The sequence below is a fragment of the Tachyglossus aculeatus genome, chromosome 3 (genome assembly GCF_015852505.1).
Source record: "Tachyglossus aculeatus isolate mTacAcu1 chromosome 3, mTacAcu1.pri, whole genome shotgun sequence".
In the NCBI taxonomy this organism is placed as follows: domain Eukaryota; kingdom Metazoa; phylum Chordata; class Mammalia; order Monotremata; family Tachyglossidae; genus Tachyglossus; species Tachyglossus aculeatus.
In genome coordinates this window covers 23,597,229-23,805,039 of record NC_052068.1, presented here as the reverse complement: position 1 = coordinate 23,805,039, position 207,811 = coordinate 23,597,229, and the positions used below count along the sequence as shown (strand labels likewise).

At 46.2% G+C, this 207,811-nt stretch overlaps 3 protein-coding genes across 7 annotated transcripts; 1 reads left to right on the top strand and 2 right to left on the bottom strand.

Annotated features, from left to right (window-relative positions):
- Positions 1-10,060: 10,060 nt before the first annotated feature.
- CUTC (cutC copper transporter) lies at positions 10,061-47,850 on the bottom strand. Of its 4 annotated transcripts, none has more exons than XM_038743976.1 (10): positions 47,769-47,837; positions 44,051-44,104; positions 42,719-42,790; positions 34,281-34,340; positions 31,952-32,161; positions 29,990-30,025; positions 29,680-29,813; positions 28,139-28,166; positions 23,106-23,211; positions 10,061-10,551 (listed from the first exon to the last, which is right to left on the bottom strand). In XM_038743976.1, exons 1-10 carry the CDS (start codon positions 47,827-47,829, stop codon positions 10,440-10,442), a joined length of 873 nt encoding a protein of 290 aa, XP_038599904.1. In that variant the 5' UTR covers positions 47,830-47,837; the 3' UTR covers positions 10,061-10,439. The 4 variants fall into 4 exon arrangements, with proteins under 4 accessions (XP_038599904.1, XP_038599905.1, XP_038599906.1 ...); XM_038743977.1 differs by having other exon boundaries at positions 29,990-30,022; XM_038743978.1 differs by lacking the exon at positions 44,051-44,104 and having other exon boundaries at positions 47,769-47,850.
- A 1,804-nt stretch (positions 47,851-49,654) lies between these two features.
- LOC119925547 (cytochrome c oxidase assembly protein COX15 homolog) lies at positions 49,655-85,634 on the top strand. Its single transcript, XM_038743827.1, has 10 exons — positions 49,655-49,771; positions 57,448-57,638; positions 59,038-59,160; positions 60,929-61,115; positions 70,016-70,183; positions 71,378-71,459; positions 79,939-80,093; positions 81,669-81,782; positions 84,980-85,118; positions 85,499-85,634. Exons 1-9 carry the CDS (start codon positions 49,682-49,684, stop codon positions 85,109-85,111), a joined length of 1,242 nt encoding a protein of 413 aa, XP_038599755.1. The 5' UTR covers positions 49,655-49,681; the 3' UTR covers positions 85,112-85,118; positions 85,499-85,634.
- A 10,725-nt stretch (positions 85,635-96,359) lies between these two features.
- On the bottom strand, positions 96,360-183,089 carry ENTPD7 (ectonucleoside triphosphate diphosphohydrolase 7). Of its 2 annotated transcripts, XM_038744143.1 has the most exons (13): positions 183,002-183,089; positions 172,877-172,976; positions 170,091-170,273; positions 140,257-140,462; positions 137,227-137,377; positions 125,731-125,834; positions 122,041-122,097; positions 121,415-121,548; positions 118,582-118,748; positions 113,852-114,179; positions 107,360-107,445; positions 105,127-105,288; positions 96,360-98,986 (listed from the first exon to the last, which is right to left on the bottom strand). In XM_038744143.1, exons 2-13 carry the CDS (start codon positions 172,882-172,884, stop codon positions 98,758-98,760), a joined length of 1,815 nt encoding a protein of 604 aa, XP_038600071.1. In that variant the 5' UTR covers positions 172,885-172,976; positions 183,002-183,089; the 3' UTR covers positions 96,360-98,757. The 2 variants fall into 2 exon arrangements, with proteins under 2 accessions (XP_038600071.1, XP_038600072.1); XM_038744144.1 differs by lacking the exons at positions 170,091-170,273; positions 172,877-172,976; positions 183,002-183,089 and adding an exon at positions 167,793-167,831.
- Between the last annotated feature and the right edge of the window lie 24,722 nt (positions 183,090-207,811).

The following is a 207,811-nucleotide window of genomic DNA, read 5'->3' as shown; positions in this document are numbered from 1 at the left end:
TTCCGCACAGCCAAAATGGACATCATCATTCTAATCCCAGTTCCATCATTTGTCCACTGTGTGACCTTGGGCAAGTCACTTAACTTCTCTGTGTCTCAGCTGGCTCAGCTGTAAAATGGGGATTAAGACTGTGAGCCCTATGTGGGGCAGGAACTGCGACCAACCTGATCAGCTTGTATAATAATAATAATAATGGCATTTACTAAGTACTTACTATGCGCAAAGCACTGTTCTAAGTGCTGGGGAGGTTACAAGGTGATCAGGTTGTCCCTTGGGGGCTCACAGTCTTAATCCCCATGTTACAGATGAGTTAACTGAGGCACAGAGAAGTTAAGTGACTTGCCCAAAGTCACACAGCTGACAATTGGCAGAGCTGGGATTTGAACCCATGACCTCTGACTCCAAAGCCCGGGCTCTTTCCACTGAGCCACGCTGCTTCTCTATCTCAGTGTATCTATCTCAGTGCTTAGTACAGTGCTCTGGCACTTAGTAAACACTTAACAAATACCATAATATGTAATACAAACACACAAATATATATGAGAGAGCAAGACAAAGACAGAGAGAGAGAGAGAGAGAGAGAGAGAGAGAGAGAGACAGTCCAAGTTGGAGGTTGACCTGTCCTTAAAGAACTAACATTTAACCCTCACTATGTTGAAAAATAAAAAGATAAGAAAAGAAAAGGTTGTGGGGAATGGGGAAAAATGGCAAAAAGGAAAAAAATGTAGGAGGAAAGAAAAACCATAAAAGTAGGCAAAAATAAAGCAGGAGTTTAAATGGTTTGTTTGTTGCTTTTTTAAGAGTTGTTCTATGTGGATGACTGCACCGTAAAGGCACCTCCCCAAAAATCAATCAATCAATCAATCAGTCGTATTTATTGAGCGCTTACTGTGTGCAGAGCACTGTACTAAGCACTTGGGAAGTCCAAGTTGGCAACATCTAGAGACGGTCCCTACCCAACAGTGGGTTCACAGTCTAGAAGGGGGAGACAGAGAACAAAACAAATTAACAAAATAAAATAAATAGAATAGATATGTACAAGTAAAATAGAGTAGTAAATACGTACAAACATATATACGTATATACAGGTGCTATGGGGAAGGGAAGGAGGTAAGGCGCGGGGGGATGGAGGGGGGAAGAGGGGGAGAGGACCTACAAAGACCTACAAAAAAGACCTACAAAGGATTGTAAATGACATTGTCAAATTAGCCAGACAAGTTGGACTGAGAAGCCTAAAGATAATTTAAGGGTTAGACTAATCTGTACCAGGAAAACCCTCTGCAAACCAGAAATCTTCATTGGCAATTTGAAGCGAAATGCCATCACAGGATTCTGTCACCTCAGCATCCCACTGGCCAATGATGCACGGTTAGATAAGGAAATAAATTTGAACTAAGGCCACCACGTGCTTTGGAAAGCGCTTAGTACAGTGCTCTGCACATAGTAAGCGCTCAATAAATACGATTGATTGATTGATTGATTGGGAAGTTCAGACTTTGGACCAAACTGATGGAGCTGCCCAAATTTCTCTATAGTTTGGAGACTGAGCTACTCTGCTTCCCCTTTTTCCTCTCCTCCTCCCCATCCCCCCTGCCCTGCCTCCCTCCCCACAGCACTTGTATATATGTTTGTACAGATTTATTACTCTGTTTTACTTGTACATATTTACTATTCTATTGATTTTGTTAATGGTGCGCATCTAGCGTTAATTCTATTTGTTCTGATGACTTTGACACCCATTTCCGTGTTTCGTTTTGTTGTCTGTCTCCCCCTTCTAGACTGTGAGCCTGTTGTTGGTAGGGACCGTCTCTATATGTTGCTGACTTGTACTTCCCAAGCGCTTAGTACAGTGCTCTGCACATAGTAAGCGCTCAATAAATACGATTGAATGAATGAATGACTGGGCACCCTCCCGCCTCCACAGTAGCCCAATCCAATTCTCTGACCCTCGGCATCAACATGATATATGGGTCATTCTCAACATGTAGTGGCAAGACAGGGTGTCATCTCCTAGCACAGCACCTCAATAATAACAATAATAATAATAATGTTGGTATTTGTTAAGCGCTTACTATGTGCCACGCACTGTTCTAAGCGCTGGGGTAGCTACAAGGTAATCAGGTTGTCCCACATGGGGCTCACAGTCTTCATCCCCATTTTACAGATGAGGTCACTGAGACCCAGAGAAGTGAAGTGACTTGCCCAAAGTCACACAGCTGACAAGCGGTGGAGCCGGGATTTGAACCCACGACCTCTGACTCCAAAGCCCACGCTCTTTCCACTGAGCCACGCTGCTTCCCCTGAAGCAGCTTTATCCAAACACTGCTTGTGGGGTAGGTCAATCAATAAATCAATGGCATTTATTGACCACCCTCTGTATGCAGAGCACTGTACTAAGCGCTTGGGAGAGTCCAATACAACAGAGTTGGTAAACATATTCCCCACCCACAAGGAAGAGAAGCAGTGTGGCTCCGTGGAAAGAGCATGGGCTTTGGAGTCAGAGGTCATGGGTTCAAATCCCCACTCCGCCAATTGTCTTTTTCAATCGTATTTATTGAGCACTTACTGTGTGCAGAGCACTGTACTAAGCGCTTGGGAAGTACAAGTTGGCAACATATAGAGATGGTCCCTACCCAACAACGGGCTCACAGTTTAAATGGGGGAGGCAGACAACAAAACAAAACATGGAGACAGGTGTCAAAATTATTAGAATAAATAGAATTATAGCTATATGCACATCATTAACAAAATAGAATAGTAAATATGTACAAGTAAATAAATAATAATAATAATAATAATGGCATTTGTTAAGCGCTGACTATGTGCAAAGCACTGTTCTAAGCGCTGGGGAGGATACAAGGTCTAAGCGCTGGGGAGGTTACAAGGTGACCAGGTTGTCCCACAAGGGGCTTACAGTCTTCATCCCCATTTTACAGATGAGGGAACTGAGGCCCAGAGAAGTGAAATGACTTGCCCAAAGTCACACAGCTGACTAGTGGCGGAGCCAGGATTTGAACCCATGACCTCTGACTCCAAAGCCCATGCTCTTTCCACTGAGTCATGCTGCTTCTTGTTAAAATACTCTAATTACTCTGAGTAATAAATCAGCTGGGTGACTTTGGGCAAGTCACTTAACTTCTGTGTGCCTCAGTTATCTCATCTGTAAAATGGGGATTAAGACTGTGAGCCCCCCCCGTGGGACAACCGGATCACCTTGTAACCTCCCCAGCACATGTAAGCACTTAATAAATATCATCAAAAAAAGAGGAGCTTACAGTCTAGAGGGGGAGACGGACAGCAAAATAAATTATTGATATCAGCATGGCTCAGTGGAAAGAGCCCAGGCTTTGGAGTCAGAGGTCATGGGTTCAAATCCTGGCTCCACCAACTGTCAGCTGTGTGACTTTGGGCAAGTCACTTCACTTCTCTGGGCCTCAGTTCGCTCATCTGTAAAATGGGGATTAAAACTGTGAGCCCCCCGTGGGACAACCTGATCACCTTGTAACCTCCCCAGCGCTTAGAACAGTGCTTTGCACATAGTAAGCGCTTAACAAATACCATTGTTATTATTATATTTATGTAAGTACTGTGCGGATGAAGGTGGGGTGACTGTGAGCCCACTGTTGGGTAGGGACTGTCTCTATATCATCATCATCATCAATCGTATTTATTGAGCGCTTACTGTGTGCAGAGCACTGTACTAAGCGCTTGGGAAGTACAAGTTGGCAACATATAGAGACAGTCCCTACCCAACAGGGGGCTCACAGTCTAAAAGGGGGAGACAGAGAACAAAAACAAACATACTAACAAAATAAAATAAATATATGTTGCCAACTTGTACTTCCCAAGCGCTTAGTAGAGTGCTCTACACACAGTAAGCGCTCAATAAATACGATTGATTGATTGATTGAATATCAAGTGCCGATTCAAGTGCGTAGGTGACACAGAAGGGAAAGGGAGCAGGGGGGAGGAGGGTTTAATCAGGGAAGGACTCCCGGAGGAGATGAAATTTGAATAAGCCTTTGAAGGTGAGTAGAGTGGTGGTTTGTCTTACATAATAATAATAATGATAGCATTTATTAAGCTCTTACTATGTGCAAAGCACTGTTCTAAGCGCTGGGGAGGTAACAAGGTGATTGGGTTGTCCCACGGGGAGCTCACAGTCTTAATCCCATTTTACAGATGAGGGAACTGGGGCACAGAGAAGTGAAGTGACTTGCCCAAAGTCACACAGCTGACAATTGGCGGAGCCGGGATTTGAACCCATGACCTCTGACTCCAAAGCCCGGGCTCTTTTCCACTGAGCCACGCTGCTTCTTACATGGAGGGGGAGGGAGTTTCAGGCGAGAGGGAGGAGATTAGCGAGGAAGTTAATGGTGAGATGGACGAGACCTTAGGGACAGTGAGGAAGTTGGTGTTGGAGGAGCAGAGTGCAGGTTGAGTTGTAGCAAAAAATCAGGGAGATAAGGTAGGAGGAGGTGAGCTGATTAAGGCTTCAAAGCTGATGGCGACGAGTTGCACGCAGCAGTGAATGAGCAACCGCTGGAGGTTCTTAAGTAGTGGGAAGATGTGAACTGAACACTTTTTCAGAAAAATCATCTGGGCACCAGAGAGAAGAAGGACCTAGAATATGGGAAGGCAGGAGGCAGGGAGGTAAGCAAGGAGGCCGATGCAATCGTCAAGACAAGATACTTTTCATTCATTCCTTCAATCGTATTTATTGAGCGCTTACTGGGTGCAGAGCACTGTACTAAGCGCTTGGGCCACATATAGAGATGGTCCCTACCTAACAACGGGCTCACAGTCTAGAAGGGAAACAGGTTGCCCCACAGGGGGCTCACAGTCTTCGTCCCCATTTTACAGATAAGGTAACTGAGGCACAGAGAAGTTAAGTGACTTGCCCAAAGTCACCCAGCTGACAATTGGCAGAGGCGGGATTTGAACCCACGACCTCTGACTCCAAAGCCCATGCTCTTTCCAGTGAGCCACCTTTAGCTCTGACAATGTGCAGAGCACTGCACTAAGCGCTTGGGAGAGTACAATATCACAGAGTTTGTAGATATGTTCCCTGCCCACAATGAGCTTTCAGTCTAGAGGAGGAGAAGTGCTTGTTTCAGTGTAGTCAATCAATCAATCAATCGTATTTATTGAGCGCTTACTGTGTGCAGAGCACTGTACTAAGCGCTTGGGAAGTACAAGCTGGCAACACATAGAGACAGTCCCTACCCAACAGCGGGCTCACAGTCTAAAAGGGGGGAGACAGACAACAAAACCAAACACTAACAAAACAAAATGAATAGATATGTACAAGTAAAATAGAGTAATAAATATGTACAAACATACATACATATATACAGGTGCTGTGGGGAAGGGAAGGAGGTATGATGTGGGGGATGGAGAGGGGGATGAGGGGGAGAGGAAGGAAGGGGCTCAGGAAGGAAGGAAGGAAGGAAGTGTAGTAGTAGTTTGGTTGGAAAGAATGGATTTTACTGACCTTGTGAAGACATAATTGAAGATACCACCAAGGTTATGGGCTTGTGAGATCGGGAGGATGGTGGTGCTGTCTACAGTTATAGGAAGACAAAAGGAGGATAGGGGTTGGGCGGGAAGACGAGGAGGGCTGTTGTGAACGTCCTAAGTTTGGGTGTCGGTGGAACATCCAAGTAGAGATGGCCCGGGGGCAGGAGGAAATGGGAAACTGCAGAGAAGGAGAGAGGTCAGGGCTGAAGAGGTGGACTTGGGAATCATCCGCACAGAGAAGGTAATTGAAGCTGTGGGAGCAAATGAGTTCTCCAAGGGAGTGGATTTAGATGGAGACTAAATTTAGATGGAGACAGATGCAGAACTGTGCCTTGAGGAATTCTCAGTCAGAGGATGGGAGGAAGAGGAGGTGTCTGTGAAAGAGACTGAGAAGGAGTGTCAGAGATTGAAGGAGAACCAGGAGAGGTCAGTGTCAGCGAAGCCAAGGTTACATATTACAGTGCTCTGCACACATTAAGCGCTCAATAAATACGATTGAATGAATGAATAATGTTTCCAGGAGAACTAACTGGTGCATAATCACCTTATAAACTGGAAGGGGTCAAAAGGGTGAGCTACAGGGGTGTTGACAAAAAACTAACAGGGCCAGAGAAAACATTTTAAAGCAGTCTCCAACAACGTGGCAGTGCAGTTGAAAACTGGGAGACAACTACAGAGTTCAGCTTTACACACTACACCAAGATTCAAACGGATTCTTTGGTGGAAGCTTTGAGGTTTGCAAAAGAGAGGCAAAAGTGAAATTGCACCAAGTGTTGTAAACAACAGCACGGAAGATGCGGAAAGGCGGTCAGGACTGCAGAAACCACATTAGCCTTTTTAATTTGACTTGCCCTGATACTTACCTTTTCCTGTCGGTGGCAGCCCACTGTTGGGTAGGGACTGTCTCTATATGTTGCCAACTTGTACTTCCCAAGCGCTTAGTACAGTGCTCTGCACACAGTAAGTGCTCAATAAATATGATTGATTGATAAATTCTGAGGGAGCCAGAGTGACTACAGCTTGCCAGGACTGAAAGAAATGGTTTGTGAACCAACGTGTGGCAACAAGCTCAGAGAACAAGTTTTCCTTAATGGAGGGGTTTAGAGGGATGTTATCTCCATGTTAAAGAACTGGGTGCTCTATATTGAGGCACTTATATCTCTATCTCCATATATATGTATATTTACCTGCACACACATCCAAAACACTTTCTTTAAAACAGCGTCTGGTTAATAGGGAGTGAATGTACGGAGTCACTGAAGAAAGTGGTAGATGGGAGATTCGAGTTAACTAATGAAAGTGTAGGTTTTTCCTGAATTTTAGTCATTCATTAATCCTCAAGATATTTGTATTTTAGTTTTATCCCTTTTTGGAAGCCCAGTTCTATTCCCTAGAAGTCTGAACCCTTGGAGAACTCATTCACTCCCATGGCTTCAATTACCTCCTCTATGTGGATGATACCCAAATCTATATCTCCAGCCTTGATCTCTCTCCGTACAGTGTCACATTTCCTTCTTCTTTCAAGACATCTCTACTTGGGTGTCCTCCTGTCACCTCAAGCTTAACATCTCCAAAACAGAATTCCTTATTTTCCCCACCCAAACCTCGTCCTCCCCATAACTTTCCCATCACTGTAGATTGGCACCACCATCCTTCCCGTCTCACTAGCCCACAACCTTGGCGTCACCCTTGACTCCTCTCATTCAACTCTAATTCTCCTCTCCTCTCCTCTATTTTATTTGTACATATTTATTCTATTTATTTTATTTTGTTAATATGTTTTGTTTTGTTGTCTGTCTCCCCCTTCTAGACTGTGAGCCCGCTGTTGGGTAGGGACCGGCTCTGTATGTTGCCAATTTGTACTTCCCAAGCGTTTAGTGCAGTGCTCTGCACACAGTAAGTGCTCAATAAATATGATTGAATGAATGAATTTGAGAGGCAGCATGGCACAGCGGAAAGAGTGGCTTAGGAGTCAGAGGTCATGGGTTCTAACCCTGGCCCCACCACTCAGCTGTGTGACCCTGGGCAAGCCACTTGCCTTCTCTGGGCCCAGTTCCCTCATTTGTAAAATGGGGATTAAGACTGTGAGCCCCATGTGGGACAACCTGTTTACCTTGGATCTACCCCAGAGCTTAGAACAGTGCTTGGCACATAATAAACGCTTAACAAATACCATAATATTATAAAATATTACATATTCAATCCATCTCTAAATCCTCAAATCGATCTTCACAACGTTGCTAAAATCCGCCCTTTCCTCTCCATCCAAACGGCTACCACATTAATCTATCACCTTATCACTACCTGATTACTCTATCAGACTCCTTGCTGACCTCCCAGACTCCTGTCTCTCTCCACTCCAGTCCATGCTTCACTCTGCTGTCCGGATCATTTTTCCACAACAGTGTTCAGGACATGTTTCCCCACTCTTCAAGAAACTCCAGCGGTTCCCATCCACCTCCCCAACAAACAGGAACTCCAAACCATCGGCTTTAAAGCACTCAACGTCCTTGGTCCCTCCTACCTCACCTTGCCATTTTCCTACAACCCAGCCCGCACGCACACTTTGCTCACTGCACTTCGATCTCGTCTATTTTTCCGCCAATCTTTCGTCCACGTCCTGCCTCTGACCTGGAATGACCTCCCTTCTCATATCCGACAATTACTCTCCCCCATTTCCCAGTCTTTTTGAAGGCACATCTCCTCCAAGAGACCTTCCTTGATGATTCCCTCCTTTCCTCTTCTCCCACTCCCTTCTGCATCACCTTGACCTGTTTCCTTTATTCATCCCATCAATCAATAAATTGCATTTGAGCGCTTACTGTGTGCAGAGCACTGTACTAAGCGCTTGGGAAGTACAAGTTGGCAACATATAGAGACAGTCCCTACCCAACAATGGGCTCACAGTTTATTCATCCCCCCCGGCCCGAGATCCACAGCACTTATATACATATCCACCGCTCAGAACAGTGCTTTGCACACAGTTGCGTTTAATAAATGCCATCATCATCATATCTGTAATTTATTTAGAGAAGCAGCGTGGCTAGAGAAGCAGCGTGGCTCAGTGGAAAGAGCTCGGGCTGGGGAGCCGGAGGTCATGGGTTCTAATCCCGGCTCCGCCACTTGTCAGCCGTGTGACCTTGGGCAAATCACTTCACTTCTCTGGGCCTCAGTTCCCTCATCTGTAAAATGGGGATGAAGACTGTGAGCCCCACGTGGGACAACCTGACTACCTCGTATCTACCCCAGCGCTTAGAACTGTGCTTGGCACATAGTAAGCGCTTTACAAATACCAACATTACTATTATTTATTTAATGTCCATTTCCCCCTCTAGGCTGTAAGTTTGTTGTGGGCAGGGAATGTGCCAGATAATTGTTATATTGTACTCTCCCAAGCACTTAGTAGAGTGCTCTGCACACAGTAAGTGCTCAATAAATACGACTGACTGACTGACTCGGTGGCCGGGTCTGATCAAAGATCCTGAGTTCCCCTACTCTCCCCCTCTCCCAACAAAAAACAAAACCCACCAGATATATACAGTTCTTCTCTTGAAGAACAATGGAGTTTTCTACGTTTAGTATAGCGTAAGTTTACTGTAAATATTTAACTATAAAGAGTATAAGTAGAGAATGACTCATGAAAAATGCGCTGGTTCATCCAAATCAAAATAATGAGGTTAGCTCAATTTAATAAATGATGACACAACCACTAAAACCATGTCAAAGTTCAATATTTCCAGATAACTGGGGAGCCATATCTTTTACCTGTTAATTATTAGAGACTGTTTTCCAGTCCAAGTTCCTTTCGTTCTGCTCTGCGTTCTGAAACGGGTATTGGAATCGGCCACCATCTTTATCTGCCACTAGATCTCGTAATGGGACCCTCCAAATAAGCCCTAAAAATAAAAAGCCGTTAAACACGTCACAGCTCTCAAAAATACCCACGTCACGAAGAAGAGAAACGATTCCCCTCAATTCCTGTCAGATAAGGCGCTTTGCCCAGAGTAGGACAGTCAATACAGCACTTAGAACAGTGCTTTGCACATAGTAAGCGCTTAATAAATGCCATCATTATCGGGGAAGAGAAGCAGCGTGGCTTGGTGGAAAGAGCCCGGGCTTTGGAGTCAGCGGTCGTGGGTTCGAGTCCCGGCTCCACCACAAGTCTGCTGTGTGACCTTGGGCAAGTCGCTTCACTTCTCTGAGCCTCAGTTACCTCATCTGTAAAAATGGGGATTAAGACTGTGAGCCCCACGTGGGACAACTTGATCACACTGTATCCCCCCCAGCGCTTAGAACAGCGCTTTGCACATAGTAAGCGCTTAACAGATGCCATGATTATTATTATTATTACACTGGCTATGAAGAAGGGCGATGACTTTAATAAGTGGAAAGCCCACCGAGGTTGGTATCTCCTAAAAACATTCCTAATGGACAAAGGATTTAATCAAGAATGGCACGCTCTACATTCTGGGCTCAAGTCAACTTTTTAGTAACTGAACGGAACCACGGCACTCGTCTTTTTGATAACCGGACAAAAATCGACACGGCAAGGAAACGATTTATTTTACAAGTGGAAATTAAAATGGGCCGTTACAGTTGCGTTTCGCGATCGGGCCGAGCCTCTTGCTTCGCCCTTGCTTATCCCGACACCGCAGGCACCGAGCAGAGGACGGAAAGGCCGCTGGCTGGATTTAGCCACGACGGTGGGGACGGCTTTCCAAAGCCCGGTGGGATTACCCCGGAGACTCTCTCGCACTTCAGACGGCTGCTTTCCCGATCGCGGTGAGATTTACACCGCAACCCACTGTCCGCCCAAAGAGGAAGGTTTCGGCTGGATCTGCCACAGGGAAGCCGAGTCATCCTGATCCTTCCCCATCTCCCTCCGCGTTGACTCCTTCTCCCAGGGAAGTTTCGTCCGCTTACAGGATGTTCTTTGCAATAGCGTTCAGGGCCCGCACTTTGGCCACATCGGTTACCTTTAACGAATATTCTGAGTGGGAGAGTGCGGCTCCCATGGCGACACAGGTGTTTCTGGAAAAATAAATCATAAACGGATCGATTAGGCTCTAAATCTGACAGGACTGTGGGCGGTTGTGAGCAGCTCCCCTATCCATTCATTCATTCAATCGTATTTATTGAGCGCTTACTGTGTGCAGTGCACTGTACTGAGCACAGGGAAGTACAAGTTGGCAACGTATAGGGACGGTCCCTACCCAACAACGGGCTCACAGTCTAGAAGGGGGAGACGGACAACAAAACAAAACATGTGGACAGGTGGCAAGTCATCAGAATAGATATAAAGCTAGATCAATCAATCAATCAATCGTATTTATTGAGCGCTTACTGTGTGCAGAGCACTGGACTAAGCACTTGGGAAGTACAAGTTGGCGACATATAGAGACGGTCCCTACCCAACAACGGGCTCACAGTCTAGAAGGGGGAGACAGGCAACAAAACAAAACATGTGGACGGGTGTCAAGTCATCAGAACAAATAGAATTACAGCTAAATTCATTCAATCGTACTTATTGAGCGCTTACTGTGTGCAGAGCACTGTACTAAGTGCTTGGGAAGTACAAGTTGGCAACATATAGAGACAGTCCCTACCCAACAGTGGGCTCACAGTCTAGATGAACAGCATCAACAAAATAAATAGAATAGTAAATACGTACAAGTAAAATAAATAGAGTAATAAATCTGTACAAATAGCACCCTTTTACAGGCAGACAGGTTAGTTAGTTGTGGTGTTTATTAAGCACTTACTAAGTGCCAAGCACTGTGCTGAGTACTGAGGTAGATACAAAATGATCTGATCAGCCAGTCTCAGTCCCATGTGGAGCTCCCGATCTAAAAAGTCGGGAGAATTCATCTATCATCATCAATCATCATCAATCGTATTTATTGAGCGCTTACTATGTGCAGAGCACTGTACTAAGCGCTTGGGAAGTACAAATTGGCAACATATAGAGACAGTCCCTACCCAACAGTGGGCTCACAGTCTGAAAGGGGGAGACAGAGAACAAAACCAAACATACTAACAAAATAAAATAAATAGAATAGATATGTACAAATAAAATAAATAGAGTAATAAATATGTACAAACATATATACATATATACAGGTGCTGTGGGGAAGGGAAGGAGGTAAGATGGGGGGGATGGAGAGGGGAACGAGGGGGAGAGGAAGGAAGGGGCTCAGTCTGGGAAGGCCTCCTGGAGGAGGTGAGCTCTCAGCAGGGCCTAAAGGATCAGCTAGGATTCATCTAGAGGATGAATGTCTGCTAATTCGGTTGTATTGTACTCGCCCTACCGCCTAATACGTGCTCTGCAATCAATCAATCAATCAATCGTATTTATTAAGCGCTTACTGTGTGCAGAGCACTGTACTAAGCGCTTGGGAAGTACAAGTCGGCAACATATAGAGACAGTCCCTACCCAACCGTGGGCTCACAGTCTAAAAGGGGGAGACAGAGAACAAAACCAAACATACTAACAAAATAAAATGAATAGAATAGATATGTACAAGTAAAATAAATAAATAAATAAATAGAGTAATAAATATGTACAAACATATATACATATATCCAGGTGCAGTGGGGAAGGGAAGGAGGTAAGATGGGGGGATGGAGAGGGGGACGAGGGGGAGAGGAAGGAAGGGGCTCAGTCTGGGAAGGCCTCCTGCAGGAGGTGAGCTCTCTGCATGTAGTAAGCATTCAATAAACACATTTAGCATTGAGCTAAATGCATTTAGCTTTAATCGCATGTGCATTTAGCTTTAATTCTATTTGTTCTGATGATTTGACACCTGTCCACAAGTTTTGTTTTGTCGTCTGTCTCTCCCTTCTAGACCGTGAACCCGTCGTTGGGTAGGGACCGTCTCTACATGCTGCCGACTTGTACTTCCCAAGCGCTTAGTACAGTGCTCCGCACACAGTAAGCGCTCAATAAATACGATTGAATGAATGAATAAATGCCACCGATCGATCGATAGAGGACTGAAATGAGCCCTTCGTTTGGAGGTCCTGAGAATGGGGAGCTGGCTGGATGACTGTGAGCCCACTGTTGGGTCTCTATATGTGGCCAACTTGTACTTCCCAAGCGCTTAGTCCAGTGCTCTGCACATAGTAAGCGCTCAATAAATACGATTGATTGATTGATTGATTGATGAGATGACTGGGGTAATCGGAAGGGAAGCTCTGAAAAAGCTTTTCATCAATCAAAAGCATTTAGTGGGCGACTACCGTGTGCGGAGCACACAAAAATAATAATTGTGATTTTGAAGTGTAACTGTGTGCCAGGTGCTGTACTAAGTGCTGGGGCAGATACGAGATAATCAGGTGAGCACAGTCCCTGTCCCATGGAGGGCTCGCAGTGGAAAGAGCCTGGGCTTGGGAGTCAGAGGTCATGGGTTCAAATCCCGGCTCTGCCCCTTGTCAGCTGTGTGACTCTGGGCAAGTCACTTCACTTCCCTGTGCCTCAGTTACCTCATCTGTAAAATGGGGTTTAAGATTGTGAGTCCCACATGGGACAACCTGATCGCCTTGAATCCTCCCCAGCGCTTAGGACAGTGCTTTGCACATAGTAAGCGCTTAACAAATACCAAAATTATTATTATTTTATTATTAAGTAGGAGGGAGAACAGATCTTGAAACCCCCATTTTATTTAGATAAGGAAACTGAACTATTGGGAAGTTAAGTGATGGGGGTAAGATCACACAACAGGCAAGAAGTGGCGGAGTGAGTCACTCAGGCCTGTGTTCTTTCCGCTAGCCCATGCTAATTCTCTCACCATATTATCTTCATCCAAGAGATTGGCCCCAAATCATCATCATCATCATCAATCGTATTTATTGAGCGCTTACTATATGCAGAGCACTGTACTAAGCACTTGGGAAGTACAAATTGGCAACATATAGAGACAGTCCCTACCCAACGGTGGGCTCACAGTCTAAAAGGGGGAGACAGGGAACAAAACCACACATACTAACAAAATAAAATAAATAGAATAGATATGTACAAATAAAATATAAATAAATAAATAGAGTAAAAAATATGTACAAACATATATCCATATATACAGGTGCTGTGGGGAAGGGAAGGAGGTAAGATGGGGGGATGGAGAGGCGGACGAGGGGGAGAGGAAGGTGATCACTGACCCTCTCTCACACGAGATACCTGGATAGCTAATAATAATAATAACAAATACTATAATAAAACAGTGCTCTGCACCCAGTAAGCACTCAATACAATTGAGTAATAATAATTATTCTTATTGCGGTACTTGTTAAGGGCTTACTATATGCCAAGCTCTGTTCTCAGTTCCCTCATCTGTAAAATGGGGATTAAGACTGTGAGCCCCACGTGGGACAACCTGTTTACCTTGGATCTCCCCCAGGGCTTAGAACAGTGCTTGGCACATAGTAAATGCTTAACAAATACCATAATATTATACATTATTACATACTCAATCCATCGCTAAATCCTCAGTTCGATCTTCACATTGTTGCTAAAATGTGCCCTTTCCTCTCCACCCAAACTGCTACCGCATTAATCTATCACCTTATCACTACCTGATTCCTCTACAGTGCTCTGCACACAGTAAGCGCTCAATAAATACGATTGATTGATTGATTGATTGACTCTTTGCTGACCTCCCAAACTCCTGCCTCTCTCCACTCCAGTCCATGCTTCACTCTGCTGCCGGGATAATTTTTCTACAAAAATGTTCAGGACACGTTTCCCTACTCTTCAAGGAACACTCTACTACAGCAGACATGTAGTAGAGCCAGGATTAGAACCCAGGTCCTTCTACCTCCCAGGTGTGAGGCTCAATGGAAAGAGCCCGGGCTTGGGAGTCACAGGTCGTGGGTTCTAATCCCGCCTTCACCACACGTCTGCTGTGTGACCCTGGGCAAGTCACTTCACTTCTCTGAGCCTCAGTTACCTCATCTGGAAAATGGGGATGAAGACTGTGAGCCCTACGTGGGAAAACCTGATCACCTTGTAACCTCCCCAGCGCTTAGAACAGTGCCTCGCACATAGTAGGCGCTTAACAAATGCCATCATTATTATTATTATTATTATCCACTAGTCCATGCTGCTTCTCCCAGCATTAGTACAGTGCTCTGCACACAGTGAGCGCTCAATAAAGGTGATTGAATGAATGAATGAATGAATTATTCCCTCATCTCATCACCCTTAAGCTCAGTATCAAGTCCAGGAGCACCATGGCCTAATAATAATAATAATGATAATGATGATGACATTTATTAAGCGCTTACTATGTGCAAAGCACTGTTCTAAGCGCTGGGGAGGTTACAAGGAGATCAGGTTGTCCCACGGGGGGCTCACAGTCTTCATCCCCATTTTATAGATGAGGGAACTGAGGCCCAGAGAAGTTCAGTGACTTGCCCAAAGTCACACAGCTGACAATTGGCAGTCGGAATTCGAACCCATGACCCCTGACTCCAAAGCCCGTGCTCTTTCCACTGAGCCATGCTGCTTCTCTAATGGAAAGAGCCCAGGCCTGGGAGCCAGAGGACCTGGGTTCTAATCCCCACTTCTGCACTTTCCTGCTGTATAACCTTGGGCAAGTCACTTCACTTCTCCATACCTCAGCTTCCCCACCTGTAAAATAGGGATTAAGACTGTGAGCTCCTGATTTGCTTGCATCCACCCGATGCTTAGTATAGTGCCTGACACATAGTAAGTGCTTAACAAATACCATAATTATTATTATCACTGAACTTTTCTGTGCCTCAGTTTCCTCAACTGCAAAATGGTGATTCAATACCCATTCTCCCTCCTAACAGACTGTGAGCCCCATGTGGGACAGGGACTGTACCTGGCCTAATTAGCTTGTATCTACCACATTCATTCATTCATTCATTCAATTGTATTTATTGAGCACTTACTGTGTGCAGAGCACTGTACTAAGCGCTTGGGAAGTACAAGTTGGCAACATATAGAGACGGACAGTGGGCTCACAGTCTAGAAGGGGGAGACAGATAACAAAACAAAACATGTGGACAGGTGTCAAGTCATCAGAACAAACAGAATTAAAGCAAAATTCATTCATTCAATCGTATTTATTGAGCGCTTACTGTGTGCAAAGCACTGTACTAAGCACTTGGGAAGTGCAAGTTGGTGACATATAGAGACGGTCCCTACCCAACAACGGGTTCACAGTCTAGAAGGGGGAGACAGACAACAAAACAAAACATGTGGACGGGTGTCCAGTCGTCAGAACAAATAGAATTAAAGCTAAATTCATTCATTCATTCAGTTGTATTTATTGAGCGCTTACTGTGTGCAGAGCACTGGACTAAGCACTTGGGAAGTACAAGTTGGCAACATATAGAGACGGTCCCTACCCAACAAAGGGCTCACAGTCTAGAAGGGGGAGACAGACAACAAAACAAAACACGTGGTCAGGTGTCAATTCATCAGAATAAATAGAAGTAAAGCTAGATGTACATTATTAGCAAAATAAATAGAATAGTAAATATGTACAAATAAAATAAAATAAAATAGTGGTTAGAATAGTGCTTTGACACATAGTAAGCACTATGGCTTAGTGCATTCCCGGCCCACGTCATCCCCCGGGCCTGGAATGCCCTCCCTCTGCCCATCCGCCAAGCTAGCTCTCTTCTTCCCTTCAAGGCCCTCCTGAGAGCTCACCTCCTCCAGGAGGCCTTCCCACACTGAGCCCCTTCCTTCCTCTCCCCCTCGTCCCCCTCTCCATCCCCCCATCTTACCTCCTTCCCTTCCCCACAGCACCTGCATATCTGTATATATGTTTGTACATATTTATTACTCTATTTATTTTACTTGTACATATCTATTCTATTTATTTTATTTTGTTAGTATGTTTGGTTTTGTTCTCTATCTCCCCCTTTTAGACTGTGAGCCCACTGTTGGGTAGGGACTGTCTCTATGTGTTGCCAATTTGTACATCCCAAGCGCTTAGTACGGTGCTCTGCACACAGTAAGTGCTCAATAAATACGATTGATGATGATAGTAAGCGCTTAACAAATGCCATTTTAAAAAAAGGGCAATTCTCTCCGTATCATTTTATTTTCTTCAATCGCCACAAGTTCCACTGCCTTGGCCCAGGAAAGGAGGGCTCTGGGGCAACATAATTACCTTGAACTTCTCTTTTGGCTGATGTGAAGGAGAGGGAGAAGCTGACTATGTGTTTGCACTGGGCTTGTCCCCACATATTTGCTTCCTTGCACAATCTTAAACTGGCACTTCCAAATCAAAACCCTTTCAATCACCCACCATCAGTACAGAATAAGGGTAAATGCACTTTAATTAACAAATGTGTTCAGACCACATAAGAATACAACAGAGTTGACTATCAAGAGAGTGCAGGGATATTCTTCTCCACAGCCTCACACCCCAGTCTTAAACTGGCACTTCCAAATCAAAACCCTTTCAATCACCCACAGTCAGTACAGAATAAGGGTAAATGCACTTTAATTAATAAATGTGTTCAGACCACATAAGAACACAACAGGGTTGACTAGCAAGAGAGTGCAGGGATAGTCTTCTCCACAGCCTCACACCACAATCTTAAACTGGCACTTCCCAATCAAAACCCTTCTAATCACCCACAGTCAGTACAGAATAAGGGTAAATGCACTTTAATTAACAAATGCGTTCAGACCACATAAGAATACAACAGGGTTGACTAGCAAGAGTGTGCAGGGATGATATTCTCCACAGCCTCACACCACAATCTTAAACTGGCACTTCCAAATCAAAACCCTTTTAATCACCCACAGTCAGTACAGAATAAGGGTAAATGCACTTTTATTAACAAATGTGCTCAGACCACATAAGAATACAACAGGGTTGACTATCAAGAGAGTGTAGGGATATTCTTCTCTACAGCCTCACACCACTTTTAGTTCCCCAGAGAAGAATCACCACTGGTTCATTAATCAATCAATCAATCAAATCAATCGTATTTATTGAGTGCTTACTGTGTGCAGAGCAATGTACTAAGCGCTTGGGAAGTCCAAGTTGGCAACATATAGAGACAGTCCCTACCCAATAGTGGGCTCACAGGTTCATGAGGGTGTCTTACTCAATGGCAACTTCCTCTATACATCCTACTATCAAAGATAAGACTCTGCCCACCATAAAGAGCCACGCACGCATTTCACCAAATGGACACTCAATAAATACTACTGATACTGCTAATAATATTTTTTTTGCTTACCCGCAGGGTTTGCTGTCAGGTCACACTGGCTCTGGAACAGAGCCCACCAAATTGTCCATTGGAAAAGCTACCCCATGATATGATCGTTCACGATACAACAAATTTTTGAGGACTATATTATAGATGTACGGTGTCATACACCTGTACTTACTTCATAGGGATCTTGCGGGGATTAATGGATTAATGATTAGAGAATATATGTGGGTTCAAAGCCAGGACACAAGAAAAGCGGCACGGAACAGTATCAAGGTCGGGGCGATATGGAAATGATCCTTCAGGAAAAGGAGGCGGCAAAAAACTACAGCACTACCGCCAGAACGGCCTCCATTCCCTGGACATTCTCCCGACTCTAGGATCCCAGTGCTTAGAACACTGCTTTGCACATAGTAAGTGCTTAAATATTATTATTATTATTATTATTATTATATATAACAGAATGGATAGCTACTGAGGTGGAGGAGGCACGTGTGCACACATACAAACACACAAATACACCCTCTCCCACTCCGCAAGAGACTCTAAAGTGCTCTGCACACAGTAAGCGCTCAATAAATACGACTGATGATGATGATGAAGAGATTCACGCTCCATCAGCTACCCAACAGTGGGCTCACAGGTTCATGAGGGTGTCTTCCTCAATGGCAACTTCCTCTATACGTTCTACTATCAAAGATAAGACTCTGCCCACCATAAAGAGCCACGCATGCATTTCACCAAATGGACACTCAATAAATACTACTGATACTGCTAATAATATATTTTTTTGCTTACCCGCAGGGCTTGCTGTCAGGTCACACTGGCTCTGGAACAGAGCCCACCAAATTGTCCACTGGAAAAGCTACCCCATGATATGATCATTCACGATACAACAAATTTTTGAGGACTATATTATAGAAGTACGGTGGCATACACCTGTACTTACTTCATAGGGATCTTGCGGGGATTAATGGATTAATGATTAGTGAATATATGTGGGTTCAAAGCCAGGACACAAGAAAAGCGGCACGGAACAGTATCAATGTCGGAGCGATAAGGAAATGATCCTTCAGGAAAAGGAGGCGGCAAAAAACTACAGCACTACTGCCAGAACGGCCTCCATTCCCTGGACAGTCTCCCGACTCTAGGATCCCAGTGCTTAGAACACTGCTTTGCACATAGTAAGTGCTTAAATACCATTATTATTATTATTATTATATACAACAGAATGGATAGCTACTGAGGTGGAGGAGGCATGTGTGCACACATACAAACACAAAAATACACCCTCTCCCACTAAGCAAGAGATTCTAAAGTGCTCTGCACACAGTAAGCGCTCAATAAATACGACTGATGATGATGATGAAGAGATTCACGCTCCATCTGAAGATTTAGAGACAACATCCCAAACATCCCCAAGTACCAATCTTCCCCACACAAGAAACCCTGCCACAGATTTCCATGGTGCTTTCCGCCCACCTTCCACAATAATAATAATAATAATAATAATTGGCATTTGTTAAGCGCTTACTATGTGCAAAGCACTGTTCTAAGCGCTGGGGAGGATACAGGGTGATCAGGTTGTCCCACGTGGGGCTCACAGTCTTAATCCCCATTTTACAGATGAGGTCACTGAGGCCCAGAGAAGTTAAGTGACTTGCCCAAGATCACACAGCAGACATGTGGTGGAGTCGGAATTCGAACCCATGACCTCTGACTCCAAAGCCTGGGCTCTTTCCACTGAGCCACAAAAACACCACCTGCTAAAACTTCTCTCGGCTACAGCTTCCTCCTCTCCCTTTCCACCCAGCCCTCAGGTGGATTTCAACTGCTGCACCCCTAACCGGCGACATGCACAGCAGTTTGGGGAAAATAAAAGGAATCTAAGCAAATATCTTTTACTTCCTGAGGGGCTGTAGCGTTCATTCATTCATTCAATCGTATTTATTTTATTTTATTATTTATCTTACTTGTACATATCTATTCTATTTATTTTTTGTTAGTATGTTTGGTTTTGTCTCTCCCTTTTGGACTGTGAGCCCACTGTTGGGTAGGGACTGTCTCTATATGTTGCCAATTTGTACTTCCCAAGTGCTTAGTACAGTGCTCTGCACACAGTAAGCGCTCAATAAATACGATTGACGATGATGATGATTTATTGAGCGCTTACTGTGTGCAGAGCACTGGACTAAGCGCTAGCGTTCTCTGATGTCTCTGTAATCCAACAGAGGGGGGGACTTTGTGGACTACATTCCATATCTCAGTTTGTCTTAAAAAGTCTAGCCTGAGTCTAAGGACCTTAAATCCATGGTTTAGCTTCCTCATGCATAATAATGATAATAATGATGGCATTTATTAAGCGCTTACTATGTGCAAAGCACTGTTCTAAGCGCTGGAGAGGATACAAGGTGATCAGGTTGTCCCACGGGGGGCTCACAGTCTTCATCCCCAATTTTACAGATGAGGTAACTGAGGCCCAGAGAAGTTAATAATAATAATAATAATAATAATAACAACAACAACAATAATAATAATAATAATAATAATGGCATTTATTAAGTGCTTACTATGTGCAAAGCACTGTTCTAAGCGCTGGGGAGGATACAAGGTGACCAGGTTGTCCCACGGGGGGCTCACAGTCTTGATCCCCATTTTCCAGATGAGGTAACTGAGGCACAGAGAAGTTAAGTGACTTGCTGAAAGTCACACAGCTGACAGTTGGCGGAGCTGGGATTTGAACCCGTGACCTCTGACTCCAAATCAATCAATCAATCAATCGTATTTATTGAGCGCCTACTGTGTGCAGAGCACTGTACTAAGCGCTTGGGAAGTACAAGTTGGCAACATATAGAGACAGTCCCTACCCAACAGTGGGCTCACAGTCTAGAAGAATAACAATAATGGCATTTGTTAAGCGCTTACTATGTGCGAAGCACTGTTCTAAGCGCTGGGGAGGATACAAGCTGATCAGGTTGTCCCACGAGGGGCTCACAGTCTTAATCCCCAATTTTACAGATGAGGTAACTGAGGCCCAGAGAAGTTAATAAGAATAATAATAATAATAATGGCATTTATTAAGCGCTTACTATGTGCGAAGCACTGTTCTAAGCGCTGGGGAGGATACAAGGTGATCAGGTTGTCCCACGGTGGGCTCACAGTTTTCATCCCCATTTTCCAGATGAGGTAACTGAGGCCCAGAGAAGTGAAGTGACTTGCCCAAAGTCACACAGCTGACAGTTGGCGGAGCCTGGATTTGAACCCATGACCTCTGACTCCAAAGCCCGGGCTCTTTCCACTGAGCCACGCTGCTTCTCCCTCCTGACTACCCTAGGAGTTCACCCAACTAAGCGGATTCCTCGGGGGATGGAGGCCCTGTGGCCTTCCTCTCATCATCAGCCTGAACAGATTTTGGGGCCCGGCCGGAGTCACCCAGGCCAGGGTTAATGGGCAGGGAATCATCATCAATCGTATTTATTGAGCGCTTACTGTGTGCAGAGCACTGTACTAAGCGCTTGGGAAGTACAAATTGGCAACACATAGAGACAGTCCCTACCCAACAGTGGGCTCACAGTCTAAAAGGGGGAGACAAAACCAAACATACTACAAAATAAAACAGAATAGATATGTACAAGTAAAATAAATAAATGAATAGAGTAATAAATATGTACAAACGTATATACATATATACAGGAATAATACCAAATAATACCAAACATACTACAAAATAAAATAGAATAGACATGTACAAGTAAAATAAATAAATAAATAGAGTAATAAATATGTACAAACATATATATATATACAGGGAATAAGCAACGGGGTGACAGAAGAGCCCCATAAACTAGGTCTATTGACTGAAGTCGGGGTCCCTGGGGTGAGCTCGGAGGCAGAACTCCTGGTGCAGGCCTCTACTGATGTTCACTACATCATCATCATCATCATCATCAATCGTATTTATTGAGCCCTTACTGTGTGCAGAGCACTGTACTAAGTGCTTGGGAAGTACAAATTGGCAACGTATAGAGACAGTCCCTACCCAACAGTGGGCTCACAGTCTAAAAGGGGGAGACAAAACCAAACATACTACAAAATAAAATAGAATAGATATGTACAAGTAAAATAAATAAATAAATAAATAGAGCAACAAATCTGTACAAACATATATACATATATACAGGAATAATACCAAATAATACCAAACATACTACAAAATAAAATAGAATAGATATGTACAAGTAAATTAAATAAATAAATAGAGTAATAAATATGTACAAACATATATACATACATACAGGGAATAAGCAACGGGGTGACAGAAGAGCCCCATAAACTAGGTCTATTGACTGAAGTCGGGGTCCCTGGGGTGAGCTCGGAGGCAGAACTCCTGGTGCAGGCCTCTACTGATGTTCACTACATCATCATCATCATCATCAATCGTATTTATTGAGCGCTTACTGTGTGCAGAGCACTGTACTAAGTGCTTGGGAAGTACAAATTGGCAACATATAGAGACAGTCCCTACCCAACAGTGGGCTCACAGTCTAAAAGCGGGAGACAAAACCAACAATACTACAAAATAAAATAGAATAGATATGTACAAGTAAAATAAATAGAGTAATAAATATGTACAAACAAATATATATATATATATATACAGGAATAATACCAAATAATACCAAACATACTACAAAATAAAATAGAATAGATATGTACAAGTAAAATAAATAAATAAATAAATAGAGTAATAAATATGTACAAACATATATACATATATACAGGGAATAAGCAATGGGGTGACAGAAGAGCCCCATAAACTAGGTCTATTGACTGAAGTCGGGGTCCCTGGGGTGAGCTTGGAGGCAGAACTCCTGGTGCAGGCCTCTACTGATGTTCACTACATCTACACGACCCACCGACAGCTGGCTTGCCTTCCAGCACCTGTATATATGTATATATGTTTGTACATATTTATTACTCTATTTATTTATTTTACTTGTACATATCTATTCTATTTATTTCATTTTGTTAGTATCTTTGGTTTTGTTCTCTGTCTCCCCCTTTTAGACTGTGAGCCCACTGTTGGGTAGGGACTGTCTCTAGATGTTGCCAATTTGTACTTCCCAAGCACTTAGTACAGTGCTCTGCACATAGTAAGCGCTCAACAAATACGATTGATGATGATGATGAAGTTTAAGCAAAAAACTACGGGGTTTAAAAACTACCCCTTTCTTTTGAGAAAATCTGTTATTTACCAGGTAGGTTGGTTTACAACCGTCTTATGCCTTGGAAGAGGGGCACAGTGCTGAAATCAACTCTTCCGGTGTGGGAATGTGCCCAAGTTCTCACTCCTCCCCGCAAAATGTTAGAAAGCGGCTTATTACCTGAACTTCATCCCTGAATCTCTGGCAGAGCGGGCAGAGCAGTGGAACTCGGCAGCACCAGAGCCTTCAAGGATTCTCTGCAGATTTCTCTCTGTTATGCCACCTCCTGATAGACAGAATTCATTCCCACCTCAGTGAAGTACAATTCACAAAAGAGTCGCTTGCTCAAAACGGAATCCGATCGTGACTACCGCTGGCTTTGCCATCTTTTCCGCCTGTTTTACATTTAGCTTCTCGCTCCAGTCCCAGGTTCCCAATTTGGAATTTTCCCTGGATTCAAAACAAATTTTCCCAATTGCAGAGGCTAGAACTTTGTTCATCATCCTTGCCCCTCCCATACTTTTCGGAGGCCTGTTATTGCTATTTTACTTGTACATATCTATTCTATTTATTTTCTTTTGTTAGTATGTTTGGTTTTGTCTCCCCCTTTTAGACTGTGAGCCCACTGTTGGGTAGGGACTGACTCTATATGTTGCCAATTTGTACTTCCCAAGCCCTTAGTGCAGTGCTCTGCACACAGTGAGCGCTCAATAAATACGATTGATGATGATGATGATGCTATCACAGCACTACTAATACTTCTTGAGAACTTATAATGTGCATACACAACTGCATGGCACGTGGGGATATATTAAGGATGCTATAAATGGAAAATTTCCCCTCTCCATGAGGATCTCATAGTCTAAGGGAGGGACTGGAGAACAAATTAAGAATCGACTCACAATTAAATATCAAATCAATCCATTAATGGTCTCTATGGAGTGCTTACTGTATGCACAGTACTGTACTAAGTGCTTGGGAGAGTACAATGCAAAGGAGTAGGTGTAGATGTTCCCTGCCCACAAGGAGCTTAAAGATAACATATTAACATTTGAATAAATACCACTCTCCCTTCCAATCCTCAGTCTGAAAACTTTCCCGTCACTATAGATGACACCACCATACTTCCCATCTCACAAGCCCGTAACCTTGGCGTTTATCCTTGCCTCCTCTCTCTCATTCAACGCGCATGTTCTATCCGTCATCAGAATCCTGTCGGTCTCACTGTAGATGACACCACCACACTTCCCATCTCACAAGCCCGTAACCTTGGCGTTTATCTTTGCCTCCTCTCTCTCATTTAACACGCATGTTCTATCCGTCATCAAAATCCTGTCGGTCTCGCTTTCACAACATCGCTAAAATCCACCCTTTCCGCTCCATCCAAACTCCTACCACGTAAATACCACCACTCAACCTTTCCTGCCTAGATTACCGCAACAGCCTGCTTTCTGACCTCCCAAACTCCTGCCTCTCTCCCTGCTCCAGTCCATACGTCTCTCCGCTGCCCGGATCATCTTTCTACAGACACGTTCAGGACATGTCACCCCACCCTCCTCAAAAATCTCCAGGAGTTGCCTATCCACCTCCGTATCAAACAAAAAATCCTTACCATTGGCTTTAAAGCCCTCCATCACCTTGCCCCCTCTACCTCACCTCACTGCTCTCCTCCTACAACCCAGCCCGCACCCTTCGCTCCTCTGCTGTGAGCTCGTTGTGGGCAGGGACTGTCACTCTTTATTGCTGCATTGTAATAGTAATAATAATTGTGGCATTTAAGTGCTTACTATGTGCCAGGAACTGTACTAAGCGCTGGGGTGGATACAAGCAAATCAGGTTGGACATAGTCCCCGGTCCCACGTGGGGCTCACAGTCTCAATCCCCATTTTACAGTTGTGGTAACTGAGGCACAGAGAAGTAAAGTGACTTGCCCAAGGCCACACACAACAGACAAGTGGTGGAGCACAGATTCAAACCCATTACTTTCTGATTCCCAGGCCCGTACTCTATCTGCTATGCCACTACCACCACTTTTCCAGGTGCTTAGTACAGTGCTCTGCACCCAGTAAGCACTTATACTTATAGGCTCAGAGAAGCAGCGTGGCTCAGTGGAAAGAGCCCGGGCTTTGGAGTCAGAGGTCATGGGTTTGAATCCCGGCTCCCCCACGTGTCTGCTGTGTGACCTTCGGCAAGTCACTTCACTTCTCTGAGCCTCAGTTCCCTCATCTGGAAAATGGGGATTAAGACTGTGAGCCCCACGTGGGACAACTTGATCACCTTGTATTCCCCCCCAGCTCTTAGAACAGTGCTCTGCACATAGTAAGCGCTTAACAAATGCCATTATTATTATTATTATTATTATTATTATTATAAGTAAGCACCTTTACAACATCACCAAGATCTGCCCTTTCCTCTCCATCCAAACCGCTACCTTGATGGTTCAATCTCTCATCCTATCTCAACTGGATTACTGCAACTGCCTCCTTTCTGATCTCCCATCCTCCTGTCTCTCCCCGCTTCACTCTGCTGCCCGGATTATCTTTGTAAAGAAACGGTCTGGGCATGTCACTCCCCTCCTCAAAAATCTCCAGTGGTTGCCTATCAACCTTCTCATGAAGCAAAAACTCCTCACTATTGGCTTCAAAGCTCTCCATCCCCTCGCCCCCTCCTACCTCACCTTCCTTCTCTCCTTCTCCAGCCCAGCCCGCACCCTCCACTCCTCTGCCGCTAATCTCCTCACCGTGCCTCGTTCTCACCAGTCATTCATTCAATTGTATTTATTGAGCGTTTACTGTGTGCAGAGCACTGTACTAAGCGCTTGGGAAGTCGGCAACATATAGAGAAGGCCCCTACTCAACAGTGGGCTCACAGTCTAGAAGGGGGAGACAGACAACAAAACAGAACATGTAGACAGGTGTCAAAATCGTCAGAACAAATACAATTAAAGCTATATGCACATCATTAACAAAATAAATAGAATAGTAAATATGTACAAGTAAAATAGAGTAATAAATCTGTATAAATATATACAAGTGCTGTGGGGAGGGGAAGAAGGTAGGGCTGGGGGGATGGGGAAGAGGAGAGGAAAAAGGGGGCTCAGTCTGGGAAGGCCTCCTGGAGGAGGTGAGCGCTCAGTAGGGCTTTGCAGGGAGGAAGAGAGCCAGCTTGGTGGATATGTGGAGGGAAGGCATTCCAGGCCAGGGGAAGGACGTGGGCTGGGGGTCGACGGCAAGACAGGCGAGAACGAGGCCCGGTGAGGAGGTTAGCGGTGGCAGAGGAGCGGAGGGTGTGGGCTGGGCTGGAGAAGGACAGAAGGGAGGTGAGGTAGGAGGGGGCGAGGGGATGGACAGCCTTGAAGCCCAGGGTGAGGAGTTTTTGCTTGATGTGTAGGTTGACAGGTAGCCACTGGAGATTTTTGAGGAGGGGAGTAACATGCCCAGGGCGTTTCTGTAGCAGTCCCTCCGTCGACCCCTGGCCCATATCCTTCCCCTGACCTGGAATGCCCTCCCTCCACATGTCTGCCAAACTAGCTCTTTTCCTCTCTTCAAAGCCCTACTGAGAGCTCACCTCCTCCAGAAGGCCTTCCCAGACTGAGCCCGCCCTTTTCCTCTCCTCCTCCTCCCCTCCCCATCGCCCCCACTCCCTCCCTCTGCCCTCCCCCCTTCCCCTCGCCACAGCACTTGCGTATCTTTGTACAGATTTATGACTATTCATTTTATCAATGATGTGAATATAGGCATAATTCTATTTATACCTATGAGAAGCAGTGTAGCTCAATGGGAAAGAGCCCGGGCTTTGGAGTCAGAGGTCATGGGTTCAAATCCCGGCTCTGCCAATTGTCAGCTGTGTGACTTTGGGCAAGTCACTTCACTTCTCTGGGCCTCAGTTACCTCATCTGTAAAATGGGGATGAAGACTGTGAGCCCCACATGGGACAACCTGATTACCTTGTAACCTCCCCAGCGCTTAGAACAGTGCTTTGCACATAGTAAGCACTTAATAAATGCCATTATTATTATTATTTATTCTGATGGTATTGACACCTGTCTACTTGTTTTGTTGTCCGTCTCCCCCTTCTAGACTGTGAGCCCGTTGTTGGGTAGGGACCGTCTCTAAATGTTGCCGACTTGTACTTCCCAAGCGCTTAGTACAGTGCTCTGCACACAGTAAGCGCTCAATAAATACGACTGAATGAGTGAATTATAAATGAGACTGACTGACTGAATGAATGAAAAACCGAAAAATCCCTTTGTTTTTTAGGCATCCTCCACTCCAGTAGGGAGTGATTGGTGGCTCTTGGGGATGCAGGGGTGGCCAACGTTTCTAGCCCATAAACAAACCAGCTTCGGTGACGGAGGCCAGCACTATATTTTCCTGCTTCATGTAGTAGTACTAGCCGTAGTGATGGTTATTATTAAGCTCTTACTAGGTGCAGAGCACTGTACTAAGCACTGGGGGAAAAGATACACAGATGAAAATAAGACATGGCCTCTGGCCCCCAAGAGGCTCACAACCAATATAAGGATGGGGTGGGGGAGCAGCTGGCTACCCCTCCGATCCCTTTTTTCCCTTCCCTTCTCCCTCTAATTATTCTAACCCTATGCCACTCTCCTGCCGCCTTTCTCCCTAACTTTTGTGCCTGGTTTTTCACTTCCTAAATGCAGACTACTTTCAAACAGCATGAGAGTTAAAAAACACCGTAAGAGGGTAAGAAACACAATCAGTCTTTCCGGCCTACACGGCTCAGTGGAAAAGAGCCCAGGCATTGGAGTCAGAGGTCGGGGGTTCAAATCCCGGCTCTGCCAATTGTCAGCTGTGTGACTTTGGGCAAGTCACTTCACTTCTCTGGGCCTCAGTTCCCTCATCTGTAAAATGGGGATGAAGACTGTGAGCCCCCAGTGGGACAACCTGATCACCTTGTAACCTCCCCAGTGCTTAGAACAGTGCTTTGCACATAGTAAGCGCTTAATAAATGCCATTATTATTATTATTATTATTATACATGGCAAACATTAACAAAATCAATCACCGCCCTTTTCTTGACCTTGAATGACTCCTTTGGCCATTTCACTTCAGGCTCAGCATACCCTTCCCTCAGAAACGATTCACTCCCTTCCTTGGCACTCCGCTAGCCAGGCCTCCTTCTCCCCAACTTTTCCATCCCGCTCCTGCTAGGTTCCAGCTAGCAAAACAAATAACTACAAACATACATACCTGGCATTACCACGATCCTGTTCTTCGCCTGAAAAAAAAAAAATACAGTATAAATATCCCGTCAACCCTTGTCCAAGATGGTAAGAACCCATGGTATAACTTCCCAAATTTTTTTTTCCAACCAAACCCCTACTCTAGAAATGGGCTCTGCACTGGCTCTCTCCTTTGCTACTTTCTAGAGACTTTCTAGAAGTCTCCCCCTTCTAGACTGTGAGCCCGCTGTTGGGTAGGGACCGTCTTTATATGTTGCAAACTTGTATTTCCCAAGGGCTTAGGACAGTGCTCTGCACACAGTAAGTGCTCAATAAATACGATTGAATGAATGAATTTATTGCCCCCGCTGCCTCTCAGCTTGCTATTTTTGTTTCTCCCCAGCTAACCTTCTAACTCTATTTCATTCTTGACTCCACCATCTCCAATTCATCCCTTGGTAGGGAACACCTCTCCCCACTGAATCTGCCGGATCAGGAGTCTACTTCACAAGGTAGCATCTTAGATCAACAAAAAATCTGGTTCAGTATTTCACATCATCAACATCATAAGTGACCTCCCTCAAAACCTTTTAGTTAATTGCTGTATTTCTTTGGAATTCAGGGGCATACAAAAATGGCACTGAAATAACTCTAAAAATAACCTGGCCCTGAAGATACAAACAGGACCATGGACTTGAATCCTCCCTCCTCCTTTAAATCCTCTCATTATATTCCCCAGGCTGATTTGCAGTAATTCATTCATTTTCAGCAATAAGAGCTGCCTGACAAATTCAATAACATCGTTCTGAAAGACGGAATCGATCGATCAATGGTATTTATGGAGCGATGAGGAGAGTACAAAATAACAGAGTTGGCAGTCGCATTCCCCGCCTATGAGGAACTTGCAGTCTGGAGGGGGGGACAGAATATAAATAAATACATTACGGCTATGTACATAAGCACTGTGGGGCTGAGGTTGGGGTGAATATCAAGTGCTTAAAGGGTACAGATCCACGCGCATAGGTGAGGCAGAAGGGAGAGAGAAGAGGGGAAAAGAGGGTTTAATTGGGGAAGACCTCCTGGGGCAGATATGATTTTAATCAGGTGGGGAGAGCGGAGATCTGCACACTGTATCCACAATAACCAAAAGAGAAATGAAGGGATGAAAAGCCATTAATAATCAAAATAATAATTATAATGACAGCAGTATTCGATAAACACTTACCGCATGCTAAGTACTGTTTAGAACAGTGCTTGGCACATAGTAACCGTTTCACAAATACCATCATTACTATTATTATTATTATAGTAAGCGTTTCACAATTACCATCATTATTATTATTAGGGGCTAGGGTAGACAAAATCATCAATTCCAGGCCCGGGGGGACTCAGAGCCTAAAGGGGAGGGAGAATGAGTATTTAACCCCCATTTTACAGTTGAGAGAGCTGAGGCACAGAAAAGTTAGGTGACTTGCTAAAGGTCACACACAGCAGAGACGGGATTCGAAGGCAGGTCAGCCAACTCCCAGGCCCGTGCCCCTTCCGCTGGGCCGCACTGCTTCCCCTTACCTGTTCCGTGAGTCGCTTTATGAGGGGAAGCCCCTCCAGTGCAGAGCTGTCACAGCCACTGGTCAGCACTCGCTCGAACCCCAGGGTGATGAGGGTCTCCAGAGCCACCACAGGATCATGGACCATGTCAAAGGCTGCCAACACAGTTAGACCACTATCGCAACTTCCCGATCGGGAGGGCATTGGAATAATAATGTTTTATCGAAAGCTGGAGCAAAACGGTCAGAGAATGCCGGGCAGAAATCGACCACAATGGTTGCAATGAGGGAATTGCGTGCCCTCAGCGGTTTCGGAAATGCAAATAACTCACCTCGGTGGAAGGTGACGGGCAGAGGCCGGCAAACTGCTGTGAAGAGAAAGGAAGGTGGCATGGTAAACAGACAAGACGGCTGGCAGGAGTGATTTTCTGGAGAGCATTCTGAACGGTGGGAAGCGACTTTCTACCCACCACAGGCACTTCCTAGCCCTTATACTACACAGTCGAGATAATGTTCCGAATTAGCCGGGCCTTTCCTTGATTATCAAGGGGCCCAACTTTCTTTCATTTATTCCTTCAAGTAAAGGATGCATTCTTGCACAACTCTTGCCTTTCCTCTTCAAGACGAAAGCGATGGTGGACAGATTAGAAACGGAGGCACCTTTCTCAGGGCTTCATATTTTGAGATAACTCTCTTAGGGACAACCTAACTTGGGATACCATCAGACCCAGAGGCTTCAAGCTTCTAATTTCATCAAACACTGGAGACAGAAATTCGTATTTCCCCTTGACAAGCTCTCTATCTCCGGTACAGCCCATTCCATGGGAAACCTTACCTAAGGCACATAAAGAATTTGCTGACAGATTGCTGCCAACTCCCAAAAACTTTCATAGAAGCATTTACAACTTGAGATGGCGTTTAAATACGGTATGGATTTGGGGGTCTAAAAAATATTATTTGGAGTTCTAATCAGGTTTCATTATTCTTTTTTAAAAAATATGGGTCAAAACAGATTTTAATTTTCACTCGACATCTGTCTGGCAACTGCATTTCAGAAATTTTCTATACCAAGCTTGGAAAAACGAAACAACGACAGGGAGGACGACCTGAGGCCAAGTGTAATTCAAGGGTGTTCGGAAAACTCAGAAAGTAATTCAGAATATTCAGAAAATTAGTCCTTTCTAGTGTTTGAAGACAGGCAAACGGCAAAACCAGCCCTCAGTTACCTGTTGGCATACGTGGCAACTCAAAGCAAACTTGCTTCGTTTGGGAAAGCAGACTCTAAAACTTCACAAAAGCCTAACCCTGGTTTTGAGGGGAGACTCCATTGCAGACCATGAAGAATGCTGACATTCCACAAGAGGGAAGCTAACACTGATCACAGGTACCAGGCTACCCAAGGAATCCCCAGACTCCTAGGGAAATATTTATTTCCTGTAACCCAGGGGAAAAAGAATGCACAATGCATTTAAAAGTGAGTTAGACCTTCTGAACATCACATTCAAAAATACAAATCAATTCTATTGCTGTAAGTGGAGATGTTGACTTAAATCAAGTGAAAATCAACATAAATTCAGTTGGATAGTGAAAGTGTTACCAAAAAAGTGAACTTTTTAAAAAAATTATACTGGAGAGGGGAGTTTTAGGGTCCCAATTTTTAATCAGGGGAGGTTAAAATTAAGTGAAATTTGGTAAAACCTAAAAATCCATTCCCTAGGCAGATGCAGCCCAAGGACATTTTAGGAGCCGTGGTTAATCCCTGCAACTTTTACTCAGTTCCTCAAAGGCTGATTTCTTTTTAGATCCTCCATAATTTCTTCCACACTTCATTTCTTTGGAAGACTAGTTATTTCATTCATTCAATCGTATTTCAATCATATTTATTGAACACTTACTGTGTGCAGAGCACTGTATCAAATGCTTGGGAAGTACAAGTTGGCAACACGTAGAGACGGTCCCTACCCACCAGCGGGCTCACAGTCTAGAAGGGGGAGACAGACAACAAAACAAAACATGTGGACAGGTGTCAAGTCATCAGAATAAATAGAAGTAAAGCTAGATGCACATCATTAACAAAATCAATAGAATAGTAAATATGTACAAGTAAAATAGAGCAATAAATCTGTACAATCTGTATTTCCGTTGCAGCTAAAGGCTACTAGGGTGAATGGAAGAGTCCTGCTGAGTTAGTGGTCCTTACAACACAGCTTCAGGCCCAAACGAACAAATTGAATTGGAATCTATCATGAATTCACCTTTTCAATTATCCAGAGGAAGTCAGTCAAAATTCTTACCCAGGAGCGCCATGCACAGCTCGGTTTCAATGTGTCCATCTTCAGTCAGGGCCCCCAACACCAACCCATCGGCACCATGAAGTTTGGCGAGTCGGATGTCGGCCTTCATCACCTCCACCTCACGGTCCGAATACAAAAAATCTCCGGCCCTGGGCCGGATCATCACAAACACGGGGATCTGGACACACTGCTTCACCACTTGAAGGACACCTGCAGAGGTATGCGGACCAAGAATGGGGCCAATAACCAAGAATTTCAAAGGAAAACGTGAGGATTACAAAAAACACACTAATGCTTCCAAATGGAGTCGGATTGAGGCTACTCTTATTCTTCTCCATACTTTGGATGGAAGCCTACATTTCACCTCTGGTAAAGAAAAAACCAACAACAAAAAAAAGGAAAGTACGGGGAAAAGAGGAAGAAAGATCGAGCAGAAGAGTAAGGAAAGGAATACTTGTTCATCTTCCAGATTTCTCTAATGGTAAATAGCATCTGTCCATGCCTCCAGGAGATTGTAAGCTCCTGGAGGGCAGAGAATGTGTATCTTGCTCCTGTTGTACTCTTCCAAGTGCTTAAGACAGTGTCTAGCGCTCAGTAGGGGCTCAGTACGTGCCACTGATAGGCTGAAGGAAATGAGTAAAGGGAGGCCGCCCAATATTTTTAAAGCACATATCAATTAATAAGACTCCTCGCAGAACTTCTTATGATACCTCGAGCTCTTTCACTGGAATAATTATTCGAAGGGAGAAGAGTACGGGTCTAGGCGCAGAGAGATCTGGCTCCTAATTTCCGCTCTACCGCTGACTTGCTGTGTTACTTTGGGCGAATCAGTTGGGTAAAGAAAAAAAACCAACAAAAAAAAGGGAAGTAGGGGGAAAAGAGAAAGAAAGATCGAGCAGAAGAATAAGGAAAGGAATACTTGTTCATCTTCCAGCTTTCTCTAATGGTAAATAGCATCTGTCCATGCCTCCAGGAGATTGTAAGCTCCTGGAGGGCAGAGAATGTGTATCTTGCTCCTGTTGTACTCTTCCAAGTGCTTAGTACAGTGTCTAGCGCTCAGTAGGGGCTCAGTACGTGCCACTGATAGACTGAAGGAAACGAGCAGAGGAAGGCCTGATATTTTTAGAGCACATATCAATTAACAATAAGACTCCTTGCAGACCTTCTTATGATACTGCGAGCTCTTTCACTGGAATAATTATTTGAAGGGAGAAGAGTACGGGTCTAGGCGTAGAAAGATCTGGGTCCTAATTTCCGCTCCACCGCTGACTTGCTGTGTTACTTTGGGCAAATCAGTTAACCTCTCTGGGCCTCACTTCCCTTATCTGTAAAATGGGGATGAGATACCCGCTCTCCCTACCTCTTAGGCTGAGCCCAGTGAGGGACAGGAATTCTGTCCATCTGATTAACCTGCATTTACCCCGAGTTTAGTATAACTTCTTGGCACATAGTAAGTGCTTAATAAATACTACAATTACTCATTGGTATTAGGAGATTCCCTGGAACTCCTTTTTCTTCTTCTTAGTCTTTTGCAGCAGTTTTTGAAACCAACTGATGTGAGGGGGAGTACGATACAGTTGGTGGACAAGAACGCTGCCCTCGGGAAGCTTCCAACCTAGTGTGGAAGACAGACATTAAAATAAATTAAAAGGCAGGGGAAGCAATGAAGTAGGATATGCACGTACGTGCTGTGGGGGTGGGACACAGTTCTAACTGGTTCCAAGTTCATTCATTCATTCATTCAACCGTATTTACTGAGTGCTTACTGTGTGTAGAGCACTGTACTAAGCGCTTGGGAAGTACAAGTTGGCAACATATAGAGACGGTCCCTACCCAAAAGCGGGCTCACAGTCTAGAAGGGGGAGACAGACAACAAAACAAAACATATTAACAAAATAAAATAATTAGAATAAGTATGTACAAGTAAAATAGAGTAATAAATATGTACAAACACACACACACACACATATATATATATATATATATCCAGGTGCTGTGGGGAGGGGAAGGAGGTAAGGCGGGGGGGGATAGGGAACATTCCAAGTTCTATGCCTTACGTTTGAAATACAAGCACAAAGGAGAATTGCCCCGTATTTCCCCAAAGTCAGGGAAGAGAAAACAACTGGACTTAATCTGGGAAATTTGGTGAGGAAAAGTATATAGCAGAAGTATCTGCAGCTGGCTCCTAGGCCTCAATATCCCCTTGACGGCTCAATACTACAGTGAATATAATTCACCAATAAATGGCCTCCTACCACCGATTATGCCAAGAATTCAAGCAACCGGGAAGGAGGGCAGGTGATACCATACTCTGCAAAATGGCCCTCACCCATGCTGGGTGTCGTTCCTCCTTCCAGCAAACTAGAACACAACTCGAGCCGGCCAGCACCTGCAATGAAAAAAACGGGTTAAAGTTCACGCACTGCTCCCTGAAACTAACTTAATCGGTTCTATAATGCTCCAAATGTAGGTGAAAATGTCCAGGATACTCAACGAGTACAACATCTCCTGGAGTCCAGGGAATAGGGCTTTGGGGGTCTGCGGGTGAGATTATCTGCTGGATTTACCAAATGAGGGGAACAGCGTGGCTCAGTGGAAAGAGCCCGGGCTTTGAAGTCAGAGGTCATGGGTTCAAATCCCGGCTCCGCCACATGTCTGCTGTGTGACCTTGGGCAAGTCACTTAACTTCTCTGAGCCTCAGTTACCTCATCTGGAAAATGGGGATTAAGACTGTGAGCCCCATGTGGGACAACTTGATCACCTTGTATCCCCCCCCCAGCGCTTAGAACAGTGCTCTGCACATAGTAAGCGCTTAATAAATGCCATTAAAAAACAAAAAACAGCGTGGCTCAGTGGAAAGGGCCTGGGCTTTGGAGTCAGAGGTCATGGGTTCAAACCCCGGCTCCGACAATTGTCAGCTGTGTGACTTTGGGCAAGTCACTTAACATCTCTTTGCCTCAGTGACCTCATCTGTAAAATGGAGATTAAGACGATGAATCTCCCCCCATCCCCGAGGGACAATCTGATCACCTTGTAACCTCACCAGCGCTTAGAACAGTGCTTTGCCCCTAGTAAGTGCTTAATAAATGCCATTATTATTATTATTATTATTGTTCTAAGAGAAGAGGGGAGGAGAGAAACATCCAGTCCCTGAGGGTTGTGACGGCTCTGGAGGGAAATAGGTCAGGCTGAAAGGGAGAAACAAAGCCAAAAGGACTAGTGTGGATTTTAATATTTATCTCGTGTAAAAGAAAACTACTTTTGCAGCCTAGTGAAATGTGGATGAAACTCTAATAGAAACATACCGTATGGACTCTTCATAAGCCCGCAAACTCAGAGAAGCAATGTGGCTCAGTGGAAAGAGCCTGGGCTTTGGAGTCAGAGGTCAAGGGTTCAGATCCCGGCTCTGCCAATTGTCAGCTGTGTGACTTTGGGCAAGTCACTTAGCTTCTCTGTACCTCAGTTACCTCATCTGCAAAATGGGGATGAAGACTGTGAGTCCCCCGTGGGACAACCTGATCACCTTGTAACCTCCCCAGTGCTCAGAACCGTGCTTTGCACATAGTAAGCGCTTAATAAATGCCATCATTATCATTCATTTGACTGGGGACATAATAGTACTAATTATGGTCTCACTAGGTGCCAAGCACTGTGATTGCTTCAGGGTAATCACTCGATCGGCCAACTGTGTTTACTGAGCACTTTCTGTGTGCAGGGCACTGTACTAAGTGCTTGGGAGAGTACAATATCAAAATAAACAGACACATTCCCCGCACCGAAAGAGCTTACGGTCTAGAGGGGGAGACAGACATCAATAAAAATAAATTACAGACATGTTCATAAGTGCTGTGGGGCTGGGAGGGGGACGAATAAAGGGAACGACGCAAAGGGAGGGGGAGAAGAGGAAAGGGGACTTACATGCCCGTCCCACATGGGCCTCAAAATGTAAGAGGCAGTGAGAGAAGATCATCATCATCATCAATTGTATTTATTGAGCGCTTACTATGTGCAGAGCACTGTACTAAGCGCTTGGGAAGTACAAATTGGCAACATATAGAGACAGTCCCTACCCAACAGTGGACTCACAGTCTAAAAGGGGGAGACAGAGAACAAAACCAAACATACTAACAAAATAAAATAGAATAGATATGTACAAATAAAATAAATAAATAGAGTAATAAATATGTACAAACACATATACATATATACAGGTGCTGTGGGGAAGGGAAGGAGGTAAGATGGGGGGGATGGAGAGGGGGACGAGGGGGAGAAGATGACATCTCCCTGTTTTATAGATGATGTTAACTGAGGTCCAGAAAGTTAAATGACTTGCCCGAGGGCATAAATCAGCCAGTGACAGAGCTGGTATCAGGACCCAGGCCTTTGCTCTTTCCATCTCTCAAGTCCACCTAAAATTAGACCAGAGCCGCCTCTCAGAATGAAGAAATACCCTGAGCTCAAGTTGCTTGATGTCACTTCTGGCTCACATGTTAAATACCGCAAAACACAGCAGTCTGAGGAGTACAGATTGGAAGCTGATGTCCCCTCTTTCCTCTCCTGTCATGTGCCAAGGGGTAGTTCATTTTTTACTTCCGGAGTTTGTCTTTAAGAAAGCCAGCAAATAAGGATGAAATTGAGGTTGTTCTTGAGCAGCCAGGGCCCGGGAATGGGCCTTAAGAAAAGCAGCAGAGAAACTTGGAAAAACAACAACAACAACAGGGAGAATGACCTGAGACCAAGCGGGTCATGACAAGCAACTGGAAGAATACGCAATGCGGTCATTTGAAGAAACCCTAACACTTGAGCCAAGAGAAATGGAAGTTTTCTGGAATTCCTTTAGCTAATCACAATAGGACACCCTATTATTAAGTGCTGAGGGTCCACACAAAATCTGAGGGAGAAATCCTTAGAACACTTTGCTTGAATTGGCTTTAGTGGGGCACAAATCAATCGTTCAATCAGTCGTCTTTATTGAGCGTTTTCTGTGTGCACAGCACCGTACTAAGCACTTGGGAGAGTATACTATACTAGAGTTGGTAAACGTTCCTTGCCCCAAAGAAGTTTAAAGACTAGAGGGAAGTCCTTCCTATGGACAAGTAGAGTCTGGTTTTAAGAATTTCTTTCTCATTTCGAGGAAGGCCAAAGCGGTAAAATATTACGACAGAACAAGGTCAGAGTACTGACCTAATGGGATCTTTGAATGTTACAAATCTTTGTACCTCATGGTACTTCATGGTACCTCATGGTACAGATAATACACTTAACAGCAGAGACTAGCAGAAATAATCAACTTTTCACCTAGATTTTGAAATAGGTATATTTGTGTGACTCTGCGTCTGCCTGTTCTTCTGCCTTCGCGGCATTAACTGAGCACTTACCATGTGCAGAGCACTGTACTAAGCGTTTGGGAAAGTATAATACAATAAAGTCGACATGTTCCCTGCCTTCAAGAAATTTACAGTTCAGAAGGGGAGACAAACATTAATATTCATTACAGGTAAGGGAAGCACAGAGAATAGGCGTCAGAAGCAGCATGGCCCAGTGCTAAGAGTGTGGCCTTGGGAGTCAACTAAATGTGGGTTCTAATCCTGCCTCCGCCACTTGCCTGCTGTGTGATCTTGGGCAAGTCACTAAACTTCTCTGTGCCTCAGTTACCTCACCTGTAAAACGGGGATTAAGACTGGGAGTCCCATGTGGGACCCGGACTGGGTCCAGTCTGATTATCTTGTACCTACCCCAATGCAGGGCACACTGCTCAGCACATAGTAGGTGCTTAACAAATACCATAAGAAGTGCTGTATGGGCAGGAGATGGGGAGGGTACCAAAGAGGGAATCCAGTGGGTGACACAGAAGAGAGGGAAAAATGGGGGAGGAGATGAGAAATTGGTCAGGGAGGGCTTCCTGACGGAGATATGATTTTAATAGGACTCTAAAGAGGGGGGAATAATAATAATAATAATAATAATAATGCCCCTGCTCTCTCTTCCCTCCCTCCAGGCTCGTATCTACACCTGCTTTCAGGTCATCTCCATCTGGATGTCTGCCCACCATCTAAAACTCAACATGTCCAAGGCTGAACTCCCTATCTTCCCTCCCAAACCCTGCTCTCTCTCTGACTTTCCCATCACTGTTGACGGCACTACCATCCTTCCCGTCTCACAAGCCCACAACCTTGGTGTCATCCTCGACTCGGCTCTCTCGTTCACCCCTCACATCCAATCCGTCACCAAAACCTGCCAGTCTCATCTCCGCAACATTGCCAAGATCCGCCCTTTCCTCTCCATCCAAACCGCTACCCTGCTCGTTCAATCTCCCATCCTATCCTGACTGGATTACTGCATCAGCCTCCTCTCCGATCTCCCATCCTCCTGTCTCTCCCCACTTCAATGCATACTTCACACCGCTGCCCGGATCGTCTTTGTGCAGAAACGCTCTGGGCATGTTACTCCCCTCCTCAAAAATCTCCAGTGGCTACCAATCAACCTACGCATCAGGCAAAAACTCCTCACCCTGGGCTTCAAGGCTGTCCATCACCTCGCCCCCTCCTACCTTGCCTCCCTTATCTCCTTCTCCAGCCCAGCCCAAACCCTCCTCTCCTCCGCCGCTAATCTCCTCACCGTTAGGCCTCGTCCTCGCCTGTCCCCCCGTCGACCCCCAGCCCACGTCCTCCCCCTGGCCTGGAATGCCTTCCCTCCGCACATCCACCAAGCTAGCTCTCTTCCTCCCTTCAAAGCCCTACTGAGAGCTCACCTCCTCCAGGAGGCCTTCCCACACTCAGCCCCCTCCTTCCTCTCCCCTTCCCCATCCCCCCACCTTACCTCTTTCCCCTCCCCACAGCACGTGTATATATGTATATATGTTTGTACATATTTATTACTCTATTTTACTTGTACATATTTATTCTATTTATTTTATTTTGTGAATATGTTTTGTTTTGTTGTCGGTCTCCCCCTTCTAGACTGTGAGCCTGTTGTTGGGTAGGGACCGTCTCTATATGTTGCCAACTTGTACTTCCCAAGCGCTTAGTCCAGTGCTCTGCACACAGTAAGCGCTCAATAAATACGATTGAATGAATTTATTAAGTGCTTACTATGTGCAAAGCCCTGTTCTAAGTGCTGGGGAGGTTACAAGGTGATCAGGTTGCCCCACCAGGGGCTCGCAGTCTTCATCTCCATTTTACAGATGAGGTAACTGAGGCCCAGAGAAGTGAAGTGACTGGCCCAAAGTCACACAGCTGACAATTGGAGGAGCCGGGATTTGAACCCATGACCTCTGACTCCAAAGCCCAGGCTCTTTCCACTGAGACACGCCGCTTCTCTAGTGTAGAGTAGCGGTCTGTCAGATAAGAAGGGGGAGGGAGCTGCAGGAGGAAAGGTGAGAACAAGGGGTTGATGGTGTGACTGTATTTTGGAGTCCATGCCTCTGCTTAGTTACATTCTTAGCTGTTGATTTCTGTTTTTTTTTGTCCTGCCTGCAGCTAATCTAACCCTCTACACTGAGGGGTCATTGTGGGCAGGAAATATGTCTACCAACCATGTTGTATTGTACTCTCCCACAGTAAGTGCTCAGTAAATATCATTAATTGATTGATTGATTGTGGATAATGATCTCCCTCTCTCCCCACCTTACCTCCTTCCCCTCCCCACAGCACCTGTATATATGTTTGTACGTATTTATTACTTTATTAATTTATTTATTTTATTTTGTTTATTTTGTTAATAAGTTTTGTTTTGTTTGTCTCCCTCTTCTAGACTGTGAGCCCACTGTTGGGTAGGGACCGTCTCTAGATGTTGCCAAGTTGGACTTCCCAAGCGCTTAGTACAGTGCTCCGCACACAGTAAGTGCTCAATAAATACGATTGAATGAATAATGAGCCTCACACTGGGTAAACTCCCCAAGACGGATCCTTTTTAGGGGCAGCTCTACACAGGTTTCTCAAGGCTACTAATGCTTGATTTCGTCATTGCTAACAAGCGAACAGGAGAAATGCTTTCGGAACAAACTATAAAATTCTCCTTTTTCCTTTCCGGGGTGAGCCTCTCCCGTCCTTCTCTCTCCTCCCCAGAGACCACCCACTTACCCCACCCCTGTCCCATTTTCCTGGAGTCAGAAGCCTGCATCCTATTTGCTTTCTCCTGGCCCTTCTCCCAGGAAGGAGGAGAGCTGCAGAGACTGGCAAGGGAACAGGATAAACCCTTCCAGCACAAAGCACGAAGCTTTCCTAGGCCTCTCTGGATGAGATTCTCCCCTTTCCACACCTCCCCGAAGACAACCTATTTACACCCAATTTTCCTGACTTGGTTCAGACCCCCTTCCAGTCACCCGTCCAAATCTCCTCTCCCACCCCCTGAAGTTCTGTGATGTCCTTCCCACTGAATTTTTGCTATTACCATAGAAATAATAATGACAGTAATTTTGGTATTTGATAAGTGCTTACTAGGTGCCACGAATTGTACTAAGTGCTGGGGTAGCTACAAGATCATCAGGTCCCACACAAGACTCACAGTCTAAGTAGGAGTGAGAACAGGTATTGATTCCCCATTTTGCAGATGAGAAAACTGAGGCACAGAAAGTTTATTAATAATAATAATAATAATTGTGATATTTGTTAAGGGCTTACTATGTGTCAGGCACTGTCAGGCACTATTACTCTATTTATTTATTCTTAATCTATTTATTTATTTATTTTACTTGTACATATCTATTCTATTTTATTTTGTAGTATGTTTGGTATTATTTGGTATTATTCCTGTATATATGTATATATGTTTGTACATATTTATTACTCTATTTATTTATTTTACTTGTACATATCTATTCTATTTTATTTTGTAGTATGTTTGGTTTTGTCTCCCCCTTTTAGACTGTGAGCCCACTGTTGGGTGGGACTGTCTCTATATGTTGCCAACTTGTACTTCCCAAGCGCTTAGTACAGTGCTCTGCACACAGTAAGCGCTCAATAAATACGATTGATTGATTGATTGATTACTACGCGCTGGGGTGAATACAAGCAAATCGGGTTAGACCCAATTCCTATCCCACGCGGGGCTCGTTGTTTCAATCCCCATTTTACAGAGGAGGGAACTGAGGCACAGGGCAGTGAAGTGACCTTCCCAAGTTCACACAGCAGACAAGCGGTGGAGCCGGGACTAGAACCCAGGTCCTGTGACTCCGAGGCTGGTGCTCTTTCCACTAGGACATGCTCTTTATCAAGAAAGATATCAAAAATATTTATTTTATTTTGTTAGTATGTTTGGTTTTGTCCTCTGTCTCCCCCTTTTAGACTGTGAGCCCAATGTTGGGTAGGGACTGTCTCTATATGTTGCCAATTTGTACTTCCCAAGCGCTTAGTACAGTGCTCTGCACATAGTAAGCGCTCAATAAATATGATTGATTGATTGATTGATTGAAAGAGCTTGGATTGGAAGTTGAGAGGCCTGTGAAAGACTACTTCTTGCCCAGCATTACTCACTCTTCCGGGTTCAAACCAGAAGACCAGACCAGATCGGATTGGGCTCCAACACGGGAACCTCAACAGGCCGATTTTCTCACCCAGTAGATTCATTCATTCAGTCGTATTTATTGAGCGCTTACTGTGTGCAGAGCACTGTACTAGATCCAGTCAAGGCATGGCCAGCACTCAACAAGAAAATCTGCCCGCCAATCAGATCCTACCTAGGAGAACCCATCAAAGGAGGGAAATGAAGGGGGCGGATCATACACCAAAGTCTTAACTGGAATAATCCAAACAAAGATTTCCTGGAAATCTTTCATTTGTCACGGGAGTCATAGATTAAAAGCTGAAAACCTAATGTCTACTATGTGTTCACGTTTGCTAATTCTTCCAATCTACCTCCACCATGGAAAGGTACCAATGTCAAGAAGCAAAATAAAAATCCGAACCACGGAAGACTCCCACTTGACATAAAGCAAAAACGGCCTGATAATTTTCATTCTCAAAAACGTTGTCTGGAAACACTGTGAGCCACCGAGCACATCCTCTACTCAAGCAGGGATCCAGGGGTTCTTGAACAAAGAACCAGCTTTCTTTGTGTTCACCTACTCGGTCAATCTGTGCTTGATTCTCCATCTCTATAGATAAAAAATACTTGCCAATAGCAAATGTATCTAAAGTGGTACTCTGTCAAGAGTGGGATGGAGGTGAGTGTGAAAAAAGTGTGACATACTCATGCTGGAAGTATTAGGGCACTTCTGGGCTGACCCACGCCACAAAGCCGAAGAGCACAGAGAGTTTCCAGAAGCGAGTTCCCACAATCTGAACTCGAGTTCCCGCCTCTCCTTCTTGCTTTTCCCATCTACTACATCCTTCCCCTCATGCCCTGAGCAGAATAGGGAAGACTGAGTTGGGGAAGGGAGCGTTGTAGGAAAACTCCCTAGCGTGTCAATCGGGTTGGACTAGATGATCTCATCATGCCACTTCCCAGATTCTTTGTTAGGAATTATTCATTTACCATTCATTCAGTAGTAAGAGTATTTACTGAGCACCCAATAGAGGCAATGCACTTTATTAAGTGTGGGGATCAATCAATCAGTGGTATTTATTGAGTGCTTACTATGTGCAGAGCATTTGGAAGAGTACAGTATTACAGAAGCTCAAGACCTGTTCCCTGCCCATAAAGAGCCTACACTCTAATGGGGAGCAGACAGGATAATACTTATAATTTGGATTCTCATTAAAAAAAAAAAAAATAGAACAGGGTTCCCATCTGCCACTCGACACAACTCCTTTCCCCCATCCCTCTCACCTCCTCTTTCTGCGTTCACAGCCGATTCCACTGAATCAACACACACTTCCATGAGAAATCCACTCGCCATTCCTACAGTCACAGGAAATAAAATACACCTATTATTAAGAAAATCACATCCTCAGGCCCAGGGCTAGCCATATGAAGAAAACGAGGGCAGGGTGTTTGGCTTTGCATGGAAGAAGGAGCTGAATGTCCTGAACGGCCAGGCAGGAGGATGCAACTCAATCAATCAATTGCATTTATTGAACATTTACTGTTTCTAGACCGTGAGCCCGTTGTTGGGTAGGGATTGTCTCTAACTGTTGCTGAATTGTACTTTCCAAGCGCTTAGTATAGTGCTCTGCACACGGTAAGTGCTCAATAAATATGACTGAATGAGAGGACAACACGTCAGAGTTGGTAGACACGTCCTCTGCCCGTAGTGAGAGTATAATCTAGAGGGGGAGACAGACACTAATATAAATAATTGCCGTGGGGCTGAGGGTGCGGTGAATATCAAATACCCAAAGGGTACTGACCTAAATGTGCGGATAGCACGGAAGGGAGGAGTGGGGGAAAAGAGGGCTTATCTGGGGAAGCCCTTATGGAGAGATGATCTTAATAATATCACAGTGCTCTGCACACAGTAAGCACTCAACAAATATCATTGAATAATAATAATAATGATGGCATTTATTAAGCGCTTACTATGTGCAAAGCACTGTTACAAGGCGATTAGGTTGTCCCACGGGGGGCTCACAGTCTTAATCCCCAGATGAGGGAACTGAGGCCCAGAGAAGTTCAGTGACTTGCCCAAAGTCACACAGCTGACAAGTGGCGGAGTCGGGATTTGAACCCAGGACCTCCGACTCCAAAGCCCAGGCTCTTTCCACTGAGCCACGCTGCTTCTCAATGCATTTTCCAGCATTGATGCATTTTCAGCCATCCTTAGCATATAGGTATTTATCAATTTATAAATACTCTACTATTTTACTCTTTCTCCCTACTCTTTCTGATGGTTATTCGTCTTTCTACCTCCTATTTTAAATTAGCGTCTGCTTACTCCCCACTTTCCGACTATAAGTCTATTAAGGAGAGGGATTGTGTTGCAGTACTTCGAATTTTCTCTTCCAAGTGCTTAGTACAATGCTTTGCACACCTTCTCTAGATGTTGCCGACTCGTACTTCCCAAGCGCTTAGTACAGTGCTCTGCACACAGTAAGCGCTCAATAAATACGACTAAATGAATGCATAGCTAATCAATAAATATCACTTACTGATTGATAACTGGTTATTCTACAAACTAGTGGACAGGAATGAATCAATCTGTGGCATTTACTGAGTACTTACTGTGTGCAGAACACTGTACTAAGCACTGGGAGAGTTTGAAATCGATCTCAATCACTAAAATAAAAAAACAATAGTTATTAAAATGCCTGATTCACATTTAATTTGAGAGCCCCGCCAATAGTGTGAAACAGTGTGGCCTACTGGAAAGAACACAGGCCTGGAAATTGGAACACCTGGAAATCTGACTCCATCACTTATCTCATCATCATCATCATCATCAATGGTATTTATTGAGTGCTTACTATGTGCAGAGCACTGTACTAAGCGCTTGGGAAGTACAAATTGGCAACTATATATAGAGACAGTCCCTACCCAACAGTGGGCTCACAGTCTAAAAATCTGCTGTGTGACCTTGGCCAAGTCACTTAACTTACCTCATCGGTAAAATGGGATTGCAACTATGAGTCCTACTGGGACTCAATTATCTTGTATCTACTCCCAGAGCTTAGTACAGTGCCTGGCACATAGCAAGTGCTTAAGAAATACCATAAAAAATTGTTAGCTTGAAAATTACTCTTATTAGTGATGACCGGAATTCATCCGGAGGTTTTTTTGGTTTGCTTTTTTAATTTGGGGAGATAGTCTGTGATATCACCAAGGCTCCCCATGAGCAATAATGATGTCGGTATTTGCTAAGCGCTTACTATGTGCCAGGCACCGTTCTAAGCGCTGGGCAGCGACCAGGAGTATCTACTGTACGATCTCTACATACTCCTTTAAAAAAAGGAAATTCTTCCCTGAGTTTCGTTAAAATGACGTTTCTGGGGGGGGTTTGATTTTTTCCCATCCCTTTTCCTTTGAAGCCAATTAAAATTTCACAAGTCTGCATCACTTCTCTTTCTGATTAGCTTTTGAGGGTTTGTCCGACCTTTAGGCCCATTGCCGCTTCCCTTGACTTGGCTTTTGGAACTTGCACCCCACTTGGTGGCTGTGCTCCCCTGGACCTTCCTTCGCCTCCTCCCTCTTCCTTCGGTCGGTCAGAACAGTGCTTGGCACATAGTAAGCGCTTAACAAATACTATCAGCAGTCTGCCTCCTGCTCCATCCCTCCAGCCTGGTCAGAAGGGGCCCGCCTTCGCCCCCGGGGCTGCCCCTTTCACTGTCACCTGGCTTTGCTGCCACTGCCCAGGCCCCCACAACCCCCCGTGTGGGCTGGTTAAATAATAATGGCATTTGCTAAGCGCTTACTACATGCCAAGCCCTGCTGTAAGCGCTGGGGCAGATACAAGGTAATCAGGTTGTCCCACGTGGGGCTCACAGTCTTAAACCCCACTCTAAAGATGAGGTAACTGGGGCCCAGAGAAGTGGAGTGGCTTGCCCAAGGTCACACAGCAGACAAGTGGCAGAGCAGGGATTCGAACCCACGTCTCCCAACTCCCCAGCCCACGCTCGTCACTAGGCCGTGCTGCTTCTCTAAATCGCGCCGTCAAGCCAACAACTGTTGAGGCACTCTGGCCGGTTCTCCTTTATTATTATTATAACGGCATTTATTAAGCGCTTACTATGTGCAAGGCACTGTTCTAAGCGCTGGGGGTATACAAAGTGATCAGGTTGTCCCACAGGGGGCTCACAGTCTTCATCCCCATTTTCCAGATGAGGTAACAGGCCCAGAGAAGTGAAGTGACTTGCCCAAAGTCACACAGCTGACAAGTGGCAGTCAGGATTCGAACCCACGACCTCTGACTCCAAAGTCCATGCTCTTTCCACTGAGCCACACTGCTTCCCCTTCTCCTTGACTCAAAGGAGGGACGCCAGGGCCCTTCCCAGGCTTGGCCACTCATGTTGTCCAACCTACTCCACCCCATATCTGGCCGCGAACACCACGCCTTGATAATAATAATTGTGGTCTTTGTTAAGTGCTTACTATGTGCCAGGCATCGTACTAAGCCCCGGGGGCGGATAACATATTTATTACTCTATTTATTTATTTATTTTACTTGTACATATCCATCCTATTTATTTCGTTAGTATGTTTGGTTTTGTTCTCTGTCTCCCCCTCTTAGATTGTGAGCCCACTGTTGGGTAGGGACTGTCTCTATATGTTGCCAATTTGTACTTCCCAAGCGCTTAGTACAGTGCTCTGCACAGAGTAAGCGCTCAATAAATACGATTGATGATGATGATAACAGCGGATCAGGTTGGACCCAGTCACTGTCTCACGTGGGGCTCGCTGTTTCAATCCCATTTTCCAGATGAAGTAACTGTGGCCCAGGGAAGTAAAGTGACTTGCCCGGGGTCACACGACAGACAAGTGGCACAGCTGGGATTATCAATCAATCAATCAATCGTATTTATTGAGCGCTTACTGTGTGCAGAGCACTGTACTAAGCGCTTGGGAAGTACAAGTTGGCAACACGTCCTTCTGACTCCCGGGCCTGTGACCCTGATGACCTAGAGAAGCAGCATGGTTTAGTGGAAAGAGCCTGGGCTTTGGAGTCCGAAGTCAAGGGTTCAAATCCTGACTCCGCCAATTGTCAGCTGGGCAAGTCACTTCACCTCTCTGTGCCTCAGTTCCCTCATCTGTTAAATGGGGATTAAGACTGTGAGCCCCAAGTGGGACAACCTGATCACCTTGTAGCCCGCCAGCACTTAGAACAGTGCTTTGCAATAGTAAGTGCTTAACAAATACCATCATTATTATTATTAGTGGAAAGAGCATGGGCTTGGGTTCTAATCTCTGCTCTGCCACTTGTCTGCTGTGTGACCTTAGGCGAGCCACTTCACTTCTCTGGGCCTCGGTTACCTCATCTGTAAAATGGGGACTAAGACTGTAAGCCCCTGTGGGGCAACCTGATTACCTTGTAATAATAATAATAACAATGATGGTGTTTGTTAAGTGCTGACCATGTGCAAAGCACTGTTCTAAGCGCTGGGGAGGTTACAAGGCGATCAGGTTGTCCCACGGGGGGCTCACAGTTTTAATCCCCATTTTACAGATGAATCTACCACAGTGCTTAGAAAAGTGCTCGGCATATAGTAAGCGCTTAATACCTTTATCATCATCTCAGCGCTCAGTAATAATGATCGCGGTATTTGTTCAGCGCTTACTATGTGCCAGGCACTGTACTAAGCACGGTGTGGGAATGAGGAAATCGGACTGGACACAGTCCCTGTGCCCTATGGGGTTTACAGTCTTAATGAGGTACCGGAGGCCCAGAAGGGTGAAGTGACTTGCCCAAGGCCACACAGCAGGCGAGTGGTATGACACGAGAAGCGGCGCGGCTCAGCGGGAAGAGCCCGGGCTTGGGAGTCAGAGGTCGTGGGTTCTAATCCCGGCTCCGCCACTTGTCAACTGTGCGGCTTTGGGCCAGTCACTTCACTGGGCCTCACCTCATCTGGAAAATGGGGATGAAGACTGTGGGCCCCACGGGGGGCCACCTGCTTACCTTGTATCTACCCCAGTGCTTAGAACAGTGCTTGGCACGTAGTAAGCGCTTAATAGGTACAGGAATTACTAAGTGGTGGGGCCGGGATTAGAACCCATGACCTTTCGATCTCCAGGCCGCGGCTCTAGCCACTAGGCCACGTTGCCTCTCTCGCTTCCCTGCTTCAGCCCAGTGGTGGGCAGCCAGCAGAGGCCCAACCCTCCTGCCCTCCTGCCCCCTTGCCTGCCCTCTCCCCGGCCGGAAGCCATCCCTGGGGGCACCGCCCGTTAGGCCTCCCGACCCCGGCCTCCATCCCATCGTCCGTCCGCCCGCCCGCCTCCAGCCCTCCCTCACCCGGGCTCGGGGGGAGGAACCGGACCCGTTTGGGGTCCACCCCGACCCTCTGCCTCTTCATTCTTCGAGCTGCCACTCCCTGGGGGGGGGGGGGGGGGGAGACTGAGGCAGGGAGGAGGAAGAGGAAGGGGGGAGGGGGAGGAGGAGGAGGAAGGAGGGGGAGGGAGAGGAGGAGGAAGAAGAGGGAGGGAGAGGAGGAGGAAGAAGGGGAAGAGGAGGAGGAGGAAGAAGGGGAAGAGGAGGAGGAGGAAGAAGAAGAGGGGAGGAAGACGAGGAGGAAGAGTAAGGGGGATGGAGAGGAGGAAGGGGAGAGGAGGAGGAGGAAGAAGAAGAGGGGAGAAAGAGGAGGAGGAAGAGTAAGGGGGGATGGAGAGGGGGAGGGAAAGGAGGAGGAAGAAGGGGGAAGGAGAAGCGGGGGCAGAAGAAGAAAGGGGAGGGAGAGGAGCAGGAGGCAGAAGAAGAAGGGGAGGGAGAAGAGGAGCAAGAAGAAGGGAGGGAGAGGAGGAGGAAGAAGGGGGAAGCAGAGGAGGAAGAGGGGAGGGAGAGGAAGAGGGAGAAGAAGGGGGAGAGAAGAATGGGGGAAGGAGAGGAGGAGGAGGCGGCAGAAGAAGGGGGAGGAAGAAGAAGAGAGGGAGAGGAGGAGGAAGAAGGGGGAGGGAGAGGAAGAGGGAGAAGAAGGGGGAGAGAAGAATGAGGGAAGGAGAGGAGGAGGAGGAGGAGGCAGAAGAAGAAGGGGGAGGGAGAAGAGGAGGAGCAAGAAGGAGAGAGGGAGAGGAGGAGGAAGAAGGGGGAAGCAGAGGAGGGAGAGGAAGAGGGAGAAGAAGGGGAGAGAGAAGAAGGGGGGAAGGAGAGGAGGAGGAGGCAGAAGAAGAAGGGGGAGGGAGAAGAGGAGGAGCAAGAAGAAGAGAGGGAGAGGAGGAGGAAGAAGGGGGAAGCAGAGGAGGGAGAGGAAGAGGGAGAAGAAGGGGAGAGAGAAGAAGGGGGAAGGAGAGGAGGAGGAGGAGAAAGAAGAAGGGGGAGGGAGAGGAAGAAGAAGAAGAGGGGAGGGAGAAGAGGAGGAGCAAGAAGAAGGGGGAAGCAGAGGAGGAAGAGGGGAGGGAGAGGAAGAGGGGGGAGAGAAGAATGGGGGAAGGAGAGAAGAATGGGGGAAGAGTAAGAGGGGCTGGAGAGGAGGAAGGGGAAGGGAGAGGTAGAAGAAGAAGAAGGGGGGAGGGAGAAGAGGAGGAACAAGAAGAAGGGGGAAGCAGAGGAGGAAGAGGGGGGAGAGAAGAATGGGGGAAGGAGAGGAGGGGGAAGAGTAAGACTGACTGGAGAGGAGGAGGAGGAAAGAGGAGGAGGAAGGGGGAGGAAGAGGGGGAGGAAGGGGGAGGGAGAGGAGGAGGAACAAGAAGAAGGGGGAAGCAGAGGAGGAAGAGGGGAGGGAGAGGAAGAGGGGGGAGAGGAGAATGGGGGAAGAGTAAGAGGGGAGGGAGGGGGAGGAAGAAGGGAGAGGGGGAGGGACAGGGGGAGGAAGAAGAAGAAGAAGGGGGAGGAGGAGGAAGAAGGGGGGAAGGAGACAAGGAGGAGGAGGAGGAAAAGGAAAAAAGGGAGCGAATGAGGAGGGCAGGAGCCAAGAGGCGTTCGGGACTGCTCGCCTCAACGGGCCCCTGCCGCCGGGCCGCAGCAGGAGGGGGAGGAGGAGGAGGAGGAGGAGGAGGAGGAGGAGGAGGAGGAGGAGGAGGAGGAGGGAGGGAGGGCGGCGCGCGACGGGCCCGCGGGACACCGCCCCCCCCCAGCCCCCCACCGCCCGACTCACCCCCCGGCACGTGACGAGGGCGAACATGGCGGCGGGGGCGGGGGACCGGAAGTGACGCCGGAAGCGCGTGGGCGGGGGGCCGGGCCGCCGCCGGCACCGCCGCCGCCGCGAGGGAAAGATGCTTCGGCTGTGGGGGGCGCCCTGCGGGGCGTTGCTAAGGAACCGGGGCTTCCGCCTGCCCACCCCGACGGGGGCCTCCGAGGCCCGGGTAGAGTAACCGTCACAGTCACGGGAACAGTGATTGGTAGGAGGGGGGCATTTGGGCCGCACTGGGGCAACGTGGAAAGAGCCAGGGCTTGGGGGGCATCCATTCCTTCATTCAGTCGCATTTATTGAGCGCTTCCTGTGGGCAGGGCACTGGACTCAGCGCTTGGGAAGGACAAGTTGGCAGCATCTAGAGACGGTCCCCACCCAACAGGGGTCAGAGGTCATGGGTTCTAAAAATAATAATGATGGCGTTTCTTCATTCCTTCATTCAATCGTATTTAGTGAGCGCTTCCTGCGTGCAGAACACTGGACTAAGCGCTTGGGAAGGACAAGTTGGCAACATCTAGAGAAGGTCCCTACCCAACAGGGGTCAGAGGTCATGGGTTCCAAAAACGATAATAGGAATAATGATGGCATTTATTCATTCGTTCATTTAATCGCATATTTATTGAGCGCTTCCTGTGTGCAGAACACTGGACTAAGCGCTTGGGAAGGACAAGTTGGCAACATCTAGAGACGGTCCCTACCCAACAGGGGTCAGAGGTCATGGGTTCCAAAAACGATAATAGTAATAATGTTGGCATTTATTCATTCGTTCATTTAATCGTATATTTATTGAGCGCTTCCTGTGTGCAGAACACTGGACTAAGCGCTTGGGAAGGACAGGTTGGCAACATCTAGAGACGGTCCCTACCCAACAGGGGTCAGAGGTCATGGGTTCCAAAAATAATAATAGTAATGATGATGGCATTTATTCATTCGTTCATTTAATCGTATATTGAGCGCTTCCTGTGTGCAGAACACTGGACTAAGCGCTTGGGAAGGACAAGTTGGCAACATTCATTCATTCACTCATTCAACTGTATTTTTTGAGCGCTTCCTGTGTGCAGGGCACTGGACTAAGCGCTTGGGAAGGACAAGTTGGCAACATCTAGAGACGGTCCCTATCATCATCATCATCAATCGTATTTATGGAGCGCTTACTATGTGCAGAGCACTGGACTAAGCGCTTGGGAAGTACAAATTGGGAACATATAGAGACGGTCCCTACCCAACAGTGGGCTCACAGTCAAGAAGGGGGAGACATTCTTTCCTTCAGGTTTCAAGCTCCGGCCGGATGAGCAATAAAGAATGATGTGTATATATCTATAATTCTGTTTATTTTGATGGTATTGACACCTGTCTACTTGTTTTGTTTTGTTGTCTGTCTCCCCGCAGTAGGCTGTGAGCCCGTTGTTGGGTAGGGACCGTCTCTATCTGTTGCCAAATTGTACTTCCCAAGCGCTTAGTCCAGTGCGCTGCACACAGTAAGCGCTCAATAAATACGATTGAATGAATGAATGGGTTCTAAAAATAATAATAATAATGATTATGGCATTTATTCATTCTTTCATTCAATCGTATTTCTTGAGCACTTACTGCATGCAGAGCACTGGACTAAGCGCTTGGGAAGGACAAGTTGGCAACATTCATTCATTCAGTCGTATTTGTTGAGCACTTCCTGTGTGCAGAGCACTGTCCTAAGCTCTTGGGAAGGACAAGTTGGCAACATCTAGAGACGGTCCCTGCCCAACAGGGGTCAGAGGTCATGGGATCTAAAGATGATAATAATAATAATAATAATGATAATGGCATTTATTCATTCGTTCATTTAATCGTATATTTATTGAGCGCTTCCTGTGTGCAGAACACTGCACTAAGCGCTTGGGAAGGACAAGTTGGCAACATCTAGAGACGGTCCCTACCCAACAGGGGTCAGAGGTCATGGGATCTAAAGATGATAATATAATAATAATGATAATGGCATTTATTCATTCGTTCATTTAATCATATATTTATTGAGCGCTTCCTGTGTGCAGAACACTGGACTAAGCGCTTGGGAAGGACAAGTTGGCAACATCTAGAGAAGGTCCCTATCCAACAGGGGTCAGAGGTCATGGGTTCTAAAAATAATAATAATAATAATAATAATAATGGCATTTATTCATTCCTTCATTCAATCGTATTTATTGAGCGCTTACTGTGTGCAGAGCGCTGGACTAAGCGCTTGGGAAGTACAAGTTGGCAACATTCATTCATTCATTCAATCGTATTTATTGAGCGCTTCCTGTGTGCAGAGCACTGGACTAAGTGCTTGGGAAGTACAAGTTGCAACATCTTGAGACGGTCCCTACCCAACAGGGGTCAGAGTTCATGGGTTCTAAAAATAATAATAATAATAATAATGATGGAATTTATTCATTCAATCAATTGTATTTAGTGAGCACTTACTGTGTGCAGAGCACTGGACTAAGCGCTTGGGAAGGACAAGTTGGCAACATAATTAAGTGCATAATTAACATTTATTAAGCGCTTACTATGTGCAAAGCACTGTTCTAAGCACTGGGGGACACACAAGGTGATCAGGTTGTCCCACGTGGGGCTCACAGTCTTCATCCCCATTTTACAGATGAGGTCACTGAGGCCCAGAGAAGTAAAATGACTTGCCCAAAGTCACACAGCTTACAATTGGCAGAGTTGGGATTAGAACCCACGACCTCTGACTCCCAAGCCCGGTCTCTTTCCACTGAGCCAACAGCGGTCAGAGGTCATGGGTTCTAATAATAATAATAATAATAATGGCATTTATTAAGCGCTTACTATGTGCAAAGCACTGTTCTAAGCGCTGGGGAGGTTATAAGGTGATCAGGTTGTCCCACGGGGGGCTCACAGTCTCCATCCCCATTTTACAGATGAGGTAACAGGCCCAGAGAAGTGAAGTGACTTGCCCAAAGTCACACAGCTAACAATTGGTAGAGCTGGGATTTGAACCCACGACCTCTGACTCCCAAGCCCGGTCTCTTTCCACTGAGCCAACAGCGGTGAGAGGTCATGGGTTCTAAAAATAATAATAATAATAATGATGATGGCATTTATTAAGCGCTTACTATGTGCAAAGCACTGTTCTAAGCGCTGGGGAGGTTATAAGGTGATCAGGTTGTCCCACGGGAGGCTCACAGTCTCCATCCCCATTTTACAGATGAGGCAACTGAGGCCCAGAGAAGTGAAGTGACTTGCCCAAAGTCACACAGCTGACAATTGGCAGAGCCGGGATTTGAACCCATGACCTCCGACTCCCAAGCCCGGGCTCTTTCCACTGAGCCATGCTGCTTCTGTTCTAGTCCTGACTCTGCCAATTGTCAGCTGGGTGACTTTGGCCAAGTCGCTTCACTTCTCTCATGGCTAGAGAAGGCAGCGTGGCCCAATGGAAAGAGCCCAGGCTTTGGAGTCAGAGGTCATGGGTTCTAATCCCGGCCCCACCACTTGTCGTCTGTGTGACTTTGGGCAAGTCACTTCACTTCTCTGGGCCTCAGTTCTCTCATCTGTAAAATGGGGATTAAGACTGTGAGCCCCATGTGGGGCAACCTGATCACCTTGTATCCGCCTCCAGTGCTTGGAGCAGTGCTTTGCACATAGTAAGCGCTTAACAAATGCCACTATTATTATTATTCTCTGGGCCTCAGTTACCTCATCTGGAAAATGGGGTCTAAGACGGTGAGCCCCACCTGGGACAACCGGATCACCTTGTAATCTCCCCAGTGCTTAGAACAGTGCTTTGCACATAGTGCTTAATAAATGTCATTATTATTATTATTATTATTATTATTATTATACGGCAGAACTGGGATTAGAACCCACAACATCTGACTCCCAAGCCCGGGCTCTTTCCACTAAGCCCCGAATCCATGACCTTTCAATTCCCAGGCTCTATCCACTATGCCATCCTGCTTCCTAGGAGGCAATCGTCGGAGGCTCCAGTCTGGGAAGACAGAAATGGAGGGTGGGATGAATGTGGGGGAAATGAGGGACGAGGGAAAGCATAAGATGAAGGTAGAAAAGCTAGATCCATAAATAATAATAATAATAAAGATAGTATTTGTTTAAGCGCTTACTAGGTGCAAAGCACTGTTCTAAGTGCTGGGGAGGTTACTGGGTGATCAGGTTGTCCCAGGTGGGGCTCACAGTCTTAGTCCCCATTTTCCAGATGAGGTAACTGAGGCCCAGGGAATAATAATAATAATAATAATAATAGTGGCATTTAAGTGCTTACTATGTGCAAAGCTCACAGTTTTAATCCCCATTTCACAGATGAGGTGACTGAGGCAAAGAGAAGTTAAGTGACTTGCCCAAAGTCACACAGCTGACAGCGGAGCTGGGATTTGAACCCATGACCTCCGACTCCAAAGCCCGTGCTCTTTCCACCGAACCACGCTGCTTCTCCAAAGAGGGAGAGTCCAGACCGTAATAATAATAATGATAATGACGATGGTATCTGTTCAGCGCTTACTCGGTGCCAATCACCGTTCTAAGCGCTGGGGAAGTTACAAGGTGATCAGGTTGTCCCACGGGGGGCTCACAGTCTCAACCCCCATTTTACAGATGAGGGAACCGAGGCCCCGAGAAGTTAAGTCACTTGCCCAAAGTACCGACTGTAGACTGTAAGCCCTTTGTGGTCAGGGATTGTCTCTCTTTATCGTTGAATTGTCCTTTCCGATCGCCAACTAAACACTCAATAAGTACGATCGAATGAATGCAGTCGGGGGGAGAAGCAGCGGGTTTAGTGGCTGGAGCGTGGGCCTAAGGGTCAGAAAGACCCGAGTTCTAATCCCTGCTCTGTCACTTGCCTGCTGAGAGACCTTGGGCCGGTCATTTTGCTTCCCTGGGCCTCGCTTACCCCATCTGTAAAATGGGGGTTGAGCGGGAGCCCGCTATAGGACATGGACTGTGTCCCACAGTGATTACCTCAAGCGCTTAGTACAGTGCTCTGCACATAGTAAGCGCTCAGTAAATTCGATTGATTGATTGATTGATTGATTACCTTGTATCTACCCCAGTGCTTAGTACGGCGCTTAACAAATACCACAAAAAGAGGCAGGTTCCAGTCCCAGTTCCACGCTGGAGAAGCAGCGTGGCTCAGTGGAAAGAGCCCGGGCTTTGGAGTCAGAGGTTGTGGGTTCAAATCCCGGCTCCGCCGCCTGTCCGCTGTGTGACTTTGGGCAGGTCACTTCACTTCTCTGGGCCTCAGTTCCCTCATCTGTAAAATGGGGATGAAGACTGTGAGCCCTGTTTGGGACAACCTGATCACCTTGTAACCTCCCCAGCGCTTAGAACAGTGCTTTGCACATAGTAAGCGCTTAATAAATGCCATTATTATTATTATTATGTGACCTCGGATTAGTCACTTAACTTCTCTGGGCTCCATTTCCCCATCTGTAAATGGGAATGAGAGATCTGCTGTTCCTACCTCTTTAGGTGCCGAGATTTGGTGGGGAAAGGACCGTGTCAGAGTTCGGTCCCGGAAGTCAAGACTTAGGGTCTAATCCCGGCGCCACCATTTGTCTGCTGTGTGATCGTGGGCAATTCACTTAGCTTCTCTGGGCCTCGGTTTCCTCATCTGTCAAATCGGGATTCAGTACCTGTTTCCCCTCTTAGACTACTCCAGGAGGCCTTCCCAGACTGAGCCCCTTCCTTCCTCTCCCCCTCGTCCCCCTCTCCATCCCCCCCCATCTTACCTCCTTCCCTTCCCCACAGCACATGTATATATGTTTGTACGGATTTATTACTCTATTATTTATTTATTTTACTTGTACGTATCTATTCTATTTATTTTATTTTGTTAGTATGTTTGGTTTTGTTCTCTGTCTCCCCCTTTTAGACCGTGAGCCCACTGTTGGGTAGGGACTGTCTCTAGATGTTGCCAACTTGTACTTCCCAAGCGCTTAGTACAGTGCTCTGCACACAGTAAGCGCTCAATAAATACGATTGATGATGATGATATGAGCGCCATGTGGGACAGGGACTACAACTAACCCGACCTGATCATCTTGTATCTGCCCCAACACTCAGCACAGTCCTTGACGCATAATGAGTGCTCAATAAATACCATAATAATAATGGTCATAAACCAAAGTAAGAGAAAGGAATCAATCAGTTGGATATATTGAACGCTTACTGTATGCAAGGCACTACTGAGCGCTTGGGAGAGTACAACGGAACAAGAGAATAGACACAGTCCCTGCCCACAGTGAGCTGACAGTCTAGAGAAGCAGGGTGGCTCGGTGAAAAGAGCCTGGGCTTTGGAGTCAGAGGCCATGGGTTCAAATCTCGGCTCCGCCAATTGTCAGCTGTGTGACTGTGGGCAAGTCACTTCACTTCTCTGGGCCTCAGTTCCCTCGTCTGTAAAATGGGGATGAAGACTGTGAGCCCCCCATGGGACAATCTGATCACCTCGTAACCTCCCCAGCGCTTAGAACAGTGCTTTGCACATAGTAAGCGCTTAATAAATGCCATCTTCATTATTATTATTTTTAGAGGGGGATAGCTACTGTGAGGGGCAGGTGCAGGTGGGAATGAAGCAGATTTGGGGAAGGAAAACCTGAACGGAGGCCTTTCTTCCTAATTAATGTCCCTTGACCCCCAATCAACAGTGTTTCCGTGCCTGCTGAGTGCAGAGCCCCGTAGGTTTGGGAACATACTACAGATTTCAAAGACATGATCCCTGTCTTCAAGAAGCTTATAGTCAGTCCCGTTGCCCCTATTTTCCCCCTTTCCAAGCTGCTGTGAAAAGTAACATGGCCAAGTGGATAGAGCCCGGGCTTGGGATTTAAAAGGTCATGGGTTCTAATCCCAGCTCTGCCACTTATCTGCTGTGACCTTTTTTTTTTTGTTAATCAATCAATCGTATTTATTGAGCACTTACTGTGTGCAGACCACTGTACTAAGCGCTTGGGAAGTACAAGTTGGCAACATATAGAGACGGTCCCTACCCTACCATAATAATTATTATTATTGTTGTTATTATTCCGAGTGCCAACGACTTTTCTCTTGATCCCCAGTTGAGTTCCTGCCCTTGGAGCCGGCTCTCCCTGAGGCGAGAGCAGTGTCATGTCGCCTCTGAGGCAGCTAAGCGCTCACTATGTGCCAAGCACTGTTCTAAGCGCTGGGGGGGGATACAAGGTAATCAGGTTGTCCCATGTGGGGCTCACAGTCTTAATCCCCATTTTACAGATGGGGTAACTGAGGCAGGGAGAAGTGAAGTGACTTGCCCAAAGTCACACAGCAGACAAGCGGCGGAGCCGGGATTAGCCTTCTACACTGTGAGCCCACCTTCTAGACTGTGAGCCCACTGTTGGGTAGGGACCGTCTCTATATGTTGCCAACTTGTCCTTCCCAAGCGCTTAGTACAGTGCTCTGCACACAGTAAGCGCTCTATAAATACGATTGAATGAACCCATGACCTCGGCTCCCAAGCCTGGGCTCTTTCCACTGAGCCACGCTGACCTCCAGCGAGTCACTTCACTTCTCTAGACTGTGAGCCCACTGTTGGGTAGGGACTGTCTCTATATGTTGCCAACTTGTACTTCCCAAGCATTTAGTATAGTGCTGTGCACACAGTAAGCGCTCAGTAAATACGATTGATTGATTGCTTGATTGATTCTCAGGGCCCACCTCATCTCTAGGATCGGGATTGAGGCTGTGAGCCCCACATGGGACAGGGACTCCTTCCAACCCAGTGTGTTTGCATTTGCCCCAGCGCTTAGTACCGTGTCTGGCACGTAGCACTTAATAAATGCCATAATAATAATTATTATTATTGTTATTATGCCGAGTGCCAATGACTTTTCTCTTCATCTCCAGTTGAGTTCCTGTCCTTGGAGCCGGCTCTCCCTGAGGCGAGAGCAGTGTCATGTTGCCTCTGAGGCAGCTTTGCGGTCTGGAGTGACTGCCACGTCTGCCCCCACGAAAGCCTCTGAGAGGGTTCTGGGCCGCTGGCTGTTGGTCTGCAGTGGAACCGTGGCTGGAGCCGTTATTCTTGGTGGGGTGACCAGGTGAGAAGGTACTAGAGACTGGGCGAGACGTAGGAGAACTAGAACCGCCTCATCTAGTCCATCACATAATGACTAGCACCAACTCCATCGGCTTCAGAGTCGACTCGGCGTTAAGTGTGCGGTGTGGGGGAAAGAGGCCTTGCCTTGTGTCTGGGAGGGAGTAAAGGAAGAGTCGAAGGATGCGATCGATCGTGGGGTGGAACCATGCTTCTCTTTAAGAAAAGGCAGTGCCATTCCGGACAGTCAGTAGGATGCGATCGATTGTGGGGTGGAACCATGCTTCTCTTTTAGAAAAGGCAGTGACCTTCTGGACAGTCAGTAGGTTGGGATCGATCGTGGGGTGGAACCATGCTTCTCTTGAAGAAAAGGCAGTGACATTCCGGACAGTCAGTAAGCAAACATTTATCGAGCGTTCATTGTACTGTGTATTAAGGTGGTGAGGGAGTAGAGAGAATGGGAAGGACGCATTTGTTGCAGGAAGGAGAGACGGATTTTTATTATTACTATTGCTGCATTTGTGGAGCGAGTGGTGCAGAATTCTGAATCCGCACAAAGGAAAGGTTCAGAGTTGCTAATTTAGGGCCAGTACCTGGAAGGAAGGAGGGAAGGGGGGAGAGAGAGAGAGAGAGAGAGAGAAAGAAAGAGAGAGAGAGAGAAAGAAAGAAAGAGAAAGAGAGAAAGAGAGAGAGAAAGAAAGGAAGAGAAAGAAAGAAAGAAAAAGGGAGAGAGAAAGAGAAAGAGACAGAAAGAGAGAGAGAAAAAGACAGAAAGAAAGAGAAAGAGAGAAAGAAAGGAAGAGAAAGAGAGAGAAAGAAAAATAGAAAAAGAAGAAGAAAGACAGGAAGAAAGAGAAAGAGACAAAGAAAGAAAGAAAAAGAAAGAGATAGAAAGAAAGAAAGAAAGAGAGAGAGAAATGAAAAGAAAGAGAGAGAGACAGAAAGAGAGAGAAAAAGAAAGAGAGAGAAAGAGAGAGAGAGAAAGAAAGAGGGAAAGAAAGAGAGAAGGAAGGGAAGAAGGAAGGGAGGGAGGAAGGAAGGAAGAGAAAGACCTCATGAAAAAGGAAAAATAATAAACCAGCCAACAACAGTAACAATGGGGGCTGTGGAGCCTAAGCAGGGCCCACCTCCATCCAGCGGTCACATCCGTCCGACGTAGGCCCAGGGGGTGGCAGGTCGTGGGGAGCACTGCTCCTTAGACCCTAAGCTTGGACGGAAGAGGAGGAGCAGCCCAGCCTCCACTTGAACTGCTGCCTTTCCCATTCCCGCGGAAGGGCTTCTCCCTGGTGATCGGAGGATAGCAGGCAGGGGATCCTGAGCTTAGATCCACTTGTCCCCCTGAGGAGAAATGCAGCAAACCTAGGCCTTGATCTAACAGTAACCCTGTCACTTTCCCTCCCAAGGTTAACAGAGTCTGGCCTCTCCATGGTGGATTGGCACTTGCTGAAGGAGATGAAGCCGCCTACAACGCACGAGGAATGGAAAGCGGAGTTCCAAAAGTACCAGCAGTTCCCCGAATTTAAAATGTAAGGCCGGAAATTCCCCCAGGAAAGGGCGCAGGGCCTGGGCCTTTCCTGATTTCCTCGATCCGGAAAGGCGCCGGAGGGCCACGTTGGCAGTGGGCTATCTACCCGGTACCGACTATGGGGATAGAAATTTCCCAGGAACAAGTAGGACAAATTCCAGCTTCGGGCGGAACTGGATCGTAAACCTCCATCTCCTGACTCCTGAGCAGGGCTCCCTCCGGGTGGGAAACTTCTTTTTTTTTTTTAAATGGCATTTATTAAGCGCTTACTATGTGCAAAGCACTGTTCTAAGCCCTGAGGAGGTTACAAGGTGATCAAGTTGTCCCACGGGGCGCTCACAGTCTTAATCCCCATTTTACTGTTGAGGTAACTGAGGCACAGAGAAGTGAAGGGACTTGCCCAAAGTCCCCCACCTGACAATTGGCAGAGCTGGGATTTGAACCCATGACCTCTGACTCCAAAGCCCGGGCTCTTCCCGCTGAGCCACGCTGCTTCTTAAAGGAAAACTTCAAGGCTGTTAGGAAGAGGCTGCCGAGGAAGTTTGAGGCTTCTCTGTCCTTGAAGATGAGTTAGAAAGAAATGACAACTACCTGGCCTAGCTGGTTTAACTGTCACGTTCATGGGGCAAGGACAAGATGGTCTAGATTCATTCAGGCGCTTAGTACAGTGCTCTGCACACAGTAGGTGCTCAGTAAATATGATTGAATGAATTCATTCATTCATTCTAACTGGAAATTGCACATTTCTGCCTCCCTAGTAGGTTTGCGATTTAACATCGAGTAAATTCATTCATTCAATCGTATTTATTGAGCACTTACTATGTGCAGAGCACTGCACTAAGCGCTTGGGAAGTACAGGTTGGCAACATAGAGAGACAGTACCTACCCAACAACGGGCTCACAGTCTAGAAGGGGGAGAAAATAAAGCTCAATAATAATAGTTGTGGTATTTAATAAGCTCTTACTGTGTGCCAGGCACTGTTCATTCATGAATTCATTCATTCAATCGTATTTATTGAGCGCCTACTGTGTGCAGAGCACTGTACTAAGCACTTGGGAAGTACAAATTGGCAACATATAGAGACGGTCCCTACCCAACAACGGGTTCACAATCTAGAATATGTTTGTACATATTTATTACTCTATTTATTTATTTATTTCTTTTACTTGTACATATCTATTCTATTTATTTTATTTTGTTAGTATTTTTGGTTTTGTTCTCTGTCTCCCCCTTTTAGACTGTGAGCCCACTGTTGGGTAGGGACTGTCTCTATATGTTGCCAACTTGTACTTCCCAAGCGCTTCGTACAGTGCGCTGCACAAAGTAAGCGCTCAATAAATACGATTGATGATGATTGATCATCATCATCATCAATCGTATTTATTGAGCGCTTACTGTGTGCAGCGCACTGTACGAAGCGCTTGGGAAGTACAAATTGGGAAGTACAAATTGATGATAGAAGGGGGAGACAGACAACGTAACAAAACATGTGGACGGGTGGCAAGTCGGCAGAACAGATAGAAATAAAGCTAGATGCACATCATTAACAAAATAAATAGAATAGTAAATATGTACAAATAAAATAAATGGAGTAATCTGTACAAACATATGTACAGGTGCTGTGAGGAGGGGAAGGAGGTAGGGCCAGGGGGAGATTCTATATGTAGTATCAGATGAGTGCTCTGCACACAGTAAGCGCTCAGTAAATACGATTGAATGAATGAATGATCCCAACTGTTTCCTCACCCTTCTTTGCCTTTTGTCCCAGCCTGAATCGTGACATGACCCTCAGAGAATTCAAGTTCATCTGGTACATGGAGTACTCGCATCGCATGTGGGGGCGGCTTGTGGGCTTAGCCTACATCCTCCCCGCTGCCTTCTTCTGGAGGAAGGGCTGGCTCACCCGCGGCCTGAAAGGACGTGTTCTCGCGCTCTGTGGCTTAGTTTGCTTCCAGGTGAGATGGGAAGCCTCGGAAACACTAACTGGAAATTGCACATCTCTGCCTCTCTAGTAGGTTTGCGATCTAATAATAATAATAATGGTATTTGTTAAGCGCTTCCTATGTGCCGAGCACTGTTCTAAGCACTGGGGTAGATGCAGGGTAAGCAGGTTGTCCCACATAGGGCTCTCCATTTTACAGATGAGGTAACTGAGGCACCAAGAAGGTAAGTGACTCGCCCAGAGTCTCACAGCTGACAAGTGGCGGAGACGGAATTAGAACCCACAACCTCTGACTCCTAAACCCAGGCTCTTTCCACTAAGCCACGCTGCTGCTCCTTAACATAGTGCAGTACTCTGCACACAGTAAGCGCTCAATAAATATGATTGAATTGAATCGAGTAAATTCATTCATTCATTCAATCGTATTTATTGAGCGCTTACAGTGTGCAGAGCACTGCACTAAGCACTTGGGAGGTACAAGTTGGCAACATCTAGAGACGGTCCCTACCCAACAGCGGGCTCACAGTCTAGAAGGGGGAGAAAATGAAGCTCAATAATAAGAGTAATAATAGTTGTGGTATTTTATAAGCTCTTACTATGTGCCAGGCACTGTTGTAAGTGCTGGGGTAGATACAAGTTAATCAGGTGGGACATAGTCCCTTCTCCATATTGGGTTCACACCCTTAATCCTCAAGGCCCTACTGAGAGCTCACCTCCTCCAGGAGGCCTTCCCAGACTGAGCCCCTTCCTTCCTCTCCCCCTCGTCCCCCTCTCCGTCCCCCCCATCTTACCTCCTTCCCTTCCCCACAGCACCTGTCTATATGTATATATGTTTGTACATATTTATTACTCTATTTATTTTACTTGTACATATCTATTCTATTTATTTTATTTTGTTAGTATGTTTGGTTTTGTTCTTTTTTTCCCCCTTTTAGACTGTGAGCCCACTGTTGGGTAGGGACTGTCTCTATATGTTGCCAATTTGTACTTCCCAAGCGCTTAGTACAGTGCTCTGCACATAGTAAGCGCTCAATAAATACGATTGATGATGATGATGATGGTTTTTAACTGGATTTTTTGACTGAGGCCTAGGGAAGTGAAGTGACTTGCCCAAGAAGACACAGCAGACAAGCGGTGGAGCTGAGATTAGAAAGCATGACTTTCTCCTCCGAGGCCCATGCTCTGTCCACTCTGCCATGCTGCTTCTCATGTCTACCAACTCTGTTAGGTTGGTCACAGTCCCTGTCCCTCCTAGGGCTCCTACTCAATCCCTATTTTACAGATGGGGGTAACCGGAGCACAGAGAATTTAAGTGCCTTGCCCAAGGCCACACAGCAGACAAGTGGCGGAGCAGGGATTAGAACCCAGGTCCCCTGACTCTAAAGCCTGTGCTGTTTCCACTAGGCCATGATGCTTCTCATGTCTACCAACTCTAGCATACTCTCCCAAGTGCTTGGTATAGTATTCTGCGTACAGTAAGTGCTCAGTAAATTCATTCATTCAATCGTATTGATTGAGCGCTTACTGTGTGCAGAGCACCATACTAAGCGCTTGGGAAGTCCAAGTTGGTAACATATAGAGACGGTCCGTACCCAACAGTGGGCTCGCAGTTTAAAAGGGGGAGGCAGAGAACAAAACAAAACATATTAACAAAATAAAATAAATAGAATAAATCTGTACAAATAAAATAAATAGAGTAATAAATCCGTACAAACATATATACATATATACAGGTGCTGTGGGGAGGGGAAGGAGGTATGGTGGGGGGGATGGGGAGGGGGAGGAGGGGGAGAGGAAGGTGGGGGCGTAAATACCATTGATTGCTTAAGTTAAATAATAATAATTTTGGTATTTGTTAAGCGCTTACTGTGTGCAAAGCACTGTTCTAAGTGCTGGGGAGGATACAAGGTGATCAACGCGTCCCACGTGGGGCTCACAATCTTAATCCCCATTTTACAGATGAGGTAACTGAGGCCCAGAGAAGTTAAATGACTTGCCCAAAGTCACGCAGCTGACAGTTGGCAGAGCCGGGATTTGAACCCATGACCTCTGGCTCCAAAGCCCGGGCTGTTTCCACTGAGCCACGCTGCTTCTCTGAAAGAATCTTAAAGATTCTTTTAAAGAGTCCTATTCCCTCAGCTCAAGTCTCGATGCTTCATTCATCCATTCATTCAATCGTATTTATTGAGCGCTTACTGTGTGCAGAGCACTGTATTAAGCACTTGCGAAGTACAAGTCTGCAACATATAGAGACGGTCCCTACCCAGCGGTGGACTCACAGTCTAGAAGGGGGAGACAGACAAGAAAACAAAAATAAAATGTCAACCTGTAATGGAAGTTCGCATTTAGGATAGCATATTTAAAACTCAATACTCCTTCCACACTCCTTGGCTTGTGGACAAAAGAAAAGTCAAAGCCATTAAGAGAAAAAACAGCTGCAAATTGAGACAATAACAAGTCATCTACAAGGCCCATCATAACAAGGATAAAACTACATAAACGTCCCAAAGAATGAGCCACACTACAGAGCCGCAGTGCGAATTAAAGTAGTGGGTTCATTCATTCAATTGCATTTATTGAGCGCTTTCTGTGTGCAGAGCACTGTACTAAGCGCTTGGGAAATACAAGTTGGCAATATATAGAGACGGTCCCTACCCAACAGCGGGCTCACAGTCTAGAAGGGGGAGACAGACAACAAAACAAAGCATATTAACACAATAAAATAAATGGAATAGTAAATATGTACAAGTAAAATAAATCGAGTAATAAATCTGTACAAACATATATACAGGTGCTGTGGGGAGGGGAAGGAGGTAAGGCCGGGGGGTGGGGAGGGGGAGTCTGTGTCTCAGTTATCTGTAAAATAGGGATCAAGACTGTGAGCCCCATGTGAGACATGGACTGTGTCCAACCAGACTAGCTTCTATCTACCCGAGCGCTTAGCACAGTGCTTGGCACATAGTAAGTGCTTAAATACCGTTAAAAAAGGTAGTTAGACGGGAAAGGCTTTCCTTTAAAAATGCAAAGTAAACCACTTACGGGTGAGACTTCAATCCTGTACTGGAAGCAACAGCTGGAGGCAAGGAGAATTGGGCTGGTCTGTCAGTCGGTGTTATTTTTTGAGCACTCACTGTGTGCAGAGCACTGTACTAAGCACTTAGGAGGGTACAATACAGTAGAAGAGTTGGTAGATGCGATCCCTGCCCGCAAGGAACTTACAGTCTAGAGAGGGAGACTGACATTAAAATAAATTAGAGATGGGGGAAATGGTGGATTATAAGGAGATATACACGGCCTTATGCTGTGGCGTGAGTATCTGGTAGTTTATTAGGAGATATACACGGCCTTATGCTGTGGCGTGAGTATCAGAGTCAAGTGCTTAGTCAAAAGTTGGGAGGGCAGGGAGGGGAAATGAAAACTTAGGGAAAACCTCTTGGAGATGTGATTTTTAGGAGGGTTTTGAAGGTGGGAAGAGTGGTGGACTGTGGGATAGGAAGGAAGGGCGAGTTCCAGACCAGAGGAAGGACGGGGGCAAGTAGTCGACAGCACCATAGATGAGATCAAGGTACGAAGAATAGGGCGGTGTTAAAGCAGCAGAATGTGTGGTGTGGGTTGTAGGAAGACATCGGTGAGATAAAGTCGGAAGGGGAGAGACTTGAGCGAGTGTCTTGGAGCCAACGGTAAGGAGTTTCTGTTGGATGCAGAGATAGGTGGGCACCCGGTGGAGGTTTTGGAGGAGTGGGAGATATGGGCTGAAAGGTTTTTCAGAAAAAGGACCAGGGCAGCAGGAAGCAGGGAGGTCATAGAATCTATCAATCAATCAATCGTATTTATTGAGCGCTTACTGCATGCAGGGCACTGTATTAAGCCCTTGGGAAATACAAGTTGGCAACATATAGAGGCAGTCCCTACCCAACAGTGGGCTCACAGTCTAGAAGGGGGAGACAGAGAACAAAACCAAACATATTAACAAAATAAAATAGAATAGAGTAGAATACGGTGCTTTGCACATAGTAAGCGCTTGATAAACGCCATTATAAAAATAAGGTCAGCGTGGAGCCTCCACGCTCACGCAGTAGAGGTGGGAAATAAGCGCTGGGATTAACGTGGTAGCAGTTCGGATGGAGCGGAAAGGGTGGATTTGGTGACAGATTCAATATGTGGGTTGAACGAGAGAAATGAGTGGAGGATAATACTGAGATTATGGGCTTGTAATAATTGATAATAACAATGATCAACTATTACAAGCCCATAATCTTGGTATTGGCCTTGACTCATAATAACAATTATCAATTATTACAAGCCCATAATCTTGGTATTATCCTCGACTCATAATAACAATTATCAATTATCTAGACTGAGCCCGTTGTTGGGTAGGGACCGTCTCTATATGTTGCCAACTTGTGCTTCCCAAGCGCTTAGTCCAGTGCTCTGCACACAGTAAGCGCTCAATAAATACGATTGAATAAATGAATGAGTGAATTATGGTATTTGTTAAGCACTTACTACATGCCAGGCACCGAGTAGGCGCCGGGGTGGATACAAGGAAATCGGGTTGGACACAGTCCCTGTGCCACATGGGGCCCAAGGTCTCAGTCCCATTTTACAGATGAGGTAACTGAGGCACGGAGAAGTGAAGTGACTTGACCAGGGTCACACGGCAGACAAGTGGCGGAGCCGGGATTAGAACTTCCAACTCCCAGGCCTGTGCTCTATCCCACCAGGCCACGCTGCTTCTCCTTGTAAGACAGAGGGGGGGTGGTGGTGTCTACAGTGATCGGAAAGCCGAGGGGGCGGAGGCATGGTTTGGGCGAGAAGATGAGTCATTCTGTTTAGAGTGCTTATTTTCTGCAGAACACTATATTCGGGGAGCGGATAGTTACGGCTCCTGCCCTCATGGAGCTTACAATGTAGTTGGTGAGACAGACACTAAAACAGTTTTCAGGTAGGGGGAAGCAACAAAGTTTAAAGCTGTGTACATATGTTGCCAACTTGTACTTCCCAAGCGCTTAGTCCAGTGCTCTGCACACAGTAAGCGCTCAATAAACACGATTGAATGAATGAATGAATAAGGGCTGTGGAGGTGATTGAGGGATGGAAGCCAGAGGTCCTCAGTTCATTCATTCACTGTCGTATTTATTGAGCGCTTACTGTGTGCAGAGCACTGTATTAAGCTCTGCTTGGGAAGTACAGGTCCGCGACATCTAGAGACGGTCCCTACCCAACAACGGGCTCCCAGTCTAGAAGGGGGAGACAGACGACAAACCACGTGGACCGGTGTCAAGTCATCAGAATAAATAGAATTAAAGCTAAATGCACATCACTTAACTTCACGTAAATAGCACATCACTTAACTTCTCTGAGCCTCAGTGCCCTCATCTGTAAAATGGGGATTAAGACTGTGAGCCCCACGTGGGACAACTTGATCACCCTGTATCCCCCCCAGCTCCTGGAACAGTGCTCTGCACATAGTAAGCGCTTAACAAATGCCATTGTTATTATTATTATTTAGCTTTAGTTCTGTTTTTTTCTGACGACTTGACACCCGTCCACATGCTTTGTTTTGTCGTCCGTCTCCCCCTTCTTGACGGTGAGCCCGTTGTCGGGTAGGGACCGTCTCTCTATGTCGCCGACTTGGACTTCCCAAGCGCTCAGTCCAGTGCTCTGCACACTGTAAGCACTCAATAAATATGATTGAATGAATGAATGAATGTCCATCTGCTGCTGCTACTGCTGCTGATGGTATTTGTTAAGCGCTTACTGAGCGCAGAGAAGCAGCGTGGCTCAGTGGAAAGAGCCCGGGCTTTGGAGTCAGAGGTCATGGGCTCATTCATTCATTCATTCACTCACTCACTCATTCATTCATTCATTCATTTTCTGGGCTTCAGTTCCCTCATCTGTAAAATGGGGATTAAGACTGTGAGCCCCACGTGGGACAACTTGATCACCCTGTATCCCCCCCAGCTCCTGGAACAGTGCTCTGCACATAGTAAGCGCTTAACAAATGCCATTGTTATTATTATTATTTAGCTTTAGTTCTGTTTTTTTCTGACGACTTGACACCCGTCCACATGCTTTGTTTTGTCGTCCGTCTCCCCCTTCTTGACGGTGAGCCCGTTGTCGGGTAGGGACCGTCTCTCTATGTCGCCGACTTGACTTCGCAAGCGCTCAGTCCAGTGCTCTGCACACTGTAAGCACTCAATAAATATGATTGAGTGAATGAATGAATGTCCATCTGCTGCTGCTACTGCTGCTGATGGTATTTGTTAAGCGCTTACTGAGCGCAGAGAAGCAGCGTGGCTCAGTGGAAAGAGCCCGGGCTTTGGAGTCAGAGGTCATGGGCTCATTCATTCATTCATTCACTCACTCACTCATTCATTCATTCATTCATTCATTTTCTGGGCTTCAGTTCCCTCATCTGTAAAATGGGCATTAAGATGTGAGCCCCCCGTGGGACAACCTGATCACCTTGTAACCTCCCCAGCGCTTAGAACAGTGCTTTGCACATAGTAAGCGCTTTACAAATACCATTATTATTATCGTTAACAAAATAAATAGAATAGTAAATATGTACAAGTAAGATAGAGTAATAAATCTGTACATGCATATATACAGGTGCTGGGGGGAGGGGAAGGAGGTAGGGCCAGGGGGATGGAGAGGAGGAGAGGAAAAAGGGGGCTCAGTCTGGGAAGGCCTCTTGGAGGAGGTGAGCACTCAGTGGGCTTTGAAGGGAAGAAGAGAGCTAGATTGGCAGATGTGTGACTGTGAACCCACTGTTGGGTAGGGACCGTCTCTATATGTTGCCGATTTGTACTTCCCAAGCGCTTAGTACAGTGCTCCGCACACAGTAAGCGCTCAATAAATACAATTGAATGTGTAGAGGGAGGGCATTCCGGGTCAGGGGGAGGACGTGGGCCGGGGGTTAACGGCGGGATGGGCGAGAACGAGGCCCAGTGAGGAGGTGAGCAGCGGCAGAGGAGCGGAGGGTGCGGGCTGGGCTGGAGAAGGAGAGTAGGGAGGTGAGGGAGGAGGGGGCGAGGTGAGTTTCTAATCCTAGCTCTGCCACTTGCCTGCTGTGTGACCATGAACAAGTCACTCCATTCTCTGTGCCTCAATTTCCTCATCTGTAAAATGGAGATTTAGAGCCTGTTGACCCTTCTGCTTAGACTGTGAGCCCCAGGTGGGACAGGAATGGTTCCTGATCTGATGATCTTGTACCTATCCCAGTGCTTAGGACAGTTCTTGGCACAGAGATGCTTAACAAGTAATAATAATAATAATGATGGCATTTATTAAGCGCTTACTATGTGCAAAGCACTGTTCTAAGAGCAGGGGAGGTTACAAGGGTATCAGGTTGTCCCACAGGGGGCTCACAGTCTTAATCCCCATTTTACAGATGAGGAAACTGAGGCTCAGAGAAGTTGTGACTTGCCCAAAGTCACACAGTTGACAATCGGCAGAGTCGGGATTTGAACCCATGACTTCTGACTCCAAAGCCCGTGCTCTTTCCACTGAGTGACACTGCTTCTCTACAGTCCGTTTACAACCAGCTTATTTTTTTAAGGTTGAAAACCACCCACTCTGTTTCCTACCTTCCTGCCGTTTCAACACTTCTACATCACATAAGCCCTTGAGTCCCAATTCCCCAAGAATTATTACTAGTACAAGCCACACTGCTTGTCTAACGGTAGTAGTAGTAGTAATACTGCGGGGCTCAGTGGAAAGATCACGGGCTTTGGAGTCGGAGGTCGTGGGTTCAAATCCCAGCTCTGCCACTTGTCAGCTGTGTGACCTTCGGCAAGTCACTTAAGTTCTCTGGGCCTCAGTTCCCTCATCTGTAAGATGGGGATGAAAACTGTGAGCCCCACGTGGGACAATCTGATTACCTTGTATCTACCCCAGCGCTTAGAACAGTGCTTGGCATGTAGTAAGCGCTTAACAAATACCAACATCATTATTATTATTACTACTACTACTAGTAGTAACTAGTATTCATTCATTCATTCATTCAATCGTATTTATTAATGATGGCATTTATTAAGCGCTTACTATGTGCAAAGCACTGTTCTAAGCACTGGGGGGATACAAGGTGATGAGGTTGTCCCACATGGGGCTCACAGTCTTCATCCCCATTTTACAGATGAGGGAACTGAGGCACAGAGAAGTGAAGTGACTTGCCCGAAGGCACACAGCTGACAAGTGGTGGAGCTGGGATTTGAACCCATGACCTCTGACTCCAAAGCCCGGGCTCTTTTCCACTGAGCCACGCTGCTGCTTTATTGAGCGCTTACTGTGTACAGAGCACTGTACTAAGCGCTTGGGAAGTCCAAGTTGGCAACATGTAGAGACGGTCCCTACCCAACAGTGGGCTCACAGTCTAGAAGGGGGAGACAGAGAACAAAACAAAACATAGTAACAAAATAAAATAAATAGAATAAATATGTACAAGTAAAATAGAGTAATAAATCCGTACAAACATATATACATATATACAGGTGCTGTGGGGAGGGGAAGGAGGTAAGGCGGGGGGGATGGAGAGGGGGAAGAGAGGGAGAGGAAGGAGGGGGCTCAGTCTGGGAAGGCCTCCTGGAGGAGGTGAGCTCTCAGTAGGGCCTTGAAGACTGTGACTTAAGACTTTGTGACTTAAGACTGTGAGCCCCCCTGTAGTAATAGTAGCAATAATTCTTGGGGAATTAGGACTCAAGGGCTTAGGTGATGTAGAAGTGTTGAAACGGCAGGAAGGTAGGAAATAGAGCGGGAGGTTTTCAACCTTAAAAAAATAAGTTGGTTGTAAACGGACTGTAGCATGAGGCTGACCACCCTGTGGGCAGTGAGGCTGGCAAAGACACCCTCCATCCCTCAATTTGAGGTGTCCCGATTCACTTCCAATTTTCTCTCTCCATGTGGGCCTAGGGCCTGCTCGGGTGGTACATGGTGAAAAGCGGGCTGGAAGAGAAGCCGGATTCGCACGACATACCTCGGGTCAGTCAGTATCGCCTGGCTGCCCACCTGGGCTCAGCACTCGTGTTGTACTGTGCCAGCCTGTGGACTGGGCTCTCCCTGCTGCTTCCTCGCCACAAGGTAGGATGCTGGGTCACGACCGGGTCACTGTGGCCCCTCTAAAGGCGTGCAGGGCCGTGTTTCTCTTAGCGGGCCCTTCCCGCTGGGAGCGGCCCGTCCCCTGGCTTCCCCGAGGAATTGAGGGAGCATCCGTGCCCCAACACGCTGCTTGCTGGGTAGGGATGAGGGTGGAGTTGGGATCTTGAGGCTCTTCTCCAAGCACAAATACCCATGAGGAAGTGGAGCGGCTCCTCGCGTAGGGTGATCGCTTTTTATAGCCTTCTAGAAGGCAGAAATGATCTGACCCGGTTAATTCCCAGGGCACATTTTAGTGGGTCAAAAATAACACACGTCGGGCTTCGAGGGAAGTCCTGCTCAGGCTGGGCGCTGCCTGCAGGTTCCCATCAGGCTGATACAAACCCAGTCAGGTTCGGTCCAAGGACTTACGGCACGGTGTACCCAAGTTCATTCATTCAGTCGTATTTATTGAGCACTTACTGTGTGCAGAGCACTGGACTAAGCGCTTGGGAAGTACAAGTTGGCAACATAAGTACAAGTCACTTTTGGGGGGGGGGGGGTTTGGATCACATGCCCGGAACTGCCAGACTGGAAATGACCAGGGCTTCACTTTCTAAACGCTCTGCCCTGCATGAATGGAGTTTTCCCCCATGTATATATGTATATATGTTTTTACATATTACTCTATTTTACTTGTACATATCTATTCTATTTATTTTATTTTGTTAGTATGTTTGGTTTTGTTCTCTGTCTCCCCCTTTTAGACTGTGAGCCCACTGTTGGGTAGGGACTGCCTCTGTATGTTGCCAACTTGTACTTCCCAAGCGCTTAGTACAGTGCTCTGCACACAGTAAGCGCTCAATAAATACGATTGATGATGACGATGAACCTTTGTTCTCTGGGCTATGGGACTACAATTTCCAGTAGTCCAAAAGGGCTACAGGGTAGTGCCCTTCTGAAGTGAGGCCAAGGCTCCCCGTGGCTAAGGTTAGAGCTGGGCAAGAAACTTCTGGCCCATTCCTGGGTCTCACTCTGTTTCTCAACAGTCAGGAGTTTCGAGTCAGTGACCCCCCGAGGGTTGGGTGTGGGGGGGAGTTGGGGAAGAATTGCCAAAGGCCGAGAGTCCCCCTAGAAGCGAAGGCCCTTTTGCAGCTCTCCTCGGGAAAATAAAGTGATTCTCTACATTGCTCCGTTCAGTTGCCGGAAACCCGCCAGATCCTCCAGCTGAGACGGTTTGCTCATGGGATAGCTGGCCTCGTCTTCCTTACAGCAATCTCAGGTAATGGCCCGTACCGAGCGGAAAGTTCCACGGTCCCCTCGTTTCACAAGCGCTTTGCGCACAGTAAGCGCTCAGTAAATACGATTGAATGAATTTGACACTCGCTCTGAGTGGGAAGTGTGTTGGCAGCTTTGTTCCAGGTTTTAGAGATCAAAAATCCATGATATTTTAAGCCTGAATGCATATTCCATCCCTTTCATTCCTCCAGATTCCTCTTTCCTCTCATCTACAGTTCTGTAATTACTGAAGTAATAATAATAGTAAGACCTATGGTATTTGACCATTCAATAAAAACTATGGCATTTGGTGAATGGTTACTAGGTGCCGAATCAGACACTGAGCTCGCAGTCTGTGAGGCCGGGAGTACAGGTATCTTATCCCCATGTTAAGTGACTTGCCCAAGGTCATCTAGCAGATTAGAGAAGCAATGTGGCCCAGTGGATAGAGCACGGGTTTGGGTGTCAGAAGGACTAAGGTTTCTAATCCCAGCCCTGCCACTTTGTCCGCTTTGTGACTCTGGACAAGTCACTTCTCTATGCCTCAGTTACCTCATCTGTAAAATGGCAATTAAGACAGTGAGCAACGGTTGGACTGTGTTCAGCCTGATTAGATTTTCTGTACCCCAGCGCTTTGTACAGTGCCTGGCGCATAGTAGGTACTTAACAAAATACCATTATTATTACCATAATAATAACTACGAGGATGATAATAGTGGCAAAGTTGGGATTAGAACCTGGGTCTCCTGGCTCCTAGACCCACACTCTTTAAACCAAGCCCCGTTACCTCCCTTAATGACAACTGTAAAATATTCCTCCTAAAGTTTAATTTTTGAAAAGGAATATGGAGCCTGATTAGTGCAACTCCTAACCAGCAACCTTAAGGAAAAGCTGATTTTTCTCCTAGATTCTTTAAAGAGTGAAGGCGAGGCCTGACCCACGTCTGGGTCAAACGGACTTGTAAGTAAAGGAAAACTGTCCATAGTGACCAGGGTTAGGACTGTGAGCCCACTGTTGGGTAGGGACTGTCTCTATATGTTGCCAACTTGTACTTCCCAAGTGCTTAGTACAGTGCTCTGCACACAGTAAGCGCTCAATAAATACGATTGATTGATTGATTGATCGACTCATTGCTTCAGAAGCCCCCTCCCCAGCAAGTTGGGGAACCCAAGATAGGGCTGGGGGTGGGAGGGCGCGTTTAGGGGGTCTTTTCGTTTCCTAGATGCCCCAGTGGAGTGGCTCCAAATGCCCAGTGGAGCCCAGAGACTTTCGTTGTTGGCAGTAACACCAAAGGCATCAGGTCTTCCCAGCATAGGAATTATCCGAGATCGGCTTCTCGGGATCCCATAAACCTCAGGGACCCTGGGGCAATGCCCGTGCATTCCCTTAACCTTTTGGGGCCCTGTCAGAAGTGGCAAGGAGGGCGGTTCCCCTCTCTCTGGTGGCCAACTTGTACTTCCCAAGCGCTTAGTACTGTGCTCTGCACACAGTAAGCGCTCAATAAATACGATTAAATGAATGAATGAATGAATGGTTTCCACAGCTGTTTTAAATAGAGACTTTCTGGCCCCGCACAGATGCTGCAGCCGTAGTGTGAGCAGTTCTTTTTTTATTAATTATTATTATTATTATTAGTTGACACCCTGGGCTTGGGGGTGAGCGGTCATTAGCGGTTTTTGATGGAAGTATTATCCAGCATAAACTGCCGGGCTTGGGGGTGAGCGGTCATTAGCGGTTTTTGATGGAAGTAGTGTCCAGCATAAACTGCCGGCCTTGGGGGTGAGCGGTCATTAGTGGTTTTTGATGAAAGTATTGTCCAGCATAAACTGCCGGGCTTGGGGGTGAGCGGTCATTTGCAGTTTTTGATGAAAGTATTGTCCAGCATAAACTGCCTGCCTTGGGGGTGAGCGGTCATTAGCGGTTTTTGATGAAAGTATTGTCCAGCATAAACTGCCAGGCAGCACTCCAACATGAAAGTTGAAAGCCTGTGGAGAAGAAAAATCACTCGGCTAATCCCCAATTGGGTGAAGATGTGCTGGGTTCCCGGTTGGGAAGTCTTTGGGAAAGAATGTCACACCTGGTCATTTTGAGCTAAGTGAAAGAGGGGTCACTTCAATTTACAAAATGAGGGACATCGCCCTGGGCCCTCTCTTGTACGGAAAATTCGTTCATTGTCGTATTTATTGAGCGCTTACTTTGTGCAGAGCAGTGTCCTATGCGCTTGGGAAGTACAAGTCGGCAACATAGAGAGACGGTCCCTACCCAACGACAGGCTCACAGTGTAGAAGGGGGAGACAGACAACAAAACAAGCTTGTAGACAGGTGTCAGAACCGTCAGAATAAATAGAATTACAGCTAAGTGCACACCATTAACCAAATAGAGTAGTAAATATGTACAAGTAAAATAGAGTAATAAATCTGTACAAATATATGTAAGTGCTTTGGGGAGGGGAAGAGGGATGGGGAGGAGGAGAGGAGAGAGGAAAAAGGAAAATGAGAGGCAAGTTGAATTTAATAGACGTAAAAAGCTTGGAATTCTTAGAGGAGGGCATTGTGTGAACCTGCGATAATATTAAGCCATACAAATGTTTTATTACATTCTTGAGTCACATGCCCAAGAATGAAGCAACAGAACACCTGAGCAGGAATTAGTACCTGCTGGTTTAGGAGGGGAGATTGCACAGAGTCTGTCTGAAAAGACTTTGCCTTCTGGTAAAGCCGACTTTTGTTGAACCGTGATTATGTTGCCATAGTTAATTCTACGTATCGGGTTTTCAGCAGGCAGACCGATGTCGTCAAGCCCTTCCCAAGGGTGCGGCATTCACGGAAAGGTGGTATTCGCCCCTTTTCTGGCAGAATGATGACCCCTCTCTAAGGGGATCTAGCCAAGTGATCCCTTTGACCCAGTTTGATTGTTATAAAAAGTAGAAATGTTCAAAGAGTTCTTTGGAGCACCCCTGCCGTCAAAGGCAGTGTCAGTTGCTTCATCTGTTTCTTTGACCTTCCAAAGGATCGAAGGATGGAGGGAAGGAAAACTCCCACCACAGTGAAGAGTTGGGAATTCTGTAGGGTGGGGCCAAAGTGGTTAAATTAAAGAGCACTTAGCAGCCGAGGTCAGGGGCTGGGAGATGTGTGGGCCTGGACCATACCAACCATCATGCTCTTTGATCCCCTTTGGCCTTCACTTCCCAAAGAATAATAACAACAATAATAATAATAATGTATTTTTTAATAATAATAATGTTGGTATTTGTTAAGCGCTTACTATGTGCCATGCACTGTTCTAAGCACTGGGGGAGATACAAGGTAATCAGGTTATCCCACGTGGGGCTGACAGTCTTCATCTCCATTTTACAGAAGAGGGAACTGAGGCCCAGAGAAGTTAGGTGACTTGCCCAAGGTCACACAGCTGACAAGTGGCGGAGCCGGGATTAGAACCCACGACCTGTGGCTCCCCAGGCCGCGCTCCTTCCACTGAGCCACGCTGCTTCTAAGCACCAGGCGCACTGTGCTAAGCGCTGGGGTAGATAGGAGCAAATCGCGTTGGACACGGTCCCTGGCCCACGAGGGGCTCACCATTTCAATCCCTATTTTACAGATGAGGTAACTGAGGCACAGAATAGTAAAGTGACCTGCCCGAGCTCACACAGCAGACAAGTGGCGGAGCCGGGATTAGAAGCCTCCAACTCCCAGGCCCATGCTCTGTTCACAGTGATTTGCTGAGCACTTACTATATAATAATAATAATAATAATAATAATAATAATAATGGTTTTGTTAAGCACTTACTATGTGCGAAGCACTGTTCTAAGCGCTTGGGGAGATACAAGGTGATCAGGTTGCCCCGTGTGGGGCCCACAGTCTTAATCCCCATTTTACACATGAGGGAACTGAGGCACAGGGACGCTAAGCGGCTTGCCCAAGGTCACACAGCTGACAAGTGGCAGAGTGGGGATTCGAACCTATGACCTCTGACTCCCAAGCCCGGGCTCTTTCCACTGAGCCAAAGTCACACAGCAGATAATAATAATAATAATAATAATGGCATTTATTAAGCGCTTACTATGTGCAAAGCACTGTTCTAAGCGCTGGGGAGGTTACAAAGTGATCAGGTTTTCCCACATGGGGCTCACAGTCTTCATCCCTATTTTACAGATGAGGTAGCTGAGGCACAGAGAAGTTAAGTGACTTTTCCAAAGTCACACAGCCGACAGTTGGTGGAGCTGGGATTCGAACCCATGACCTCTGACTCCAAAGCCCGGGCTCTTTCCACTGAGCCACGCTGCTTCTCTGAATGAATAAAGTGAGGATGAAGTAGAAGGGTGTGGGAGCCGCCAGCCTCCGGCCCACATCCTGCCTCTGGCCTGGAATGCCCTCCCTCTTCATACCTAACAGACTGAGCCCCTTCCTTCTTCTCCCCCTCATCCCCCTCTCCATCCCCCCCATCTTACCTCCTTCCCCTCCCCACAGCACCTGTATAAATGTTTGTACATATTTATTACTCTATTTTACTTGTACATATCTATTCTATTTATTTTATTTTGTTAGTATGTTTGGTCTTGTCTCCCCCTTTTAGACTGTGAGCCCACTGTTGGGTAGGGACTGTCTCTATATGTTGCCAATTTGTACTTCCCAAGCGCTTAGTACAGTGCTCTGCACACAGCGCTCACTAAATACGATTGATGATGATTACCCTCCCCCTCTTCAAAGCCTTATTGAAGGCACATCTCCTCCGAGAGGCCTTCCCTCCCATTTCTTCCCATTTCCATTTCTCCCACTGGACTGCCCTGATTTGCTCCCTTTATTCACTGCCCACCCCACCCCCTACAGAGATGGGGTTTCCCAGGAATGTCGGGGCAGAGAGGCAGCCGACGTGACCCCCGGCGAACGAAGTTTTTGCGAAGCGACTCTTAGGGTGGCTCAAAAACGACTCTCCAGGGTCCAGGGGTCTGAAAGAGGGCTCAGCAGCAACCCTGGGGACACTTATCTGCCCTGCCCACTGTTGGGTAGGGACTGTCTCTATATGTTGCCAACTTGTACTTCCCAAGCGCTTAGTACAGTGCTCTGCACACAGTAAGCGCTCAATAAATACGATTGATTGATTGATTGCCCTGGCGGGACAGGGCTGGCTGATGGAGGGGGCCTGGAGGGGAAAGCCTTAGTTACAGCCCAGAAGGAAACACCTAAAATAAGGGCTGGGGTAGATACAATATAATCAGGCTGGACAGAGTCATCATCATCATCAATCGTATTTATTGAGCGCTTACTATGTGCAGAGCACTGTACTAAGCGCTTGGGAAATACAAATTGGCAACATATAGAGACAGTCCCCACCCAACAGTGGGCTCACAGTCCTGTCCCCTATGGGACTCACGGTGTAAGGTGGAGGGAGAAAGGGGATTTAATCTCCATTTTGCAGATGAGGAAATAGAGATTACAGAGGAGTTAAAAGACTTGCCCAAGGACACCCTGGAGGCAAGTGGCAGAGCCAGGATTTGAACTCGGGAACTCGGACCCCCCCGGGCCTGCCTGCGTCCTTGGCTCTAGCCCCGCTGTTTCCGGGGAAGGGGAATTTGTACTTCCCAAGCGTTTACTACAGTGCTCAGCACACAGTAAGCGCTCAATAAATGTGATTGATGATGAAGGGGAGAAGGAGCAGGGAGGAGGTGATTAGGGGGCCGGCGGAGGAAGCGCCCCTTTTGAACCCTGCGGACTGTGCCCCGAATACCTGCCTGGACTGGCCCACTCTTGTTCCACCACTGGCAAGGGGCCCAGAAAACCTCCTCCACCAATTTACGACGTCCATCCGTTTGACAAGACCGCAGCTTCTGCTCAGCCACTGAGAAGCAGTGTGGCTCAGTGGGAAGAGCCCGGGCTTTGGAGTCAGAGGTTGTGGGTTCAAATGCCGGCTCCGCCAATCGTCAGCTGTGTGACTGTGGGCAAGTCACTTCACTTACTGCTTCACTTACTGCTCTGCACACAGTAAGCGCTCAATAAATACGATTGATTGATTCACTTCTCTGGGCCTCAGTGACCACATCTGTAAAATGGGGATGAAGACTGTGAGCCCCCCCGTGGGACAACCTGATCACTTTTAGGTTGGGGAAGCAGCGTGGCTCAGTGGAAAGAGCCCGGGCTTTGGAGTCAGAGGTCGTGGGTTCAAATCCCGGCTGTGCCAACTGTCAGCTGTGTGACTGTGGGCAAGTCACTTCACTTCTCTGGGCCTCAGTGACCACATCTGTAAAGTGGGGATGAAGACTGTGAGCCCCTCCATGAGACAACCTGATCACCTTTAGGTTGGGGAAGCAGCGTGGCTCAGTGGAAAGAGCCCGGGCTTTGGAGTCAGAGGTCATGGATTCAAATCCCGGCTGTGCCAACTGTCAGCTGTGTGACTGTGGGCAAGTCACTTCACTTCTCTGGGCCTCAGTGACCACATCTGTAAAATGGGGATGAAGACTGAGCCCCCCGTGGGACAACCTGATCACCTTGTAGCCTCCCCAGCGCTTAGAACAGTGCTTTGCACATAGTAAATGCTTAATAAATACCGTCATTATTATTATTAAATCCAGGATGGACTTCCCTTCTGGTCCCCGGAAACCCAAGGGCGCTGCCTGGGCCATTCTCTCTTGAGAATAATAATAATAATGATGATGGCATTTGTTAAGTGCTTACTATGTGCAAAGCACCGTTCTAAGCTCTGGGGAGGATAGAGGGTGATCAGGTTGTCCCACGGCGGGGGCGCACAGTCTTCATCCCCACTTTACAGATGAGGTAACTGAGGCGCAGAGAAGCGAAGTGACTTGCCTAAAGTCACACAGCTGACAAGTGGCAGAGCCGGGATTTGAACCCAAAACCTCTGACTCCCAAGCCTGGGCTCTTTCTACTGAGCCATCTCTGAGGTGCTGAAGGGGCAGTAACCTTTGTAAAGTTAGAATGGTTTTACCTACGTCCCAGATTTTTGATTTCTACCAGAGGAGGACGGGCTGGAATTTTTTTTTTTAAGTTATTTCTTAGGCGATTACTGTATGCCAGTCACTGTACTAAGCACTGGGGTAGATACAAGATAATCAAGTTGGACACAGTCCCTGTCCCACATGGGGTTCACAAGCAGCGTGGCTCAGTGGAAAGAGCCCGGGCTTTGGAGTAAGAGGTCATGGGTTCGAATCCCAGTTCTGCCAATTGTCAGCCGTGTGACTTTGGGCCAGCCACTTAACTTCTCTGTGCCTCAGTTACTTCTCCAGCGCTTAGAACAGTGCTTTGCACACGGTAAGCGCTTAATAAATGCCGTCATTATTATTAATCCTCATTTTACAGAGGAGGTAACAGAGGCCCTGAGAAGTGAAGTGATTGGCTTAAGGTGACACAGCAGATAAGTGGTGGAACTTGGATTAGAACCCAGGTCCCTCGGAATCCCAGGCCCTTGGCAGGGTTGTTGAAACGTAGCTGGGGAGGAGATCAATCAATCAATCGTATTGAGCGCTTGCTGTGTGCAGAGCACTGTACTAAGCGCTTGGGAAGTACAAGTTGGCAACATAGAGATCTCAGTGCAACAACCATATACTGATACTCTCATCCTATCCTGTCTGGACTACTGCACCAGCCTTCTCTCTGATCTCCCATCCTCGTGACTCTCTCCACTTCAATCCATACTTCATGCTGCTGCCCGGATTATCTTTGTCCAGAAACGCTCTGGGCATATTACTCCCCTCCTCAAAAACCTCCAATGGCTACCAATCAATCTGCGCATCAGGCAGAAACTCCTCACCCTGGGCTTCCAGGCCGTCCATCCCCTCGCCCCCTCCTACCTCACCTCCCTTCTGTCCTTCTCCAGCCCGGCCCGCACCCTCCGCTCCTCCGCCGCTAATCTCCTCACCGTTAGGCCTCGTTCTTGCCTGTCCCGCCATCGACCCCCGGCCCACGTCATCCCCCGGGCCTGGAATGCCCCCAATCCCTCTGCCCCTCCGCCAAGCTAGCTCTCTTCCTCCCTTCAAGGCCCTGCTGAGAGCTCACCTCCTCCAGGAGGCCTTCCCAGACTGAGCCCCTTCCTTCCTCTCCCCCTCGTCCCCCTCTCCATCCCCCCATCTTACCTCCTTCCCTTCCCCACAGCACCTGTATATATGTATATATGGTTGTACATATTTATTACTCTATTTATTTATTTTACTTGTACATTTCTATCCTATTTATTTTATTTTGTTGGTATGTTTGGTTTTGTTCTCTGTCTCCCCCTTTTAGACTGGGAGCCCACTGTTGAGTAGGGACTGTCTCTATGTGTTGCCAATTTGTACTTCCCAAGCGCTTAGTACAGTGCTCTGCACATAGTAAGCGCTCAATAAATACGATTGATTGATTGATTGATTGATTGGTTCCCCTGCACCTCTGTCGGGAAAACCGGCCGTGTCCCCCGCCCCCCGCGCTTCCTCATAAAGGAAGGATGCCCGCGTCCTCTCCCGTGGGGCATCGGACTGTCTTTTGTTGCTACAGGAGCCTTTGTGGCGGGCCTGGATGCGGGGCTCGTGTACAACTCCTTCCCCAAGATGGGGGAACGCTGGGTCCCGGAAGATCTCTTCACCTTCTCCCCGGCCCTGAGGAACGTCTTTGAGAATCCCACCACGGTCCAGTTCGACCACCGGGTCCTGGTAAGTTTCTCTCATTCGGGTACATTTTCATGAACAAAAACGAGCGGGAGTCGGAGACGTCGACTTTTAGATAAGACGAGGTCGGTTTGGAGCTAGTCCAGTGCTCTGCACACAGTAAGCGCTCAATAAATGCGATTGAATGAATGAATGAATGAGAAACCCTTACAGCCCAGCATGAGCCGGGAAACTCGAGCCCTTTTGTCTTTAACCCCAGAAAAGAGTTTATTCTGTTGAAAGGATCAAATGAATGAATAATAATAATAATAATGACATTTGTTAAGCGCTTACTATGTGCAAAGCACTGTTCTAAGCGCTGGGGGGATACAGTGTGATCAAGTTGTCCCACATAGGGCTCACAGTCTTAATCCCCATTTTTACAGATGAGGGAACTGAGGCTCAGAGAAGTTAAGTGACTTGCCCAAGGTCACACAGCAGACTTGTGGCGGAGCCGGGATTCGAACCCACGACCTCCGACTCCAAAGCCCGGGCTCTTCCCACTGAGCCACGCTGCTTCTCCTGTGAGAATGAATGAATGAATATGTATATATGTTGGTACATATTTATTTTACTTGTGCATATTCTATTTATTTTATTTGGTTTATATGTTTATTTTGTTGTCTGTCTCCCCCTTCTAGACTGTGAGCCCGCTGTTTTTTGTTTTTTTTTTAATGGCATTTATTAAGCGCTTACTATGGGCAAAGCACTGTTCTAAGTGCTGGGGAGTTTACTAGGTAATCAGGTTGTCCCATGGGGGGCTCACAGTCTTAATCCCCATTTTACGGAGAGGGAACTGAGGCCCAGAGAAGTGAAGTGACTTGCCCAAAGTCACACAGCTGACAATTGGCAGAGCCGGGATTTGAACCCATGAACTCTGACTCCAAAGCCCGGGCTCTTTCCAGTGAGCCACGCCGTTGGGTAGGGACCGTCTCTAGACGTTGCCAAAACCTGGGCTTCGCAAGCGCTTCGTACAGTGCTCTGCCCACAGTAAGCGCTCAATAAATACGATTGAATGAATGAATTGAATGATGGGTGAGTGCGACCCGTTCGGGGGCTGAACAGTCTGGGTTTGATGGCATCCACGTCGGCCCTCACGTTGCGTCGTCCTAAAAGCCCACCTCCTCCAGCAAGTCTTCCCCGATTCATTCCCAGTGCCCTGGTCCTAGAAATCCTAGAAATCCTAGAAATCGGCCATCTTGAAGCACTCAGAAACTCATTTATATCCATCCACGGCACCTTTTTACATACACATTTATTCAATTATTTTTTCACACTCTATATTTTTATGTCTGCCTCCCCCAGTTTTCGAGTGTAAGCCCTCTGTGAGCAGGAAATATGCACTCAAGTGAGAAGTCAAAAAATGCTCATGCTGCTGCAGCCGCTACTGCTCCCAGGTGAAATTTAGATAAGTGATTAGAACTCGCGTCAGTTCAGTGAGTGGTAACTACCCAGTAGTAGGGGTGAGCCTAATAGACCACAGTGGTTTTTTGACGTGTAAAAAATGTGTTTTTTTGACGTGTAAAAATGTGACAGAAGGTTCCTGCTGGCTTTGCTTACCTTGTTTCCCTCCCCCTGTAGGGAATCGCCTCGGTCACAGCCATCACAGCGCTCTTCTTCCTGTCTCGGAAAGTCCCCCTCCCTCGCAGGACCAAGATGGCCTTGGCCTCCTTATTGGCAGTGGCGTATACACAGGTAGTAATAATAATAATAATAATAATGGTATTTGTTAAGCGCTTACTATGTGCAAAGCACTGTTCTAAGCGCTGGGGAGGATACAGGGTTATCAGGTTGTCCCACATGGGGCTCACAATCCTAATCCCCATTTTACAGACGAGGGAACTGAGGCCCAGAAGCGAAGTGACTTGCCCAAAGTCACACCGCTGACAAGTGGCAGAGCTGGGATTCGAACCCATGCCCTCTGATTCCAAAGCCCACGATCTTTCCACTAAGCCACAGCCGCTTCTCTCCCATTCCCAGGAATCCGCTGGTCCACTGCCCTTCCGGTGAAGACCATCCTACCCTAAATAAGAATGGGGTTGGTCAGGTGCTTACTATGGGCCAGGCACTGTACTAAGCGCTCAGCTGGAGACGAGCGAATTGGGTTGGATGTAGTCCCTGTCCCACATGGGGCTCGCGCTCTCCATTTTGCGGTTGAGGCAGTTGAGGCCCAGAGAAGTTAAGTGACTTGCCCACGGTTGCACAGAAGACAGGTAGCAGAGCTAATATTCATTCATTCATTCAATCAATTGTATTTATTGAGTGCTTACTGTGTGCAGAGCACTGTACTAAGCGCTTGGGAAGTACAAGTTGGCAACATATAGAGACGGTCCCTACCCGACAGTGGGCTCACAGTCTAGATTAGAACCCAGGTCCTTGCGACCCCCGTGCCCAGGCCTGGGCTCCATCAACTGGGCTAGGTGTCTTCTCAGTCAGCCGATGGGACTGTGATGTGGGGAAGATACATTCATGCAGTCAGTCAATCAATCAATCGTATTTATTGAGCTCTTACTGTGTGCAGAGCACGGTACTAAGCGCTTGGGAAGTACAAGTTGGCAACATATAGAGACAGTCCCTACCCAACAGTGGGCTCACAGTCTAAAAGAGTGGGCTTACAGTCTAAACAGTCGTGCTTACTCTGGGCAGGGCACTGTATTAAGCGCTTAAGGACCACGTGCTGGGTACGCGTATTCTCCACTGTGCCTGGGAGGGAACCTGACTGTCCAAAGTATTTCCTCAGTTTGCACTTCACGGAACTTACAGCTCGGCTGTTGCTTTGGGCCTCTAATACAGTCCTTGGGTGCCTTTTTTGAGGGATGGGATTCAGTAGTCAGCATGCCACTGGCCCATTTCTCCTTCACACGTGGGGTGATGATGGAGATACGTTTGTAAGTTTGTACGTATTTATTTTTATTATATTTATTATATGTATTTATTATTATACGTATTTATTATACATTTGTACATATTACTCTATTTGTACATGTTTATTTTATTGTGTTAATATGTTTTGTTTTATTCCCTGTCTCCCCCTTCTAGACTGTGAGCCCACTGTTGGGTAGGGACCGTCTCTAGATGTTGCCAACTTGGACTTCCCAAGCGCTTAGTCCAGTGCTTTGCACGCAGTAAGCGCTCAATAAATACGATTGATTGATTGATTGACTAGTATCTGAAGTAGGTGGCAGAAGTGGATGCTATGGGTTTCAAAGGAAGGGAAAGAGAAGGATGACGGAGGTGGAATGATGCAAGACCAGTCAATCAATCAATCAATTGTATTTATTGAGTGCTTACTGTGTGCAGAGCACTGGACTAAGCGCTTGGGAAGTCCAAGTTGGCAACATCTAGAGACAGTCCCTACCCAACAATGGGCTCACAGTCTAAAAGGGGGAGACAGAGAACAAAATCAAACGTGCTAACAAAATAAAATAAATAGAATAGATATGTACAAGAAAAATAAATAAATAAATAAATAGAGTAATAAATATGTACAGACATATATACATATATACAGGTGCTGTGGGGAAGGGAAGGAGGTAAGATGAGGGGGATGGAGAGGGGGGTGAGGGGGAGAGGAAGGAAGGGGCTCAGACCGTAGTCCCTCTAGACTGTCAGTATGTTGTGGGCAGTCTGTTTACTGTTGTACTACATTCCCCCAAGGGCTTCGTACAGTACTCCACACACAATAACCCTCTCCATCCCCCGCATCTTACCTCCTTCCCTTCCCCACAGCACTTGTATATATGTATATATGTATGTACATATTTATTACTCTATTTATTTCTTTTACTTGTCCATCTTCTAGACTGTGAGCCTGCTGTTGGGTAGGGACCGTCTCTATATGTTGCCGACTTGTACTTCCCAAGCGCTTAGTACCGTGCTCTGCACACAGTAAGTGCTCAATAAATACGATTGATTGATTGATATCTATTCTATTTTGTTAGTATGTTTGGTTTTGTTCTCTGTCTCCCCCATTTAGACTGTGAGCCCACTGTTGGGTAGGGACTGTCTCTATATTTTGCCAACTTGTACTTCCCAAGCGCTTAGTACAGTGCTCTGCACACAGTAAGTGCTCAATAAGTACGATTGATTGATTGATATCTATTCTATTTATTTTGTTAATATGTTTGGTTTTGTTCTCTGTCTCCCCCTTCTAAACTGTGAGCCCACTGTCGGGTAGGGACTGTCTCTATATGTTGCCGACTTGTACTTCCCAAGCGCTTAGTACCGTGCTGTGCACACAGTAAGCGCTCAATAAATACGATTGATTGATTGATATCTATTCTATTTATTTTGTTAGTATGTTTGGTTTTGTTCTCTGTCTCCCCCTTCTAGACTGTGAGCCCGCTGTCGGGTAGGGACCGTCTCTAGATGGTGCCGACTTGTACTTCCCAAGCGCTTAGTACTGTGCTCTGCACACAGTACGCGCTCAGTAAATACGATTGATTGATTGATATCTATTCTATTTATTTTGTTAGTATGTTTGGTTTTGTTCTCTGTCTCCCCCTTCTAGACTGTGAGCCCGCTGTCGGGTAGGGACCGTCCCTAGATGTTGCCGACTTGGACTTCCCAAGACGCTTGGTCCAGTGCTCTGCATCATCCTCATCATCAATCGTATTTATTGAGCGCTTACTGTGCACACAGCAAGCGCTCAATAAATACGATTGATTGATATTACTGTGCACACATTGATAAGTGCTCAATAAATAAGTGATTGATTAGTGCTCAATAAATAAGTGATTGATAAGTGCTCAATAAATCCGATCAAATGAGGGAATGATGGGACCGTCAGCCGACACGTGGCTCCTGGCTTCCTGATTTGGGTCCCTGGCTTCCCTCGTAGGAAATCCTTCCCTGCGGATACCAGGTCTCCCGCTCTTTTTCCCTCCCCCCAGGTTGGCCTGGGCATCAGCACGCTCCTGCTGTACGTCCCCACCCCGCTGGCCGCCACCCACCAGTCCGGCTCCCTGGCTCTGCTCAGCGTGGCCCTGTGGCTCATGAACGAACTCCGCCGGGCCCCGAAGTGAGCCTCGGGTAAGCAACGCCGCCACCGGGGCCCCCGCCGGGCTTCCCAAGCTCCAGCGCTTAGTACAGCGCTCTGCACACTGTAAGCGCTCAATAAATACGATTGATTGGTTCCTACGGGGCTGCGGACGGAGCGGGAATCGGCCCACTCTCCCGTCCGCCGAGGAGAGGAGGCCTCGCTAGCCGGATCATCCCTTTTGTTTCTAAGTGGGCCCCTTCATCATCATCATCATCAATCGTATTTATTGAGCGCTTACTATGTGCAGAGCACTGTACTAAGCGCTTGGGAAGTACAAATTGGCAACGTATAGAGACAGTCCCTACCCAACAGTGGGCTCACTTCACCGAGCAAAGGACACTCTCACCAGCGGGCTTAATTGACTTTTCAGAATCTTTCGCACCTAAGACCAGCGGGAACTCAGACGAGGAAGCCGGCGGATACCAAAAATCGGATTTATTTTTAAAAAACTTTTAAAAAATCTTGTAAAATAGAGGAACCGACATTAAAGGTGTTTGTTGAAATGTGTGTCGCTGATGCCTTTGGAGCTCGGGGCCCAGTTTTCTGCCTCAGCAGGAAGCGGCCCACGCTCTTTATGCTCAACCTTGACTGATGGTCAATCAATCAATCAATCAATCAATCGTATTTATTGAGCGCTTACTGTGTGCAGAGCACTGTACTAAGCGCTTGGGAAGTACAAGTTGGCAACATCTAGAGACAGTCCCTACCCAACAGTGGGCTCACAGTCTAAAAGGGGGAGACAGAGAACAAAACCAAACATACCAACAAAATAAAATAAATAGAATAGATATGAACAAGTAAAATAAATAAAGTAATAAATATGTACAAATATATATACATATACAGGTCAATCAATCAATCGTATTTATTGAGCGCTTACTGTGCAGTGCACTGTACTAAGCGCTTGGGAAGTACAAGTTGGCAACATATAGAGACGGTCCCTACCCAACAGTGGGCTCACAGTCTAAAAGTCTGATGGTCGGATTCTTCTCTTAATAATAATAATAATGATGGCATCTGTTAAGCGCTTACTATGTGCAGAGCACTGTTCTAAGCGCTGGGGGAGATACAAGGTGATCACGTTGTCCCATGTGGGGCTCACAGTCTTAATCCCCATTTTACAGATGAGGTAACTGAGGCTCAGAGAAGTTAAGTCACCTGCCCAAGGTCACACAGCAGACATGTGGTGGAGCCGGGATTCGAACCCATGACCTCTGACTCCAAAGCCTGTGCTCTTTCCACTGAGCCACGCCGCTTCTCTGACTTCTAGACTGTGAGCCCACTGTTGGGTAGGGACCGTCTCTATATGTTGCCGACCTGTACTTCCCAAGCGCTTAGTACAGTGCTCTGCACACAGTAAGCGCTCAATAAATACGATTGAATTGAATGAATGAATTCCCCAGATTGGGGCAGCATTGGAGCTTCCTATAACAACCCGCGTCGGAGGTGCCTCTCAAAGCATTTTCCACCTTTTTTCTTGGAATCCAGCTCTCTAATAATAATAATAATAATAATGGCATTTGTTAAGCGCTTACTATGTGCAGAGCACTTTTCTAAGCACTGGGGAGATACAAGGTGATCAGGTTGTCCCGCGTGGGGCTCACAGTCATCATCCCCATTTTCCAGATGGGGTAACTGAGGCTCCGAGAAGTTAAGCGACTTGCCCAAGGTCACACAGCAGACGAGGCGGAGCTGGGATTCGAACCCACGACCTCTGACTCCAAAGCCCGGGCTCTAGGAGGGCAGTTGTGTGAACCAAGAGCTCCACTTTACCTCGGGGGAGTGGTGGCTTAAAAACTGACCTGGTCACCCGAGGAGGTCCTATGGTCGGAGGGAGGACCCTTTGCGGGCCACTAGTTCTCATCGCTCGGGGATTTTGTTCGTTCGCTCGTATTTATTGAGCGCTTACTGTGTGCAGAGCACTGGACTAAGCGCTTGGGAAGTCCAAGTCGGCAACATCTAGAGACGGTCCCTACCCAACAGCGGGCTCACAGGCTAGAAGGGGGAGACAGACAACAAGACATATTAACAAAATAAAATAAATAGAATAAATAGGTACAAATATTGTACACATTTGTACAAAATTGTCTGGCCTGCCAGCCGCTGTGGGACAGTCGGTTCTTTCTGCCAAGGCACCCCGGGGGCTTTCTAACATCCACAGCGAACTTTCACTCCCAGAAAGCTGGTAGCGAAGCCCAGGGCCTGCTCTCTGGGGCAGTAGTAGTAATAATAATAATAATAATAATAATAATAATAATGACATTTATTAAGCGCTTACTATGTGCAAAGCACTGTGCTAAGCGCTGGAGAGGTTACAAGGTGATCAGGGTGTCCCACACGGGGGCTCACAGTCTTAATCCCCATTTTCCTGATGAGGGAACGGAGGCCCAGAGAAATGAAGTGACTTGCCCAAGGTCACCCAGCTGACAATTGGCGGAGCCGGGGTTCGAACTCATGACCTCCGGCTCCAAAGCCCGGGCTCCTTCCACTGAGCCACGCTGCTTTTCAGTAATAATGATAATAATAATGATGGCATTTGTTAAGCGCTTACTATGTGCAGAGCACTGTTGTAAGCGCTGGGAGGGATACAAGGTGATCAAGTTGCCCCACGTGGGGCTCACAATCAATCCCCATTTTACAGATGAGGGAACTGAGGCTCAGAGACGTGAAGTGACCTGCCCGAGGTCACACAGCTGTCACAATCAATCCCCATTTTACAGATGAGGTAACTGAGGCTCAGAGAAGTTTAGTGACTTTGCCCAAGGTCACACAGCCGTCATGTGGTGGAGTCAGGATTCGAACCCATGACCCCTGACTCCAAAGCCCGGGCTCTTTTCACTGAGTCTGTCCACCTCCAGTCCCCTCTCCCTCCACCTTACAGTTTTAGATCGTAAACACCCCCAGGGCCAGGAACCCCCTACAGTTGCCCCCCGGGGTATTCTTTCCTGGCACTTAATACAGTGCTCTGAACACAACAAACCATTAGCCATACTATTACTACTACTACTACTACTACTACTACTAATAATAATAATGGCATTTGTTAAGCACTTACTATGTGCAAAGCACTGTTCTAAGAGAAGCAGCGTGGCTGAGTGGAAAGAGCACAGGCTTTGGAGTCAGAGGTCATGGGTTTGAATCCCGACTCCGCCACATGTCAGCTGTGTGATCTCAGGCAAGTCACTTCTCTTCTCTGGGCCTCAGTTCCCTCATCTGTAAAATGGGGGTGAAGACTGTGAACCCCACATGGGACAACCTGATCACCCTGTATCCTCCCCAGCGCTTAGAACAGTGCTTTGCACATAGTAAGCGCTTAACAAATGCCAATTATTATTATTATTATTCTAAGCGCTGGGGAGGGCTCACATGGGGCTCACAGTCTTCATCCCTGTTTTACAGATGAGGTCACTGAGGCCCAGAGAAGTCAAGTGACTTGCCCAAGGTCATGCAGCAGACATGTGGCAGAGTGGGGATTCGAACCCATGACCTCTGACTCCAAAGCCCGGGCTCTTTCCACTGAGCCACGCTGCTTCTCTAACTACTCATTCACCTGCCCGCCATGATGTCATTAGAGAAGAAGGTCCTCTCTGTCCCGTAACCAATGATCCCGGTTTCTGGGGCATTATGCAGCTACAATCAATCAATCAATCAATCAATCAATCAATCGTATTTATTGAGCGCCTACTGTGTGCAGAGCACTGTACTAAGCGCTTGGGAAGTACAAGTTCCAGAAACGTTTGCTGGGCACCACAGAGACCAGAGATGGCACAGTCTTAGCCTTCTCTCTGTCCCTGCCATTCTCCCCACCCCCAAAAATATAATAATAATGGCATTTATTAAGCGCTTACTATGTGCAAAGCACTGTTCTAAGCGCTGGGGAGGATACAAGGTGATCAGGTTGTCCCACGGGGGGCTCACAGTCTTCATCCCCATTTTCCAGATGAGGTCACTGAGGCCCAGAGAAGTGAAGTGACTCGCCCGAAGTCACACAGCTGACAAGTGGCGGAGCCGGGATTTGAACCCATGACTTCTGACTCCAAAGCCCGGGCTCTTTCCACTGAGCCACACTGCTTTTCCAAGACTCCACCGGGACCACGGCTCTCGACTCCCCTGTTGTACCCTCTAGACCGTAAGCTCGTTGTGGGCGGGGATGTTGCCAACTTGTACTTCCCAAGTGCTTAGTACAGTGCTCTGCACACAGTAAGCGCTCAATAAATACGATTGAATGAATGAATGAATGAATGTCTCTATTGTTACGGAGTACTCTCCCAAGTGCTTAGTGGAGTGCTCTGCACCCAGTAAGCGCCCAATCAATACCACTGACTGACTGTCTTGAGTATTTTCGTACTGTTGGTGACCTAGGAGCAGCATGTTGTCAACTTGTACTTCCCAAGCGCTTAGTACAGTGCTCTGCACACAGTAAGTGCTCAATAAATACGGTTGAATGGAATCGAATCCCTTCTAGACTGTGAGCCCACTGTTGGTAGGGACCGTCTCTATATGTTGCCAACTTGTACTTCCCAAGCGCCTAGTACGGTGCTCTGCACACAGTAAGTGCTCAATAAATACGATTGAATTGAATTGAATCCCTTCTAGACTGTGAGCCCACTGTTGGGTAGGGACCGTCTCTATATGTTGCCAACTTGTACTTCCCAAGCGCTTAGTACGGTGCTCTGCACACAGTAAGTGCTCAATAAATACGATTGAATTGAATTGAATCCCTTCTAGACTGTGAGCCCACTGTTGGTAGGGACCGTCTCTATATGTTGCCAACTTGTACTTCCCAAGCGCCTAGTACGGTGCTCTGCACACAGTAAGCGCTCAATAAATACGATTTGAATTGAATCCCTTCTAGACTGTGAGCCCCCTGTTGGGTAGGGACCGTCTCTATATGTTGCCAACTTGTACTTCCCAAGCGCTTAGTACGGTGCTGTGCACACAGTAAGCGCTCAATAAATACGATCGAATGAATGAATCCCCCAGACCACCCTAGGTTTTCTCCCCATCCACCAGCTTGGCAACTGCAGCTTCCCCTACAAGCCCGTGGTTCCAGCCCACGGTGCAGGAAGACCTGCTAATAATAATAATAATAATAATAATAATAATAATAATAATGTTGGTATTTGTTAAGCGCTTACTATGTGCCAAGCACTGTTCTAAGCGCTGGGGGGGATACACGGTAATCAAGGTTGTCCCACGTGGGGCTCACAGTCTTCATCCCCACTTTACAGATGAGGGAGCTGAGGCCCAGGGAAGTGAAGTGACTCGCCCGAAGTCACCCAGCTGAGAAGTGGCGGAGCCGGGATTCGAACCCATGACCTCTGACTCCCAAGCCCGGGTTCTTTCCACTGAGCCACGCTGCTACTTAGCAGTGCTGCCGTCTTAGCCTTTCCCTCCTCCGGAGCCGCCCCGCTCCTCCCTTCAAGGAAGAAGGCCGCAGGCCAGAGGAAAGGAGGTGGAGAAGCTGCTCTGGGGGGTAATGGAGGAAAGGGGGAAGGTGAAGCATAAATTCTTTCATCCAGTCATATTTATTGAGCTATTTATTATTACTGTTATTTACTGTTATTTACTATTTACTATTATTATTTACTATTACTATTTACTAGTACTATTTACTAGTACTATTTACTATTACTATTTACTATTACTATTTACTGTTATTATTTACTATTACTATTTACTATTATTACTGTTATTTACTGTTACTGTTATTTTATATATTAATATATATTTATTATATATAAAATATATAATACATAACATAATATATAATTATATAATATATAACATATATTATAAATATATATTAATAACATTAACAATATTCTTTATTTATTAATATTAATCAATTGATTAATATTAACGATATCAATATAATATTAATATAATGCATTGTATGAATTATATAATATATTAAATTATATAATATATGATATAATATATATTTATTACTGTGTGCAGAGCACTGTACTAAGCGCTTGGGAAGGACAAGTTATTTACTTAACTATAATATTTATTTATTACTGTGTGCAGAGTGCTGTACTAAGCGCTTGGGAAGGACAAGTTATTTACTTAATAACTATAATAGTTATTTACTATTATTTACTATTTACTATTACTATTTACTATTACTATTTACTATTATTACTGTTATTTACTGTTACTGTTATTTTATATAAATATATAGAAATATATTTATTACTGTGTGCAGAGCACTGTACTAAGCGCTTGGGAAGGACAAGTTATTTACTTAATAACTATAATATTTATTTATTACTGTGTGCAGAGCACTGTACTAAGCGCTTGGGAAGGACAAGTTATTTACTTAATAACTATAATAGTTATTTACTATTATTTACTATTTACTATTATTATTTACTATTACTATTTACTATTACTATTTACTATTATTACTGTTATTTACTGTTACTGTTATTTTATATAAATATATAGAAATATATATTTATTTATTACTGTGTGCAGAGCACTGGACTAAGCGCTTGGGAAGGACAAGTTATTTACTTAATAACTATAATAGTTATTTACTATTTACTATTATTATTTACTATTACTATTTACTATTACTATTTACTATTATTATTTACTATTACTATTTACTATTATTATTTACTATTATTACTGTTATTTGCTGTTACTGTTATTTTATATAAATATATAGAAATATATATTTATTTATTACTGTGTGCAGAGCACCGGACTAAGCGCTTGGGAAGGACAAGTTGGCAACATCCAGAGACGGTCCCTACCCAACGTGAAGACCACGCGTATAAAATCGGAAGGGTGAGGGGAGGTGGGGCTGCTGGCTCCGTCTGTTTCTGGAGCTTCTTCAGTCCCCAACCCCTAGAAAAGTGGCTTTGCTCAACAATCAATCAATCAATCGTATTTATTGAGCGCTTACTGTGTGCAGAGCACTGGACTAAGCGCCTGGGAAGAACAAGTCAACACCATCTTCTTCCAGCCTTGCATAAAAACGGGACCTACTCTAAAGCCCTTCCCTCTTTTCAGTCCCTCTTCTGAGCCCTGAATTCATTCATTCATTCATTCATTCATTCATTCAGTCCTATTTATTGAGCGCTTACTGTGTGCAGAGCACTGTACTAAGCGCTTGGGAAGTATAAATCGGCAGCATATAGAGACAGTCCCTACCCAACAGCGGGCTCACAGTCTAGAAGGGGGAGACAGACAACAAAACCAAACATGTAAACCAAATAAAATAAATAGAATAAATATGTACAAGTAAAATAGAGTAATAAATATGTACAAACATATATACAGGTATCTACAGCGCCTGGCATGTAGTAAATACCGCTCAAAATCATCATCATCATCATCTGATGGCATCATCTGATGATGATGATGATGGCATTTGTTAAACTGTACACTGTACTACTTACCTGAATGGGCAGGAGTGTGTCCAATACATTTAATTCTCCCCCCCTGAGTGCTCAGTACAGTGCCCTGCATCCATCAGGTAAGCAGCGTGGCTCAGTGGAAAGAGTCCGGGGTTGGGAGTCCGGGGGTTTGAATCCCGACTCCACCACTTGTCAGCTGTGTGACCTTGGGCAAGACACTTAACCTCTCTGTGCCTCAGTTACCCATCTGTAAAATGGGGGTGAAGACTGTGAGCCCCCCATGGGACAACCTGATCACCTTGTAACCTCCCCAGTGCTTAGAACAGTGCTTGGCACATAGTAAGTGCTTAATAAATGCCATTATTATTATCAGATGTAGCGTGGCTCGGTGGAAAGAGCACAGGCTTGGGAGTCAGAGATCATGGGTTCAAATCCCAACTCCACCACTTGTCAGCTGCGTGACCTTGGGCAAGCCACTTAACTTCTCTGTGCCTCCATTACCCCATCTGTAAAATGGGGATGAAGTCTGTAAGCCCCCCCGTGGGACAACCTGATCACCTTGTAACCTCCCCAGCACTTAGAACAGTGCTTGGCACATAGTAAGCGCTTAATAAATGCCATTATTATTATTATCAGGTGTAGCATGGCTCAGTGGAAAGAGCACGGGCTTGGGAGTTGGAGGTCATGGGTTTGAATCCCGACTCCACCACTCATCAGCTGTGTGACCTTGGGCAAGCCACTTAACTTCTCTGTGCCTCCGTTACCCCATTTGTAAAATGGGGATGATGACTGTGAGCCCCCCGTGGGACAACCTGATCCCCTTGTAACCTCCGCAGTGCTTAGAACAGTGCTTGGCACATAGTAAGCGCTTAGTAAATGCCATCATCATCATCATTATTATTATTATCAGGTGCAGCATGGCTTGGTGGAAAGAGCACGGGCTTGGGAGTCGGAGGTCATGGGTTCGAATCCCAACTCCACATAGTAAGCGCTTAACAAATGCCATCATCATTATTATTATTAAAATGGGGATTAAAGACTGTGAGCTCCATGTGGGTCAACCTGATCACTTTGCAACCTCCCCAGCGCTTAGAACAGTGCTCTGCACGTAGTAAGTGCTTAATGCCATTATTATTATTATTCTACAGAACTGATGATAGTTCTCTGTGTGTTCTCACTGCGTGTTTTGGCTAGCAAATTAAGGAACATTCTTCCCACCACACACCTCTATCTGTGAGCCCACTGTTGGGTAGGGACTGTCTCTATGTGTTGCCAACTTGTACTTCCCAAGCGCTTAGTACAGTGCTCTGCACACAGTAAGCGCTCAATAAATACGATTGATGATGATGATGATAGAAAACGATGTCAAGAGAAAGAGTTGCGCTGTTGCCAGCTCGTGACATCAAGGCCCAAGTACCGTAGCAGGACTGCCAAGGGGAGCTGACGCCTGCTGGTTTCGGGGGCTACGGTGAAGCAGCAGCGTGGCTCAGTGGAAAGAGCCCGAGCTTGGGAGTCTGAGGTCGTGGGTTCGAATCCCGGCTCCACCACTTGTCAGCTGTGTGACCTTGGGCAAGCCATTTAACTTCTCTGGGCCTCCGTTACCCCATCTGTAAAATGGGGATGAAGACTGAGAGCCCCCCCGTGGGACAACCGGATCACCTTGTAACCTCCCCAGCGCTTAGAACAGTGCTTTGCACATAGTAAGTGCTTAATAAATGCCATTATTATTATCATCAGGTGCAGCGTGGCTCAGTGGAAAGAGCATGGGCTTGGGAGTCGCAGGTCATGGGTTCGAATCCCAACTCCACCACTTGTCAGCTGCGTGACCTTGGGCAAGCTACTTAACTTCTCTGTGCCTCAGTTACGCCATCTGTAAAATGGGGATGATGACTGTGGGCCCCCCGTGGGACAACCTGATCATCTTGTAACCGCCCCAGCGCTTAGAACAGTGCTTTGCACATAGTAAGCGCTTAATAAATGCCATTATTATTACTATTATTATTATCATCAGGTGCAGCGTGGCTCGGTGGAAAGAGCACGGGCTTGGGAGTCTGAGGTCATGGGTTCGAATCCCGACTCCACCACTTGTCAGCTGCATGACCTTGGGCAAGCCACTTAACTTCTCTGGGCCTCCATTACCCCATCTGTCAAATGGGGATGACGACTGTGAGCCCCCGTGGGACAACCTGATCACCTTGTAACCTCCCCAGTGCTTAGAACAGTGCTTGGCACATAGTAAGCGCTTAACAAATCCCATTATTAGTATTATCCGGTGCCCCATAAATAGTACTGACACTGATTCTGGGCTCCTTCAGACCTTAGTTGTTTTCCATCAAACGGCCAGAAACAATGAATCGAGCCAGCAAAGGGCAGTTTGGTCTCACCAAAAACCAATTATGCTGAAGCAGTTTCTTTGGTGAATTTAGAGTTAAAAGTAATAATGGCATTTATTAAGCGCCTACTATGTGCAAAGCACTGTTCTAAGCGCTGCAGTAGATACAAGGTAATCCGTTTATCCCACATGGAGCTCACAGTTGTAATCCCCATTTTCCGGATGAGGCAACTGAGGCCCAGAGAAGTGAAGTGACCTGCCCAAAGTCACCCACCTGACAATTGGCGGAGCCGGGATTTGAACCCATGACCTCTGACTCCCAAGCCCGGGCTCTTTCCACTGAGCCACGCGTTTGAACATCACACAGTGACTGAAAGATGGAAAAAAACATTTGTTTTCACACTGCAAAAAATTTCCAACCTTATTCTACGGTTTGGAAAGCCAGATTCGGAGGACGGAGTGGTTAATAATAATAAGAATGATGGCATTTATTAAACGCTTACTATGTGCAAAGCACTGTTCTAAGCGCTGGGGAGGTTACAAGATGATCAGGTTGTCCCCTGGGGGGGCTCACAGTCTTAATCCCCATTTTACATTTGAGTTAACTGAGGCACAGAGAAGTTAAGTGACTTGCCCAAAGTCACACAGCTGAGAAGTGGAGGAGCGGGGATTTGAACCCATGACCTCTGACTCCCAATCCCGGGCTCTTTCCACTGAGCCACGCATTTGAACATCACACAGTGACTGAAAGATGGAAAAAAAACATTTGTTTTCACACTGCAAAAATTTCCAACTTTATTCCACGGTTTGGAAAGCCAGATTCGGAGGACGGAGTCATTAATAATAACAATAAGAATCATGGCATTTATTCAGTGCTTACTATGTGCAAAGCACTGTTCTAAGCACTGGGGAGTTTACAAGATGATCAGGTTGTCCCACATGGGGCTCACAGTCTTAATCCCCATTTTACAGATGAGTTAACTGAGGCACAGAGAAGTTAAGTGACTTGACCAAAGTCACCCAGCTGAGAAGCAGAGGAGCCAGGATTTGAACCCATGATCTCTGACTCCCAAACCCGGGCTCTTTCCACTGAGCCACGCGTTTGAACATTACACAGTAACTGAAAGATGGAAAAAAGACATTTATTTTCACACTGCAAAAATTTCCAACTTTATTCTACGGTTTGGAAAGCCAGATTCGGAGGACGGAGTCATTAATAATAACAATAAGAATCATGGCATTTATTCAGTGCTTACTAGGTGCAAAGCACTGTTCTAAGTGCTGGGGAGTTTACAAGATGATCAGGTTGTCCCACGGGGGGCTCGCAGTCTTAATCCCCACTTTACAGATGAGTTAACTGAGGCACAGAGAAGTTAAGTGACTTGCCCAAAGTCACCCAGCTGAGAAGCGGAGGAGCCAGGATTTGAACCCATGACCTCTGACTCCCAAGCCCGGGCTCTTTCCACTGAGCCACGCGTTTGAACATTACACAGTAACTGAAAGATGGAAAAAAGACATTTGTTTTCACACTGCAAAAATTTCCAACTTTATTCCACGGTTTGGAAAGCCAGATTCGGAGGACGGAGTGGTTAGGTGACCAAGTGGCAGGAACGGCTTCCTCGTTCCTTGGATTGTTCCGGAAAAACCCGGAGAGGCCGCTCTTCCTTCCCAAGTGTTTTTACATGCCACACTGGGACAAGAACCACAGGGATGGCAAATACTAGCAAGGGCAAACAGATCGGAGGGTTGGGAACTAAAAGGTTTGAAAACAATCTGAAAAACATTTCAAAACGTTAAACGGAATGAGTCCTGGACTAGAAACCCCCGCCAGCCACGCTACCAACTGGCTGTTTGGCACTGGGCAAGCGTCAGTCTCTGTGCCTCTGTTTCCCCATATAAAAGGGGACTCATAATACTTCCCTCGTCCTACTGATCCCTACCTCACAGGAAAAATAACGAGGTAGTAGGGCTGTGCTTTAAATTCTTTAGAAAGACACTATTAGATAGCAAGATATTATTTTTTTCTGTCATCCAAGCGGCATACCTTTGATTGTGGTCCAAGTGGAAAGAAGGTTGAAAGAAACCAGGGGGAATGGCGAGCAGCAAAATGGGCATCCAGTGGAATTGTTTACAGATCCAGAGGGACATCTTTGATACGCTCGAGCGCTGCTTCGTTAGTCTTGGACGAGTCTCACAGAATCATCGACTTTATCATAACCGTTACCGGGCACGGCTACTAGAGTCGGGTCCCACTGTGTTTAAAAATACAAAGAACAACAACAAAAAAAACCCGGGCAAGCCCAGGCTATCCGGACAGGACCATTGGAAATGAACTAAGGGCTGGTGAGACTGACGAGATTCGGCGAAATTGATTGGGGCCAATGACTACGATGAAATGTGGAAACCAAATTCACAAAGGCAACAGTAAATTAGGCAAAGGTAGAACTGGGGAAATGCAGTGAGAGCAGGAATGTGGAAAGATCTTCCCAAGGAAGCTGGGAAGTCTCCAGCACCAGACTAATTTTAGACTGCCCAGGGAAAACTAGGAAACTCCTTAACTGAGGAGCAACTGGGGCTCTGACGTCAAGGACATCGCACTCTTGGAGAGTCACGCTTCCATCTTGGGTCCGTTTTGAGTGGGATTATGAAACCACCCCCCTTGCGTTCCAGTGAGACGTTCATACTTCCAGGGTTAGCGTTTTCTCTCTTCCCGAGAGGCTGCGTCGCTGTCACCTTGGTTCTTCCCGCTTTTCTTTCAAAATTGATGATAAGATGCTTCGCTCCCTAGGCTTCAGACGTCAGAAGGAACCAACGGATTACGGCAAGAGAAGGCTGAGGTGGCAGAAGGGAGTGGTTTGATAAGTTTTACGGGCAAACGTCTGTATGGAAAGAAAAGGGGGCCCTGAAGGGATCAAAATTGGGTTAAAGCCATTTTCTTTCTCCTCAGCTGGGAAATGCCGCTGTCAATCAATCAATCAGTCATATTTATTGAGCGCTTACTGTGTGCAGAGCGCTGGACTAAGCGCTTGGGAAGTACAAGTTGCACAAGTATAAGCTGTCGTTGCTGAACTTTGGATTTGTCTCCTACTGGTATCTCAGTCCACGCACCCTCCGGGGTGGGACCTGCCACCATCCGAAAGGTTAAAACTAAAACAATTTCCCGCATTTTACGGTCCCGCTCCACTGCCTGGACGCCGCGTTCCGCCCTTTCGCGCACATCTCCCTCCGTCCGCTGGATTTGTCTCCTACTGGTATCTCAGTCCACGTACCCTCCGGGGTGGGACCTGCCACCACCCTAAAGGTTAAAACTAAAACAATTTCCCGCACCTTACGGTCCCACTCCACTGCCTTTCACGCACATCTTCCTCCGTCCTTGGGTCATTTCTCCTACCTGGTAGGGAAACGAGGCCTGATGGCAAAGAGAAAACAAATCCCTGTCCCTCCGGCCCCGGCTCCGGCCGGCCACTCGGAGGCTCAAGAAGCGAGGATAATGCCCAGGCCCGACCCGTGAGGTAAATCGGTAGGGAAAGCTCAAACTGCCAGAACGGGGAGCGGGTCAAGTTTGGTCCAAACCTCCCCCGGGCCCCTTAGAAATGGGATGTGATTCTCCAGGAGCCACATTTCCTTAGCAGCGCGATAGGCCGGGTGCGGAGATGGGGTTCTCCGGGCGGGCGCCGAGCCGTCGGGATCGTATCGGAATCGAAGCCCTGGAGTAGCACCAGGCGTGTCGTCTTCCACTTCCCGATGAGATTCGTCGCGGGCTAAGTTCTGGCTTCGGTCGGGGAGAGGGGTTTACCGGCACATCCGGATTCGGAAGTGCCAAGGAGGAGCGTCCGACGCCGGTGAAGCAGCACGGAGGACGGGGCGGGAGGCACGGGAGCCCAGCGTCCTGCTTCAGTCCCGGCCGCGGGAGCGCCGTGGCCATCACGACCCCACCTGAACCCCCATCAAAGGCACCACCTCCCCTATCCAGCGGTCCAACGGGGCCAAGGGCCGGGCCTGCCGGTGGTGAATCCGCCGCAGCCGCAGGAGGTAGAGGACGATAGCCAGGAGCACCACCAGGATGCAGGCGAAGAAGAGATAATGGTTGTACACGAAGGAGAGGCGGAACCAGCTGCCGTGGCCCTGCCGGACGCTCTCCTGCCGGAGATCCCTGGGAAAGAGAAGAGTCGTTAACTCATCCGTCCATTCATTCATTCAGTCGTATTTATTGAGCGCTTACTGTGTGCAGAGCACTGGACTGAGCGCTTGGGAAGGACAAGTCGACAACATATGGAGACGGTCCCTACCCAGCAGCAGGCTCACAGTCTAGAAGGGGGAGACGGGCAACAAAACATGTGGACAGGTGTCAAGTCATCAGAATAAATAGAAAGCTAGATTCAAGCATATTTATGGAGCGCTTACTATATGCAGAGTACTGGACTAAGCGCTTGGGAAGGACAAGTTGACAACATATTGAAACGGTCCCTACCCAGCAACGGGCTCACAGTCTAGAAGGGGGAGACAGACAACAAAACAAAACATGGACAGGTGTCATCAAAATAGAAAGAAAGCTAGATTCATTCAATTCAATCGTATTTATTGAGCGCTTACTGTGTGCAGAGCACTGGACTAAGCGCTTGGGAAGGACAAATTGACAAGATATAGAAATGGTCCCTACCCAGCAACGGGCTCACAGTCTAGAAGGGGGAGACGGACAACAAAACAAAACATGTGGACAGGTGTCATCAAAATAAACAGAAAGAAAGCTAGATTCATTCAATTCAATTGTATTTATTGAGCGCTTACTGTGTGCAGAGCACTGGACTAAGCGCTTGGGAAGGACAAATTGACAAGATATAGAAATGGTCCCTACCCAGCAACGGGCTCACAGTCTAGAAGGGGGAGACGGACAACAAAACAAAACATGTGGACGGGTGTCATCAAAATAAACAGAAAGAAAGCTAGATTCATTCAATTCAATCGTATTTATTGAACACTTACTGTGCGCAGAGCACTGGACTAAGCGCTTGGGAAGTACAAGTTGACAACATATAGAGACGGTCCCTACCCAGACGGGCTCACAGTCTAGAAGGGGGAGACAGACAACAAAACAAAACATGTGGACAGGTGGCAGGTCATCAAAATAAATAGAAAGCTAGATTCATTCAATTCAATCGTATTTATTGAGCGCTTACTGTGTGCAGAGCACTGGACTAAGCGCTTGGGAAGTACAAGTTGACAACATATAGAGATGGTCCCTACCCAGCAACGGGCTCAGTCTAGAAGGGGGAGACGGACAACAAAACAAAACATGTGGACAGGTGTCAAGTCATCAAAATAAACAGAAAGCTAGATGCACATCATTGACAAAATAAATAGAATAGTAAATATGTACAAGTAAAATAAATAGAGTAATAAATCTGTACAAATATATATAAAGGTGCTGTGGGGAGGGGAAGGAGGTAGGGCAGGGGTGGGGTGGGGAGGAGGAAGGGAAAATCGCACTTGGATTTGTACCCTTTCATTACCCTTCCCTCAGCCCCATAGCACTTTCATGCATATCTGTAATTTCTTATTTATTGATATTTATGTCTGTCTCCCTCACTAGACTGTGAGCTCCTTTGCACAGAGAATGTGTCCATCACCTCTGCTATACTGTACTCTCCAAGTGCTTAGAGAAGCAGCGTGGCTCAGTGGAAAAAGCCCGGGCTTTTGGAGTCAGAGGTCATGGGTTCAAATCCCGCTCTGCCAATTGTCAGCTGGGTGACTTTGGGCAACTCACTTCACTTCTCTGGGCCTCAGTTCCCTCATCTGTAAAATGGGGATGAAGACTGTGAGCCCCCCGTGGGACAACCTGATCACCTTGTAACCTCCCCAGCGCTTAGAACAGGGCTTTGCACATAGTAAGCGCTTCATAAATGCCATCATTATTATTAGTAGTAGTAGTAAGTGCTTTGCACAGAGTAAACATTCAATAAATACAAGCTACTGATACGTTAACTTCAGAGAAGCAGCGTGGCTGCAGAGAAGCAGCGTGGCTCAGTGGAAAGAGCATAGGCTCTGGAGTCAGAGGTCATGGGTTCAAATCCCGGCTCCGCCAATTGTCAGCTGTGTGACTTTGGGCAAGTCCCTTCACTTCTCTGGGCCTCAGTTCCCTCATCTGTAAAATGGGGATGAAGACTGTGAGCCCCTCATGGGACAACCTGATCACCTTGTAACCTCCCCAGCGCTTAGAACAGTGCTTTGCACATAGTAAGCGCTTAATAAATGCCATCATTATTATTAGTAGTAGTAGTAAGTGCTTTGCACACAGTAAACATTCAATAAATACAAGCGATTGATAGGTTAACTTCAGAGAAGCAGTGTGGCTCAGTGGAAAGAGCATGGGCTCAGGAGTCAGAGGGCATGGGTTCAAATCCCGGCTCCGCCAATTGTCAGCTGGGTGACTTTGGGCAAGTCCCTTCACTTCTCTGGGCCTCAGTTCCCTCATCTGTAAAATGGGGATGAAGATTGTGAGCCCCCCATGGGACAACCTGATCACCTTGTAACCTCCCCAGCGCTTAGAACGGTGCTTTGCACATTGTAAGCGCTTAATAAATGCCGTCATTATTATTAGTAGTAGTAGTAAGTGCTTTGCACACAGTAAACATTCAATAAATACAAGCGATTGATAGGTTAACTTCAGAGAAGCAGTGTGGCTCAGTGGAAAGAGCATGGGCTCAGGAGTCAGAGGGCATGGGTTCAAATCCCGGCTCCGCCAATTGTCAGCTGTGTGACTTTGGGCAAGTCCCTTCACTTCTCTGTGCCTCAGTTCCCTCATCTGTAAAATGGGGATGAAGACTGTGAGCCCCCCATGGGACAACCTGATCACCTCGTAACCTCCCCAGCACTTAGAACGGTGCTTTGCACAGAGTAAGCGCTTAAAAAATGCCATCATTATTATTATTAGTAGTAGTAGTAATTGCTTTGCACACAGTAAACATTCAATAAATGCAAGCGATTGATCGGTTAACTTCAGAGAAAATACAATTTGCTGTAGACTAATGAACCCAATTATGAACCCATCATGTTGACATCCTCACTGCTTCCCCACTCACACTCTGCCTCAGTGGCTTTGCAGAAGTTGCTTTGCACTAGGCTTTGCTGCTAAGAAAAGCAGCATGGCCTAGTGGAAAGAGCACGGGGCTGGGAGGAGGAGTCAGAAGGGCCTGAGTTCTAATCCCAGCCCCGCCACCTGTCTGCTGTGACCTTGGGCAAGTCACTTCACTTCTCTGGGCCTCACTTACCTCATCTGGAAAATGGGAATTAAGACTGTGAGCCCTCTGTGGGACAAGGACTGTGTCCAACCTGACTCGGGTATCTACCCCAATCAATCAATCAATCAACCGTATTTATTGAGCGCTTACTGTGTGCAGAGCACTGGACTAAGCGCTTGGGAAGTACAAGTTGGCAACATATAGAGCCAACAGTGGGCTCACAGTCTAGAAGGGGGAGACAGAGAACAAAACCAAACATACTAGCAAAATAAAATAAATAGAATAGATGTGTACAAGTAAAATAGAGTAATAAGTATGTACAAACATATATACATATATACAGGTGCTGGGAAGGAGGTAAGATGGGAGGGATGACGAGGGGGAGAGGAAGGAAGGGGCTCAGTACAGTACCTGGCACGTAGTAAGCACTTAACAAATGCCGTTTAAAAAAAAAAAAAAAGAAAAGAAAAATTCGGCCAAAATTCGGGGGTTTGAGTCTCTCCCTCAGATACAACTGTTTCGTGGCTACCAAAGTACACGCTGGAACGTTTTTGTTAGCGGGGTTTGAAAAACCTGTGAATCCTTCCCAGCCAGAACCTACAAATCAATCAATCGTATTTATTGAGCGCTTACTGTGTGCAGAGCACTGTACTAAGCGCCTGGGAAGTACAAGTTGGCAACATGTAGAGACGGTCCCTACCCAACAGTGGGCTCACAGTCTAGGAGGGGGAGACAGAGAACAAAACAAAACATATTAACAAAATAAAATAGATAGAATACATATATATAAATAAAATAAAAAAATAATTGTCCCATGGGGGGTTCACAGTCTTAATCCCCATTTTACAGATGAGGTAACTGAGGCTCAGAGAAGTGAAGTGACTTGCCCAAAGTCACCCAGCTGACAATTGGCTGAGCCGGGATTTGAACCCATGACCTCTGACTCCAAAGCCCGGGCTCATTCATTCATTCATTCAATCGTATTTATAGAGCGCTTACTGTGTGCAGAGCACTGTACTAAGCGCTTGGGAAGTACAAGTTGGCCACATCTAGAGACGGTCCCTACCCAACAGTGGGCTCACAGTCTAGGAGGGGGAGACAGAGAACAAAACAAAACATATTAACAAAATAAAATAAATAGAATAGATATGTACAAGTAAACTAACTAAATAGAGTAATAAATCCGTACAAACATATATACTTGTAGACTGTGAGCCCACTGTTGGGTAGGGACCATCTCAAAGTGTTGCCAACTTGTACTTCCCAAGCGCTTAGTACAGTGCTCTGCACACAGTAAGCGCTCAATAAATACAATTGATTGATATATACATCTGTACAGGTGCTGTGGGGAAGGGAAGGAGGTAAGGCGGGGGGAATGGAGAGGGGGAGGAGGAGGAGAGGAAGGAAGGGGCTCAGTCTGGGAAGGCCTCCTGGAGGAGGTGAGCTCTCGGTAGAGCCGTCTCCTCCAGCAGAAGCAGAGAATTATTAAGTAATTTTAATCACTCAATTCATTCAATTGCATTTATTGAGCGCTTACTGTGTGCAGAGCACTGTACTAAGTGCTTGGGAAGTACAAGTCGGCGACATACAGAGACGGTCCCCACCCAACAATGGGCTCACAGTCTAGAAGGGGGAGACAGACAACAAAACAAAACACGTGGACAGGTGTCATCAGAATAAATAGAAGTAAAGCTAGATGCACATCATTAGCAAAATGAATAGAATAGTAAATATGCTCAAGGAAAATAAAATAAAATAGTGGTTAGAATGTACAAGTAAAATAAATAGAGTAATAAATATGTACAAACATATATACATCTATACAGGTGCTGTGGGGAAGGGAAGGAGGTAAGATGGGGGGGATGGAGAGGGTTATTGTGTGTGGAGCACTGAACGAAGCCCTTGGGGGAATATAGGACAACAATAAACAGACACTAAATAATAAACACATTCCCTGCCCACAACATACTGACAGTCTAGAGGGACTACGGTCTGTGGTCCAGAGCAGACTGGTTCTGCTTTGTGGTTTAGCATCATTCCACCTCCGTCGTCCTTCTCTTTCCCTTCCTTTGAAACCCACAGCATCCACTTCTGCCACCCACTTCAGATACTAGTCAATCAATCGATCAATCATATGTATTGAGCGCTTACTGTGTGCAGAGCACTGGACTAAGCGCTTGGAAAGTCCAAGTTGGCAACGTACAGAGACGGTCCCTACCCAACAGCGGGCTCACAGTCTAGAAGGGGGAGACAGAGAACAAAACCAAACATATTAACCAAATAAAATAAATAGAATAGATATGTACAAGTAAAATAGAGTAATATGTACAAACATATATACATTTAAGGTTCTCATCATCATCATCATCAATCGTATTTATTGAGCTCTTACTATGTGCAGAGCACTGTACTAAGCGCTTGGGAAGTACAAATTGGCAACATATAGAGACGGTCCCTACCCAACAGTGGGCTCACAGTCTAGAAGGGGGAGACAGAGAACAAAACCAAACATACTAACAAAATAAAATAAATAGAATAGATATGTACAAGTAAAATAGAGTAATAGGTACAGACATATATACATTTAAGGTTATCATCATCATCATCAATCATATTTACTGAGCGCTTACTATGTGCAGAGCACTGTACTAAGCGCTTGGGAAGTACAAATTGGCAACATATAGAGACAGTCCCTACCCAACAGTGGGCTCACAGTCTAAAAGGGGGAGACAGAGAACAAAACCAAACATACTAACAAAATAAAATAAATAGAATAGATATGTACAAGTAAAATAGAGTAATAGGTACAGACATATATACATTTAAGGTTCTCATCATCATCATCATCAATCATATTTATTGAGCGCTTACTATGTGCAGAGCACTGTACTAAGCGCTTGGGAAGTACAAATTGGCAACATATAGAGACAGTCCCTACCCAACAGTGGGCTCACAGTCTAAAAGTCCTCGTCTCCCAGAAACATTCAGGGGAGGGGGGTCCAAGGAATGGGGTGGGACTCACAGCCAAATCACGGGTGAACTCGTTTAGTTTTACCTGAGAGGTAAGAAACGTGTTTTATACAGAATGGCTCCGAGCGTCCACTGCACCTCCCTGTCATACACCAACTGGGCCGTTCGCAGGTTTGGATAGTCACGGGGAAAATGGAATCCTTCATGAAGGACCTGGTACATCCAGGCTGATTTAAAACACTGATACCTGCAAGAAGAACACATCGAGCTCTCGTTTTTTACGGAGAAACGGCTTTATCGTTACGGGTGGGGAACGTGTCAGCTTATTCTGTTGTACCGTCCTCTCCCAGATGCTTAATTGGTGCCCTGCACGTGGTAAATGTTCAATAAATCCCAGTGATTGACCGGTTGATGGGCATTCCGCTTGACATCTACTGAGGCCTGCTCCTTCCCACTTCCCGGTTCCAGGACGGAGCCAAATCAGGGTTGAAGGGGCCACTGCCAGGGAAGGGCTTTCCCGTCCATCTGGCGTGAGAATCAATCAATCAATCGTATTTATTGAGTGCTTACTGTGTGCAGAGCACTGTACTAAGCGCTTGGGAAGTACAAGTTAGCAACACATAGAGACGGTCCCTACCCAACAGTGGGCTCACACTCTAAAAGGGGGAGACAGGGAACAAAACCAAACATACTAATAAAATAAAATAAATAGAATAAATATGTACAAGTAAGATAAATAAATAGAGTAATAAATATGTACAAACATATATACATATATACAGGTGCTGTGGGGAGGGGAAGGAGGTAAGGTGGGGGGATGGAGAGGGGGACGAGGGGGAGAGGAAGGAGGGGACACTCGTGAGAAGGTGAGCAGGAATTCACCCTAACACTATGACACCGGGTTTGGGTTATTCAGAGAAGCAGCGTGGCTCAGTGGAAAGAGCCCGGGCTTTGGAGTCAGAGGTCGTGGGTTCAAATCCCAGCTCCGCCGATTGTCAAATGGGTGACTTGGGGCAAGTCACTTCACTTCTCTGGGCCTCGGTTACCTCATCTGTAAAATGGGGATTAAGATTGTGAGCCCCACGTGGGACAACCTGATCACCTTGTATCCCCTTCTCTGGGGCAAGTCACTTTTAGACTACCCCGCCCCCCCCCCCCCCTTTTAGACTGTGAGCCCACTGTTGGGTAGGGACTGTCTCTATATGTTGCCAACTTGTACTTCCCAAGCACTTAGTGCTCTGCACACAGTAAGCGCTCAATAAATATGATTGATTGATTGATTGATTGACTTAACTTCTCTAGGCTTCAGTTACCTCATCTGTAAAATGGGGATTAAGATTGTGAGCCCCACGTGGGACAACCTGATCACCTTGTATCCCCTTCTCTGTGCCTCGGTTACCTCATCTGTAAAAAGGGGGATTAAGACTGTGAGCCCCCCCCACCGTGGGGCAACCTGATCACCTTGTAGCCTCCCCAGCGCTTAGAACAGTGCTTTGCACATAGTAAGCGCTTAATAAATATCATCATTATTATTATCATTATTATTATTCAGAAAAATGCGTCAACACTCTTAAATGAGCCAGGCGTGGCCGGGCGTCCCAGTGACCAAATAGGCTTTCACTCTTTGGAGAGCTATTGAGATTTATTACCTGTTCAATTTCTCCCTATTAATCAATCAATCAATCAATCGCATTTATTGAGCGCTTACTGTGTGCAGAGCACTGTACTAAGTGCTTGGGAAGTACAAATTGGCAACATATAGAGACAGTCCCTACCCAACAGTGGGCTCGCAGTCTAAAAGGGGGAGACAGAGAACAAAACCAAACATACTAACGAAATCAAATAAATAGAATAGATATATACAAGTAAAATAGAGTAATAAATATGTACAAACATATTTTTAGACCCCCCCCTTTTAGACTGTGAGCCCACTGTTGGGTAGGGACTGTCTCTATATGTTGCCAATTTGTACTTCCCAGTACAGTGCTGTGCACATAGTAAGCGCTCAGTAAATATGATTGATTGATTGATTGATTGATATATACATATATACAGGTGCTGTGGGGAAGGGAAGGAGGTAAGATGGGGGGGAAGTCTGTGTTCACACCCCCATTCCCTCCAAACCAACTGGCCCCCGCTGTCGATTTTGAAGTCCCTGAAGGGCAGGGATGATGTCAATGTCAAGCTTCAGTCTGGGTCTCCCAGGAATACTCCACCACACCACCCGTTTCCTCCCCCTCAGAGCTCAAAAACGGTCCCCGGCCGTAAGCGGCCTCCACCGCGAGCCCACCCTTGAGGAGACCCCGGGGGCTCCTTACTTGACGCGATGCTGGTCCGCGTGTGAGGAGAAGAGGCCGCTCTTGAACCTCTGCGTTAGAACGGGCCACGGCATGCCGCAGTAATCCTAGGAGGGAAACGGTGAACCTCTGGAATGAGGATGGGGGGCAGCCAGTTCCACCCACAATCACGTTTATTAGACAAAGGATGGGGAGAAGCAGCGTGGCTCAGTGGAAAGAGCCCGGGCTTCGGAGTCAGATGTCATGGGGTCAAATCCCAGCTCCGCCAACTGTTAGCTGTGGGACTTCTGTTGCCAACTTGTACTTCCCAAGCGCTTAGTACAGTGCTCTGCACACAGGAAGAGCTCAATAAATACGATTTATGATGATGATGAGGATGACTTTGGGCAAGTCACTTAACTTCTCTGGGCCTCAGTTCCCTCATCTGTAAAATGGGGATGAAGACTGTGAGCCCCCCGTGGGACAACCTGATCACCTTGTAACTTCCCCAGCGCTTGGAACAGTGCTTTGCACATAGTAAGTGCTTAACAAATACCATTATTATTAATAGATGCCATTATTAATACAATGACCCAGAGAGCCAATAACCACAGCTAATCAACAAATTATTAGACTAATAAGGGGCATCCGGAAGGTCCTGAAACCACACACCCATAGCAGCGTTAAAGGACAGTGGTCTCTCAAACTTTCATATTCCTTTTGGATCATCACCCCAAAGACGGTCCATTTTTATTCCCGTCCAGTGGGCCCAGAGAACTCGAGCCTAAAAGCCCGGCACCTGTTTCGAGAGAAATATGGAAATGTCCCATCTTGAGTTCAAGTGCTTACACCCTGGAAAATTAAAGCACTTGGTATCCTTCCCGCCGCCGTCCCCCTGACCTTACAACATAACCTTCATTCATTCATTCATTCATTCAATCGTCTTTATTGAGCGCTTACTGTGTGCAGAGCACTGTACTAAGCGCTTGGGAAGTACAAGTTGGCACCATATAGAGACGGTCCCTACCCAACAGCGGGCTCACAGTCTTGAAGGGGGAGAACCTAGAACCTTATGGTCTAGAAGTCTTATAGTCTTATAATAATAATAATAATAATGGCATTTGTTAAGCGCTTACTATGTGCAGAGCACTGTTCTAGGCGCTGGGCGGGGATACAATGTGATCAAGTTGTCCCACGGGGGCTCACAGTCTTAATCCCCGTTTTTTTTTTACAGATGAGGGAACTGGCTCAGAGAAGTTAAGTGACTTGCCCAAGGTCACACAGCAGACTTGTGGTGGAGCCGGGATTCGAACCCATGACCTCTGACTCCAAAGCCCGTGCTCTTTCCACTGAGCCACGCTGCTTTTCAAGTCTAGTATAAGTCTAGACTACGCTGCTTCTTATAAGTCTAGTACCTTATGCCTTTCCATTCCCCTATCGATGTCATTTTAATGTCTGTCTCCCCTTCTAGAATGTGAGCTCCTCACGGACAGGTAACATGTCTAACTCTATTTATTTATTACTCTATTTATTTATTACTCTATTTATTTATTACTCTATTTATTTATTTCTCTATTTATTTATTACTCTATTTATTTATTTTACTTGTACATATCTACTCTATTTTATTTTGTTAATATGTTTTGTTTTGTTGTCTGTCTCCCCCTTCGAGACTGTGAGCCCACTGCTGGGTAGGGACCGTCTCTGCATGTTGCCAACTTGTACTTCCCAAGCGCTTAGTACAGTGCTCTGCACACAGTAAGCGCTCAATAAATAAGATTGATTGATTGATTGATTGACTGAACTCTACTGACACTGTACTAAGCTCCACGGTGGATACAAGCAAATCAGGCTGGACACAGCCCTTGTCCCACATGGGGCTCGCAGCCTTAATCCCCATTTTACAGGTGAGGGAATTGACGCACGGGGAAGTTAAGTGACTTGCCCAAGGTCACACAGCAGACAAGCGGTGGAGACGAGTCTCGATGGACTCAGCAAGCAGTAAGCATTCAATAAATACCACTGATTGACCGATTTGACCAATTTTAATAATAATAATAATGAGGATGGTATTTGTTAAACACTTACTATGTGCAAAGCACTGTTCTAAGCGCCTGGGGGGGAGATACAAGGTGATCAGGTTGTCCCACGAGGGGCTCACAGTCTTAATCCCCATTTTACAGATGAGGGAACTGAGGCACAGAGAAGTGAAGTGACTTGCCCAAGGTCACACAGCAGAGAGGTGGTGGAGACAAGTCTCAATGGACTCAGCACGCAGTAAGCATCCAATAAATACCACTGACTGACCGATTTGATCAATTTTAGTCTTGAGAGCCTTTGTCAGAGGAAGGCAACCACGCAACAACATCCTCAGACGTGTCGAGCCACCCAAAACGCTTGACTGCAGTGTCGTCTAGTGGATAGAGCCCGGGCCTGGGTGTCAGAAGGACACGAGTTCTAATCCTGGCTCCACCACTTGTTTGCTGTGTGACCTCGGGCAAGTCACTTCCCTGTGCATCAATTCCCTCATCTGTAAAATGGGGATTAAGACTGTAAGCCCCATGTGGGGCAAGGACAGTGTCCAGCCTGATTTGCTTGTATCCACCCCACAGCTTAGTACAGTGCTGGGCACATAGTAAGCGCCTAGCATGGCCTAGTGGATAAAGCACACGCCTGAGAGTCAGAAGGTCATGGGTTCTGAGCCCAGTTACACCACTTGTCTGCTGTGTGACCTTGGGCCAATCACTTCACTTCTCTGTGCCTCAGTTCCCTCATCTGTAAAACGGGGTTTAAGACTGTGAGCCCCATGTGGGACAGAGACTGTGTCCAACCTGATTTGCCTGTATCCACTCCAGTGCTCAGTAATAATAATAATAATGATGGCATTTATTAAGCGCTTACCATGTGCAAAGCACTGTTCTAGTACAGTGCCTCACACATAGTAAGCGATTAGCAAATACCATCATCATCATCATCATAACAAATACCACAATTATTAAGATTCTACCCGTGATGCCCAGATTTCCGTGAGATTGTAACCCAGCTGATGTCACACACACACACACACACTCACACATGGCTAATAATAATAATAAATAATAATAATAATTGTGGTATTTAAGAGAAGCAGCGTGGCTCAGTAGAAAGAGTCAGCGGTCATGGGTTCAAATCCCCACTCTGCCAACTGTCAGCTGTGTGACTTTGGGCAAGTCACTTCACTTCTCTGGGCCTCAGTTTCCTCATCTGTAAAATGGGGATGAAGACTGTGAGGCCCCCGTGGGACAACCTGATCACCTTGTAACCTCCCCAGCGCTTCGAACAGTGCTTTGCACATAGTAAGCGCTTAATAAATGCCATTATTATTATTATCATTAATAAGAGGTTACTATATGGCAGGCACTGAACTAAGCACTGGGGCAGATATAAGCAAATCAGGTTGGACACAGTTCCTGTCCCACAAGGGGCTCCTAGTCTCAATCCTCATTTTCCAGATGAGGTAACTGGGGCCCAGGGAAGTGAAGTCATTACTCCCAAGCGCTTAGTCCAGTGCTCTGCACACAGGTGAGCGCTCAATAAATACGATTGAATGAATGAATGAATGGCTATTTAGCAGGCACTGAACTAAGCGCTGGGGTGGATATAAGCAAATCAGGTTGGACACAGTTCCTGTCCCACAAGGGGCTCCTAGTCTCAATCCTCATTTTCCGGATGAGGTAACTGGGGCTCAGGGAAGCCAAGTGATTGCTCCCAAACGCTTAGTACAGTGCTGTGCACACCATAAGTGCTCAATAAATATGATTGAATGAATGAATGAATGACTATTTGGCAGGCACTGAACTAAGCACTGGGGTGGATATAAGCAAATCCGGTTGGACAGAGTTCCTGTCCCACAAGGGGCTCCCAGTCTCAATCCTCATTTTCCGGATGAGGTCACTGGGGCCCAGGGAAGAAGCCAAGTGATTACTCCCAAGCGCTTAGTACAGTGCTCTGCACACAATAAGTGCTCAATAAATACGATTGAATGAATGAATGAATGGCTATTTAGCAGGCAGTGAACTAAGCACTGGGGTGGATATAAGCAAATCCGGTTGGACAGAGTTCCTGTCCCACAAGGGGCTCCCAGTCTCAATCCTCATTTTCCGGATGAGGTAACTGGGGCCCAGGGAAGAAGCCAAGTGATTACTCCCAAGCGCTTAGTACAGTGCTCTGCACACAATAAGTGCTCAATAAATAGGATTGAATGAATGGCTATTTAGCAGGCACTGAACTAAGCGCTGGGGCGGATATAAGCAAATCAGGTTGGACACAGTTCCTGTCCCACAAGGGGCTCCTAGTCTCAATCCTCATATTCCGGATGAGGTAACTGGGGCCCAGGGAAGTGAAGTGATTACTCCTAAGCGCTTAGTACAGTGCTCTGCACACAGTAAGCGCTCAATAACTACGACTGAATGAATGAATGAATGAATGAATGTTTGGCAGGCACTGAACTAAGCGTTGGGGTGGATATAAGGCCCTACTGAGAGCTCACCTCCTCCAGGAGGCCTTCCCAGACTGAGCCCCTTCGTTCCTCTCCCCCTCGTCCCCCTCTCCATCCCCCCCATCTTACCTCCTTCCCTTCCCCACAGCACCTGTATATATGTATATGTTTGTACATATTTATTACTCTATTTATTTATTTATTTTACTTGTACATATCTATTCTATTTATTTTATTTTGTTAGTATGTTTGGTTTTGTTCTCTGTCTCCCCCTTTTAGACTGTGAGCCCTGTTGGGTAGGGACTGTCTCTATATGTTGCCAATTTGTACTTCCCAAGCGCTTAGTACAGTGCTCTGCACATAGTAAGCGCTAAATAAATGCGATTGATGATGATGATATAAGCAAATCAGGTTGGACAGAGTTCCTGTCCCACAAGGGGCTCCTAGTCTCAATCCTCATTTTCCAGATGAGGTAACTGGGGCCCAGGGAAGCCAAGTGATTACTCCCAAGTGCTTAGTACGTGCTCTGCACACAGTAAGCGCTCAATAAATATGATTGAATGAATGAATTAATTACTATTTGGCAGGCACTGAACTAAGTGTTGGGGTGGATAATAGTAGTAATTAATATAATAATAATAATAATAAAAATAAAATAAAATCAGGTTGGACACAGTTCCTGTCCCACAAGGGGCTCCCAGTCTCAACCCTCATTTTCCAGATGAGGTAACTGGGGCCCAGGGAAGCCAAGTGACTTGCCCAAGGTCACACAGCCGACAAGCGGCATAGGTCAAAGCCACCGATCAATCAATCAGTCGTATTTATCGAGCGCTTACTGTGTGCAGAGCACTGTACTAAGCGCTTGGGAAGTACAAGTTGGCAACGTAGCACTAACACCAGCCTCCAGAATGAACACGAACACTCTGAGGTTGGCAGACAATGGGACACCCAGGTCCCTGGACCCACTGTTGGGTAGGGACCGTCTCCATATGTTGCCAACTTGTCCTTCCCAAGCGCTTAGTACAGTGCTCCGCACACAGTAAGTGCTCAATAAATACGATTGAATGAATGAATGAATTACTATTTGGCAGGCACTGAACTAAGTGTTGGGGTGGATAATAATAATAATAATAAAATAAAATCAGGTTGGACACGGTTCCTGTCCCACAAGGGGCTCCCAGTCTCAATCCTCATTTTCCGGATGAGGTCACTGGGGCCCAGGGAAGCCAAGTGACTTGCCCGAGGTCACACAGCCGACAAGCGGCATAGGTCAAAGCCACTGATCAATCAATCAGTCGTATTTATCGAGCGCCTAATGTGTGCAGAGCACTGTACTAAGCGCTTGGGAAGTACAAGTTGGCAACATAACACCAACACCAGCCTCCAGAATGAACGCGAACACTTTGAGGTTGGCAGACAATGGGACACCCAGGTCCCTGGACCCACTGATGGGTAGGGACCGTCTCCATATGTTGCCAACTTGTCCTTCCCAAGCACTTAGTACAGTGCTCCGCACACAGTAAGTGCTCAATAAATACGATTGAATGAATTACTATTTGGCAGGCACTGAACCAAGTGTTGGGGTGGATAATAATAATAATAATTATAATAATAATAAAATAAAATCAGGTTGGACACAGTTCCTGTCCCACAAGGGGCTCCCAGTCTCAATCCTCATTTTCCAGATGAAGTCACTGGGGCCCAGGGAAGCCAAGTGACTTGCCCGAGGTCACACAGCCGACAAGCGGCATAGGTCAAAGCCACGGATCAATCAATCAGTTGTATTAACTGAGCGCTTACTGTGTGCACAGCACTGTACTAAGCGCTTGGGAAGTACAAGTTGGCAACATAACACCAACACCAGCCTCCAGAATGAACGCGAACACTTTGAGGTTGGCAGACAATGGGACACCCAGGTCCCTGGACCCACTAGGGACCGTCCCTCTATGGTGCCAACTTGTCCTTCCCAAGCGCTTAGTCCAGTGCTCCGCACACAGTAAGCGCTCAATAAATACGATCGATCGATTGATTCCCCGCGGGCCCGGGGCGTTAGTTACCTGGGCAGCCTTGACGAAGGTGGGGCCGTGGTAGCGGCCCCCGATGCGCAGCACGTCCTCCGTGCAGTAGAAGAACTCGGAGAAGCCGTAGAACTCGCTGCTGGTGAAGTTGATGGGGGACTGGTAGATCCCGTTCAGAGAGGCCCGGCTGGCGTTGGGGCGGGACAGCAGCAGGGGATGCAGTCCTTGGGCGCACGCCGTCCAGTCCCCTCTGCCCCGGAGGTGCAGGACCTGACCGCTCCTCTCCACCACGTCCACGAGGCCCACGGGTAAGCAGGGGTCCAGCAACGGGCTTTCGGGGCTGGCACCTGCCCGTTGGCCCAGCAACCTGACCCCACGGCAACAACATCATCATCATCATCATCATCATCATAAAGGCATTTATTAAGCGCTTACTATGTGCTAGTTCTAAGCGCTGGGGAGGTTACAAGGTGATCAGGTTGTCCCGGGGGGGGGCTCACAGTCTTCATCCCCATTTGACAGATGAGGGAACTGAGGCCCAGAGAACTGAAGTGACCTGCCCGAAGTCACACGGCTAATTGGTGGGGTCGGCCGCTTTGAGTGCCCGGCTTACTCTACGAGACCCAAACCACTGAAATCTGCTTTTGAGGGTGTTTGCTAAGCGCTTACTACGTGCCAGGCACCGTTCTAAGCGCTGGGGGAGATAGGAGCTAAATGGGGTTGGATGCGGTCTATGACTCACCGTCTTAACCCCCATTTTGCAGATGAGGGGACCGAGGCTCGGAGGAAGTGTCAGCTGGGTGACTTTAGGCAGGTCACTTCACTTCTCTGGGCCTCAGTTCCCTCATCTGTAAAATGGGGATGAAGACTGGGAGCCCCCCGTGGGACAACCTGATCACCTTGTAACCTTCCCAGCGCTTAGAACGGTGCTTGGCACATAGTAAGCACTTAACCGTGGCTCTGTGGAAAGAGCCCGGGCTTTGGAGGCAGAGGTCATGGGTTCAAACCCCGGCTCTGCCGATTGTCAGCTGTGTGACTTTGGGCAAGTCACTTCACTTCTCTGGGCCTCAGTGACCTCATCTGGAAAATGGGGATGAAGACTGTGAGCCTCTTGAGGGACAACCTGATCAATCAGTCAATCAATCGGATTTCTTGAGCGCTTACTGTGTGCAGAACTCTGTACTAAGCGCTTGGGAAGTACAAGTTGGCAACATATAGAGAAAAGACGGTCAATCAATCAATCGATGGTATTTATTGAGCGCTTACTGTGTGCAGAGTACTGTACTAAGTGCTTGGAAAGTCCAAGTTGGCAACATATAGAGACGGTCCCTACCCAACAGTGGGCTCACAGTCTGATCACCTTGTAACCTCCCCAGGGCTTAGAGCAGTGCTTTGCACATAGTAAGCGCTCAATATATGCCATTATTATTATATTATTATTAATAAATGCCATTATTATTATTATATTATAAGTGACTTACCCAAGGTCACACAGCAGACAAGTGGCAGGGCCGGGATTAGAATCCAGGTCCTTCTGATTCCCAGGCCCAAGCTCTACCCGCTAGGCCAGGCGGCTTCTCGTGTATCTAATGTATTTATGTTGTGGACAGGGATCATGCCTACCAACTCTGTCGTCCTGAACTCTCCCAAGGGCTTAGTACATTACTTCTCATACAGTAAGCGCTCAATAAATACCACTTATAATAATAGTAATAGTAATAATGGCATTTGTTAAGCGCTTACTATGTGCAAAGCACTGTTCTAAGCGCGGGGGGGGGGGGGGAACAAGGGGATCAGGTTGTCCCTCGTGGGGCTCGCAGTCTTCATCCCCATTTGACAGATGAGGGAACTGAGGCTCCGAGAAGTTAAGTGACTTGCCCAAGGTCGCACAGCAGACAGGTGGGGTTGATTGATTCCCCTGCCCTGAGGTTCCTTCCTCCCACCCCTCCCCTAATGGGCCTAACCTCGGTTCTATCCCTCTTCAAAACTCCCTTAAAATCCCAACTCCTTCAGGCGGCTTTCCAAATACCCTGCTCACGTCAGCCCAACTACCGGCTCGTGTATTTTATCCTTTCCTCCAGCACTTATGTACATATTCCTTCTTTCTTCCAATTGTTTTTACTGAGCGCTTACTGTATGCACTATACTAAGCGCTTGGGAGAGTACACTATCACAATAATCACACACCCCCTGCCCACAACGAGCTTACATCTCCTCCTCCCCATCCCCCCGGCCCTACCTCCTTCCCCTCCCCACAGCACCTGTGTATATGTTTCTACAGATTTATTACTCTATTTATTTTACTTGTACATATTTACTATTCATTTTGTTAAGGATGTGCATCTAGCTTTATTTCTATTTATTCTGACGACTTGACACCTGTCGACATGTTTTGTCTCGTTGTCTGTCTCCCCCTTCTAGACTGTGAGCCCGCTGTTGGGTAGGGACCGTCTCTATATGTTGCCAACTTGTACTTCCCAAGCGCTTAGTACAGTGCTCTGCACACAGTAAGCACTCAATAAATATGACTGAATGAATCTAGCTTTATTTCTATTTATTCTGACGACTTGACACCTGTCCACGTGTTTTGTTTTGTCGTCTGTCTCCCCCTTCTAGACTGTGAGCTCATTGTTGGGTGGGGACCGTCTCTATGTGTTGCCAACTTGTACTTCCCAAGCGCTTAGTACAGTGCTCTGCACACAGGAAGTGCTCAATAAATATGATTGAATGAATATGAACAGCTGTACTTGTAAATTCAGAGAATTAATCAGCTATGTCATCCTGCTACATCTGCACTGCTTCTGTTTACATCCTTGTGTTTTCCTCATTCAATCGTATTTATTGAGCGCTCACTGTGTGCGGAGCACTGTACTGAGCGCTTGGGAAGTGCAAGTCGGCAACATATAGAGACGGTCCCTACCCAACGACGGGCTCACAGTCTAGAAGGACAGAAACACATAGTGAGTGCTTAACAAATACCACAATTATTAGTATTATTATCCTTAATAAGGGGGAGACTGACACAAAACAAGACATGTAGACAGGTGATGGTGGCAATCACATTGGGTTCATTTATGGGAGTGGCGGAGTAGGAGAAGGGCTTCATTAAAAACCTGTAAGACCTGATGCCCATGAATTCTGTCCTCACAGGAGCTAAACTGCCTATTGTCTATGGTACTTAGTCCGTGCTGCCTATGTACTAAATGACAGGTTAATCATTCAATAGTATTTATTGCACAATTATTGTGTGCAAAGCACTGTAAAAAGCAACTTGGGGAGCACAATAGATTTAGTGGATATTATCCCTGCCCTCAAGGAGCTTATCGTCTATTTTGTGCTGAGCGCTTGGGAGAGCACAATAGTCAGAAGACGTGATCCCTGCCTTCAAGAAGCTTACAATGTAGCCTTGGGTTAAATGAAATATAATCAGATTGGAGACAGCTTACACTCTGTTTGCACCCATGCTAAAGCACAAGCCTGAGGGGCAGAAGGTCATGGGTTCTAATCCCGGCTCCTCCACTTGTCGGCTCTGTGAACTTGGGCAAGTCACTTCACTTCTTTGTTCCTCAATCACCTCGTCTGGAAAATGGGGATTGAGACTGTGAGCCCCACGTGGGACAGGGACTGTTTCTGATTCCATCTGCTTGTATCTACCCCAGCGCTTAGTATAGTACTTAGCACATTTTCATTCATTCAGTCAGTCGTATTTATTGAGCGCTTACCGTGTGCAGAGCACTGGACTAAGCGCTTGGGAAGTCCAAGTTGGCAACATACAGAGACAGTCCCTACCCAACAGTGGGCTCACAGTCTAAAAGGGGGAGACAGAGAACAAAACCAAACATACTAACAAAATAAAATAAATAGAATAGATATGTACAAGTAAAATAAATAGAGTAATAAATATGTACAAACATATATACATATATACAGGTGCTGTGGGAAGGGAAGGAGGTAAGATGGGGGGATGGAGAGGGGGACGAGGGGGAGAGGAAGGAAGGGGCTCAGTCTGGGAAGGCCTCCTGGGAGAAACACATAGTAAATGCTTAACAAATACCACGATTATTAGTATTATTATCCTTATTCCTATTCATCCATCGTTTTTATCTGTCTTCCCCCATTAATTCTGCAAGCTTCTTGAGGGCAGGGGGCAAGTGTTTAACACAGTGCTTGGAATATAGTAAGCGCTTAACAAATACCATCATTATTATTATTACAGTGCTTCACACTCAGAAGGAGCTCAACTGATTGATTGAATAAGAGACCTTAATTCATATGGAATGTCTTCATCCAGACAGAGGGATCCTGCAATTAGACAATCTCAAAGAATAATTATTTTTGACATGGAAATGTCATCCTAGATGCCCTGGGGAACAGAACAACTGAGATTAGGAGCTATGTATCCTTCCTATGTCCTAAGGCTCTCCAGGGCATTTAGCATATTTTGACAAAATGGAGATAGAGCTGCCTTCATCCTAATTTGGATGTCACTTGCCTGCCATGTGACCTTGGACAAGTCACTTAACTTCTCTGTGCCTCAGTTTCCTCACCTGCAAAATGGGGATGAAATACCTGATCTCCCTCCTTCATAGGCTATTAGCCCTGTGTGGGATCGGGACTGTATCTGACCTGACTACTTATATCTTCCCCAGAGCTTAGTGCAGTACTGGGCACCTAACAAACAATTAACAAAGATCACTATTGTTATCGTCACCGCTATTATTATTGTTGTTGTGATTAATCTGGGCACCCAGGCCCTGTGGCAAAATTACCGATTTCGGGTAAGGGTTTCATTCAGCATGAGGTCTTCATAGCGCTGCCGGGCAAAGTTGCCCCCGAAGCCCAAAAAAGTGGCGACGTATACCCTGTACACGTGGTCGGTGTGTTGGGCGTCACAGCCCAGGTTGAATTCGGCCAGCAGATTCTTGGCAGCCTCCTCCTGGAACACAACGGGAAATCAATCAATCAATCAATCAATCATCAATCAATCATATTTATTGAGCGCTTACTGTGTGCAAAGCACTGTACTAAGCGCTTGGGAAGTCCAAGTTGGCAACATATAGAGACGGTCCCTACCCAACAGTGGGCTCACAGTCTAGAAGGGGGAGACAGAGAACAAAACCAAACATATTAACAAAATACAATCAACAGAATAGATATGTACAAGTAAAATAGAGTAATAAATATGTACAAACATATATACAGGAAAGGAAAGGGCTGATGATTTCCTGAATGCGGTCCCAGTCGGCCTCGACTGATTAGGCCAAACTAGCTCTCTTCCCCTCTTCAAAGCCCTACTGAGCGCTCACCTCCTCCCGGAGGCCTTCCCAGACTGAGCCTCCCCCTTTTCTCTGCTCCTCCTCCCCTCCTCATTGTTGCTACTCCCTCCCTCTGCTCTACCCCCTTCCCTGACCCACAGCACTTGTGCATACTTGTACTTATTACTCTATTTTATTAATGATGTGCATATATTTATAATTCTATTTATCTAGTCCATTTGTTTCGTTTTGTTGACCGTGAGCCTGTTGTTGGGTAGGGACTGTATCTGTTGCCGAACTGTACTTTCCAAGCACTTACTACAGTGCTCTGCACATGGCGAGCGCTCAGTAAATACAACTGAATGAATGATGAATGAATTACTTGACTTGGCTGTAATTTTGATTATGCTGTGACCAGCGCTTAGAACAGTGCTCAGCGCTTAGAAAAGTGCTTTGCACATAGTAAGCGCTTAATAAATGCTATCATTATTATTATTATTATGCCTCCAGGCATTTCCTGGCACGGGGAAGAATTGCCCTGGGCCGGCAGTGGCCCTCTCTGGGCTATGAGCAGAGCTCCTGAGGCTTTCACCAGGCCCAGAAGCAGTCTATGGATCGGCGAAGGCCTAATTCTACTTTGTTCTTTAAATGTCGTCGAATCGTTTCCGACCCACAGTGACTCCACGGACGCAGCCTCTTCGGACCGTCCCATCTTCTGTCATGAGGTCGTTCCGATCCGCGTATCCACAGAGTTTCTTGGTAGAGATGCGGAAGCGGTTTACCGTTGCCTTCTTCCGCACAGTAAAAACTAGAGTCTCTGCCACTATCTTTAATCAATGTTTTGATCACTTGATCATCCACCCCTCCTCCCCCTCTCCATCCCCCCCGCCTTACCTCCTTCCCTTCCCCACAGCACCTGTATATATGTACATATGTTTGTACGTATTTATTACTCTATTTATTGATTTATTTTACTTGTACATATTTATTCTATTTATTTTATTAATATGTTTTGTTTTGTTCTCTGCCTCCCCCTTCTAGACTGTGAGCCCGCTGTTGGGTAGGGACCATCTCTATATGTTGCCAACTTGGACTTTCCAAGCGCTTAGTACAGTGCTCTGCACATAGTAAGCGCTCAATAAATACGACTGAATGAATGGATCTGCCTTTGACTCTTCCATGCCGCCGCTGCCTGGCACAGGTGAATCGCCTTTGTCTGACGCTTCGGCTTGGATCTTTACATTCTGGGTAGCCTTATGTGGCATATCTGTTTCCAGCTTGTACTTCCCAAGGGCTTAGTACAGTGCTCTGCACAGAGTAAGTGCTCAATAAATACGACTGAATAGCCTTAAGTTTCACCAGCATATGCAAATTCCCCTGCCACGATAAGGCGTCAATTTACCCAGGAAGAAATTTTGGTATGGAACTTTCCTTGGCTCACCCAAATTCAATTTCTGTGAGAGACCCCAACGCCTCGGTGGCAGAGTCAAACCGCCCCACTCCTTGACACAAACATGGCCCCCCTTCCTCTGTCCCCTGAGCCCCATCCCTCTCCTCTCAATCAATCAATCAATCGTATTTATTGAGCGCTTACTGTGTGCAGAGCACTGTACTAAGCGCTTGGGAAGTACAAGTCGGCAACACATAGAGACAGTCCCTACCCAACAGTGGGGTCACAGCCTAGAAGGGGGAGACAGAGAACAAAACCAAACATACTAACAAAATAAAATAAATAGAATAGATATGTACAAGATAAATAGAGTAATAAATATGTACAAACATATATACATATATATAGGTGCTGTGGGGAAGGGAAGGAGGTAAGATGGGGGGATGGAGAGGGGGGTGAAGGGGAGAGGAAGGAAGGGGCTCAGTCTGGGAAGGCCTCCTGGAGGAGGTGAGCTCTCAGTAGGGCCTTGAAGGGAGGAAGAGAGCTAGCTTGGCGGATGGGTGGAGGGAGGGCATTCCAGGCCTCTCAGCGGCCTCCTTATTTATAATGGCATTTACTAAGCACTTACTATGTGCAAAGCACTGTTCTAAGCGCTGGGGAGGTTACAAGGCGATCAGGTTGTCCCACGGGGGGCTCCCAGTCTTCATCCCCATTTTCCAGATGAGGTCACTGAGGCCCAGAGAAGTGAAGTGCCTTGCCCAAAGTCACACAGCTGACGATTGTCAGAGCCAGGATTCGAACCCATGACCGCTGACTCCAAAGCCCGGGCTCTTTCCGCTGAGCCGCGCTGCTGCTGACGCTCTTAGAGCCCTGAGGCTTGAGGGGGGTGAGGAGCGACACACGACGCCACTGGAGACCACCCCAAAATGACCCACCCCGACCCCAGTGTGCACGCACCTGATCTGGAGGAAGGACGGAGGCGGAGGTAGGAACTTCGTAAGCAATCTGGAGAGAGGCCCCTCCCATGTCCAGGACGCCTACCGTCCTCCTGCGACCAGCCGACTCTCCCTGGGGCACCACCTCGTCTCCCTCTGAAACCAAAATCACACGAGTGAGAAGCCCCCGGGGTGGGGAGGAGGGCGCGGCCAGTCCGAGCATCCGCTTCTCGGGGCCTTCGTCATCATCATCATCATCATCAATCGTATTTATTGAGCGCTTACTATGTGCAGAGCACTGTACCAAGCGCTTGGGAAGTACAAGTTGGCAACATATAGAGACGGTCCCTACCCAACAGCGGGCTCACAGTCTAAAAGGGGGAGACAGAGAACAAAACCAAACATACTAACAAAAGAAAATAAATAGAATAGATATGGACAAGTAAAATTAATAAATAAAAAAATAAGGTAATAAATCTGTACAAACGTATATACATATATACAGGTGCTGTGGGGAAGGGAAGGAGGTAAGATGGGGGGGATGGAGAGGGGGACGAGGGGGAGAGGAAGGAAGGGGCTCAGTCTGGGAAGGCCTCCGGGGTCCCGCTGAGTGACACGGCTTGGTGTATCGCAGGGAGGATCACTTACCGTCCTCGTGATCGAATCTTCCCAAAACAAAGTTGATCCCAATCCAAGCGTAGACCCCTAAATGGGAAACACAAAACCATGGGCTCCATCTCTTCGCCGCCTATCGAGACCACGGGCCTGGGAGTCCAAAGACCTGAGTTCTAATAATAATAATAATAATAATGATGATAATAATGGCATTTATTAAGCGCTTACTATGTGCAAAGCACTGTTCTAAGCGCTGGGGAGGTTACGAGGTGATCAGGTTGTCCCACGGGGGGCTCACAGTCTTCATCCCCATTTGACAGATGAGGGAACTGAGGCCCAGAGAAATTAAGTGACTTGCCCAAAGTCACACAGCTGACAAGTGGCGGAGCCGAGATTTGAACCCACGACCTCTGACTCCAAAGCCCGGGCTCTTTCCACTGAGCCACGCCGCAATCCCTGCTGTGTGACCTTGGGCAAGCGACTTATCGTCACTGTGCCTCAGTTCCCTCATCTATACATTGGGGATTCAATACCTGTTTTCCCTCCTACTTGCCCATGTGGGCCATGACAGTGGAAAGAGCCCGGGCTTTGGAGTCAGAGGTCACGGGTTCAAATCCCGGTTCCGCCAACTGTCAGCTGTGTGACTTCAGGCAAGTCACTTAACTTGTCTGGGCCTCAGCTACCTCATCTGTAAAATGGGGATTAAAACTGTGAGCCCCCCGTGGGACAACCTGATCACCCTGCAACCTCCCCAGTGCTTAGAACAGTGCTTTGTACATAGTAAGTGCTTAACAAATACTATCATTATTATTATTATCTATTCAGGAACTCACCATAGTGCTTACCACATAGTAAGAACTTAACAAATACCGCTATCATTGTTATTATTATTATTATTATTCTACGTCTCCAGGTTGACCTTGTCCCATCTGGCTCTACCCTGTCCTACCTCGGCTGAAAGTTTCTCCATCAATTCCCAGCTTTGGTTCACTCAAACGCGGCTCTACCCCTACAGCTGCTGTTTTCAGTGCGGCCCTGATGTGTCAAATCTAGAGTTGGGGGATGACAGCCTCCAACACGAAACACAAGAAACTCACCAGCTGATCCCCCCATAATATACACTTTGGCGCAAAGGGGAAACAAAGTCACCCAGTGCAGTCAACTGTCAGTCAGGGGCCTGGACCAGTCTCAACCACAAGCTGAGAAAGTTCTTGCCTCTGAATTCAGAGCTACTCTTTCACTTCAGCCCCATCTGCTATGGAAAAGAATTCTAAATTTTTGAGCACATAGTGTTCAATAGTTGCAATAGTAGTAAGAGCTTAACCAATACCGTTAAAAACAATTATGCTTTTGTAAGAACAATAAAGGAGACATTTTATTTTGTTAGTATGTTTGGTTTGTTCTCTGTCTCTCCCTTTTAGACTGTGAGCCCACTGTTGGGTAGGGACTGTCTCTATATGTTGCCAATTTGTACTTCCCAAGCGCTTAGTACAGTGCTCTGCACATAGTAAGCGCTCAATAAATACGATTGATGATGACGATCAAATATTCTCCGGGTTTTCGTTTGTAATCAATTCACTCTTTAGCACACCGGAACCCTCCTTTATTCTTCTTAATTGTAAAAAGACTGTCTGGGCCAATTCTCTAGCCTTCCCACTTCCTTGTTGCTAGGTAACAAATCGAAGGAAGGGACTATTAATCAATCAATCGTATTTATTGAGCGCTTACTGTGTGCAGAGCACTCTACTAAGCGCTTGGGAAGTCCAAGTTGGCAACATATAGACACGGTCCCTACCCAACAGTGGGCTCACAGTCTAGAAGGGGGACTGTCTCTCTATAATAATAATAATAATAATAATGATGGCATTTATTAAGCACTTACTATGTGCAAAGCACTGTTCTAAGCGCTGGGGAGGTTACAAGGTGATCAGGTTTACCCACGGGAGGGCTCACAGTCTTAATCCCCATTTTAGAGATGAGGTAACTGAGGCACAGAGAAGTTAAGTGACTTGCCCAAAGTCACACGGTTGACAATTGGTGGAGCCGGGATTTGAACCCATGACCTCTGACTCCAAAGCCCCTGCTCTTTCCACTGAGCCACGCTGCTTCTCTAAATATATGTTGCCAACTTGTACTTCCCAAGCGCTTAGTACAGTGCTCTGCACACAGTAAGCGCTCAATAAATACGATTGATTGATTGACTACCCACTCCGTGCTGTGGGATTTTCAGGATTACCATGAGATGAGAAAGTCCACGGAGGATCATCATCAGCACTAATTAGAACTATTTATTAAGCACCCCCTTGCTCACAGATGAGAAGCAGCGTGGCCTAGAGGGTAGACCACAGTCCTGTAAGTCAGAAGGACCTGGGTTCTAGTCCTGCTCCACCACATGTCTGCTGTGTGACCTTGGGCAAGTTACTTCACTGTGCTGTGCTGTGGGGATTAAGACTGTAAACCCCATGTGAGACTTTATCTAACCTGATTAATTTAGAACAGTGCCTGGTACATAGTAAATGTTTAACAAGAAGCAGCGTGGTTCAGTGGAAAGAGCCCAGGCTTTGGAGTCAGAGGTCATGGGTTCAAATCCCGGCTCCGCCACTTATCAGCTGTGTGACCTTGGGCAAGTCACTTCACTTCTCTGGGCCTCAGTTACCTCATCTGTAAAATGGGGATGAAGACTGTGAGCCCCCCGTGGGACAACCTGATCGCCTTGTTAACCTCCCCGGCGCTTAGAACAGTGCTTTGCACATAGTAAGCGCTTAACAAATGCTATCATTATTACTAACAAATGCCATAAAAAAATAGCTATCTATGCAGAATAGTTTAAAAGAGAAACTTCCTATCCTCCTCTAAAAATGAACAGTCTTAAACAAGTATCGTTAATATAACATAGAAGTAACTATTTAGCAAAGGCAAAAAGAGTGCGTATAGGCAAAAAATACATGATGAAAAGTAACCTGTATTTGCAAAATGCACCAACTGGACCCCACTTATAATAATAATAATAATAATAATAATAATAATAATAATAATAATAATAGGATTTGTTAAGCGCTTACAATGTGCCAAGCACCGTTCTAAGCGCTGGGGAAGATACAAGATACAAGATCCAGGAGGCCTTCCCAGACTGAGCCCCTTCATTCCTCTCCCCCTCATCCCCCTCTCCATCCCCCCATCTTACCTCGTTCCCTTCCCCACAGCACCTGTATAGATGTATATATGTTTGTACATATTTATTACTCTATTTATTTATTTATTTATTTATTTTAATTGTACATATCTATTCTATTTATTTTATTTTGTTAGTATGTTTGGTTTTGTTCTCTGTCTCCCCCTTTTAGACTGTGAGCCCACTGTTGGGCAGGACTGTCTCTGTGTGTTGCAAACTTGTACTTCCCAAGCGCTTAGTACAGTGCTCTGCACACAGTAAGCGCTCAATAAATACGATTGATGATGATGACGATGATACAAGGTAATCAGGTTGTTCCCATGGGGCTCAGAGTCTTCATCCCCATTTTCCAGATGAGGTAACCGAGGCACAGAGAAGTGACTTGTCCAAAGTCACACAGCTGATAAGTGGCGGAGGCGGGATTGGGAGCCACAACCTCTGATTTCCCAAGCCCAGGCTCTTGCCACTAAGCCACGCCGCTTCTCTTGACCCTAAATCCTCGTTTCCTGATGCCGCAACTGGTATTAACACAACTAATTAGGAAATCTTACCTTCCTGCTTCCCAGAGATGACTTCAGCTTGAGACTGGGAGAAGAGGAAATCAAACTCCGCAGGTAAATCTTTCACCAGATCGATTAGGATTGCCTGCTGCTGCCTGAGGGAAAGATGAAAACACACAATCCAAAAATTAGCATTAAGCAGTTTTCTTCATGCCCCATCCGCCTCTGTTCCTGACCATCTCACAATAAAAAAAGATCAATAACAGTGGTAGTTGTTGAGTGATTAATATGTGCCAGACGAAGCACTGGGGTAGTTATAAATTAATTACTCCTCGTTCCACACTGGGCTCAAAGTCTAAGGGGAGAGACCGGGTATCTTATCCCCATTCAGCAGGTGAGGAAACAGGCCCGGAAAGGTAAAGTGACTGGCCCAAGGTCACACGGCCGGTGGTGGAGCTGGAATTAGAATCCAAGTCTCCTGATCCCTAGTCCCGTGGTCTTCCCAATCAATCAATCGTATTTATTGAGCGCTTACTATGTGCAGAGCACTGTACTAAGCGCTTGGGAAGTACAAGCTGGCAACAAGTGTTACCAGTGCCTCTAGACTGTGAGCTCGTTGTGGGCAGGAATGTGTCTGTTGTTGTTATATTTTACTCTCTCAAGAGCTTAGTACAGTGTTTTGCACACAGTAAGTGCTCAATAAATAATAATAATAATAATAATAATGGCATTTGTTAAGCGCTTACTATGTGCAAAGTACTGTTCTAAGTGCTGGGGAGGTTAAAAGGTGATCAGGTTGTCCCACGGGGGGCTCACAGTCTTCATCCCCATTTTACAGATGAGGGAACTGAGGCCCAGAGAAGTGAAGTGACTTGCCCAGAGTCACACAGCTGACAGCTGGCCGAGCGGGGATTTGAACCCATGACCTTTTAGACTGCGAGCCCACTGTTGGGTAGGGACTGTCTCTATATGTTGCCAACTTGTACTTCCCAATCAGTACAGTGCTCTGCACATAGTAAGCGCTCAATAAATACGATTGATTGAGTGATTGATTGACCTCTGACTCCAAAGCCCGGGCTCTTTCCACTGAGCCACTCTCTGCTTCTCTACATACAACTGAATGAATGGAATTAACCCTGATAACGTTGCCCTTGGATTTCAAAGTCTAGAGAATGTCAAGAAAACACAGGCTGTTTCAATCTTGACATATTGGGCCATGGAAAAATGGAGAAAACATTGGTCTGGGAGATAGGAATCCAGAGATCTACTCGACTCACTCAAAAAACCTGGAAAACTTCTCTGGTTCAGTTTCACCGTCCGTAAAATGGGGAAAATTACGCCCGTCCTTAACTCGTCAAAGAATTGTGATGATGAATGAGGAAATGTTCAGAACCTCCTAATACCATCTCTGGGCCCTCTAACCTCCAGATCCTAGGAAACAGGAGACTGTCGACTCCCGTGGGCTGGGATCGTGTCTACCAACTCTGTTGTTTCATCCATTCATTCATTCAATCGTATTTATTGAGCGCTTACTGTGTGCAGAGCATTCATTCATTCATTCAATCGTATTTATTGAGCGCTTCCTGTGTGCAGAGCACTGGACTAAGCGCTTGGGAGGTACAAGTTGGCAGCCTATAGAGCTGGTCCCTACCCAACAGCGGGCTCACGGTCTAGAAGGGGGAGACAGACAACAAAACAAAACTTTCCCAAGCGCTTAGTGCAGTGCTCTGCACACAGTATGTGCTCGGTAAACGCCGCTGACCGAAATAACAGCCATGGGAATCCAACCCTCACACCACCCAACCTAGCCAGGCCCAATAGGCTTGAATAGTGATTTTTAGGGGAATTCCATCATTCCTAGTGAACAACTCACACTAGACAAACACAATCTGGTGATATCATTTGGTCATCATTCACTCTTGCTCTGGAAAAAAAATAAATGACTACAGAAACAGTGGGTCAAACAAATCACTTCAGGAGCCCAAAAGTCAGTTACTGCCTGCGGATTAGGCCCATATTAGGAAAAAAAAGTTTCTTCTGCATTACGGATTCCAGCAAATCTCATCTTTATTTGGCGGCAGCACGTTCAAACTCTCACCCAGAACTCAGAAAAATACTGCCGGGGGAGGGTGTTAAATGAAGCTTTATTTCATCATCATCAATCGTATTTATTGAGCGCTTACTGTGTGCAAAGCACTGTACTAAGCGCTCAGGAAGTACAAATTGGCAACATATAGAGACAGTCCCTGCCCAACAGTGGGCTCACAGTCTAAAAGGGTGCGGTCCACATTCTTCTTCTCCTTATTTATGCTTCTTGGGCCCCAGAAAAGAAACCAAGGTCAGGATTACATCCGGTTACATCAATCAATCAATCGTATTTATTGAGCGCTTACTGTGTGCAGAGCACTGTACTAAGTGCTTGGGAAGTACAAGTTGGCAACATACAGAGACAGTCCCTACCCAACAATGGGCTCACATGAGCTCACTCATACGATGCCTTATACACTCTGGTAATTAATTACACTCCTCTTTGGTGTCTAAACTGTTGCCTATTTTTCTTTATCTCCGGCTTCACAAACCAGAGCCGGACAGAAATCGTCGGGTCATTTTCTACCCCGTACAGTCCCGGAAGCCCTAACCAAAGTGAGTTATTGGTTAGATAACCTAATTCCTCCCGCAAGCATTAGATAACCTAATTCCTCCTGCAAAGAGGCTTCCAACAACTCAGTTTTTACCATACGTGGAAAATGCCACCACTCATAATAATAATAATAGTAATTGTGGTATTTGTTAAGTGCTCACTATATGCCTGGCACTGTACTAAGCGCTGGGGTGGACGTAAGCATATCGGGTTGGACACAGTCCCTGTCATTCATTCATTCATTCATTCATTCAATCAATCAATCAATCAATCGTATTTATTGAGCGCTCACTATGTGCAGAGCACTGTACTAAGCGCTTGGGAAGTACAAATTGGCATCACATAGAGACAGTCCCTACCCAACAGTGGGCTCACAGTCTAAAAGACTGTCAATCGTATTTATTGAGCGCTTACTGTGTGCAGAGCACTGTACTAATGATGGCATTTGTTAAGCGCTTACTATGTGCCAAGCACTGTTCTAAGCGCTGGGGTAGATACAAGCTAATCAGGTTGTCCCTCGTGGGGCTCCCAGTCTTCATCCCCATTTTAATAATAATAATAATAATGATAATAATGGTATTTGTTAAGTGCTTACTATGTGCCAAGCCCTGTTCTAAGCGCTGGGGTAGATACAAGGTAATCAGGTTGTCCCTCGTGGGACTCACAGTCTTAATCCCCATTTTAATAATAATAATAATAATGGTATTTGTTAAGTGCTTACTATGTGCCAAGCACTGTTCTAAGCGTTGGGGAAGATACGAGGTATTCATTCATTCAATCGTGTTTATTGAGCGCTTCCTGTGTGCAGAGCACTGGACTAAGCGCTTGGGAAGGACAGAAGGGCAACATATAGAGACGGTCCCTACTCAACAACGGGCTCCCAGTCTCGAGCACCCATTTCACAGATGAGGTATCTGAGGTCCAGAAGTGAAGTGACTTATCCAAGGCCACACAGCAGACAAGCGGCGGAGCTGGATTAGAACCCACGACCTTCTGACTCTCAAACCTGTGTTCTAGCCACTATGTCATGCTGGTTGGAAGAGGGCAATTGAACCGGAAATCAGAAAATTGGGTTCTTGTCCCGTCTCAGTCACTGTGTGTGTGTCCTCGGTTGCTTAACCTCTCTGTTCCTCAGTTTCTTCACCTGCTAAAGCCTGGCTCAGTGGAAAGAGCCCGGGCTTTGGAGTCAGAGGTCATGGGTTCAAATCCTGGCTCCCCCACTTGTCAGCTGGGTGACTTTGGGCAAGTCACTTCACTTCTCTGGGCCTCAGTTACCTCACCTGTAAAATGGGCATTAAGACTGTGAGCCCCCCGTGGGACAGCCTGATCACCTTGTAAACTCCCCAGCGCTTAGAACAGTGCTTTGCACATAGTAAGCGCTTAATAAATGCCATCATCATTATTCTTATCATTATTACTAAATAAGGATAATACTTATTCCTCCCTACTTCTCAGGTTTCTGGGAAGCCAAGCAAGATAAATGATGTAAAAATTCTTTGGGAAACAAAATACCTGTATCAAATTCAAAGTATGAAAATGCATTTAATGTTAGTTAAAATGTTAGTACGTTTGGTTTTGTTCTCTGTCTCCTCCTTTTAGACTGTGAGCCCACTGTTGGGTAGGGACTGTCTCTATATGTTGCCAACTTGTACTTCCCAAGCGCTTAGTACAGTGCTCTGCACACAGTAAGCGCTCAGTAAATACGATTGATGATGATGATGATTTAATACAATGACCATAGTCTCCCTTGGTCTTAATTTTATATTTCATGGGCTTTCTTACCATTCAATGATGTTCACCCATTTTACTGATTCAGTCAACCAATCGATGGCATTTATCGTGTGCGCACTGTGTGCAGAGCACTGTACAAAGTGCTTGGGAGAGTACAACCGAGTTGGTAGACCCATTCCCTGCCCACAACGAGTTTATACTCTGTTACAGTGTACTCTCCCAAGCCCTCAGCACAGTGCTCTGCACACAGTAAGTGCTCAATAAATACGACTGATTGATTAATTGATTGATTCACTTCACATCAACCCCTGCTCCAGCCCAGAAAGTGAAGCAGCATGGCGCGGTGGATAGAGTAGGTGTCAGAAGGTCATGAGTTCTAATCCCGACTCTGCCACATGTCTGCTGTGTGACCTCGGGCAAGTCACCTCACTTCTCTGGGGCCTCAGTTACCTCACCTGTAAAATGGGGATTAGGACTGCGAGCCCCATGTGGGACAGGGACTGTGTCCAGCCGGATTACCTGTATCTAGCCCAGCACTTAGAACAGTGCTTGGCACAGAATAAGAGTTTAACAAATGTCATAATAAAGGACGAGGAGGCCGCAAGCAGGATAAGGCCTTCTGCACTTTTAGGATGCTGGGAAAAGCCATTACAGTAGTTGGGATTTGGGGAACGGGTGAGTTGTACAGCAAGGAATCGGAAACTCGGCTTCTCTGGCCACAGAACCTTAACACTCATTGTAATAATAAGAATAATAATAATAATGATGGCATTTATTAAGTACTTACTATATGCAAAGTACTGTTCTAAGCACTGGGGAGGTTACAAGCTGATCATGTTGTCCCACAGGGGGCTCACAGTCTTAATCCCCATTTTACAGATGAGGTAACTGAGGCACAGAGAAGTTAAATGGCTTGCCCAAAGTCACACAGCTGACAGTGACGATGATGATGATAATGATGGTATTTGTTAAGCACTTACTATGTGCAAAGCACTGTTCTAAGCACTGGGGAGGATACAAGGTGATCAGGCTGTCCCACGGGGGGCTCACAGTCTTAATCCCCATTTTCCAGATGAGGTAACTGAGGCACAGGGAAGTGAAGTGGCTCGCCCAAAGTCACACAGCTGACAACTGGCGGAGCCGGGATTTGAACCCATGACCTCTGACTCCAAAGCCCAGGCTCTTTCCATTGAGCCACGCTGCTTCTCTATTGTATTTATCCTTATCCTTGTCTTTTACGTTGTTTTGGGGTTTTGATGTGTCAGGGACCACATCTTTTAGACTGTGAGCCCGCTGTTGGGTAGGGACTGTCTCTATATGCTGCCAATTTGTACTTCCCAAGCGCTTAGTACAGTGCTCTGCACATAGTAAGCGCTCAATAAATACGATTGATGATGATCTGATTCTCACCAGTGTATTTTTTCCCAGTGTTTACTGCAGTGCTTTGCACAGAGTAGGTGCTCAGCACTATGACTGCTACTAAAAGGCAAAAATGGGAAAATGTTTGCTTTTGTAAAACAAGGTCCGTTTACTGGAATCTGCCAATGGTTAAGTTCTTGGCCTTCAGGGTGAGCTTCTAACAGAATGTTTTCCAAAAGCACGTATCGGGCCAGATTTTAAAATGATGAACCATGAGGTGAGAAGCAGCGTGGCTCAGTGGAAAGAGCCCGGGCTTGGGAGTCGGAGGTCGTGAGTTCTAATTCCGGCTCCGCCACTTGTCAGCTGGGTGACTTTGGGAAAGTCAGGTAACTTCTCTGTGCCTCAGTGACCTCATCTGGAAAATGGGGATTAAGACTGTGAGCTCCATGTGGGACAACCTGTTTACCTTGCATCTACCCGTGCTTAGAACAGTGTTTGGCACATAGTAAGCGCTTAGCAAATACCAAATTTATTATTATTATTATTATTATTATTATTGTTATATTTCAGTGTTAGGCATTCCCCTTTCTTAATATGAGAGGGACAATACCCAGATGATTGGGGGTTTTGGGGTGGGAGAAGGGGAGGGGAGAATGAGGAAAGCTACTTCTACTGCCTGATTGAGCCAGGTAATAATATTAATATTAATAATAATAATAATAATAATAATGATGGCATTTATTAAGCGCTTACTATGTGCAAAGAGCAGAAGTAAAATTCTGTAGGTCTCTCCTATAAAAATAACAGTGACATTAATACCATTAGTAGGGGTGGAGGTAGTTTGGAAGTGAATAAACTCCCATATATAGTTGTCCTCTGTATTTGAGGAAGATCAATCAAAAATGGTATTTATTGGATGCTTACTGTATATATGTTTCTACATATTTATTTATCTTACTTATACATATTTATTCTATTTATTCTATTTTGTTAATATGTTTTGTGTCTGTCTCCCCTTCTAGACAGTGAGCCTGCTGTTGGGTAGGGACCATCTCTATATGTTGCCAAATTGGACTTCCCAAGCGCTTAGTCCAGTGCTCTGCACACAGTAAGCGCTCAATAAAGACGATTGAATGAATGAACTTGTACTTCCCAAGCGCTTAGTACAGTGCTCTGCACACAGTAAGCGCTCAATAAATACGACTGAATGAATGAATATATGTATATATGTTTGTACATATTTATTTATCTTACTTGTACATATTTATTCTATTTTGTTAATATGTTTTGTTCCCTGTTTCCCCCTTCTAGACTGTGAGCCCGCTGTTGTGTAGGGACCATCTCTAGATGTTGCCAACTTGTACTTCCCAAGTGCTTAGTCCAGTGCTCTGCACACAGTAAGCGCTCAATAAATATGATTGAATTAATGAACTTGTACTTCCCAAGTGCTTAGTCCAGAGCTCTGCACACAGTAAGTGCTCAATAAATGCGACTGAATGAATGAATATATGCATATATGTTTGTACATATTTATTTATCTTACTTGTACATATTTACTCTATTTTGTTAATATGTTTTGTTGTCTGCCTCCCCCTTCTAGACTGTGAGCCCGCTGTTGGGTAGGGACCATCAGTATATGTTGCCAACTTGGACTTCCCAAGTGCTTAGTCCAGTGCTCTGCATACAGTAAGCGCTCAATAAATACGATTGAATGAATGAACTTGTACTTCCCAAGCGCTTAGTCCAGTGCTCTGCCCACAGTAAGCGCTCAATAAATACGACTGAATGAATGAATGAACTTGTACTTCCCAAGCGCTTAGTCCAGTGCTCTGCCCACAGTAAGCGCTCAATAAATATGATTGAATGAATGAATGAACTTGTACTTCCCAAGCGCTTAGTCCAGTGCTCTGCCCACAGTAAGCGCTCAATAAATACGATTGAATGAATGAAAAAAATGCAGAGCACTGTACTAAGTGCCAAGAAGACACTGCAGGTGAAGTTCACTTATAGAAGCACGAAAAGTTCTGACTCTTGAGCTGCATGTCAGCGGTGCATTTCACTGTTCTCACTTTTGCCTCCATCTCAAGATCCTCTCTCTAAGCGCCGACATTTTCTTGAGAGCTCTTCTGGTGTTCTGCAATTGCCTTCCAATTTTCAGCTGCGATTATCTGAGGCTTTGTTTTACTGCCTTCTTCATTCATTCATTCATTCATTCAATCGTATTTATTGAGCGCTTACTGTGTGCAGACTAGACTCTAGTTTTCTAGACTGTGAGCCCACTGTTCGGCAGGGACTGTCTCTATATGTTGCCAACTTGTACTTCCCAAGGGCTTAGTCCAGTGCTCTGCACACAGTAAGCGCTCAATAAATTGACTGATTGATTGCAGAGCACTGTACTAAGCGCTTGGGAAGTACAAGTTGGCAACATATAGAGACGGTCCCTACCCAACAGTGGGCTCACAGTCTAGAAGGGGGCTCTAAAAGGCATCCTCTTTTCCCCCTGTTTTCATCAGAGAAGCAGCGTGGCTCAGTGGAATGAGCCCGGGCTTTGGAGTCAGGGGTCCTGGGTTCGAATCCCGGCTCCACTAATGGTCAGCTGTGTGTCCTTGGGCCAGTCACTTAACTTCTCTGCGCCTCAGTTACCTCATCTGTAAAATGGGGATTGACTGTGAGCCCCACGGGGGGCAACCTGATCACCTTGTAACCTCCCCAGCGCTTAGAACGGTGCTTTGCACACAGTAAGCGCTTAATAAATGCCATTATTATTTACCCACTGCAGCTGCCCCTGTAGAGCTAGGACAGTGCTAAGCGCTTAGTACAGTGCTCGGCACACAGTAGGCGCTCAATAAATACAACTGAATGAAATACGACTGAATGAATGTTTGGCTAGTCTACTGTCACCCAGATTATCTGAGGCTTCGTTTACTGCATCCTCTTTTGCCCGTTTTTATTCACCCGACGTCAGCTTTCCCATGTAGAAGCTGCCACCCATTTTCCTCGACATCCCACCCAGCAAGGCTGTGTTTTAGACTGTGAGCCCACTGTTGGGTAGGGACTGTCTCTATATGTTGCCAACTTGTACTTCCCAAGCGCTTAGTACAGTGCTCTGCACACAGTAAGCGCTCAATAAATACGATTGATGATGATGATGTTGAGGTGAAATAGCGTCACGGCCAAGAGCCCCCCCTTAATTTCAGGACTTCATCATTTCGGGTGCTGCCCTGTACGGGACGTTCATTCCATCGCATTTATTGAGCGCTTACTGTGTGCAGAGCACTGGACTAAGCGCTTAACAAGGATGGAACTGTTCAAGGACTCTGACGTGCTGCCTGGGAGGGATCCCATGAGAAGCAGCGTGGCTCAGTGGAAAGAGCCCGGGCTTTGGAGGCAGAGGTCACGGGTTCAAATCCCGGCTCCGCCAATTGTCAGCTGTGGGACTTTGGGCAAGTCACTTCACTTCTTTGTGCCTCAGTTACCTTATCTGTAAAATGGGAATTAAGACTGCGAGCCCCCTGTGGGACAACCTGATCACCTTGTTACCTCCCCAGCGCTTAGAACAGTGCTTTGCACATAGTAAGTGCTTAACAAATGCCATTATTATCATTATTATTATCAATCAATTGCATTTACTGAGCACTTACTGTGTGCACAGCACTGTACTAAGTGCTTGGGAAGTACAAGATGGCAACATCTAGAGACAGTCCCTACCCAACAGTGGGCTCACAATCTATCCCATCCCATCCATTCCAGATTGATGCCACTTGCTTGAGAGCCTCGCACAGACTCCAATAAAAGGTAATAATAATAACAATGATGGCATTTATTAAGCGCCTACTGTGTGCAAAGCACCGTTCTAAGCACTGGGGAGTTTACAAGGTGATCAGGTTGTCCCACCTGGGGCTCACAGTCTTCATCCCCATTTTCCAGATGAGGGAACTGAGGCCCAGAGAAGTGAAGTGACTTGGCCCAAGTCACACAGCTGACAAGCGGCGGAGCCGGGATTTGAACCCACGACCTCTGACTCCAAAGCCCGGGCTCTTTCCACTGAGCCACGCTGCTACTCAGTCTGCCGGCATCAGTCCTGCCGGCTGACGGATGACTCTCCTCGGCTAGTAAGGAAGACCCCAAACGTGGTTCTCAGACCCCAGAAATGGGCCACTTGCCTAAAACAAATTGAATCTGGCTCTGAAAATAAGCAGTGCAGGAGACTCCGGCAGAAAGAAGCCACAAACAACATTTTCATAGGATCGGTCGGCCTCTTGACACCTGTATATATGTATATATGGTTGTACATATTTATTACTCTATTTATTTATTTATTTTACTTGTACATCTCTATCCTATTTATTTTATTTTGTTGGTATGTTTGGTTCTGTTCTCTGTCTCCCCCTTTTAGACTGTGAGCCCACTGGTGGGTAGGGACTGTCTCTATGTGTTGCCAATTTGTACTTCCCAAGCGCTTAGTACAGTGCTCTGCACATAGTAAGCGCTCAATAAATACGATTGATTGATTGATTGATTTGGAGAAGCGGTGTGCCCCACTGGAGAGCACAAGGGCCTGGCAGTCCAAAGGACATGGGTTCTAATCTAGCCTCCAACATGAGTCTGTTGTGTGACCCTGGCCAGGTCACTTAACTTCTCTGTGCCTCAGTTACCTCATCTATAATAATAATAATTTTGGCATTTATTAAGTGCTTACTATGTGCAAAGCACTGCTCTAAGCGCTGGGGAAGTTACAAGGTGATCAGGTTGTCCCGTGGAGTGCTCACAGTCTTAATCCCCATTTTGCAGATGAGGCAACTGAGGCCCAGAGAAGTGAAGTGACTTGCCCAAAGTCACATAGCTGACATGTGGCGGAGCTGGGATTTGAACCCATGACCTCTGACTCCAAAGCCCGGGCTCTCTCCATGGGATTTAAGGCTGCGAGCCCTATGTGGGACAGGAACCGTGTCCAACCCCATCATGTTGTACCTACTCCAGCGCTTAGTCAATGCCTGGCACATAGTAAGTGCTTAATAATAATAATAATAATAATAATAATGGCAGTTGTTAAGCGCTTACTATGTGCAAACCACTGTTCTACGCACTGGGGTGGATACAAGTGGTCCCACATGGGGCTCACAGTCTTCATCCCCATTTTACAGATAATAATAATAATAATGGCATTTCTTAAGCGCTTACTATGTGCAAACCACTGTTCTACGCACTGGGGTGGATACAAGTGGTCCCACATGGGGCTCACAGTCTTCATCCCCATTTTACAGATAATAATAATAATAATAATAATAATAATAATAATAATAATAATAATGATGGCATTTGTTAAGCGCTTACTATGTGCAAAGCACTGTTCTAAGCGCTGGGGAGGTTACAAGGTGATGAGGTTGTCCCACTGGGGGCTCCCAGTCTTCATCCCCCTTTTACAGATGAGGGAACTGAGGCCCAGAGAAGTGAAGTGACTTACCCAAAGTCACCCAGCTGACAAGTGGTGGAGGCGGCCCCACGTGGGTCAACTTGATCACCTTGTATCCCCCCCAGCGCTTAGAACAGTGCTCTGCACATAGTAAGCGCTTAACAAATGCCATCATTATTATTTATTATTATTAACCAGGACCTCCGAGCCATGCTGTTGATTCATTCATTCAATCAACCGTATTTACTGAGCGCTTACTGTGCGCAGAGCACTGGCGCTTGGGAAGCCCAAGTTGGCAAGATATAGAGGCGGTCCCTACCCAACAGCGGGCTCACAGTCTAGACTTTCATGAGGCGGTGTCAGGCTACTTACTGGACCTCCCCTTCTGGGCCCCGCTCCTCACCTCTCTGGCAGCAGTCTCATTCCCGCCGTACACAGGATATACAGCGGGGTTTCCTTGTGCTTCTTCCCGGGCACGTGAGCGGCCGCAAAACGCAGCAAGGGGCGGAGGTAATCGCTGGCACGCTCTGGAGTCTCTGCCATCGCCGAGATCCCTTGAAGAGGAGGAGGAAAAGGAGATTTTTTTTTAAGACAGAGCTGAAATATAATAATAATAATAATGACGGCATTTGTTAAGCGCTTACTATCATCATCATCAATCGTATTTATTGAGCGCTTACTGTGTGCAGAGCACTGGACTAAGCGCTTGGAAAGTACAAATTGGCAACGTATAGAGACAGTCCCTACCCAGCGATGGACTCACAGTCTAAAAGGGGGAGACAGAGAACGAAACCAAACATACTAACAAAATAAAATAAGTAGAATAGATATGTACAAATATAAAAGCACTATAAAATAGATAAAATATAAAAAATAAAATATATATAAAATATAAAAGCAATATAAAAGCAAAGCACTGTTCTAAGCGCTGGGGGGATACAAGGTGATCAGGTTGTCCCACGTGGGGCTCACAGTCTTCATCCCCGTTTTACCGATGAGGGAAGTGAGGCTCAGAGAAGTTAAGTGACTTGCCCAAGGTCACACAGCAGACAGGTGGCAGAGCTGGGATTCGAACCCCTGACCTCGGGCTCCAAAGCCCGGGCTCTTTCCACTGAGCCACGCTGCTTCTCTATGCAGACAATGAAACATATCGCACCCATTAAGAGACAATACATACAGTCTGCCCTTCTAGACTGTGAGCCCGCTATTGGGTAGGGACCGTCTCTATGTGTTGCCAACTTGTACTTCCCAAGCGCTTAGTACAGTGCTCTGCACACAGTAAGCACTCAATAAATACGATTGAATGAATGAATGAACACATAATTAGGCAGATAATTGCTCTCCCCCACTGCAAAACCTTACTGAAGGCACATCTCCTCCAAGAATAATAATAATAATGGTATTTGTTAAGCGCTTACTATGTGCCAAGCGCTGGGGGGGAATAAAAGGTGGTCAGATTGTCCCACGTGGGGCTCACAGTCTTTATCCCCATTTTACAGATGAGGTGACCGAGGCACAGAGAAGTTAAGTGACTTGCCCAAAGTCACACAGCTGACAAGCGGCGGAGGCGGGATTAGAACCCATGACCTCTCCTCTTCAGTCTTTCTCCCCATTTTACAGATGAGGTAACCGAGGCACAGAGAAGTGAAGTGACTTGCCCAAAGTCACACAGCTGATAAGCGGCAGAGGCGGGATTAGAATCCTTGACCTCTCCTCTTCTCCCACTCCCTTCTGCAGCGCTCTTACTTGGCCCTTCATTCATCCTCCCTCCCATCCCCACAGCACATATGAATACATCTGTAATTGATTTATCTATGTATTTATATTAATGTCTGCCTTCCCCTCTAGACTGTGAGCTCGTTGTGGGCAGGAATGTGTCTGTTTGTTGTTATACTGTACTCTCCCGAGCGCTTAGTACAGTGCTTTGCACACAGAAAGCGCTCAATAAATACGACTGAAGAAACGGCCTGGCCTAGTGGAAAGAGCAGATCTGGGAGTCGGGATGCCTGGGTTCTAACCCCAGCTGTTCCACTTGCCTGTTGGGTGACTTCGGACCCTCTGTGCCTCAGTTTCCTCCACTCCATTCATTCATTCAATCGTATTTATTGAGCGCTTACTGTGTGCCGAGCACTGTACTAAGCGCTTGGGAAGTACAGTTGACACCATATAGAGACGGTCCCCACCCAACAGTGAGCTCACAGTCTAGAAGACTATAAAACAGGGATTGAATAAACTGAGCGTTAGGAGGGATACAGACTCTGTCTGATTTGGGTGTACTGTGTACTTAACCCAGGGCTGGGCACACAGTAGGCGTTTAACAAACACCACAATTATCACGGCCCGAAGGAAGTCACCTCAACCCCCTTCCCACTACCCAAACCTTCCAAGGGAAAGAGAGAAAAGGGGACATTCCTTCTTTCTCTTCCCTTCCTCCTCTCCTTCCCAATCACTCCCACTCCCACGCCTGCCAAGAAATAGCCTCTGGCCTGGGTTCTAACCCCAGCTGTTCCACTTGCCTGTTGGGTGACTTCGGACCCTCTGTGCCTCAGTTTCCTCCACTCCATTCATTCATTCAATTGCATTTATTGAGCGCTTACTGTGTGCCGAGCACTGTACTAAGCACTTGGGAAGTACAGTTGGCACCATCTAGAGACGGTGCCCACCCAACAGTGAGCTCACAGTCTAGAAGACTATAAAACGGGGATTGAATAAACTGAGCGTTAGGAGGGATACAGACTCTGTCTGATTTGGGTGTACTGTGTACTTAACCCAGGGCTGGGCACACAGTAGGCGTTTAACAAACACCACAATTATCACGGCCCAAAGGAAGTCGCCTCAACCCCCTTCCCACTATCCAAACCTTCCAAGGGAAAGAGAGAAAAGGGGACATTCCTTCTCTTCCCTTCCTCCTCTCCTTCCCAATCACTCCCACTCCTGCCAAGAAATAGCCTCTGGCCTGGGTTCTAACCCCAGCTGTTCCACTTGCCTGTTGGGTGACTTCGGACCCTCTGTGCCTCAGTTTCCTCCACTAAATTCATTCATTCAATCGCATTTATTGAGCACTTACTGTGTGCCGAGCACTGTACTAAGCGCTTGGGAAGTACAAGTTGGCAACATCTAGAGACGGTCCCTGCCCAACAGTGGGCTCACAGTCTAGACGACTATAAAATGGGGATTGAATAAACTGAGCGTTAGGAGGGATACAGACTCTGTCTGATTTGGGTGTACTGTGTACTTAACCCAGGGCTGGGCACACAGTAGGCGTTTAACAAACACCACAATTATCACGGCCCAAAGGAAGTCACCTCAACCCCCTTCCCACTATCCAAACTTTCCAAGGGAAAGAGAGAAAAGGGGACATTCCTTCTTTCTCTTCCCTTCCTCCTCTCCTTCCCAATCACTCCCACTCCTGCCAAGAAATAGCCTCTGTTACCTGGTTTGATTTTCTTAACTACTGGCTGGCTGTTGCGATCCCTCATCTGCTTGATATCCAGCAGGTCGTGAGGATTCCCGTTATGGCGAGGCCAGAAATACACAAAAATCCTGGACCCGCTGCTCCCACAGTCGACGACGAGTCCGTAGTTCAGAGTGGCATCTTCCGTGTCTGTAGCTTCTAAGTCTCCGACGCGAGCCAAATACCTGACAAAAGGAACAACGTGATTCACGGCTCGCCGGCTAGCCGCCGCAACAATGACACATTTCGCGACCGTTCCCGCAAGCGGTGGCGGTACCGATGACCATAAGGACTCTTGTTTGGGACCGTCTCTGTATCAATCAATCAATCAATCATATTTACTGAGCGCTTACTATGTGCAGAGCACTGTACTAAGCGCTTGGGAAGTACAAATTGGCAACATGTTGTCTGTATGTTGTCAACTTGTACTTCCCAAGCGCTTGGTACAGTGCCCTGCACACGGTAAGCGCTCAATAAATACGATTGATTGATTGATTTTACTTGTACATATCTACTCTATTTTATTTTGTTACTATGTTTGGTTTTGTTCTCTGTCTCCCCCTTCTAGACTGTGAGCCCGCTGTTGGGTAGGGACCGTCTCTAGATGTTGCCAACTTGTACTTCCCAAGTGCTTAGTACAGTGCCCTGCACACAGTAAGCGCTCAATTAATACGATTGATTGATTGATTTTACTTGTACATATCTACTCTATTTATTTTATTTTGTTACTATGTTTGGTTTTGTTCTCTGTCTCCCCCTTCTAGAATGTGAGCCCGCTGTTGGGTACGGACCGTCTCTATATGTTGCCAACTTGTACTTCCCAAGCGCTTAGTACAGTGCCCTGCACACAGTAAGCACTCAATAAATACGATTGATTGATTGATTTTACTTGTACATATCTACTCTATTTATTTTATTTTGTTACTATGTTTGGTTTTGTTCTCTGTCTCCCCCTTCTAGACTGTGAGCCTGCTGTTGGGTAGGGTCCGTCTCTAGATGTTGCCAACTTGTACTTCCCAAGTGCTTAGTACAGTGCCCTGCACACAGTAAGCGCTCAATAAATACGATTGATTGATTGATTTTACTTGTACATATCTACTCTATTTATTTTATTTTGTTACTACGTTTGGTTTTGTTCTCTGTCTCCCCCTTCTAGACTGTGAGCCCGCTGTTGGGTAGGGACCGTCTCTGTATGTTGCCAACTTGGACTTCCCAAGCGCTTAGTACAGTGCTCTGCACACAGTAAGCGCTCAATAAATACGATTGATTGATGTAAGAGGGCGGGATACAGCTTCTTCTGTTTGCCTGTTTTTTTTTAATGGCAGTTATTAAGCGCTTACTATGTGCAAAGCACTGTTCTAAGCGCTGGGGAGGTTATAAGATGATCAAGTTGTCCCACGGGGACAGTCTTCATCCCCATTTTACAGATGAGGGAACTGAGGCCCAGAGAAGTTAAGTGACTTGCCCAAAGTCACCCAGCTGACAACTGGCAGAGCTGAGATTTGAACCCATGACCTCTGACTCCAAAGCCCGGGCTCTTTCCACTGAGCCACGCTGCTTCTGTTCTGCTTCTGTATCTGTTGGATACTAACAGGGCAGCCAGGCTTGTGGGGAAGATAAGTGCTGTTCATTCATTCATTCATTCATTCATTCAATCGCATTTATTGAGTGCTTACTGTGTGCAGAGCACTGTACTAAGCGCTTGGGAAGTACAAGTTGGCAACATATAGAGGCGGCCCTGTTCTTTTCCAAGCACTTAGTCCAGTGCGTTGCTCTCAGTAGATGGTCACGAAAGATCAATAGTACTACCTCTTTGGGAACGCTGTCCGTTTCAATCAATCAATCAATCGTATTTATTGAGCGCTTACTGTGTGCAGAGCACTGTACTAAGCGCTTGGGAAGTACAAGTTGGCAACACATAGAGACGGTCCCTACCCAACAGCGGGCTCTCCAGCAGAGGTAATAATGACGATAATAATCAAAGCAGCATGGCGTAGGTGACAGACCATGAGTCGGAAGGCCATGGGTTCTAATCCCGACTCTTTAACTTGTCTGCTGTGTGACCTTGGGCAAGTCACTTCGCATTCATTCACTCGTTCAATCGTATTGAGTGCTTACTGTGTGCAGAGCACTGTACTAAGCGCTTGGGAAGTACAAGTTGGCGAGATATAGAGACGGTCCCTACCCAACAACGGGTTCACGGTCTAGAAGCGGGAAGACAGACAACAAAACAAAACATGTGGACAGGTGGCAAGTCGTCAGAATAGATAGAAGTAAAGCTAAATGCGCATCATTAACAAAATAAATAGAATGGTAAATATGTACATAATAATAATAATAATGATGATGGCATTTATTAAGCGCTTACTATGTGCAAAGCACTGTCCTAAGCGCTGGGGAGATTACAAGGTGATCAGGTTGTCCCACGGGGGGCTCACAGTCTTAATCCCCATTTTACAGATGAGGGAACTGAGGCCCAGAGAAGTCAAGTGACTTGCCCAAAGTCACACAGCTGACAATTGGCAGAGCCGGGACTTGAACCCATGAACCCTGGCTCCAGAGTGAAATAAAATAGAGTGATCAATCTGTACAAATATATACAAGTGCTGAGCCCACTGTTGGGTAGGGACTGTCTCTATATGTTGCCAACTTGTACTTCCCAAGCGCTTAGTACAGTGCTCTGCACACAGTAAGCGCTCAATAAATACGATTGATGATGATGATGGAGTGCTGTGGGTAGGGGAAGGAGGTAGGGCAGAGTAGGGGGGATGGAGAGGAGAGGAAAAAGGGGGCTCAATCTGGGAAGGCCTCCTGGAGGAGGTGAGCTCTCGGTAGGGCTTTGAAGGGAGGAAGAGGTGTTGCTATGACCTCCCGGGGAATTTTGGTTCCTTTTTTCTCTCCGGATTACAGCAGCTAAAATGGACTTCACATTATCACCCCCACAACTCAAAAGCATTCATCATCACACTCGATATTTACCGACTGGCTCCAGCCTCTGGAACCAATAGCATTCATTCATTCATTGAATCATATTTATTGAGCGCTTACTGTGTGCAGAGCACTGTATTAAGCGCTATCGATCGATGGGCTTTCACTGAGCCCTTCCTTTGTACTGGGCTCTGTACTACTGCTTGGGAGAGCACACTACAGCAGAACAGGTAAACACTTTCCCTCCCTGCATGGAGCTTACAGTCTGGGGGTGGGGGGGGGGGGAAACACATTTAAATAAATTACAGAGAAGCAGCAAGGTGCAGTAAATACAGAGGCCTTAGAGTCAGGAGGTCATGGGTTCTAATCCCGCTCTGCCACTTTCAATCGTATTTATTGAGCGCTTACTGTGTGCAGAGCACTGGACTGAGCACTTGGGAAGTCCAAGGCTGCAACATCTAGAGATGGTCCCTACCCAACAGCGGGCTCACGGTCTAGAAGGGGGAGACGGACAACAAAACAAGGTTACATAGCACTTGTCTGCTACGTAACCTTGGACAAGTCACTTCACTTCTCTGTGCCTCAGTTTCCTCATCTGTAAAATGGGGATTGAGACTATGAGCTCTACGTGGGACAGGGACTGTGTCTAACCTGCTTTGCTTCTTTCCACCTCAGCGCTTAATACAGTTCCTGGCACGTAGTAAGTGCTTAACAAATGCCATAATTATTATTATTATTATTATTACATATATGCCCATAAGTGCTATGGGGCTGAGGATGAGGTGGACACCAAGTGCTTCAGGGCTACAGATCCAAGTTCGAATGCTCCAACTACTAAATCGTGCCCTAACCCAGGTCCCAAAGCAAATAGCCCAAGTTTCTTGGCTTGCTAGATTTGTACAGATCAATCAATCGCATTTATTGAGCGCTTACTGTGTGCAGAGCACTGTACTAAGCGCTTGGGAGATCATTTCATCTGATTCAAATATCAATCAATCAATGACATTTAAGTGCTTACTGTCTATAAAGCACTGCACTAAGCGCTTAGGAGAGGATAATACGATAGAGTCGGTATGCAAAATGTTTCCAAATTAGGACCTATGCCTATATCAATCAACCAATCATATTTATTAATAATAATAAAACAATGATGGCATTTGTTAAGCGCTTACTATGTGCCAAGCACTGTTCTAAGCACTGGGGAGGTTACAAGGTGATCAGGTTGTCCCCCGGGGGGCTCACAGTCTTAACCCCCATTTTACAGATAAGGTAACGGAGGCCCAGAGAAGTTAAGTGACTTGCCCAAAGTCACACAGCTGACAATTGGTGGAGGTAGGATTTGAACCCATGACCTCTGACTCCATAGCCTGTGGTCTTTCCATTGAACCATTTACTGTGCGCAGAGCACTGTATTAAGTGTTTGGGATAGTACAATATAATGTAGCAGAGTTGGTAGATATGGTCCCTGCCCACAGTGAGTTTACAGTCTAGAGGAGGAGAGAGACATTAATATATATAAATTCCAGATAGGTACTTTAGTGCTGTGGGGATGAGGGAGGGGTGAATAAAGGAAGCAAATCCACGTCCAAGGGTGACTCAGAAGGGAGTGGAAGAGAGAAGAAACAAATAAATCTATTCCACATTTACTACAGGGAGAAAAATGCATATAAACATCACCCTCATTTAGGAAACTAAAAGGTAACTGAAACTGCCTCACAGTTTCCACTGAATCTGAAACACCTGTTATCCATCACTTTTTGTCTCACTTCAAGCTTTAAGTTGGAGAGATTACCATTTCAACTGGAGCAGTAAGAAAATCAAAGGTTTCATCCGTAAGCATTGTAAAAATATTGGTGATTTCAAACCCACTTGAAGGTAGCAGGGTGATTTCTGGGACCCCTGCCGCCCCTGGAGATGTCTAGACAAAAGGAATCGGCATGTTTATTCTATTTATTTTATTTTGTGAATACGTTTTGTTTTGTTCTCTGTCTCCCCCTTCTAGACTGTGAGCCCACTGTTGGGTAGGGACCATCTCTATATGTTGCTAACTTGGACTTCCCAAGCGCTTAGTACAGTGCTCTGCACACAGTAAGCGTTCAATAAATACGATTGAATGAATGAATGAATACCCCTCCTAGAACGGGTTAAATGGCAAAGGAGGCAGGAGACATCAATTGCTCAAATCTCCCCGCCCCACAGACTCAATTGCATTGATTATAGTCTCATCTTAATCGGGTTATCGAAACTGAGTCCAACTCCCAATCCACTTAATGCCCTGTAAACAACTCGGAGACGTTATAATTGATGAACAGAGGTCTGAACTCCACGTCCAGGATTTTTGCAAATGCTGATGGTTAGCATGGATGATGGTGATTTTTAGGCACTTCCTATGTGCCCAGCACTGTAGTAAACACTGGGGTAGAAGCAAAATAAGCAGATTGGACGTAAAGCTAAAGGAAATGCAGGTGCTCTGTTTCCCTTCATTTGCTTCCCCACTTTAGATTTTTCATCGCCTCATTCCCACGGCCTTTCCAATTGGCTCAGCTAATACATGGATTTTATTTCCACTTTAATCTGGTGAGATTTCAACCTCATTTCATTTGTTCCCGGAGCCACTGGGTGGGCTTATGGGTTTGACGCTGACTTTGCCCGTCACCACGTAAACTCCATTCAAAGCTCATCTTTCGCCTCCTTGGGCAAAAACACTGGATTTTCTAAGAATACTCAGCTCTTCTTCTTCGGGTCTTGGCTACTACATAAGCGATTTCAATTGAATTTGAGCTTCGCTTGTCATTTCCCTTTCTGAGTCTTGTTATTTCTTCTATTGAAGTAAAGCCAGGAAACCTGGGATGAAGATAAATCTGCTTTTCACACTCAGGTTTGAATTTTCTGGTATTAGGCTCCCCAGATCTGCCTCCTCTCCTGTCATAAACCTGATTCCTGCCTGAGACTAGCCTACACCCCAAAAGAGTCAGCCGGTCGGTCAACTGTATTTATTAAGCACTTCCTGTGTGCACAGTAATAATAATAATAATAATGATAGCATTTATTAAGCACTTACTATGTGCAAAGCACTTTTCTAAGCGCTGGGGAGGTTACAAGGTGATCAGGTTGTCCCATGGTGGGGGGGGGGGGGGTTCACAATCTTAATCCCCATTTTACAGATGAGGTAACTGAGGCACAGAGAAGCGAAGTGACTTGCCCAAAGTCGCACAGCTGACAAGTGGCGGCGCCGGAATTTGAACCCATGACCTTTGACTCCAAAGCCTGGGCTCTTTCCACTGAGCCACGCTGCTTCTGTATTAAGCACTTGGGAGAGGACAATACAACAATAAAGACACATTCCCTGCCCACAATGAGCTTGCAGTCTGGAAGGGGAGATTGACATTAATATAAATAAGTGAATTACAGATGTGTACATAAGTGCCGTGGGGCTGAGAGAGGGGATGAATAAGGGTGACGAAGTAGGGAGTGGGAGAAGAGGAAAGGAAGGCTTCGTTAGGGAAGGAGACATGGCTCTGAAGCGGGGGAGAGTCACTTTCTGTCGGATACGAAGAGGGAGGGCGTCACAGGCCAAAGGCAGGACGTGGGCCAGAGGGTGGAGGTGAGATAGAGGAGATCAAGGTACAGTGAGAAGGTTAGTGTCAGAGGAGCAAAGTGTGAGGGCTGGGTTCATTCATTCAATCGTATTTATTGAGCGCTTACTGGGTGCAGAGCACTGTACTAAGCACTTGGGAAGTACAAATTGGCAGCATATAGAGACGGTCCCTACCCAACAGTGGGCTCACAGTCTAGAAGGGGGAGACAGACCACAAAACATATTAACAAAATTAAATAAATAGAATAAATATGTACAAATAAAGTAGAGTAATAAATATATACAAACATATATACAGGTAATAATGATGGCATTTGTTAGGTGCTCACTTTGTGCCAAGCACTGTTCTAAGCGCTGGGGAGGATACAAGGTGATCAGGTTGTCCCATGTGGGGCTCACCATCCCAATCCCCATTTTACAGAGGGTTGTAGTGAGAGAGAAGTGAAGTGAGGTAGGAGAGGACAAAGCGATAGACTGCTTTAAAGCCAATGGCGAGGAGTTTCTGTGTGATGCGGAGATGGACAGGCAATCAATCAATCAATCAATCGTATTTATTGAGCGCTTACTATGTGCAGAACACTGTACTAAGCGCTTGAAGGCAACCACTGGATGTTGTCAAGGTGGGGGGAAACAGGGCCTGACAGTTACTGCATCTGAAACTGCAGCAACTTACAGAGTAAATGGTGTCTTTCACTCATTTAGTCGTAATTACTGAGCGCTTACTGTGGGCAAAGCACTATACTAAGCGCTTGGGAGAGTACAAAATAACAGCAGATACATTCATGCCCACCACGAGCTCACGGTATGGAGGGGGGAGACAGACGTTAATATAAATAAATACATATATAAATAAATAAATTACAGATAAATACAGATATATGCGCTGTGGGGATGGAAGGGAGGATGAATGAAGGAGCAAGTAAGAGCAGTGCAGAAGGGAGTGGGAGGAGAGGAGGGCTTTGTCAGGGAAGGCTTCTTGGAGGAGATGTGCCTTCAGTAAGGCTTTGGGAGAGCAATTATCCATCTGATATTCATTCAATCGTATTTATTGAGCACTTACTGTGTGCAGAGCACTGTACTAAGCGCTTGGGAAGTACAAGTCGGCAACGTATAGAGACGGTCCCTACCCGATAACGGGCTCACAGTCTGGAAGATATCTGTTTGATATCTGATATCTGTCCCCCTTCTAGACTGTGAGCCCACTGTTGGGTAGGGACCATTTCTATATGCTGCCAATTTGTACTTCCCAAGTGCTTAGTACAGTGCTCTGCACACAGTAAGCGCTCAATAAATATGATTGAATGAGTGAATGAATGTCCCAGAGAATGTCACAGATACAGGAAGGGCAGCTCTGCCCTCAGGTCTCCCGATTTCTAATGAGGATGCTGGGCTCGGCTCTATTTTCTGATCCTCTGGCAGCATCATTTGGCATCCTCCTTTCCTTCCAGTGATTCCCAATCAATCAATCAATCAATCGTATTTATTGAGCACTTACTGTGTGCAGAGCACTGTACTAAGCGCTTGGGAAGTACAAGTTGGCAACGTATAGAGATGGTCCCTACCCGACAACGGGCTCACAGTCTGGAAGATATCTGTTTGTTATCTGATATCTGTCCCCCTTCTAGACTGTGAGCCCACTGTTGGGTAGGGACCGTCTCTATATGCTGCCGACTTGTACTTCCCAAGCGCTTAGTACAGTGGTCTGCACACAGTAAGTGCTCAATAAATATGATTGAATGAATGAATGAATGTCCCAGAGAATGTCACAGATACAGGAAGGGCGGCTCTGCCCTCAGGTCTCCCGATTTCTAATGAGGATGCTGGGCTCGGCTCTATTTTCTGATCCTCTGGCAGCATCATTTGGCATCCTCCTTTTCCAGTGATTCCCAATCAATCAATCAATCAAGCAATCGTATTTATTGAGCACTTACTGTGTGCAGAGCACTGTACTAAGCGCTTGGGAAGTACAAGTCGGCAACGTATAGAGATGGTCCCTACCTGACAACGGGCTCACAGTCTGGAAGATATCTGTTTGATATCTGTCCCCCTTCTAGACTGTGAGCCCACTATTGGGTAGGGACCGTCTCTATATGCTGCCGACTTGTACTTCCCAAGCACTTAGTACAGTGCTCTGCACACAGTAAGCGCTCAATACGATTGAATGAGTGAATGAATGTCCCAGAGAATGTCACAGATACAGGAAGGGCGGCTCTGCCCTCAGGTCTCCTGATTTCTAATGAGGAAGCTGGGCTCGGCTCTATTTTCTGATCCTCTGGGAGCATCGTTTGGCATCCTCCTTTCCTTCCAGTGATTCCCAGGCACTTGGCTAGAGTTTGTCACTCATGTGCTTGCTCTCTGGAACGAATACTCGTTCTTAATGGACTTTTAAAAATCTTAACCTTCATTAGGGAACAAAGTCACACACTAGCATGCTTAAAGGACTAGCATGATATGCCAAGTAGTTGACTGAAAGGAGCAGAAATTCTCCGCCTTTCCCACTACAAGACGAAAAGGCAGAAACCGGTCATAGTTATTTGGGAGGGAGAGAAGCAGCGTGGCTCAGTGAAAAGAGCCCGGGCTTTGGAGTCAGAGGTCACGGGTTCAAATCCAGGCTCCGCCGATTGTCAGCTGTGTGACTTTGGGCAAGTCACTTAACTTCTCTGTGCCTCAGTTCCCTCATCTGTAAATTGGAGATTAAGATTGTGAGCCCCACGTGGGACAACCTGAACACCTTGTATCCCCACAGCACGTAGAAGAGTGCTTTGCACATAGTAAGCGCTTAACAAATACCATCTAAAAAAAATGAATTTCCCTGCTCCGACACATCAGCCAATGCCGAGAACCAGAGGAAGCCGGGTTCAAGGGTGGCTCTAGACTGTGAGCTCATTGTGAGCAGGGAATGGGTCTGTTTGTTGTTATACTGTACTCTCCCAAGCACTCAGTACAGTGCTCTGCACAGAGTAATAATAATAATAATGATGGCAGTTGTTAAGCGCTTACTATGTGCAAAGCACTGTTCTAAGCGGTGGGGGGGATACAAGTTGACAAGTTGATCAGGTTGTCCCGCGTGGGGCTCACAGTCATCCTCCCCGTTTTACAGATGAGGTAACTGAGGCTCCGAGAAGTGAAGTGACTTGTCCAACGGCACACAGCAGACATGTGGCGGAGCCGGGATTCGAACCCACCTCTGACTCCAAAGCCCGTGCTCTTTCCACTGAGCCACGCTGCTTCTCTAAGCAGTGCTGAATAAATACGACTGAATGAACGAACTCTAGGTCAGTTCTCTTATGCTGACAGAAGCAGGCTGTCTTCAAAAGACACTAAGGTAAATGAGGACTCTGCGCACGGCTGGCCCCTAATCGGCTTTGCTGAGGCTGCACTTTGCCAATTCCCAAAGCAGGAACTGAATCCTCAAAGAGAACAGGTGTGAAAGCTCTCCTGTCCCTCGGGACTTGAGAGAGGAGCATTTGTGGATGCTTCCCCGAGCAGATTCATCCTCGCCAAGAGACAGACGACCTTCTCTATGCTGCTGAGTCAAAAGACGTAGCTCCCCAGGTACACCTGAGCCTGGACAGAAATGGAAGAGGGCGGCTTTTCATTGCAATTAGCTAGAGACCATAACGGGATTAGGGATGCCCGGACGGAGACATTATCCGGTCTGCAATATGAGCTTTCACTTCAACACCAATTACACCCCCATCGGGGTCCACCACGCGATGGCCAACAATCCTCCTGAACTCAATTAAAGTGGCACCTCGAGAGGATGTGGCTAACGGCTCTTTCCCGCCCGTCCCCTGGTCAATCTGTCCCGTCGCCAGAACTTGTTCTCGTCAGCAGAGTTCGCCTCCGAAATTAATCGCATCACCTTTCACGGTATTTAGGTTTGACCGACTGATGACTATTTACTCAGAGAAATAAACTCCAAAGCTAACGGTCGCCTCCACGAGACTCATTTTAACAACTGAGGTCAGTTACGCAGTTCCCCGTTTAGACTAAAGGATTCACTACGTGACAAGATCATAATCATCATCATCAATCATATTTATTGAGCGCTTACTATGAGCAGAGCACTGTACTAAGCACTTGGGAAGTACAAGTTGGCAACATATAGAGACAGTCCCTACCCTACAGTGGGCTCACAGTCTAAAAGGGGGAGACAAAGAACAAAACCAAACATACTAACAAAATAAAATAAATAGAATAGACAAGATGAGAGGGCTGTTGGAGAACTCCACCTATGTCTGCCCGCTTAAAGGCCGCTCTCATTTTGCTGCTCCCGTGATCACTGCAACGGTCCTAATAATAATAGTAATAATGGTATTTCTTAAGCCCTTACTATGTGCCGAGCACTGTATTAAACAGTGGGGTTAGAGAAGCAGCATGGCTTAGTGACAAGAGCACAGGCTTGGCAGTCAGAGGTTATGGGTTCTAATCCCACTCCAACACTCTGTGCCTCAGTTACCTCATCTTTAAAATGGGGACTGAGACTGTGAGCCCCACAGTTCTCAGTGCCCAACCCAGTTACCTTGTATCTACCCCAGGACAGTGCCCGGAACATAGTAAGCACTTAACAAATCCTACAATTATTATTAATTATATATAGATTGTGAGCCCACTGTTGGGAAGTGTGTTATTATGTTATTTTGTTAGTATGTTTGGTTTTGTTCTCTGTCTCCCCCTTTTAGACTGTGAGCCCACTGCTGGGTAGGGACTGTCTCTATATGTTGCCAATTTGTACTTCCCAAGTGCTTAGTACAGTGCTCTGCACATAGTAAGCGCTCAATAAATACGATTGATGATGATGATGATGATGGGAAGGGACCATCGCTATACGTTGCTAACTTGTACTTCCCAAGCGCTTAGTACAGTGCTCTGCACATAGTAAGCGCTCAATAAATACGATTGATGATGATGATGATGATGGGAAGGGACCATCGCTATACGTTGCTAACTTGTACTTCCCAAGCGCTTAGTACAGTGCTCTGCACACAGTAAGCACTCAATAAATAAGATTGAATGAATGAATGAATATATATATACGTTACATATAAACACACATTACCTATACATTATGTGTATTTACACATTATATATATTTACACATTATATATTACACCCTATATATGTAATGAGAGAGAGAATACTGCCCTCCTAATTTTTGAAGATGATAATAATAATAATTATAATTATGGTATTTGTTAAGTGCGTACTATGTGCCAAGCACTGTTCTAAGCGCTGGGGAGGATACAAGGTAATCAGGTTGTCCCACGTGGGGCTCACAGTCTTAATCCCCATTTTACAGATGAGGTCACTGAAGCACAGAGAAGTTAAGTGGCTTGCCCAAGGTCACACAGCAGGTAAATAGCAGAACAGGGATTAGAACCCACATCCTCTGACTCCCAAGCCCGAGCTCTTTCCGCTAAGCCACGCTGCTTCTCCTGAAGGCCTATTCCATGCCTGAGAATGTGGCTGAAAACCCTATTACAGAAGGGACATAAAAATAATAATGGTATTTATTAAGCGCTTATTATGTGCAAAGCACTGTTCTAAGCGCTGGGGGGATACAAGGTGATCAGGTTGTCCCACGTGGGGCTCACAGTCTTAATCCCCATTTTACAGATGAGGTCACTGGGGCCCAGAGAAGTGAAGTGAGTTGCCCGAAGTCACACAGCTGACAATTAGCGGAGCTGGGATGCCTTCTCACTTTATGGTTTACAAGATTGGACAGATCCTTTTGGCACCAGTGAGTTTGTCCCACACTGGGCCTATGTCGGCTTTCAACTCTGCCTCCTTATGTCCCTCTAGTCAGTAAGCCTTAGCTCTAGGAAACCAGAGCCTCTCCTGATTTCTGATCTCTGCCCGCCAGATACATCTGTCAGGGCGGCAGTTGGTTTCCTAAAATCAACTGGAAAAGCACCCAGTTTGAGTCCGTGCTTCGCCCTGTCTTTTTTTCTGCTCTCTTTCAGTTCCCTGTCTGGCATCTGCTTGGGTAACCTGCTGGCATCCACCCACAACTCATGTCCCCCGCGTCCCCGGCAGAGCTCTGTTGCTGTGCCACTTGTCTGCTCTGTGATCTTGGGCAAGTCACTTAATCAATCAATCAATCAAATTTATTGAGCGCTTACTGTGTGCAGAGCACTGTACTAAGCGCTTGGGAAGTACAAGTTGGCGACATATAGAGACGGTCCCTACCCAACAGCGGGCTCACAGTCTAGAAGGGGGAGACAGAGAACAAAGCCAAACATATTAACAAAATAAAATAAATAGAATAGATATGTACAAGTAAAATAGAGTAAAAAATATGTACAAACATATATACAGGTGCTGTGGGGAAGGGAAGGAGGTGAGATGGGGGGGATGGAGAGGGAGACGAGGGGGAGAGGAACGAGGGGACTCAGTGTGGGAAGGCCTCCTGGAGGAGGTGAGCTCTCAGTAGGGCCTTGAAGGGAGGAAGAGAGCTAGCTTGGCAGATGGGCAGAGGGAGGGCATTCCAGGCCAGGGGGATGATGTGGGCCGGGGGTCGACGGCGGGACAGGGGAGAACGAGGCCTAACGGTGAGGAGATTAGCGGCAGAGGAGCGGAGGGTGCGGGCTGGGCTGGAGAAGGAGAGAAGGGAGGTGAGGTAGGAGGGGGCGAGGGGATGGACAGCCTGGAAGCCCAGGGTGAGGAGTTTCTGCCTGATGCGCAGACTGATTGGTAGCCACTGGAGATTTTTGAGGAGGGGAGTGATATGCCCAGAGCGTTTCTGGACAAAGACAATCCGGGCAGCAGCATGAGGTATGGATTGAAGTGGGGAGAGACACGAGGATGGGAGATCAGAGAAGGCTGATGCAGTAGTCCAGACGGGATAGGATGAGAGCTTGAACGAGCAGGGTAGCGGTTTGGATGGAGAGGAAAGGGCGGATCTTGGCGATGTTGCGAAGCTGAGACCAGCAGGTTTTGGTGACGGCTTGGATGTGAGGGGTGAACGAGAGAGTGGAGTCGAGCATGACAACAAGGTTGCGGGCTTGTGAGACGGGAAGGATGGTAGTGCCGTCAGCAGAGATGGGAAAGTCAGGGAGAGGGCAGGGTTTGGGAGGGAAGACAAGGAGTTCAGTCTTGGACATGCACTTAACTTAACTGCACTTAACTTCTCTGGGCCTGAGTTACCTCATCTGAAAAAGTGCTCGAAAGCACTTAGTCATCTTGTCCCCTCCAACCTCTCCTCGCTACTCTCCTACTACAACCCAGCCTGCAAATTTTGTTCCTCTAATACTAACCTTCTCACTGTATCTCCATCTCATCTATCTCACCGCCAATCTCTCGCCCCCATCCTACCTCTGGCCTGGAATGCCCGCTCTGCACACGGTAAGCGCTCAATAAATACGATTGATTGATTGATTGATCAGACAGATAATTGCTCTCCCCCACTTCAAAACCTTATTGAAGGCACATCTCCTCCAAGAAGCCCTCTCTAAGCCCTCCTCTCCTCCTCTCCCACTCCCTTCTGTGCCACTTTTAATTGCTCCTTCATTCATCCTCCCTCCATCCTCACAGGCCATATGTATACATCTGTACATATCTGTAATTTAATATACATTTAAATACATCTATTCATATATTTATTCCTGTCCCCTCTTGACTGTGAGCTCATTGTGGAAAGGAGTGTGTCTGTTTGCTGTTATATTTTACGGTCCCAAGCAGTTAGTACAGTGCTTTGCACACAGTAAGTGCTCAATAAATTCAATTGAATGAATGAACAAACGACTACAATGGGGATTAAGACTGTGATCCCTACATAGGACAGGGACTGTGTCCAACCCGGTTATCTTGTATCTATCCCAGCGCTTAGCACAGTGTCTGGCACCCAGTAAGCGCTTAACAAATACCTTTTTTAATGTAGGTCCACACTGACGGTGCTCAACGACCTTGGTTTTAGGAACCTTGTCCTGCCATCTGATGTTGAGTCTGGTTTTCAGATGACGCTGATGAAACCGCTTGGGCCGCTGGATGTGTCTTCCGTCTCCCTCTCTCAATCAATCAATCAATCGTATTTATTGAGCACTTACTGGGTGCCAGACACTGTGCTAAGCGCTTGGGAAGTCCAAGTTGGCAACATATAGAGACAGTCCCTACCCAACAGTGGGCTCGCAGTCTCGACTCTAAATTTATTTTGGGCGGAGAATGCGTCTACCAACTCTGTTATATTGTACTCTCCCAAGTGCTTAGTACAGTGCTCTGCACACAGTAAGCCCTCAATGAATGCCATCGATTGATTCTGTAGGAGGTTCAAGTCTCCCTGCCATATAGAAAGTGGGATCCCAAAACAGTCCTGAAGACCTTTGTCGTGGGACAGCGTTGGATGCCTTCGGGCACTCCGATAACTACAATATCCCCTTAGAATTTGAGGACTGCTTTAAAATAGTTTACGTACTCTGTGTCTTTCTTTTTTTTAATGGTATATGTTAAGCACTTTCTATGTGTCAGGCACTGTACTAAGCACTGGGGTAGATACAAGCTAATCAGTTTCGAAACAATCCCTGTCCTACATAGGGCTCATGGCCTTAACTCCCATTTTACGGATGAGGTCACTGAGGCCCAGAGAAGTTAAGTGATTTGTGCAAGGTCACACAGCAGACAACTTCGAAACCTACGGCTAGTACAGAGTTCAGTGTCGGGGACAGAAAACCGTAAGGGCTCACTACTTGGGGGCTGGGGGGAGAGGCGCATGATAGGAATGATCACCCCCACAGCTCTTGGGGCTGTTCTTCCAGACTTGCTCAACCAGGGTCTCTGAAGAGACCAGCGAGATCCCATCAGGGCTCAAAAGACTAAAATAGTGGCTTTCCAGCCTGTTGGCTCTTTGAATAATAATAATTATGGCTTTTATTAAGCGCTTACTATGTGCAAAGCGCTTTGTTCTAAGCGCTGGGGAGGATACAAGGTGATCGGGTTGTCCCACGGGGGGCTCACAGTCTTCATCCCCACTTTACAGATGAGGTAACTGAGGCACAGAGAAGTTAAGTGACTTGCCCAAAGTCACACAGCTGACAGTTGGCGGAGCCGGGATTTGAACCCATGACCTCTGACTCCAAAGCCCGTGCTCTTTCCACTGAGCCACACTGCTTCCCGACACATCCCAGTCCCCATCCTCTCTAAAATCCCTGTCTCATTCTCACCTTGCACTCAAAGCTCACTGTGGACATGGAATGTGTCTGCTTATTCTTCTACTGTACTCTCCCAAGTGCTTAATACAGTGCTCTGCACACAGTAAGCGCTCAATAAATACAACTGAAGGAATGATGAATGGTTGGCACCTAGGCTGACAATTCTAGCTAAACAAATAACACAGTTATTCTCATTATTAGCAGCAGCCCCCAAAAAGGCTCTGCTCCAGAGCTGAGTTGCTCCTAACCAGCAAAAATGTATATTTCTGGCAGTTGGGGCTTCAGAATGAAATTAGACTAGGATAAGGGAAAAATATGTAATACTTCTTTGAATTAACATGTACTTTTAAACTGTATCAGTTTGCCTGTCCATCCTATGTCTCTCAAATCATCATCACCATCATCATTAATGGTATTTATTGAGCGCTTACTCTGTGCAGAGCACTGTACTCCCCCTCTAGACTGCGAACTCGCTGAGGGCAGGGAATGTGCTATTCTACTGCTATATTGTAATAACAAAAATAATGTTGGTATTTGTTAGGCGCTTACTATGTGCCAAGCACTGTTCTAAGCACTAGGTGGGGGGATACAAGGTAATCAAGGTTGTCCCACGTGGGGCTCACAGTCTTCATCCCCAGATGAGGAAACTGAGGCACAGAGAAGTGAAGTGACTTGCCCAAAGTCACACAGCTGACAGCAAAGATTAGAACACAGCTGCAAAGCTGGGTTCTAATCCCGGCTCCGCCACTTGTCTGCTGTGTGACTTTGGGCGAGTCATTTAACTTCTCTGGGCCTCAGTTCCCTCATCTGCAAAATGGGGGTGAGTACAATATAGCAGAGTTGGTAGACCCATTCCATCATCACCATCATCATCATCAATCATATTTATTGAGCGCTTACTATGTGCAGAGCACTGTACTAAGCGCTTGGGAAGTACAAATTGGCAACATATAGAGACAGTCCCTACCCAACAGTGGGCTCACAGTCTAAAAGGGGGAGACAGAGAACAAAACCAAACATACTAACAAAATAAAATAAACAGAATAGATATGTACAAATAAAATAATAGAGTAATAAATATGTACAAACATATATACATATATATTCCCTGACCACAACAAGCTTACAGTCTAGAGGAGTAAACAGACATTAATATAAATTACATAAATGCTGTGGGGCAAATCAGGGTGAACCAGAAAGGAGTGACAGAAGAATAATAATAATGATGGCATTTATTAAGCGCTTACTATGTGCAAAGCACTGTTCTAAGCGCTGAATAGGAAATGAGGGCTTAGTCAGGGAAGGGCTGTTGAAGGAGATGTGCCTTCGGTGAGGTTTTGAAGGTGGGGAGAGGAATTGTTTGTCGGGTATGACAAGGAAGGTCACTCCAGGCCAGGGGTGGGACGTGGGTGAAAGGTCAGCAGCGAGATGGATGAGATTAAGGTACAGGGAGAAGGTTGGCATCAGAGGATGATCATCAGTGGAAAGAGCCTGGGCTTTGGAGTCAGAGGTCATGGGTTCAAATCCCGGCTCTGCCACTTGTCAGCTGTGTGACTTTGAGCGAGTCACTTAACTTCTCTGAGCCTCAGTGACCTCACCTGTAAAATGGGGATGAAGACTGTGAGCCCCCCCGTGGGACAACCTGATCACCTTGTAACCTCCCCAGCGCTTAGAACAGTGCTTTGCACATAGTAAGCGCTTAATAAATGTCATCATTATTATTATTAGAGGAGTGAAATAGTGCGGGCTGGGTTGAGGGAGGAGGGCAGCAAGGTAAGATTCGAGTGGGGAAGGTGATTGAGGGCTCCCTCCTACCTAGACTATAAAAGCCCCATTTGGGAGCCAATGAGCTTGAATCTAGAACCAGTGTGGCCTGATGGAAAGAGCACGGGTCTGGGTTCTAATCCCAGCACTACCAGGTGTCCGCTGTGTGACCTTGGGCAAGTCACTTCACGTCTCTGGGCCTCAGTTCCCTCATCTTAATGGGGATTAAGAATGTGAGCCCCATGTGGGACACAGACTATGTCCGACCCGAAAAGCTTGTATCTAGCCCAGTGCTCAGTATAGGGCCTGACACATAGTAAGCGCTTAAATACCACAATCATTATTATTATCATTACTCCAGCGCTGAGTGGCAGGCATATAGGAAGAGCTTAACAAATGCCACAATTATTATCATTTCCCCAGCACTCAGGACAGTGCCTGGCACATAGTAAGCGCTAGTATGGCGTAGTGGACAGAACATCAATCAATCAATCGTATTTATTGAGCGCTTACTGTGTGCAGAGCACTGTACTAAGCGCTTGGGAAGTACAAGTCGGCAACACATGGGCCTGGGAATCCGAAGGTCATGGGTTCTAATCTTGATTCCACCACTTATCTGCTGTGTGACCTCTGGACCTCAGTTACCTCATCTGTAAAATGGAGATTGAGACTGTGAGCTCCACGTGGGACAGGGACTGCATCCAACTTGATTTGCCTGTATCCACCCCAGCACTTAGTACAGTGCCTGGTGCATAGTAAGCACTTAACTACCATCATTATTATTATTATGATACCACAATTATTATTATCATCACTTCCCCAGCGCTTGGAACAGAATAAGCAGTTAAAAGCTATAATAATAATAGTAACCTAACCATGAGACTCAGTGGGTGGCCAGTAAACCTTACTGAACCCCATATGTGATAACTTAGTGTGAGAACTTAATAATAATAATGGCATTTATTAAGCGCTTACTATTGTGCAAAGCACTGTTGTAAGCACTGGGGTGGTTACAAGGTGATCAGGTTGTCCCACGGCGGACTCACAGTCCTCATCCCCATTTTACAGATGAGGTAACTGAGGCCCAGAGAAGTGAAGTGACTTGCCCAAAGTCACACAGCTCATGATTGGCGGTGCCAGATTCGAACCCGTGACCTCCACTCCAAAGCCCGGGCTCTTTCCACTGAGCCACGCTGCTTCTCTGATCCCCGTTTTGTCCGACGGGGATCTCCCGCCTTGCCTCGCCTCTGCAGGGTGAGGCCGGAGGGCGCCCACCTGAGAAGCAGCGGGGCCTAGTCTGTTCGATCGTATCTCCTTCAATCCTGTTCCTTCGATCGGATTTATTGAGCGCTTATTGCGGGCGGGGCATCGTACCAGGTGCTCAGGGAAGGACGGTACAACAGCGAGCGGGGACGGTCCCTGGCCACAACGAGCTCACAGTCCAAAGGGGGACGAGAGCCTCTGTGAGCCCGTTGTTGGGCCGGGACCGTCTCTATATGTTGCCGACTTGGAATTCCCAAGCGCTTAGTACAGTGCTCTGCACACAGTAAGTGCTCAGTAAATATGATTGAATGAATGAATGAATGAATAACTTCCTACCGGTCTTGAGTGTTGGGGATGAGCAACTGTGAGCCCACTGTTGGGTAGGGACTGTCTCTATGTGATGCCAATTTGTACTTCCCAAGCGCTTAGTACAGTGCTCTGCACATAGTAAGCGCTCAATAAATACGATTGATTGATTGATTGATGACTGGTGGATGAGGAGGCCCTCAGAGGGGTTTCGATCTCCACCAATCCCACAGGGACGGAAAACTCACGTTATAAAACGCACCCCTTGGCGGTCGCTGCCCTCCCTCATTTCCACGACCGCTTCTTCCACCTCGTCTCCCAGCTAGACGGATGGCCTTGTCAAAGGAACGGTGCCTAATGTCCCAACAGGTTCCTACCCAAAAAGGTGTATTCATTAGAGGTTAAGATCCTTGCGGGCAGGTAATGGGCCGCCTTGTTATCATCAGTTGTATTTATTGAGCGCTTACCGTGTGCAGAGCACTGTACTAAGCGCTTGGGAAATACAAATTGGCAACATATAGAGACAGTCCCTACAGTGGGCTCACTTCTGCTGTATTTTCCAAATGCTTCTTACAGTGCAATGCGCCCTTGGGTCGCTCAATAAATACATTATTGTGAAGTGAAAGACACATATTTTGGAGTGTTACAGACTGACGATAAGCCTGAAGATGGGATAAGGTACAAACCTGAAAGAAGACATTCAATCAATCAATCAGTCGTATTTATTGAGCACTTACTGTGTGCAGAGCACTGTACTAAGCACTTGGGAAGTACAAGTTGGCAACATATAGAGATGGTCCCTACCCAACAGTGGGCTCACAGTCTAGAAGGGGGAGACGGACAACAAAACCGAGCATATTAACAAAATAAAATAAATAGAATAGATATATACAAGTAAAATAGAGTAATCACCATCAGTCGTATTTATTGAGCGCTTACTGTGTGCAGAGCACTGTACTAAGCGCTTGGGAAGTACAAGTTGGCAACATATAGAGACGGTCCCTACCCAACAGTGGGCTCACAGTCTAGAAGGGGGAGGCAGAGAACAAAACCAAGCATATTAACAAAATAAAATAAATAGAATAGATATGTACAAGTAAAATAGAGTAATCATCATCAATCGTATTTATTGAGCGCTTACTGTGTGCAGAGCACTGTACTAAGCGCTTGGGAAGTACAAGTTGGCAACATATAGAGACGGTCCCTACCCAACAGTGGGCTCACAGTCTAGAAGGGGGAGGCAGAGAACAAAACCAAGCATATTAACAAAATAAAATAAATAGAATAGATATGTACAAGTAAACTAAATAAACAGAGTAATAAATATGTACAAACATATATACAGGTGATATACAGTTCCATCAGCCATACTGAACCAAAGGATGTCCCTCAAAAACACTCCGTAGTAAATACACGGGCGCAGAGTGGTAAACCAAATGAAGAAAGCTTTTGGCCTTTCTTTACGAAAACTTTATGCAGCTACAATAGAGCATTAAGCTTCAAATCAAACGGAAGGCCTACACAGCTCTATAAAAACAACAATAAAACAATAAAAACAACAACCGCAATATCTGTGAGGTGTTTACTACGCACCAAGCACTGTACTAAGCACTGGGAGAGATACAAGATAATGATCAATCAATCAATCATATTTATTGAGCGCTTACTGTGTGCAGAGCACTGTACTAAGCGCTTGGGAAGTACAAGTTGGCAACATATAGAGATGGTCCCTACCCAACAGTGGGCTCACAGTCTAGAAGGGGGAGACAGAATAATAATAATAATAATAATAATAATAATGATGGCATCTGTTAAGCACTTACTGTGTGCCAAGCACTGTTCTAAGCACTGGGAGAGATACAAGATAATCAAGTTGTCCCACGGGGGGCTCACAGTCTTAATCCCCATTTTACAGATGAGGTCACTGAGGCACAGAGAAGTGAAGTGACTTGCCCAACGTCACACAGCTGACAAGTGGCAGAGCCGGGATTAGAACCCACAACTTCGGACTCCCATTTTCACTGAGCCATGCCAGTGGCCAAAAGATAATCGGGACCCCCATGGGACTCACTGTCTAAATAGGAGGGAGAACAGAGAAGCAGTGTGGCTCAACGGAAACAGCCCGGGCTTTGGAGTCAGAGGTCATGGGTTCAAATCCCGGCTCCGCCAACTGTCGGCTGTGTGACTTTGGGCAAGTCACTTAACTTCTCTGTGCCTCAGTTACCTCATCTGTAAAATGGGATGAAAACTGTGAGCCCCCCGTGGGACAACCTGATCACCTTGTAACCTCCCCAGCGCTTAGAACAGTGCTTTGCACATAGAAAGTGCTTAATAAATGCCATCATTATTATTAGCAGCAGTAGTAAGTGCTTTGCACACAGTAAACATTCAATAAATACAAGCACCTTGTAACCTCCCCAGCGCTTAGAAACAGTGCTTTGCACTTAGTAAGCGCTTAACAAATGCCAACATTATTATTATTATTATTATTATTATTATTAACAGGTAATGAATCCCCATTCTGCAGATGAGGAAACTGAGGCACAGAGAGGAAAACAGACTCACCTAAGATCACACAACAGACCAGTGTCCATTATTCTACATGGTGGTGAGCTCTGGACCTTATCCCAAATCCTGATGCTGTTTCAGTTAGTCGATCATATTTATCATCATCATCATCATCAATCGCATTTATAGAGCGCTTACTGTGTGCAGAGCACTGTACTAAGCGCTTGGGAAGTACAAGTTGGCAACGTATAGAGACAGTCCCTACCCAACAGTGGGTATTTACTGAGCACATATTGTGCAGGACACTATACTAAGCACTTGAGAGACTACAATGTAACAGACACATTCCCTGATTCTGGGAGACGGACATAAATATAAATAACTAAAATTACAGATATGTGCATAAATGCTGCGGGGCTGGGAGGAGGGGATGAAGAAAGGGAACGAGTCAGGGTGATGGAGAAAGGAGTGGAAGAAAAGGAAAAGAGGGCTTAGGGAAGGCCTCTTGGAGGAAATTTGCCTTCAATAATGAATGTACCGCCGATGAGCCACACTTCACATCAAATGGCACTCACTAGAAATAACAAAGGTCCAGAAACACAAGCTCATCACAACTATGGCTTGGTAGGACGCGTGAAAAAGGGATTCCACTTAGGTTCCTCGCTGTGACCTTTTATCAATCAATCAATCGTATTTATTGAGTGCTTACTATGTGCAGAGCACTGTACTAAGAGCTTGGGAAGTACAAATTGGCAACACATAGAGACAGTCCCTACCCAACAGTGGGCTCACAGTCTAAAAGGGGGAGACAGAGAACGGAACCAAACATACCAACAAAATAAAATAAATAGGATAGAAATGTACAAGTAAAATAAATAAATAAATAGAGTAATAAATATGTACAACCATATATACATATATACAGGTGCTGTGGGGAAGGGAAGGAGGTAAGATGGGGGGATGGAGAGGGGGACGAGGGGGAGAGGAAGGAAGGGGCTCAGTCTGGGAAGGCCTCCTGGAGGAGGTGAGCTCTCAGCAGGGCCTTGAAGGGAGGAAGAGAGTCATCAGTTGATCGGGGGCATTTATTGAACGCTCGTTTTGGGCGACTAAAGTAAGGGTTAGTAGGTAGACAAGAGCTAACGCAAGTTGGCCAACCTGCTTTCCCGCCCGCGTGGCTTTGGTTTCTGGTCTATTTATTTGATTTTGTTAGTATGTTTGGTTTTGTTCTCCGTCTCCCCCTTTTAGACCGTGAGCCCACCGTTGGGTAGGGACTGTCTCCACATGTTGCCAATTTGTACTTAGTACAGTGCTCTGCACATAGCGAGCGCTCAACAAATGGCGAGCTGAAATGAGATCCAGGTGAGGAGAGGGAGAGAGAGAGAGAGAGCGCACAGAACAGGTGTTTCAAAGGCACAACCTCAAACAATGCCACATAACCTCAAACAAGTCTGTTGGGAAACGGCCCATCAAAGCAGTTCATGATGTCCTTCGACAGAGTTGACGTTCGAAATTAATAAATAGCACTTATTGAAGGCCGAGCACTGCGTTAAGAGCGTGGGAGAGAACAGCAGAGGGGAAAAATATGCTCCTTGCCCTCAAAGAGTCTTCCACCTGAGAAGGCGTCCAGTATTAACTACAGTTAGGCGGAAAGCAAAGTACATCCAGTATTTCAAGGATGCAAGAGTAGCGTTTTTGTAGTTGTGTTTATGTTCATTAGGAAAAATCTGCACTGCGGGAGCAGTCGCTGTGTCTGACGTTGAACCGTGGTGCGTTCAGACAGACTCTTTTAGACTGTGAGCCCACTGTTGGGTAGGGACTGTCTCTATGTGTTGCCAACTTGTACTTCCCAAGCGCTTAGTACAGTGCTCTGCACACAGTAAGCGCTCAATAAATACGATTGATGACTCATGCCGTCGGACGAATGTTCCCTAATTTTGTCCACGGGTTTGTTTTATGGCATTTGCTAAGTGCTTACTATGTGCCAGGCACTGCACTAAGCAATGGGGTAGATACAAGTTAATCAGGTTGGACACTCTATTACTCTATTTATTTACTTGTACATATTTATTCTATTTATTTTATTTTGTTAATATGTTTTGCTTTGTTCTCTGTCTCCCCCTTCTAGACTGTGAGCCCACTGTTGGGTAGGGACCGTCTCCAGATGTTGCCAACTTGGACTTCCCAAGCGCTTAGTACAGTGCTCTGCACACAGTAAGCGCTCAGTAAATATGATTGATTGATTGACACAGTCCCTGTCCCCCATGGAGCTCACAGTCTTAATCCCCATTTTACAGATGAGTTAGCAGGCACAGAGAAGTTAAATGATTTGCCCAAGGTCACACAGCAGCCAAGTGGTACGGCGGGGATTCGAACCCAGGTCCTCCTGGCATCCAGGCCTGTGGTCTTTCCACTAGGCCAAGCTGCTTCTCAGGGTCTGGCTAAATATGCATTCATTCATTCAATCGTATTTATTGAGCGCTTAGTGTGTGCAGAGCACTGTACTAAGCACTTGGGAAATTCATTCATTCATTTAATCGTATTTATTGAGCGCTTACTGTGTGCAGAGCACTGTACTAAGCGCTTGGGAAGGACAAATCGGCAACATATGGAGACGGTCCCTACCCAACAGTGGGTTCACAGTCTAGAAGGGGGAGACAGACAACAAAACAAAACATATTAACAAAATAAAATAAATAGAATATACATGTACAAATAAAATAAGTAAATAAAGAGTAATATAAGATAAATAAATAAATGAATGAATGAATGAATGAATGAATAAATAAATAAATAGAGTAATACACATGGTAAGAGCCCACTGCGGGACAAGGCCTGCGTCCAACCTGATCTCCTTGGGAGCCACACCGGCGTTCATTCATTCATTCAATCGTATTTATTGAGCACTTGAGTATTTATTGAGCACAGAATTGAGTACTTCCCAAGCGCTTAGTACAGTGCTCCCCCTCCTTCCTCCCCCCCTCCATCCCACTCCACCTTACCTCCTTCCCTTCCCCACAACACCTGTATGTATGTATATATGTTTGTACGGATTTATTACTCGATTTATTCATTTATTTTACTTGTACATATTCTATTTATTTCATTTTATTAATATGTTTTGTTGTCTGTCTCCCCCTTCTAGACTGTGAGCCCACTGCTGAGTAGGGACCGTCTCTATATGCTGCCAACTTGTACTTCCCAAGCGGTTAGTACAGTGCTCTGCACACCGTAAGCGCTCAATACGATTGAATGAATATCTGCAAATCAATGTGGTCAAGTGACTGAGCCATCAACCCATCGTGCCCACCTGCTCACAACCACAGGAACGTCAGGGCCACCTTCTCTCCTCAAAGTTCGGCATGGGGGGTCCCCTTTTCCAAGATCAGAGTGGGGCCGTCTTTCTCCCCAGCATAAAAATAGAGAGCAGCTGTGGTGGGGAGCGGGTTCCTCTCTCCCACTCTAAAAACTTGGACTGGAGCTGCTATTTATTTCTTTATATTAATGTCCTCCCCCTCTCCATCCCCCCCGCCTTACCTCCTTCCCTTCCCCACAGCACCTGTATATATGGATATATGTTTGTACGGAATTTATTTGTACATATCTATTCATTTTATTTTGTTAGCATGTTTGGTTTTGTTCTCTGTCTCCCCCTTCTAGACTGTGAGCCCGCTGTTGGGTAGGGACCGGCTCTAGATGTTGCCAACTTAGTACAGTGCTCTGCACACAGTAAGCGCTCAATAAATACGATTGATTGATTGATTGATTGACGTCTGTCTCTCCCTCTAGACTGTAGGCTCGTGATGAGCAGGGAATGTGACCGTTTACTGTTACGTTGTACTCTCCCAGGCGATTAGTACAGAGCTTTGCGCACAGTAGACACTCAATAAATACAATTGAATAAATAAATGTGTCTTAAAGGTCACTGAGGATAGATTCTAGAGAAACAGCGTGGCTTAGTGGGAACAGCCCGGGGCCTGGAGTTTCAATCCTGGCTCCACCATATACCTGTTGTGTGATGTCGCTTCTCTGGGCCGCAGTTTCCTCATCTGTAAAATGGGGACTCACTACCTATTCTTCCTCTCGCTGAGATTTTTGCGCCCTGAGTGGGATAGGGACTGGGTCCAACCAGATTAACTTACATCTCCTCCAGTGCTTCATTCATTCATTCAATCGTATTTATTGAGCGCTTACTGTGTGCAGAGCACTGTACTCAGCGCTTGGGAAGTACAAGTTGGCAACATATAGAGACGGTCCCGACCCAACAGTGGGCTCACAGTCTAGAAGGGGGAGACAGACAACAAAACATATTAACAAAATAAAATAAATAGAATAAATATGTACAAATAAAATAGAGTAATAAATACGTACAAACATATACATATATACAGGTATATATATATATATATATATATATATATATATATATATATATATACACACACACATACAGGAAACAGTGCTTAGTACACTAAACGGTGCTTAGTTACCGAGGGAGAGGACAACAGTGTTAATACACACCACACCTGCCCTCAAGGAGCTTACAATTTATCAGAGGCCCTAAAATAAATACCAGTTAAGGGGCAAGCAACAGAGTTTACCACTTGACACATAGTAAGCGTTTAACAAACTACCTAAGTGCCGAGTGTTTGTTGGGAAGATCTGATCTGGGGAAAAGAAAATTAGTTAGGGAATATCTCCTAGGAGAGGTGGAATTTCAGTAGGGCTTTGGAGGTGGGGAGAGCTACAGTCTGGTGGATTTGAAGGGGGAGGGAGTAAATCAATCAATCAATCGTATTTATTGAGCGCTTACTGTGTGCAGAGCACTGTACTAATCGCTTGGGGAGTAAACCCTTTTCTAACCTTTTATCGCCTGGAAAGAGGAAAAGGAGACTGATCCTGGGATCCAGAGATTTGGTCTGGGGTGGGGGAAAGCAGGTGACAGTAGAAAGGTCAACATGAATTGCAACAACAAATCAGTCAATTGTGTTTTCCGAGTGTCTGCTCTGTATAGAGGGAGAGGACAACAGTGTTAATACACACCACACCTGCCCTCAAGGAGCTTACAATTTATCAGAGGCCCTAAAATAAATACCAGTTAAGGGGCAAGCAACAGAGTTTAAATATATGTACTTAAGTGACGTAGGAGAGCTGAAGGGGTCTTAGGAGTGGGAAAATGGGGAGAGGGTGGGTGAGAGTTTAATCAGGGAAGGCCTCCTGGAGGAGATGTGATTTCAAAAGGGCTTGTTTCAGTAAATACTTTTCAAAAAGACTGTGAAAGCAAGAATCTAATCTGAAAATAAACAGGTACTACAACCAACACACATGTCAGTGTGTGAAGAATACATACTGTACTAATGGAATTGAGTGAATCAACGATGATCGTAAGATAGACAAATATACAAGTTTCCAAATATGCTAAAAAAAAAAAAACAAACACCAAAAAGTACAAACTGCCTCGGGCTTTGAATGAGACAAGTAAACTTTGCCTGGAGAATGATGTGTTTTAAGATAAATACTTCAGTGGACTCCTCCCATGAGTTACGAGGCAAATATTTGCTATAACATGGGGAATGTATTTCTGGACCGAGAGCCCGTTATTGGGTAGGGATCGTCTCTATATGTTGCCGACATACTTCCCAAGCGCTTAGTACAGAGCTTTGCACACAGTAAGCACTCAATAAATATGACTGAATAAATGAATGAATAAAGAAATAAAATGAGCTCCTTTGTTTTATCTCCAAGAATGTTTCTATTGTTTTAGGGTTTTGTTTTTTAAGAAAGCTCCTTTAAGTCAAGGACTACATCCTTTAGACTAACTCTGCAAAGTGTTTAACATTATGAGACACAAGAAAGCATTAAATAAATATTATTTTGGGGGAGAGCAGTAGTGGTAGTAGCATTTCCTGGGTGGGAAAGTGGCTCAGAACCTCTACCAGGAGAAACAAACAAACAAACAGGAATACCAAGGTAGGGAGAAGGATCCACAGTTTCATGCAGGCTACCTTAACAGACCATCTCAGGTCACTGCCTCATTTTGTTGACAAGGCCTCCACCTCCAGCTGGGGAAGACTCAGACATCACTAAAAACGAAAAGGGGTAGGAGGGTGGGCTGGACACGAAGCAAGAGAAAAGAAGCAGGAAGCAAGGGAAAAGGGAGAAAAGGAAAAAAAAACCAAATATATATATATATATAGTATTTGTTAATTGCTTACTATGTTTCAGGCACTGTACTAAGTGCTAGGGTAGGTACGAGCTAATCAGTGTAGACACGGTCCATGTCCAAGTCTTAATTCCTCTTTAAAAGATGAGGTAACTGAGGCACAGAGAAGCGACTTGCCCAAAGTCACACAGCAGACAAGTGACTCATCATCATCATCATCCTCAATCGTATTTATTGAGTGCTTACTATGTGCAGAGCACTGTACTAAGCTCTTGGGAAGTACAAATTGGAAACATATAGAGACAGTCCCTACCCAACAGTGGGCTCACAGTCTAAAAGACTCCAGGCCCGGGCTCTATCGATTAGGCCATGCTGTTTCTCAAGTACATCAAAAACTGCCAAGTAAAAATAGAAGTTTCCAGTATTTTACAGATCATTCCTTATTTAACCTCACGAGTACTACAGTACTGTACTTCAAGTAATATATCCCTAAATTAAATAATAATAATGGCATTTATAAAGCGCTTACTATGTGCAAAGCACTGTTCTAAGCGCTGGGGAGGTTACAAGGTGAACAGGTTGCCCCACGGGGGGCTCCCAGTCTTCATCCCCATTTTACAGGTGAGGTCACTGAGGCCCAGAGAAGTGAAGTGACTTGCCCAAAGTCACACAGCTGACAAGTGGTGGAGCTGGGATTTGAACCCATGACCTCTGACTCCAAAGCCCGGGCTCTTTCCACTGAGCCACGCTGCTTCCACACAGTCGGTGTTTTAAATTGTCCCCAAACCTGCAGTGGGAATGGGAATGTTCAAAGAAACATTAAAGTGGTTTTTTTTTTAAACAAAGAATGCCAAAATTTTATCATTTCAGGCATGTTCGTGGGCACTGCTCCTTGTCCCAGGCTATGATGCCTGTACAATCAATCAATCAATCATATTTATTGAGTGCTTACTGTGTGCAGAGCACTGTACTTAGAGTTTGGGAAGTTGGCAACACATAGAGACGGTCCCTACCCAACAGTGTACAGAGAAGCAGTGTGGCTCAGTGGAAAGATAACGTGCTTGGGAGTCCCTTCTAATCAATCAATCAATTGTATTTATTGAGTGCTTACTGTGTGCAGAGCACTGTACTAAGTGCTTGGGAAGTCCAAGTTGGCAACATATAGAGACAGTCCCTACCCAACAGTGGGCTCACAGTCTAAAAGGGGGAGACAGAGAACAAAACCAAACATACTAACAAAATAAAATAAATAGAATAGATATGTACAAGTAAAATAAATAAATAAATAGAGTAATAAATATGTACAAACATATATACATATATACAGGTGCTGTGGGGAAGGGAAGGAGGTAAGATGAGGGGGATGGAGAGGGGGACGAGGGGGAGAGGGCTCAGTCTGGGAAGGCCTCCTGGAGGAGGTGAGCTCTCAGTAGGGCCTTGAAGGGAGGAATCAATCAATCAATCGTATTTATTGAGCGCTTACTGTGTGCAGAGCACTGTACTAAGCGCTTGGGAAGAACAAGTGGGCAACACATAGAGACAGTCCCTACCCAACAGCAGAAGAGAGCTAGCTTGGCGGATGGGCGGAGGGAGGCCATTCCAGGCCCGGGGGATGACGTGAGCCCACTGCTGGGTAGGGACCATCTCTATATGTTGCCAGCTTGTACTTCCCAAGCGCCTAGTACAGTGCTCTGCGCACAGTAAGCGCTCAATAAATACGACTGAATTGAATTGGGAGTCAGAGATAACAGGTTCTAACCCCGGCTCCACCACTTGCGTGACTTTGGGCAAGTCACGTCGCTTCTCTGAGCCTCAGTTGCCTCAACTGGAAAATGGGGGATGACGACTGTGAGCTCCACTTTGTATCCCCCCCACCACAACCCCGCAGCGCTTAGAATGGTGCTTTGCACGTAGTAAGGGCTTAACAAATGCCATCGTTACAGAGATGGGAAGAGCCCTCCCCACGACCACAGATAAAGTCACTCCACCAGTCCCCGCCATCTCATAGTCCCCCAGCGACCCTTCTGCCCAGCTGGTTCCAGGGGCGATTGGTGTTTGGCCATTTTCCGAGTGGACCAGTCAATTTTTTCCCTTCCTATGAACCAGTGACCCTTGCAACAAGGGCGCTTCCATGACTCACCTCTCGTACTGTCTGTCCTGAGACGGGGCAGAGTCCCAGCGCCACAGGTCTACAACGGCGATGAGCAGCAGGAGAAAAGCTGCGAGACAGAGTCCCAGCAAGGCGACCCGCTGGCGGGCAAAGGGGCTCACGGTGGGCACGGTGAAACACCGGGATGCCGGGCACACAGAGGAGAATCTGATCCTGAAAGAATTAATGACAAGAGGGCACTCAAGCCTCCAAGCATCTCACCAGAGAAACAGGTGAACAGCAGGCGCACAATAAAGCAGCAGCAGCGTGGCTCAGTGGAAAGAGCCCGGGCTTTGGAGTCGGAGGTCATTCATTCATTCAATCGTATTTATTGAGCGCTGACTGTGTGCAGAGCACTGGACTAAGCCCTTGGGAAGTACAAGTCAGCGACATAGAGAGACGGTCCCTACCCAACAGTGGGCTCACAGTCTACAAGGTCAGGGGTTCAAATCCCGGCTCCACCACTTGTCAGTTGGGTTACTTTGGGCAAGTCAATTAAGCGCTTAGTACAATGCTCTGCACACACTAAGCGCTCAATAAATACGATTGATGACTTCACTTCTCTGGGCCTCAGTTGCCTCATCTATAAAGTGGGGATGAAGACTGTGAGCCCCCCCCATGGGACAACCTGATCACCTTGTAACCTCCCTAGCGCTTAGAACAGTGCTCTGCACATAGTAAGGGCTTAATAAATGCTATCATTATTATTCCTATTATTATTATTATTAAAGCTTAACTCGAATTGCTTCTATAGGAAACCAAATGAACTAAATCCATAAAGAATGGCCTTCATAAAGGACACGATCCACCGGTGCTACCTGTTTACTCTGGGTGGAATTCGAGGAACTGGGCTTATGTTAAAGCTTAATTCGAATTGCTTCTATAGGAAACCAAATGAACTAAATCCATAAGGAATGGCCTTCATAAAGGACACGATCCACCAGTGCTACAAGTTTAATTTGGGTGTAATTCGAGGAACTGGGCTTATATTAAAGCTTAATTCGAATTGCTTCTATAGGAAACCAAATGAACTAAATCCATAAGGAATGGCCTTCATAAAGGACACGATCCACCAGTGCTACAAGTTTACTTTGGGTGCAATTCGAGGAACTGGGCTTATATTACAGCTTAATTCGAATTGCTTCTATAGGAAACCACATTAACTAAATCCATAAGGAATGGCCTTCATAAAGGACACGATCCACCAGTGCTACAAGTTTACTTTGGGTGTAATTCGAGGAACTGGGCTTATATTACAGCTTAATTCGAATTGCTTCTATAGGAAACCACATTAACTAAATCCATAAGGAATGGCCTTCATAAAGGACACGATCCACCGGTGCTACCTGTTTACTTTGGGTGGAATTCGAGGAACTGGGCTTATGTTAAAGCTTAATTCGAATTGCTTCTATAGGAAACCAAATGAACTAAATCCATAAGGAATGGCCTTCATAAAGGACACGATCCACCAGTGCTACCTGTTTACTTTGGGTGTAATTCGAGGAACTGGGCTTGTATTAAAGCTTAATTCGAATTGCTTCTATAGGAAACCAAATAAGCTAAATCCATAAGGAATGGCCTTCGTAAAGGACACGATCCACCAGTGCTACCTGTTTACTTTGGGTGCAATTCGAGGAACTCGGCTTATGTTAAAGCTTAATTCAAATTGCTTCTATAGGAAACCAAATTAACTAAATCCATAAGGAATGGCCTTCATAAAGGACACGATCCACCAGTGCTACCTGTTTACTTTGTGTGTAATTCGAGGAACTGGGCTTATATTAAAGCTTAATTCGAATTGCTTCTATAGGAAACCAAATGAACTAAATCCATAAGGAATGGCCTTCATAAAGGACACGATCCACCAGTGCTACCTGTTTACTTTGGGTGGAATTCGAGGAACTGGGCTTATGTTAAAACTTAATTCGAATTGCTTCTATAGGAAACCAAATGAACTAAGTCCATAAGGAATGGCCTTCATAAAGGACACGATCCACCAGTGCTACCTGTTTACTTTGGGTGGAATTCGAGGAACTGGGCTTATGTTAAAACTTAATTCGAATTGCTTCTATAGGAAACCAAATGAACTAAGTCCATAAGGAATGGCCTTCATAAAGGACACGAACCACCAGTGCTACCTGTTTACTTTGGGTGTAATCCGAGGAATTGGACTTAATTTTCATAGCCCTAATCAGTTGTGACTTCACACAGTTGAGGCCTTGATAGATCCCCAAAAGTCACTTATCTCTCAGGGTCTCACAATACCTGAGGCTCCAGAATCATAGCAGCTGGGATTTTCTCACCAGTGATCCCCCGACAAAGAACTGGGAGACCTGCTGGTCGCAGAGGGCGTTCAGTATCAAAAATTCACTTTCTTTCCAGATCTAAAAACGGCACTAATCACTCTGCATTCACGATCACTGCAAAAACTGAGCTTTAGGTGTGGCCTTTCCATAAGAGAATCCCCACCTACCTTCTAATTTATAACAGTTTGTTCATTCATTCAATGGTATTTATTTACAATAAACCTGTCTTAATAAAGGGGAGGCATGAATACAGAAGCGCTTCACTTGACGATTACCATTTTCCCCCACAAAGATAAATTATTTTGGACTCTACTGCCAACCACGTAGGACGTTACAAAGTCCAAACAGTTGGTGATTATAAATCTGACGGTGTGACTTATACAGCCCCAAGCTATTTCCACACCTTAAAAACCTCTCAGTTGTACTCCTATTCACTTTTAAGTATGGATTTCTTCTTTAGTCTCCACTTACCTGGCCATGGACACCCTTCGAAGGTCTGTAAACTTGGCACTTTTACAGTTTGCCCAAGAAAAGTGGCTTCCAAGTGTCGGTCATCTCCCGCTTTTCCGACCTGTAAGTAGGCGGGATGGTTTAGTCATTTCCTCCCTCAGCCCCATTGTGCTTAGGTCCAGATCCATAATTTATTTATTCGTATTAATGTCTGTCCTCCCTTCTAGATTGTAAACTCGTTGTGGGCAGGGAACACATCTACCACCTGGCGTAGTGAATAGATCACAAGCCTGAGAGTCAGAAGGTCATGAGTTCTAATCCCGGCTCCGCCACTTAATAATAAATAATAATGATGGCATTTATTAAGCGCTTACTACGTGCAAAGCACTGTTCTAAGCGCTGGGGAGGTTACAAGGTGATCAGGTTGTCCCACAGAGGGCTCACAGTCTTAACCCCCATTTTACAGATGAGGTAACGGAGGCACAGAGAAGTGACTTGCCCAAAGTCACTCGTCTGCTGCGTGACCCTGGGCAGGCCGCTTTACTTTTCTGTGCCTCAGTTACCTCATCTGTAAAATTGGGATTGAAACTGGGAGCCCCAATCGGGATGGGGACTGTGTCCAACCCAAATTGGTTGTATCCACCCCAAGTGCTTATAGTAAAGTGCCTGGCACACAGTAAGCACCTACCAAATACCATAATTCTTATTATTATTCTCTCAAGTGCTTAGTACAGGGCCCCACACACAGTAAGCGCTCAATAAAGGTGATCGATTGCTTTATCTGCATGGGAAAGGGTAAAGCTGGGTCCCAGGATCGCTTCCCAGCCCTGAGGTGGGGAGTTCCCCTCCTTCCCCTCCCCACAGCACCTGTATATCTGTATATATATTTGTACGTATTTATTACTCTATTTATTTTATTTGTACATATTTATTCTATTCATTTTATTTTGTTAATATGTTTTGTTTTGTTGTCTGCCTCCCCCTTCTAGACTGTGAGCCCACTGTTGGGTAGGGACCGGCTCTATATGTTGCCAACTTGGACTTCCCAAGCGCTTAGTCCAGTGCTCTGCACACAGTAAGCGCTCAATAAATACAATTGAATGAATGAATGAATGAATGAATGAGTCAAGCAGCCCTACCGAGCAGTGAAAGGGGGCACGTGGGGTCACCGCGTCTCTTCCTTTAGACTGTAAGCTCGTTGTGGACAGGGAATGTATCCATTCATTGCTCCATTGTCCTCTCCCAAGAGCTTAATACAGTGCTCCCCACTCCATACAATAAATTCATTCACTCATTCAATCGTATTTATTGAGCACTTACTGTGTGCAGAGCACTGTTCTAAGCGCTTGGGAAGTCCAAGTTGGCAACATCTAGAGACGGTCCCTACCCAACAGTGGGCTCACAGCCTAGAAGGGGGAGACAGACAACAAAACAAAACATATTAACAAAATAAAATAAATAGAATATGCACAAATAAAATAGAGTAATAAATTCGTACACACATATAAATACGACTGACTGACGTACCACTCGGTAAATAGGATTGACTGATCCAACTGAATGTGCTGGGCACTTACAGTGTGCAGAGCACTGTACTGAGCGCTGGGGAGGAGACAATACAACAATAAACAGTGACATTCCCTGCCCACAACAAGCTCACTGTCTCGGGGAGGGGCAGGGGAGAGAGAAGACAGACATCGTTGCAAATAAATAAAATAGACATGGACAGATGTGCTGTGGGGCTGGGACGGGGCAGAAGGGAGAAGCAGGGTGGCTCAGTGGCTACAACACGGGCCTGGAATTCAGAAGGTCATGGGTTCTAATCCCGACTTCTCCAGAGGTCTGCTGTGTGACCTTGGGCAAGTCACTTCACTTCTCTGGTCCCTCATCTGTAAAATGGGGATTAAGAGTTTGAGTCCTATGCAGGACAGGGACTGTATTCATTCATTCATTCAATCGTATTTATTGAGCGCTTACCGTGTGCAGAGCACTGTACTAAGTGCTTGGGAAGTACAAGTTGGCAACATATAGAGACGGGCCCTACCCAACAGTGGGCTCACAGTCTAGAAATCCAACCTGACTGACTAACTTGGCTCTCCCCCAGCGCTTAGAACAGTGCTTGGCCCATAGTAAGCACTTACCAAGTACCCGGATTATTATTAGAGAAGCAGCGTGGCTTAATAGAAAGAGCCCTGTTGGGGAGTCAGAGGTTGTGGGTTCTAATCCCGGCTCCGCCGCTTAACGGCTGTGCGACTTTGGACAAGTCACTTCACTTCCCTGGGCCTCAGTGACCTCATCTGTCAAATGGGGATGAAGACTGTGAGCCCCGCGTGGGACAACCTGATGAACTTGGCTCTCCCCCAGCGCTTAGAACAGTGCTTGGCCCATAGTAAGCACTTACCAAGTACCCGGATTATTATTAGAGAAGCAGCGTGGCTTAATAGAAAGAGCCCTGCTGGGGAGTCAGAGGTTGTGGGTTCTAATCCCGGCTCCGCCGCTTAACGGCTGTGTGACTTTGGACAAGTCACTTCACTTCTCTGGGCCTCAGTGACCTCATCTGTCAAATGGGGATGAAGACTGTGAGCCCCGCGTGGGACAACCTGACGACCTTGGCTCTCCCCCAGTGCTTAGAACAGGGCTTTGCCCATAGTAAACACTTAACATGTGTCCACAGCTATAATTCTATTCAGACTGGGCCCTCTCCTTCCTCTCCCCCACCTCCTCCTCTCCATCAATCAATCAATCGTATTTATTGAGCGCTTACTGTGTGCAGAGCACTGTACTAAGCGCTTGGGAAGTACAAGTTGGCAACATATAGAGACGGTCCCTACCCAACAGTGGGACCCCCCGCCTTACCTCCTTCCCTTCCCCACAGCACCTGCATATATATATATATATGCAGTTGGATCAGTCAATCCTATTTACCGAGCGGTACGTCAGTCAGTCGTATTTATATGTTTGTACAAATTTATTACTCTATTTTATTTGTGCATATTCTATTTATTTTATTTTAATATGTTTTGTTTTGTTGTCTGTCTCCCCCTTCTAGACTGTGAGCCCGCTGTTGGGTAGGGACCGTCTCTAGATGTTGCCAACTTGGACTTCCCAAGCGCTTAGGACAGTGCTCTGCACACAGTAAGCGCTCAATAAATACAGTTGAATTAAATACGTATTTATTACTCTATTTTACTTGTACATATTTATTCTATTTATTTTATTTTATTAATATGTTTTGTTCTCTGTCTCCCCCTTCTAAGGTGTGAGCCCACTGTTGGGTAGGGACCGCCTCTATATGTTGCCAACTTGTACTTCCCAAGTGCTTAGTACAGTGCTCTGCACACAGTAAGCGCTCAATAAATACGATTGAATGAATGAATGAATGAATTTATATTGAAGCTACTTGTTTTGTTTTGTTGTGTGTCTTCCCCCCTTCTAGACTGTGAGCCCGTTGTTGGGTAGGGACCGTCTCTGTTGCCAAATTGTACTTTCCAAACGCTTAGTACAATGCCCTGCACAAAGTCAGCGCTCAATAAATACGACTGAATGAACAAATACCATCAATATTATTATTGTTATTATTATTATTATTAAGGGAGGGAGGGAGGAGGTTGAGTGGGGCTGGATCTTCTGGGTGTCGACAGCTGCGTCTGCTGCAAGCTGCCCTGGCTGAAGGCCTTTTTCCCCTTCCTCACGGCTCTCCCACCCTCATTCATTCATTCAATCGTATTTATTGAGCGCTTACTGTGTGCAGAAGACTGTACTAAGCGCTTGGGAGGTAAGTCAGCAACACCTAGAGACGGTCCCTAACAACGGGAATGGGGAGACAGACAACAAAACAAAACCAGTAGACAGGCATCAATACCATCGAAAAAGAGAATTAGAATTATAGATCTATACACATCATTAATAACATGAATAGAGTAATAAATGTGTACAAATAGACACAAGTGCTGCGGGGAGGGGAAGTGGGGAGGGTGGCGGGGGAGTGAAGGTGATGGGAGGGGAGGAGGAGCAGAGGAAAAGGGGGGCTCAGTCTGGGAAGGCCACCTGGAGGAGGGGAGCCCTGGGTGGCTGTCATTCAATCCTATTTATTGAGCGCTGACTGTGTGCAGAGCACTGTACTAAGCGCTTGGAAAGTACAATTTGGCAACAGAGATGGTCCCTACCCAACAACGGGCTCACAGTCTAGAAGGGGGGAGACGGACAACAAGTGGACAGGCCTCAAGAGCATCAATATAAAGGAACAGAATTATAGTTATGGGCACATCATTAATAAAATATAGAGTAATAAATATGCACACATTTATTGAGCGCTGACTGTGTGCACAGCACTGTACTAAGCGCTTGGAAAGTACAATTTGGCAACAGATAGACACCGTCCTTACCCAACAAGGGGTTCACAGTCTAGAAGCGGGGAGACAGACAATGAAACAAAACAAGTGGACAGGCCTCAACAGCATCAATATAAAGGTACAGAATTATAGCTATAGACACATCATTAATAAAATAGAGTAATAAATATGTACAAATTTATTAAGCGCTCACTGTGTGCAGAGCACTGTACTAAGCGCTTGGAAAGTACAATTTGGCAACAGATAGACACAGTCCTTACCCAACCTGGGGTTCACAGTATGGGGGGGGGGGTTAGACAGACAACGAAACAAAACAAGTGGACGGGCCTCAACAGCATCAATATAAAGGAACAGATTTATAGCTATAGACACATCATTAATAAAATAAATAGAGTAATAAATATGTACAAATGTATTGAGCGCTGACTGCGTGCAGAGCACTGTACTAAGCGCTTGGAAAGTACAATTTGGCAACAGATAGACACCGTCCTTACCCAACCTGGGGTTCACAGTCTGGGGTGGGGAGACAGACAACGAAACAAAACAAGTGGACGGGCCTCAAGACCATCAATATAAAGGACCAGAATTATAGCTATAGACACATCATTAATAAAATAAATAGAGTAATAAATCTGTACAAATTTATTGAGCGCTGACTGTGTGCAGAGCACTGTACTAAGCGCTTGGAAAGTACAATTTGGCAACAGAGACAGTCCTTACCCAACAAGGGGCTCACAGCCTAGAAGAGGGGAGACAGACAACGAAACAAAACAAGTGGACAGGCCTCAACAGCATCAATATAAAGGACCAGAATTAGAGCTATAGACACATCATTAATAAAATAAATATGTGCAAATGTATTGAGCGCTGACTGCGTGCAGAGCACTGTACTAAGCGCTTGGAAAGTACAATTTGGCAACAGATAGACACAGTCCTTACCCAACCTGGGGTTCACAGTCTAGAAGGGGGGAGACAGACAACGAAACAAAACAACTGGACGGGCCTCAACAGCATCAATATAAAGGACCAGAATTAGAGCTATAGACACATCATTAATAAAATAGAGTAATAAATATGTACAAATGTATTGAGCGCTGACTGCGTGCAGAGCACTGTACTAAGCGCTTGGAAAGTACAATCTGGCAACAGATAGACACCGTCCTTACCCAACCTGGGGTTCACAGTCCAGAAGGGGGGAGACAGACAACGAAACAAAACAAGTGGACGGGCCTCAAGACCATCAATATAAAGGAACAGAATTAGAGCTATAGACCCATCATTAATAAAATAAATATGTACAAATGTATTGAGCGCTGACTGTGTGCAGAGCACTGTACTAAGCGCTTGGAAAGTATAATTGGGCAACAGATTACCTTACCCAACCTGGGGTTCACAGTCTAGAAGCGGGGAGACAGACAATGAAACAAAAAAAGTGGACGGGCCTCAACGGTATCAATATAAAGGAACAGAATTATAGCTATAGACACATCATTAATAAAATAAATATGTGCAAATGTATTGAGCGTTGACTGCATGCAGAGCACTGTACTAAGCGCTTGGAAAGTACAATTTGGCAACAGAGACAGTCCTTACCCAACAAGGGGCTCACAGTCTAGAAGGGGGGAGATGGATAACGAAACAAAACAAGTGGATGGGCCTCAAGAGCATCAATATAAAGGAACAGAATAATAGCTATAGACACACCATTAATAAAATAGAGTAATAAATATGTACAAATGTATTGAGTGCTGACTGCGTGCAGAGCACTGTACTAAGCGCTTGGAAAGTACAATTTGGCAACAGATAGACACCGTCCTTACCCAATCTGGGGTTCACAGTCTAGAAGGGGGGAGACAGACAACGAAAAAAACCAAGTCGACAGGCCTCAAGACCATCAATATGAATAGACACATCATTAATTATCATAGCTATAGACACATCATTAATAGAGTAATAAATATGTGCAAATTTATTGAGCGCTGACTGTGTGCAGAGCACTGTACTAAGCGCTTGGAAAGTACAATTCGGCAACAGATAGACACCGTCCTTACCCAACCAGGGGCTCACAGACTAGAAGGGGGGAGACAGACAACGAAACCAACTGGTACTTCCCAAGCGCTTAGTACAGTTCTCTGCACATAGTAAGCGCTCAATAAATACGATTGATGATGATGGAAAGTACAATTTGGCAACAGATAGACACAGTCCTTACCCAACCTGGGGTTCACAGTCTAGAAGGGGGGAGACAGACAACGAAACGAAACAAGTGGACGGGCCTCAACAGCATCAATATAAAGGACCAGAATTATAGCTATAGACACATCATTAATAAAATAAATAGAGTAATAAATACGTACAAATGTATTGAGCGCTGACTGTGTGCAGAGCTGTACTAAGCGCTTGGAAAGTACAATTTGGCAACAGATAGACACCGTCCTTACCCAACCAGGGGTTCACAGTCTAGAAGGGGGGAGACAGACAACGAAACAAAACAACTGGACGGGCCTCAACAGCATCAATATAAAGGACCAGAATTAGAGCTATAGACACATCATTAATAAAATTAATAGAGCAATAAATATGTACAAATGTATTGAGCGCTGACTGCGTGCAGAGCACTGTACTAAGCGCTTGGAAAGTACAATTTGGCAACAGATAGACACAGTCCTTACCCAACAAGGGGTTCACATCTGGAAGGGGGGAGACAGACAACGAAACAAAACAAGTGGACGGGCCTCAACGGCATCAATATAAAGGAACAGAATTAGAGCTACAGACACATCATTAATAAAATAAATATGTACAAATGTACTGAGCACTGACTGCGTGCAGAGCACTGTACTAAGCGCTTGGAAAGTATAACTTGGCAACAGATTACCTTACCCAACCTGGGGTTCACAGTCCAGAAGGGGGGAGACAGACAACGAAACAAAAAACAAGTGGACGGGCCTCAACAGCATCAATATAAAGGAACAGAATTAGAGCTATAGACACATCATTAATAAAATAAATATGTACAAATGTATTGAGCGCTGACTGCGTGCAGAGCACTGTACTAAGCGCTTGGAAAGTACAATTTGGCAACAGAGACAGTCCTTACCCAACAAGGGCCTCACAGTCTAGAAGGGGGGAGACAGACAACGAAACAAAACAAGTGGACGGGCCTCAACAGCATCAATATAAAGGTACAGAATTATAGCTATAGACACATCATTAATAAAATAGAGTAATAAATATGTACAAATTTATTAAGCGCTGACTGTGTGCAGAGCACTGTACTAAGCGCTTGGAAAGTACAATTTGGCAACAGATAGACACAGTCCTTACCCAACCTGGGGTTCACAGTATGGGGGGGGGGGGGGTTAGACAGACAACGAAACAAAACAAGTGGACGGGCCTCAACAGCATCAATATAAAGGAACAGATTTATAGCTATAGACACATCATTAATAAAATAAATAGAGTAATAAATATGTACAAATGTATTGAGCGCTGACTGCGTGCAGAGCACTGTACTAAGCGCTTGGAAAGTACAATTTGGCAACAGATAGACACCGTCCTTACCCAACCTGGGGTTCACAGTCTGGGGTGGGGAGACAGACAACGAAACAAAACAAGTGGACGGGCCTCAAGACCATCAATATAAAGGACCAGAATTATAGCTATAGACACATCATTAATAAAATAAATAGAGTAATAAATCTGTACAAATTTATTGAGCGCTGACTGTGTGCAGAGCACTGTACTAAGCGCTTGGAAAGTACAATTTGGCAACAGAGACAGTCCTTACCCAACAAGGGGCTCACAGCCCAGAAGGGGGGAGACAGACAACGAAACAAAACAAGTGGACGGGCCTCAAGACCATCAATATAAAGGACCAGAATTGTAGCTATAGATACATCATTAATAAAATAAATATGTACAAACGTATTGAGCGCTGACTGCGTGCAGAGCACTGTACTAAGCGCTTGGAAAGTACAATTTGGCAACAGATAGACACAGTCCTTACCCAACCTGGGGTTCACAGTCTAGAAGGGGGGAGACAGACAACGAAACAAAACAAGTGGACGGGCCTCAAGACCATCAATATAAAGGAACAGAATTAGAGCTATAGACCCATCATTAATAAAATAAATATGTACAAATGTATTGAGCGCTGACTGTGTGCAGAGCACTGTACTAAGCGCTTGGAAAGTATAATTGGGCAACAGATTACCTTACCCAACCTGGGGTTCACAGTCTAGAAGCGGGGAGACAGACAATGAAACAAAAAAAGTGGACGGGCCTCAACGGTATCAATATAAAGGAACAGAATTATAGCTATAGACACATCATTAATAAAATAAATATGTGCAAATGTATTGAGCGTTGACTGCGTGCAGAGCACTGTACTAAGCGCTTGGAAAGTACAATTTGGCAACAGAGACAGTCCTTACCCAACAAGGGGCTCACAGTCTAGAAGGGGGGAGATGGATAACGAAACAAAACAAGTGGATGGGCCTCAAGAGCATCAATATAAAGGAACAGAATAATAGCTATAGACACACCATTAATAAAATAGAGTAATAAATATGTACAAATGTATTGAGTGCTGACTGCGTGCAGAGCACTGTACTAAGCGCTTGGAAAGTACAATTTGGCAACAGATAGACACCGTCCTTACCCAACCAGGGGTTCACAGCCTAGAAAGGGGGAGACAGACAACGAAAAAAACCAAGTCGACAGGCCTCAAGACCATCAATATGAATAGACACATCATTAATTATCATTATAGCTATAGACACATCATTAATAAAATGAATAGAGTAATAAATATGTACAAATTTGTTGAGTGCTGACTGTACTAAGCGCTTGGAAAGTACAATTCGGCAACAGATAGACATAGTCCTTACCCAACCTGGGGTTCACAGTCTAGAAGGGGGGAGACAGACAACAAAACAAAACAAGTGGACGGGCCTCCTTCCCTTCCCCACAGCACCTGTTCTATATGTATATATGTTTGTACATATTTATTACTCTATTTATTTATTTATTTTACTTGTACATATCTATTCTATTTATTTTATTTTGTTAGTATGTTTGGTTTTGTTCCCTGTCTCCCCCTTTTAGACTGTGAGCCCACTGTTGGGTAGGGACTGTCTCTAGATGTTGCCAATTTGTACTTCCCAAGCGCTTAGTACAGTGCTCTGCACATAGTAAGCGCTCAATAAATACGATTGATTGATTGATAGCTATTGACACATCATTAATAAAATAAATCTGTACAAATGCATTGAGCGCTGACTGCGTGCAGAGCACTGTACTAAGCGCTTGGAAAATACAATTTGGCAACAGATAGACACAGTCCTTACCCAACCTGGGGTTCACAGTCCAGAAGGGGGGGAGACAGGCAACGAAACCAATCTGTCCTTCCCAAGCGCTTAGTACAGTGCTCTGCACATAGTAAGCGCTCAATAAATACGATTGAGGGTGAAACAAAACAAGTGGACGGGCCCTAGTTGGGTTAATAAGCAATCGCAGAAAAAGAGGGATAAATCGATAATAATCTCCAGCAGTGGGGTGGGGGGAGGGCAGAGGGAGGGGGCGGTGACTATGTGCTAAGCGCCTTTCTAAGGGCTGGGAGGGGGAGGGGCTGAATGCTAATGATTGGGTGTTTTTAGACTGTGAGCCCACTGTTGGGTAGGGACTGTCTCTATGTGTTGCCAATTTGTACTTCCCAAGCGCTCAGTACAGTGCTCTGCACATAGTAAGCGCTCAATAAATAGGATTGATTGATTGATTGATTGATTGTTACCTGTGAAGCGCTCACTGTGCGCACAACACTGTGCTAAGGCTGCACATGCGCAGGCCACCCGTCCCTCATCTCGCTCCCGGCAGGCTCCGCTTCTGCTCCTCCGGGGGAAACTGAGGCCCGCGCGGCGCCACGTCCCCAAGGAAACCGGGCCCAGCCAATGGGCGGCCCGAGCGCCGTCGGCCCCGGCCAATCGGAGCCGGGGGCCGCGGGAGGGCCCGCCCCCTCATCCCGAGCGGCGGCCAATCAGGGGCTTCGGGCTGGGTGACGTCATGCGGGAGGGAGGAGGACCACTAAAGAAGGGGACGGGGGCGGGGCCTGCGCGCCGGAGCGGCCAATAGAAAGGGGAGAGGGGCGTGGCCGGCGCGTCGGAGCGGCCAATTAAAGCGGGAGAGGGGCGGGGCCTGCGCGCCGGAGCGGCCAATTAAAAAGGGAGGAGGGAGGGGGGCTGGCACGTCAGAGCGGCCAATTAAAAAGGGAGAGGGGCGGGGCCTGCACGCCGGAACGGCCAATTAAAACGGGAGAGGGGCGTGGCCGGAGCGTCGGAGCGGCCAATTAAAACGGGAGGGGGGCGGGGCCTGCGCGCCGGAGCGGCCAATTAAAAAGGGAGGAGGGAGGGGGGGCTGGCACGTCAGAGCGGCCAATTAAAAAGGGAGAAGGGCGGGGCCTGCACGCCGGAACGGCCAATTAAAACGGGAGAGGGGCGGGGCCTGCACGCCGGAACGGCCAATTAAAACGGGAGGGGGGCGGGGCCTGCACGCCGGAGCGGCCGATTAAAATGGAGGAGGGCGGGGCCTGCGCGCCGGAGCGGCCAATTAAAAGGGAGAGGGGCGGGGCCTGCGCGCCGGAGCGTCCAATTAAATCAATTAATCAATCAATCATATTTACTGAGCCCCTACTGTGTGCAGAGCACTGGACTAAGCGCTTGGGAAGTCCAAGTTGGTAACATGTAGAGACGGTCCCTACCCAACAGTGGCCTCACAGTCTAGAAGGGGGAGACAGAGAACAAAACCAAACATACTAACAAAATAAAATAAATAGAATAGATAGGTACAAGTAAAATAAATAAATAAATAGAGTAATAAATATGTACAAGCATATATACATCATCAATTAAAAAGGGAGACGGGGGGGCTTGCACGTCAGAGCGGCCAATTAAAACGAGAGAGGGGACGGGCCTGCACGTCAGAGCGGCCAATTAAAACGGGAGAGGGGCGGGGCCTGCACGTCGGAGCGGCCAATTAAAAAGGGAGAGGGGCAGGACCGGCAGGCCAGAACAGCCAATTAAAACTGGAGGAGGGAGGGGCCTGTGCCGCCGGAGCGGCCAATTAAAACGGGAGAGGGGCGGGGCCTGCACGCCGCAGAGGCCAATTAAAACGGGAGAGGGGCGGGGCCTGCACGCCGCAGAGGCCAATTAAAACGGGAGAGGGGCGGGGCCTGCACGCTGTAACGGCCAAATAAAACGGGAGGGGGCGTGCCTGAACGCCGGAGCGGCCAATTAAAAAGGGAGAAGGGAGGGGCCTGAGGATCGGAGCGGCCAATTAAAACGGGAGAGGGGCGGGGCCTCAACACCATTCATTCATTCGTTCATTTATTCATTCATCCAATTGCATTTATTGAGCACTTACTGTGTGCAGAGCACTGTACTAAGCGCTTGGGAAGTCCAAGTTGGCAACATCTAGAGCCGGTCCCTACCCAACAGCGGGCTCACAGTCTAGAAGGGGGAGACAGAGAACAAAACCAAACATATTAACAGAATAAAATAAATAGAATAAATATGTACAAATAAAATAAATAGAGTAATAAATCCGCACAAATATATATATATGTATATGTATATATATATGTATATATACAGGTGCTGTGGGAAAGGGAAGGAGGTAAGGCAGAGGGGATTATTATTATTATTGGTGTGGCTCGGTGGAAAGAGCATGAGCTTTGGAGTCAGAGGTCATGGGTTCAAATTCCACCTTCACCAACTGTCAGCTGTGTGACTTTGGGCAAGTCACTTCACTTCTCTGGTCCTCAGTTCCCTCATCTGTAAAGTGGAGATGAAGACTGTGAGCCCCCCGTGGGACAACCTGATCACCTTTGAAACCTCCCCAGCGCTTAGAACAGTGCTTTGCACATAGTAAGCGCTTAATAAATACAATTATTTTTATTTATTTATTTTCTTTTTACCATGCCGCAATCTGACTTTCCCAGCCCCTGGATCATCCTATCTGTTCCCTGGGAACGCATCAGACTTTGTGCAGAACTGAGCCCCCTCTTTCCTTTCCCCCTCCTCCCCCTCCCCATCCCCCCCCGCCTTACCTCCTTCCCCTCCCCACCGCACCTGTATGTATGTTTGTACAGATTTATTACTCTATTTATTTATTTTACTTGTACATATTTATCCTATTTATTTTACTTTGTTAATATGTTTTGTTTTGTTCTCTGTCTCCACCTTCTAGACTGTGAGCCCGCTGTTGGGTAGGGACCGTCTCTGTATGTTGCCAACTTGGACTTCCCAAGCGCTTAGTACAGTGCCCTGAACACAGTAAGCACTCAATAAATAGGACTGAATGAATGAATGAATGAAATGGGCCCCCCTTAAGCCCCCAAACTGTGTGCGCCCCCGCCCCAACTCTAAACTGTGAGCTCACTGTGGGCAGGGATTGTCTCTTTTCATTGCTGTATTGCACTTTCCCAATAATAATAATGATGGCATTTATTAAGCGCTTACTATGTGCAAAGCACTGTTCTAAGCGCTGGGGAGGTTACAAGGTGATCAGGTTGTCCCTCAGGCAGCTCACAGTCTTCATCCCCATTTGACAGATGAGGTAACTGAGGCACAGAGAAGTGAAGTGACTTGCCCAAAGTCCCACAGCTGACAGTTGGCAGAGCTGGGATTTGAACCCATGACCTCCGACTCCAAAGCCGGTGCTCTTTCCACTGAGCCACGCGGCTTCTCCCAAGCAATTAGTGCAGTGCTCTTCATTCATTCATTCATTCAGTCCTATTTATTGAGCACTTACTGTGTGCAGAGCACTGTACTAAGCGCTTGGAAAGTACAATTCGGCAACAAAGAGTGACAATCCCTGCCCAACAATGAGCTCACAGTCTAGAAGTGGGGGGGGGGGGGGGGGGGGGGGCGGGGAGACAGACATCCAGCGCTTAGAACAGTGCTTTGTACATAGTAAGCGCTTAACAACTGCCATTATTATTATTATTATTATCAAAACAAGTAAACAGGCATCAGTAGCATCAATATTGGGTAGGGACTGTCTCTATATGTTGCCAACTTGTACTTCCCAAGCGCTCAGTACAGTGCTCTGCACACAGTAAGTGCTCAATAAATGCGATTGAAAATAAATAAGTAGAATTATAGATATATACACATCAAAACAAGTAAACAGGCATTAATGTCAATAAATAGAATTATAGATATGGACATGAATACATTCCTAGACTGCGAGCCCACTGTTGGGTAGGGACCGTCTATGTGTTGCCAACTTGTATTTCCCAAGCGCTTAGTACAGTGCTCTGCACACAGAAAGCGCTCAATAAATGTGATTGATTGATCGATTGACTGATATAACTTCGTATACGATTGAATGAAAGTATTGATTGATTGATTGATTGATCGATGTACACCTATATAGAGGTAGAGGAAAAGGAGAGAGTTGGGGTGATGGAGGGGGAGCTGAGGAAAAGGGGGGCTCAGTCTGGGAAGGCCTCTTGGAGGAGGTGAGCCTTCAGTAGGGCTTTGAAGAGGGGAAGTGTGATAGGCGATTTGAGGAGGGAGGGCATTCCAGGCCAGAGGAAGGACATGGGCCACCACAGTAAGTGCTCAATAAATACGATTGGATGAATGAATGAAAGCATGGTGCTGTTCTTGCATTCATTCATTCATTCGATCGTATTTATTAAGCACTTACTGTGTGCAGAGCACTGTACTAAGCGCTTGGGAAGGCCAAGTTGGCAACATATGGAGACGGTCCCTACCCAACAGTGGGCTCACAGTCTAGAAGATCTACCTTGAGAAGCAGCATGGCTCAGTGGAAAGAGCCCGGGCTTTGGAGTCAGAGGTCTTGGGTTCAAATCCCGTTCCGCCACTTGTCAGCTGTGCGACTTGGGGCAAGTCACTTTGCTTCTCTTTGCCTCAGTTACCTCATCTGGAAAATGGGGATTAAGACTGTGAGCCCCTGAGGGACAACCTGATGACCTTGTAACCTCCCCAGTGCCCACTGTTGGGTAGGAACTGTCTCTATATGTTGCCAACTTGTACTTCCCAAGTGCTTATTACAGTGCTGTGCACACAGTAAGCGCTCAATAAATATGATTGATTGATTGATTGCTTTGCACATAGTAAGCACTTAAGGCCATCATTATTATTATTATTATAAACTCTTTTCCTTACACTTCAACACTTCAATCAACACTTCATCGTATTTACTGAGCCTTTACTGTGGCAAAGCACTGCCCTAAGCGTTCGGGAGGCACAGTATAACGGTTGATGGAGGAGGAGACAGGAATTAATATAAATAAATTAGCAATAGTTGCACAGCATAGTGAGAAGCAGCGTGGCGAAGTGGATATATCACGGGCCTGGGAATCAGAAGATCATGGGTTCTAATCCCTGCTCCACCACTTGTCTGCTGTGTGACCTTCACATCTCCAATTCTTCATTCATTCAATCGTATTTATTGAGCGCTTACTGTGTGCAGAGCACTGTACTAAGCGCTTGGGAAGTACAAGTTGGCAACATCTAGAGGCGGACCCCACCCAACAGCGGGCTCACAGTCTAGAAGGGGGAGACAGACAACAAAACAAAACATATTAACCAAATAAAATAAAGAGAATAAATATGTACAGGATTGAGACTGTGAGCCCAACGTGGGAAAGGGACTGTGTCCACCCTGATTTACTTAGATCCTTCTATAATAATAATAACGGCATTTATTAAGCGCTTACTATGTGCAAAGCACTGTTCTAAGCACTGGGGAGGTTACAAAGTGATCAGCTTGTCCCACGGGAGGCTCACAGTCTTAATCCCCATTTTACAGGTGAGGTAACTGAGGCCCGGAGAAGTTAAGTGACTTGCCCAAAGTCACACAGCTGACAATTGGCAGAGCCGGGATTTGAACCCATGACCTCTGACTCCAAAGTCCATGCTCTTTCCATTGAGCCACGCTGCTTTAGACTGTGAGCCCACTGTTGGGTAGGGACCGTCTCTATATGTTGCCAACTTGTACTTCCCAAGCGCTTAGTCCAGTGCTCTGCACACAGTAAGTGCTCAATAAATACGATTGAATGAATGAATGAATCCAACCCAACGCTCAGAACAGTGCCTGGCACATAGTAAGCGCTTAACAAGTACGATAGTTATTATTATTCCGTACTGCCCTTGGATTAGCACTCTTTATTCACCCCCTCCCTCCGTCCCACAGCACTTATATATAGATCCATAATTTAGACTATCGACTGTCTCTGAACATGACAGAGAAGCAGAATGGGTTAGTGGAAAGAGCATCATCATCATCAATCGTATTTATTGAGCGCTTACTATGTGCAGAGCACTGTACTAAGCGCTTGGGAAGTACAAATTGGCAAGATATAGAGACAGTCCCTACCCAGCAGTGGGCTCACAGTCTAAAAGGGGGAGACAGAGAACAAAACCAAACATACTAACAAAATAAAATAAATAGAATAGATATGTACAAGTAAAATAAATAAATAAATAAATAGAGTAATAAATATGTACAACCACATATACATATATACAGGTGCTGTGGGGAAGGGAAGGAGGTAAGACGGGGATGGAGAGGGGGACGAGGGGGAGAAGAAGGAAGGGGCTCAGTCTGGGAAAGCCTCCTGGAGGAGGTGAGCTCTCGCTCGGGGGGTCGCGTAACTAGTAACAAGAGCATGGGCTTGGGGGTCAGAGGATAATAAAAATAATAATAATAATTGGCATTTGTTAAGTGCTTACTATGTGCAAATCACTGTTCTAAGCTCTGGGGAGGATACAGGGTGATCAGGTTGTCCCATGTGGGGCTCACAGTCTTAATCCCCATTTTACAGATAAGGGAACTGAGGCCCAGAGAAGTGAAGTGACTTGCCCAAGATCACACAGCAGACATGTGGTGGAGCCAGGATTCGAACCCATGACCTCTGACTCCAAAGCGCGGGCTCTTTCCACTGAGCGACGCTGCTTCTCTAATCCCGGCTCCGCCACTTGTCTGCTGTGTGACCTTGGGCAAGCCACTTCACCACTCTGTGCCTCAGTAACTTCATCTGTAAAATGGGATTAAGACTGTGAGCCTCATGTGGAACAACCTGATTACCTTGCATCTACCCCAGAGTTTAGAACAGTGTCTATTCTATTTATGTTATTTTGTTGGTATGTTTGGTTTTGTTCTCTGTCTCCCCCTTTTAGACTGTGAGCCCACTGTCGGGTAGGGACTGTCTCTATACGTTGCCAAATTGTACTTCCCAAGCGCTTAGTACAGTGCTCTGCACACAGAAAGCGCTCAATAAATACGATTGATGATGATGATGATGCTTGGCATATAGTAAGTGCATAATAAATGGCCATACTTAATTTAATGAGATCATGATGAATGCTTGTCTCCCGGCATTGTCTCTTCCCACCTTCCTAGTCATTCTCCATGAATGTTATAATAATAATAATGAGGGCATTTATTAAGCGCTTACTACGTGCAAAGCACTGTTCTAAGCGCTGGGGAGGTTACACGGTGATCAGGTTGTCCCATGGGGGGCTCACAGTCTTCATCCCCATTTTACAGATGAGGTAACTGAGGCCCAGAGAAGTTAAGTGACTAGCCCAAAGTCACACGGCTGACAATTGGCGGAGCTGGGATTTGAACCCACGAACTATAATAATAATAATTATGGCATTTGTAAAATGCTTACTACAGAGTGGCTTAGTTCATTCATTCATTCAGTTGTATTTATCGAGCGCTTACTGTGTGCAGAGCACTGGACTAAGCTCTTGGGAAGTACAAGTCGGCAACATATAGAGACGGTCCCTACCCAACAACGGGCTCACAGTCTAGAAGGGGGAGACACACAACAAAACGAAACATATTCTCTGCTCTGCTACCCACCCGGGTCCTCTGATTTCCAGTTCCATGTTGTTCCCACCACCCCCTCACTACTTCCACACCCCTAAATCTGGTAAGGTTTCTGGTAGAGAAGCAGCGTGGCTCAGTGGAAAGAGCCCGGGCTTTGGAGTCAGAGGTCATGGGTTCAAATCCCGGCTCCGCCACTTGTCAGCTGTGTGACTTTGGGCAAGTCACTTGACTTCTCTGTGCCTCAGTTCCCTCATCTGTAAAATGGGGATTAAGTCTGTGAGCCCCACGTGGGACAACCTAATCACTTTGTATCCTCTCCAGCACTTAGAACAGTGCTTTGCACATAGTAAGCGCTTAATAAATGCCATTATTAATCCCAGATCTGGGAATTCTTTGCCAGAGCATGCTGAGAGAGAGAGAGAGAAAGACAGAAGCGGCAAGCGGGCTTGGGAGTCAGAGGTTGTGGGTTTTTCATTTCATTTCATTTAATCGTATTTACTGAGCGCTTCCTGTGTGCAGAGCACTGTACTAAGCGCTTGGGAAGTCCAAGTCGACAACATACAGAGACGGTCCCTACCCAGTAGCGGGCTCACAGTCTAGAAAGGGGAGACAGACAACAAAACAAAAATCACATATGACATCTCCCGAACCTTGGACCTGATGATTGATTTAGCATAAAATTCACAGCCCGGCTCTGCCACTTATCAGCTGTGTGACCTCGGGTGAGTCACTTAACTTCTCTGTGCCTCATTACCTCATTTGTAAAATGGGGATTAAGTCTGTGAGTCCCACGGGGGACGACCCGATTACCTTGTATCTACCCCAGCGCTTAGAACAGTGCTTGGCACTTAGTAAGCGCTTAACAAATACCATTATTATTATTATTATTGCTAGATGCCAAGCACTGTAGTAGGTACATGACGTGGTCACTGTTCCACTAGGGGTTCACAGTCTAAGGGGGAGGGAGAGCAGGAATTTCATCCCCATTTTACATTTGAGAAGACGGAGGCACAGAGGAGTGAAGTGACACGTCCAAGGTCACACGGCAGGCAAGTTGGCAGAGCCGCCAACTGACTCCAGGGACCTTGCGCTTTCCTCTAGGCCATGCTGTTTCCCGTGTTTTCATCTAACTCGAGAGGGTACTTTCATCTCCAAGAGGGTGTTTGCCCCCAAATTGTTCCTCAACCCTCCTCCCTCCAATCAATAGATCAATCAATTGTATTTATTGAGGGCTTACTGTGTGCAGAGCACTGTACTAAGTGCTTGGGAAGCTGGCAACATATAGAGACGGTCCCTACCCAACAGTGGGCTCATCTGGAATTAGCCATTCTCAGAGGAGAGTCAACTCATATTGCAGTAGATTGTCATAATGGGAAGGAAAAAAAAGTTTAGTGGAAATGAGTTTGAGACACAACCTGTATTAGAAAAGGAAAATTGAAACATATTTCCCAAATACTTAGTATGTCAGAGCTGCTCGTACAGATGTTTATTAGCTTGACTTGAATGGAATGGGTCTGTACTGAGCCAGGGTGGCCTACTGCAAAGAGCAATAGACTGTGAGCTCACTGTTGGGTAGGCACCGCCTCTAGATGTTGCCAACTTGTACTTCCCAAGCGCTTAGTACAGTGCTCTGCACACAGTAAGCGCTCAATAAATATGATTGATTGATTGATTGATTGATTGAGCATGGACGGAGGCCTTCCCAGACTGAGGCCCCTTTTTCCTCTCCTCCTCCCCACCCCCCCAGTCCTACCTCCTTCCCCTCCCCACAGCACCTGTATATATGTTTCTACAGATTTATTACTCTATTTATTTTACTTGTACATATTTACTATTCATTTTGTTAATGATGTGCATCTAGCTTTAATTCTATTTATTCTGACGACTTGACACCTGTCCACATGCTTTGTTTTGTTTTCAGTCTCCCCCTTCTAGACTGTGAGCCCATTGTTGGGTACGGACCATCTCTATATGTTGCCAACTTGTACTTCCCAAGCACTTAGTACACTACTCTGCACACAGCAACTGTCACACTGTGTGACTTTGGGCAAGTCACTTCACTTCTCTGTGCCTCAGTTCCCTCATCTGTAAAATGGGGATTAAGACTGTGAGCCCCACATGGGACGACCTGATCACCGTGTATCCCCCCCTGCACTTAGAACAGTGCTTTGCACATAGTAAGCGCTTAACAAATACCATTATTATTATTATTATTATTATTAAAATGGGGATGAAGACTGTGAGCCCCCTGTGGGACAACCGAATCACCTTTTAACCTCCCCAGTGCTTAGAACAGTGCTTTGCACATAGTAAACGCTTAATAGATGCCATTATTATTATTATTATTAATACCATTAAAAAAAGGAGGCTGATGCTGTAATCCACTAAGCAATGGCTGCTTTGGGTTAAAGACGATATTGCTAATGTTACGTTTCAAAGTGTCTAATTTCATATCTATTTAACCCTAGTGAAGAGAGGGAGCCAGAGTAGGCACTCATTTTATCATCTGCAGGATTAAAACAAAGCCAGAAGAATCCGCCCTTTGATCCCACTCTCTTCCCATTACGCTCTCCTTGTAATTTTGGAAATTTGTGACAATAGCTTCTCTGTCCATGTTTCCCCAGTCTAGTCTCTACCCCTCAGGCATTTACAGAGCCCTTTTCCTCCAAAAGTACTTATCAGACATTAAACCTCTTAACTTTAGGAGGAACAATAATTTGTAATTTGTACTTCCCAAGCGCTTAGTACAGTGCTCTGCACATAGTAAGCGCTCAATAAATACGATTGATGATGATGAACAATAGAGACAAAGCCAAAAATAGGCTGAAATCATTTTTCTTCCTCACCTCCGACCTAATGACCAGAAGGCGCTGCAATGCAAACTTGGTCTTTTCCATTTTATTCCGTTCAGGACATGTTATAACATAGTATGGAAAACCATATTTCCAAATTGGTTTTAGCTACCATTTCGAAGACACGCCTAATGGTAATTGCAGGTTTCCGTGGCTAGCCCTCACTTAATTCTCCGTCCCCGGGTAGAATCAACTCCATGTTGACTAGAAGCCATGAAGTCAGTTGTCCTTCCCCGGCAGTGGGAAATCTGCCAGCTGTATTTTTGTAATGTGAACCAAATCGGGTGATTCCCGACGCACGCCCCAAATTACTCACCTACTGCTAATTCTTCAGCAAACATGCTTAGTAAGATAGTTGGTGAGGATCGATTGCTTGGGGGTAGGCAGGAAATTGAAGAAAGACAGAGCTGGAATTGGAGTAGAGGGAAAGAAAGAGAAGCATCACGGTGGTCCAGTGGGGAGAGCACAGGCTGCCATTTTGCCTGCTGTGTGGACCTTAGGCGGGTCACTTAACGCCTTGGGGCCTCTAGCCTGTAAGCTCATCGTGTCTACCAGCCATCATCATCATCATCATCAATCGTATTTACTGAGCGCTTCCTATGTGCAGAGCACTGTACTAAGCGCTTGGGAAGTACAAACTGGCAACATATAGAGACAGTCCCTACCCAACAGTAGGCTCACAGTCTAAAAGCCACAGCCATCTCACAAGCCCTCAACCTCGGTGTCGTCCTTGACTCCGCTCTCTCGTTCCCCCCACACACCCAATCCGTCACCAAAGCTTGCCGTTCTCATCTCCTCCTCCTCCTCCTCCTCCTCTCACCTCCTCCTCCTCCGCCTCCTCCAGGAGGCCTTCCCAGGCTGAGCCCCTTCCTTCCTCTCCCCCTCGTCCCCCTCTCCATCTCCCCCATCTTACCTCCTTCCCTTGCCCACAGCACCTGTATATACGTATATATGTTTGTACATATTTATTACTCCATTCATTTATTTATTTATTTATTTTACTTGTGCATATCTATTCTATTTATTTTATTTTGTTAGTATGTTTGGTTTTGTTCTCTGTCTCCCCCTTTTAGACTGTGAGCCCACTGTTGGGTAGGGACTGTCTCTATATGTTGCTAACTTGTACTTCCCAAGCGCTTAGTCCAGTGCTCTGCACACAGTAAGCGCTCAATAAATACTATTGATTGATTGATTGATTGATTGATCTCCACGACATTGCCAAGATCCGCCCTTTCCTCTCCATCCAAACCACTACCTTGCCGGTTCAATCACTCATCCTATCCCGACTGGATTACTGCATCAACCTCCTTTCTGACCTCCCAACCTCCTGTCTCTCTCCACTTCAGTCCATATTTCACTCTGCTGCCCGGATTAGCTTTCTACAGAAACGTTCGGGGCATGTCACCCGCCTCCTCAAAAATCTCCGGTGGTTGCTTATCAACCTCCATATCAAGCAAAAACTCTTCACTATTAGCATCAAAGCTCTCCATCCCCTCGTCCCCTCTTGCCTCACCTCCCTTCTCTCCTTCTCCAGCCCAGCCCGCACCCTCCGCTCCTCTGCTGCTCACCTCCTCGCTGGGCCTTGTTCTCGCCTGTCCAGCCATCGACCCCTGGCCCACATCCTCCCCCTGGCATGAAATGCCCTCCCTCCTCACATCCACCAAACTAGCTCTCTTCCCCCCTTCAAAACCTACTGAAATCTCACCTCCTCCAGGAGGCCTTCCCAGACTAAGCCCCCCTTTTCCTCAGCTCCTCCTGCCCTCCCCATCGCCCCAACTCACTCCCTTTGCTCTATCCCTCTCCCAGCTCCACAGCACTTGTGTATATATATACATATCTCTAATTCTATTTATTTACATTAATGCCTGTTTACTTGTTCTGACTTGTACTTCCCAAGTGCTCTGCACACAGTAAGCGCTCAATAAATACGATTGAATGGGTGAATGAATGAATGAATGAATGAATGTCTGTCCGTCTCCCCCTTCTAGACTGTGAGCCCATTGGTGGGTAGGGCCCGTCTCTATCTGTTGCCGACTTGTACTTCCCAAGCACTTAGTACAGTGCTCTGCACACAGTAAGCGCTCAATAAATATGATTGAATAAATGAATGAATGTATATATCTATAATTCTATTTATACTGATGCTACTGACGTCTCTTTACTTGTTTTGGTGTTTGTCTCCCTTTCTTCTAAACTGTGAGCCCGTTGTGGGCAGGGATTGTCTCTTTATTACTGAATTGTACTTTCCAAGCACTTAGTACAGTGCTCTGCACACAGTAAGTGCTCAATAAATATGATTGAATGAATGAATATATTGTTACAATATGTTCTTCCAATAATAATAATGGTATTTGTTAAGCGCTTACAATGTGCAAAGCACTGTTCTGTGCGCTGGGGAGGTAACAGGGTAATCAGGTTGTCCCAAGGGGGGCTCACAATTTTCATCCCCATTTTACAGATGAGGGAACTGAGGCCCAGAGAAGTTAAGTGACTTGCCCAAAGCCACACAGCTGACCATTGGTGGAGCTGGGATTCGAACCCATGACCTCTGACTCCAAAGCCCGGGCTCTTTCCTCTGAGCCACGCTGCTTCTCACTTAGTACAGTGCTCCACAGTGAGTGCTCAATAAATACGAATGATTTATTGATTGCCTCAGCTTCCCTCAGAGGGGATTAAATACTATTCTCCCTCCTCCTTAAACTGTGAGCCCCGGGGCGGAACAGGGACTGTGTCCGACCTGATTATCTTGTATCTACCCCAGTGCTTGACACACAGTAAGCGCTTAATAAAAACCACAATTATCGCTATGATTAGAAGCAGTGTGGTTCAGTGGAAAGAGCACAGGCTTTGGAGTCAGTGGTCATGGGTTCAAATCCTTCCTACGCCAATTGTCAGCTGTGTGACTTTGGGCAAGTCACTTCACTTCCCTATGCCTCAGTTTCCTCATCTGTAAACTGGGGATTAAGACTGTGAGCCCTCCGTGGGACAACCTGATCATCATCATCATCATCATCAATCGTATTTATTGAGCGCTTACTGTGTGTAGAGAACTGTACTAAGCGCTTGGGAAGTACAAGTTGGCAACATATAGAGACGGTCCCTACCCAACAAACGGGCTCACAGTCTAAAGGAGTGGGCTCCCCTGTGTTTGGAACAGTGCTTTGCACATAGTAAGCGCGTAATAAATGCCCTCATTATTATTATTGTTAGAAAAGGGAGAAGAAGACAAGAAAGGAAAGGAGAGAAAAGGAGAGGGGTGACCAGAATAAGGGAGATTCAGAGAATAGAAAGGGAGGGGGAAAGGGGAGGAGGTGAAGCAGCCAAGGAGATGGGAAATGGGCCTCAAAGAACTGAGTCATAATGTTCACTCCGCCTGCTGCATTTTGCCTCCAGCCCCTGAGTCCAGCCAGGCCCGCTCCTACTTGCAACTCTCCTTCTCGCAGTTTTCGGTGAACTTGTGAAGATTAAAGGCGGAAATAGGGAGGTGTTGGGTGCAGAACCATCCACATCCTGCAACACAAACCACCTTTCTCATTCAGCCCCTGCCCCTGGCTCCCTTCCATCTCCACCGGCTTGATTAGCGGGGAGACCCTCTCCTCAAGCCCCCTGTCCCGCAACCCCCGCCATCTCTTGTCCCGAATGACCCGGCCGCGTAAAATTGAAACCATCGCGTGTGATTCTCCCCCTCTGGACTGTAAGCTCATTGTGGGTAGGGAGTGTGTGTTTATTTTTATAATGTACTCTCCCAGGCGCTTAGTACAGTGCTCTGCACACGGTAAGCGCTCAATAAATACGATTGAATGAATGAATCCCCCTAAACCCTCCCATTCATTCTTTCATTTTGTTCTCTGTCTCCCCCTTTTTAGACTGTGAGCCCACTGTTGGGTAGGGACTGTCTCTATATGTTGCCAACTTGTACTTCCCAAGCACTTAGTACAGTGCTCTGCACACAGTAAGCGCTCAATAAATACGATTGATTGATTGATTGATTGATATTGAGCACTTAAAATAATAATGATGGTACGTATTAAGCGCTTACTATGTGCAAAGCACTGTTCTAAGCACCGAGGAGGTTACAAGGTGATCAGGTTGTCCCACAGGGGGCTCACAGTCTTCATCCCCATTTTACAGATGAGGTAACTGAGGCACAGAGAAGTCAAGTGACTTGCCCAAAGTCGCACAGCTGACAGTTGGCGGAGCCAGGATTTGAACCCATGACCTCTGACTCCAAAGCCCGCGCTCTTTTCCACTGAGCCACGCTGCTTCTGTAAAATTGAAACCATCGCGTGTGATTCTCCCCCTCCGGACTGTTTAGGGGACTGAATCCCCTAAACCCTCCCATTCATTCATTCAATCGTATTTATTGAGCACTTATAACAATAATGATGGTGCGTATTAAGCGCTTACTATGTGGAAAGCACTGTTCTAAACGCTGGGGAGGTTACAAGGTGATCAGGTTGTCCCACAGGGGGCTCACAGACTTCATCCCCATTTTACAGATGAGGTAACTGAGGCACAGAGAAGTTAAGTGATTTGTCCAAAATCACACCGCTGACAAGTGGCAGAGCTGGGATTTGAACCCATGACCTCTGACTTCAAAGCCCGGGCTCTTTCCACTGAGCCACGCTGCTACTCAGCGTGTGCCGAACACTGTACTAAGCGCTTGGAAAGCACAATTCAGCAAGAGATAGAGACAACCTGCCCACAAGGGGCTCACGGTCTAGAAGAGGGGAGACAGGCATCAAAACAAGTAAACAGGCTTCAACAGGATCAATATAAATAGAATTATAGATATATGCACATCACTAATATAGAGTTATAAATATGTACATATATATACACGAATGTCGTGGGGTGGGGAGGGGAGTAGAGCAAAGGAAGGGAGTCAGGGCGATGGGGCGGGGAGAGGGAGCAGAGGAAAAGGGGGGCTCCTCTGCTCCGCTCCAGTCCCTCCCTTCTCCTGTACCCTCTTTGAATTTCCCATCTTCCTCCTCCTCTTCATCATCAATCGTATTTATTGAGCACTTACTATGTGCAGAGCACTGTACTAAGCACTTGGGAAGTACAAGTCGGCAACATATAGAGACAGTCCCTACCCAACAGTGGGCTCACAGTCTAAAAGGGGGAGATAGAGAACAAAACCAAACATACTAACAAAATAAAATAAATAGAATAGATATGTACAAGTAAAATATAAATAGAGTAATAAATAGAGTAATAAATATATACAAACATATATACATATATACAGGTGCTGTGGGGAAGGGAAGGAGGGAAGATGGGGGGGATGGAGAGGGGGACGAGGGGGAGAGGAAGGAAGGGGAAGGAAGATTCCTCTGCAGTATCTCGAGATCTCCCGCCTCCTTTTAAAAATCTCCCCACTCCTTCCCTGTCTCCAAACCCATCCCTTCACACCTTATCAAAACACTTGCCTCCTCCCTTCCTCCCTCCCTCATATTAATCGTCAACCATTCACTTCTTCCCCACTGCTTTCACACAAGCTCATGTATCCCCATCCTAAAAAAATAATGTCCTCCAGTTATCACCCCTACCATTCCTCCTACCATTCCTCTCAGAATTCCTTGAGTTCTGATTGTCTAAACCCGCTGCCTCAAATTCCTCTCCTCCAATCCTCTCCTTGACTCCCTCCAATCTGATTTCTTCGGAGGCTGACGGCTCCAAGGGCTCCAACGGCTCCCCCTTCTAGACTGTGAGCCCACTGTTGGGTAGGGACCGTCTCTATATGTTGCCAACTTGGACTTCCCAAGCGCTTAGTACAGTGCTCTGCACACAGTAAGCGCTCAATAAATGCGATTGAATGAATGAATGAATGAATGAATTTCTGCCCCCTTCACTCTACGGATTCTGCCCTCTCAGAGGTCACCAATGATCTCCTTCTGGCCAAATCCGATGGCCTCTACTCCATCCTAATCTTTCTCAACCACTTAGCTGTCTTCGACCCTGTGGACCGCCCCCTTCTACCGACTACTACTATTTAGGACAACCTGATCACCTTGTATCTACTCCAGTGTTTAGAACAGTGCGTGGCACATAGTAAGCGCCTAACAAATACCACCATTATTTTATTATTCTCTGTGCCTCAGTTACCTCATCTGTAAAATAGGGATTGAGACTATGAGCCCCATGTGGGACAGGGACTGTGTCTGGCCTGATTTGCTTGTATCCACCCCAGTGCTTAGTACAGTGCCTGGCACTTGTACTTCCCAAGTGCTTAGTACAGTGCTCTTCACACAGTAAGCGCTCAATAAACACGATTGATGATGATGATGATGATGGCACAAACGCTTAACAAATACCACAATTATTATTATTATCATAATCCCCTATCTGTGGGCGTCCCTCATGGTTCCCTTGTAATGTCCATCTATAACCACTCCCTCAGAGAACTTAATCGCTCCCACGGCTTCAACTACCACCTCTATGCGGATGATTCCCAAATCTATATCTCCAGAACATATCTTTCTCCTCTGCAATCTCATATTTTCTAACAATAATAATGGTATTTGTTAAGCACTTACTAGGTGCCAAGCACTGTTCCAAACACTGGGGTAGATACAAGTTAATCAGTTTGGACACAGTCCCTGTCCCACATAGGGCTCACGCTCTTACCATTTTACAGATCAGATAACTGAGGCCCAGAGAAGTGAAGTAACTTGCCTAAGATCACACAGCTGATATACGATTGAATGAATGAATGAATGAATGTGGCAGATCCGGGATAATAATAATTCATTCATTCAATCATATTTATTGTGCAGAGCACTGTACTAAGCACTTGGAAAGTACAATTCAGCAATAAATAGATACAACCCCTACCCAACAATGGGCTCACAGTCTAGAATAATTATCATGGCATTTGTTAAGCACTTCCTTTGTGCCAGGCACTGTACTAAGCACTGGTGTGGATACAAGCAGATAGGGTTAGACACAGTCCCTGTCCCATGTGGAGCTCACGGTCTCAATCCTCATTTTACAGATGAAGGAACTGAGGCCCAGAGAAGTGACTTGTTCAAGGTCATACAGACAACAGGCAAAAACTCCTCACCCTGGGCTTCCAGGCTGTCCATCCCCTCACCCCCTCCTACCTCACCTCCCTTCTGTCCTTCTCCAGCCCAGCCCGCACCCTCCGCTCCTCCACCGCTAATCTCCTCACCGTTAGGCCTCGTTCTCACCTGTCCCGCCATCGACCCCCGGCCCACGTCATCCCCCGGGCCTGGAATGCCCTCCCTCTGCCCATCCACCAAGCTAGCTCTCTTCCTCCCTTCAAGGCCCTACTGAGAGCTCACTTCCTCCAGGAGGCCTTCCTACACTGAGCCCCCTCCTTCCTCCCCCCCTCCTCCCCATCTCCATCTCCCCCGTCTTACCGCCTTCCCTTCCCCACAGCACCTGCATATATGTATATATGTTTGTACCTATTTATTACTCTATTTACTTGTTTATTTATTTTACTTGTACATATCTCTTCTATTTATTTTATTTTGTTAAAATGCTTGGTTTTGTTCTCTGTCTCCCCCTTCTAGACTGTGAGCCCGCTGTTGGGTAGGGACTGTCTCTATATGTTGGCAACTTGTACTTCCCAAGCGCTTAGTACAGTGCTCTGCACACAGTAAGCGCTCAATAAATACGACTGAATGAATGAATGAATGAATTATTATTATTATTATTATCATCATCATCATCATCAATCGCATTTATTGAGCGCTTACTATGTGCAGAGCACTGTATTAAGCGCTTGGGAAGTACAAATTGGCAACATAAGCATCAACCTCCTCGCTGATCTCCCTGCCCCCTGTCTTTCCCCAGTCCACTCCATAGTTCTCTGCTGCCTGAATCATTTCTCTATAAAAAGTTCAGTTCACACCTTCCGACTCTTTAGGAACCTCCAGTGGTGAGCCCACTGTTGGGTAGGGACTGTCTCTATATGTTGACAATTTGTACTTCTCAAGCGCTTAGTACAGTGCTCTGCACATAGTAAGCGCGCAATAAATACGATTGAAGATGATGATGATGGTTGCCAATCCACCTCTGCCTCAAAAGGGAAACTCCTGACCGTCGGCTTTAAAGCGCTCCATCAGCTCACCCCCTCCTACCTTACCTCCTTGATTTCCTCCTACAATCCAGCCCCCGCACTTCACCCCTCTGGTGCCAACCTCCTCACCGAACTTCCATCTTGTCTATCACACCGCCGACTCTTTGCCCACGTCCTCCCTCTGGCCTGGTATCAATCAATCCTATTTATTAAGCACTTACTGTGTACTAAAATACGATTGAATGAATGCTAAGAGCTTGTGAGAGCACAATTTAACAGTAAGCTCGCTGTGGGCAGGGAGCATGTCTATCAGCTGTCTTCTATTGTACTCTCCCGGGCGCTTAGTACAGCACTCTGCACACAGTAAGTGCTCTGCTTTGATGGATAAAAGTTTGCAGACAGGTTCCCTGCCCACAAGGAGTTTACAGTCTCGAGGATTTCTTTCCACTCCATATGCGATAGACCTTCACGCTCCCCACCCAACAGAGACCGTGTCCAACCTGATTTGCTTATATCCACCCCAGCACGGGCTTGGGAGTTAGAGGACCTGGGTTCTAATCCCGGTTCCTTCTAATAATAATAATAATGATGGCATTTATTAAGCGCTTACTATGTGCAAAGCACTGTTCTAAGCGCTGGGGAATTTACAAGGTGATCAGGTGGTCCCACGTGGGGCTCACAGTCTTAATCCCCATTTTACAGAGGAGGTAACTGAGGCCCAGAGAAGTGAAGTGACTTGCCCAAAGTCACACAGCTGTCAAGTGGCAGAGCCGGGATTTGAACCCACGACCTCTGACTTCAACGCCCGAGCTCTTTCCGCTGAGCCACGCTGCTTCCCTACTTCCCAAGCGCTTCTGTGAGCCCACTGTTGGGTAGGGACCGTCTTTATATGTTGCCAAGTTGTACTTCCCAAGCGCTTAGTACAGTGCTCTGAGCACAGTAAGCGCTCAATAAATATGATTGTATGAATGAATGAATGAATGGTTCTGCCACTTGTCTGTTGCGTGACCTGGGGCAAGCCGCTTCACTTCTCTGTGCCTCAGTTACCTCAACTGGAAAATGGGGATTAAGACTGTGAGCCCCACGTGGACAACCTCATTATGCTTAGAACAGTGCTTGGCACATAATAAGCGCTTAGCAAATACCATCATTATTATTACGTATCCCAGCGCTTAGAACAGTGCCTGGCAGATAGTAAATGCTTAACAAATGCCATTATTATTATTAGTAGTAGTAGTAGTTCTAATAGAGAAGCAGCAAATACCATCATTATTATTACGTATCCCGGCGCTTAGAACAGTGCCTGGCAGATAGTAAAAGTTTAACAAATGCCATTATTATTATTATTATTAGTTCTAATAGAGAAGCAGCAAATACTATCATGATTATTACATATCCCGGCGCTTAGAACAGTGCCTGGCAGATAGTAAACGCTTAACAAATGCCACTATTATTATTATTATTAGTTCTAATAGAGAAGCAGCAAATACCATCATTATTATTACGTATCCCAGCGCTTAGAACAGTGCCTGGCAGATAGTAATCACTTAACAAATACCATCATTATTATTATTATTAGTTCTAATAGAGAAGCAACAAATACCATCATTATTATTACATATCCCAGCATTTAGAAGAGTGCCTGGCAGATAGTAAACGCTTAACAAATGCCATCATTATTATTATTATTATTAATAATTCTAATAGAGAAGCAGCAAATACCATCATTATTATTATGCATCCCAGCACTTAGAACAGTGCCTGGCAGATAGTAAATGCTTAACAAAGGCCATTATTATTATTAGTAGTAGTAGTTCTAATAGAGAAGCAGTAAATACTATCATTATTATTACGTATCCCAGCACTTAGAACAGTGCCTGGCAGATAGTAATTGCTTAACAAATGTCATTATTATTATTATTATTATTAGTTCTAATAGAGAAGCAGCAAATACCATCATTATTATTACGTATCCGAGCACTTAGAACAGTGCCTGGCAGATAGTAATCGCTTAACAAATGCCATTATTATTATTATTATTATTAGTTCTAATAGAGAAGCAGCAAATACTATCATTATTATTACGTATCCCAGCGCTTAGAACAGTGCCTGGCAGATAGTAAACGCTTAACAAATGCCATTATTATTATTATTATTATTAGTTCTAATAGAGAAGCAGCAAATACCATCATTATTATTACATATCCCAGCGCTTAGAACAGTGCTTGGCAGATAGTAAACGCTTAATGAATGCCATTATTATTATTATTATTATTAGTTCTAATAGAGAAGCAGCAAATACCATCATTATTATTACGTATCCCGGCGCTTAGAACAGTGCCTGGCAGATAGTAAACGCTTAACAAATGCTATTATTATTATTATTATTATTAGTTCTAATAGAGAAGCAGCAAATACCATCATTATTATTACGTATCCCGGCGCTTAGAACAGTGCCTGGTAGATAATAATCGCTTAACAAATACCATTATTATTATTATTATTAGTTCTAATAGAGAAGCAGCAAATACCATCATTATTATTACGTATCCCGGCGCTTAGAACAGTGCCTGGCAGATAATAATCGCTTAACAAATACCATTATTATTGTTATTATTATTAGTTCTAATAGAGAAGCAGCGTGGCTCAATGGAAAGAGCACGGGCTTGGGAGGCCGAGGATGTGGGTTCAAATCCCGGCTCTGCCAACTGTCAGCTGCGTGACCTTGGGTGAGTCACTTAACTTCTCTGTGCCTCGGTTGCCTCACCTGTAAGATGGGGATTAAGACTGTAGGCCCCATGTGGGACAACCTGATCCCCTTGTATCTGCCCCAGCGCTTAGAACAGTGCTTGGCATGTAGTAAGCGCTTAACAAATGCCATCATCATCATCATCATCCCCTAATGGTCTGCTGTGTGACCTTGGGCAAGTCGCTTCTTTTCTCTGGGCCTCAGTTCCCTCGTCTGCAACATGAGACTGTGAGCCCCAGGTGCGAGAGGGACCGCGTCCAACCCGATTTGCTCGTATCTACCCCAGCGCTTAGCACAGTGCCTGGCACACAGTAAGCGCTTAAAAATTACCATAATAATAATAAATATCACAGAGGCAGGAAAACCTGGAGGGCTCTCACTCTTCCCTGCTCCCTGCAAACCAATCCTTGTGCTTAGACTCCTTTCCCTGATTCTCAGCCCAATTTCCTCCAGCCGGAAAAAGATGGGGAAGGGGTTTAGCCCAACACGGAGGCGACGAGGTAGAGAGGAAGGGTACTGCTGGCGGCTAAACTCGGACAGGGTCATTCGGCCGCTCTCTGAGACAGAGATGGACGAGAATGAGCCCCACGGCCCTGGGAGAAAGGCTGTAAAAATCTAATGAGAAGCGGCGTGGCTCAGTGGAAACAGCCCGGGCTTTGGAGTCAGAGGTCATGGGTTCAGATCCTGCCTCTGCCAATTGGCGGCTGTGTGACTTTGGGAGAGTCGCTTCACTTCTCTGTGTCTCATCTGTCATGGGGATGAATATGTATATATGTTTGTACATATTTATTACCTTATTTATTTATTTTACTTGTACATAGCTATTCTATTTCTTTTATTTTGTTAGTATGTTTGGTTTTGTTCTCTGTCTCCCCCTTTTAGACTGTGAGCCCACTGTTGGGTAGGGACTGTCTCTAGATGTTGCCAATTTGTACTTCCCAAGCGCTCAGTACAGTGTTCTGCACATAGTAAGCGCTCAATAAATACGATTGATGATGATGATGATGATGAAGGCTGGGAGCCTCCCGTGGGACAGCCTAATCACCTTGTAACCTCCCCAGCGCTTAGAACAGTGCTTGGCACATAGGAAGCACTTAATAAATGTCATTATTATTATTATTCTCTATGCCTCAGTTCCCTCATCTGGAAAATGGGGATGAAGACTGTGAACCCCACGTTTCACAACCTGATTACCTTGTATCTTCCTCAGGGCCTAGAACAGTGCTTGGCACATAGTGCTTGGACTTCCTAAGCGCTTAGTCCAGTGCTCTGCACACAGTAAGTACTCAATAAATGCGATTGAATGAATGACAGCCTGTGTCCAACCTGGTTTGCTTGTATCCACCGTGGTGCTTGGCTCATAGTAAGCTCTTAATATTTATTACTCTATTTATTTTATTTGAACATATTTATTCTATTTATTTTATTTGTTAATATGTTTTGTTTTGTTCTCTGTCTCCCCCTTCTAGACTGTGAGCCCGCTGTTGGGTAGGGACTGTCTCTGTTGCCAACTTGTACTTCCCAAGCGCTTAGTACAGTGCTCTGCACACAGTAAGCGCTCAATAAATACGATTGAATGAATGAATGAATTATTAAGACTGTGAGCCCCACGTGGGACAACCTGATTACTTTGCACGTAGCCCAGCACTTAGAGCAGTCCTTAGCACGTAGTAAGCGGTTTCCACACGCCGTCACCGTGGCTCAGTGGAAGGAGCCCGGGCTTTGGAGTCAGAGGTCATGGGTCCAAATCCTGCCTCTGCCAATTGTCGGCTGTGTGACTTTGGGCAAGCCACTTAACTTCTCTGTGTCTCAGTTCCCTCATCTGTCAAATGGGGATGAAGACTGTGAGCCCCCTGTGGGACAACCTGATCACCTTGTAACCTCCCCAGCGCTTAGAACAGTGCTTTGCACATAGTAAGCTCTTAATAAATGCCATCATTATGATGATGATGATTGGGAAGCAGCGTGGCTCAGTGGAAAGAGCCCGGGCTTGGGAGTCAGAGTTCATGGGTTCGAATCCTGGCTCCGCCACCTGTCAGCTGTTTGACTTCGGGAAAGTCACTTAACTTCTCTGTAATAATAATAATGATGGCATTTGTTAAGGGCTTACTATGTGCAGAGCACTGTTCTGAGCGCTGGGGAGGTTACAAAGTGATCAGGTTGTCCCACGTGGGGCTCACAGTCTTAATCCCCATTTAAAAAATAATAATGATGATGGCATTTGTTAAGCGCTTACTATGTGCAGAGCACTGTTCTAAGCACTGGGGGGGGGGGATAGAAGGTGATCAAGTTGTCCCACGTGGGGTTCACAGTCTTCATCCCCATTTTCCAGATGAGGGAACTGAGGTTCAGAGAAGTGAAGTGCCTTGCCCAAGGTCACACAGCAGACATGTGGTGGAGCCGGGATTCGAACCCATGACCTCTGACTCCAAAGCCCGGGCTCTTTCCACTGAGCCCCAATACTTCAGTGACCTCATCTGTAAAATGGGGATGAAGACTGTGAGCCCCCGTGGGACCACCTGATCACCTTGTAACCTCCCCAGCGCTTAGAACAGTGCTTCGCACATAGTAAGCGCTTAATAAATGACATCATTATGATGATGATGATGATTGGCACAGCACTTAGAGCAGTGCTTGGCACATAGCACATCTCTTCCTCCCTTCAAGGCCCTGCTGAGAGCTCACCTCCTCCAGGAGGCCTTCCCAGACTGAGCCCCTTCCTTCCTCTTCCCCTCATCCCCCTCTCCATCCCCCGCATCTTACCTCCTTCCCTTCCCCACAGCACCTGTATATATGTATATATGTTTGTACATATTTATTACTCTATTTATTTATTTATTTTACTTGTCCATATCTATTCTATTTATTTTATTTTGTTAGTATGTTTGGTTTTGTTCTCTGTCTCCCCCTTCTACACTGTGAGCCCACTGTTGGGTAGGGACTGTCTCTATATGTTGCCAACTTGTACTTCTCAAGCGCTTAGCACAGTGCTCAGCACACAGAAGGCGCTCAATAAATACGACTGAATGAATGAATGAAATACTAGAGTTGTTAGTAGGGGACGCCGGTCCCGCCCGCGAGGCTGAGCTCCCGACCAATGGGATCCCGCCCGCCGAGCACGTGCTCGCTCCCCTCAGCCAATCAAAGGCCGAGCCGGGGAGGGGGGGGCCCCCCGCGCGGAAGGCTCGGCCTATCAGCGCCCGACCCCGCGTCCCCGCCTGTCGGAGCGACGGGCGGGGCGACCAATGGGAGGGAGGGAGGCGCGCGGGAGTGGGCGTGGCCGGAGTTCGAAGCCAATAGGAGTCCGGGGGCGTGGCCTGGGGGCGCAGAGCGTGGGCCTTTTCGGCGGTAGCCAATGGGAGGGCGCCGAGCGAAGGGCGGGGCCGGGCCGTTGAGCGACGGGCCGAATGGCCAATGGGAGGGCAGGCACGCCGGAGTGGGCGGGGCCTTGGCGGTGTTCGGAGCCAATAGGAAGGCGAAGGGCGGGGTCTCGGGGGCAGAGCGTGGGCCTTTTCGGCGGTAGCCAATGGGAGGGCGCCGGGCGAGGGGCGGGGGTCGGTCCGTCGGAGCGACGGGCGGGGCGGCCAATGGGAGGGGAGGCGCGCCGGAGCGGGCGGGGCCGGGGCGGCGGTCGGAGCCAATGGGAGGCCGAGGGGGCGTGGCCTCGGGGGGCAGAGCGTGGGATGGTGATGATCGAAGGGGAAGGGGAAGGGGCAGGGCCGGGCCGTCGGAGCGACGGGCGCGGCAGCCAATGGGAGGGCAGGCGCGCGGGAGCGGGCGGGGCCGGGGCGGCGGTCGGAGCCAACGGGAGGCCTCGGGGGCAGAGCGAGGGCCTTTTCGGCGGTAGCCAATGGGAGGGCGCCGAGCGAGGGGGCGGGGCCGGGCCGTCTGAGCGACGGGCGGGGCGTCCAATGGAAGGGCAGGTACGCAGGAGTGGGCGGGGCCTGGTTGGTGTTCGGAGCCAATAGGAAGGCGAAGGGCGTGGTCTCGGGGGCAGAGCGTGGGCCTTTTCGGCGGTAACCAATGGGAGGGCGCCGGGCGAGGGGCGGGGGTCGGAGCCAATGGGAGGCCGAGGCGGTGTAGCCT

Coding starts and splice junctions, on each gene's coding strand:
- ENTPD7 (XM_038744143.1), bottom strand. Junction 118,749..121,414: donor CCGTCCTTCCTCCAGATCAG/GTGCGTGCACAC, acceptor GTTGTGTTCCAG/GAGGAGGCTGCCAAGAATCT. Junction 107,446..113,851: donor CCTTCGTCAAGGCTGCCCAG/GTAACTAACGCC, acceptor TTTCCCTCCTAG/GATTACTGCGGCATGCCGTG.
- LOC119925547 (XM_038743827.1), top strand. CDS start 49,682: ATGCTTCGGCTGTGGGGGGCGCCCTGCGGGGCGTTGCTAAGGAACCGG. Junction 49,772..57,447: donor CGGGGGCCTCCGAGGCCCGG/GTAGAGTAACCG, acceptor CTTCATCTCCAG/TTGAGTTCCTGTCCTTGGAG. Junction 81,783..84,979: donor TGGCAGTGGCGTATACACAG/GTAGTAATAATA, acceptor CCCTCCCCCCAG/GTTGGCCTGGGCATCAGCAC.
- CUTC (XM_038743976.1), bottom strand. CDS start 47,829: ATGAAGAGGCAGAGGGTCGGGGTGGACCCCAAACGGGTCCGGTTCCTC. Junction 42,791..44,050: donor AGTACAGTGTTCTGCACACA/GTAAGTACTCAG, acceptor CTGTGACTGTAG/GAATGGCGAGTGGATTTCTC. Junction 29,814..29,989: donor GCCCGTCACCTTCCACCGAG/GTGAGTTATTTG, acceptor CTGTGTTGGCAG/CCTTTGACATGGTCCATGAT.